The sequence below is a fragment of the Mauremys reevesii genome, linkage group 9 (genome assembly GCF_016161935.1).
Source record: "Mauremys reevesii isolate NIE-2019 linkage group 9, ASM1616193v1, whole genome shotgun sequence".
Taxonomy (NCBI): Eukaryota; Metazoa; Chordata; order Testudines; family Geoemydidae; genus Mauremys; species Mauremys reevesii.
Genome location: NC_052631.1, coordinates 35,247,694 through 35,512,518, shown reverse-complemented (window position 1 = coordinate 35,512,518; position 264,825 = coordinate 35,247,694). Strand labels below are relative to the sequence as shown.

At 42.0% G+C, this 264,825-nt stretch overlaps 1 protein-coding gene across 12 annotated transcripts; it reads right to left on the bottom strand.

Annotated features, from left to right (window-relative positions):
- Positions 1–51,585: 51,585 nt before the first annotated feature.
- Positions 51,586–239,909, bottom strand: DOCK10 (dedicator of cytokinesis 10). Of its 12 annotated transcripts, none has more exons than XM_039487216.1 (58): positions 239,709–239,909; positions 187,093–187,212; positions 175,916–176,005; positions 167,160–167,242; positions 162,336–162,408; positions 161,910–162,032; positions 161,471–161,605; positions 153,825–154,008; positions 151,487–151,572; positions 150,116–150,199; positions 148,728–148,883; positions 146,428–146,649; positions 143,329–143,451; positions 141,481–141,563; positions 133,689–133,811; positions 132,523–132,624; positions 132,116–132,195; positions 127,709–127,896; positions 126,975–127,040; positions 125,366–125,458; positions 123,166–123,289; positions 122,863–122,984; positions 122,068–122,154; positions 121,440–121,532; positions 119,412–119,530; positions 114,148–114,217; positions 108,920–109,033; positions 107,086–107,157; positions 106,810–106,956; positions 103,108–103,191; positions 99,819–99,915; positions 97,915–97,959; positions 97,264–97,439; positions 97,031–97,147; positions 95,613–95,724; positions 94,666–94,787; positions 94,464–94,578; positions 93,700–93,766; positions 92,913–92,960; positions 92,111–92,212; positions 88,996–89,120; positions 87,034–87,146; positions 85,637–85,774; positions 83,659–83,841; positions 82,931–83,041; positions 81,264–81,479; positions 80,434–80,491; positions 80,003–80,101; positions 77,300–77,406; positions 74,744–74,866; positions 72,994–73,107; positions 63,588–63,734; positions 61,888–62,098; positions 58,666–58,856; positions 57,415–57,515; positions 56,957–57,095; positions 54,888–54,963; positions 51,586–52,200 (listed from the first exon to the last, which is right to left on the bottom strand). In XM_039487216.1, the coding sequence occupies exons 1-58, from the start codon at positions 239,868–239,870 to the stop codon at positions 52,133–52,135; spliced, it is 6,729 nt and encodes a 2,242-aa protein (XP_039343150.1). In that variant the 5' UTR covers positions 239,871–239,909; the 3' UTR covers positions 51,586–52,132. The 12 variants fall into 12 exon arrangements, with proteins under 12 accessions (XP_039343150.1, XP_039343152.1, XP_039343155.1 ...); XM_039487218.1 differs by having other exon boundaries at positions 94,666–94,772; XM_039487221.1 differs by having other exon boundaries at positions 94,666–94,760.
- Positions 239,910–264,825: the final 24,916 nt, after the last annotated feature.

Below are 264,825 nucleotides of genomic sequence, written 5' to 3'. Positions count from 1 at the left end.
GCACGAAAACATTTAAAAATCCTTCTGCTCTGAGATAATTCTGCATCTCCTCTAATTTTTATAACTAAGGAATGTTTGGAGGAAAATAAGATCTTTGGGTCAGATGCAACCTACTGCTTAAGTTGACTAACCAATGTGCTGAAACTAGGTTGAGTAATGGGTATAAGCTTTGTGTTGTACCCGAAGTCTACAGAATTTTTCCATGATCTAGAACCACATACATGATGGTTTTGACAAGTTTTCTCTTAGAGTTTGCGTGCTCTAGAATTTTCTACCATGCACAGAGCTGGCAAAGCTCTAACTGCCTGTAAAAGCAACATTTGCCCCTGTAACAAACTACGGCTTCATGAATACAGGCACCATATTCCTCAGTGAGGCTGGCCCCATAATGTTCAGCACTAAGAGAACAAACCCTTTCAATGAAAAACAGCCTTAACAGACCACAGAATCTGATCCTGTTGTATATAATGCACCCTTCTTTTCCAGCTAGAAAAACATAGCTGTGTGTTTTTCATTGAATCACCATTGAACAGCTCAAAGTCATTGAAATCAAAGGACAGAGATTTTCAAACTTGAACTAGTTTCCAAAACAGTTCCAGAGATTCCAAGAACATTGAATTGCACAAGATTTTACCCACTTTCACAGCTGCAAGTGAATAGCTAAATAACACAGACTGTGAAGTCTTGGCATCTGGAAGAAATTTAATATCTTCACAAAAAAATTGTCTTGATTTAACCAATAGGAAGGTCTTTGGTGTGTTCTGTATGTGTTAGTGAAATGTATGAATTTCTTACAAAGTAGATTTGTAAAAGAAAGGACACAAGGAAAACTGTACAAATCTTACAATACAGCTTCATTAAAAATCCAAGATAAACTAAATTTTTATTCTGAATGGCACAGAGATGACTTGAAAACATATAATATCCCCGCATGCATATAGCTTTAGATGAGAGAGAGAGAGAGAGAGAGAGAGAGAGAGTGCGCGCGTGCGTAACTGTTGCTGGTAGTCACTGTGGCCCATAAGTAAAGGAAGCAGTTTTGTAGATATAGAGTGTACATTATAAAAGTTGGACAATATTAGAAAATGACATCCACACTGCTAATGGAATCATTACACAGCTTTTACAGCTGTTTGGCTTGCCAAGCGCGTTCTGTTGCTTTTCTAAGGGTTAGACAGGCCAGATGGACACTTTGCTGTTCCAATAAAACCAAATTGTGCTGTAAATTGGTCTTTTCTTTGAATTAACTTGAGTGTTTTATATGACAAACCCCAGCCACAAAGAAGCAGGCACCATGAGCATCAGTAAGAACAAAACTCAGAAGCTTCAGAACAAAAAGGAAAAGGCTTGATATCACTTGAACTAAAGGACCAATGCCATTAGAGATGAGCAAGCAGCAGGCTTTATCCTTAACTGGGCCCAGACACTTGAAGGAAATGATTATACGCAAAAGAAAAAGCCAATATACATGTACATAGTTTGTATTATTATAGACAAAGTGGTAGCATTGCCTACAGTCAATGAGATCCAAAGACTAACTTCACTGGGAGGCCACAAAACTCTAAAGCTAATTGTAATCAAAGTAGTTTCATTGTGACCTTGTGCTCCTCCCATCTGTTTATTGCTACCAACTGCTGCATCTGTGTTATTCTCAGACTCTACACTCTTTGGAGCAGGAGTTGTCTTTTTGTTATGTGCTTGTGCAGTGAGGTTCTGATCCATGAATGAGGCCCCTAGGCATTACTACATACAAATAATTTTAAAAAGCCCTTTTAGAAAACTATTAGATGAGAGCATTGTCTGTGTGCACAGGGGTCTAACAGAATTTCAGCAGCATTGCACTTACCAGAAGGACCTTGGTTTGATAACTAGATTTTGCTTTTTTCTTCCTAGCCCACCTTTCAAGCTTGGGATTACTGTGAAAATGGATGTGCTCAACACCCAACAACATCCAGCATGGTTAGCCTGAACCAGCCACTGATGTGAATACTCCCATTAGTATAATGCATCTTCTGTTCCTGTGAAAAAACAAAGTTATCCAAGTTATGAGCCTTTGAAAAATCTTAGTTTGCACATGCTCAGTAGAGACTTGTTAGAATTTGGCAGCTAAATTCTCTGAAGATTCTGTCTGCACTGAGCATGCTCAAGTGGCTGAGCATGACTTTCCCTGCAATTTCTGCTCTAGGCATTTTGGGACCTTGAATGCAGAATTGTTCAAGGTAAATCTTAAATTAGCAGCATCTATTCTGGCCCCTCTATTTACATCAATCTGGGAAAGGGAAAAAAGTGCCAGATGAGTGGACCAATGGGGTTATAGTAAAGATACCAAAGAAAGGAACTCTCAGTGATTGTAATAACTGGCGTGGTATCACACTTTTATCTGTGCCAAGCAAAGTATTGTGTAAGATCATAATCCAGCATATATCAGAGGCAGTTGGTAGTGTTCTCAGAAAAGAGCAAGCTGGTTTTCAGAAAGGGTGTGGATGCACAGACCAGATCTTCATTCAGCGAAACATAATAGAACAGTGCTTTGAATGGCAATGGCAACTCTACATAAATTTCATAGACTTTGAGAAGGCTTTTGATAGCATTCACAGGACCAGCCTATGGAGCATTCTGCAGGCATATGGAGTTCCTTTCTGTATAATCAACGTCATCAAAAGCTTCTATTGCAATTTTACATGCAGAGTTGATCACAGTGAGCTCAGTTTTGAAGTCAAAACAGGAGTACATCAGGAGTGTGTCATGTCTGAAATCCTCTTCAACATTGCCATCGACTGGGTAATATGGCATACAACAGAAGACATGCTAAGAGGCATTAAATGGATGCTCTCATCCCTTGAAGACCTGGATTTTGCAGATGATCTCGCTCTCCTATCACATGCCCAACGCCATATACAAGAAAAAACAACTCAACTCAATGCATTCAGCCAGCAAATTGGACTGAAAATCAACCGCAATAAGACAGATATCATATCCCTTAATATTGCCTCATCATCACCAGTATGGGTAGAGCATTATGTTCTCACCAATGTAGAAACATTCACATACTTGGGCAGCACCATCAGCCAGGACGGTGAAACAAGCCAGGACATCTAGAACAAAATCAGTAAAGCCAGGAACACCTTCAGGAGCTTAAATACAGTCTGGAAATATCAAAATACAACACCAAAACCAAACTCAAGATTTATCAGAGCTGCGTACTTTCAACATTACTTCATAGTGCAGAATGCTGGGGAATGAGAAAGTATGACACGTCCAAACCGTCTTCATTCCATACAACCTGACTCAAAAAAATCCTCCATATCTTTTGGCCCAGAACAATCTCAAACCAAGGTCTATTGACACAGTGCAGCCAAGAGGATCTGAGCACCATCATTGCCAAGAAGCGTTGGAGATGGAATCAATCGGTCATGTGCTTTGGATGGAAACTGATCCCATCACCAGAGTACCAATAAGATGGACACCTGAAGGCAAATGAAAATGAGGCTGCCCGAAAACAACATGGTGAAGAGCTGTGGAAGCTGAGCTGAAAAACCTGGGGCACAGCTGGGGAACAATTGAAAGACTTGACAGAAACAGACAGGAGTGGAGGAGCTTTGTCACTGCCCTAAATGCCAGAGGTGTAATAGGAACATGATGATGACGACGACTCTTGGGACCACTGTTACAGCAGGGACCAAAACTGAGAGCAGGGAGACTGTCTCTCCTGTGTTCTCAATGCTCTCCTTGCAGGTGCCCAACTAGTGTGAAGGAGGAGGATTCAGCCTGAGTTGAAGGGAGTGTGGGACAGGAGGTAAGAGGAGTCGATTGGGACAAGGAGCCTGGAGGTGAGGGAAGATTGTAATTGGGAGCTGGGGAGAGGGAAGGAGCTGGGATGGGGAGCCAAAGTGACATCCGACTGAGTCTGGATGAGGTGCCAGGAGCAAGACAAGGAGTCTGGAATGGAAGGACAGTGTGTGATCATGTGATTAAAAACTATAATAATTCATACAGTAACAGAGAGTGGGAGGGAATGTTCATCTGCACAGGCACCCTTAATCCTGGTGCTTCCTAATTTTTGAGTGCTTGGCTTTGCAACTTTAATAATGTTCTTTAATGTAAGTGGATGGAGGGGGTATATGTAATATTGCAGACATTGCCTCAGACAATGTCTTTAATACATGTTTTATAGTTGTTGCATAAGGAAGGCTATTATGCTGGTAGACTGAATTTACAATTCTTTGCAGGAATTCTCTGGACAGAAATTGTTATTTAAAAGGGCTGAATTTGAAGAATACTAAATGTTTCAGACTGAAGAACCAATGCAAAAGTTAAGGAGATTTGAAGGCAATGCTGCAGAACTGGATAGTATTTCAGACCGTGGTTATAGCTGTCAACTTGCATGTACAATTATAATTATTTTAGTACACTAGACTATACATTTAGAAAGAATAGTGAGATTTTAGTGTAATACACTCCTTTAAAGCTACAGTCCATACTCCCAATCATTGTAACTTGAACTTGGAATGACACATGACACTGCTCACCCAAGTCCAGTGTGAAGTCAATAGCAGAAATAGCTAGCTTTGGAATGTAAGGCAGATGCTTATCTGTCATACAAGATTGCATCTTGCTTTGAACAACGTTCATCTGTGGGAATGCTTCCTCACGTAAATAAGTGCATCATTTCTATAATGCAAGGATTTGACAGGCAAGACTTTTCAGCAAGGTTGAGAGTGCCTTAATGGCTATTGATGGAAGGAAACAATATCCAGTCCACTAAATTTTGTCTTTCATTACAGTTCCTAATAGCTTTTACTAGCTCTGTTCTCTCCAAAGCTGAAGGAAGCAGACTGCTGATGGTGTAAGCATCTTCCTGATGGAATGAAATTCACCGCACCTCTTCAGAAACTTGAAAGTGAATCTTTTCTTCATATATGAGAGGGACATGCCCATCCATAACTAGGGTTTTTTTCTTTTCACAGCTTGTGTTGCTCAGCATAATACAAACTGCAAGCAAGCCTTTCCTCTGAGACCTGAAGTTTTATTTGAAATGCATGCACAAGATCAAATGGGGATGAATTTTCCTTCCCTCACAGGGTATTGTGAGGATAAAATCCAGTAATAATTTTGGGTTCCTTGGATACTACAGTAATACTGCCATACAAGTAGGAAGATGTAACAGCGAAGAATCTGGCCTATTATGTGTTCTGTGAAGAGTTTCCAGCATCAATGTGATGTATGGTGTATGCGTTACTTAATGCATTGCATTTATAAATTGTTCTGTTGGTGCAGATCTGTCTGACTCCATCTACAGGTTGTGTATAAAACAAAAATAACCTTTCTAAATGATTACTGAAATGTTTGTAGATGTTCTTTTTTGTAGGCCAAGAGTACCACTGAAATGATTTATAAAATCCCTCTGGATATGCTGCCATACAGATTTGTGCAAGAGTAACTCTACCCAGCTGTCTAGAAGTTTACATGCAGATTATATTCTTCATCTGAGATGATGCATTGATTTAGGATTTCTTCTATACACAAACAGTCAGGCAGAAATGTAGCATATATAGAGCAACTTCAGCTATACACCAGACCAATCTCCCTCACTCAAGCTTTTCCACATCAATAAGGGACAGTTCTGAGAAAATTCCTGCTCTACAGAAAAGAGTGATGAACTTTCTAGGGCCTGTAGGCCAAGCCCATGCAAAGGGTTGGTGTGGGGTCACACTGCCCCATGGGCAGCAATTAGAGACATTCTGCCTCAGGGACACCTGTATAAACTCCTTGGCATGTGAGAATCTGCCTACTATAGTATTGCTACTACACTTCTTTATGGGATGCAGGGAGAACAGCTCTGCCTGTTCCTTACACTGGCTGCTCAAGGTTGGGGAGAGGGTCGTTTGTACCTTCCCTTCATCACACTACACTGTATTAGGGCCTGGGAGAGTCTCATTCTGCACCCATTGAAATCAATGAGAATTTTGCCATTGACTTCAGTGGGCGCAGGTGCTTCACTGTTCTTGTAAGGTGCTGTATCTAATGGAGAATTTCTGTATATTGACTTAACACCTCTGGTAACCACCATATAATTGGGCATTCACAGAGGACATTTAAGTTGACAAGGTGTTTGCTATTCCATTTAATTTGACTATAGAGTAATCTATTTCCCTCTCAATGTGATTTGCCTGGGGTAATCAGATTGTAATTTACCCTGGCAGGAGTAACAACATTTTGCAAAGCACTTTACACTCCGTGATTAAGTCCTACAACATGTCCGAGAGGGAGACACGCTTTGTAAGCATTTCACATGAGGGTAAATTGAGACACAAGGCCACAGAGTGAGCCTGAAATAGAACTAAGGGCCCCACTCCAAGTCCTCTGCTGTCTTAGGCCACCAGTGCTGGTGTGTGGAAAGTGCCTGCAGTTGGATGTTGTATGCAAAGTCTTGCTAAATGTAACACACAAAAGTCAGTCTCCCAATAAGTAAAAATCTCGCTGTAAATTGTTCATACTGTGAATAGAAATTGAATGTTGTCACATTCTTAAAGATGTTTCCTGATTGCCGGAGCTCTTGGACAGTGATTTCCCAGTTGAATTAAATCACCTAGTGCATCAGTAAGATCAGTCTAAGAATGTAATTGAAAGTCTATGTTGGCACTGTATCATTGACATTTCAGTATGGAACAGCAACATGACAGCAAAATGGATAGGAGAGAGGACATTGACAGCAGGTGTCAACAGGGTACTGACACGATAAGCAGCATTTGGAGTGGAATCTGAAGGAATTGCAGGGACAGACCATGTGTAAAAATTCAGCTGCCTTTTGTATAACCAGCATGAGAGAATATAAGGCTGGCTGCTTTTTATGCTTGAAAGAAAGCTTGTATAAAAGTAATCATTAATGAAATTGCCCAGCTGTGAGAAGTGTTTCATGATTTTTGTTTATCTTTAGTGCTCTTCACCTAAAAGGGCAGTTTCTAGGGTCAAAAGAGCTACCAGGATTCATTTGTATTTGAATAAGACTAATTTAAATGTGGTTACATACCTTAAAATGTACATTGCCAGGTGAGCTTGCTCCCAAAAGTTAGGTTCAATAAGATCACTAGAACTGTTTATAATAATAAAGTGGTTATTATTAGAACATTTTCGTTCGGATTTCAACTTTTACCCCCTATTTTGGGGAATCCGGCTATCTGATGCCTCTCATGGCATCTGAACACCTTTGCTACCTAAATATTACAATTCTGTGTTAATATATAGGAGGTAGAAAATGAAACTGATTAGAAACTGACTAACATGTTTTCATTTTCCAGAAAGGCAAAAAGTAAACAAAAAGCCCAAAAGAGGAAAAGTAAATTATATTTTTAGCATTGTTGGTTAATAATTTAAGAGTAGCAGAGAGAAGGCTGTTTTGTTTTTAAATAGGTGCTATTTAGCCTGACAGTGTCTATTTAACAATGCTTTTTATTAAAAAAGATTGACTAAACTAGATTTTTCTTGATTTTTTTTAATGTGTAGTTAACTTCTATATATGTACAAATCATCCATCAAGTCCGGTTATAGGAGAGCTCCACTTTTAGTGCAGTATGAACCATGACCTAGCCTATTAACTCCAGGGGGAGCCTGTGACATAACAGCATCCCAAAGAAAGAGGACAAGGGGCTGACTGGTATCTGGTAGTAAGTTTCACCTGGTCTGGTCAGTTCAGTGTACCCTATCTCACTAACATCATAACCTGCATGTGTCATGTAAGATACCAATAGAAAGCTAATAACGCACTGATCATTAATATTATTGGCTGGCGTACGTGTGGAGGATAAATTCAAAATTACAAACATATTGGGAATTATGTTCAGAAAGAGCATCTGCCGGGTGGGGCTGGCGTTACCCCACCCTAGACAAAGGAAAGTGGTTCTGCCGACTTGATGGTACTTTCGAGATGCATTAAGTGATAATGGCAATGCAGTTACATAAAAACTGTCAAGCTAACAAGGGGAAGGGATAACCACTCAGCATCATGGCATGGGGAGAAGATTGCAGGAACAGATCAATTCACTTCCATTTTACCAAACACCAGCAAGGGTAGAACCAACGTGGAATTTTCCTTATCCCCAGACTCCATGTCTTCTTCTTCATAGCTTGAATGACATACTTTGACATACTTTGGGGGCAACCTCTTTCAAAGGTTCACTGGAATATAAAATGGAGGGTTGAAGAAACCCACGCTATCTTCCATCCAAGAAGACAAAGGAATAATTGTGAGCAGATCCAAATCTTTTGGGCTAAAAATGTGTCATTTAGCTCACTGCCATGACTCCCAAAGAAAGTTGGGAGTCATCTAAATTGGTGCTCATTTGCTAGATCAGATCCTATGTTCAAGAAGTCTCTGAGTTGGCTAACCTCCTTTACTTGAAGAAGGTGAGAACCCACTCCGCAAAGGTGATGCTTGGTTTGAGAGAGAATTTGGAGAGAGGGTTATATTGAAGACTTCTGTCTGCCTGCTTCATTCTCCTTATGTTTTACAGTAATTTCAGGCCAAATGTCCTCATCTCATCTGCAATTTCCCTTATAACTGTGCCTTCTGCTCACCTAGCATTTTAGAGTGCTGATATTCAGAATCCCACAGTCTATGAAAGTGGCAACCAACTTACAAGACAATAAATTCTTACTTACTGTGTCTTGTGAATTGATTCCATCAATATGATACTCAGGGGCGGCTCTAGCAATTTCGCTGCCCCAAGCACGGCGGCACGCCGCGGGGGGCGCTCTGCCGGTTGTCGGTCCTGCGGCTCCGGTGGACCTGCTGCAGACGTGCCTGCGGAGGGTCTGCTGGTCCCGCGGCTCTGGTGGTCCACTGGTCCACCAGAGCCGCGGGACCAGCGGACCCTCCGCAGGCATGCCTGCGGGAGGTCCACCGGAGCCACCTGCCACCCTCCCGGCGACCGGCAGAGCGCCCCCCGCGGCATGCCGCCCCAAGCACACGCTTGGCGTGCTGGGGCCTGGAATCCCTGATGATACTCTCCAAAGAGCATATGCAAATCTCTTGTTAGGGAAGTCAGACAAGACTAACCTGTTCTTTGAGCTATGGGAGGAATCAATCAGGAAGTCTGCAAGAAACAAAGTGCAAGAAGGAAGCCAAAAACCCTGAATATTGATTGTCTGTCACTCACCTAGCTGACAATAGTGACCATAGACTGCACTGGTGGATCCAAGCCATAGAATAGCAAACATTCATTGTTAAGACTCAAAGTGAGAACTGTTGTGACTGTACTTCTAGATGTCATTAGAATCCAGCTCATATACATATTCAGATGTGTCATGATATCCTTCAAGCATATCATTTGTTAATAGTATTAGTGCAACACTGTTCAACAGCAAATAATTCAGTAAATGCAGGGCATGTAAATCTCCTCTCACAAAAAGCTGTAGAAATCAGTGGCAGCAGCTCAGTTTCTTATTCATTTAGCAACATGTTCATCAAAAGAATAACTTAAATCTTGTATATGTTGGAATCCTACTAAACACTACTAAAAGTCTTGACTGTATTCTGATTCGGCTTTCATTTGTAGAGCTGGCTGAAGAAATTACAGTGGAAGCATATTCCATCTGAATATGCACTTCCATCAAAATCTAGATACTTCCCAAAATAGGGTAGATTTCACCAAAAATTTCATTTTAAAAAACATTGGGAAAAAATTCCAAAGTAACAGTGCAATTTTAAAAATTATTTAAATTATTTTGAATTTTTTTTTACAATTTTGCATTACACATTAAAAAGTTGAAATTGAAACAAAATGTTTCAATCCATCCAAAATGAGTTTTTTTGGGGAGAAATTTTCCTTCACAGAGAATTTCAAAATTTCCTGCTTTTGCTCTAATCCAGACTGAAGCCAAATTTAAAAATCTTGAAATCCTTCATGCAACAGAATTTCCATCCTCCACACACCTCTGTTCAGTTGTATTTGTTAAAACAGAGCACTGAACTGCTGACAGTTTAACAGAGCATATTTAAGAATGCTGCCTACCCATTGTTGCAGTTCTCCCACCCTTATTTACACCTCATGACCTAAAATAGTTCTATTGATTTCAGAGGGACCCTTCATGGACCAAGATACTATTGGGTAAGAGTAGCATTGGGAGAATTAAGCTCTATTGTTGGTAAACTTCAGCACATCAATGATATCATTTGCACTTTTTGGTGGAGCAACTCGGTGAAAGAACGCTATTTTTCCCTCTTCTCCTCTGAATCTGATTTGGGTTTTATCCTGGAACCCAATGGGCCAAACTTTCCAGTCTGCTCCACTCCTATCTGCCACTAAGATGGTGCAAAGAGAGCAGAACCTTCCCTTAAGTCTCTGGGGATACACTCTGAGATGTAGAGTGAGTAGAGCTGGCTCCTTGGCCTCCCTCCCCATCCCATTTCAGGGCTGATGTTAGGGCAAAGCAGGGCAGGCTGGGAGACAAAATGCTTCAGCCACCTCCAGCTGGCATATGGGCCCTACAGTACCATAGCCATCTGGTGCAGTTTAGAGCATCCCCTAGGCTGCCCAAAAATGCTCCAGAGCTGGGGCTGGAGACAAGGCAGAAAATGACACCATCATAACTGGCTCAGAGAGAGTTCTCCCTCTGTGTGCTGCACCCAGGGTAAATTGGATGCAGCAGGGAGTCTGGCCCATTATCTTTATGCTGATCCCCAGATTTACTGTCTGAGTGAGGATTCAGCTGTTACTACTTTCAAGATGTGTGTCACTAAGGCTCAAAACCCTGTCTGTTATGATGCTAAACATGGAGACTGTCTTACAGAAAATGTGTCCTAAAAATGGCGGTGAATCAGTGATGGTCCTGAACCAACCCTTCTGCTTCCCCCAGTCTGCATGCCCTACATATTGGGCAAGTTTGATTCCAGATCTGAACCTTCTCACAGGTTCCTACCTTTACAATGTGTTACTCCCTACGTCCACACCCTGGGAACAGTTAGATTTGGACCCAAACACTGAGATTGAGCTCTGTCATTTCTCTAGCATAGATGACCCAATGTAATTTCTGCTGTCAATGGGCGTGAAATATTTTTGGCACTGATTTTAGATTACATGCTCTTTGGGGCAAGGATTGTGTCTTCCTCTGTATTTGGAAATCACCAGGCACATATCGGGTGCTATTGCAAAACCAAAAACAATATATAAAGAAAAATGCTCAAGAAGATTAGATTTCTTCTAACACTCTGGGTTTTATTAGCTCTTGCAGCTGCCAATGCAATACATTTACTATCAGCATAAGCCTTATTTCTCCTCACCCTAAGGGGAACATTCTTCATTGGCAAAAGCTACATAATTTCACTGATATGTTTACCTATAGGAATGTACTTTGAATTACTGGAGAAATTATTGCCTCTTCAGCTCTGTGTATCTTATCAGCCCCAAGAGCCAGCAGTTTCAATAGTTCTTGATGCATCAATGCCATCCTTTTGTTCACTCGTCTCTGCTGCAATTATGAAAGAAACATATTGTGAAGTTCTTATTGTCTCCAGAGTTTTTAGCTTCTATTGTCTCTGTTGTCTGCTAATGGGTCAGAACAGCATTGAGAAAATAATGTCTAAAATATAGAAACCATAAAATAAATAGTTGAACTTATAACCCCTTACTAGCTTCAGAACATTTACAGCTGACCTGCTTTGTTATTGACGTCTAATAGAAAAATGGTACAATGCTTAATTGATTATTGAACACGTATATACATGTTCATACATTACTGTACTGCATACTGAGCCTTAAGAATCAAATTAGACTTGATTAGACAGAAATTAACACAAAGTCTATCTAAGGAGAAGAAACACTTGATCTCCTTTCTATTGCTCTCTGGCTGTATCTACATTAAATTTTCTTGGGAAATCTCTTCTGCTGGATGTCCGATAGGTGGTATTTCCTAATGCTTGAATTGGGAGGAGCGGCTGGAGTATTTGCCATATCCACCTTTCTCACCATTGCCAGCCAAGGAAGGTGACAATTGAGATGCAGAAGGCATTGAGAAACTTGGAACAGCCATCACTTGTTTTTCCCCTGTGAGCAATTTATACCACCCTCAAAATAGCATGCTTCTGTCAGTGATAGAGTCTCTTCAGCTTGTGCCCAATGCTTACCTCAAGGGGCAAAGACAAATTGGGAAGACTAGGTTAGGTGTGGTGAACGTGATGAGATGGTCAGAAACAGAGGCATTTACTCATTGCTTACAGTCAGGCAGATGGGGAAGTATCTCATCAGAACACAGAAAGGAGGAGGAGAGCACATTTCCAAATGACTGATTATTAAATGATAATAATCTGAAAGCGTTTCCTCTTAAATTAGCTGTGATAATAAGTGTATCCTGGGGTGGCAAATTCTTCATCCTTTGCACTGGATTGTATTGATCCCAAGGTACAGTTATTAGTCCATAGATAGGAATCACACTAAAGTTATGTGAATTATAACTTTTGTTTATTGTTCTTTGCTACTTTCATATGCTCTTGCCCAAAATCTTGCTCAGATTTCTGCTGAATAAGCCTTTCCACCTTTACCTTCCCATTTTAACGGTAGTTTTAATGGTTAATCTTCTCTAGTTGACTCCTAAAGAGGACAGTACCATATAGAGGACTCCTCCTATAGCGGACATGGGATACCTCCAGGGGAAGATGATTGGAGTTCTCTACAGGACTGTAGACGGGTCGGACTCACCCCCGCGGCGCCTCCTGCTGGTGACTCCGGGAATTAGCTCTATTCCAGCACTGGAGCGCCCTCTGCAGGCTGGTGATCCACCTGTCCTCTGGCCCCCTGTGTCCCTCCCTGGACCCGGTGCCCTTTTACATGGGGTGCTGCCCCTGGCAGTAACCCCTTTCTCTTAGGGTCTCCCCTTCTCAGGGAACCCCTACCCTCTATCCCCACCTTGCCTCAGTATATGGCTACTGCCAGTCATTGTCTAGCCCCACACTCTGGGGCAGACTGCAGTATCAGCCTACCCATCACAGGCAAAGGGGTTTGGACCTGCTGCCTTGGCCTACCCCTGGGCTGCCCTCTGCAACCCCCAGTACCAGTTAGTCCACTGCTAGGCCGCAGCCTGCGGCTTTCAAGGCTGGAGCTCCCCAGCTCCTCAGCCTTTCCCCAGCCCTGCTTCACTCAGGTATCCAGTTTCTAGCTCCTTACAGTCAGGCCCTTCTCTCTCTGAAGGCAGAGAGAGACTGTCTGTGCTTCTGGCTTCCCTGGCCTTTTATAGGGGCCAGCTGTGGCCTGATTGGGGTGTGGCCCAGCTGCAGCCACTTCCCCAATCAGCCCAGCTTTTAGAGCCACAGCTCTCAAGCCCTGCCAGGCCGCTTTCAAACCCCTCATGGCCGGAGCAGGGGTCCACCCTGCTACAAGGACACTATGAGATGAAGAACTGTAGCGCCATATGAGGGACTCTCCCTGATCTAACTATCAACTTCAGTGCAGATAAACAAAGTTAACCCCTATAGAAACTCTGTTCTCCCTCAACCTGTGACGTGTTGCATTTTTAACTCTCTTGGTTCACGGTTCATTTTGTCACTGTGATTAGTCTGTTGTGGGCTGACAGATGTGACTGTTTATATGATGGTTAGAACGCCACTGCAAAAAATCCTTTGTATGTGTATTGAGCTTATAGAGAACTAGTAGATACAAATCAAATCCATGCCATTTTTTTGTTTATTTTTTGAATATTTGTGATAGACCATCCATCTTAAAGTTTCAGCCTCATATGTTAGGTTCAGCAGAAGTGTTCCTTGAGCTGGCTGGAGATATTAATTAAAAAAACAACAACACAAAGAACTGAAGTAAAAACTTATATGAAAATTGATATTTTCAGTACATATAGGGCCTAATTTTTCAAACCTAAGATCCTAAAAATACATGTTCACAGAAAATATATGTGGCTGCATTTACATACATTTGCAGTTGGGAATTTGTGGATGTAAATACCTGGTGTGTCTGCACAAATGCAGCTTTTGCACACAGGTACATGTGCATGTGCAGTTTTTGTGGATTCAAATTTTGAACAAGTGACCCATGAAGATGTGTGCAAATTAAACGAAAAACAATTCCACAAGCACACGCATACACCAGTCACTGCCGATGCAGTTTGTCACCACATTCCTCCATTTGGAAATTATCCAAAACAATCCCTGTTCACATCAACCTTGCGTTGCCAAAGTAACATCTCTCTAGTGAACGTTAAGACATAATTACCCTGTAAGGAATGATTCCTATTAAACATTAAATGCATCTTCCTCTAATTGAAATTAAAGCCTTTTGGTTGTGGTTAGGTGTCGCTGAAGATGTGATTAAATATAAAATATGTATAACGCTTAACTCCTTCAGGGGTGTTGAGATAGCACCAACTCAGTAACAAGCATAAATAATTTCTCTCTAGCCCCACAAAGTTTCTTTCAGGGTTATCGGTTTGTTTTGTTCTGGTGCAGATGACATCCTTCTTCTGATAAAGGGTTTCTCCTGCACTGACTATATTTACAAAGCTCTGAAAAAAAACAGGACACTAGAATCCTTTACTCATCCTCTATCTTGCTCTTCCCGTGGCAGAGACTTGTATATTGCCTTCTTCAAATACCTAACACCCCCCCAAACACTCTTCCAATATGCAACATTCTTCACTTTCTGACTTAAAACTGCCTCCTCCAATTGACAGAGTCAGGAGTTTCTGTTTCTTCGTTGAGATCAGGGACATACGCCACCCAGTAGATATTTAAATTGCCCCTTTCTTAGGCCTTGTCTACACTACAAGACTATTTCGAATCAACTTAGTTCGAATTTGTGGATTCGACCTTATGAAGTCGAATTTGTGTATCCATACTAAATACACTAATTCGAATTTCTGAGTCCACATTCACGGGGCCAGCGTCGACTTTGGAAGCGGTGCACTGTGGGAAGCTATCCCACAGTTCCCGCAGTCCCCGCTGCCCATTGGAATGCTTGGTAGAGCTCGCAATGCCTGCTGAGGGAAAAATGTGTCGAGGGTGGTTTTGGGTAACTGTCATCATTCAACCGTCACTCACAAACGCCCTCCCTCCCTGAAAGCGCCGGCGGGAAATCTGTTCGCGCACTTTTCTGGTCGGTTACAGCGCGGACGCCACAGCACTGCGAGCATGGAGCCCGCTGCGATCATCGCTGCACTTATGGCCGTTGTCAACTCCTCGCACCTTATCGTCCACCTCTGCAACAGTCAGCTGCTGAGAAATCGGGCGAGGAGGCTCCGGCAGCGCGGTGAGGAGAATGGCGCAGACCTCTCAGAAAGCAGGGTACGCTGGGCAGTGGAGATCATGGTGGCAATGGGTCAAGTTCATGGTGTGGAACGGAGATTCTGGGCCCGGGAAACAAGCACGGACTGGTGGGACCGCATAGTGCTGCAGGTCTGGGATGACACAGAGTGGCTGCGAAACTTCAGGATGCGTAAGGGCACTTTCCTTGAACTGTGTGACTTGCTGTCCCCTGCCCTGAAGCGCCAGGACACCCGGATGCGAGCAGCCCTGAGTGTGCAGAAGCGAGTGGTCATAGCCCTCTGGAAACTTGCCACGCCAGACAGCTACCGGTCAGTAACGAACCACTTTGGCGTGGGCAAATCTACCGTGGGGGTTGCTGTGATTCAAGTAGCCCACGCAATCGTTGAGCAACTGCTCTCAAAGGTGGTGACCCTGGGAAACGTCCAGGTTGTCATAGACGGCTTCGCCGCGATGGGATTCCCAAACTGCGGTGGGGCTATAGATGGGACTCACATCCCTATCCTGGCACCAGCCCACCAGGCCAGCGAGTACATTAACCGAAAGGGCTACTTTTCCATGGTGCTGCAAGGACTGGTGGACCATAGGGGACGTTTTACCAACATCAACGTCGGGTGGGCGGGCAAGGTTCATGATGCGCATGTGTTCAGGAGCTCTGGTCTCTTTAGACTCCTCCAGGCAGGTACTTTCTTCCCGGACCACAAAATAACGGTTGGGGATGTGCAGATGCCTACAGTGATCCTCGGGGACCCAGCCTACCCGCTAATGCCCTGGCTCATGAAGCCCTATACAGGCGCCCTGGACAGAGAGAAGGAACTCTTCAACTACCGGCTGAGCAAGTGCAGAATGGTGGTGGAGTGTGCTTTCGGACGTCTCAAGGGGAGATGGCGGAGCTTACTGACTCGCTCGGACATCAGCGAAAAGAATATCCCCGTAGTTATTGCTGCATGCTATGTGCTGCACAATCTGTGTGAGAGCAAGGGCGAGGCCTTTTTGTCCGGATGGGAGGTTGAGGCAAATCGCCTGGCTGCAGTTTACGCTCAGCCAGACACCCGTGCCGAGAGAATATCCCAGCGGGAAGCGCTCTGTATCCGGGAGGCTTTGAAAGCAAGTTTCCTCGGAGATCAGGGTAACCTATGACTCTCCACTTGCTTTCAAGAGAAACTGACCCTGGGCCTGTGTCAGTTTGTGTCGATTTCGATCTGCGGCTACATGCCGCGTTCTCCAAGTTTCCCCCACTTCCAAAGCATGTTTTTAAGCAAATTAATTGTTACACTCATTATTAATAAATCTTTCTTTTACTTTGCATTTCTGTTCTGGTGTTGAGACATGGACGATACTGTGCTGGCACGGTGTGCACTGACGACAGACCGCTTCCTCCATAGAGGACTGACATCCTCCTGCTCCTACATAGGTCTCTGGGGTGGGGGACGGCTGAAAGTGGTTCTGCATGAAGGGGAGGGTTTGCAGGAAGGGGCGAGTGGTGCCTTCTTTGCATAGGGGTTTGGATGACGGCAGTGGGCTGCGGGTTTCTGCGTGGGAAGGGGTGATGGGTGTGGGAGAAGGGTGACTATCTGTCCGTGGATGAGGGCTCTTGTTGGGGCTCAGGGCAGCGGATAGGCTCGTGGATCCGTTGCAAGTGCATCGTAAGGGCAGCCTGCCTTCACAGTAATGGCGTGGCAGGCGCTAGGACCCTGGACAAGCATACACATTACGAAATGACCAGGGGCAGCATACACAACACAGAATGACCCTGGTGCCTACTGACTGCAGTGTGTGTGTGCCCCGCAGTTGATCCTTTCCCCAAGTCTGTACCCTGGTACTGTAGGCTATACCGTGCAAGTATGAAACCTCTGTCCACCCCATACACCGAAAAATCCTCTGACAGGAAAGACATGACGGAAACAGTGATTAACAGCAAACATCTTTTATTAATCTAATAAACAGTGGGGGGATGAACCTTGGATTTGGGACTGGCTGAGCCTATAAGGGAAGCACTTCTACAAATTTCTAACGTGAGAAGTGCGGGGTACACGGCCGCTCTGCTCTGGTTCAGTGACAGTTCTCACGGCCTCTACCACCCCTCCGTCTTGTACTTTTGGGTGAGGGGGGGCCAGGACTTCTTGGCTGGGGAGGGCGATTGCAGAGACACTTCAGGGGGGCCCTGTCCTCCAGCCTGCGGTCCTGCAGGACATCAACAAGGCGACGAAGCGTGTCCGTTTGTTCCTTCATGAGACCAAGCAGCGTTTGGGTGGTCTGCTGGTCTTCCTGCCGCCACCTATCCTCACGTTCCATGAGTGTGCGATGCTGCTCACATAGGGTCTCCCTCCAGTGTTTCTGCTCTGCAGCCTCTGCTTGGGAGCAGGCCATCAGTTCAGCGAACATGTCGTCCCTAGTCTTCTTCTTTCGCCGTCTAATCATTGCCAGTCTCTGCGAGGGGGATGCCGGGGCAGTCCGGGAAGGAGCCGAAGCTGTGTGATGGGGAAAGTTAGTGATTTCCTTGTACAGATACATTTTTGCGAACAGTGAACACCGTCTAGTCAATTTCTGTGAAGAAGACTGTACCAGACAACAAGTGTCACGTGGTCTCCAGAGAAGCACAACATTTTGGCCTACGCTCTGATTGGCTGTGCCATTGCACAGGAGAGCGGAGAAGTCGGGAGAGATAGCAGAATCCGTCTAGCAGAGAGTCCTGGTAAGCCTTACAGTACATTATGCTTATCAGTTAACGGATAGCTGTGCCGTCGTGCTAAAGGCAATCTGGAAATCAGATACTATGACCCTTTTGCAGCCACTCCCGACACTGCAGGGGAAAGATCAATGTATGCTTTTCCTGTGTGGCCTACAGCACGTGGCTGCTAAGCGAGGGGCTTTGTTATGCAAAGTATAAGTAAACCATTAAGAACAGTAACTATTCGCTAATTGCCCTAATTAGATGCAGCACTTCAGTAACGAGATTACCCTGAGGCGTGTCTCTTGAGTGCAGAAAGAAAGGATGTTAAGGGAAGCACTTCACCGACCGGGACCCTACGCGGCCATGCTGGTAGAGGCGATGGTTCCCCTGTATCTAAGGATGTCGTGGCGTGGAAGAGTGAGCTTCACCGGAGGACCAAATAAGGCACCTCTTCCTCGAAACCTCCTGCGGAGGGTATTTGAGGAACTGTTTGAAGCATTTGTGGAATTGTCCATGGAGGACTATTGTTCCATCCCAATCTGTGTGGACCTACTGTTCGTTTAGTTTCCCTTTAAAAACTTTTAGATATAGTATTTATAGATAGAATTTCTATTTTTGGTATACATGTTTTCGAACAAATAAATATTTTCTTGTTTATACGACTTACCGCCTGATCCTTCCCCTGACTCTGAGTCCGGGTTCACGGCCGGTGAGGGTTGGTAGGGGATCTCTGTGAGGGTGAGGAACAGATCCTGGCTGTCAGGGAAAGCGGCATTGTGTTCGCTGTCGCCCGCGCCTTCCTCCACGGACCCTTCGCCGTCGTCCCCCTCGGCGAACATCGAGTAGGAACTGTCCTGGTTCACTATGCCATCCACTGAGTCCACGGTCACTGGTGGGACAGTGGTGGCAGACCCACCGAGAATGGCATGCAGTGCCTCGTAGAAGCGGCATGTCTGGGGCTGTGCTCCGAGCGTCCGTTTGCCGCTCTGACTTTTGATAGCCTTGCCTCAGGTCCTTGACTTTCACGCGGCACTGCATCGCATCCCGGCTGTATCCTTTCTGTGTCATGGCTTGGGAGACCTTCTCGAAGGTCTTTGCATTACGCTTGTTGGAGCGCAGCTCCGACAGCACAGACTCCTCGCCCCACACAGCGATCAGATCCTGGACTTCCCGGTCTGTCCATGCTGGGGATCTCTTTCTATTCTTGCATTGGGCTGACTCCTCTGCTGGAGAGCTCTGCATCGTTGCAGGTGCCGCGGAGCTCGCCCCGATGTCAAAGCAAGAAATGAGATTCTAACTGTCCAGACAGGAAAAGGATTTCAAATTTTCCCGGGTCATTTCCTGTGTGGCTGCTCAGAACATCCAAGCTCGGACTGCTGTCCAGAGCGTCAACAGAGTGGTGCACTGTGGGATAGCTCCCGGAGCTACTAAGTTCGATTTGCATCCACACCTAGCCTAATTCGAGCTAGCAAGTGCGAATTTAGCGTTACTCCACCTGTCGGGGTGGAGTACCAAATTCGAACAAGGAGCCCCCTAGTTCGAATTAAATGGCTTCCTGGTGTGGACGGTTGAGCGATTAGTTCGAATTAACGCTGCTAAATTCGATTTAAGATCCTAGTGTAGACCAGGCCTTAGGCTAAACAGACCAATTCCACCTTCCCTAACTCCACTTATGGGGATGTAGTAACTACTGAAGTCTGGATAGCGCCAGCAGGGGTGTGAATAGAGAGATAGGTGCAAGGTAGTGAGCACTGATGCGGGAGAAAAGAGTGCCTTGCTTCCTTGAGCAGCTGTGCAATGACCTTCTGCAAAGAGCTTGTAGAAGTGTTTACTGGTATTCAATAACAGCCATCCTGTCTCCTATAAATTGGCCGATTTCCAGCCATTATCCACAGCCTGTATGGCTTAGAACAGTGTTTCCCAAACTTGGGACGCTGCTTGTGTAGGGAAAGCCCCTGGCGGGCCGGGCCAGTTTGTTTACTTGGCCCGTCCGCAGGTCCGGCTGATCACAGCTTCCACTGGCCGCAGTTTGCTGCTCCAGGCCAGTGAAGGCTGCTGGAAGCAGCGTGGGCCAAGGGATGTACTGGTCGCCGCTTCCAGCAGCTCCCATTGGCCTGGAGCAGTGAACCGCGGCCAGTGGGAGCCGCGATCAGCCAGACCCGTGAACGGGGCAGGTAAACAAACCAGCCCGGCCCACCAGGGGCTTTCCCTACACAAGCACTGTCCCAAGTTTGGGAAACACTGACTTAGAAGGCCTTAGATATTTTCATCTGGATAGGACCTTGATGGGGCAGATGGTATCAGAAAAAAGGAAGGCAGAGGATCTAATAAACTCTGCCAGGCAGTGATTATAGATCTAGGCTTTAAAACAGATGTTTCTGCTTCTTGGCATTGATCAAAGGCATTCAGGGAGCGAGGAGAAATGAAAGCACTAATGGAATCTAAAATGAGATGAAATACATGGTCACACATTCTCATTTTCCCTCTTATAAACCTGTTACCATATATAATGGATGAAAAGGTGATCTGGAACAGTATCACCATCCACATGGAATAATTGCTGCCTTTTCACAGATGACTGATTAAAGATTTGAAACCAGAATGACTTTGAATACAATTTAGCCCATTCAATTAGTCTATTTCTATATGGAATATTTGACCTACAAAGACTTACTTAGTTAAAAAGTGCCCCCCGAAAAACCCCAAGCAAATTAATATGGACATATTAATTAAGGAAACTACTGAGGGATGCAGAGACGTAACATGTCTTGTATCAGCATTTGGATTGTAATTGGAGATTGAATAGTTTGATATTTTATTCATGTCACAAACTCATTGTTGCCTCCTGTGTTTTGAAGCTGGCCTACTGGGACACATCTGACCTGTCCACGGAGGGGGATAGTTTTGATGGTTCACACTTGGGACCTGATAGAAGTAGAGGGCTAGAAGGCAGAGAATGGCTCCTTGACAGAATGTAATTGCTTCCAAAAGATCCTTTAAATTCTTATGCCACGGCTGGGGAAGGAATGAGGGGGTTAGAGAAGGAGGAAAGCACAGAGATGATGATCATTATCTGAACACAGCTGCTTGCTTCCTTCACAGTGCAGACTAATGGGATCACACTATTTGTGCTCAATCTCTGGTGCCCTGACTCCCTTTTCACCTCTGGCAACAATTGCAGGTGTTTGTTGGTGATTACTTTTAAAGCTCTCAATGGTCTGGGGCCATGACCCTACATTTTCCAGGGTGACTAGTGATTTTGGGCACCTTGATATTTAGGTGACCAATTTGGCAAACTTTTAAAAGATCTGAGGGTACTCTGCATTTTCTGAAAATCTGGCCCCTTTAAGGTGCATCAAATTGAGCACTCAAAATTAGGGCTGGCTACAAGACAAAAGTTATGTTTCATTCCCCCCCCCCCCAAAAAAGTGAGGTTTTGAAATGTTTATTTGTTCTACAGCAGAACAAAACCAAGGCCTTTCAGAATTGTTTTGTCAAAAACATGAGAGAGAGAGAGAGAGAAACACCCACTCCAGAATAGTCAACAACCCTGTGGTTAGGGCACTCCTGTGGCATAGACACCAACTTCCACTGTTCCCGGTGGGTGCTTGACCCGCCCTGCCCTTGACCCCGCCCCTGCACCGCCCTCACCCCACCACATTCCACCCCTTCCCCAAAGTCCACACCCCCATTCTACCCCTTTCCCCCAAGTCCCTGCCCTGCCTCTTCTCTGCCTCCTCCCTTGAGCGCATCGTGTCCCTGCTCCTCCCCCCTCCCACCCAGAAAATCCTAAGCGCTGCCAAACAGCTGTGTGGGGGCAGGAAGCGCTGGGAGGTAGGCGGAGGAGCGGGGATGCAGCATGCTCGGGGGGCGGGAAGAGGAGGTGGGGCGGGGGAAGGGAGCTCGGCTGCCGGTGGGTGCAGAGCACCCACTAATTTTTTCTCATGGGTGCTCCAGCCCTGGAGCACCCACGGAGTCATGCCTATGTCCTCTGGGATATAATCAGTCTCTCTCTGGGGCGCAATGGAACAGCTCCAATAGGAGAGAGAGACTGACTCAGAGCCAGGACTATGAACCTAGGTTTTCCACATCCCTGGTGAATCCCTAACCACTGGGCTATCGGGTGAAGGGTCATAGAATCATAGAATATCAGGGTTGGAAGGCGCCTCAGGAAGTCATCTAGTACAACCCCCTGCTCAAAGCAGGACCAATCCCCAATTAAATAATCCCAGCCAGGGCTTTGTCAAGCCTGACCTTAAAAACCTCTAAGGAAGGAGATTTCACCACCTCCCTAGGTAACCCATTCCAGTGCTTCACCACCCTCCTAGTGAAAAAGTTTTCCTAATATCCAGTCTAAACCTCCCCCACTGCAATTTGAGACCATTACTCCTTGTTCTGTCATCTGCTACCACTGAGAACAGTCTATATCCATCCTGTTTGGAACCCCCTTTCAGATAGTTGAAAGCAGCTATCAAATCCTCTCTCATTCTTCTCCTCTGCAGACTAAACAATCCCAGTTCCCTCAGCCTCTCCTCAGAAGTCATGTGTTCCAGACCCCTAATCATTTTTCTAGCCCTCCGCTGGACTCTTTCCAATTTTTCCACATCCTTCTTGTAGCGTGGGGCCCAAAACTGGACAGAGTACTCCAGATGAGGCCTCACCGATGCCGAATAGAGTGGAATGATCACATCCCTCGATCTGCTGGCAATGGTCCTGCTTATACAGCCCAAAATGCTGTTAGCATTCTTGGCAACAAGGGCACACCGCTGACTCATATCCAGCTTCTCATCCACTGTAACCTATAGGTCCTTTTCTGCAGAACTGCTGAATAGCTACTTGGTCCCTAGTCTGTAGCAGTGTATGGGATTCTTCCATCCTAAGTGCAGGACTCTGAACTTGTCCTTGTTGAACCTCATCAGATTTCTTTTGGCTCAATCCTCTAATTTGTCTAGGTCCCTCTGTATCATATCCCTACCCTCCAGCGTATCTACCACTCCACCCAGTTTAGTGTCATCTGCAAACTTGCTGAGAGTGCTATCCATGCCATCCTCCAGATCATTAATGAAGACATTGAACAAAACTGGCCCCAGGACCAACCCATGGGCCACTCAGCTTGATACCAGCTGCCAACTAGACATGGAGCATTTGATCATTACCCATTGAGCCCAATGGTCTGTGGGAGACCATATTGAAAGCTTTGCTAAAGTCAAGGAATAACACATCCACTGCTTTCCCCTCATCCACAGAGCCAGTTATCTTATCATATAAGGCAATTAGGTTAGTCAGGCATGACTTGCCCTTGGTGAATCCATGCTGACTGTTCCTGATCACCTTCTTCTCCTCCAAGTGCTTCAAAATTGATTCCTTGAGGACTTGCTTCATGATTTTTCCAAGGAGTGAAGTGAGGCTGACTGGCCTGTAGTTCCCCAGATCCTCCTTCCCTTTTTTAAAGATGGGCACTACATTAGCCTTTTTCCAGTCATCTGGGACCTCCCCCAATCACCATGAGTTTTCAAAGATAATTGCCAATGGCTCTGCAATCACATCTGTCAACTCCTTTAGCACCCTCGGATGCAGTGAATCCGGCCCCATGGACTTTGCTTGTCCAGCTTTTATAAATAGTCCTGAACCACTTCTTTCTCCACAGAGGACTGGTCACCTCCTCCCCATACTGTGCTGCCCAGTGCAGTAGTCTGGGAGCTGACCTTGTTCGTGAAGACAGAGGCAAAAAAAGAATTGAGTACTTTAGCTTTTTCCACATCCTCTTTCACTAGGTTACCTCCCCCATTCAGTAAGGGGCCCACACTTTCCCTGACCACCTTCTTGTTGCTAACATACCTCTAGAAACCCTTCTTCTTACTCTTAACATCCCTTGCTAGCTGCAACTCCAATTGTGATTTGACCTTCCTGATTTCACTTCTGCATGCCTGAGCAATATTTTTATACTCCTCCCTGGTCATTTGTCCAAGCTTCCACTTCCAGCTTCTCTCACTTTCTCTTTCCCTTCCCCCAGCCCCACTCATCCCCAGGCCATTGAAACTGACACAGTTCCATGAAAAGTTTCACTTTCGACAAATTGCCATTTTCTGACCCAAACTATTTCACTGAAGAATTCCTGACCAGCTCTACCCAAAACCAACAGACATATTTAAACGTAGGGGTTGTCCACATTGCTCCGCAGTTTGGACTATGTGGGTATGAATAGCAGTGTTCACCACAGTGTAAATGTGAGGCAGCGTGGGTTTTTGGGTGGGGAAATGTTCCTTTCACACAGCATCCAGCCATAGTGCCATAAAGGAGGGGTTGCAGGGAACAGTGAAAGGACCCTGGATAGGCCCATGATCCATGCAGGTTTTAAGGGCTGAAACCTCTGGCAGATCTGAACAAGCCCTGCCATTCCTCTTCCCGACCCTGCAGGGGAGGATTCTTTTTCAAGGAAAGTCCCCCACAACGTGACCCAAGATGCTTAGTCTGTTGGAAATAGGTACCATTCCCATGTATTCTGAACAAAATACACGCACTAGCTAGAGTCCAAGCTTACTCCCTTCCTGGGGTTTGCCTTCATTCATAGAACAACAAAACAACCCTCAGCTCAAAACTTTCTCTCAAGATTAGCTGTTACTAGGGTCTCCCAATTCTGGACCATAGCTAATAAGATCCACCGGATTTCACTTCAGAATGAGTCAGAAAAAAACAACCAGCCAACCAACCAAAACATTTATGGTGGCTTCAAGGACAAGAAAAATAACTTTTGCTGGATGCAGAACTGTAGAACTGAGGCTTCAGCATCAAGGAATTAGAGTTGCTTCCTGGTAGGCCTCTCCTCTCTTCAGCTCAGAAGGAAATCTCATCCTTTATGGTATTTATTTTCAGTTATGGAGAGTTAAAAGACTGTGGCCCAATCCAACTTTTATAGAAGCCAAGTTTTTCATTGACTTCAGTTAGGGTTAGAAACCACATACTAACATTTGAAGAATAAAAGGGAAATATTAAATGAATACTCACCTGCTGGAAGAGAGAAGCAGCAGACACTTCCGAAATGGCTACTTTAGGGCTGCAGCTGCTTGCCTTTGCCAAGTATAAATGGCAAGCTGCAGAGATGCATGTTTGGAGAAAACTTCAATAAAAGGTAAATGTGACAGACAAGAGAGGCAACAGGGAACAGGCAGTTATAAAGGAAGGACTTTCGAGGGAAGGGAGTTGTGTCTGGTATATTATTACTATATTAGCTTATTATTGGTGCTTTTTACTGAATCATTTGTCTGTGTTTGGAAGCATAGTACTGTATTGACTCTTCTCACTAAACATCCTATAATGTAGAGCTAATAGAAATCAGTTAAGCATCAAGGAAGAGGCTGTATTTACAAATGGAGCTGAATTTGATCTTTGTCAAAGTTAGGAGGATATAGATGTGGAGTTTTGATTTGGACTCTCTGGAAAAGAGTCCTGAGCAACAATGGTCACTCTGGGCTTGATCCAGACTTCCTGACATGACATTTTGTAATTGTTCTTTAAAGTGCCTTCAAGGGACTAAATGAACTCTCAGGGACTGATTCTGGCCCCTCAGAACTTATACATTGCTTCAGTGGTATATAAGGGCCATAAAGGTGCCACAACTGGCTGGTGGAGAATTTCCCTGGTACAGTGGCAGTGTGGGGCCCCATACGTAGCCCTGCTCTGCTCCACTGGCAGGTTGTGGTGCAGGGCTAGGAAAGGAAGGGAGAGTCTCCCGTAGTGCTACAAGGAATTCTGGGCTGTAGAACAGTCCCGTAGGCAATCGGATTAAGACTGCTGTAAATTAGACCAGACTCTAAGCCAGTGGTGGGCAACCTGCAGCCCATCAGGGTAATGCACTGGTGGGCCATGAGACCATTTTTTTACATTGACTGTCCACAGGCACGGCCGCCCGCAGCTCCCAGTGGCCGCAGTTTGCCTTTCCCAGCCAATGGGAGCTGCGGGAAGCGGCAGCCAGCACGACCCTGTAGACGGTCAATGTGAACAAACGATCTCACAGCCTGCCAGTGGATTACCCTGACGGGCTGCAGGCTGCCCACCACTGCTCTAAGCATTACTTTAATTTATGCAGGGGGTTGCATCGGTACTGCACCTCCTGAATCTATTCCCTAGTCTTTTATTCTTCATTTCGGAGTAAGAATAATTTGCAACGCATTCACTTTGGGAAATGGATAAACACAGCTCACAAGGGGGAGACTGGCTGTAACGCTTGGGCAGGCTGAATTTCAATCAGCAATTCATCTGACTCACTCTCTGAGAAAACCTTTTACCACTGATTGTGGATTTCCATATTCATGGCCCAACATTTTCATTTATAACAGAACAGGCTTCTCTGGGAAAATTCAGATGAAAGTTTTCATGTTAAAAATTCCTTTGTGGTTCTGTAGCAACTTTCATCCCAGGCTCCCAAGGCATTTTACACACGTTGGACCTGATTCTGATCTTGCTTATGTGGGGTTAAATGATCCTTTGGACTTCAATGGAATCGATCCTGAATTACATTGGTTTAAATGAAAGAACAGGTTAAGGACTATTTAGAAAAGCTGGACATGCACAAGTTCACGAGTCCAGATCTAATGTATCTGAGGGTGCTGAGGGAATTGGCTGATGTGATTGCAGAGCCATTGGCCATTATCTTTAAAAACTCATGGCGATTGGGGGAGGTCCTGGACAACTGGAAAAAGGCAAATATAGTGCCCATATTTAAAAAAGGGAAGAAGGAGAACCTGGGGAACTACAGACCGGTCAGCCTCACCTCAGTCCCTGAAAAAATAATGGAGCAGGTCCTCAAGGAAACCATTTTGAAGCACTTGGAGGAGAGGAAGGTGATCAGGAACAGTCAATATGGATTCACCAAGGGCAAGTCATGCCTGACCAACCTGATTGCCTTCTATGATGAGATAACTGGCTCTGTGGATATGGGGAAAGCAGTGGACATGCTATATCTGGACTTTAGCAAAGCTTTTGATACAGTCTTCCACAGTAGTCTTACCAGCAAGTTAAAGTATGTACTGGATGAATGGACTATAAGGTGGATAGAAAGGTGGTTAGATTGTCGGGCTCAATGGGTAGTGATCAACGGCTCGATGTCTAGTTGGCAGCCGGTATCAAACGGAGTACCCCAGGGGTCGGTCCTGGGGCCAGTTTTGTTCAACATCTTTATTAATGATCTGGATGATGGGATGGATTGAACACTCAGCAAGTTCACAGATGACACTAAGATGAGAGGAGAGGTAGATATGCTGAAGGGCAGGGATAGGGTCCAGAGTGACCTAGACAAATTGGAGGATTGGGCCAAAAGAAGTATGAGGAGGTTCAACAAGGACAAGTGCAGAGTCCTGCACTTAGGACAGAAGATCCCATGCACCGCTACAGGCTGGGAACTGACTGGCTAAGCAGCAGTTCTGCAGAAAAGGACCTGGGGATTACAGTGGATGAAAAGCTGGATATGAGTCAACAGTGTGCCCTTTTGCCAAGAAGGCTAACGCCATATTGGGCTGCATTAGTAGAAGCATTGCTAGCAGATCAAGGGAAGGGAGACTGGTGGTCTCACCAGTGTCTATTTGGCACTAGTGAGACCACATCTGGAGTATTGTGTCCAGTTTTGGGCCCCCCACTACAAGAAGGATGTGGAAAAATTGGAGAGAGTCCAGCGGAGGGCAACAAAAATGCTCAGGGGGCTGGAGCACATGACTTCTGAGGAGAGGCTGAGGGAACTGGGATTGTTTAGTCTACAGAAGAGAAGAGTGAGGGGGATTTGATAGCAGCCTTCAACTACCTGAAGGAGGGTTCCAAAGAGGATGGATCTAGACTGTTCTCAGTGGTGGCAGATGACAGAACAAGGAGCAATGGTCTCAAGTCGCAGTGGGGGAGGTCTAGGTTGGATATTAGGAAACACTATTTCACTAGGAGGGTGGTGAAGCACTGGAATGGGTTACCTGGGGAGGTGGTGGAATCTCCATCCTTATAGGTTTTTAAGGCCTGGCTTGACAAAGCCCTGGCTGGGATGGTTTAGTTGCTGTTGGTCCTGCTTTTAGCACGGGGTTGTACTAGATGACCTCCTGAGGTCTCTTCCAATCCTAATCTTCTATGATTCTATGAAGTGAGATCGAGATCAGGCCCCATTAATTTCACCTTTCAGCACTCTTGTGAGATAGAATTATTATTATATCCAGTATACAGATTGATAAACTGAGGTGCAAGGAGATTAAATGGCACAAGGACACAAAGTGCTTGTCTACAAGATGCATTAGCCTGTACTAGAGTGGTATAAATTCTAGTGCACACTAACTGGCCTGTGGGGACTCAGCTGGTGCACTAAAAGTTCCCTAGGGTGCATTAATGTAGTACTGTTTGAAACAGGACTATATTAATATGCACTAGGGACCTTTTAGTGTGTGCCAGAAGCACCTACACAAGCCAGTTGGTGCATTAGTCTGCTCCAGAGAGGTGTAAATTCTATTGCACACTAGAGTGTTATGCACTAGAATTTACACCTCTCTGGAGCCGACTAATGCACCATCTAGAAAAGCCCCCAGAGAATCATTGGCAGATCTGGGAATAGAACCCAAGGGCATGATACTCCTCTCACACTGGAGTAAATTAGAAATAACTCTGTTAAAGTCAAGGGGGGGTCACACTGGTTTAAAAGCAATGTCAGAAAGGAGAGAAGGTGGCCCCTGAAATCTTGACTACAGTCCCATGCTGTAGCCACTTGGCAACATTTCCTGTATTGTTAATACAGTGCCTTTAATGTAGCTAACATTTCACTGATGTAAGTGGAATATCTATTAATTTTGGCAGCACAGCAAGTGTATTGGCAGGTAAGTGAGAAAGGGGTTAAATGTTTAATCCATGAACGTGCAATGGCAACCTTTCAACAGTGAGTAGCGGAGAAAAGCATCTGCTTCCTATTCAGTCCTTTGAGATGGGTATGTCAAGCCAGATCATTAACAACATTAGAGTCTCAAAGCCCTATCAGTTCTGGCTCAGAACTCATTTAGAAAGGTAAAAGACATAAAATATCCTTATCTTGCATCCCTTGTGGCAGGTAGAAAGGATGGAAAGCAGTTCACAGAGAATGCAGAATGTAACAGTATGCTCCAGCCTCAATGCCATATGAAAGCCACCTTCCTGCATGCTCATTTTAAATCTTAGTTGCTGACAGTCGGCCTAGGAAGGATTAGAAGCAATCATACTGTGTTGCAGTCAGACCAGTTTAGGTTAGTTTTGGTGTCTGAGGTTTCCTCTTGTATATTGTATGCTTCTGCTTTTCCTCTCCTGTCTTCATGGAAGCCAGAACTTCTGAAATTCCACAGTCACCTGGGTGAGTGGAAACTCAAATGGCAATTTGACCATACAGCAAAGTACTCTTTGATTTTTTTCTTTGCTCTGACTTTGGTGCTTGTGAAAGGTACTGGCCTGACAGCTCTGCAGCCTGAAGCCCTCTCTTTACCAAAAGCCCTGAGAGAGTGGAAGCAGGGTCCCTGACGCACTCCCCCCAGAATGTGCTTCAGCCATGAGCGGGAGGGAACTATATATCAGGATGGAAGGCTGTATTTTTATCTTATTGTTTCTTTATTGAAATTTTTATTACAACTTTCACGGGAATAAGGCAACTTCTAAGAAGACATCCCCGGTGGAGGAACCAAGATAAAAGAAAACAAGACTTTGTAGCAGATTTTGGGCCTGATCCTAGTCTTATCAAATTCAGTGGAGCAGGATGAAGACTTTGGTTTTCAAACTAATGATGCCAGGGACAATTTCAGTGGGATTTTTGCTTGAGTAAAGCTCAAGTGAATGAAGAACATGGTACAGATATTAATGATGTCAGTGCGTTGGTGGAGGTGGTGAAAACAACTCATAGGAGTCAAATTATTTTAACATATGGAATATAGATTAAAAACAGGAATTGTGTAGAGAATTAGTAAGTAATTATTACAGCGATAAACTGCATGACGTGCTCTTACAAGCATTCATTAATTCATCTGAAAGAAAGGGATACACAACAGGTGTGGGCAAGGCAGTTCAGAAGGAAAAATCAAAACTAGATCATTATTACTGTTTATTAATTGTATGGTAGCAGTGCCTAGGAGCTCAAGCCAGGGACTTGGACTGCATTGTGCTAGGTACTGTACAAACACAGAACAAAAAGACAGTCCCTGCCCCACAGGGCTTAACTGTCTAATAGAACCTGATTTGTTAATGTTCCTAGCTAGCTCTTCTAAACATTACAGTCATCCTCCCTCCCACCTCAAAATCCAGCTATTAACATGACACATGCTTATCTTCTCCATTCTCCAGTGAGTGTGTAGAACTTAGTGAGATTCCAAAAAGGACTGGACATAACAAGAATATCCAGAGTTATCACAGTGAAAATTAAAACAATTAACAAGAGTTTTGGAAGGGCATGAGCCAACTTCTAACTAATTGAGGGTTAAGGAGACACTTTTCCTGGAGGGGGGTGTGGGGGTGTGGAGAGGGAGTGTTATCCCATAACTGTATACAGCCGGGTTTCTTGCACCTTCCTTGGAAGTTGCCAGTAATATTTCAGTATCAGAGGCAAGTTAGTGGACTAGCTAGGCTCCTGGTTTGATCCACTATGGCAATTCCTGTGTCTTATGCTCCTATGCTATTGTTTTTGTTTTTATTATTTCTCCTCTCCTTGTTTGTTTGCAATCTATTTAGAACATAAAGCTTTTTGAGGCAAGGTCTTTGTCTTATCTATCTGAAAAGCAATTAGCATATCATTGCCATTATATAACTAATTATATAAAAATACATTAAAAGAATTTGAAGATTGAAAAGTCAAGCACTCAAAAGTTAGGAAATGCCAGGATTAAGCTTGCCTGGGCAACCTTAATTCAGCCCCCTTGTGCGGATGCCTTTTGATACAGGTCTTTAATTACATGATCACGTCCTCTTTTTCCCTAAATTCCAAACAGCCTCTGTCTCACCTCTCCTAAAATCTGGAGTAAGTTCATGATGGGGTTTCAGCTCTTGTGCAGGGCTTGCTGCTTTCTTTCAAATGTGCATTCCTGGGGCATTCCTTAGGGCACGAGTGTGCAACAGACAGAGAGGCCCCATAGTATTTTGAGAACTTGAGAGCCAGCCAGGCCTGCAGCTGATGCCTCACAGAAAGCCAAACATAGCCCTGAATCACAATACGAGCCATTTCAGTAACCTCCCTCTAGAGGAAGAATGGTCCAAGAGTTAGGATGTTCACAGGAGAGCAGGATTCAATTCCCTGCTCACTGCAATTGACAGCCCTAGTAATTATTAACGGTATCAACAGCAGCAAAATAGAGTTCAAGGCCAATATTTTCAAAAGTGACTTGGGATTTTGGGTGCCTAATTTGAGACACCTGACTGGGGGTTGATTTTCAAAGGCCAGATGCTGAGCACTTTCTGAAAATCAGAAAGACATCTCAAACTGGACATCCAAAAACAATAGTGCTCCAAAATCATTACACTCTTATGAAAATATTGGTCCAAGACCCAGCAAAATAAACTGTTTATCCTGCTATTGCAGGACTCAGTGGATAGTGCTGTTACATTTAGTATTACAAGTTGTTTTCTTAGCCTGCAACTGTTGTTCAGTCTTTGCAACAATACTGTATAATTAGTTTTGTGTTGTGGTTTCTTTTGGGGGCATCTGTGGCAAGCAGCAAAGGAGTTTTACTCTCTGACTTATTCTCTCTGGCCAGAGGCAATTCTTGAAGCAGAATTGCGCCCTGAGAATTAGACATTGGCTGAAATTCCTGAAAGAGGGGATTGCCTACACACTGTTTGTGACAACCTGTGTTGCATGACTGATGTACATAAAGTAAAATAAACAAGCTGCTTTAAGAATATCCCAGCTTCTGCATCACTGATTTTTCTTCCATAGGCAAGCTGGCCTCAAAGGCCCCAACATCTGCTACCATTTGGCAGAGGGGAGACAGTCCCCTATTGCATGTATAGTTTTGGGGAAATATACTTCTCACATCCCATCCTGGACAATGTAAACGCAGTACGATATGAAGTGTATCGTATTGTTATAAATACAAATATGTGGAGATATTGATTTCTTATTTACATTTCATTTGAAAAATGCTGATGTAAATCAGGCAGCAGAATATTTCATTACCTTGTGAATATTAGCATTATATACTGCCATGAAGAAAATGAGAATGTAATGAAAGAAGAATCTAGCTGTAATTAACTTATGGATTGATTGGCTCGTGGCTTGACTACTTAGCACCAGATTTTCATCTGCTCCCAAATTTGCTGCAAACAAGCACAGAGTATATTGAAAACATTATTTGTAACATTTATTTGTATTTGATTTCCTAAATAAAACAATTTATAACTTTCCAGCATGACAAGAGGTGTCATAAACTGTCTTACACAATCTGTCTGCTGGAGCTAGCTCAATTCCTCAAGGAAACCACTTGTTTGCTAGCCAGCTCATTTCTAAACCATTACTGTGAGATTCAAATGATCAGATTCAGTGCTGAGAAACTTCTTAGCAGATATAAGAAAACTTAAAATATAGCTCACATAATTATGGTTCTGCTATTATCTTCGTAGGAACAATCCAGAGGACTGATGGTGCAGTATTGCTTGCATATAAAGGCCAAGATGGGGGCCTACATTTTAACTTCTACATCCTTATTTGTGCACCTAAATCAATGATCTGATTAGAAAAGTGTCAAGTGCTCAGCAGATCACCAATATGGGGCCCAATCCTGCTAAAACGTGTGTGTAGCTTTTAAATCATGAATAATCTCACTGACGTCAATGGGACTACTCATGTGCATAAAATGAAATCCTGGCCCCATTAAGTGAATGGCAAAACTCCTTTAGAGTTCAATTGGGCCAGGATTTCACCCACAGACTTAAGTACATATCTAAGAGTTTCCAGGGTCTTGGAGCCAAAATCTCTTTTTTTTATAATCTTGGCCAATACGTTTATGGTGGCCATCTTTAAAAAATGGCGCCATTTACAAAGATTCTACAGTTTTCAGCATTACCCACTGATAGGACACATCACCAGAAACAACAGAAGCTTTCCAAATGCAGAAATGTTCGTGTGTGTGCTTTGTAATACAGTGTCACTTCATGTCAATCATACTTCTCTAAAAATTATACCCTAGTGTTCTCTGTATTTTAGCCTGCCAGATCCGCGTTATTCATACGTCATACAACAGCTTGTCAGAAAATGAAAAAATAAATCACAATCATGTTAGTTTCCGGCTAAATTTTCTGACAAGGTTAATATGTTCAAAAGTACCTAGATGACTTAGGAGCCTAAGCCCCACTGATTTTCAATAAGACTTGGGTGCTTTTGTAAACTTTACCTCAGATACAAAGTAAATCATCCATGTGTAAAAATATATAATATTGACAATATATATATTATCATGTTGCCTTCTAGTAGCTAGACTACCATGAATAGGAGCTCCAGTACTGGACAGCCTGTTTCCTTATGCAACAGGAATAAGTGCAGATACCAGGAAACTCCACAAGATTAAAGAGCAGTGACTATAAGAAAATGGCATCTTCTTATTTAAGAGTTCTGCTCATTGTGTGGATCCTGTCCAATTTGACTAGCTTAATGTCAAATGTTTGTGTTTAGTACCTTTTAGTCCTCTTAGCACTGCACAGCCAACACATCTGTGGGCCAGGGAGCTGGATTAAACTCTGGCTCCTGCATCCTCAACAGAATTGTTAATAAAGTTTTAATTACAGGGCCAAGTGACGTCCTCAGTGATTAAAACTCTGCAACCCCATGTCCCTAGTTGGGAAGGAAGGAGCCTCATGCATATCTATTACTATCCCTCCCAAATTTGGCAAAGGCTATCTATCATAGGAGCAGTCAGCCTACAACATGATTATCTCGTCCCTTGATGTCAATGACCAGGACCAAAAATAACATTTTCTAACCACTCTCTCATATCCATGTTGCAAATGTCCGAGCACGGCAGGAAAGCAGATGCCCTCTGGGATAGCTGTCTGCTAAATTCAAATCTATAGGTCCCGTAATACTAGTGATCAGGTAAGAGCCAGAAACAGTGCTGGATTCTGAGACCCCCAGATGAGTGTATGAGTTTGGCTGTCAGAAAGCTAGTTCTTTGACGTGTGTTAGTGTTGATTAATTCAAAGTAATGCACATTGGAAAACATAATCCCAGCTATACATATAAAATGATGGGGTCTAAATTAACTGTTACCACTCAAGAAAGAGGTCTTGGACTCATTGTGGATAGTTCTCCTAAAACATCCACTCAATGTGCAGCAGCAGTCAAAAAAGTGAACAGAATGTTGGGAATCATTAAGAAAGGGATAGATAAGGCAGAAAATATCATATTGCCTCTCTATTAATCCATGGTACACTCACATCTTGAATACCGTGTGCAGATGTGGTTGCCCCATCTCATATAAGATATATTGGAATTGGAAAAAGTTCAGAAAAGGGTAACAAAAATGATTAGGGGTATGGAACGGCTTCTGTGTGAGGAGAAATTAATAAGACTGGGACTTTTCAGCTTGGAAAAGAGATGACTAAGGGGTGATAAGATTGAGGTCTATAAAATCATGACTCGTGTGGAGAAAGTAAATAAGGAAGCATTATTTACTCCTCATAACACAAGAAATAGGGGACACCAAATGAAATTAATAGGCAGCAGGTTTAAAACAAACAAAAGGAAATATTTCTTCATACAATGCACAGTCAACCTGTAGAACTCTGCCAGAGGATGTTGTGAAGGCCAAGACTATAACAGGGTTCAAAAAAGAACTAGGTAAATTCATGCAGGATAGGTCCATCAATGGCTATTAGCCAGGATGGGCAGGAATGGTGTCCCTAGCCTCTGTTTGCCAGAAGCTGGGAATGAGTGACAGGGAAAGGATCACTTGATGATTACCTGCTCTGTTCATTCCCTCTGGGGCACCTGCCATTGGCCACTGTCAGAAGACAGGATACTGGGATAGATCGACCTTTGATCTGACCCGGTATGGCAGTTCTTATGTGAACTCAATGAGTTTGATGTGGGAGTTATTGAGAGACAATAATCATAAGACCTCATGACAATCTGTATATTTTTCAGAAAACACCTTTATTTTGAGATAAGGCAGTCAACAATTTACAGCATTCCCTGGGTGAACACCATACTATCGAAAATATAGAATGGGATTTTCAAAGATGCAAAGGGGGTTTAGACACTGATTTCCCATTCATATGAATAGGAATTGGGTTTGTCCAAATCGCCTTGGTGCCTTTGAAAACCTCACCCATAAAGCATGAATCTTGATAAACACAAAGGACCAAATTAATCCCTGGTGTAAAATCAGTGAGGCAAATGGAGCTGGATGACATTAATTTGACCTCTTATACTGAAGTTACAACAAGGGTAGCTGATTCTGTTATCTGATCAATGGTCAAGGACTCATTCTATAGGCACCGTTTATGCCAATTCTTATGGACTAATCACCAATTCCATTAGACCATATCACTGTGCAATTTAATAGTATTGTATTATTACGTATAATATAAACTGTAAAAACATGAACATTTGAGCTAGGATTTATTCTTTTCAGTAAAACCTATTGACTTCAAACAGTGTAGAAACTGAAGGGCAGAGCTGAGCAAACTAGAAACACAAATGTCTTTTTTCATTTGATGTGACTGAAGCTGATAAGATACAGCCTGATTTTCATCACAGAGAAGTACGTCACTCAATGCAGTGTATTATAGAGGTGAAAGGTTGAGCAATTATCTATAATTACAGTCATGAGCTAATGCTGTCATCACACAAATGGAAAAGAAATTAGCTTTGTGCATGGTGCAGCTGCACAATTCCACATCAGTCGGCCATCAATTTGCCAAAGTTGCTATATCTGGTTAAAAGAAAAATTCTATGAATGTGAATGGAAATGCACTTGTGATAATAGAGATAAAAAACAGGGTAAGAACTGAAGTAGTATTTAATTTTGAAACCCTTATTCAAATATAGGGCATTACATTGTCTTCTGTTATTACTCTCAGAAGTTCTGAATTAAAAACAAATGCAGTGCAGTCTGAATCAGAGCAAGTTATTTTTTTCCCCCTATGTGAAATCTAAATTGATCCCATCCACGGTGAAAGACTTCGGCCCTAATCCTCAGCAAACCCTGCACAGACAGGTTCCCTGCATCCCTCACCTTCCCCTGCCAGAGCTTCAGTGACTTCACAGGGGATCTGTATAGGTGCAGTGGCCCATCTGCACAGAAGTCATAGCAGAAGCGGGGCTTATTGGGGTATGTAGCCCCAGCTGCTCCTTCCTCACCCCACTCAGGTGTACCATATGGGGTGGGTCTCTTTGTCAAATTTCCCAGGAAGGAAAGAGTCAGCAATAATAGCCATAAGAGCCAGCAATAAGTGCCAGCAGGAGCAGACTAGCTGAGGACCTCTTTCACCCCATCCCCAGGGAGCTAGGGCTTCATGTCTACAGGAGTGCAGAAACCGTTCCTCCCAGCAGCACTAGATTGCAGCTCCTTTATAATCTCAGGGCTTGGCTACACTTACAAGTTGCAGCGCTGGTGGAGGCTTTCCAGCGCTGCAATTACACCCCGTCCACACTTGCAGGGCACAACCAGCGCTGCAACCATGGGAAAACCCATCCCGGCAGGGGTATAAGGAGTGCAACGCTGGTGATCCAGTGCTGCTCAGCAGGTGTGGACACTCACCAGCGCTTTAATTGTCCTCCAGGGAATAAGGAGGTATCCCAGAATTCCTGTTCAGCCACTCTGCTCATAAGTTTGCACTCTACTGCTCTTGCCTCAGGTGACCCGCCCTTTAAATGCCCCGGGAATTTTAAAAATCTCCTTCCTGTTTGCTGCAGCCAGGTGTGGAGTGCAATCAGTTAATCTTTCCAGGTGACCATGCCTCCACGTGGCAAACGAGCCCCAGCATGGAGCAATGGCGAGCTGATGGACCTCATCAGTGTTTGGGGTGAGGAATTTGTGCAGGCACAGCTGCGCTCCGGCCGTAGGAATTACGATATCTTTGAGCAGATATCAAGGGCCATGCTGGATAGGGGCCATGATCGGGACGCACTACAATGCAGGGTGAAAGTTAAAGAGCTGCGGAGTGCCTATTACAAAGCCCGAGAGGGGAATCGACGATCCGGAGCTGCCCCCACGACCTGCCGTTTTTACAGGGAGATGGACAAGATACTTGGGGGTGACCCCACTGCCAATCCCAGGATAACGATGGACACTTCTGAGCAGGCTGGGGGACAGGAGGAGGAGGCGGAGGCGGCGGCGGGGGGGGGGAGGAAACCGCGAGTGAAGCTACTGGGATGGGGGAAGACACCCCAGAGTGGGCATGCAGCCAGGAGCTCTTCTCAAGCCAGGAGGAAAGTACCCAATCGCAGCAGCCAGCAGTTGCAGAAGGACAAGCAGAGGAGCGGGTTACCGGTAAGCGGCTTTTATTTTCTGGGTGGAAATGTTTCTGGAGAGGAAGGGGGGTTATGGCTGCATGCATGCCAGCCTCTAGATGTGGAATAGCCCGTTGATGTGGTCTATCACGTCGCGGTAATCTGCTTCAGTTATCTCAGCAAAAGTTTCATCCAGAGCATAGGCAATATGCCTGCGCAGGTTTATAGGCAGAGCCACTGTGTCCCTTGTCCCAGTGACGGTGACGCGTCCGCGCCACTGTGCTGCCAGTGGTGGGGGGACCATTTCTGAACACAGGCAAGCCGCATAGGGTCCCGGGCGGAATCCACATTGCTCTAAAAGAGCCTCCCGCTGTTCCCTAGTGACTCGCAGCAGGGAGACATCTTCCAGGATTAACTCCTGTGAAAAATGTTGGGAGACTCTTTAGTGAAGAGATAGGGAGATAAGATCACCCCTGCAGCTGCATCTTCACTCAACCCCTCTAGCACTCCAGATTACCCGAAGCAACCAGCTCCCCTCTATCACTCAAGCCCCACTTCTCCCTATATAAGCACCCCTCACTCACCATTTCATGGCTTCTGTTGTGTTATGCGTGTGGGGAAAAGAATGCTAAAGTGAGAACTCCCTCAGTGTAACAATTCATGTCTGGAGATAGTGGATACAATGCTGCCCGTGTTAAATGTTGTCATTTCTATGTTTCTACAGTGACCTTGACTACTGGACTGCCCAGATGTTCAACATCACAGAGGCTTCAAAATTTGAGAAAAAATCCCCGAAAGAGCAAAGAGGACATGCTGAAAACTGTTCTTCATCACTCTGCTACAGAGAGAAAAGAATTGAAGGAGTGGAGAGAGAAGGAAAGCATGATCCGCCAGAGTCATTGGCGTAGAAACGCTGTGGCAAAGAGGAAAAGCACAAACCAGCTGCTAGAGATCCTGTCGCGCCAAGCGGACTCTCTCCAGGCTATCGTAGCCATGCAGGCAGAGCAGTCCCGTGCTGCCCCACAGCCCCCCCCGTCCAAAAGCTTTTTGCCTTGTGCTCCAATGTCAGCTCAAACCACCTTTCCCCAGCATCCAGGTTCTTACCACCACCAGCTGCCTCCAACACCTGTACGTTCACCAACCAGCCCTGATACCTACCACCCTTACCCTCTGCATTCAACCCCCATCACCATGCAGTATATGCACCCTGAAGTGCAGGATTCATTAAACAGCAATCCAGACAGGGCATATGCAAACTTGTGACTGTACAGTTCACCAACCCACACCCCTGCCCTCTTGTGTTCATGAAATGTTGTGTGTCTGTCTGTCTGTCAAGGAAGTTTTTTTCTTTTCAATAAAACAATTCTTGGCTTTGAAAACAGTCTTTATTATAGCAGATAGTGAAAGATACCTTAGCCCAGTAAAGAAAGAGGCACTGCAAATCATTTTAGGGATAATAGAATAACAGTGTAAACAGTGCAATTCACTCCCATGCAAGGCAGCAAACATTACTGTTGGCTTTCAGCCTCAAATTCTTCCCTCAAGGCATCCCTAATCCTTGTAGCCCTGTGCTGGGCCTCTCTATTAGCCCTGCTCTCTGGCTGTGCATATTCAGCCTCCAGGACTTGAACCTCGGTGGTCCATGCCTGACTGAATGTTTCACCCTTCCCTTCACAAATATTATGGAGGGTACAGCAAACGGATATAACCGCGGGGATGCTGCTTTCCCCCAAGTCTAGCTTCCCATACAAGGATCTCCAGCGGGCTTTTAAACGCCCAAAAGCACACTCCACAGTCATTCAGCACCGGCTCAGCCTGTAGTTGAACCGGTCCTTGCTCCTGTCAAGCTTCCCTGTATAGGGTTTCATGAGCCAAGGCAGTAACGGGTAAGCGGGGTCTCCAAGGATCACAATGGGCATTTCGACGTCCCCTACTGTGATCTTCCTGTCTGGGAAAAAAGTCCCTGCCTGCATCTTCCTGAACAGGCCACTGTTCCGAAAGATGCGTGCATCATGCACCTTTCCAGGCCAGCCTGTGTAAATGTCAATGAAACGCCCGCAGTGATCCACAAGCGCCTGGAGAACCATAGAGAAATACCCCTTACGATTAACGTACTCTGATGCCAGGTGGGGGGGGGCAGAATAGGAATATGCGTCCCATCTATCGCCCCTCCACAGTTAGGGAAACCCATTTGTGCAAAGCCATCCACAATGTCCTGCACGCTCCCCAGAGTCACGGTCTTTCTTAGCAGGATGCGATTAATTGCCTTGCAAACTTGCATCAAAACGATTCCAACGGTCGACTTTCCCACTCCAAACTGGTTCCCGACCGACCGGTAGCTGTCTGGAGTTGCCAGCTTCCAGATTGCAATAGCCACCCGCTTTTCCACCGTCAGGGCAGCTCTCAATCTTGTGTCCTTGCGCCGCAGAGTGGGGGCGAGCTCAGCACACAGTCCCATGAAAGTGGCTTTTCTCATACGAAAGTTCTGCAGCCACTGCTCGTCATCCCAGACTTCCATGACGATGTGATCCCACCAGTCAGTGCTTGTTTCCCGAGCCCAAAAGCGGCGTTCAACGGTGCTGAGCATTTCCGTGAATGCCACAAGCACTTTAGTGTCACACGCGGCAGGAGAATGGATATCGATATCATCGTCAGACTCCTCACTGTCACTTTGGAGCTGAAGGAATAGCTCGACTGCCAAACGTGTTGTGCTGGCGACACTCATCAGCACAGTCCTCAGCAGCTCGGGCTCCATTTGCCACAGAAATCGCGATTCACACAGAGAGTAAAACAGAAAGACACTCACAATGGCGCCAAACGTTGCCGGAAAGAGTGAATGCTGGGATGTGAAGCGATGCACCACGGGGCGTTGGCACACAGGAAGCGGAATGACCCACACACTTCCTTCCCCTTCCCACAATACTCAGCGCCAAAATGGGACGAGGTGCTCTGTGGGATAGCTGCCCACAATGCACCTCTCAATACAGCGCTGGAAAGTGCTGCAAGTGTGGCCACACTGCAGCGCTGGTAGCTGTCAGTGTGGCCACACTGCAGCGCTGGCCCTACACAGCTGCATGACCAGCGCTGTAACTCCCAGTGCTGCAACTTGTAAGTGTAGCCAAGCCCTCAGTAATCCCAACGAAGCAGTTCTGGACTCAGACATGTTTATGGGGCAGAAAGATGAAATGGTTACACCCCTTGTGCTGTAACTGTGGTTCTTCAAGATGTGTCCCCCTATGGGTGCTCTACTCCAGGTGTGCTTGCGCTCCCTGCACCTTCGATCGGAGATTTCTCACAGCAATGTCCATTCAGCCCACAAATGCAATGTCACTCAGCCTTGTGCCATATGCTGTTGCTATATAATACTGTTCCTTCTCTACCACGAAGCCCCATGACAGAGAACTCCAAAGCAGAGGAGGAGGGCAAATAGTGGTGGACATATAGGGATACACATTTAAAAGAATCGCAATTACTGCACAGTATGAGTAATCATTTCTTCTTCCATTAGTGTCCCTAGGGGTGGTCCACTCTAGCTGATTACCAAGCAGTTCCCCTTTAAGGAGGAGGGGTTTTTGGAGTTTAGTCCAGCATGGAAGAAAGTACAGCTGGGTGCGGAGGGCTGTCTCTCTCTATGAAGGGCAGAGCTTGAGGCCCGAGAGCAGGGGTGGGGAACCTTTTTTCTATCAGGGGCCTTTGACCCATGGAAAAAATCAGTTGCAGGCCACACACAGCCACACGGAGGGGCACAGAGGCTTGGGGCTTCCCCTAGGCTCCAAGGTGGGACCAGAAATGAGGGATTTAGGGTGCAGGAGTGGGCTCTGGGCTGCAGCAGGGCATTGGGGTCTGGCAGGGGGTGAGGGTTCCAGCTGGGGGTGCAGGCTCTGAGGTGAGTCTGGGGATGAGGAGTTTGGTGCACAGAGGTTTGGAGTGAGGGAAGGGACTGAAGGCTGGGGCAAGCGGTTAGGGTGCAGAGTCTGGGGAGTTGAGGTGCGGGAGGGGGTTCCAATCTGGGGCAGGGGGTTGGGGTGCAGATAGGGGTGTGGGGTCTGGGAGGGAGTTAGGGGGCGGCACGGGGTTCCGAGCTGGGGCTGGGGGTTCAGACTCCAGCCAAGTGACGCTTACCTGAGGTGACTCCTGGTTGGTGGTGCAGCAGGGCTAAGGCAGCCAGAGTATGTGGCCCCTAGGTGGAGGGGCGGCCAGAGGGCTCTGTGCAGTGCGTGCTGCCTGCGCCTGCAGGCACCACCCCCACAGCTTTCATTGGCCACAGTTCCCGGCCAATGGGAGCTGCAGAGCTGGTGCTGGGTACGGGGACAGCATGCGGAGCTTCCCTGATTGCCCCTCTGACTGGGAGCTGTGGGGGGGGGGGAGGAGGAGCGAGGGAAGGGACGCTGAGGCTTGTGGTTTCTGGCCCTTGGTGCGGAGACTTGCCGCAGGCCGGATTAAATTAAGCAGCAGGCCTGATCTGGCCCACAGGCCGGAGATTCCCCACCCCCGCCCTAGAGAATTGATGGTGATAAGCCATGAAGGGGCCAAGAGGGTGGTTCATATGGCATGGGTGGCGGAATCCACAGGTGTTTGCCCTGGTGGGATGGTAGTTGTGGACATCTGTCAGGAGTGAGCTCAGGTTCCTCAGGGACTTCATGAAAAGAACTTTAATGGGACAGAGTGGAGAGCCTTGTACAGATATTTGGGAGGCTGAGGCAAAATCTTCATCAGAATGCTCCTCCTAAGTCACTTGGTAATGGTGGGTCAGTAGAAGAAGCTTGAGATACCACCATTGGTACTGGCTGACTGTCCAGATATCTGGCAGTTCTCAGTACTGAGAAGTGATCCGAGCTGAGCAATGGTGAATCAGGAGTCTTTGATTCTGCAAGGTCTTAGGAAAACTAATTCTTGTGGTACTGAATATGTTTTTGGTATTGTGTCCAGGGCTTGAGCTTAAGTAATGGTAGCTGAAGGATCCAATGGTACTGTGAGTTTTGAATGCTCCGTGGTATTTTGGACAGTGCCCAAATGGTCTTTTTTGGTAGGATAGTAGAGCTCTTCTTGCTGCCGTGGTCTACTGTTGATACCAATGTTTTCTCTGAGCCTGATATTTTAGGGTTTCTATGGTTAGCAGAGCTCTCAGTATCCGAGGAACCAGCTGCCTTGTAAGTACCATGTCAGAGACCGATGGGATCTATGTGAGCTGAAAACTTCAACTTCTTTGAGGTAGATACCCTACTTGGAGAACTCAGGGCATGGTCTTTGGAAGACTTATGAAAGGAAACTTGGGTCGTCTTCTTAGATGCCCTTGAGGAGTGTGGATCAGAGATAGAAGAGGCAGCATATGGTGGGAGCTCCTGGCTTGGGTCAGAAGCTGGATGCAGCAAGCTCTAGATCAAAAGGAATCAAAGTTTTATCTCCCTATTCTTTTTGGTGCTATATTTTAACGCCAGACATAAGTTTCACGTTTTGGAAATATGAGATTCCCCAAGGCAATGAATGCAGTGGGATTGTCTGTGGCTCATCGGGATTGTCTCCCGGCACAACAGGCAATGGTTGAACCCAGGAGAACCAGGCATACCCTTGGAAAGGGCAAAATCTCCCCGGGGTGGGGGGCGGAAACTATCTAAAAGCGATACATAACACTTTTTTATTTTAAAAACTAATACAACTAACTATTACTAAGGGCTAACTACTATAATACATTAACTACACAATCTAAGAGAACACAGTTGAGGCAAAACTCAACTTGGACAACTAGCTAAGGCTCCATCTCAAGCTGGGATAGTTGAGAAGGAACTAAGGATGGTTAGCCCATGCAGTGCTATAGAGCAACAGCATTGGGCATGAAGCTGAGTAACACACATGCATGGGCCAAACGGACACTGCTATGAGAAACCTTAGATCAAAGGCACAGGGGGCGCAAGCACACCTAGACTGGAGCACCCACAGAGACGTTACTCGAAGAAGAAGAAGAACTGTTGGAAGGGGAGAGGAAGATCCCAATGACATCTTCAGAAACATCCCATACACACCATAACTGATCAATTTCAAACCTCTTGCACTCTACTCCCTGAGGGACTCAGCCATGTAAGGGAGAGGTCATTCACTAGAGGTAGGTCATCATTTGAGAATATCAGGGAGATAGTTTATATAGAAGGGTGAAAACAACAAAATTAATATATAAAAGAATATAAAAATAATAGGCTGCCAGCCCAGCACCTATGAGCAAAGGGATGAATGTTACAAGAGTACAAGAGTTATTCAATAGGGAATTTACAAAATGATATAGTCCAGTTCCACACTGTTCCCAATACAGAACAACAGCTAAAGGCCATAGTCCAGCTCCAAATTTGGAATCTGTGGAGATCTCTTGAAATGTCCAATTACCTCTGGCAAATGTCTATTTTGACAATAAATATGGAACATATCATGAACATATGTGACGTTTTCATTTCCATTGTTTTGGAGAGCACAGAAATTGCAGTAAACTAGGTTCAATGAGAGTAGGAGACAAAAGCCCACAGATAAGTCCAGAACACACAGTCCTGGGTGAAAGATTGGAATCTGGGGGTACATGGGCAACCATAGGAGGGACAAAAGATAAATAAAAAGGAATATAGAAGGGAAACCTAATGAACATTTCAGATATCTGTATGCTAATACAAACAGTATGGCGAATAAACAGGAAGAACTAGAAATACTAGTGAATAATCACAATTATGACATAACTGGTGTCGCAGAGACTTGGTGGGATAATTCACATGACTGGAATATTGGTATATTGTTATATCCTTGTTCAGGAAGGACAGGCAGGGAAACAAGGGAGGAGGTGTTGCCTTGTATATCAAAGATGTATACACTTGCACTGAAGTAGAGATAGAAGAGGGAGACAGACTTGTTGAAAGTCTCTGGGTAAAGATAAAAGGGATAAAAAACAAGGGTGATGTCACAGTAGGAGTCTACTACAGTCCACATAACCAGGAAGAAGAGGTGGATGAGGCTTTTTTTAAACAACTAAAATAATCATCCAAAGCACAGGACTTGGTGGTGATGGGAGACTTCAACTACCCAGACATCTATTGGGAAAATAATATAGCAGAGCACAGATTATACAAAAAGTTCTTGGAATGTATTTGGAGACAACTTTTTATTATAGAACAGGGGTCGGCAACCTTTCAGAAGTGGTGCGCCAAATCTTCATTTATTCACTCCAATTTAAGGTTTCGCGTGCCAGTAATACATTTGAACACTTTTAGAAGGTCTCTTTCTATAAGTCTATAACATATAACTAAACTACTCTTGTGTGTAAAGTAAATAAGGTTTTTAAAATGTTTAAGCAGCATCATTTAAAATTAAATTAAAATGCAGAGCCCCCCGGACCGGTAGCTAGGACCCAGGCAGCATGAGTGTCACTGAAAATCAGGTCGCGTGCTGCCTTCGGCATGCGTGCCATAGGTTGCCTACCCCTATTATAGAAGATGGAGAAAGTAAGTAAGGGAGAGGCTGTTCTAGATTTGACAAGACAAATAGGAAGGAACTGGTTGAGACTTTGAAGGCAACTTGGGTGAAAGTGATCATGAAATGATAGAGAAATGATGGAATGGTAGGAGGGAAAACAGCAGAATAAAGACAATGTGCTTCAAGAAGGCAGACTTCAGCCAACTCAGAGAATTCGTAGGATCCTGTAGGAAGCAAGTCTAAGGGAAAAAAACAATTCAGGAGAGTTGGCACTTTTAAAAGAAATATTATTAAGGGCATAAGAACAAACTATCCCAATGCTTTGGAATGATAGGAAGTATAAGACAACACCACTCTGTCTTAATCAGAAGATCTTCAAGGACATGGAACTCAAGAGAGTCATACAACAAAGTGGAAACTAAGTCAAATTACAAAGGATGAATATAAAAAAACAACAACACAAGCACATTGTGGCAAACTGCCAGTACTGTTATGCTGTGTCTCGCACTTTGTCTTCATTGGGGAAGGTTCAGGGCGCCATTGATTGCCTCTGAACCGGTATTTTTAATTACCCCACTAGTGTCCTTGAGGAGTGGAGTGGAGAGGGAGGGACCTGGGCCCGCCCTCTTCTCCAGGTCCCAACCCAGGGGCCCTGAGTTAGTGGTGAAACACTTGTACTGGTGGTTCCTTCCCCTGGGTTACTTCCCTCTCCTGCCCTTCAGCTTGTGGAGGGGCTTCTTGCCTTCCTTCTACACAAGCCAGGTGCCCCTTACCTAGGGTTTTTGGACTTCTCAGCCCACCGCAGCACTCTTCCAAACTTTCCTTTTGTCTCTCTTCAAAACTGTTCTCTGCTTCAACTCCTTCAAACCGCTCTCTGCTCCAACCAAACCTTCCTGCTCCAACAACCCACACTGTCTGACCTGAAGCAGGGGTTTATATCATGTGACTCACTGCTGGTACTCTAATTGGCTTCAGGTGCTCTAGTTAATTTATAGCAAACCTTCCACCCCTTGCAGGGAATAAGGCTCCCTGCTAACACTCTCCTGATGCCCTCTGGCCATGCTGTATCACAACATACAGACAGAAACAGAAAGGTCAAGGCACGAAACAAGATTAAACTAGCTAGGGACATAAAAGGGTAACAAGAAAACATTTTACAAATACATTAGAAGCAAGAGGAAGACCAAGGACAGGGTATGCTCATTATTCAATGAAGAAGGAAAGACAACAACAGAAAATTTAGCAATGGCCGAAGTGTTAAATGCCCGTTTTGTTTCAGTTTTCACCAAAAAGATTTGCAGTGGGCTGACAATTAACATAGTGAACACCAATGTAAATAGGGTAGGATTTAAACATGTTAAGAATGACTTAGACAAGTTAGATGTCTTCAAGTTGGCAAGATCTGATGAAATACATCCTAGAATACTTAAGGAATTGGCTGAAGACATCCCTGAGCCATTAGCAATTATCTTTGAGAACCCATGGAGAATGGGAGAGATCCCAGAGGACTGGAAAAGGGCAAACACTATACTTATCTGTAAAAAGGGGAATAAGGATAACCCAGGGAATTATAGATCACTCAGCTTAACCTAAATATCCAGAAAGATAATGGCACAAATAGTCAAACAATCAATTTGTATGCCCCTAGATGATAATCAGGTGATAAGTAACAGACAACATGAATTGGTCAAAAATAAATAATATCATACCAACCTAACATCCTTTGACAAAGTAAGAAGCATTGTAGATGTGAGGGAAATGGTAGATGTGATATATCTTGACTTTAGTAAGGCTTTTGATACAATCTCACATGGCCTGCTCATAAGCAAACTAGGGAAATATAGCCTATAGATGAACCTATTATAAGATGGGTCCACATCTGGTTGGAAAACCAAACTCAGAGAGCAGTTTTCTGAAGTTCACAGGGTATACTGAGTGGAGTCCTGCAGGGAATGGGTCCCCTTCTATTCAATATCTTCATAAAAGATTTGGGTAACAGCACAGAGAGTACACTAACAAAGTCTGCAGACAATACCAAGCTGGGAAGGGTTGCAAGTGTGGTGGAGGAAAGAATTAGAATTCAAAATTACCTTGACAAACTGGAGAAATGGTCTGAATTAAATAGGATGAAATTTAATAAGGACAATTGCGAAGTTCAATTAGGAACAAATAATCAATTGCACACTACAAAATGGGAAATGGCTTCCTAGGAAGGAGTACTGCAGAAAAGAGCCTGGGGGGTTATAGTGGATCATAGACTAAATATGAGTCAATAATGTAATACAGACGCTCCCCGAGTTACCCGAGTTACGCAAGACCCGACTTATGCAAATCTGCACTTATGGAAAAAGTTCCATAAGCTAGAAATAGGAGGGTTTCTTTTCCTGTGTAATGGTCGGAGATACGTCTCCAACTTACGCAAAATTTGAGTTACGCAAGGCATTCCGTAAGTAAGTCGGAGAGCGTCTGTACTGTTGCAAAAAAAGCAACCATCATCTTAGACAAATTAGAGGATTGGGCCAAAAGAAACCTGATGAGGTTCAACAAGGACAAGTGCAGAGTCCTGAACTTAGGACGGAAGAATCCCATTCACTGTTACAGACTAGGGACCGAATGGCTAGGAAGCAGTTCTGCAGAAAAGGACCTAGGAGTTACAGTGGATGAGAAGCTGGATATGAGTCAACAGTGTGCCCTTGTTGCCAAGAAGGCTAACAGCATTTTGGGCTGTATAAGTAGGGGCATTGCCAGCAGATCGAGGGACGTGATCATTCCCCTCTATTTGACATTGGTGAGGCCTCATCTGGAGTACTGTGTCCAGTTTTGGGTTCCACGCTACAAGAAGGATGTGGAGAAATTGGAAAGAGTCCAGCGGAGGGCAACAAAAATGATTAGGGGGCTGGAGCACATGACTTATGAGGAGAGGCTGAGGGAACTGAGGACTGTTTAGTCTGCAGAAGAGAAGAATGAGGGGGGGATTTGATTGCTGCTTTCAACTACCTGAAAGGGGGTTCCAAAGAGGATGGATCTAGACTGTTCTCAGTGGTAGCAGATGACAGAACAAGGAGTAATGGTCTCAAGTTGCAGTGGGGGAGGTTTAGGTTGGATATTAGGGAAAACTTTTTCACTAGGAGGGTAGTGAAGCACTGGAATGGGTTACCTACGGAGTTGGTGGAATCTCCTTCCTTAGAGGTTTTTAAGGTCAGGCCTGACAAAGCCCTGGCTGGGATGATTTAGTTGGGAATTGATCCTGCTTTGAGCAGGGGGTTGGACTAGATGACCTCCTGAGGTCCCTTCCAACCCTGATATTCTATGATTCTATGATTCTCAAATGTATTAGTAGGAGTGTTGTAAGCAAGACATGAGAAGTATTTCTTCCACTCTATTCAGCACTGGTAAGGCCTCAACTGGACTACCATGTCCAATTCTGGGCACCACATTCCAGGAAAGACGTGGACAAACTGGAGAAAGTTCAGAAGAGATCAACAAAAATGATTAAAGGGCTAGAAAACTTTGAGGAAAGATTGAAAAAACATAGTTTATTTAGTCTGAAGAAGAGAAGGCTGAGGAAGGACATGATAACAGTCTTCAAGGAAGTAAAAGGCTGCTATAAAGAGGAGGGTGATAAATTGTTCTTCTTATCCGCTGAGGATAGGACAAGCAGGGGCGGCGAGTTATATGGGCCCGTGGGGCCCAGGCCCCACCAATAATCCAGGAGCTGGGCTCAGCCCCACCAATGTTTGGGCCCCAGGCCGTGTGCTGGGGGTCCCCCCTTTGCAACACCCGGGGCTCTCACTCACCGCAGCGGCTGCAGCAGCTCCCGGGAGGGGCCTCAGGAGCGACTGGACTCCCAGCCCATTGGCTGGGAGCCCCAGCCAATGGGAGCTGCCGGGGGCGGTGCCGGAGCTGCCTGGCCGCGCCTCCACAGCAGGGAGGGGGAGCGAGCCACAGGCAGCGGCTGAGCCCTGGGCAGCCATTGTGAGCAGCAGACAGACACAGACGGTGAGCTGTGGGGGCGGGCGGGCAGGCAGGCACACACACGTTGGTGGGGACAAACACACACAGCCAGGGGGTTGGGGGACAGACACACACACAGGGGGGGGGGGACGGACAGACAGACAGACACAGCCTGTGAGCTGTGGGGGCAGCCAGACACACACACACACACAGCCGGGGAGCGGGGGGTTGGTGGGGACAAACACACACAGCTTGGGGGTTGTGGGACAGACACACACAGCGGGGAGCAGACAGACAGACACAGCCGGGGTGGGGGGGTTGGTGGGGACAAACAGACGGACACAGCCGGGGGAGATGTGGGGACAGACAGATGGAGTCGTGGGTGGGGAAAGGAGCAGCAATGGGCACCCCGGGGCTGGTATAAAATACACAGGATGGGGGGGGCTTCCTGAGGGGACTATAGCAACACCCCCCGCAGAGCAGACCCAGGTTGCAGCTGGCTCTGCCCATCACAGCCCCCTGCCCCACAGAGACCCACACAACCCTCTGCCCCCTCGAGAGACTCCCAATGACCCCTGTGCCCCTGTCACTCCTCTCCAAAGAGCCCTCCCCTTTGTGCCAGCCCACTCCCCTCCCCCACTGCCTCCCCTCCTCCAAAGCTCCCTACAATCTCCCCTTTTGCCTTCCGCCCCCCAGCCCAGCCCATTCCATTGGCCGGGAGGCTCCCAGTCTAGTAGCTAGCAGGGCCCATGGGAGCTGCACCTGAGGCAGGGGCAGCCCCATCCCCAGTGAGGCTATGGTGAGGGGTGGCAGCAGGGGAGGCCATACGTGATGGCAACCTCCCCCCTCGGTACCCACCATAGGGGAGCCAAGTGGGCCTTCTGGACCTGAGAGGGACCCTAGGAGCATGTGCAGTGAACTGCGGGGGAGAGGAGGGGTCCCTCCCCTGGAGCTTGCTGCTGCCATGGAGGGTGGAGGGGAGTCCTCTTTGGCCCTAGCCCTGGGGCAGCCTGTCTGCACCCCAAGTTCCTTATCCCTAGCCCTGCCCCAGCGTCCTCACCTGACCGGAAAAACGCAACTTAAATTTGGTGGTCAGTTTAGAGTATCATAGAATATCAGGGTTGGAAGGGGCCTCAGGAGGTCATAAGGTCCAACCCCCTGCTCAAAGCAGGACCAATTCCCAACTAAATCATCCCAGCCAGGACTTTGTCAAGCCGGGCCTTAAAAACCTCTAAGGAAGGAGATTCCACCACCTCCCTAGGTAACCCATTCCAGTGTTTCACCACCCTCCTAGTGAAAAAGTTTCTCTTAATATCCAACCTAAACCTCCCCCACTGCAACTTGAGATCATTACTCCTTGTTCTGTCCTCTGCTACCACTGAGAACAGTCTAGATCCATCCTCTTTGTAACCCCCTATCAGGTAGTTGAAAGCAGCTATCAAATCCTCCCTTATTCTTCTCTTCTGCAGACTAAACCATCCCAGTTCCCTCAGCCTCTCCTCAGAAGTCATGTGCTCCAGCCCCCTAATCATTTTTGTTGCCCTCCACTGGATTTTCCAATTTTTCCACACCCTTCTTGGAATGTGGGGCCCAAAACTGCATGTAGTACTCTAGATGAGGCCTCACCAATGTTGAATAGAGGAGAATGATCATGTCCCTCGATCTGCTGGCAATGCCCCTACTTATTCAGCCCAAAATGATGTTAGCCTTCTTGACAAAGGCCAGAGGAGGGAGTGTTAGTGCCTGTGTGGACTTCTGAGAAGTGCATGGGGTGGAAGGAGATGCGGGGATGCTCTGGAACCACTCCTTCAAAGCCAGTCAGGACTCTGGGGGAGCCTCCTCTCTGAGCAGACTGTCTCCAGGGCAAGAAGCTTACACCTTCCTGGGTCTGACCTCAGAGCATTCAGCATGCCCTTCCACACCATGCACTTTCCGCAGTGAGTCCGCCCAGGCGGGGTCCTGGGGCAGCCAGAGGTCCCTGCACCCCAACTCGGCAGTCAGATGTGACTCTCAGCCAGACTGTAAAACAGAAGGTTTATTAGATGATGGGAACACAGTTTAAACAGAGCTTGTTGGTACAGAAAAGAGAACCCCTCGGTCAGGTCCATCTTGCGGGGTGGGGAGCCCAGAACCAAATTCTGAGTCTCTCCCCATTTCCCCAGCCAGCTCCAAACTGACACTCCCTCCTCTGGCCTCTGTCTCTCTTCCGGACAAGGAGGCCACCTGATCTCTTTGTCCCCAACACCTTCAGTTGGCATCTTGCAGGGGAAACTGAGGCACCCACACAGTATTCAGAGAAAATATTAAGAACATTCCCACTTCATCACAACAGGTACAACAAAATATAATACTGTATATTGAAGTAGGCAAGTGCTGCTTCTGACTTTCCACTTTTAATTGACCCTTGTAGCCTCTCTTGTGGCGCTGACGCGTTGTAGCTTCATTTTATATCGGCTTACAGGGCGGGAGCACCACCATTTTGGGCCCCACCAAAAATTATACAAACCTGCCGCCTATGAGGACAAGTAGTAATGAGCTTAAATTGCAGTAATGGAAATTTAGGTTAGATATTAGGAAAAACTTCCTAACTGTAAGGTGACTTAAGCACTGGAGCAAATTACCAAGGTAGGCTGTAGAATCTCCATCACTGGAGGCTTTTGAGAACAGGTTGGACAAATACCTGTCAGGTATGGTGTAGATACTTAGTCCTGCCTCAGTGCAGGAGACTGGACTAGATGACCTTTCCCTCCTACATGTCTATGATTCTAAAATTCTATAAACCAATGCACTGTCTTCAAAGAGAAATCTTTATAGACATTTTTTGTACACATACACAAATATTTTAATATAATTTTATCTGAAAAGTTATTCATATTTTTAGTACACTTATAATTAACTAAAAAGATAGTCTTTTAAATTTTGTAAAAATGACGTATTTTACACATCCTCTATTTACAATTATGACATACTTAAATGTTATAAAACACCCACATTTGACCTTTAAAATATATGTATACTAGGACTTAGTATTAGATATATTATCATTTACAGCAAACTTAGGGCTTGCTGTGGAGCTAAACGTTCAATGGAAATTTCATATTCAGCCTCACTTAATAAAGACTTCTCAATAAAAAAAAAGATAGGAAATGTACAAATACAGGGTTGGACAAAAAAAATAATCAAGCTAGCAGTTTTAAAAAATATCATCACTGTGAAGACTTCCAATAAATTAAAACCATATCGCACAATCCATTTTCACTGTATTGTTCATGATCACTTTACACTTAAAAAAAAAAGTGTCCTCCAGAGGTATGCATAAAGTCAAAGATGTTTCAGTCAAATATCAGGATTTGATATCACTGCTCCTGGCAGGGCTGTGTTTGTTCTACTGAAGGTTCGTGAATAGGTTCGTTCCATTCCTTGTGGCTTTGCTGAATCCTCCTTGTGGATAATCTTTTTATTAAAAAAAAAATTAAAGGAAACAGATGAAAACAAAATGAATCCATTGAGTATTTATTTCAACAATTTTTACTGTTTTCACTTATCTTATATTTTTGTTTATTAAATAATGCATTATTTATTTTGGATGCTTGATAAAGGAAACTTGTAGTTCAAAAAATTAACTTCATTTGGAGACCCAATCCTGCAGTTATTACTCAGGCCACACTCTTATTAGGAGGGTTTCCCGAATTAAGGCGGCAGAATTGGGTCCTTGGTTGGAATCCTCAACATGAATATCTTACATTCTGTCAATCAACATATTGCATACTTCCCTAAACAACGTTTTTTCAACAATACTCTCAAGTAATCCCAAATTGAGTAGTCACCTACACTTTATAAACTCATTAGACTTACTTCTATTTGACTTTAGTCTCAGCAACATTTACTTTTGCTACACCTCTACCTCGATATAACGCTGTCTTCGGGAACCAAAAAATCTTACCACGTTATAGGTGAAACCGCGTTATATCGAACTTGCTTTGATCCACCAGAGTGTGCAGCCGCCCCCCTCCGGAGCACTCCTTTACCACGTTATATCCAAATTTGTGTTATATCGTGTCACGTTATATCGAGGTAGAGGTGTATTTATAATAATAATAATAGATTGAGAGCTTGTCTTCTTTCAACGAGGACTACATGAAGAAGTGAAAAGGAAGTCAATTTAAATATCCCCAAGGTCACTTGGTGGCAAAGCTGAGAATAGGACCCAGGTCTCCTGAGTCCTAGGCCAGTGCTCAAGCCACTAGGAATCACCAGTGTTTCTTGTCTTTGCCAACACTTCTTTATCAAGTCTGAATTTAAAATAAAGATATTGGCAGTAATTGTGCTAAAGAAGTTAGAATTTCTCCTAAACTCCTTCTTGTGACTTTATTTGTTACTTGGGGATCAGCTACCATCAGAGTTCCTAATGAATACTGATCTTGGGGACAAGAGTGACTGAAAAGAGTTTTCTCTTGTCCTGGAACTCATGAAATATGCATTCTCCAGCATATAATGATTACTTAGGCTTAGAAAAATTAAGAGAGACAATCTTGACATAACATACACATTTACAAAAAAAAAAAAATACAAAAAAGAAAAAAAAAGAAAAGCCCTTACTTCTGTTACACTCAAGATTATTAAATCTGAAAGGACTGTAAAGGACAAAACTCACATACAATAGGAAAGCACTGCAAAAAGGGGGCCAGATTCTGAAACTCTTACACTTTATTCTGCAAGTAGACCCATGGACCTCAGTTAGTCAGGGAGTAGGACACTACTTAATGGGAATAAGGGTGGCAGAATCTGGCCGAGTTTGCACAAATGACATCCTGCATCTATGCATGCAAATGGGTGTTTGTGTCTGCAACGTGGGTTACTGTGCATCTAAACCCAGACTTCAGCACCCACAATTCAGACATGCAAAGAAAGATTTTGTACATACTAGTGACTGTGCATTTTGCATGACTTTGCTATTGCACCTGAAAATTTGGCCCTAGAAGCCTATTTTGCTATTTATCATTTATGTTGATTGTGTTTACTTTTTCTATTTCACTCAGCGTCAATAATAAAAATAGGTCAGTTTTACCTTACATTCCTGGTTCTCATGAAGTAGCACAAAGATGTTGAGTTTGGCGTCACAAAAATGCAATGGCGTATTTAAACAGAATAGGTTTCTTAAATCTGAATATTTTACCTAAAACCAGTTGCCAGTATCTCTGCATACATGTCTGTATAATCATTGGCCCTATTCTACCTCACATACTCCCTGGAGCCAATAAGAGATGTGAACATATGTCTCAAGGCAGAACAGGGCTATTATCTTTAACAATTAGAAATAAAATAAATATGTATATAAAGATTAAACAACACAGGCAGAACAAGTACACAGAGGGAAAAACAGGTGTTTATTGTAATATTTGGTCCCCTTGGCAACTCAAAAGTTTTCTCCTCCCCCTTGCCTTTTGCAGTGGTACTTCTTGGGCATTTGCCAAACATTATTTCTCATTATGCCAGGCTTCTAGAGAAAGTAAGTACAGAAGGATTCTGAGATCCCCTTCCACCCGCTCCCCTCCCCACCCTGGAATTCCAAATCACCTTCATATACAAAAACATTGCTCACTCTTCCATCAGGGGCTGTGGTGAGACAGCTGCCATCGTTTTCCCCGGACTCAAACTTACTGTCTGTGCATGAACTCCCATTGCCTGTGCAACAGAAGACACAATGCTGTGCTTAAACCTGTTTTTTTTTCTGTGCAGTTCCTAAGATGTATGTTCCTGACCCTCTCCTCCAGCCATCATTGCAGAACTTGCCTTATGGCAAGGAAGGCAGAATGTGATCCTTCTCCATCCATTTGGTATTAACAGGTTACCATGCCGTATCATGGACAATGCACTTCCCACCAAAGACTGAGGAGGATATCACCTTCTGCTAAGCTCCATGGTACTAACAGTGCAAGAATCATTAGTGCCAAGGTTGTTCATGAACTCAGACTGCACATGTATTGTGTCTTTTTTCCCCCCGCAAACCCCTCGCTGGATTGAACACGAGTAGTTAGACAAGACACTAAATGGACATAAAATGTAGGTAAAACAGAAAATCAGCAAGTGAAAGCACGTGACATCAAAGGAAAGTATAGACATAAGAAAAATAAACATACCACTTTTGCCTACAGTATTGAGGGAAATGTTAGACAGGGAAGAAGAGAAGCTGTATAAGCATGGACCATGACAGAGCTGCCAAAAAAAAAAAAAAAAAAAAAAAGAGAGAAGAGCATATGTAATGAGAGAGTCAGTCAGTGGGTGTGCTATCAAAACAGTCTCAAATACAACAATAAGCAACACACCAGACCATAATGTCATTGTAGAGAACATGGTACCATTATGATAGCATCTCGAGGTTTCCCAATGTGAAATAAATATTTCAGCTACAATTTACAGTGTGTAAAATGTATGGTGGTGGTGCTCTCTGCTCAGAAGTAGGGATGCAAGAGGACTCAAGCTGTGCAAAAAAATCATATTGCTTGGAAAGCTGGAAGAAAAATTCCTGTTTTATTGCTGGATTTTCAGAAAGCAAAATATTTGCTGTTCTTTTGCCTTTAATTATATTTCTGCAACAGCAAAAGACAAATTTCTCAGAGATCTATTAATGGAACATAGCAACTAGATTGTGAAGAACTTTCCAGAGAATTGGTGTTTTGTGCCCATAAATAATCTTTTCGCAATGGTGAGAATACGATACAATGGTTTCCAAAGACACTGGTCAACTGGCAGGGAGAAAAATATTGAAAGCTGCAAAAGGACTTTCTTTTTGAAACATGTCAGGTAGGAAAGGCAAACTGGATAAGATGGTGGTAGGAAGACACACATTTTTAGTTAGTTTTTTAACAGAGATTTTCAAAACATCTTGGTTTTGAGGAAATAACCAACTATCTAGGCTTTTGCTCTCATAGGCTTTGGTGTTACTAAACCCCTTGGAAAAAATCAGAGCCTTTTTGCGTACAAGTAATTATGTAGTAGTCTCTCAGTATTTGCCTTCACTAAAAAAAAAAAACAACTTACAGCTCAATCATACTCAGGTTCATATTTGTATTAGAAAAGTATTCCCTGAATATCTTATGCAAATTGCAGTTTGTGGACTGCTAGTAACTTGTTCATTTTGCCTGGTGAGTGACTGGATGATTAAAACTATTTAAACAGGAGACTCATGAACCATGAATAAAAAACAATTCAACACTTCTAAATTTAATACAACACTTTTGGATGACTTTTTTGAAGAATATGATAAAACTTATGAAATGTTTGGAGTTCAACAAACATTTTCATAAATAAACTAGTGGTAATCAGAATCCTGAAATAACAAATCATAGCAAATAATGGACCAGATTCCCAACTGGTGCAAATAAGCGTATTTCCATTTACTTTAACAGAGCTACATCGATTTGCACCACATGAGAATGTGGCTCAATGATAGTGAAGCAAATTTGCCATGTTTATTTGCAAGTATATTTATGAGTCACTTCTTATATTATTCAACAAGCTGTAGTTATCATTCATCCTATTTGTGAAGATATATAATATAAATTAGCTGTCACAGAGTCTATGGGATGTTCATTAAATATCCTTGTTAGATGCCAGTAATTATGACACTGATAATTATGTAAACTGAGTAACTCTGCATACAAATGGTACTTATATGTGCAGTTAGCCGCTTTTCATGTACAATTACCTGTTCATGTGTGAGAATTTTCCAGGCGCAATTTAGAGCTGTTTACATACTAACATGCACCAAAGTAACTAAATTGGTTTTAATTCACCCTTTTGTTATTTTGCTTCCAGTTTCTGTGTGGAATCTCATATTGTAGATAAATTATTACTTGACATAAATCAAAACAAGATGCTCTTAATTTAAAGTAAAAGAGTCCACACACAGATGCAGCACCGAAACAACAAAAGGCGTGAATAAAAGGCAGTTTTAGTTAATTTTAGTGGATGTTAGAGAGCTTTACACATAATATAGCAGTAATTATACAGGTCAGGATTGAGTGGCATTGGTCAAACTGCACAAATAAGTTTGCACAATAATTGTTGCATTGTTCTTGGTTGCAGTGTGCATTATTAGTATTTTACTTGTGGTTAATTGTATTAACCCTGAAGTTAATTGTATTCATTCATCATAGGAATCAAATAGCCACCTCCATCCCCACCACCAAAAGTTAAAATAGAATACCTGTTCATTCATGACTGCAGAGAGCTCGCTGAGCATATCCTTATAATGAGACTTCATTTCTTCTTGATATTCTAACTGGTCCTCTTTAATAAGGCGTTTGTTAACTTCAAGAGCAAGCCCACATGCTTCTGCAAACTGCCTACAAGCATAAACATACACCAAAGAACATCTATGCAAAAAAAACTCCAGTGAAAAAATATTATGCCCCCAATTTAAAGTTATACACTAGTTGAGGCAAATTATGGCACTCAGTTATAAATCCCAAGGAGCTCTCAGGCCAATGTGATTTACCCAGATGTCAAGAGAAGTTTTACCCAAGAACGAATTGCAAGATGTGGCTTTATCTAGTTCTACATAAAACATTCTGCCTAATTTCATGTCATATCACTGAATGTTTCTCATCTGTTTGTACCAGCCAAACAAAGTCTAACGTTTATATTTAAAACAAGAATGTTTACCTGAAGATTTCCTTCAGAAGTTTGACTTGGTTATCAGGATACTTCTTAGCATTTGTTTCTTCAAGAAAAGCTCGGGCGTATGCCATTGGTCCTGCATTTACCTGTTGGGGGAAAAGCACCTGGATTAGGGGGCAGAACAGTACAGTTTGACTGTAATTTATAATTCTCATTGTTTAAGGCTCGGGGTCAATTTCTGTGCTTACAGTGCGTGAAATGACGACTTCAAATGGATAGTACAGGGTGAATATGAATAGAGCTTTCGTTCCGTATTCTGCATCTTAAAGACATTCTGCCTCGCACAAAGCTGCATTCAGGCAAGTGCCAAAAGCATTTCCCAACCAAAGCTAAACACATTGGTATTTATCTTCCACGTGTTCTGAATCAATGACTTAAGAGCAACTGTTTATCTTCTGAGGTGCCATTTTCCAAATACATTTATGGTAGGTATTTCAGTTTAACAAAAATACCAAAATTAGATTGTAGGTCAAATCCCCAGCAGGTGTAAACTGGAATAGCTCTATTGAAATGAAAGGAGCTGTGCTGATTTACACCACCTGAGGATCTGGGCCCATGTGCCAGATAAACGAATGTCTTAGAAAGTTTCATATGCAAACAGTGCACTGGATTTTAGCTAATGTAGTCGAAAAACAAATCACACTGAATCACAAGGGCCAAATATGCTCTTCTCTCTAATCCCAGTTTTTCTACTTAAGAAATCAATAAACTGACCTGTACAAGGTTCTCTTTAAAAAAGTATCTGAATGCTCATTTGAGTGCCAGGCTTTAGTTTAATATGGCTAGGCTGTTCAGGTTAGAAAAAGCTTAACATTTATTAGAGGAACACTAAGGGTATGTCTACACTGCAAAAAAAAAAAAATATCACAGCACCAAGTCTCAGAGCCCAGGTGAATTGACTTGGGCTTGTGGGGCTCGGGCTGCCGGGCTAAAAAACACCCTCCACCCTCTCAGGGTTTCAGAGCCAGGGCTCCAGCTCTGCAGCCTGAGCCCTCCAAGCCTACATCAGCTGACCTGGGTCCAGCAGCCAGGAATCTTTTATTGCAAAGTCAACATACCCTAACAGACTTAATTATAACAACACTGTCAGGCATCGATCCAACACCCATTAAAGTCAATGGGAGCCTTTCCACTGATTGCAGTGGGCACCGGAACAAGACTCGAATACTCTGGAGTTGCAAAGACCCAAATAAAAAAGGTGGTTGGTACATAAACATAAAACTGAGCCATTGATACCTTGACGCTGACACTTCCTTGAAGTTTGAGTTGCAGTCTAATCATGTCCACTTCTTCCATTGTGCAAAGCTGTTTAAGTTCTGAAACCTTTTTGGACATCTCATCAATAGCTACTTCAATAGGGTTCAGTTCTGTACTTGTTTGGCTTATGACTTGAATACGCTTCTTCACGTACGGAAATAAATGACTGGCTGCTCAAAAACAAATGTAAAATAGTCAAAGAAATTCCACTCCCACAAGCTGGTCATTATGGAAGCAATGCTAGTGGATTCGTAGTTTAGACTGCACTCATTTTTTCCATTTTATAAACACCTTTGTGGGCCAGGAAAATTAATACATATACAGGATTGGCTCAGCAGGTCTACACTGATATTTTGATGCAGTCATTACTGGTTCCATTTTGATCTAGCACTATTTGTCTCATATATTTGTCAAGTATCAGAGAGGTAGCCGTGTTAGTCTGGTTCTGTAAAAGCAGCAAAGAATCCTGTGGCACCTTATAGACTAACAGACGTTTTGCAGCATGAGCTTTCATGGGTGAATGCCCACTTCGTCGGATGCAAGAAAGAATTCTTTGCTGCTTTTATACATTTGTCAGAATCTGACAACACGTGACTCTCAAAACTCATAGATTTTAAAATTCACACATTTCTTATTCTGTGTTAGGGCCCTGATTCATAAGCCTGTGCTTAACTTTAGACACTTCAGCAGTTCCCTAAAATCAAAAAGACTACTCTCAAAATGAAAGTCAGGCATGAGCTTAAACACTTTGCTTAGCTGAGGCCTAGATCTCCTACATTCACTAATTGTAACAAATCAATCATGAAACAGTAATTATCCGACACGACTGTTGTCATATTCACAAAGGGAAGCAGACAGAGAGGACATGCCTCATCAAAATCAAGAAGTGGGAATGAAATCATCCTGAGAGAATTTTTGAATTTCAAATTTTTTTCCTGTCCCAAATTGGGATGAGAAGTAAAAAATCTCAAATGTTTTCATGAATCAAAAATCTGAAAAAAATATTTGGTTAACTGAAATTTAAAAATAAATAAATTTCAAAATTCATTTAAATCTTTTTTTAATAAACTATAAATTAACTTACATTTTTAAACAAAAAATTTCAAATAACTTTTTCATTTTCAAAATATCACAACAGGATAATTTGACAATTTCGAAATTATTTTTTTCCAAAACCTTTTCAAAATGGGAAATTCTTGAAAACCAGCCCCTTTTCGAGGAACAGTTCAGATAATTTTCTAACCAGCTCTATCCAATGTACTTCCTTACAACTCAGACAGCAAAGTGACTCAGTGAGTTTGTCTCCTGGACCTTGGGAAGTTTGGCAGGAAAAACTTGCCTGTCCTAAAGCTTCTTTCTGGTTCTTCTGCATACTTTAGGAAGCCTCCTCAGCCCCTATGTAACCCAATGGTGAGCATCAGTTACAGATCAGTTTGAACCCTGGACAAGCCCCAATGTATGCGATGGCTGCCATCTTGGTCCACCCACTGGAGGTTGAGTGAGGTCGGACCTCCTGAGCTAAAAGCACGAGCTTCTGCTGCTGGAGCTAAAGAGTCACGGTTCTGTAGGTGGGGTTGCAAAAGATGCATATCCTTTGTAGACTGGGCATCTGTAATACACACTGACCCTTTCCCCAGTGCACATCAGTTGCTGCCCCAACCCCCACAGCCGCTCCTCTTTTCAGTGTTACATCCAGTTCTCGTAAACGATAAATGCTTCATTTTTATGTGTATAATTTCTATAAATGTAAAAACTTCTAAAATGTATCCATTTTATCCATGCAAAATCTAACACAATGAGGCAATGGGATGAGACAGTGGATGGGAGGGTGGATGTGGAGGGAGCAATGAACAAGTGGTAGTGAAGGTGGAGACAAAGTTCCAACCTGGTACAATAAAGCAAGGGTTGGAGGCTGAGTGCGTGCTTTGGAGCAGATCTGGCCAGGCAGCAGGGCTAAGGAAATCGGGGAGCTGATGAAACAACCCTATCTTCTGATTAAAAGTTTACACACCAGTAGGCTAATACACTAACACCGTAATACATGCCCTTTCAGTTCAACAATACTATTCCCTCCCCACCCCAAAGTCAACACCAAAGAACTTAGTACTGCTCAGACATTAAAGACACCCAGTATTTTCTGTGCTTCATCGCCTCATCCTTGTAGCTGTATCATAAAAGAGATGCCTCCAGATATCCGGTATTTTTCTCCCTCGACTGCACAAAACCTTTAGGTGACTAAGTCTGTGCTGCAGGCAGCTTTTCCCATTTGGCTCTTTGGGGAGAATATATATCCTGAAGTCAGATGGGGTCTAAATTCTCTATCATTTTGAAGCCTTTCCTTAAATGTCAGCCTCTGTATTCATTTCTACTTCTGAGAACAAAGCTCATCAAATGCATGTTCAGACAGTTTCTTGTACACTCATCCAAAATTTCAGATGCTATGTCAAGTTTTAGCAGTAATTTCATGGATGTTTATCACTTTTCTTTAAGATGAGATTTCAATTATGAATAAAAACTAAACATTTTCTGTTCAGCACCACAGTTTAATTTGATTCAATGGAAATTGGTGCCTGCAAAACTTCTTGCAAAAGGATACCTTCCTGTCTTAGAACACAGGGATTTCTGGGCATATCTCCCACTGACAAGACATAAGCTATATAGGGTTTTGTTTTTTATATATTTATTCTATATTATATAGTAATATTAATTACTTCTGTAAACCTGGTATCGTTCTAATTTTTAACAAATACTCATATCTGAAGTGGTTTATTTTTCCAAACAGGTAAATCTTACAAGCTCCACTCTGCTTTAGACTATGCAACCTAAGAAGAATAAAGAATGAGGATTCTGATTTCACTAAACTGGTGTAAATCAGGAGTAACTCTACTGAGAAAGTGGGGTGAGTGAGAGGAGAGTAACAAGGAAGAATAATATCAGCTGATTATTCTACAAACAGATCATTTTTCTTCTGTTATGTAATTGTCTGCAAAATCATATAATGTGTGCAATTTGGGCATATTAAAGACTGCACAGAAATATGGACATAATGAAATGGTTATTGCTCACTTAAAACAAAACTGTTGGCAAACAACAGATTGTGGACCATATTATGCCCATTGATTTTTGAGCAGCATTCCCCTTTGAAATCATATTCAATTTCTTTTAGTCAGAACTCTTCACAGAAAAAAGGCAGCAACATACTTGTCAGGATTGTGCGTCTCTTGCATTGCTCTTCTACCCCTCCATGTTTTTTTCCTGACAGCGTGAAAGGCGTTTCAAATACAAAACGGTTGATGTTGTGATGCATTTCAAAGTCAGTCTTCCTGTCTTCAGCCTCCTTCTCGTCAAAGAAAGGCGTGACATATGTGACCTGGATATAGGCGTATTTTGGATCCAAGTCTTTGGGGTTGACCTGTGTTAACATTTTTACACATGATGAAACAATTTATCTGATACTGACTTAGTATTATTACTAATACAATCTCTGAGTGTTTTTTTTACAGGCTTGCGGTTTTTACCCACTGTGGTTTTATTGATATTTGTGTAAACACAGCTCATGATTTTCAAAAGTAATGTTGGGCACATACATTAATATTTAGATAACTGACTACGGGGCATGTTTTTCAGTTGAAGTCAATGGGAGTTTTGAGTACAGCTCAAAGGCAACATTGGATGTGGGTTGAATGAATTAGAAAGGAAATAGCCAGTTTCTGCCTTGCAATGGTAATACATCACAAATGTGTATGTATTCTTACAACGTTGTCCTATGGCTACATCACCAGGCCAGTGCAGCCCTAGGCCCTACTAGAAGGCATGGCTCATTTTTGTTATAAAACTAGTGCACTAGTTCCATACTCTGCTCATATCCACTAGAAACACCTTCTTGGAAATGTTTATAGTATCACAACAGTGTTAAATCTTTGGCTCCCAGGAACAGCCTTACACAGGGAAATGCCAGTGTGGTGTACAGTAAAGTGTGGTGATGTGATCTTACACTTCAGTGGGAAAATCAGCTTTTTCTTTAGTATATGGGTGTTGAATATAAATAGGGCTAAATCCTAACCCATGCCATTCACCCATTCAGGGAAGCAGGGGGCATAATGTGACCCATTGCTCCCCTCAATGGACTGCCTACATCATGAGTCATAGTTGGGATATGTCTACATTGCAGCTGGGAGTGAGCCACCCAGTCTGGGTAGACAGACTCATGTTAGCAGGACTCAAGCTGGAGTGCTAAGAATAGCAGTGTGGATGTGGTGGTTTGGGCTGGGGCTCAGGCTTTCAAGCCACCAGTTTCAGGTGGGATTGTACTCGGCTGCTGCCAGCCATGCTACTGCAGCCACACCGCTATTTATACTTGCGTTAGCTTGACGAGAGCTAGCGTGAGTGAGTGTGTGTGTGTGTGTGTGTGTGTGTGTGTGTGTGTGAGAGAGAGACCCCTAGCTCACAGTGTAAGTATAGTCTTAGAGGGGGAGAGCCACCCACATGGGGTTTTATTCCTACACCCCCCCCACCCCACCCCAGATCTGAGAAGGCTGGGATGGGAAGGGGGTGGAGCTCTGACTCTCCCCCTAACTTGACACATTGTACAGCGGACACATTGCAGAAGGTAGACTAAACAGTGCCAGGTAAAAGGCTTGCACTGCTTAATATACCCCTGGATCAAGGGACAGTCAGGACCAGACTGGGACTCTGCTCCTGCATCACTGCCACTAAGTGCTGCCTCTTACTCAGGGCTTGTGGTAACTCCACAATCCAGCCCATAGTATTCTGAATGAAAGGAACAGGTTTTTCACCAATTAACAAAAGTGCAGCATGTGTTTTTGAAAGAACTTTATGGGTCAAATTTGAATGCACTGCTCCCACTTTACATGCATCTAAACGCAGCATTTCTCCCATACCTTGTTGGAATCTTGGATTATCTTCACATTGTCTGCTCCAAACTTATCTGCATAAAGTTTTAGCAGTCTCTGTGAGATCTCAGACAGCCCTGTTAACTTGGGTTCTTTATAGATATACTCTTTACCTTCCTCTTCTTCAAAAAAGCCCTGTTCAAAAACAAACAGAAAAGATCAATCAGTGTAACAGATATGGCAAACTGAGTGTAAACAGAAAATAACACATACAAGCTTACAGTGACATAAGGTTTAATGTATCCAATTGTTTAGATATTGGAGTCATTGATTGGTTTTTCTGAGTGCTACAGCATGTGAATAATGAAGGAAGCTAACACATTACACAAATTTTGACATTAGACCCAACATGCATCTAAATGTTAATCAGCTGGACAAGACAACTATTGTGAAATACAATGTAAACAACTTTGGATATCGGAGGATTTGTTTGATACTTATTTGCATAGAATGCATGCTTTTATTTGGCTGTGTGGAGAGACTGCCATCCAGTGGTACATTCTAGTTATAAATTACAGATGACTAAATTAGTAGTGGCTCATGGATTTACATGAAATACAGTTCTCTCTTCACACAACAAATCTTTCAAGCAATAAGACCATAACATTCATTGGGTGTAGGATTGCATGCACAACAACTGTGTGAGAGCAAAAATGAACTGATCTGTATCTGAGTTCATTTAAATAGAGTATTCTGCTGTAATCTTAAAAAACCAATAATACATTGTGATATCTTCAAAGACAATGTAACATCTTATTTATACTGAAAAGATAAAATTGCACAGACTGTTGACTTTTACAAAAAGACTGCTGCAGTCTTTGCAAAGCCATGTACTTACAACATTGGACGTAGCTGGCAGTGTATTAATAAAAGGTCTGTTGAAGAATAAAACAAGAACCTGCCAGTTTCCGTAAGAAATGTTTACCTCAGAAAATTAATATATAAAATACACCATATGCAAATAAAACATACATAACTGGCATATACTGACAGTTTAGGATAAAATCTTTCCTGACTGAATGTAACAGGTCACATGCACCACTCCCATTAACAATAATTGGACTTTACCACTGACAATGATCTTATGCTTCAGTGGGAAAACCAGCTTTTTATTTAGTATCCAAGTGTAAAATGTAAAATACAAATAGGGCTAAATCCTGGCCTGTGGTGCTCATCCTTGCAGGGGAGCAGGGGGCATAAGCTGGATGGGTTTCATACTCCGTTGCTGGACTTTTGATGATGCAAATATTGCAGCATGTACCCAAAAAATGCCCCCTTGCTTGTCAATGGAAAACAACTAATTTAGCTTGGATGTCAGAGGAGACTGTCAGTAAAAGTCAGCAGCTACAATGCGGGCAGCAAGTCAGAATGATAAGGGTAAAAAGGACAGCAAAAAGACAAACGAACAAACCCCTGCAGCCCTAACATATTGTGGGACAGATGCCTGAAGTTGTAATATTCCTTAGTAAGCACCAGAGGAAAAGTCCCTTCAGTAAGACCTATTGGCAGGCAGAAGCGTATAAATACAATCTGGGACTTTCAAAGATGCCTGTGGGCGTAAGGCACTGAACTCCCACTGAAAGTTATTGGGAGTTGGGGAGTCTAATTCCCACTGGTGGTACCTTGGAAAGCTCCAGGCAAAAAGCAGTATTTTTAAACTCAATCACATTTCAACCTTGGCCTCAGGAGAAAAATTAGAGGAAAAAAAGATTAATTATTAATTTCTGCAGGGCCAATAACTACAAAATGCTATGAGACAGTTACTGCTTTGTAAAAATAAATTAACTAAAAATGTTCATCTAGAACATGTGAAAGAGATAAAGGAAATGATCTTTATTTCAGCAGAGCTGAAGAGAGAGAAGGATCTGGCCATGACTTATCTTCCCAATTTCTCCAGCAAAGTGGGCCGGCAGTACCTCTAATGAAGGGAAGCACTATTTCCATATGCTACACTATAATGTCGATATCGCTGTGCAGCATCATTAATTATAGAATGCCTCTGAGATAGAATACAAAGAAAATTTTGTGATCCCCTTATGGAAACTGTGGTTTGAGTTCTGATGCATCCGGTAGTTGGGTGCACTATATAGGAAGTCAGATTAAGATGATCGTAATGGTTCCCATCAGCCTTAAAAATCTATGAATCTGGGAATAGGAAATAAAACTTTGTTGTAAAAAGAAAATATGGTACCTGCCACTATGGCTTACAAAAGCTGACTCATACCATGCACATTTCTTGGGGCACAGACAGCAACTAGATTCATGATAATTTTAATCAGCCTGTTCTACACAGAAAACTGTGAAAGAAATTTCCCTCATTCTTTCACATATAATTTAGTAAAAATTAACCCAACATTTTCTCACATTCTTTGCCCATTCTGTCTCCTTTTCATTGTAAAATGTTCCAGAGGATTGTTTTTTGTTTTTGTTTTTTAAGGTTAGAAAGTGCCTAGCACAATGAGGGTGTTGCTGGAAACAAATGAAGAAAAAGAATAGTAATAGTAACCTATTTAACCCTATTATTAACCTATTATTATCGAAATCACATCATAGGCATGCAAGGCAGTTTCCAGACAAATGAAGAACAAATCCATGCCTGAAGAGCTTACATCCTGTAAACTCTTACTCAGGTGATTGATTTTGATGGGACTCTGATGCGGGAAACATTTGCAGCATCAAAAGTTGCTTTCTGATCTCACTCCCACTGAAGTCAATGGAAAACTACTTTGGGTGAAAATAGATGAAAACTCTATTAATTCTATCCAACCCCAATAAAAAGCTAATTTGGATTGTTCTGACTGAAAATCATCTGCTTTATGTAACCACTGACTTAAAAAAAAAGAAGTATTTTTGAAATTAATCCTGCTCTGAGCTATGGTAGCATATCCTCTTAGTCACTGGCACTATACATTTTTGCTAGCTAAAGCACAGCGTTTACATGTAAGTGTCAGATTGCTGTGCTGATGCAATCCAGTACTTTGAGATGATACCTGTGTTAATCATTTCAGTAAAAAAAGATAACTGATAGATTTCTTCTATTCTTTAACGCGAGAGATATTATTTAAAAGCGTGGTCTCTAACAAAACTTCAAATGAGAAGCAGGAGTTAATTGGAAACCATATAATAATCCTGTCTGCCATATGCCACAAATCTGGCAAAAACCATTAAGAGTCAGATTAAAATATTTGTAAGAGTCAAATATCCTCCAGTTTAGGGGGGTTTAAAATATTAAGCAGCTGAGGTCACATTATCAATGCAGGGGAACACTTTGTTGTCATATTGCCTGCTATTGGTTTATAAGGACAGTGTGATCAACTGCGTGTAATGGTAGAAGTGAACTCTCAAAACTGGTTATTGGTTTCCAGTAAACTTTCATTCATTTAGGGACAGGCTGCGACTGACGTTGAATGGTTATCCAGTGTGGGGAGAGCTGAAGGAGCTTCTTTTTCCTCATGCAAAGAAGAGTCACTGTCATAGCCCCTAAGCTCAAGGGAGTAAAAGGACCTCTTCCTCTGTGCATTCCTGGGGCAACATATCACCTCAAAGGAGTTGGGCAGTGGTGAAGCATGGCCCTACATTACTTCCTTTCTGCTCTGGTTTACGGGGCAGGGCAGGTCTACCTGAGGGAGCAGGCTGCACCTCTAATTTATGTTGCCTGAAATGGCCCCAATGGACCATTGCACAGGCCAGGATTGATGGAGCACAAAGGCACTCTGGCCAGGTCCCTTTGCCCCCATATGACCATTAACTTGGCAAAGGGAAATGTCTGATCCTACCAGATGCTGAGTACCTCCTACAAGGTCTCAACTCCCACAGACCTCAAGGATGCTCAGCACCTTTCTAAACTGGTCTAAGAACATCTTCAAGACACTAAGACTTCAAAGCTTCAAAGGAAAACTATACATTTCCCATTCAAATACTTCCAGCTCTGCCACAGATCTGTTTGTGACTTTGGACAAGATTGCGCTGCCTCTGTTTCTCCTCCTACTCTTTGTCTATCTTGTCTACTTTGATTATTAGCTCTTTGGGGCTCTTTTTCTGTACTATGTGTTTGTACAGAGCCTAGCACAATGGGGCTCCCAATCTGGCTGGTGCCTGTAGGCACCACTGCAGCACAAATAAACAGTAATAATAGTCATCATTAGATACTGAAGTGCTGGACAAATCCAGTATTTTAGTACAAAATACCAGCCTGCAAGTTTTACCTTCTGAGATTCTGAGTGAGGCTGTGCCTTTGTGATGATGTACACTGCTCCACTCACCACTCCCAGACCACTCAACAATGCATTCTAGTGCAGAAGCATGGTCCCATCGCTTCTATGGGCTCATGGGGGGAGCACTGCCCGTGGCTTCCTGCTTGTACCTGGCCCTTTCATGGGCCCCATAATGTTCTTCACACCCTGTTCACACATGTTATGGCCAGAGGCAATATATAGGTATATATTTAAGAGATATATATTTTTTATTACATTCTGAAATCTAGACACCATAATTCTGCCCCTTTTTAAAGGAATGAAATTGAATGGACATACTGTAGTTTAAGACGGAGTTAGTGTACAACAAATGGACACACAGCAGGTTTGGGACAGCTGTGGGAAATGACTTGCTGAACTGCAATAGCCCACTGGCAAATGTTTATGGAGAGGTTGCTGGCAAAGAATTCTGGCAAGTGTAATGACTTGTTCAGCCAGCTGGATGGGAAAAGCATCTATCTGACGTGTTTGTAATGAGCCCATCACCATGTTACCTAGATACCACATACATATGCAACTTAAAAAGCTTTTGAAAGAATCACATTTTCCCTCCCCCGTTTGACATCACCACTTTCTGTGGTATGTGAGGTTGCCGGTCTCACTTTTTTCCTAGGGAAGATCCTGACAGTGCCTAGCATATTGTGGGTCATTTTTATTGTAAGATAGCTTGGATTGCACCCCCAAAGTGGCAGGGCCCAAGCTCATCCTGATCTTCATACACAAGGGGTTCAACAGTTGACCCGACACTGTGAATTTTGGCATTCAGCTCCCAACAGTTATACCTTGAACACCATCAAATTCAGTTTCCCAACTGATCAGTCTCTGAAAGTGAGTCGCAGGCGAAGAGTAAGCCCCGTCCAGTGAGGCTTCAAAGAGTAGCACCAAGACCCTGAAGCAGTTTTTATTATTCCTTATTTTATTCTAGGAAATCAGTTAAGGGAACGAAGCAACAGAATGATGTCTGCAGAGCAGGTTGGCTGCTGCTTGCTGGAATGGCATGACCTTGATTATAATCTTGACACCAGAGGCAATCAGAATTGTGCCCATTTTTTATGGCAGGTTAATCTGTCAGATACACTGGAAAATTATATAGAGTGATTTCGGTCCATTGTTCGGACAGGGTTAAAATAGTGCAGTTTTAAAATTTCACTGTGAACCTTTGAAATCCTCACTTGGTGTCAACACAGAATACACACACCAAGGAGCTGCACTGTTCTAAGGGCATTCTATCCAATCTGCCCTCTATGGGTAGTTTTTGTTGCAGGGGAGAAATACAAATGTGGCACACCATGCTCTTGCTACTCGTAGGAGAAGTAAATATTTTGCATAATAATGTTTCTGCCACTTTTGAATAGGTATTTAATTTTTAAATGCTGATTTTCACTCTATTGTATCTCAGTTATATTATACTGAATAGAGCAATTTTCATAAATTTACATCAGTCTAAATGTCCATAGTTTTATTGAAAAGTTATTTTTTCACTATATTTTCGTTAGAACTTTTTCCTTATATGGCTAAATACCTATCATATTGTTGTCCAGCATTTTAAAACCTCAGGCTAGGCACTCAAATCCATATGTAGGAGCTTAAATAAAAGTCCTTGGTTTTCAGAAATGCTGAATGTACCACAACTTCCACTGAAATAAAAAATTGTGAATACAACAGTGAAGTCAATAGTAGCTGAAGATGCTCAGCACCTCTGAAAAATAACAGATGCCTAAATAAGGATTTGGGCATCTAATTTTGTAAAGTTTGGATGTGGTATCACTTAGATGTAAAGGGTACTTAGTCTGCCTGCCTGCCTGTCTAAAGTAGGAAAAAGAATGTGTCTATACAGTTTTAAATTAATTTAAGCAAGATCAAAATAAACTTTCATTACTGAGGTTTTCAAATACTCTTGGTAATGAATGGATGAAAAAGTCTAAGGTGTATAATGAAAATGGAAGTTACTGGCATGTGGGGCAAAGAGAATTACAAAAGGATACTTTTCAGAGGGAAAAGTATGTAGGCACAAGGCATTCATGGAAATGGATTGATTTTTTTCCTTTCAGATCAGGCCTTATTTCTAAGGTTGTCATGTACGGTTGGTAATATGGTGCTGAGAACATTTGTAAACTGTTTGCAACCAAAGGAGGTTCTTTGACTGACTGAGGGTACACTTGCAGCTGTACAGCGCTGGGAGTTAAACCTGTCTTCATACAGCGGAGTAGGGAAAGCACTGCAATCTGGCCACACTAACAGCTACCAGTGCACTGTCGTGGCCACATTTGCAGCATCTGCAGCGGCATTGGGAGTGATACATTATGGGCAGCTATCCCAGCGTTCAAGTGGCTGCAACGTGCTTTTCAAAAGGGGGGCGTGGGGTGGAGAGAGAGTGGATTTTTGGAGCCGACACTCTGTCAGCAGCTGCCTTGCAAGTTCCGACCCCTTCCCCCACCCCTCTCTCACTCACTGAAAGCAAATAGCCCTGTTTTTTTCCTCACAGACTAGATAAGCAGCCTCCCCAAAATGGACTCCCCTCCCCCGCACGCCGCGCTGCTTCTCTCCTCAAGCCCCTTCCCTTCCCCTCTCTTCAAGCAAACGCTAGCTGTGGGCGTTCCAAAGGGAGCTCATTCACAGCAAACAGCTGTGTTTGTTTTTTTTGATAAGCAGCTCCGGAAGTTTCACAACAAAACAAACAGAGGCATCACAACAAAACAAAGAGAGTAATCTTTACATAAAAGCATTATGGGAAGCTTCCGGAGGTCAGTTACAGCGTAGTAAGATTATTCCCTGTTTACACTGTCACCCCAGCGCTGCAGTAGCAGCGCTATTCTCTTTATTCCTCTTGTCGAGGTGGAGTACAAGCAGCGCTGTAGCCAGGGAGATACAGCGCTGTATGTGCCTTGCCAGTGTGGACAGGGAGTGAGTTACAGCGCTGTAAAGCCACCACCAGCGCTGTAACTCTCAAGTGTAGCCAAGGCCTAAGTGCATCACTTCAGATTTGCCCTGCTAAATGCTATTACCCATCATTGTTCTTTTAAAGCACTTACCTTTAATTTCACATTACACTCCTATCTTTTGTCACTGGGGCTTTGTTAGGAACAATCCAAGCCAACTTCCCCTCCCACAACATGAAAGCTCTCTACTTCTTAGTGAAACTAAAAATTCCATGGATGTATTTTAAAGCCATGTGTGCTTGTTTACAGCTTAAATTAAGCGTGTGCCAGTGTATAAACCAACCGGCATTTGTTTGTAAAACAATCATACTCTTTATATCACTAAGGCTGTTTAAACGAAGTTGCTCTTGTTTCACTGGCTGCAGAAAAGCCTTTGCATTGTAATGGAGATTTTAATCCTGTTTGTTTGAGCACAGCTCAGCTACTCATGTAGGACTAGTTTTAACCTTAAGGCTCATCCTTTACTGAAGACTGGCATGTAGTTGCACTGCCCCAGGAATTGCCTTGGGAAGGAACTGTGACTTGATGAATCACAATGCCTCCCCTGCTTCCTCCTTCTTAGGGCTTGGCTACACTGGTGCTTTACAGCGCTGCAACTTTCTCGCTCAGGGGTGTGAAAAAACACCCCTATGAGCGCAGCAAGTTACAGCGCTGTAAAGCGCCAGTGTAAACACTGCCCCAGCGCTGGGAGCATGGCTCCCAGCGCTGTAAGCTAATCCCCACGGGGAGCTGGAGTACCTGCAGCGCTGGGAGAGCTCTCTCCCAGTGCTGGGAGAGCTCTCTCCCAGTGCTGGCGCCGCGACCACAGTTGCACTTCAAAGCGCTGCCGCGGGAGCGCTCCCGCAGCAGCGCCGTGCAGCTCTAAGTGTAGCCAAACCCTTAGAAAGGTGGAGGAAAGTAAGTCACTCCAGTCCTTTGTAGGGTGCACTTTGCTTTTCCCCCTTGCACCTGAAGAGTTCAGTTTTGCTGACCAGCAAACAGGGACCAATTCTTGGTCGTTTCCTTCTCCTCCCTACCCTCCCCGACTCACAGAGGGGATCGTCAGGTGTACCGCGCCACTGTTCCAGCTGTAATTGGAGTAGGTCCCGTGTAGCTTAGCAGAGAGTTAGGAGTCTTACTCCACTGAGTGCACAATTTTGCACTTAAACAGCATTAGTGCTACAATAAACATTTCACCAGAAGAAACACAGGGTGCAGTTCTGCTCCCAGTGAAGTCAATAGCAAAGTGCTCGCTGAGGTCACTGGCAGTAGGGCTCATGGTACGGATGCAGCACGGTGACGGATACATTTTTGTAATTCAGGGAAACCAAACAAACAAAAATTAGTTTGTGAGATGTGACAATGAATGAAACAATGTTATTTCATCTGCCACACTGAATAGTGAAAAGCACAAAAAGTTAAGGTTAAGTAAACTGTACCGGGAGCAGGGGAGGATGAGTGAGAAGAATTAAAGAAAGCATGCAAAAGAGCAGAGAACTTACCACAGCCTTGAATAAGACCAAAAGAAGAAAAGAGCATTAAAAACTAATTAGCAAACAGAATGATTCATATCAATCTGTTGTTTACACACCTTATTATTACAGAGGAGTGAAAATTGCATGGTTGCCAAACACGTCTTAAAGGAACATGTTGGCCTCCCACAATGGTTTGCAGTGGGGAAAAGCATAAATTCATGCCACAGGGATTGCTCTGAACAGGCTAAAGCACAGTAGATAGCATACAACTACTGTACAGCATATTGCATAGAATCAGAAGGGGCTGAAAAGTGAAGGTCAGAAAGTCAGGAAGAAACACAACAAATTAGCTACTGTTCACAGCTCTAGTTTATGCTGACTAGAAAGATAGGACTGAATACTGAGGGCAATATTAGGTTTTATTAAATTCTTACTCACATAAAACATCACTGACCTTGACTTCAAAATCAGCTTTGCCTGAGTAAGGAATGACTAGAAATTGAGGTGCAAATTCTGCTCTCAATTGCACCAGTGTAAATCCACTCTAACAGTTTACACTGATGTAAAGTAAAGACTTCTGGGCTTAGCCCAGGCTTTTTAATTACTATTACTACATAGTTTCAATGTTGACCATGTTTGCCTCATTTAATTTCCTTAAGAAAAGTGTGTCCAGAATGATTTTCCCAAAATGTGCACCTTTATATCTATAGATACACGGACTTATAGACGGAATCTGAGGCTGACGTACCTGCCCATAAAAAGCAACACGATAGTATCGCCCAAATAAACGTTTCTCAGAATTCACTACTTCTGCGACCTTCAGATATGATCGATGGATGTCATAGTACAGATCTGACAGTCTCTAAGGTAAAAAGGAACAGAAAAAGTGCAATGTAAAATTATATTTTTAAAGGCTTTATTCAGGTTAAATTTGCCACCATGGGATTTCCAATCATGTGGAGGTGGCTACCTTCTTTATTCTCAGTAGCAGCTGCAAGAGGTCAATTTCAAGACTTCTGCCTTCTCCTGGCCACACAGTTTTAGGGTGGTAGTAGCCTTCTTGCATAGCTCCGTAAGGAAAGAGTTACAGTATAAGTCTGTCTCAATGTGTAGAAAAAGAAATCTATCTGGTGATGGTCCCCCCACATCTGGATGGCCGGTGATGAGGCTACTCATCCTGATTACTGATCTGTGATTCAGTGGGCATGGAATGGAATTAAGAGCACATCCTGAGAGACACAGCACAGAAGGGGCAGCCTCAGGACAGGCATCAGGAGTCTCTGTATTCCACCTTTGCACCTTACTCCTTCTCAGTTTCAGTTATTCTATAACTTTATTATCATAGTGTGAACTTCTGGTAAAAGCCATGTTTTGCACTGGGGCCCTGCTTCCTAAATTACATCCCATACTAAGTTACTTTTTTCCAGTTTAAACAAGGAAATCAATTACTTGGATTATTATTAAGTAATTGCTTTTCTACTTGAAATTAAAGAAAAACAAAAGTGAACACGGAATAATTTCAAAATTAAATCCTTTATCCTGTAATTTAGGTTATTTTTATGCTTAGGTATATCTAAACATTTTCACTGCTAAAAATCAACTCTTTGATAAATGCATATAGCAATTCCTATTCATTTGCTCAAAGGAGTTGTAAAAATAAGAATAGACCTCTAGAAGGAGCATATAATGCTAGACATAGACTAACATCTCTACATAAAAAATGGCTAGAATTTTGATGTAATTTCACCAGGCAACAATATTATGGTTTTAACGAGCTTTACGGGCTCATTTGTCCAAAGGAATTTGCGAGTGTGATTTTAGTGCCTATGAAAGGAGCAGGATTTGAAATCAAAGCCCTTCATCCATTCATGGCACAGGTAAAGCACAGATGATAGCAATGTGAGTTTCCATCCTCTGCCCCACCAATGTACCCAAACCCTGAGTAGATAGTTTCTCCTCCCCACCACCCAGTTAGTCTTTCTGCTTTGACTGCCCAAAAGGGGATTGTTTAGACCCCAATCCTGCAATGAACTTCACATAGGCACAGGAGCCTGCCCACTTTTTGAACTCATTGCATGTCAGGGTATCAGTCATTATAGTGATGTGAACCCCAATCCTCTTGGAATTGAGCTAAAGGCCAATATACTCATTTCATGTAGGCTACGGAACAGCCATGAAGATGGAATAATATTTGGTCACTACCTTCATAGGTGACAGTATATGGTAATTTTACTAATGTAGGTCTGAATAATGAAAACTATATCTAGGGGATCTCAGAGCTACAGAAACCATAGAAAATGTATTTTCATGGGGTTTCCGTAACCTTGCACAGGCTTCAGACAAGATATTTTTTACTCAGCCATCAAAAGACGAATGAATCCCGCCCCCAGCATGTTAAAATAAAATTAAAATATGCCAATTCAAAGAACACAGGTCTGTGTTTTCCTCCTATTCTTTGTTTTTTTAAGACAGAAATTTTAATTGGAAACCCAGCTTACTTTAAAATCTCTTTGTTTCTCAAATACAGCAATGATAGGCTTGTTAACTTCAGCAATCAATTCATATCTTTCAGACTTCCACAGGTATTCAACACATAACTCCAGCTGCTTCACAAGGATATTCTGTAATCCCACAAATAAAAATTCTATGGTGACTTGCTTGTTGATTGCATTTGGTAATATGATGACATCAGCAGTACATATATATATATATATATTATTTCAATATGATTTCTTCTATACAGTAGGTTAATATAGTCATAAGAAGCTTAGTAAGAAATTGGTGAAAATCATTTGGCAACCTGCTACCATCTTATGTAGGACTAAGTACCACTTAAAAGGTTCAAAATGCCAAAAATAAGAAATTCCCAATGCTTCAGAAACCACCAGCTATCATATATCTGCAGCCATACCACCTGGTGCCATGCTTCTGCAAGCTACCACAAAAGAAGTAATGCCAGGCTGGTTCAGTCAGTGCTTGGGCCTTTGAAGAACACACAGGTGATACAGAAAGTGGTGCTATCTAGTAGATCACCAGCACTCTTCCATCAGAGCCATTAGCAAGTCAATGGATGAGATATAAAACATTTGTAGACAGAAAAAGACCCCATGGCACTTTTTTGGAGAAGCAGAGGGATGTTTTAGTCAGGGTTTCCTCCTCATATTCCAATTCTGGTATTTTACAATCGGTCAAACTAAAATTCCACCCCAGTTATTTAAATTGGATGTTTTTGTGGCTTTATTGTGCATTGTTAAACAGTTGCCATATTTTAGGTGAAAAGAGTCTGCATTGGGTAAAGTGATCCCTTAATATAGTTTATCACATTTATAATGTGCGCAGGAATCATATAAAAATGTTATTGCCCTCCAGAAACATATGCATATCTTTTAGCAAAGGCTACACTATAGGTTTGGGATAGAACTAAAGACAAGTTCTTTTTCCCTCACCAACAGCCACTGCAAATAATTCAGATCTTAACCCAAATCACAAACCAGATACTTTTAAAGATTGGGCGAGCCATGGAATACATACAGTTGGCCCCCTATTCAGTAAAGAAACTTTTCTAACTTATTTAGTAATAAAAACGATCTTTGACTATCCCACTCTCCTGTGGTACCAGTGTTTTCAAGTTAGGCATTATAGTTCTCAACTTTCTTGAAAAACTGTTTTATACAGAAAGCTAATTTTAAGAGACGTAACGGCATCAGGTGCATTAGGAAAGAAAAAATTATAGTTAATTTACATCAAATTTTACAGAAAACTATCCAAATAAAAAAAAGTCCATATGTGACATGCTGGGAAAAGGACCTGGATAAACAAACTACCCCAGAGTAATGAGGTTTGATCTTGAAAAGAGTACCAGCAACATCATAGCACAATAAAAGAAAATTTCTTTAAGACACTGTTTCAGTGGTACCTCACACCAGCTAGCTATATGTTGAAAAACTTGTGGTGAAAGAGGAGATTTTATGCATGTATGGTGGGCATGTCCAGTCATTAGAGAGTACTGGATGTAATCTGTAGCCAATATCACAAATTGTTGGCTATTCATTACCAAATAATCCTTTAATAATCCTCCTGGGAATTCTGGGTGGAAATGGTCACACAAAAGGAAATGAAGAATTCATCTGTCATCTGCTAGTACAGTAGAACCTCGGAGTTACAAACACCAGAGTTAGGAACTGACCAGGCAACCACACACCTCATTTGGCCTGGAAGTAGGTGATCAGGCAGCAGCAGAGACACAAAACAAAGCAAGCAAATACAGGACAGTACTGTGTTAAACGTAAACTACTAAAAAATAAAGGAAAAGCAGCATTTTTCTTTGGCATAGTAAAGTTTCAAAGCTATATTAAGTCAATTTTCAGTTGTAAAAAGAACTGAAAGAACTTTTTGAAAGAACTATAATGTTTTGTTCAGAGTTACGAACAACCTCCATTCCCAAGGTGTTTGTAACTCTGAGATTCTACTGTAGCTGCTTGGCTATTGGTAGCCTCTCACTGGAAAAAGAAAAAAATAGTCCAACCATAGAGCAGTGGTTCCAAAATATGGGAAGTGGTTGTTCAAGAAAAATTAACACACCAATTACATACCCAGCAAAACAGACAGATGACAAATATATACTTAGATATTTGGTTATCTTTTATTCAATACTCAAAGTACATGTACCTACAGAAACCCCCATCACACCTTTTCAATTTTTTGGTATATTAACATTTGATAGACTTGCCTGGTTTGTTAAATTTGTGTAGACAGATTTCACCCCATTTAATAAAATTACTAGAAATGACATGTCACAACTGTGGTAACGATGCTCTGTAACACGGTAACATTCTTCTAAATAGAGAGATCTGGTTACTATATTCCTTTATAATGTCTCTTTAAACCACAACTCACTTTGATTTTATTTTGCTTCTGATATTTACATGACAAGGATTTATAACCTGGTTAACACTTCCTAAATAAATAAATAGCTTAAACCCCCCCACCCCAACCTTAAAGTAATAAAGTTAAAAGAATACAGAACAACATTATTTAAATCTACCATTGCTAACCTCATTATATGGAGTATCTTGCATTCCAGAATCTTCTTTCATAGCTCCTTCCTCTTTAATGTTTGGGGTAATATTTAGAAAAGCTGGCCATCCCATGGAAAATAAGCCTTGAAGTACAAGCCACGAAAATGCTAATTAATACTTGTATAACCATGGATTTTAAAAGGCTATAGGATGTTGTAAAATGGCAACCAGTTTTATATGGCTAGGACTATTACTTTTTAATTTTTTTACAATCCAAGTGGTGAGTGGCACAAATGGAACTGATTGAATTTATGACACATTATTCTAAGTTCCCTCTGTGGCATAAATCCACTTGTCTAGGCAGATACACTAATATGTACTCATAAGGCAATGATCTCAGAGAAACCTTCTCCTTTCCTCTGCGTGTCACTACTCCACTTGTGTTGTATCACTCTGCCAACCCATATAAAACTACACATAGAAAATAGTATTCTACATTAATAGTACAATAGCATTACTACAGGGCTAGAGTCTGCCACCCTTACTCATGTTGACTAGTTTAATTGGCCCTTATCCTGCAAAGACTTACATATTACATATTACAAAGACTTGACACACTATGTGTAATCCTTCTGAAGTCAATGAGAGCACTCATAGTGCATAAAATTAAGCATGTAAGTAGTTCAGTACTTTTCAGCTAGACTATGTACAAAATACAGTATTACTCACTAAGGGTAAGATTGGCAGAATCTGGCCCATAGTGTTTTGGGCCACTAATACCTTAGTGTTTTTTAAAAGGAAAATCTGCCAGAGAAGGTGATGTTAAGACAAACTTCAGAAACATGTGAGGTTAAGTTTAACAGTAGAAAAATTTGAAGGGCGGTAATTTATTAAATGTAGAGTGAAATATACTATACCACTGTGCACAGAAACACAGAGGCACACACCACAAAGGGGTTGCTATTACTATTTGTTTTGACTTATTTGACGTTTTACTGCCTCTGAGTTTTGACGTTACCCTTAAGCTGTTCATTCTTTACATGCATGACTTTCCCACACACTCCCCACCCTTGACAAAAAGCATACTTCCCTTAATACATTTCCTTTCACTTCTGCAGACGATGTGACTTCACCATTTATGAGCTATCAGACTATTCTCTCCTTTCCAAAACACACATCTTATACCCCCCCACCCCCGATATTTATTCTCTTTTCCACAGAAGCAATTCTTTATGGAAGCTGTGCCAATAGAGCTAGCTCATGCTGAAATGTAAGTTTAATAAACTAACAGAGATTGGCAGAGGAACAATATAATTAAAGAAAAAAATCATATTTTTTATTTCTCTGCTATGCTCTAAATAAAATAATCTAGACTAGCAATTATGTGTAGACAATCAGATATTGGGCCTGATCCTCCTCACACTGTGGTCAAATGGGAGTTTTGTCACAGACCTCAATAAGAGCAGGATCAGTCTCATTGCTACCTTGATTCTCCAGACACACACATGATGTTTATATAAGCCTAAGAAAAATGACATTCTGTAGGAGTTGGCTCCTACTCATCTCAGGCTTGGTACAAATGAAGGCTTTACATTAAAAAAAATAACGCTTCCTCCTTTTAATAGATTCTAGCCCTAATCGATGCATTTAATGGTTTTTCTCTGCTAATGTGAGAAGGAAAGATATTATTGTCAACTCTGAAAATGGTTTTGCAAATGATTGGGAAGTTGAATATATTAATTTGAACATCAATTCTGAGAGTAGCAGCATTACAGTAACTGCAACATTTCTTTTTTTTCCTTTAATTTTCCCCTTGAAATGAGGTGATTTTATGTAGCCATAAAAATCTTGTGGCCGGAAAAAGTCACCCAATTGGGGATTAGGGTCCAAAAGTCCTAACAAAGTCAAGGAATTTCATCCAAAATATAATCACATATTTTTTTCTGCACGGGCATTTCACTATTACACTATATAAACGGTTGAACCATAAAACTTGATTTATCATAAACCATAAAAAAAAAAAAAAAAAAAAAAGGAGGGCGGGGAGGGAGAGGCCTAAGCCCCAATCATACAATCTGCAGTGTCTCTCCTGCAAGACTTGAATCCATTTGGCTTGATGTGGCACATACAGGCATGCACCATCTTGCAAGAGATACTCTTGCACCCTGCAGAACTGGGCCTTTAATGTTTTATCATATGATAAGGAAGAAAATGAACTCCAATTAAAAAGCTGTCCATTGTATACTATGTACAATATCATTATCTGGATGTTAATTTTTTCTGACTGTACAATCAAGGTCTTATTTTTACTTCTGTTATTGAACATTGATGATGTATAATTGTTTAATAATATTGTCCTTTTTAAGCAGTTTATCTCACTTTGAAATGAAAATTATAGGATCCTATAATGACGTATTTTCGTGCAAAACTCCCACTGACTAAAGTAGGAGTTCCCTGCATGGATCAGTAGCAGAAAGGCTTGTTGTTGGTAAACACTGTAACTAGTGACATACTGTACAATTCATCAAGATAATTAATTAGTCCAACCAAAATGAGCATCAGAAAAATATCACACAATATTTCCTAGTATTAACTGCTTTCTATTAAAAACATAATCATGCAACATAATTCTTTCCCCTTTTGAGAACATCTTCTTTCACCAGATCAGTTTAAGAGTAGTAACTTGATTTTCTAAATGATGTTACTTGACCCATAAACAGGCATGGTTAGAACACTCACTTCCTCCATTGTGAGTAGTTAGTAACAGATTACTATCAGAGACTTGAACATCTTCCAGGAGCATACGTGAGGTACAAATCTTTTCCATTTTCCAGTAACCTATGGTAGTGTAAGATGTTATTAGTATAGTGCTACTGGTATGTGTTAATAACATGCATATTTAATAATGACACACTAACAAATTAAGCATTCTCTTAGCACTAAAAAGCTAAACGTTCAATTAACCTCTTATGTATAACATATGTATTTTATTTTGCTGTTACAATAAGAATTTACTAGTCTCATATCTTAAACACATGTGAAGGGTACAAGCAGCAGGATAGCTTGAAAAGAAAACAAATGTGATCTGAATGAAGTAAAACAGCTGCAAAAATGTGTTCAGTTGTATAATTCTCTACATGAATTAGTGCATTTGAATACATTTAACTTACCCTTTCTTTTCAGATATTCTGCAATGAGGGCAGCTATATGGATATAGCACATAGCAGCCTGAAACCAGAGACCATATAAATATATTAAAGTACACCACAGATCTTACATTATTCGTTTGCTGAGGGTCAGAAACCCTCTTCGTTGTCGGAATATGTTTTGGAAAAGGGGAAACAAACTTAGTTTGACAATTTGAAGAAATCATAGGTCAAATACCAAGTCCTTACTCAGGCAAAACTATAATTGATTTTAATAGGAGTTTCGCCTACGTACGTATAGAGCACGGGTTAAACAAGAGCGTCAGGATCTAACCCATAGAAAATACATGGTTACTTTGGAAACAAGGTATTATTGGGCTAAGATCGTGGGGTTCAATTAATCAATTTAATACAAATAACATTTTTGCCCAAAAGAAAAAAATTGTGCTATGACCCAGATCATATCCTGTGCTGAAAAACAAACAACCCAGAAGGGAATGGAAACTACATAGTCTTGTCTTCATTAGGAAATTACATTGTGTTTAAACATGATTTTAACAGCTGAGTTGGCTAACAGGAAGCTGACAATGGCCTTGTGGTCACTGTAGACAAAGACAAATCATGCTCAGCAATGTGTCAGCTAGTCCTGGTTAATCCCTGGTATATAGCCTGTAATATACAGCATATTCAGGCATTCTTCAACCCAGTCACATCTTATTTTAGTCACATGAGGGAAACTGCACATTTAGCTTAGATAATCATCATAATTAAAAATACCAAGCTTTTATAGAGTGCTTTTCATTTGTAGATCTCAATCTAAATACAGACTGATTTCTTTGTCTTACGTAAATTACCTCTGATAAATCTCCATTTCGAGCATGAATCTTGGCCATGCTTTCAAGCCAAGTCCTTCGTAATTCAGGTGTACTGGCATATGAGTTTGCTAGACTGTACTGCAGGTCTACAAGCATCTCTGGGTCTTTCTCATGTTCCTTCATCTGAGCTGTGGCCATTAAAACTGTCCTGATGCGTTTGGTCAGGTCTTTCACCTCTGCTGGAAAGTGACTGTTCTTTGGAAAAGATAAGCAATGAATCATTGAAAAGGCCTACAAAGCCATACTTTTATTGTGTTAAACTATAGTATCACCCCTGACTGGGCCTGAAGTCAATGAATAGACTCCTATTTAGATCACACTCATAGTCCCATTATATTTACATATTTGAACAGTTCTCTGCCATTTATTTACTGATGTGTCACAGCATCCATTAGAAACCCTAGTCCATATTCTGATTTCAGTTACACCATTGTCTATATGGAGTAACTCCACTGAAGTCAATGGACTGACGCTGGGGTAACAAGTGAAAATATGACCATATGTTTGTAAAGCGTTGCTAAATTTATTGCCAGATTTGGATACACTTACTGATGCAAGTAATACCTTACTCCACAGGTAGCCTCACTAACATCAATGGCAGAAGGTAGTATTCAGTGTGAAAAATGGTATCTCAGTCTTGCCCATAGCCATTTCAAACCACACAAGATTAAAATTTGGTCTTCCTATCAGCCAGATCATAGATTATTCCTCAAAAAAAAAAAAACTTATGTCAGTTCTGCTGGTTTTTTTTTTTTTGAGATTCTGATTTTCAGGGCTGTGGGGTTTGATTTTGTTTGTTTTTTTGCATAGGTGTAGAGAGCATAACGATACAGAAAAAAAAATTGTGCCTTTCTTTTGATTGGCAGGTCTGAGAATGCTACAAAAGCAGAACACACAGATACAAGATTAGCAGATCAAAGCTGCCCTTTAACAAAATAAAATACAGGCCAGATTCCCATGTTACTTACACTAATTTTACATCAGTGTAACTATTGACTTCAATGGACTTACTCCTGATTTACACCACTGTTAGTGAAAGGAGAGTAAGCCCCATAAGAATAAAGTTGAAAATGTTTCCTGAAAAGCATTTGACAAGAGCTTATAAAAATACACAAGTTGTGATTTAAAACTGTTTTCTAATATATTTAGCAGAGTGGGGTCTAAACAGTTATTAAAATAATACTTATTATGAGGTAAGCCCATTATTTTTGGTTAGCAAATTATTCACAAACAAATCTGGATTTTCTATTAAACGTATTTATTATTAATAAGTATTTACTAAATAGTTGGAAGAATAATTTCTAGCCTAAATATCATTTGGGAACTGTTAACTTCAACTACATGCTATTCATGGTGTTTCACTTGTCGTACGGCATAATTTCTGCTCCATGATTGGATGAGTGAAACATTTTCAAAAGGAGAATAACAAATAGTGAATAACAAATAAGTTCAGATGAACAAACATTCGTGTTATATTTATTAAGATTTTGGGATTCACAAACATTTACTTGACAAAACAACAACATGAACCATGAATCACTATAAAACGAAGTCAGTCCTTTTATTCATGAAAGTATTTGTGAATCAGTTCTTCCTATCATTCAGTCATCTATAACAGGCAGTGATAGACACAAAACCTCTCTTACTTTCATCTGCTTGTCTCCATTAGCAAAATTATTTATAATTGCAAGTGAATGTTGAAACCGAGATCCACCAATCCCTGCATCTGCGATCAATTGGCTTACAGCTTTGATGAGCTATAGGTGAAGAGGAAAAAAGAACAATGTATGATTACTAAAGGAAAGCAAAGTTTGGACATAGTTTTAATTCCCTGTTTTAAAAAATCAGCAAGAGTTGGAACTGATAGGAGGAGAGAAAAGGGCTTTCCACAAATATTTTATCAAGACAAAATATAAACAAATACATAAATATAAATAACAAATGTCTTTTATATGTTTATAATTGTTTTAAAATGTTAGATCCTGTCTCATCACTGTATTACTCCAGTTTTATGCCCATGCATCTGTACTGATTGAATCACACTACTGTAAAATTGGAGATGTAAGTTAAGCCCGCACTGGTGACACACTGAGTCAGATATGCTCCAACTGCTATATGCTGTGCCTGTGATGCAGTGAAGCCATAAACCTGATTTAACTGGCCAGTTAGCTAAGTTTACAGCTGCTTTGTATCACCAGCACAAATCAAAACAGCTGGAATGAACTGGTGAATATGGTCCAATGTTTTCAGACATGCCAGAAAAATTAGAATGACACAGAGAAATTGTGATTTGCAGAATTCAGAGAGTCATTTCAGTGGAATATTTTATATAGCCCGTATACATTGTTTAAAGTGCATCTTACACTTCACTCACCTGTAGATGGGACCTGACTATTGACTTCTGCTTGTTAAATTCAAAGTTCTTTCTCATGAAAAAATAAAGAAGAGCAGATGCCTCTGTTTGAGTTGACCGTGACCTATGGTTACAGCATTTCAGGATTTCATAGCAGAATGATCCACACATGTCTGCTTGCCCTTGAAAAAATGCTGAAGGAAACTATAGAGAAAAAAATGTCAAAATGTTTAGCACTTCTCCCACTCCTTGCTACGTTCATTTTGAATCAACATATTGTGTGTCAAACTTTCATTAAAAACAAGCCTCTCTCTCTCAGACACACCAGTGTCTAGCAAAAACATCTGCCACTAGCTAAGCATTCTCTTCTGTGTAAAAATGGAAGTAAGTGAAAACAGTGTGTGCAAGTTGTGTGCAAAGCATTAATCAAATCCTGTTGTGTACAAAGCATCAGTCAAATTGACTTTCCAAATTTGTATTTGATATACAAATAACATCATGCGCACTGAAAGCATAGTGAAGTGCAGCAGTTGCAACGAAAATAGCATAGTGAAAGGGACTGGGGAGAGTTCAGACACCATTATAAAAGCTGACCAGTGAGGAGAAAAAAGTTTGGAATAGCACTACAGCTGGGGAAATAATGGGTGTTTTGCAGCAGTCTAAAAAGGCTGAAAAAGTTCATTACAGTTGGACTGAAAACAAAAATATTCAAAATATTTGGTGAATCCAAAAGTTAAAAAAAATGTTTTGGATTGAATTAAATGTTTCAGTTGACCTGAAATAAAATATTTCAGTTTGAGCATTTTTAAATGTTTTTTGAATTTATTTAAAGAAATTTAAAATAAATTTCAAAACAAAAAGTTATTTCAAACCAAAAATGGAAACATTCTTATTTGGGGGGGGGGGGGAAGGGGAGGAGGTAAGGAGAGAGGACTAGTTTATTTTCAAAACAAACAATTTGGTGAAATTGGCATGAATTCATAAAACATCTCAGTGCTGCCAAATCTGATATTTTTTGCCAGAAAATATTTTGCTGAAAAATTTCACTCCTTTCTATTGATTACTATGCTTTTATGTCACATTAAGCCAGTGTTCCCCCTGTGGCCAACAGTCTAAACAGCATTAGATGGCAGAGAGTATAGGATGTAAAGGTCCAAGTGGCTCTGTTCGTTGAGAGCTACTGATCACAGGATGGAGACAGCAGAAAACAGAAGGAATGAGACGAGGGAAAAGATAAGCATGTTTGGCGCAGATCTAGATTGCTATAGAGATTATTATTCCCACAGGAGCCACTACTGAGATCAATATGCCTACAGACGTTCGGAGAAAGAACACAACCCCTGAAGGCAATGGGGTGGATGGATCAGATGATGTTAGATATTTACTCTCCTGCCACTGCACATGCTCCTCTGGCTCCTGGAAGTCTGGTGTGTAATTTAAAGCAGGCTGTGACTGGTTTATCTTATGCTTCCTTTGGCCTTTGAGCTATGTTGCTGGAAGAGGCATGACCATTTTTTTTTTTTTTTTTTGCAATTTACAACCATTTTGGAAGAATGGCATGTAGCTTAAACTTTTCTCCACTACTGTGTTACATGCAAGGGACTGGACAATCAGATCCATTTTGTTTAATGTTACAAAATTACAGTAGCATTTCTCCCACTTCTCCTCAGCCATCACTATAATCCATCTGCCAAATCCTGATTATTTTTTAAAAATGTCCTCAACTCCAGCTCTGATTTTGTAGCTTTTAGATCTGGTTCCCAGGCACAGTGAGGTAGTTCAGCGTCTAAGGGTTAGAAAATACTCCCATAATTATTTGTACCTACAAAACTGCAGATAGTAAATCAGATGGTCTTTTTCAACACGGATCCCTAAATACCAATGAAATGAAGAGACGGAAAGCATCTTAAAGTGTGAAATCCTCCACAAAGTTGGATTTGTTGCACCGCCCTGCCAACCTTATGTAACAGCTTTCAAATGGAATAAAAGGTATAGTTACCTTGCTCACAAACAACCGCAAGGCAGCAAAGACATGCTTGAGGGCTACTGCCGACTGGTTGACTTGCAAAAAGAGCAGGTAGGTATCAAAGACCTTTTTCATCAGTGCATTCTGGCAATCAGATTGCTGGAGTTGTCTCTGAAAAGTTAGCACACAAACAGGATTGTAATATTGTAATAATAGAACAGAAAATGGCTCCTTTCATTTTTTTGTACCAAGTCCTAATGTGTCCAAATGTGGTAGTATCTTTAATGTCAGCCCTACAAGTGCTTAGAGGTTACGAGCAATGTGAGGCATTCTGCATGGGCTGTGGGCTCTTCATACCTACAGTAATATCGGACCATTGTTTTCCACTGCTTGTTCTCCCTATTCATTAACACCAACTACTACACATACCACTAAGGACAGGGAAGTGGGACTTATGAGAACTGGGCTCTGTTGATGGCTGCCACTTTCTATCTGCGTGACCTTGTGCAAGTCACTTAGGCCAACATTTTCTAACTTAAATGCCTACAGTTAGACTTCTAAATCCATATTGCAAGAATGGCTTGATCAGTGACCTGATTTTAAGAGGTGCTGAGCATCTACAACGCCTGCTGACTTCAGTAGAAGCTATTTCAGCATCTCTGAAATTCAGATGACTTTGGCCATGTCTACACTTACCGGTAGATTGGCACTGCTGCAATCAATATAGCAGGTGTTGATTTAGCAGGTCTGGTGAAAACATGCTAAATCAATGGCAGAGCGCTCTCCCATCGATTTGTGTACTCCACATCTCTGAGAAGAGTAAGAGAAGTCGGTGAGAAAGCATCTGCTGTTGACAGCATGGTGTAGACACCGCATGGTAAGTCGACCTAAGCTACGTCTACTTCAGTTATGTTATTCATGTAACTGAAGTAGCTTAACTTGGGTCAACTTGCTGTGGTAGTGTAGACCAGCCCTTTTATTCAGATGCCTCAGTAAGTAGTTAGCAGTCTAAGTTTTAGGCACCCAAGTTTGAAAAGTTTGGCCTTAACTTCTCTCTGCCTCAGTGTCTCCATTTTTAAAATGTGGATAATACTTACCCACCTTTGTAAAGGTATGGAGATTTTTTAATGACCGGTTTATATGAGATCAAAGCATTACTGTCATCACACCGTAGCAAGTGATGCTGTTTCCATGGGTCATCCCTTTTCCTAGCTCTTTTGCTCATCCAGGACACTTTAGGCCAGTACCTGCATGGGGGCTTAGTACTCCCCTTCCTTCACCCCACCAAAACTCCTCAACAATGGAATGATTTGGCATTATATTTGTTTCTTTGTAATGTACTCATGGGCATTTTGAACCTTATTTAAAATTCTCTTTTTGTTCAAACCTATGACACCATTTCAAGGAGAATTTGCAACAATAGAAAATACCTGGTGGTTCTGAGTGAAAAGACACAGTAGGTCAAGAATGGTAAGGCAAACCTCTGTGGCAATATTTGCCTCTGTGTCTGCATAGTGTACAATGTCTGTGTCATTGGAGCTGCCTGTAGCAAAAGAAGTGGGAAGAGAACAACAAAGTGAGTATCAAGATAAATAACCCTCCAATCAGATCAAGAACTGCTTCCCAAATCAGTATAAACATTCATTCCTAAGTGTGCACGTAAGCTAAAGGGGGAAAGAAGGTTGCTTGCTTCGATTTTGTTAATTTTGTAACAACTTTTCAACTTTGCAGAATATTATTTCTTTGTTTGCTTTTTTCATCAGAGATTACATTCAGCCTGACAAGAGATTTGAACAATGAATTATATCCTGTCATCACATCTCCCTCAGAAAAAAATTATGTGCAATAAACAAATGTATACTTGACATTTCCTGTCACACCGTCTGCCACTAGTTATGTATCTTTTTCAGGTCTGTCTATCTGTATCCTCTAGGTCTGTTAAGAGCTAACTGTAGGGTACATCAGGCTGTGTGTGCAGAGGGCATTAAACTACTAGTAGCTGATGGATGCACTCTACCCGTAAAGGACAAGGGCATGCAGGCTGCCTTCAGAGGACATGGGGAAAGTGAACTCTTACATAATAATTATTACATATATAAGTGAGCAGTGTGCATTCATTTTAGCATCCACCTTTAGATGTTAGTTGTGCAAAAAGGGAATGGTACACTGTCCTCACCTGTATAGGGTATCTTAACACTGCTGGAACTAAAACTCTGCCTCGCCTTGCATTCAGGGAGTACAAGCACTAGAATTCTGGCTGTCCACAGCACAAAAACACGGTGGGGGTGGCAATTGGAGAAGAAAGAATCCCTGAGCCTTCTCCCCTCACATAGGCAGGCAATGACTGCTAAAATATGGCACTATTTGTTCCATATGTGAGTTAGCAAATGCTTGACTTGTCTGTAAATGCTATAATTCTAGAATGATATTCTGATGCTACAATTCACTCCAGTGAGTTGCAATGCTGATGGGGAAAAGAATGGACATTTATTTTTTAAAGCATTTTAAAGCATCTACTCTGAGAGGTCACATTACTGTATTCTCTCACTGACACAGAATGCCATTCTTATTGTTAAATAGAGATATGTGTAGGTATGCTTTAAGGATACCTGTTATTTTTAAATGTCCAATATACATTACTATCTTAATGAGCACACAAAATATTGCCTCTAGATTTTGAGATTAAAAGGAAAAGTGCGGTGTAAAATACTAAGGCATCCATTTTCATGAGATCTGCTTCCTACAGATCAAAGCACCTGGATGTGAAAATGGCAAGGAGATGACAATTTACAGGAGTTACAGCCACACAGTATTTTGAAGAGCTTTATTTGTCATGATTAAAGATGGTTGAAAAATTCAGAATTTTTAAATTTTTCGATGGAAAACAGGACAATTTTTTCCTAAAAATATTTGCAAAGAGTCCACATTTTTTACCAGCTCTAGCACTTATCCATTTCAGATGTTGCACACCTGATTGTACAACACTCCGGGGGGAAGGTTCTCAGCTGGTGCAAATTACCACGGAATTCAATGAGCTTGGCAAAAACGTGGGTAGTATGAATCCACTGAAGTCCATGGGAAGTCAGCACCTCTGAAAAGCAAGCTGCTAATTTCGTTTTCCAAATATGTGTTTAAGTACCTATCTTCAGGTTCTGATGTTTGCAAGTGTTGGCTTTTTTTTCTTTACAGGTCTATATTCCAACTATTAATATTCATACAAGATCCATTTCAGCCCTTAGGGCCTGATGCAAAGCCCAATGAAATCAATGTAAAGACTCTCATTGACTTCAATGGGCTTTGAATCAGACTCTTATACATAATGGTGCTGGGCTCTATAGAGAAATCTAAGATGGAGACAGACAGATAAGTAGATTCATTTCCTTCATACTTACTTGCCATGCTGCTGTCTATCATTTGCAAAAGTTTGGGGTTGGAAAATGCATTTTTGCCACGGATTATTGGTAATGTTTGAGATCTGTGATGTTTGTGGCCATCATGACTGGAAGTAGAATGTATCCTGAAATTGAGAAAGCACCATTTTCTGTTTAAATGTTGTTATCATGTCCCTATAGTTTTTCCACGTCTCTCAGAATTATCTGCAGTATTTCTCAATGACCGTAAGGGAGACCAACGGATGCAAAATATTTCAGGTTAATATAGCTGAAGAACAAAGTCAGCAAGGTATATATAACACAAGCAGATGTTTTGTGATTTCTTGAGATCACAGGAGACATCATAACATTTACTTATTACTAGGAGAAGCACTGGTTTAACCAGCTAACCAATGTTTACACAACAGCCCTTTAGGGAAGAGGAATTGAGCTAAATCCTGTTGGTTTAGAATACAGAGAAAACTATTAACACCACAAATTATTAAACACAATTAATAAATAATGGGGGCCTGATGATTTTAGAATGGACAGTGACAATAAAAAAAGATACATTCTTTTTGTATTCTGCTAATGACTACAATAGACTATTTTGCTAAATAGAAGACATTTAAAACTAAGGGCACCAAATTCAGGCACATACATTCATACAAAAGTTCCAAAATAAAAATGGCCTTATTTTCAAAAGTACTGGGAACCTGCCTCAGTTACTGAATTCAGTGAGAACTGACAGCACGTCTGAAAAATCTGGTCCCTTTTATTTAGCTGCCTAAATATGGATGCCTAACTTTAAGTACACAGTTTTGAAAATTTTCTCCTCTGCACATGTTATTTTCTGCATACAGGCCTAGAATCTGTATGAGTTTTGACTTGCACAGTTAGCACATGATCAAACCTTCAAAAGGAGGGGAGGGAGGGTTACCCTTAACCTTCCCCACTGGTTTCCAACCCCATGCCCTACCATGGAATGGGAAGGAGGTTTATTCCCTGAAAATCACAAGTTTTCTGAGAGCCACAACATTCAGGAGAGCTGCCAAAAGCCATCCAAGTGGAGAGCTTGTGCCTCAGGACTCCTACCCTGACCCCCCGCAGCTTCCATTTCAACATGACCCTGAAGGAGATCTTTCTTTAGTAGACGTGAAGGCCAGAAGGTACCAGTATGACAAGCTAGTCTCCTACATACCACAGGCCAGGAAGATTTACCTGCATCAACTCCATAACTTCTGGCTGAGCTAGAGTGTGTTGTTTAGAAAGACAACCAGTCTTGTCTTGTGCAGTCTTTAAGGACTTCAGCTGACTGAGAATTTACCATGTCCAAGTTGTTCCAATGGTAAATTACCCTGACTGTGAAAAATATGGGCCTTTAAGCTGTGCTACCTAATCCTCTTTTGGGGGGTGAGGAGGGGGCTGGCTGTATGGTGAACAGAATTGTGGGAAAGGGAGCAGGATGCCACAGATGGTGGCTCCACTCCAACCCCATCATCTCCTGTCCTGCTCTCCCAAAGAGTGGAGTCCCATCTTCCCCAAATACACACAGGCAAAGGGTAAGCTTTGCCCTTACCTTTTCCCACCAGGAGTAACCTGCCCAAGAAGAGGCCTTTCCACTCATGGACATGTAAAGCAGAAAATCAGGACCCAAGGCACTAACAGTTTTAGCAACAAATTGAGCATTTACGTCTACTTTCCTCTCAACTAAAAATGTCTCTGATTTGTTGGTAATTTGATTATATTACAAATATTTTTAGACTTTCAAAAGCGCTCAGTTCCCTTTCAGTGGCCAGATTTTTGCTACCCAGCATGCTGCAAATCTGGTTCCAAGTGTCGCAATGGGAACTGCTGTGTGAAAATCTGACCCCAACTGTTGAGCACTTGAAAATTTTATCCTGAGTCACTTTGAAAATCTGGCTCCACATTCACATGAAAATATATTGTTGGTCAGCAAACATAAATAAACAAACATACATCTTCAAAAGCAGAGTGAACGTTAGAAGGGTCATTGAAAAGTAACAGTATTTTATTTATCTCTTAACATATGTCTTTGCCATTCCTTAAAAATATTTTTACAGCCAAAAGGGCTAAATGCTGCATTGGGAGGATGCAGACTGTAGCAGTCGCTTAAAACAGCTGCAGCATGCCTCATTCGTGGTGGGTTTCTAATTTTGTATCACCATGCTGGTTCTCCTGTAAACGTGCAGCAAAACAATGGCCTCTTCATGCTTTAATTCAAAGGCACCATGCCAGTTCCAGCTGTGAAATGAGATCAGTGCTTATTCAGTGGGGGGGGGAGGGGGAAGGGGAAAGAGGAATGCTTCCTTTTCCTCATGTTTCATTTGTTCCAGCCATATGCCATGATATAGGCTTATGATGTTGGGCATTATTGGGTTTGAATAAGCTGCGCATAGATTTTGAATAATTATTGGTTTTGAATAAGCTGCGCATAGATTTTATCTGAAAAGCACAGAACGGTGGAAATACAGCCTTTCCCAGCCTGCTCTTAGACAAAGTCTACAAACCACATAAAGTGAGAAATTCACTCCCTTCAGTCCTTCTCTCCTATCTTGGCTGCTCTTTGGGTAGCTACCTCAGGCCATTCAGCCCACACCCTTGATCTTCTTTATCTAGAAAGCCACTCTCACTTCCCTGAGGTTCAGATGAGGCAATAAGTCACCTGTCTTGAAGAGTCAACAGAACCTACTTAACCTTTCCCCAGCAGGAGCAACACCTGGTAACATGGGAGCATATGATATAAACACACACACTGATTTTCCCCTCAAGTGGGTATTAAGGCTATTACTACTATGCACATTTTACTTCTGCAGTTTATTCAGATGCCATAGGATAGGACAATTAAATTCAGCTTAAAATGTACAATTTATTGATTATTTGGAGAAAAAAAGACCAGGAAAAAGGAGCATACACCTAGCTTATAAAATGGACACTATAATAAATGACTACACTACATGTAAATGTGGAAGTAACCAGATGGGGGCCAAACATAACCACCCAGTAAGTGGCACTGTAAAGGGGTCTTTAGGTGGCTGTAAATGAGCTTTAGCCCCTGTGTTTAGACCTATTTTGATCTGAATTTGGTTTAAGGTGTTAAAAGCTTAATAATTACCATTGCGGCAGTATACCAGATGTCTGACAAGATGAGTTAGATCCTTTAAGTGTTCCATTATTCTGGGTGGCCTGAGCAAACTTAAAGGCGGCAGCTATTTTCCTGTTAATAGAAAATAAACGTTAACTCTGTTATGGTACGTGCCTCTGATCAGGTCATGTCAGTGAAAAACACGAATGTACCTGGCAAAACATGATACAAAGCATGAATTGGTTAATACAGCAACTCTACATTTTGCTGCTGAACATATGACAGACAGCAAAGTTCATTGTTGTAGCATAAAATGAAAAATGAAGCATCATAACATGGTGAAACAGAAGTGCACATTTCATGCTTGACAGCTGGGAAAATAATCTCATGCTCTTCAGTATAGTGGGCAGAGACAAATACTAGGGGCTGGGGAATCTCAGTTTCTAATGCTTTTGAAGCATTCATGGATGCATGATAGCGCCGTTCCCTCACAGTTCTATGGTGACAAATAGAAGGATCTGTTTGTTCTTCTCTGGCATTTGCACTCAAAAACAAGATTGGGAAAACCCTAATATGATAGTCTAACTACTACAGCTTCATGCACTATCACAAGTAATCCACCTGGTTACCTAGGAAAATGGCTATATTAGTTGAGCTCCAAACATTCATAGGATTAAAAAAAAAAAAAAACGTGTAGGTCAGCTACCATATTTAAGAATGATGCCTCCAGAATGAAATTGATATACATTAATGACTTTTATCTGAGTGTTAATCCCCACAGTAGTACTTAAAATAACAATGTCATCTACACTGTATAAGTAGAAATAATTACCTTATTATATTTCGTTTTCCTAGATATCTGAAATTTTGCAGGCAAACCCTGAAAGGCACAAAGTACATTTTGTAATGATTCTGTTTAGTGACATCAACATTTCAAAAATTCTGAGTCTTGATCTTTTTAAGAACACCCATGATAAATCCACCACTTTGTTAGCAAATGATCCAGGATCTCCCAGAACTCGGGAAACAGAAGGGGAGACTATCACTTCCATTCTATTATTGCCCATCTCTTCTCCCTGGGTTTGGGATTCCTGCATGGTGAGGGGGGAAAAACTGTGGGGATGTCTGCAGGAGGACAGTTTCTCCACCAACCTTATGGAACTTTTGTGGCTAAGTAAATGATGACCCAGTCAGTTCCATCTTACTCATCTTTCCCAGCTGAGCTGGTTAGGGGGTTCTGGGTTCAGTTCCAAGCAGGGAGCCTGCAGGAGTTGTGCTCAGAAGAAGCCACAGGAAATTAGGTCAGGGCTAGGAGCCCATGGAATGTAAATAGCTCTGGAGGAGGTTTGGGGAGGCAAAGGCCTTACTTTTCCCATGAGGAAGAGGCGTGGCAGCAAATCTCAACCCCAAACAGGAGAATTCATACAAAATTCTGTGAGGAAAACCCCAAAGAGTTTCCTATCTTTTCCCTGGAAATAGCCAACATAAGGATGCTATGGTCTTTAATCATTAGCATACCTGAATTTTATCCCAGAGAGTAAAACATACAATTACTACAGCAGCTGCTAGAGAACAATATTATTTAACAAACCAGCAAACAAACCAGAGAGTGAACTTACTCTAAAATACCGAAGAAGTCCGCTATCTCTGTGAATGGAGCTCTCTGCCAGTAGGAAATCAATGTATCTGGAACCAGACATCAAAACATAGGAATTTAGCAATTATTGGAAACTGAGGATCCAAAGTCCACTGAAGACAGTGAAGAAATTCTCTCTTGACTTTACACTAAGTTAACACGGCATGCTTCTTTTGGCTGCATGCAGAAGATGTGCTCAAGAAGCCCCCCCAGCACAGGTTTAATAGCAGTGTAGACAGTGAGGCATGGCTTAGGCGAGTAGAATACAGACAAACCTGATGTGTGTATCTGTACTCGAAGACATACCCTACATGGCTCTCTACTCATCCAAACTGCACCTTCCCGCTACAATGTAATCTTGTAGTGTCCCAGAAGGAACGGCTCTGGCAGGGGGAGAAAGCAGGGAAAGGCTCCTGCCACAGGGAAGAACTATGGCAGCTCCCTGCTGCTGGAGCCTTTCCCCACTGCAGGCACAGACTCCAGCAGTGGGGAAAGGCTCTGGCAGCAGGGAGGTAGCAGGGTGTGAGCCTTTCCCTGTTGACTCCCTCCTGCCAGAGCCTTTCATTGACACATGTAGCTGTGCACCCCCGTGTGGACAAAGCCTGCTTGTCAGTGCAGCGTGTAGCCACACACATCCCACATGCTGCTGAAAGCAGTGTGTAGCACAGACGTAACATTAGTGAGGCCCTAAGGATTTTATAATATTACAAATAAAAAAAGTGCTTTTTAGGGATTTTTTTTTTTTACCTTCTGAAATTGTTTTCATAATGTGAAGGAAACACATAAGAAGGCTTCTAGTTTCAGCCTGATCTAACTTGTCGAAGCGAAGAGTTGATCCAATCAAAGACAAAGGTCTCGCAATCTGCGGGATTGGAAACACACTGGCTTATTGAGTATCAAGACAGACTTTTTAACTCTAAGAATTGTTTTCAAGTGTTTACACATGTACCTTTTCACAGGTGTCAGTTCTCTCACTGTTTTTTTCATTGGTACTTGGGTTAGACTCAAGACTTGCTAAGGAAGCTCTGGAGTCAGCATGGTTTGCTGCAGAGATAGCTATTGATGAAAAGGCTGTAAACAAAAGTCACGGCAAACATGCTAAAATAATACGTATGGATACAAAAACTAATAGTAATAATGGAAAACCAAAAATATGTTGTATGTAGGATGGACAGCTTTGGACTGTTTACCTCTGTCATGAAGCTACTGGTGACTACATTTGGTACTGAAAACATGCAACAAGTTGAATAAAATGATACAGTTTTGCTGTTATTCATGGCATTAAAAAACCCATGACTTTTTATGAAGGCCTGATTCAAAGCTCACTGAAATCAGTAGAAAACCTCCCACTGACTTCAGTGAGCTTAGAAATGGGCCTTAGATGAAGTAATCAAAAGTAAGTTGTGTTTCTTCCCCTCCATTATATTTTGAAAATATAAAAATGCTTGCCTTATTAAAAATTCACACCTGCAGTACAGCATGTAATGACTTCTTCAGAGTGTGACTTTTTGATGTACCTAGCATACACTGTGAAGAAAGTGGCAACTCCCCATTCCATGGAGGTTTTAGAATTACAGGAGAATCTCTGTAAATATTTTTAAAGCATGAGGCAATTGCAAGAATACATTAGGAATTAATAAAACATTAAAGGCAAGGTTGGCATCACCACGAGAGGCAGTACAATAAGGAAACCAACAAAAGTAGGGTAGCTTCAGAAGAAAAATAAAATGGATCCAAAAATATGGGACAGGAGGAGAAATACAGGATCACTTGTTTCCCTGTATATCACATAAATGGGTTAATGATGATATTCGTGATGCAAGATACTTTTCAGCAGAAAGCACAATGGGGTGAAATACACAAAAATCTCATTCTGTGTTATCAGCACTTTAGTACCTGCTATAGAGTTCAAGACATCTTTGGAAAAAGATGTATCCACAGAGTTTGCATGTTTCATTGCTGTTTGACTCTGAAATCCTCCTGCAGTGCTCAAGTCATCTCTAGATCCCTGCATTTCAAAGTGGGCAAAAACAAGAACTCAGCTACATAATAGCACTTTTTACAAACTCAAACTCAGCCTGTCATTAATTTTATAATTACAGTACATCTGATCGCGTAGACACTGAGCTTAAAAACCTACTTTCAGCTGATTAGACAAGGCAGCCAGAAGAGATCAAGGCTTACCATAATACACTGAGTAAAGATGTGCAACATGAAGCCCACTCATAAGCAGAGTTGCATATGACAGATCAAGTCTAAGAATGTGTTTGCTTCTTAAACCACATGCATAAATGTCAGAAAAAAGGGCATTTTAATATTACTAGCAATTATCAAGTGAAACAGGTTGGTTTGCTGGAAGCTGAGGAGGGCCATAGATTCTGCAGACACTTGCTCCTATTTTTGGAGACTGAATACGGTCATATAAATAATACATCTAATCTCCTTAGGGGCAGATGCAGACCACACGTGCATTCTTCTAAACAATACTCCTACCAGGTGATTTATAGAGTAGTGCTGGGATGGATTGTGATCTGTGCTATGCAGGTGTAAATTCCAAGAAAGTAACTCCAGATTTCTACCAGAGCAACTGAGATCAGTATCTGGTCCATTGTGATTAACCTGAGATGCTGCAACCCCATTTCTCAGCCACTGATATTTGGTCAGTGAATGCTGAATAGAGATAAACTAAGATTATAAAAAGCAGCTCTCAGACCTCTCTCTCAGTGCCTTTACACCACATTTTTTTAGTATGTTTCCCACAGATCAGATCTTGAACCTCTAATGGACAACCAAGGCCCTGATCCTGCTCACTTTTATGCATGTGTTTAAACTTATGCATGTCAGTATTCCCATTGGCACCAAAGGAATACTCCTGTGCATAGTGTTAAGCACGTGCACAAGTGTTTGTAGGGTCAGGACTCATGGCTGTACTGAAGTGGTGCAGACTTCCTGCCAGGTCTTCTGCTTCTCAGGAGCCAGAGCAGCCTCACCACTAGAGCCATGCAAAACTAGCACTGCTTTTTTATGAACCTGAATGTGTGGGTGTTGTATGGAAAGCTGCCACTAATGCCAACTCAATATGAACCCCCCTGCAAATCTCTCTACCTTCCCACCCTCACCTCACCCTTCATTCCCATAGTTCTCATGATGTGTCTGCTCCCTTCTTGATTGCGTTTCTGGAACTCTAGTCTGAAAATCTTCAGTCCCCTTTATATTTGTGGGTGGACTCTCCTTTTGTTAATGCTAGAGGAAGTAAGGGATATCAACAACTACAATGATTCATATGAAAGTTCTGAAAAATTGCATTAAGTTACCTGATTGGATGTACTTATATTGAAAGGAAAAATATCCTTCATGTAAATCCTTGGCAGATTGTCCAAAAGCATACCATAGAGAGGCATGTACAGATTTGCTATTTGTGCCTGTTTATCCTAAGAAAGAGAGAAAAATCCAAAGAAACAAATTATTGTAAACTGGGGAGTGAATAGTATTCAAATGTATTTCACTGCATGAAAATATTAGTGGAACGAATAAATAACACACTTACCTGATCTGCATATCGATCATCAAATGAATGTTTTGCCATTAGGTTTTTAAGCACAGCCAAAGCTAAGTGCCTAATATCCTGGTCCTCTTGCAGTGCATAGCCAACTTCCCGAAGCAGCAACCCAATTAAGAAATGTTTATGACAAAATTCATTGGTCAGGGTGTATTCTGGAATATCTGGATCAGAACAGACAAGGATCTCATTTTATTTTTAAATGAATGATGTTAACATACATTCCAGAAATAAAGATTTTGACAAAAATTCTTCAGGCAGGTTCATGTGTGAGTTTCAGAACAAATTAACAAACATCAATAACAAATATTTCTTAAGATCATGCAGTTTGTATAATTTATAAATGAATGATGATTTACATATATTGTTCTTGACATCTGAGGTTCTCAGAGTAATTTACAAACATTGAATAAGTCTTCAAACACCCTTTTGAGGCATAGCATCTAAGTATTATCCCCATTTTATAGCTAAAGAAACTGAAACACAGAGATCCAAACATCAGATGATTTAAATGACTCCCCCAAGGTACCACCACAGTTCAGTGATAGAGCTGGGAATAAAAATAAAAACTCCTCACGCCCAGTTTTATGTGGCGTGCTAACACTCCACATGTAGTATTGTAAGAAATTAAGCTCTTACCTGATGCATGATATTCCTGCGTTGATTCTGAAGGTGTCACAGAGTCTTGATTTATCATGAATAAAAAAGAAAAGAAAAGGCAGGAATCATGCATTTTTACTAAATCAAATTAATGACATTATGATGATGTGTGAAAAGTATATTTCATTTTCTTTCCCTCTTTTGATGCTTGATCCAAAGCCCATCAGATTCAACAGAAAGGTTACTATTGGCTTTAATGTGCATTAGAGTAAGACCTTTGATAATTGTCTATTTCATTTATAATGGATGCATGATAAACATAGGGTTTTTTTAAAATTCAGTTTGGCATAGTAGAATAGGTAACTGAGCTACATTTCAGTTTTTTTTAACAGAGTACTCTCTCTACGCAGGCAGATTTTCACACTGCACTTTTGCCAAGTCACCCCAGCCAATAGTGCTGCATAGGAAATTCTTGCAGAATAATGTAGAAACCAGAAATCATGGTGTTTGATCCACAAGATCTACATTGGCAAAAGTGACTTTGGCTGGAGGCAATTCAACCAAATGTGAATAAAATGCCACTCTTCTCCTAGTAAAATATTAATGCAATAATAATGAATAATTAATACTTTACCCTCCTGTAAAGCCTGCTATGTTAGTCTCCCAATAGTTTATCACCAGAAATGCATTTAGCTTCACCACAGCTCTGTGAGGGAAGTACTACATTATCCTTTTGCTGATGATGAAACTAAGACACAGAGAGGAAAATACTCATGGAAATACTGAGTAGCTCCACCTTCAGTGGGAGTTACACTCATGCTCAGCACCCTGCAGGATCAAATCCTAAGAGACTTGCCCCAGGTCAGCTGGGAATAGAGCCTCAGGTGAAATCCAGGTTTAACTAAAGTCAACAGCAAAACTGCTCAATCATGTGCTTTAATCACAAAACCAAGACTACAGAAGTTGTTCCAGATGTAAAGGATGGTGGGGAGAATGCTCCTCTCTTACTCTATTTTGCAGAAATGGCCAAGGAAGCGTAAAAGATGTGGAGATTAGACAGTGCATCATAAGGCCTCTTCTGCCTTAAACGGCGCTTTACTTGTGATATAGGTGACTCTCACTTGTCAGTATATATGTCTATAAGAGAGTTTGGTAAAGGGGGGGAAAGGAGTACTACTGGCCACAACTAGGAGGCCACATTCAGAACACCATACACACTGAGTTTAGCTTTGGAGGATAAGTACCCTCAGCCTATTGGTAGTGAAACCTACATTTCAGAACGACAGGTTGTTGGGGATCTACTCCCTAAGGTTAATCAGCTCATAGATACTAGAAACACAATGGCTTGAATGTACAGTCACCAGAATGTACATTCACAGGAGCAGAAGAGCCTTCCACCTCCGCTAGTTACTGCTCATCAAACCTCACTAACCCCAGCTGAAGAGGATACAGCTTCCATCCTCCTTCACAACTTTAAGTTCCTTCTTTTCTGTTGCATCTGTTCTCAAGCCTCCTCCTAGTTTCAGACGTCTCTTCTTGCAGTTCTCATCTCTCAACCCAGTTTCAGTTTTAGTACTTCTCTCTCTGCAAGCACTCTAGGTCACTAAACCAACATTTCCATTAAATGAACCACTTTAGAACTGGATTTGCAGGCATATTTGGGATGAACAGAAATAAAGATCGACCTGGAGAAGAGCTCTGTGTATCTTGAAAGCTTATCTCTTTCACCAACAGCAGTTGGTCCAATAAAAGATATCACCTCTCCCACCTGGTCTCAGAAATAAACAGACGTTTAAACTGGGAGATCTCTCTTACCCCTTGTTAACATCACATCTATATCCTATTCTCTACTTTCATATCTAATGTCTAGATGTTATTCTTGGCCTGAGAAATATGTGACAATTAATACATTTCACAAGCCAATATACAAGGTGAGTTATTACCTGGAATGTTTGCAGATCGTATGGGCAGGCACAAAGGAATAAAGTGTTCATGGTGACAAACTTCTTGAAGAAAGTCAAATTTGTACTGATATAAAATCTGAAACACCACAATATTAAATAATTGGTATGGACTTTAATGACAACAGGAAACAAGGTTAAAAATTACATTAATATTTCTCTCTACCCCAAAATCATTCACATCAGCCACTGAAAGCTAATGATCTATTATGTAATGCTATAGTACAGAATAAGATAAAAAACTTGGTTCCCCCTCCCCCAAATTTATATTAAAGGCATTTGTCGTAACCATGCTTGCATTTTTTGGTGGATTCCTGAAATTTAATTTCACACTGATTCTGTATGACTTTAACTAAATGACACATTTAAAGCAGCTGTCACTTTAAGACCATGCACTGGCTCCCTTAGATGGCATATGCTGTTACTTAAACTCTTAGGAGGTATGATGCATCACCTCCACTTCACATAATTCAAGGCTGTAGCAATCATTTCAATAGTCTGTATCATTCACTGACCCAGCACTATGTGCTCACTCAAAAACAATAACCTTACAATGCTTTTGTGTGTTTCCTTTTCTCCTCACTCTTTTAATGAACTGAGTACCATGCTTTGGTAGTATTAGGCCTGACGTCAGTGGTAAGTCTTTTCATTTATTTCATTGGGCTTTGGATCTGGCTCATACTGCTTTTGATAATACACATCATCAACTCCAGTCATTCCTTTCAATTGGTAATGGGAGGGCTGCTCATTAAAGTGTTATTGTGTTTTAAATGAGCATTGATAGTATAACAAAGTTTATACAAAGGGAACTATAAAAACTATAACAAGGAGAAAAACTAATTCCCATGTTGCTGTGTGTGTGCATGTATCAGAGCATTTTAATAAGAATGAATGTTGTGTAGCAACAATATTTTGCCTTTCTATAGCACTTTCTATCCAAAAGCTCCAAGTGTTTTGCGACCGTTAATGAATTAAGCTATGCAACTCTCATGTGAAAAAACTATTCCCATTTTATAGATGGGAAACTGTCTTGCCCGAGGTCCTGCAAGGAATATTTAGATTCGTTTCCTCTTCCCAGAACAATGTTCTAACGCATAAGAAACTATTTCCCAGGATGCAGTCGGACCAATTAATCAGAGCAACAATAAGCTGATACTACATCCCAGTATCTGCATGTATCTGTAAAGGCCCAAATCTTGCCCCTTCTTAAAGGGTGTGAAGGATCCATGTCACAAGTGTAATCTTTTCATTTCTGCTGAGCAGTAGAGCTAGGATGCCACAAGCACAGAAAAGGGTCTAGACCAAAAAGGCTGGAAACTTTTTGTGGCTTATCTGAACTTTTCAGAACTTGTCGAGTAGAGCTGGTAAGGAATCTTCCATTGGAATGATCATATCTCCATGATGCACCATGGTCATGGTCAATCAGCCACAGAACTGGACTGATAAAAGAGAATGGGGGCATGAGTCACTTGAACTAAAACTCTAGTGAGGCACCACAGCAGCTCATGGGAACACAAATAAACGTTAAAATGAAACATTACAATATTTCTGAATCCAAATTTTTTAATATTTTGGCTTTTGGTCCCAATTCAGGATAAAACAAACGTCAAAATATTGAAATTTTCAATGAATCAGTTCTACCGTTGAGTTTCATCCACACCTAGAATAAATTCACTTGATGCAATGTTATGTACTGACACAACCACATATACAATTTCTTCAAATGGTTAGATGTACAGTTCAACTTTCTAGAAGACTGGGATCAGTATATTTTTTGTAAGTAAACAAGCAGTTAAAAACCAAAGTACGCAAGCCGATGAAAACTTAACCTTGCTTCAAAACTGAATGACTGGCTCTTGTTTTGCTCTCTAGTTACAAAGCAAGACAAGCCAAGACACTGAGGATATTCTGGTATTTCCTCAAAGTCATAAGAATCTTTATAACTCATTTTATGCATATTCTTTTTCATTGGCGTCAAGTCTCTTACACTGGCACATCTGTCTTGGCTCCTCATTGACTCTACTTTCAAATGTTCTCTGGCAGACTATTTGGAAAGGAAGCTATGCTGTAAATATCATACATACATTTATCTTTGAAGATGTGCTAATTTCTGCTATACAGACTGACCAATCTCCAGTAATGAACTGCTCTGTTAGCCATTAACTGGATGTTTTAATTAAACATCTGTTTTAATTAAACATCTGTTTTTGCTGCTGAACTGAACTGAAACATGTGGAAACAATTTTCAGATTTTATGGAATTCTTTGCAGATTTATGATCTTAATATATAACACAATAACTAAGGGCCTGATTCTGCAGCTGTTCCTCTGTTTATGTGAGAGATCTGAGTCCAGCTTGATGTAGTTAAAAAAAATTGTGAATAATTTCACAATCAAAGGCACCAAATTTGGTTCCTTATAATTCATAGGGTCATCTTATTTATTTAGATCACTACTGAATATTTATGAAAAAGTTCATGAATCATTAAAATTTCACAAACTTTTGCCAGATACCAAGAGCGCACTGTTTATTATTTGCTACTATCCTGCATATATTTCTCTGATCCAACCATGGAGCAGAAACAAAACCATCTCACTTATACTATTAATCACACCATACAAATAGTGAAGAGTTGACCAGACCAGTTTGTGATTGAATCACCCATAGTTTGAAAATTATTGATCAAGCTATTTCAGTGAGTATTTACAAATACATTAGAGGAAAATGAGCATGCAGTTCACAAATGATTCATTAACCTAAAATAGGGCTAGTGTCATGATCTTGGAAGGAACTACACATGGGTTGACCTGTGTGTGTCAACAGATTCCCACTGAAGTTCAATTGAGTTCTGCAGAGACACAGAAGTCCAGCTATATCAGGGGCTCACAAACTGGGGGTTGGGCCCCCTCAGGGGGTCGCAAGGTTATTACATGGGGGGTTGCGAGCTGTCAACCTCCACCCCAAACACTGCTTTGCCTTCAGCATTTATAATGGTGTTAAATATATAAAAAGTGTTTTTAATTTATAAGGGGGGTTTCACTCAGAGGCTTGCTGTGTGAAAGGGGTCACCAGCACAAAAGGGTTTGAGAGCCACAGAGCTATGTGAAGCTCCTTGCAGGATCAGGACCTAAATTTGTAACACGTTCTTTATAGTAAGTAATTTGATCAACTCTACTTCTGAGCATGGAGTAACTACAGAATGGATTGTAAATAGTTTTACCCTGAAAATACTCTGCTATCAAGTCACCTTTAAAAAAAATATAACTCATACCTTGGGGTCCCCTGAGCTGAACATGTTTACATAGCCGTTGACCATCTTAAATACAAATCCACGATCCATAAATGTAAAACAGCGCTAAGGAAAAAAATAGAATGTTTATAATTATATATCTACTACCAATAGCACAGGGCCAGATTTACCAGTACAATCTGTCTGCACTGTGCCTCTCCAGTGATGTGTGGCTGAAATTACTACCATAGTGTACAAGTAATTAGGAGTGAGTTTATCTGAGGAAATAGCACTTTAAATACTGTAGCACTCAATAAAGGGAGGTAGCACATGATGCAAGCTGAGCTAAATATTTGCTTCAAAGCAATGATTCTTGAATCCAGCCAAACAACTCTCTGACTATGAACTAGGTTATCTCTCTGGGAGCAAATACTCATGTCATTACTCTACGTTATTATGAGAACAGCAGCTTGATGAGGCCAAATGGTTGGGAGAGGTAAAGTTTGTTATAGTGCTCAAGCCACAAACAGTTCCTGATATTCTTCCCTGGAGTGGGACAGTCTTGCAGGGTCAGCAAGGACTGTAATCCTGGGGACCAGGTCCATCACACAGATCACAGATGCTCTTGAACTGTACAAGAATAAAAAAAACCCAGAGTGTATAGTACATGGCATTCAAATCTGGCTGCTGCAAAATCTGGTCTGGAGATGTCAAGCCAACTCTTTAGTTTACATAATTTGTTATGGCAGACCAGAAAAAAGCAAGGACCAGATAATTCTGATTGTAGCATAACATGGCTTTATCGCTTGTTCAAATATATAACATGTAAAAATAACAGGCAGAACTGCAATAGTAACACGTGTTATTCTGACATGAAATACTGGCAAGCAATGTCACCCTCTCAGTGACGTAATGCATTGGGTAAATAAAACTCATGCCAGCTAGGATAACGGTAGATAAGGTTTCCACATAGCACCTGAAATGGAGACCATTTTGGAGGACTGCAGATCTATTATTTATTAATTAAAGTGTGCCGAGAGAGACTATATCCTCCATATTGCTGGTTTTCTTGATAACTTCACAGGAACAATTTATTTCCAGTATATTTTTTCCAAGAGCTGTGTTTCAATCTGCCTCAGAGAGATTCACCCCTTAGTCTCAGTGTATGTTGTACAGGACACTCTATATGTCACTACAGGGATCGGCAACCTTTCAGAAGTGGTGCGTCGAGTCTTCATTTATTCACTCTGATTTAAGGTTTCGTGTCCCAGTAATACATTTTAATGTTTTTAGACGGTCTCTTTCTATAAGTCTATAATATATAACTAAACTACCATTGTATGTAAAGTAAATAAGGTTTTTAAAATATTTAAGAAGCTTCATTTAAAATTAAATTAAAATGCAGAGCTCCCTGGAGCGGTGGCCAGGACTCGGGCAGCACGAGTGCCACTGAAAATCAGCTCGTGTCATAGGTTGCCTGTGTCGCTAGGTCACAAGGTTTTTATTGTTCCTGTCCCCAGCTGTCCAGTTATGTAATTAGCCACACTGTGTCCTAAATGCTAATTCTTCCCCACCCCATAGCTAATCACGAGATCACTGCAGATACTGGAGAATGTCCAAATGATTGTGGGATACAGAAAAAAAAGGAATCTTATTGCTACTCCCATCCCATAAGGGAGTTACGAGAGGAATGAATTGGTCTATCAAGTAAATGAAAGAATGCTGCAAAACCCATCCTTGGGCAATCAGAGAACAATTAGCACAAAGACAGATAAAACTACTTCAGATTGCTTTACTTATCCACTACATACATTAGAGAAGACTATGGGTAAAGTTTTAAAAACTGCTTAAATGAGTTAGGCATCTAACCTCCACTAAAAGTCAATGGGAACTGGGTACCTAACTTATTTAGGGCTTGTCTACACTTACATTTTATAGCGCTCTAACTTGCTGGCTCAGGGGGGTGAAAAATCACCCCCCTTAGCGTAGCAAGTTTGAGCGCTTTGAAGCGCTAGGGTAGACAGGCTCCGAGTGCTGGAAGCCGCACTCCCAGTGCTCAGAGCTAATTTCCTCGTGGAGGTGGATTACCAGGAGCACTGGGAGACCTCTCTCTCAGCACCCGCGCGCGACCGCACTCGCACGTCAAAGTGCTGCTGCGGGAGCGTTCCAGCGGCAGCACTTTGAAGTGTCCAGTGTAGACACACCCTTAGACACTTTTGTTAATCTCATGAGGAGACAGATTTTTAAAGGTATTTACGTGCCTAAAGATGCAGACAAGTGTCAAGTGGGATTTTCAAAAGCAACTAGGCACAGAACTCCCACTTAAATCCATGACTGACTTTCAATGAGATGTGATCTAAATCACTTTTGAAAATGGGACATAGGCACTGCTGACAATTTTATGCTTTGCTCAGAACAGCTACTATTTAGGTTCCACAGACAAAACTGATGAGGGATTGTGATGGCAAAAATCATTGTTGAATTGTGAAAAAATAATCATTCATGACTGGAACACCTGCAACTTTTCCTGAGATGAAATGTACATATAATTACATGCTTCAGCAGTTTACAGAATACTTGCAATATTTAAAAAGGTGTGTAAAAGCTGGCTACTTATCCTATTATGATAGTCACATATTATGGTCACTACTTCAGTCTTATAGTAGATCAAGAAATTATAATAGCTTGATTTTGTAACAGTTGTTCCATTCATCAATATACTTCTCCTTTACTCAAAAGTTACATCCATGAGCTGTACTGTTTGCCAGTGTGGACCCTTTGTGATGAAGACACACCAGACAGCTTTAAGAGAGTGGTCCTACTGGGTTCTGGGGAAGTGCCACTGAGGACGAGCCACTGGGGAGCAGCCACTGAGCCCGGGACGCAAATAAATATGGGGGACAACAAAGAAAAAAACAGGGACAGATGTGAAGGTCATTAAGGAACCTGAAGAGGATACTGAGCAGAGAACCCCAGACAGGGCTGACTGCTCTTTGATAAGAGGGTGGTGGAAGATGGGTATATCAATCCTAGAATGGTCAAGGCCCTTTTCTCTATGAAATGAAAAGAGGTTACCTCAGGTTAATTAGGGACACCTGAGTCCAATTAAAGGCTGCCAGAGATCTTTAAAAAAACCTCTTCTGGTAAGATAGTGGGAGGAGGGAAAAGAAACAAGCTGCAGCAGGGTTAGGGGCAGCAGGGAGAAAAGGATTCTCCTAGGTAGAGAGCTATTTCCTCCTGTAGGGGAATTATTAAGTTTTCTTCTATTTGGGGAAGGGCTGGTGAGCAGAATCCAGCGTAACAAGTAAGTGCTCTGGTGGGGGAAAAAAATGTGTGTTCTGGGGGTTTTTGCTTAAACAATGACTCGGGCCTACCCTGAAGCCCGCTTTGTAAATACTCTAAATAAACCCACAGTTAAGAATAAAAAACTTCCAGGGTAGGATTTATTTACTCCCTGGGGAGAAATGTGGAGGCTGACATGATGAAAGAGGAGCCGTGCCACATCTTTTATCAGGACAAATATGTACAAGTGAGGCTTTTCTAGTAGATTTATATGCAGCCATTGGACTTCCTCAGACCTAAGAGCATAGAAACAATCGTAATATAAATCAGTGCTGATTCTGCATCTTCAGCCATCATTCGCTTGGATAGCTCTTACTCCCTCAGACTGGAGGTTTAATCTCCTTTACTCTGCATTAACTATGACTGAAGAAATGCATGCGCAGTAATGACTGAACATCTCACCTTAAGAAATCTGGCAATGCTGTGGTTTGCATTTTTTGTTTCTTCAGGAGCATTATTGTATTTCCAAAAAACATGGTCAGACAAGTTTATTATCAGTGTGTCTAATTCAGCCTGGAATGATTCTGGAAGTCTCTGAGTTCGAGGAATCTAAGAAAAATTCAGATTATTACTTCAGAGTAAACAAAGTTAGAATACATTTACTTTACATGGTTAAATGTATTTGGGTAGAAATTAATCTTAAAATTTAGTTTATTACATAATAATATATATTCTTACCTGTGTTCTGTTTGTATCAACCAAGTGCTGTGCCACTGATTTTAAGATAATTGCTAAGAAGAACCAGGAATGCTGTAAAAATATTATGGAGAAAGTTACATGATAATATTAGTGTTGAAAAACAGATTATTTTGTCAGACAAGATGGGTGAGGTAATAAAATATATTATTAGACCAATAGAAGCCTGGTCTCTCTGATATCTTGGCTATGATGACACTGCATAGATTATTTTGTGATTTTTTTACATCTAAGAATTCCTCTTTAGAGGAATGCTCTGGAGTTCTCAGCAGTGCATATTGATAGAATTGAAAAATTAGAAAGCTTTACATTTTACTATGACAGTATTTAAGTCACTTGAGTTGAAGCCACACATCATCTTGCTGGATCTGGCATTTGGCAATTGTGATTGTGCCTTCAATAAGAAGTAAGGAGCGAACAAATGATCATTTCCATTCATATTTACACCTCTGTCTTAATTCATGCTTTGTTTGCAAGTAGATATGGCAGAAATACATGATACATAATAATTATAGTAGCATAACTGAAACCCTTCATAGAAGTCTTAGCAGAGAGGTCAATGACTGAAAGGGCACAGAGAATATGTCCTAGCTGTCGTTTGCGCAGACTGATGGGCCAGTGATGGGAAGCTTGTCCCATGATATGATGGTACTACAAATGACCAGAGGACTTCAATCTCTAGTACTTTTTAGTAAAAATAAATTGACCTATTTAAAAGTGTAGAGTGTACCCGTATAACAATAATCAGGGGCGGCTCTAGGAATTGCGCCGCCCCAAGCAGGGTGGCACGCCGTGGGGGGCGCTGGTCCCGCGGCTCTGGTGGATCTCCCGCAGACGTGTCTGCGGAGGGTCTGCTGGTCCCGCGGCTCCGGTGGACCTTCCGCAGGCATGCCTGCGGATGCTCCACCGAAGCCGCGGGACCAGCGGACCCTCCGCAGGCATGCCTGCGGATGCTCCACCGAAGCCGCGGGACCAGCGGACCCTCCGCAGGCATGTTTGCGGGAGGTCCACCGGAGCCGCCTGCTGCCCTCCTATGGCACGCCGCCCAAGCACGCGCTTTGCGCGCTGGGGTCTGGAGCCGGCCCTGACAATAATGACTTTGACGTTATTTAACAGCCATTTAATTTCTTGCACTATGGGTCAGACTGTCTCCCCATTCTCCAGTTCATATCTGCCAGTATGGTGGTATACAAGAGCTAGGAACTGTCTGGATCGGGACAACTGAGAATCCCCTTGGTGTGGGGAAGTCCTCAGCTGGGGAAAAAACAGCATAGCTAGCTCTTACATGGGTGTGGAGGATATGCCAGATGTGTGTGGCCAGAGTGCTCTCTCTCTTATTGGTTATTTAAAACAAAAAACATTGGCAGCTCTTCATGCTTATCAGAATAATTATCTTTTACATTTAGCTAATTACAAATCAATAGTAACTGCATTAAAATCATATTATTTGAATATATATCCTATTTATAAATATGTATCTAAGCTGTGATTCCTGGCACCATTTGTGAAGTTAAAAAAAAAAATCATTCTTAATGATCTGACTCACTGTATTGTGTAAGAATTATATTTCTCACAGTGGTTGAGCAATAACAGAAAGGAAATCCAGCAGGAGGAATTATACAATGTAAAATACCATGTACTGTGCAATGGCTTATGCTGAGAATTCACAAAATTACAGCAAGAAAGCCTGATAAAGCATTATTATGGGCTTTGAGATGTGCAAAGCGCACAGGGGAAAGTGAAAGAGAGAGGGAAGCTGAAGCAGAAATTGTACTAATATTGAAAACATACTAATTTTTAAAACTGTATTATTCACCTTTAAAACGTGTTTCACTGTTGCTTGATCATTTGATTTCAAAAGACCAGTCATGTTCTTAGCGAGCTCCTCATGGACAGTCCTTTCTTCGAATGACTTGGTCTTGAACACATACTGAAGAAAGATCAATAATAGTACTGTAAAAACTGCTAGAAATCCCAGAAACAGATAGTGGTGCATAAGGAATGCATCTTCTAAGAATAGCTGCGGTGCTGATCTTTGCCTGCCAAAATATCTTGACTGAAAAAAAATTAATTGACATAAAGCTGAACAGGAATGGTACAAAAACTCCTCCGATTGAATCTGACTTTTAAGCAGTACTCCCCATAACTTTCAACTTGATTTGAATCAAAGGGAATTTCTGCTTAAAAATCACTGGCATGATATAGATTCATTAGGGCGTCAGGCATCAGAATCTGCTTCTTTTGAATTCCCAGAAAAGGAAGAACAATAAACCTGTAGGGGAAGAAAGGAGGGCTTTCAACCCACCTAATCAGGATCACATTTCCTTTGTTCCTATCTTCCAATTGCAACTGCTTATTTGGTAGCAATTCTTCATCCTGAAAGGGGTAGAGCACCCACTAGAATGGAAAGAAGGGGAATAGCATCCCCTTCCAGGTTGTAGCCCAAGGAAAAGATTTCCTCTGCCACTAGATAGCTCATGGACATAAGTCAGATATTTGCTACTAATTTGTTTCCCTCACCTATTGTTTTAACTAATACTTTAGTGAAAGAATCCACTGGAGTCTCAGAAATAACAGCAGCTTAATTTAGTTAATTATTAGAAAACATCTTTTTCAGCAACACTAAGTACAAACAGCTAAAACAAATTATACTTTTAAGTAGCATTCCTATTAAATATTAAGTCTTCTTGCTGCAACGGACAGCTCACCACCTAATTATAGAGCTGGGTGGGGAGTGGTTTTCCCATCCTGCAAGTTTCAGCCCCATAAAGCGCCAGTGTAGACAGTGCACCAGCGCTGGTAGCTACTCCCCTCAGGGGGTGAGTGTGTATTAACAGAGCTGGGAGAGCTCTACCCCAGTGCTGGTGCCGCAACTACACAGCCACATTAAAGTGCTGCTGCGGCAGTGCTTTAACGTTGCAAGTGAAGACATGCCCATAGACCAGGGGTCTCAAACATGCGGCCCGCGGAGCTCTTCCCTGCGGCCCGCGGAGCTCCCCAGGGCCTCCCGAGTCAATATTTCATGTGCGCATGCGCTGCCACTCCGAGGGCGGGGGGAGCGCGGCCCCTCCGGCTAATAGCGTCCCTGTCACCCAGGAGATCTGGGGGGCGGGGGCCAAGGGAAGAGCCTCTGGCGCCACGACCAATCATAGCGAGAAGGCGGGGCTCAGCCCGAATCCGATCTGAGCGCGGCAGCCGCCAGCGGCTTCCGAGCCCGCCAAGTGAGCGAGCCGCTGGGGGCGGGGGGAGGTGGAAAGCCGAGGGAACAGCAGGACTCAGGATGGAGCCGGACGCCGGCGCCCGTCACGCTAGCAGGGGGAATGCAGCCGGGCCCAGCGGCAGGGGGACTGTGCTGCGCTGCTGGAGCCTGGCTTGTCAGCGGCCGCTTTCCGGGAGTGTCTCCCTGGCTGTTGGGGGCAGCGGCCGAGTCGGGCTTGTGGGCCCCACCGACCTTGGTGTGGGGCCTGGGAGCTGATCCCCGCCTCAGTCACGCGTTCCTGGAGCCGCAGGGGCAGCCGCGCTTCTCTAGGGTAATGGGGCCACCCCGCAAGCCAGTGGCCTCAGTCTGCGTGAGACAGGGGGGGCAGGCTCGTGGGGAGGATGCTCTGCCCTGCTGGCTCCCCACCCTCGGCCTCTGCCGCCGCTATTCCCCCAGCGTTTGTTCCTGCAGGCCCGGTGTGCGTGTCACGTTACAAATGCCGTTGGCAAGCCACAGCCCGGAGGCGCTTACAGTGTACACCAGACAGATCGCAGCAGGGGTGGCAGAGGGTTACAGCTGCAACAAGAGTTGCAGACAGTACAAGATCTAGGGCTGCTGCTCTTGCTGTCTACTGCCTCTGAACGTGACTGCGCTTGCCTTAAAGCACCGTTGCCAACTTTCAGTGGTAAATAAGCACCCCGATGTTCACAATAAACCAAAAATCAAGCTAATCCCATTTCAAAACGAGGCTAAAACAAGCCAATCTTTAAGAACCCAACACCCTATGTGACTAGATCCCCTTGGCGTGCAGCCCGGTCTTCGGCGGTGGGGGGCCCCTTCTGTTCCGGGACCCGCCGCCTAAGTGCCCCGCCGCCAAGCCACCAAACAGCTGTTGGTGGCGCTTAGCACTTTCCAGGAGGGAGGGGGGAGGAGCGGGGAGCCGCGCGCTTAGGGGAGGAGGTGGAGAAGAGACAGGGCAGGGGCGGGGCCTCATGGAAGGGGTGGATTGGGGGTGGGGCCAGGGGCAGCAAGGGGGCGTGTCAGTGATGCGGCCCTCGGGCCAATGCACTAGTCCTCATGCGGCCCTCGGGGTCATTTGAGTTTGAGACCCCTGCCATAGACCCTGATTGAAATTCCTACATCTTCCACATCCTAGGTGAGTGCCCTAACCACCAGGCTATTGGCTATTTTGGCTTTCTCTGACTAGCTGAAAATTTCCTGACCTGCTCTACTTAAGTGGCATGAGTTTTCCCAATGGGTCTTGATGCATCCTGGTTTGCTTATATAATGATCAATCTAGAAACTGGTATTTGAACACCTCAGAATCTTTAATGCATTTAACCTCACAACACCTCTGTGAAGTAGGGAAGTACTATTCGCCTCCTCTTTTTTTTTTTTTTAAACAGATGAAAAACTGAGGCAAGAAAGGGCTAAGGGTCAGATTTTCAAAGATATTTAGGTGCCTAAAGTTACATATCAGTGCCTAATGGAATTTTACATGCCTAACACCCATTGAAATAAATGATTAGGTGCTTTTGAAAATCCCACTGGGATCTGCATCTTTAGGCTCCTAAATACCTTTGAAAATCTGGCCCTATGTGACTTGCCCAGGGTCATACAGGAAGGTTGTGGCACAACAGGGACTTGAATCTCTCCCCCAAGCACTAGGTTAGAATAATGAGGAACCACAACATGTTTATGACTTGGTCACTGAGCTGAAGCACGCAATGAAAAGCAAAGAGTTGTCATTTACATACTGCAGCTGTGTTCATGGCAGTGTGAAACACAACAGCAGCTATTTGCATATGCACCAGCTCACAAGCTCATTTTAAGCACTGCTGAAATATAAAGTGTATGCACCCTTCTTTGGCTTTTCACTATCACATGGTCAGAACTGTGATCAATACAATATTTCAGTCCACTGTGATTTTAGACAATTCAAATGCACTAAACTGAAAGTTACATAGGACCATATTACACCACTACAAATCCAAATATTTCCATTAGACTCAGACTCAGACTCAGACTTCTGACTCAGAGAAACTTTGGATTTATACCAGTGTAACTGAGATCAGAATGTGGGTCATGGAATGTTGAAAAATATCCCTTATAAGGACATAAAGTATATAAAGACAAAGTATGAAGGCATTTTGCATGTTGTGGAAGTTAGTTCAGCAGCATTTAGCTTCACTGGACCTGAAAGAGTCTTTGGTTTCTTTCCTAGTAGAACTTGTCTCATATTTTCATTATTCTGTTCACGAAGATCTGAGAGTTTCAGTTTTCATTTTGGTTTCATTGGCCCTGAAGGGCAGTTTTTTTGTCTTTTGAGTTGCATAAATTTCATTTGGTAGATTACAGTTATTATTAGACTTTGTGAAAGCCTCCGTTGTTTCACGATAAATCAGAATGTCATCCACTAATTTATAAGTCTCTTATATGTCATTCAAACTTATTTCCATAATTACTGGAAGGGTGTGCCTTTCTCTTATTTTATATCTGACATGTTCTGTATCTGTTTGACCATCACTGAACATGAGTAGACAAGAAGAAAACCTCTATACATGGAGGAGTACAGGCAAAGCAACAATAACTTTTATTTTTCTCTTCTCACAAGTTTTAAATACTATAGATTCTCCTTTGTTCATTCTGAGATGAATGACTTAATGAATGAATAAATTAAGTAGGTACAAAAATAATGTGTATTAAATCATTACAGAGTGATTGATATCTCTGCAGGTGATTCAACTACACTGCCAAGTTCTTGATTAATCTAGTAATGTCTGGGTACAAATTTCCCAAAATTCAAGGAAGCGCTTTTGCCTTTTCCTTGTTCCTTAGGGTGGTTCCCATATCTTTCTACTTACAACATACAGTTCTATACTAAGCTCCTCATCTTAGATTGTTACTTCAGCTAAACTATTTACTTTTTAGGCGTTTGTTGGTCTGTAGCATTATTAAGGGGTACTCGATGGATATTGGAAACAAAAATATCATTTTTTAAAGACATTGGGGTTTGACTTTCTCAATGTCATCACAAGTTCACTGAGATCAAAATACTAGGCTAACGGCATAGACATATGCCATTTTCCCCCAAATGAGAATTGGATGGAAAAAACTGAGCAAGCAGTGCCCAGTTACAAAAATGTGCAAGGAACCACGCCCAAAAGTAAAATATTTCACATCCCAGAACCAGGTACAAATATACAGTTACTTGGAGGAACAAATGATAACCTTGAGAAAACAATAGAAGGCTAAGAATATATAACAGAAGAAACATACAGCAATCTGCAAGCACAAAGAAAAGGAACACCTCCTTAGTAAAAATTATCACTAAGCTTCACTTGTCCATTTGTAATTTGTTAAATGCTATTGGAGAAACACCTTGTATCCATACAATACACACGGCAGATCAGTATGAAGCAACAAAACCACTTAACGTGAATGCTGCAAAATACCTCATTGAACTATACATAAATCTATCAAATTAGGTATTTATATAGCCCCCTACATAGTATCTGAGCACCTCACAGTCTTTAGTGTATCCATCCTCCAAACACCACTGTGAGGAAGGGCAGTGTTATTATCCCCATTTTTACAGATGGGGAACTGAGGCTCAGAGAAGCTAAGTGACTTGCCCAAGGTTAAATACACAGTCTGTGGCAGAGCAGGGAATGAAATGTGGTTCTCCCAAGGCCTAGCCTAGTGCCCTAATCACTGCACCATCTAGAGGGTCAAAAGGCAACTATCCAAATGCTGGAAAAACTACAAGAAAATATCACAAAGAGAAAATGGAAATAACGTGCAACACACAGGAGATGATCAAAGGTCAGTTGGATATTTCATACCTTTACATAAGAACGGACACAGTATTCTAGTTGCTCTTCATGGCACTTGGCAACAATGTCAGTAAGAACCCTGGAAAAGAAAGATATTGAGCTATCTTGCAGCATAAGGCAGAAAAATATTCTTACATGCTTTACCTTATATCACACTTGTTATACATCAGATTCAAAATTACCCATTATGTGTCTGATCCATGCAAAATCCATGTGGACAATCTTCTGTGCCCATGTGGAACTCATTGACTTCATGGGCACTACATGTGGGCACAGGAGTGGGTCACAATGGTGGATCAGGGCCTTACTCTAAAAAGTTACTGTTATTCTAACAAAACACACCCAGTTATAACAATTTTAATAGTTGTGATGTTGATGTTATTACGTTATTGGGAGATGAAACTACATGTTACTGGAAAACATTTCAACACTTATATGGATCTGGGAATATTATGAAGAAGTTACAATGAAGACAATTAGAGAGCGTGTTAATGAAGTTGAGAATCAAAGTCTATTTAAGGCTGTTGTGTCAGAATTTCTATTCTAACCTTTCAGGGGTTAGAACTCCGGCAAAGGGACTATTAGAAAGGAAGGGTTCAGTGGTGGGTTGTACAAACCCCACACCAGGCAAGAAGGGGTTAAAGAGTAGCTTTGGCTCAGGCATCCCAGCCCCATGCCAAACTTGGAGGAGGAGCCTTAAAAAGGGAGAGCTCAGTGCAGAAGGGCCCAGCCTGGGGCGGTGGACAGACCTCACCCTCAGCTCCCAGAAAGGAGAAAGCAGAGAGCCAAGCTACCTTTAGTTGCTTGCAAGCACAGAGCCGTAGGACAGAGAAGATGCTACTGTTAAATTAGTTTCCTTTCCTTTGTTGCCTTGAGAACTAGGACTAGCTCCCTTGACCCTGGGGAAGAGGCCCCTCCCAACAATATGAGCCTCCTGAAGAGAAGGGGGGATAATGTACAGAGTAGTCTCTGGAAGAAGCAAGAGGTCTGACCAGACAGACCTTAATCACTTGCTAAAAGGGTCCCTGGGCCAGAACCCAGCATAGAGGGAGGGACCAGATTCCTCTACAGCAGGGGTTCTCAAACTTCATTGGATCATGACCCCCATCTGACAAAGTTACTACAAGTATCAGGGTGTAGCCGTGTTAGCCTCTATCCACAAAAACAACAAGGAGTCCGGTGGCACCTTATCATAGAATAGGGACCTCAGGAGGTCATCTAGTCCAACCCCCTGCTCAAAGCAGGACCAATCCCCAGACAGATTTTTGCCCCAGCTCCCTAAATGGCCTCCTCAAGGATTGAACTCACAACCCTGGGTTTAGGAGGCCAATACTCAAACCACTATGCTATCCCTCTCCCAACTGTTGCAGCTGAAGAAGTGAGGCTTTTTATCCACAAAAGCTTATGCCCAAATAAATCTCTTAGTCTTTAAGGTGCCACCATACTCTTTTTTTTTTTTTTTTTTTTTAAAGTTACTGCATGATCCCATGGGGAGGACTGGAGCCTGAGCCCCACTGCCCTGGCTGTGGGGAGAGGAGGTGGGGTTGCCAACTGTTTAATCACACAAACCCAAATACCCTTGCCCCCTGCCCTGCCCCTTCCTTGAGGCCCCACCCCTGCCCCACCTCTTCTCCAAGGCCTCATCCCACTCACTCCATTCTCCCTCCCTCCGTCGCTCGCTCTTCCCCACCCTCACTCACTTTCACCAGGCTGGGAGGCTCTGGGCTGGGGGGTTCAGAGTGTGGGAAGGGGCTCCGGGATGAAGCTGGGGCAGGAGGTTGGGGTGCATGGGGGGTGCACGGTGCAATGTCTGGGAGGGACTATGGGTGCTGAAGGGGGCTCAGGGCTGGGGGAGGAGTTTGGGGTGCAGGAGGAGGTGTGGGCTCTGGGAGGGAATTTGGGTGCAGGATGGGGCTCACAGCTGGGGTAGGAGGTTGGGGGGGAGGAGGGGATGAGGGATGCGGGCTCCAGCTGGACAGCACTTACCTTGGGTTATCCCGGTCAGTGGTGAGGCGGGGCTAAGGCAGGCTCCCTGCCTGCCCTGGCTCCATGCAGCTCCCAGAAGTGGTTCACATGTCCTTGCAGTGTGCAGAGAGGGATCTCTGCACACTGCCCGTGCCCTGAGCGCTGACTCCGCAGCTCCTATTGGCCGGGAACTGTGGCCAATGGGAGCTGCAGGGGCAGAGCCTGCCTTAGCCCCACTGTGCTGCCGACTGGGAGCCACCTGAGCTAAGCGGGGCCAGGGGGCTCCGTGCACTGCCCCCTCCACGTGCCGTTCCTGGAAGTGGCTGGCACATCTCTGCGGCCCCTGGGGGGCGGGGAGAACAGGGAGCTCCAAACGCTGCCCAGGCCTGCAAGCAATGCCCTGCAGCCCCCATTGGCCGCAGTTCCCAGACAGTGGGAGCTGCGAAGTCAGCGACGCGGGCAGCGCATGGAAACCCCTGGCTCCACCCCAGAGGTTGCAGGGATGTGCTGGCCACTTCCGGGAACAGCACGGGGCCAGGGCAGGCAGGGAGCCTGTCTTAGCTCTGCTGTGCCACTGGACTTTTAGCGGCCTAAAATCTCCCGTTTTGGCTTCAGTAGCCTCTGGGAGATAGAGCCCAATTCCGTGAGACTCCCGGCAAAACCGGGAGGCTTGGCAACCCTAAGAGGCGGTTAAAACACGAGCCCTGCCGCCCGGATTGGGGGACAGGAGGCCGCAGCCCAAGCCCCGCTGTCCTGGGTGGGGGTGGAGCTCGGGCTTCAGCTTCAGCCCTGAGTTCCAGCAAGTCTAATGCTGGCTCTGGCGACCCCATTTTTGCGATCCACTTTGTGGTCCCGACCCACAGTTTGAGAACTGCTGCTCGACAGCCTCACTGAGAAGATTAGCCGGAAGGCCCCAAACACAGGAGGCCAGAAGGACTATGGGGCCTGGACCAGGCCCAGTGTGAGGTCCTGGGACTAATGGGTGAAAATCCTGTTTTATCGCAAAAAGAGTCAGACCAAAGGTGACCAGGCTGGAGGGCTGGGTCACAATGCAAAAGGAACAACTGGTGGACCTGGTTGGCAGGACTACAGTGCAAAAACCCTGCAAAGGCAGGTGAGTCATTTTGCCAGAGGTTCCAACAAGGTAGCCTCTCTGTACACAATTAAACTTGCACCAGAAGCCATGTTTTTTGAGAGTTCCCTGTTTTTAAGACATCACCCCACAGAATTTACAAAGGTACTGAACAGAATTCTGCTCCATCTTTATTAGAAGACATCCCCTGTTAGCGACCTTGTTTCTTTGAGTTAGCAGTTAAGGCAGGATTCGCTTTATTTATTCAGCAAAATGTAAAAATAAATGGCCCGTTTTCATGTGGCAAGAATGAAAAAAAAATCCGTTAGTGCAGCAGTTCTCGAATGAGAAGACCTAGTGGACCATACTCCAAACTCAAAAGTCTTTGGTATATATGTTAATCAGTACCACTATAATGGATTCTTATTCTGATAAACCAACCCATGTACCACAGTTTAATAATTGCTGAGTTCGTTTTTTTAGATGCTTTCTGTGCACTCCTGCTATATAATCCACAAAAGCTTCTATTTTATTAAATTTTGTTTTGCAAACCATTTCTCATTTCTTATTATTAATGTGATTAGGGCCTTTTGAAAAATAAATAAATGACCAAATTATTCACCAAGGTTCCAGTCATTCAGTCCTTACTCCTCTACTATTCAGATATCAATGGGAATTTTGGCAGAGTAAAGACAGAGTAATGACTGCATGACTGGCAAGTCAGTAACCAAGACAAAGTATAAAGAAAGTGTTTTTTCACAACCATGAACAATTTTGACTTCTTGTTCTGCTTTTCAAGCTTTTTACTTGTTCAACGCAAGCTACTTCAAGCTATTCAAAACAAAATACAATGTGCACACATGTACAGTGGCAAAACAATGAAAGGCATGCCCAGCGTTTTGGCAGTGCACAGCTGTGCATGTTGCTGTTGACATCAGCAATGTTGTTACAAAGCCTGTTCACAGACAAGGAGGTAAACACTGAGAAGCCGTATTCTACGAGGTGGGTGGATAGCCAAGTATTGGAGCATAAAAAAAGGCTGCCCATCCAGTTTCTAACCCCACTGTTTCACTATTGTATTTTCCAGCCACCCCAACTAACACTAACTCTGGCTTGGGACAAAGCCAATTGGCATTAGTGTTAATTAATTGGGCAGTTAGGGGTCATAGGAAAAGGTTTGATATCCTTCTCTTGGAGACTGAGTACATCACCACTAGGATGAGCTCAGTCTCTGCCAGCCAGGGGAATGACACTGCTAATTCATTCCAGACATACTTTTCTATTCATGGAAGTACTCGGCCTGAAAAGCTTTGAAGTGTTGAGCCCCCTAAGTTGCCATTAAAGTCAACTTGAGGAATCACGCATCAGGAGTCTGAAGCCTTACAATGAATCACCCTTCAACAGTTAAACACAGCAAACCAGCTTCAGTAAACATATAAAATACATTAACAACACTAATAAACCCAATGGGACTGTTGAGGACTAAGTTGTGTTTGTCTTCTGGTTACTACCCAGGCCTTTAATGGCTGGGGAAAAGCCAACAAAGAGAACTCTATGCAGTACAACTTTTCTTTTTCAGCCCATCCATTTGAAATTATTCTTCCCCCACCCGATTTCATGGTAAATAATAGAAATAAATATTTTATTTTAAACAAATATTTTAGTTGGACATTCCTGGAGGTCACAGACCCTTGGTAAGTCTCTCCAGCTGACTGTTAATTACTTGGATAATGCCTTCCCTGTTGTTCATTGTTATAGCATAAATGTTTTCATTGCAAACTGTCCAAAACGGGGTGACCTGACCAAAGGCAGATTTACAGTACAACACAGGGCAGTTTGGTCCTGCCGGCTCCTGGGGCTCCTGCTGCGGTCTCCAACCCCACCAGCAGCCAAGCTCCCCCTCCCCGCCTCCTCCCCCGAGCATGCCGCTTTCCTGTCCCTTCCCCTCCCTCCCAGCACTTCCCCGGCCACCAAACAGCTGTTTGCCAGTGCTTAGGTGGCTCCAGGAGGGAGGGAGGGAGAGGAGCGGGGATGCAGCGTGCTCAGGGGAGGAGGCGGGGAAGAGGCAGGGGCGGGACCTTGGGGAAGGGGGTGGAATCGGAGCAGGGCAGAGCAAAGGTAGAGCAAAATCTAAACACCAAGTTCAGCCCTGGTTCATAACTAGACTAATGTCAACAAGCACACTCTGGATTGAATTTGGCCCTAATTCTAATATATAAAACAATTTTTTGGATACCTTGTCACAGCAGTGGTAACCTCATCCACGTCGTTTTGTACCAGAACCCAAAAGAGTTGATTCAGGATCACAGGAAGAAAATTCATAATTACATGGATCTTCTCAATTTTCAGTAAATTCTGTATCAGACACAAGGCAGAATAATGATAGATTACGGACATAAACCACAATCCACGAGGGCCTGAATTTCCATTCCATTACACTGGTTTCACCATCTGGTAATTGCAGAGAAGTAAGTGGAATTAAATCAGTGTAAGACAGTGGAGAATCATGCTCCATGTCAAGATATTTTTGGAGTATGAATTTGTTCCCTGAATTTTTATTCTTGAGATTTTATAGCTTCTGATTATTCTGTGATTATAAAGTAGAAACTATTGTCTGTCTTTTTTTTTCCAGTGAAAAAGTAGAAAATATATACCAATTGTGAAGGACTGAAGTTCTTACTTTTAAAGATTTTTTCCCCTAAATTTTTGAGAAAAAATTATACCTGGGTTGAGACCTCATATGCTGTGTTTCATTTTGGATAAAATATTTATGACCAAGTCAAAAATCACACTTATTAAAAACAGTGTTACACTCTAGACTGACTGGACAATGACACTCCATTATCTTAACTGATAGAGCTAATTGAGTTATTCATTAAAAATAATATTGTTATGGATTTAGCTCTCTGATGTTCTGCAAATGCATTTGTGATTCGTAAATAAAAGCTGAAAGTTTGGGCAAATATTTTTCTGCCTATTGTTTGTTCATGAATTGTTCACTTTGAATATTTGTTATCTATTTATGTTGTGCAATTGGTCACTTAGCTCACGTGATTTTATTTCTGTTTCCTGATTGGATGATTAAAATATATTAAAGAGGCAGACAAAAAGCAGCAAATAATGAACAGTTCACTTCTAACATACTTTTCTGGCTATGTAATCACTCATGCTAAAATTTGTGCACCTTTTGGGTATTCACAAACATTTTCCCCAATACCTAGTAACTATCTGAATATACACAATTTATATAATAGAGAAAACTGAATCTAATGCTTTTATTCATGAAAATAGTCACAATTTTTAAATTCAACCAGGACTAATTGTTACTACATATAAAAAACAACAACAAAAACAACAAAACAAATATCTCACTTTCAGAAACATCCATACATATTTTAAAAAAAAAGGACATCTTTAAATAGTTGTCCAGAGAAATGTCATGACTATTGGAAAGTTACAGAAAAATTATCTTTTACTAAGCAGCTTAATAAAATCAGCTTAATTGTGAAAATGGAGCAATGGGGGAAAAATACTCTTCACTTTAATCTCTAAACATAGAAACTGCTATTAGATTTATAAAAGCAGCAAAGAGTCTTGTGGCACCTTAACAGACGTTTGGGAGCATGAGCTTTCGCGGGTGAATACCCACTTCGTCGGATGCAACTATTAGATTTAGACGATCACCAAGGAAGTTAATATTTTCCGTAACTTGCCCTTCAGTAAGGGCAAGTTACGGAAAATATTCTAGCTCCTTCCTGCTCCACTCCAAACTACACATTTTAGGGTGGGCCCATGTGATTTGCCCACGGCCAAATGGATTAAGAATTCGTTGTAGGAGTGAGCATTCATACAAGAATGCAAACAGGAGTAAGATCCCCCGTATGAGGGTTACCTGTATCTTTGGTCCAGGCATGCAGAGGTACGTGGCACTGCATGCCCATTTCTTACCCCAGCTCTCATGCAAGAAGGGGAGGGGAAGAAGTGGGCATGGAAAAAAAACAATTACTCTCTGGAGCAAGAGGGGAGCAGCAAGATAACTATGGCTCTCCAAGCCCCAATTCCTTCTCTGCATTGCTCCTGGAGCAGCACAGCAACATGCCCTCCCTTATGGTGATCTGTGTCTTGGGACACAATCCAACCCATGGCAATTTAGAAACATAAGCAGGCCATGGGCTCACTTGGGAGGCAAATTCAAAGAGAACTAGAATTTGGCCCTTAAAATTTATTTACCTACATCAGCTTGTAACACTTCTAAATATTTTACCTTACAGGACATGACAAAGCTTGAGGTAAGAGGCTGGGAGAGATCCATTTCTCTTTTTTGGCACTGCTGGAAAAAGGTATTCAGATATGGATCCTAAAATGGTAAACATATGCTAAAGTTAATACCTATTTTAGCATGGACTGCAATTCAAATATTTGCTAACCATCTCAATGAATTGGTTATGGTGGTTAGAATCCAGGAACTTTACACTATACAGCACAAAGCATCACAGAATAAAAGGAATCAGATATGGAAAAGCCCAACAAGGATTAGACCATGTAGTCCATTCATTTACCAGCAGAGAGTGTATTTCCTAGTGCTTTGTCCAGTCTTGTTTTAAGTGTCCTGAGCAATGGGTTTTTTCCCTGATCTAACAGATCTCAACATCAGGATGTTTTAAAATTTCTAGTTACACCCTCCTGTATCATCCAAAATAATGCCTCTTTTTTCCTTAAAAGGGGTAATTATCACTCCTCTCTCCTTAGCCCTCCTACATTCAGATTATCTTTAATGTTAGACGAACAGATTCATATAAGATTTAAGATATATTGAGATCATTTGTCAGGTTTTTTCTAGCACACATTTCTGATTAGGAGGTAAAGATATCTGAGAGAAAATGCAAACTCACCTGAGTATTTACAGTCGATACAACAAATGAAGACACTTTGAAAAGCAGCTTCCCACTGTCTACCCACTTAATGTCACTTCCACTCTGCTGTAAAAAATATTTTCTTCTTATTTCCACACTTGCAAACACCATAAGAGTACAAACATGTCAACACTGTTCAGTTCTGCATCACTTTTTGCTGCAGAGGATACTGTACTATTTTAAATATTCAAGTCTCAGTCACAATGGGAGTTCCCCCACTATCCTGTCAATGTCACAAAGCAACAGACTAGATCCAGAGGCCTACTCAACTCTCTCTGCATTGCTCAGTTAGTACAAAGGGAGAGGAAACTGCCCGTAACTCTCCTGTTGAGGATTCTTAACTGGGCACAGCTCAAGGGTCAGTGGGGAATCCTGGGCACTATGCCAAGGATCATGGGACTTGTGCTAGTCAGACTTTATAGGGACCCCAGCTAAAACTGTATAAAAAAAATCACTCTTCACCATTCTCCCTTCAGCAGTTGGGAAGAATTTATGGTTTATACATGCACTTCCAGTTAGGTGTGGTACCTCCTTTTCCCAGCACACCACTGGAAGAGGCATAATTTGCCCCCGATCTGTTGGTACACATATTAACTTAAAAATTGAATGCTATACATATGAACACACTAAGCAGTATGGTCCAGTTTATTGTTCACATAATGGCTGCTTTACGTTGCCAGCAAGGCATGAATGAGAAGCTGGCCCTATCGTTTTAATCACGCATACTTCAATCTCTCTATTCCTTTTGAATAATATATAAATATTACTTAATACCTTTCCACTTGCAGGATCTTGAAGGCTTAAGTAACTGGGAGGCAAACCGGTTGTCACTGGAATGTTATGTTCTTGAGAAGCTAACTGGGCATCTTTCAGTAAAGGAAGCCAAGCATATCCAACTGCACACAAGAGCAAATCAATATGACATTTATGAGTATAAAATCTTTGGTTCACAGGATAATAGTAAATAATAGCCACAAACAGAAATTCTGAAATCCTGAGATGAACATATATCACTATAAATATAATGCAGACAAGCATTAGCAAGGAATTATTTGAAAGTAATTCTACTGCAGGTACCTGGTGTTTCCAGAGCCTCTTTCTTTTTGGCATTAGCTTTTGCATTTATGTCACAGGTGACATGATAAAATGAAAACAGAATGTGGTGTTTCTTATGGAGTTGAGTGGGAAGCTCAATTTTCACCTGAAATGTAAAAGGTTACACCTCTCTTTAGTTTAAAGGGAATCAACCAGGAGTAAGAGATGGGCTCTAAAGGAGAAATCTCTTTTTCTATATATCTCTAATTAAAGCTGGCCTTTTGACTGGCAATTGATTCTTTGTGTGTTGCTCTTTTTAGTGGTGTAACAGCTGTTCTTTTAAAGAAATCATTGAGAGGCACCATTTATTACTCCCACTTAAACCAGTTTTGATTCTCTTTCCTTTGAGTGAATAATTGTGTTTCTAATGAAACAGCACGGAATTGAAAACTGAAGAACCCTATTCAAACAGGCTGCTTAGAACCAATCATCCCTACACCATCAGACTCAACACTGACCCTAACCAGGAATCACCATTCTTTCTTTCCCTATCACTCCTCCTTTAGCAGGAGAGAGAGTCAGCCTGGATACCCTTTAAATTAAAAATACTAATGATATGTCATCATAACTGATTTTATAATACAGACTGAAGGTGAACAAGGGTTGATGTGAAAATAAAAACTTTTATTTATGATCTCAGATGAGTCATACATCCCATAGGCCACAATAAGAAAAACTAATCTATTGTTCACTAATCTGTACAAAGTCAAGGTGGGCTGTTATTTACCTATTGAAAGACATGGGAAAAATACACTGAAAAGTGTTACGGTGGTGACTAATGGACAAGAGCCCTTATGCACAGTAGTTATGAAGTAATGCTGTACCTAAACTAATCCTGCAGTTAAGGTACGAGTTAAGAATTGGGTCGGGATGTATTTCTGATGTTATATCAGGTTAAGGGGGGGAAGAGCATATATTGTAAACATAGCAGTGAAATGAGCATTTAAACATGCAGCTTAAAACAATTTCTTCAGACGCTGCACTAGGGTCTTTTAGATACTGCACTAAATGTGTTGTTGTCAGAGTCAATACTGTGCAGTTGGCCTACCCAGATGAATTTCTGTTAGATGGTGAAGTCTGAACTCAATACTTCATTCATGCTAGAAAAAAACTCACTGTAATATGGAGGGCTTGCATAAGGCCCTCTGAACCAATTGGGGCCAGATTTTCAGAAGTGCTGAGCACCCTCAACTCCAGTTGAAGTCAATAGGTGCTCAGAATCTCTGAAAATCAGGCCCCCTTAAGCTCTTAACATGGAGCTTCAATGGATACTCTGTATTTGGAGGAATTCCATCCATTGGGCCTGACCTGTACTCTTTACTCAGGCTAAATTTCACTGAAATTAATGGAAAGTTTTGCCAATTAAGAGCACAGGACTAAGCCAATTGTTTGGAAAATGCTGAATGATTACTGGCCCTGCTGTCTGCAGTATTACCAGTATTAGTATACATTGAAACCATAAGCGCAAAGTCTAGAAGAGCAACAATCCTTTGTTAGTGTGCTGTTAAAAACACTAACAACTCAAGGCTATGGAGCACTCTGGATTGGTAAGAGTGAAATTCAATTCACCTGCATAAAGCCTGAGGAATCAGGCTTTATGTTGGTGAAGTGTCCATTTGCAGGCAAAGGAGTTGAGGCAGCTACTACTATCCCCCACCAATTGAGGGTGTGGACTGCATTACATCCTGCAAAACTGTTGCTGTGCTTGTGGGGAGCCACAGCCACTTCATGTGCGATGAAGCCATATGGTGTGTTCAGGCCACTGGATCCACAAAAATACTCCAATGCAGTGTTTAAATGGTATGGAGGGACTTGAGCTGGGTCTGGGCATCATGCATGAATTTCACCTCTAAAAAATATTGTAATGAAAACATTAAACAGAGCTAAAGTTAGATCTTGGCCTTTGATACAGGCAAACACATTAGAGAGCAGGACTGACTGATCATTACTAAGTCTGTACACAAAAGACTTTACAGAAAGACTGACCATTATGATGTGTTCAGAGAAATGGTGAGCTTTTATTTCATGCTGTGCATTTATTTCAGTGAGAGAAAATCTTTCTATCTAATGAAATTCACACTCACCTGGATATATGACATTTATAGCAGGCAGGTGATTTTTTTTTTCATTTCTATGCCTTTAATTAAATGCATATTGTCTAGTCAGTGAAGAATGGACTGACCTCATCATAGAAATCAGGATTCTGTGAATGATGTAGCACTGCTGTGTAGGCTGCTGTGGTAAATAATGGTCCGCCAGGCTTCCCATAAATACACTGTTAAAATATAATACTTCAGTTCAGTTGTCAAGGAATGCTGATAATACTAATATAGCCATAGCTCAAAAGGGGTTTACAAAAGTGTCTTTCCTTTATATGGACTCATCCTACACAATTCAACTCCAATGCTTTACTGGGGTCTCTAGGCACAATAACAACTCCCTGCATTGGCAGGACCAGGGTATTTAATAGGTCCTTTCTAATTCTAGCCTCTATGATTCTTGATTAGCTTATTTTATGTATGGGAAAACTGAGGTGCAGGTTCTCCCACTTTTGCGCCGTATTCATTGAACAACTCTGTATACCACAAAATTAGTTTAGAAATCTAACATAGATAATCTTAGTTTTTTAATGCCATTTTAATGCATCATACCTCAACATGCACAATCTACATTTTGCTGTTCATTAAGTGAGCCATGCAGATGTGACGACCACCAGCTTGGCTGATATGCTGAAGGCTGAACAGGGGACCTCCAGAGTGAAAAGCCAGAGTTGCTACAACTCTGTAGCTTTGTAGCTGGGGGCTGAACCAACTCTTCTCCATCACAGATGGGGACTTGTAACACACACCTACCAGTGGGTTACACACAAACATAAGGATAGTAGGACTAGCCCTGCAGCCCTCGCAGAGGCAAAACCACCGTATAAATCAGAAGAAGTTCTGCTTGCATCAGGACTGCAGGTTCAGGCTTAACAGACCATATCTACCAGTACTTTACTTAAAATGAAAGGAAGAGCATGTGAAAAATATGTAAAACAACAAATTGGGCTGTTCTATTTAGGGTGACCAAATGTCCCAATTTTATAGGGACAGCCCCGATAGTTGGGGCTTCGTCTTATATAGGCTCCTCTTACCCCCCACCCCCATCCCGATTTTTCACACTTGCTGTCTGGTCACCCTAGTTCTATTGTATCTAATCTACTATGTCTAGGGGAGGATTTTCAGTGGCAGTTATGTTCCTTTGTCACTTAGGAGCTTTTGAAAATCCTACCCTTTAATTTTAAGTAGCTCATCATGATGATAAATAAGGCCTGGATTTTCAGATTTAGACCTAGGCACCTGAATCCACATTTAGGTATCTACGCCCTAATTTTCACGACTGGTGCTCCCAAGTGCTAAGACGATACAAATCATAAATAAATAAATAAAATCTGTTTCCTATGCTGCCTATATTAAAAACACTGTATTGTTTTCCTAAGGCTGTTTCCAGCTATAGTATAGGCACAGTGTGATATTTTAATTCAAAACATACTGTATACGATGGCAGTTGCATTTTCTTGAAAGTAGCCATCTTTTGCAAGTTTTTTTTGCCTAACACTGCACTGCAGGGTTGACACTTCCAGCTGATATAGTTAATAACTGGTATTAAAAAGGATTGTTATGGAAACTTAAAAGAATATATTACAATAGTCACACTTTAAATGGTCCTGATTAGAATACTCTCAATTGCTGGGTTTCATATGAAACGTCTTTTGACACATTGTTCTGTGAATGTACTTTGTCTTTGCTCACCTTCATTGGCTTGGCTCCTTCTTCATCTGAACTTTTAACTTCAATACACACTGTTATGTTCCGCGCCTGCAATAGTGATGCATTAGAAGTGTAAATAGAAATTGTTAGCCCATCAAAATACATGCAAACTAAGATGTGTGAAATATAACAAGTTCTACTTAAAATCTGGAGAATACTATGGATGATAAGTCATATCCTAAATACTTGCAGCTCCCCCCAAAACTTACTGGAAATAAATGTGTAAAAAGGAGAAGAACTTGCAGGCACCAAACTAGGCTGCAAATGCATTGTGCAAAGGTAGAGCATAAAGGGACCGGTATTTAGCCCTGTCTTGAGTTTAATTCATATTCAATCAGTATGAATATGCATATAGCTCTCAAGGTTCATTTAAGAGAGGATCATCTGTATACAGATTTATATTAAAATATAATATTTCCCTAGAATATTGCCCAAAAAACAATTACTGTACTACATCTTCTTTGAAATGCCTTCATAGCATGAAAGGTTCCTTTAATCTGTAAAATCACTTCCAGGAAATTCTTACAGTGCTTAAAGGTTCCATAAAGAATTAAATAGACTGCAAGTTAGTTCAGTAATTTAGGATCCTATTCTGCCTCCTTTTAGCTATGATGAATAGTTCTACTGATTTAAGTGAGACCAATCATGGACTAAGGGACAACTCAACCTAAATTAAGGGTGGCGAAATCAGACCCCTAAATTGTTGCTTACTGTACCTTGCTGAAGCATTTTTGGCTATCGTACTTGAGATGTTTTGGATAGATGTATATTTGGTTCTTATACACTCTATAAGGTCGGGAATATTTTGTTGATTCTTGTACAAATTCCTCCACTTCCACCGTAGGTTGATGCTCCTCTGTATTATAAAATGGCTTCATTGGGATAAAAGATGATGTTACACAATCTTCAAAAAAATAAAATAAAGAAAACAATCAGAAAATGAAGTTGTCATTTTATAAATACACTAATAATAAGTATTTTGGATGTAATATCCAATATCGAGACACAAAGGGCCAAATTCTATCCCCTTTTACACCAGTGTAAATCTATAGTAATTGCACTGATTTACATTTAAGTTAAATATAGCACTGAATAACCTTTGAATACACAGTATCCAAGACAAAGCATAGTACTGTCATTCCAACTCTTATAATTTCAGCAAAGTTATAGCACTAAATGCAATGGAAGTATCATTAAAATAGATTGTTTCTAATGGAGTTAACATCTCTATTTAGCCCATTTTTTTCATTTACTTTTTAAAGTTCATCTGCTATCTAACTGGCAGCCAATGAAATCAAGAGATACATTACTTAGAACTAGAGTTAATACATCAGAGAATCAGAGTTCAAGAGATAGATGATGAACACAAGTCTGCTGTCATTGAGACGTCACAAAAGCACAGACTGGTATTCCAATGTATGCTACTAAATCAGCAACAAGCTCGATCTCAGTAGGGAAATATCCATGGCTGTCTGAACTACACAAGTCCGAAGAGGACAGAGACATTGATTCCTTTTCCAAACAAAAGCAACCTGAGGCTCAACCCTGCAAACTCTAGAGCTAACCAAGAGGTAGTCAGATCATGCAAGCAAGCTCTCCCTGCCTCTTTTACATCCCAACTCTCCGCCTTGCTCCCTTCAGAACCTCCACAATGAGAAGTCATGCCACCATCAGGCTGGAATAAAACTTCTATGGGACTATTGAGTAACAGCAAGATGTGAAGGCTGTTTCTCTGATCAGTTACTATATTTTCTTTTTAACAAACTTAAAGGGTTCAGCCTTCCCTCCAGACAATTTCTCATGCTTGCTCCCAGTCATTTTCATTCATAGCTGTCAGGTGTATTCCTGAAATAAGCTAGAAAATGCCATTCATGGAAGCCTTTGTTCTTTACCTCCTAATCAATACTAGTAGTGTCAAAGGTGAATAGCTGAATTACATTCCCTTAGTACTGACCAGCCAATATGGGCCAATGGCTACCATAAGTGGCTCTTTATCTGATTTATTCTCATTAGCTCCATGAAGTTGGTCACTTTAGCTGAACTCAAGAATCCATCCATCAGCCAATGAAAAATTCAATGGTCACACTCGGGCTTTTGAGAGTTCTCTCTCAAATTACTAACATTCCATCATCCTGGAAGACTCTGATCCCAGGTTAGGATGTCTTGGCCTACATAGTAGAGTCCAGTAATTTTTCCATGAGCACTTGGCTGGACAGAGTCCAGGCACTCTGCTCTGGAGAACGGGATACATTATTGCTCTACTGCCTCCAAATGATTAGCCCCACTGGGCTACCAGCAGTGATAGGTATATTTCTGATTGAAACAAGCCATATATAAGATAGGAATAAAAGGCCTTAAGAGGATAATGAGATATTGCCTTCAACCTATTTATTCTATTTTAAATGAGTTAGGAAGAGCTCTGCTGAAAAATTTAAACATTTCCAACAAAACTAAGGAATGAACTTTTTGTAAAAGTTTTCAGGAAAAAAAAGTCATTATTTTCTGCTAGCTCTACAATTAGACCATCTCCTTGTTTGAGTATCTGCACCATTGTTATACCAGTGATGGTCTCTGTCAGAGTCTCAGAAAGAGACAGGTAAAACTGGGTACCAACAAAATAGAAACTAACAGAGAATCTTGAGGACTCTTTATTCCAGCCCCTCCCCTGAAATATATTGCATTTCTAGCAACTCACAAAATATAGTGATATACATCCATATATTTCCCTACTGTGTCAAATTAACCATAAAGGGGAGAAAATAATGCAAAAACACTGCAGCTTTTAAAGAGCAATGGCTCAGGAACATTCTATCCCACCATCACAACCCCTTAGGAACTGTGAATCCCAATCAGTGTATGAAGTCGTTTTCAATGCAAACACACACACCTGGCCATGTTGCTACTGACTACCGGCCACTAGTTTTTCTCTCTGACTCCACAGAGTGGAGCCTCAGAGCCCTGTTTTTTTTTAAATGTGAATTTAATTGAGATAAAAGGGGGAACACCCAACTATAGCAGTTATTGCTTGCCTTCCTACCCCACCCCCTGGCCCTGCTCTCTTTCTGTGAATTGTTTGGCAGATGCATGGATATTTTGCAGAAGGGAGACTTGTGGCTCTATAGCATAGGGGGGGAAATCTCACATAGCTGCCAACACTCCCCTTGCAGGATGTACATACGTTTGGCTCCCTTTCATCAGTCAGCAGAGGGGCCAGGGGGTTTATATAAGGTTAAACACTGACAACTTCTCCTAATTTTCAGTACTTCAGGCACTTGCTGGACATATTGTAAATCAAGCATTATTAAAACAGAGATTCTCCTTCTGATGTCTAATGCAAACTGATGCTAATCCTCAGCAGTGAAATGTCAGTTCTTAGAGAGACAGTCTTACTGGGAACTTCTTAAAGAGATTGCTGGCCAACTCTCTTTTCATTAACTTTCCTTAGCATTGGCTAAGAATAATTAAAATTTTCATGGAAAAGGAGGTGTTAAACACTGACTGCTGCTCTAGGGCCTGGTCCAAAGTCCACTGAAGTAAATAGGTGTCTTTAAATTGACTGCAATGAGCTTTTGATCAGGCCCCTAGAGGAAGGCAAATTTTCTGATGCCAAAGGGCTGTTTGAACTGTTATTAATAGTTCAGGGTGGGATTTTTAATGGAGCCAATGGGAGCTAGGTGGCGAGCTCCCACAGACTTTCAATGACTTTCATAGGCACTGTCGCTGGGGGTGCTCTGGAGCTAAAGCTCCCACGGGGAAAAAAAAATAGTGGATGCTCAGCACCCAGCAGCCACAGCTGTTTGGTGGTACCAATGATCAGTTGTTTGGTGGCTGGGGGAGGTGCTCAGGGGAGGGTGGAGAGTAGTGAGCGGCGGGTGGGAGCATCAGGGGAGGAGTTGGAGTCGTGGGCGGGAAGAGGCAGAGTGAGGGTGGATCCCCGAGGGAGGGGGCGGAGTTGGGGCAGGCCTTGGGGCAGAGCAAGGATAGAGCCCCCTTGGGGAAAAAATAACTTCCACATGCACTTTGAAAAGCCCAATATCAAAAGTGAATATGGAGTTAGGCAACAACATATCACAGAAATCTGTGTGAAAGAGGGCATTTTGCCTAGAGTGATATTTGCAACAAAATGGGGCACTTTCCCTTAATGTTATTAAAAAATACCTTTGACATTTTTGTGAAGTTATTTTGTAGTTAAACTTTATGTGAAAATTTCTCAAAATTGATGCAAATATAAAATGCTAAGTATAAATTAAAACATATATAATTAGAGAGAAGTGCTTTACATCCTTTAAGAATCTTACCTCCCTACTGGGTTGCCTGATTATGCCTCAGTTAGTCTGGTGTTCTAGTGACTGTATCATAACAGAATGACTGTCTGTTAATTTCATTCCGCACTAAAACTTGGCAAATATTTTTAACAAATTTTTTCTTTTCACTTAATTGCATTTTTCAGGGTCCGAATTTATTAGCTAAATTCATGTCAAATTTGATGAATAGTTTTGGTTGGGAAAACGAAATCAAAAGAGATGACCCTTTCATTTCAATAGTGTTTTGAGTTTAAATTTAGCCTTAAAAAGCAAGGAAAAAAGGTAAAACACCCCCAAAATGCCCCAACTGAAACAAAAAACTCAGAAAATCAAGTCAGCTAAACCATTTTGGTAGGTACTGAGATTTTTTCAAGAGTGGGCCACAGAGAGAGGTGGCCTTGAAGTAGAAAGAAAACAAATGGAATAAATTTGGGTTTGGAGACTCGGCATAACTACAATAACAACACTTCCTACAGGGGTTGATCCAAAATCCACAAAAGTCAATTAGAGTCTTTCAATTTACTTCAGTGCACTTTGAATCAGGCCCATTCACATGCACAGGCTGTGACTCATCAAATGAACACAGGACATGCTCTTCCTACAATACAAAATAGGTTACTTCAAGGCATAGAAAAAGATGAAGAACAGTTTAACATGCATTGGTTAAAAAAGAATCAAAACAAATCCCCAAAATAATTAAAAACTAAAAATTACAGTTCCTTCTTTCCTGTCTTCCAGAACTGTGACAAAGCAACAATTAATTTTAAAGGCTCACATTAAATTTTATAAACCCGGATTAATTATAAAATTGAATCATACTTGGGTGTTCCAAAGGGAAACAATTTACTGCAATGTCTAGGTTGCCAGGTATGGTCTGTATTTTGCTAATCTTCTCTGCTCTGGAATGACAGAAATGAAAACATTTTAGGAAGCTGGTGTAGAGAATGCAAGAGGGGATGTAATTTCTGAATTAAGAGAGCAATATGAAATGAAATATCACCAGTCATTTAAATCATGAAATAGTGAAAGGTAAACCGTATTTAATAGAGCTACCAAACTGTGTAAGAAAAACAAGTGCAGTACTTTCCTAATAAAATTAAAATGGGTTAATAGATATGAAATCAAAATAACACTTTGATTAACAGAAAATCTTACTTCCAACTAATTCCTACTTGCAAAATAGTTTCATATGCTCCCATAAAACCCTCGGCCCGTATTCTCCCTACCGTCTCCTCAGCCAAGGGTGACTGGACTCCAGCAGATCCAAACCCAGGGGTGCAGAAGTGAGAAGTGTTGCTTCATTCCTGCCTTCTCTGTGGAAGTACTTCCTTGGGGATTTTGTGGGGAGAGGGATTCATGGGAAAGGAAGGAGTCATATGGAAGAGAGTCATGAAGGACCCATGGACTTTTGCATGTGAATTAGTGAAGACCTCATCAGCATTAACTTACTGCTTTTCAATTAGCTTACTGCTCTACAATTTGAAACATGCCCCCCTTTAATGGGAATTCTCAGAACACTCACTTGTGGGGAGCTTAGGGCATCCTGGCTCCTGCAGCAGCCATATTGAGAGGGGACAGAGGCACAGGCATTGTGTCTGCATGGATGCCCTGAGAATGCCAAAGTGGTCTTGCTCTTCTCTAAAAAAGCAGATGCTTCAGACAAGCTGATTAATGCATCTATGGCCAACATTTTAGCTTACTGGGGATGTCAGTGAATGTATTGCCATATACTCATAACTATGAGGATTAAGGACCTGATCCAAAGCCTACTGAAGAATTTCCTACAAATGGAATTGTGATGTTTTATCAAATTAATGTGCTTTTTGTGGGTTGTTTTTGGGATGTGAGGCGACAGGAAGATATTCTGGGCCTGATTCTCTTGTCACTCACACTGGTGCGAATATATCGACTTCAGTGGAATTAATTCTGATCTACACTTGTGTGAGAGGAGAACCAGCCAAATCGCCATTTCATAATTCACATACTGGCAATCATTTGAGAAAATAGATGCTCCTAATCTCCACTATACAGGTTGCCGTGGAGTTCCCAATTATAAACAATAGGGAGGGATGGGAGAGACATTAAAGGGTTATTTTCATTTTCATGTATATTTCTCCTTTTCCTCACAGTGTGTTCTTGCTTGTTCCTCCACCTGCACTTTCCCTAATGGACACTTATTCCATGAATCACTATCTTTTAGTTGTAATAATGTGTACTAATGTCAAATGCCTTTCCAATTATCCTGGAAAGCTCGGCAGATAATGGACTAATGTGAAAAACATGCATTCAATATGGCTATTTTGGCACACTCGCCAACGCGAACAAGGACACTAATGAAAATAGCATTATAATCTTAGGCCTCTCCCCAGCTGACCTCAGACCCATTCCTTACCTTCTGTATTCTGCTATTAATTTAATCAAATCTTCAGTTGAAATCTTGCTACTTTCTTGCCTGAACAAAGGTGAAAATCGGGAGTCTCTGTCAACATTTCCCTGATTATCCTTAAACACTGGTCTACAAAGAGAAAAAACAACATATATTTGATGACAGCCAGACATGCTTAGTCATATTACTTGAGAATTTTCAATTCACATATAATTGTTCATCACTGATGACACAGTATGAATTCCTGTGCAAAAGTCAAAGGGAACAGATAGTTAAAATTGCTCTCCATGGCATTTACTTCAAAGCAAACATGCTATTCTTAGTTCCTGTTAGGGGATATAGTTGAATCATACTTGGGTGTTCCCAAGGGACACAATTTATTTATGTATGTAGGCCCCAGTCCTGCAAAGATTTAAGCATACATTTAATTTTATGCAATGTGAATAATTCTACTGATTTCAATAAGATTACTCACAGTGCACAAAGTTCACAGATTCACAGGGACCATTCTGATCATTTATTTTGACCACATGCAAAAGACAGACCACAGAATTTCATCAAGTCATTCATACATCAAGCCTATAACTTCTGACTGAGCTAGTGCACATCTTTTAGAAAGACATCCAATCTTGATTTTAAAGACTAAGTGATGGGGAATTCATCACACCCCGAGGTAAATAGCTCCAATGGTTAATTATCTTGACTGTAAAAACAAACAAGCAAACAAACAACCACCCAAACCGAAAAAGCACACTGAACATTATTTCCCCTCTGAATTTGTAAAGCTTCAGCTCCCAGCCATTGGCTCTGCTTATGATAAAATAAGCATGTCTGTAAGACTTTGCAGGAGTGGGGACTTAGAATGTAACTTCTTTGGGGCAGGGACCTTGAGCCAGATTTTCCAGCCCATTAAATCTGCTTTGCACCTCTCCAGAATCACAAGGGTAGATTGGTGTAACTTGTCTCAATACATGTTTGAAGAATTCTAACTACACTTTTAGTTATATAAACAATAACCAATTTTAAAATGCTAGCTAGAAACAATGGAGATTAAATGGAAAAAGGGATATCATATTATAATTAAGAAAAATACATATGAGCTTTTGATTGCACAGGAAATCACTCTCAGGTATTTCCACTTCTGCTCACTGCCACTTTCAGGATTTAATTAAGACATTCCAGTGTCCTTTGAATTGCCCAAGGGTTCAAACACTCTGGCTGGATTGGATACTATAGCAGCTGTGCAATCAAAGAACATTGGATTCAACTGCATCATGAAAAAAAATTGCTTAAGAAAAGTAAAATGCTTTTGACACAAGGGCTACTCCTCAAACCATGTAGCCAGTCTTTTTTCTTCCCTAATTTACATCTCTGTTATACTGCCAGTGAAAAAAGAATTGATGTCAGTAGGAAATATTGCCAGATACCAAATAACAGAGTAAACTCTGAGGAGAAGATTCTACTGATAAGGGCAAATGTACAATGTCATAACTCATGTAGCTGAGGTGGAGGGACCAACATTAAATTTCTCCATAACTACAGGGAAGTAACCTAACTCTGTTTTATCAAATGCTTTTAGCATTGTTTATATGCTCCAAAGCCTTAGGTCTCCAGATTATCAGGAGAGATGTACAAAATAGCCAATAAGTAGCCTCCATGTGCCACTAGAATTTGTCGAGTGACCGCAGAGTCACTGTGGGCTGGGGGAAGATTCCTCTCTCTCTGTTCCCCATGCATTCAGTTATTCTAACACAGTGGTTCTCAACCAGGGTACACATACCCCTGGGGACACACACAGGTCTTCTGGGGGTACATCAACTCATCTAGCTATTTGCCTAGTTTTATAACCGGCTACAGAAAAAGCACGAGCAAAGTCAGTATAAACTAAAAGACAATGACTTCTTTATACTGCTCTATATACTATACACTGAAATGTAAGTACAATATTTTTATTCCAATTGATTTATTTTATAATTATATGCTAAAAATGAGAAAGTAAGCACACCTTTGTATTTTTAGGTCTGATTTTGTAAGCAAGTAGTTTTTAAGTGAGGTGAAACCTGGGGTACACAAGACAAATCAGACTCCTGAAAGGGGTACAGAAGTCTGGAAAGGTTGAGAGCCACTGCTCTAGCAACTGGGGCCTTAAAAAGCATCCAGGCTAGAAGAGTAAGGTGGAGATGTCAGTCCAAACATACTGATGGACTTTCACTGCAGATTAAAAAGAAAAGGCATGTAAGTAGTTCATACAAAATATAAATATATTGATACAAACAGGTAACTCATGTGGAATTAGATGTTGCACCTTTAGACAGGGTTTCAGGGCATTGAGAAGCTCTTGTTGTTACGCAGAGCCAGTTGTAACCAAACACAGAATAAAGCAGATTTCGTGCAAGCCCTGTGTGATCACTAAACACCACAACTGCATGAAAACTACGCATGTGAATGAACAAAAAAGGCAACTATGTATGCAAATAAATTCTTACATCAGCAATCACCCACTTGCAATAAACCATCTTTACAGCCTATTTAGCTACTATTCATATTTTGTGTGCCCAGTTAGAAAATGTGGTCACCTTTAGGCAAGTTATAATGGGGCTTATGTATATACATTGAGAAGAGAATTATGTGGCTTTTTGCTTGCCAGATCATACTGGTATCTCAGTTATTAGGGGTTAATAAAAGCTGAAGAATTGCTTTTGGAGCAAGCATTATATATATATTACAGCTCTACTTAACTAACTTCAGTCTTAAACTTTGCTAGATAGAGTTATTCTATGAGGCACACTTGCGAGTGAGAGAGTCCCTAACCATAGAAAGTAATCTAAAGGTATTTCAGAATGACAGCTGACATTGAACAAAATTTGAGTTAACTCAAAGAAAGGGATGGATCATAAAACTCTCATAAAATCCAGGAATTTAGCATTTGAATAATAATTTATTGACTCTCTACTGATCGTTGCTTGTGTACTAAAAGCCTCCTTTATGGAAAAGTCCTAGATAACTAAAAATGAATTAAACTTTAATATTGTTCTATACAAAATACTCTGAAAATCAATAGAATTTAATAAATAATGAGATCCTTTGTTAACTTTTTAAACATTTCTATATAATTTTTTAGTATGGATTTCATTAGCTATTACATTGTAATTATACTGGTTCTACAGGTTAAAATACCTGTAGAAAGGTCATAATTGAATATTAAACTTGGTATGACATTTCTTAAGAGTTGGCTAAGATACTGTGGAGGGATGACAGGTTTCAGAGCAGCAGCCGTGTTAGTCTGTATCCGCAAAATGAACAGGAGTACTTGTGGCACCTTAGAGACTAACGAATTTATTTGAGCATAAACTTTCATGGTCTGCTCCAGGAATGTATCAGTTCCATCTGATGAAGTGGGCTGTAGACCATGAAAGCTTATGCTCAAATAAATTTGTTAGTCTCTAAGGTGCCACAAGTACTCCTGTTCTTTTTGTGGAGGGATGGCTCACCTGTGTGATCAGAGATACAGGACCAGCTCCTCACCTGGTATAAGTCAGCATAGTTTCATTAGCTTCAGAGCAGCTTTGTCAGTTTACACTAGCTGAGAATCTGGTCCCAAACTTTGCAAGGTGTTAAGAGATTCACACTATGGGGTCTCATATAAGAAATCTGTGTAGGTAGAGGGGTTGGGAGCAAGATGGGTGTGTAAAAATTAATCTGAGTGAGTAAAGTTTCCTCACATCTATTAAATAGAGACCAGACATACATCTACAAATCTTGGCAGGTTTGGTAGGAATATGAGAATGGAAGGCTGATGTATCACACTGTAATTCTAATGTATAGTGTAATTACAGTCACCTGCAAAAATCTACAGGGCACCAAATGAGACCAATGCCAGAGAGAAATCCTGGCACAAACTTGAGTCAGCAACCTGAAGGCTGTGTACAATTCTGTTATTACATAAAGTAATCAGAGTTCCAATTGCACGAATGACAACATAACACATATGCAATTGTCATATTTTGGCTGAGTGGATGAATATGTAAAAATCACACTGTGGCCATCTGTAATTGCTTTAAATTATAATAACTCAAAAGGGAAAATTTCCACAATAAAGTTGGAGCACAGTTAATGCCAGAAAATAAATAAGCAGAAAATACATTTTCAACCCAAGATTTTTGCAATTTATCATAGTCAAAACACTTTTTGTGTGGTGTGATGTGTGTCTTGTAGAAATATCTATTTTCAAGCTACAAAATTAGAAATAGATTTTACTGGATCAAATTCTTTGTTATATCAGTGTTTGTTACACTTCATTGTTCTTATACCACTGCAAGGCTAGAGTATGGCAACAGATTTACTCTGGATTTACACTGGCATAAATATGAGCAGAACGTGACCTACTGAACCAAATTCAACCCTGGCGTAACACCAGTGCTGTCAATGTGTTTATGAATGTAGTGAACTTGGACTAATGTGTTTCTGCTACACTGTGTCATCTGCCATGTTCTCATTAATGATTGAGAAGTTTAAGAAGAGCCAATAATTAGACCACAGCACATTTCACAGTGGAAAAGAAGTCTGTAGTTTCGAGACTACACAGTGAGATGGCCAGAGCATTGTCATTCCTGGAGCAGACCAAGATTAGAAACAGTATTGAGATTCTTCATTGATAAAAACACTCAGTGAGGGCAGGCTGAATGTGACTCGGGTCCAGATCCTTAAAGGTACTTTGATGCCTATCTCCCTCTTTAGACACTTAACTCCACCATTTAGGCACCACTGACATTTTCAAAGCAGCCTTCAGCTACCACCTAAGTCCTGTAGGTACCTAAGTTTCCCCAGGTCAGCATTTGGAAAACCACCTAAGTGCTGATGTTGTCCCACAGCTAATGAGCAGCTTGGAACTCTAAAACAAACCAAAGACTTGTAGGCCCTACAGTACGGTTCTCAAATTAAGCAGAGGAGCACCTATCTCACCTGTGGGTCCTGTTCCTGTGGGTGTGCTCAGACTATGCCTAACACCTGTGAGCTGCCAGCCCCCTCATAAGGAGGGCCAGAGGCAGGCAACCAATAGGTGGAGGGGCAGCAGACTGCCTTATTGATCAAAAGACATCTGGGGGGCAAAGGGAAACATAGGAGAGATATCGAGCATCAGCAGCAGTGAGGGATGCTTTTGGTTGCTAGGGCATGGACTACCTAAGTGGCTGACCTGGCTTACATGCCTAATTCCAGGCGAGGGTTTGTGGCTGAGGATCCTGAGGCACTTAAGCCCCCTCTTCTGAGTTTGCAAATTAACAACCAGATCCAGAAAGGTGCCAAGAGATTTCCCTTAGCTCGATGGGAGTGAGGGTTTAGGGATGCTGATGAAGGGCTCGATTGTATCTGCTAGGTTCTGGCCCCCAATGGGGTTATTGCAGAGTAGTGTTGCTCTGGTGGGAGTTCTTGATCAGGCACCATGCTTCTCAAGCTATCCAATGCACTGGAGCAATGCAGCCCCTGCACATGTTCCCCCCTGTGACCAGCCAGCTCTGCCTCTGCCCCTCCCCATGCCAGCAGTGAGTAGTCCCTGTGCAAAGGAACATCAGTTTCTTCTCCTGCCACACTAGTGGTACAGCAGCAGGAATGATCTAGGCAGGAGAGAGTTAAAAAAACACCTAGGTTTGGCTCCTAGCCTGCATATAGCTCCATTGTACCTTCCCTTATATGCTGAAATTGTTCTGCCAAACCAACGGACAACTATTCATGTAATTTTGATGAATGGTCCTTTAGCTATATAAAGCTGATAAATATTGATGTGCATCCTTGAACTGAATACAGTACAGAAGAACAAATTATCTTCCTTTTCCTTGAACAAGTAAACCCCTTCTCCTTACTTTATTGGAGATCAACCAAACTATCTGCCAATAAAAATATGAGTGCTTCTAATAGCTCTGCTTTGTTGTTCTTTTGCCTCCCTCTCCACCTCTATAATTATAGAATCACCACCTCCATCTGCCCTGGGGGTGGCGACAGTGCCCTCTAGGTGCTCCACAGCGCCAAGTCAGATAGGAGTACACCAATTCCAGACCCATCATGTGCATTGCAACTACCCCTGATTATCATTGACAGTCCCTCAACTAGAAAGCTGTCAAGTGGTGGGGAGGCTGCTGCTCCCCAACTGCTTCTGTACCATCTCCATTTAGTGCCCTACCATTCCTGAAACACAGTGGCAGGACAGGAGCTATAGAAGAAAAGTGCTTCTACCTCTAGCAGACCTTACTCCTTTGACCAAGGTTCCATTCCCCACTCGGTGCATATACTACAAACACAATGGGGAGCAGTGGTTGAGGTGCTACTGGACCCCACTGAGCAGTGCTCTCTGGACAGCAAAAAACTGAGAAGTAGGACAAAGTTGAGGAGGAGAGACCAAAACAGAAAAGGAGGAAGAAAAATAGAGATGGAGGGGAGGGAGAACAATACAGGAAGGGAGAAAACCAAGGCAGAAGGCAGGAATCCAGGTGTCAGGTGTTACAAGGTGACTGGCCCCTTTAAGGGGAGATGTGACCAGCCCTACCTCTGGGAGCAGATCCTAGAAAGGCACGGAGAATGGTACTGCCAGAGAGTCAGCTTGGGTGCTGAGTGCTCTAACCCAGGGACAGAAAGACTCTCAAAGACCAGAAAGGGGCTAAGAACAGGGCCCAGAGGATGGGCTGAAGAGAAGCTGCTGAAGGGCAAAAGAACCTTTTTGTTTGTTGGGACCTTTCAATTGGACTTTTATTACCCTAGAAAGGGTTAAGTTTTGTTTGTGACTTGGCTGGAGGGCTAAGCAACATCTCCAGCACAGGCCTGTGGAAAATGGGGGAGACGCATGTTGGAGAAGGAAACAGACAGGGAACATCTGCAGTGCCACACTTGGCCAGCAGGGGGGCACTCCAGGACCGGCACGCCCCAATGACACCTGGGAAGAGGAGAAGGCAACAAAGAAAGCAGGGAAAAGTCCCAAAGAAGAGATGTAGAAGTGAGAGAGAGTAGAATGCACAGATATACTATGGAAAGAAAAGGGACAGGAAGCAACCAGGAGAAGAGGTAGAGGTCATGGGGTAAGAGTTACAAGAAAGGGAACACAACAATAAACACATTATTGTCATTAATCATTACTGCAAAGATAAACTAAATAAACCTGCCGCTTTCTAATGCCTACTGAGAATGCTAACAATGCAAGCGCTTCCAGGGCATTCTCGCCCTCTACCACCACCAAGGCATAGGCACTGGGGCTACTGGGAGCTTGTGCAACCCCCAGATCTTTGGCCAATGTTTCTCAAAACTTGACAGGTGTAATCATAGGGCCAGAGTTCCAGTCTTGGGTGCCTACATATAGGCTCTTAAATCTGTATTTAGGCTCCTATAGCAGGAATTCAATTCCCCTTTCAGAGAAGAATTAGCTTTGTAAGAGTCTCCTGAAAGAATTTTAACTTTCAAACCTCTCTTAGAATATTAAGCACAAAATCGCTCAGAGTGGGGCTGCTCCTGCATTATTGTCATAAATTGACATTGTTCTTGATGCTTTCTAGCAACTTCAGCATGTGTATGAGTGATAGATGCTACCACACTGATATTTAATGGGAAAGTGACTGTAATTCATTTTTGTAAATAAAGGGAAATGGGACACAACAGAATTGATTAAAGCCACCAGGGTCAGCCAGGGGCATGGATGAAGTAGAAAGTATTAGTTTGTAGCTGAAAACGTGGCTCATAATAAAAGTACACGAATCCAAGAGCAGGGTGAGCTGTAAGATGTTGTTAGAAATGTTATATAAAAATAATCAATACATACCTCACTGACCAAGCAAATGGCATACGGTATTTCCCCAGCTTGCTGCAGAACTGTTTGTTGGATTTTAACACTTTTTGTGCACACTAGGTAAAGAAAAATAAATACCATTAGTACAGTCATCACAGTTTTTGTTCTTAGAAAACAGGCTTATTGCAAGTTGAAACAAAAGTGCCTTATGCGTATCGGAAATGCAATTTAGGTGGTGTTTATCTGAAGGATTTACAAAATCAGTCCAGCATGGTGGAGCATCATCACAGGAGAAGTTTACTAGGGAAAAGTTGCACTCTGATGGAGGTCCACAGGGGGTGGCACTGGGCATGGGAGGAGGTGAGAACAGGGTAACCAGGGATGCATTGTTTGAGTACATCCTCTGAGCAACCTCTGCTAGGGGGTCTATTATGCAGCCCTTGCAGAAATTTAGTCTTCCTTTCCCTCTGGTGGAAGCCACTGGGAAAGAGAAGTAGTGGAAATAATACATGTTCTTCCTGCAAATGAATCCCTTCCATGGTACCAGAGCGCTCTTGTTTAAATTAACTAAATGGAAGATTGATATTCTGGGTCTCAGAGCTGGGATATCTTAGTGCAGCCAGCAGATGTCAACCTGGATTCTGCCATGCTTTATAATTTGTGCAATCCCATTAAAATCAATGGGGTTTCATGGGGCCTAAATCAAGGCAGAATTTGGCCCTTCAGTGTCTGAAAAGCATTTTGAGAGCATGTAAATTGAAGTAGCAGATCAACCATGGAGTTTAAAATTGTACAAGCAGACCAACAGAGGAAATTTTTTTTGCTGAAATAGTTAAAAAAAATACATGTCAGGAAAACGTGTACAATGGCAGGTACCTTTAGGCATTTACAATTTCAATCCCTCTCTTCCAGTTCATTGAAATTAAATTTTCTGAAACCTAAAGTGGGGACCTCAAATCTGCTGTGGCACTCTGTGCAACACACTCACGTCCTAATCATTATGTAGAGTCAACATATCAGAGTGGGTGAATATCTTTAAGAGCCCTTCTTAAACTCTTGTGAGAAGGAAGGGCAAGTGTGAACTGGCCACACAGAGTATGTCTACATTGCAGCAGGGAGGTATGCCAGTACCATAATGTCCACACTGCTATTTTTAGGGGCTTGGTGCCAGCTGAGCTAGCGTGAATCTGTCTACCCCCGCTGGGCATCACACCTCTCAGATGCAGTGTAGACATACACAAAGAAGCCTCTGAACCCCATGTGCACCATGGAAGTAGGCTGTACACCTGCCTACTTGGGACTGTAGCGGGAGACTAGCTAGGATCCGGTGTCCCAAAATCACTTTATAATGGAAGCAGTCGTCATTTTAGCCCATTGCAGCATTGGCAATGTAGTCATGCTGACTCCCTTTAGATTGGAGCATGTGGATGGCTGGATCCAAACACCCACCTAATTCCCCCCTCAAAGAGTAGTTACTTATGCTTTGTATGGGGTTGGGGGCAGTGAATTTCACTCCGCTAGAGTAACACCAGCACAAGTAATACACAACAAATGGATTCATAGATTACAATCACATCATCTTTCATCTATAATGCGGGTTTACCAACTCAGTTCTACTGCCAGATGTCCTGATGCAAACTACATCTACTATATTAAGGTTATTCCTGCATTACATGTTTAAGGGCTTCATCTTACTTCCATTGAAGTCAATAGGAATATTGCTACTGACATCAATAGGAGTGGATCCTAAGTGAGTTTGTACAATTAAGCATCCATAAACTGGTAAGCCTCGCAAATATAGTGTGCAGTGCTTTCCACCCACAGGAACACTCACATTTACATGAACAATCAAAGAGGCAATTTATGTTTATATTGCATTACCTTATTAGAGTCTGGATTCTTAATGTAAGGTTCAGCACTGCTGGCAATATTTCCCATGAGCACCTTTTCTATTCTTGCCACCAAAACAATCTCAGAATGGGGGTTACTTATGGAGAAAAGAGCCTATAAATAAGAGAGAGTGTAGTTAATAAGCATATAACAATTCTGTAACAAGTGGAGACATTATCAATGTCCCCAGTTGGTGGAACGGAAGTTCCTGTTTGAGCCTAAGTGAACCTAAAAGGATTCTGTGCTGGTGGATCTTGCACTTTCTTCTAGTCCTCTTAATGGGGATGTTACACTAACAGACTCACCAGGAATTCACTTCCTTAGGCCTACTTAGGTTTATTTGTTTGGACTCACAGGGCCAAATACAGAAATGATGTGTAAATGTTAGATCTTTTACAGAAACTGAAACCCTTTATGGTTCGTTAGTCTCACTTAGAGTTACTCACATACATATGTTCTCACACAGTTCAAAGCAACCAGAGAGTCACATCACAATGAACAGTAAACACAACACACAGGAGTCACTGGCCAGCAATCTTTCTCCTCATTTTGCAGTCTTCACACACAAGTGTGCCATGCTGCATCTCATCCAGTCAACCATCTCGTCAAACCAACTTGCCACGAGTGCCCTCTGCTCCTCGCACCTGGCATCAATCCCTGCAAAACGTATCTGGCCCATCCATATGTCCCACAACTCAAATTTTCTGTGTCTGATTATCTTGATGCTATCCAGTATCACTCTAGTTATGCTGTAAATTTGGGTGATCACCTCCTCATTAGTCATGTGTGAGGTATAGCTAATGCTCAGCAATCACCTGCAGTATTCCAATTATAAGGCAGAAAGCCTCTTAATGTCCTGGCTCCTTAGTGTTGATGTGTCAAATGCATAAAGCGAGATGCTGAAGACAAGAGACTGCAGCAATTTCATTTTGCACTTCATGGTAATACATTTGCTTCTCCAAATGTGGCTGCGTGTCACTAGGGCAGCAGGAGTGACTCCAATTTTATGTCAGACCTCTGAGTGATGTTCAGCATCCTTTGTGGTCAAGCTACCCAGGTATTTGAAGTGCTCAACATACTCCAATGTCTCCTCAAATCTGGGTAGAAATATCTTCAACTTTTCGACAGACGTAGTTGTCACCACCGTATTTGTCTTTCCATGTAATATCTTTAGACCTAACAGTCTCTGCTTCCATCTCTACTCTTTCTAGCAATGTTTGAACCTCTTCTTCTGATGATCCAATCTGGTCAACATCATAAGCAAAGCATAAATGACTAATTTTTCATCCACCAATGAGTACACCATCCTGTAGGTTTCCATCAGTGGCTCTTAAAATTTCTTCTAGATAACCATTGAAGAGGGTTGGATATAGCATGCAGGCTTATCTGACACCTATCCTCAAGTCACTGAGTGGATGGAAGCAGCACTAAGGAAGTCTAACTGAATTTAAGGGGAAGTTTAATTAATGCCTCACTTTTGAATTTCTTTGGAATCCCAGAAAGGGCTCACGTTGACTGGTTATCTGTTCTGTGATTTGTACACATATGTAAGAGGAGAATATTGAATATGATATTAGAGTGATATATTTTCAATACAAGAAATCAGATAATTTTTATTTTTCATCATAATTCCCCTTTTGCTTTACATACAGAGGAATCTGTATTTCTGGATGCTAAAATAGCAGAGCTGATTTCAAAACAAATATGTAGCTAAAATTGAAACTATTCACTGGAAAATATCAATTTTGAGGATTATATTTGATTCTCTAATTGGAAAATTTGAAATAAATTGTTTCAAATCAACATGAAAATGAAATTACATGTTTTGTTTCATTCTGATTTGAAATATTGTTTTGTTTCATTTTGGGAAATAAAAAATAAATTTTCAGTTTTTGGATTCCAGTTGGAAAACAATAAAAGTGTTTGAAAATTGCTGCTTTCCCCACTTTCACACACTTCTTTACCTTCTCCCCCATTTCCCATTGGACAAAGGAGGGAAAAGTACAAAAGTGAGAGAAAGGATAAAAAGAAATGAATTTAAAAAACAAAAAATGAAAGTTGAAATTTTTCAGTTTCCAGAAATAAAAATGTAATGAAATGATATTTTAAATTGAAATAAAATGAAAAGTGTTGTGTCACTTTGACATTTCAAAACTAAATTAAAGTTTTCATTTTTAAATGTTGTTTTGATATGAACCAAAATTAACATTCTTCTTTCATGTCATTTTGAAAATTCCTTTAGAAAACCCAAAACTTTTTGGTTGAAAAATTTTGAAAGGACATTTTTCTTACAGAATTTTCTATGGCAAAAAATTGAGTTTCTGACCATCTCTACTACATATACTACTGAGGCAGCCCTATGATATCCCAGGTAACCAGGGAGCGTTCTTTCCATTAAAAAATGTGTCTAATGAGATAGCATAGATGTCTATTTTTTAAGAAATAGGGTCACAGGCATAAATTGCATACTAATGAGCAAGTGTAATACATGAGTGTAATAGTATCTACAACTGAAATTATAAGGAAATTCTGGAGTCAGAATGTGATACTTCATGTTGGAATTTGGCCCAACTATGAAGCCAAACATCCTTTTGCAAAAAGATGAATTACATAACTTACTGAAGAGATAGTCTCATTACCATACAATCTTAGGACCCAGTTCAGGAAAATATCCCTAGTCAGGAAATCTCCCAAGCACATGCTTAAGTGCTTTCCTGAATCAAAGCCTAAAAACGGACGTAACATAAATTAATAACGTGGAAAAGAAAACAGGTATGGAGAGTAATGGAGGACAAGAGTTACAATAACAAGTCTATGTCATAACTTAGAGAGTAATGCAGACATCTAGATGAGTTTTTCAGTTGTGATTTTGTTTGGCTGGTTTGGGAGAGGCCAATGATTGAGCCCAAAGAGTTAGCATAAAAATGTCTGCACACTTCATGGGTTTCTCTAGATAACAGTTACTGATAGCTTCAAAGGAGCCATTAGAACCCAGTTTAGGATTTTTATGGTGCATATGGAACAGAAGTGCCATTAGTGGTGTGAACAATCCCATTTAAACATCAGTGAGACACATCATGCATCAAGTACCTGTTTTGGATACTTCAACCATGTCTCTGGAAATCCCTTGACCAGTGGTTCTTCTGTTTCACTCGTGTCCATTGTTTCAATATTGCCATTTTCCAAGGAAGATGAGGAACCTAAAACCATCTGTGTAACAAGCATGTGGTTCAGATCCACATGAAAATCAGCAGAGATTTTCCTGTTGTCCCTGATATCAAACAGAGCCACGCTCACAAAAAAGGGCTCAATCTAGAGATAAAAATCAGAAACAACTTGATTAAAATATAATACTATCAGAAGGCAAGAGGTTTAAAACCTATCAGTCCTACGTCCCATTTGCCAGACTGTGCAGATCCACCAGAGGAATTTCCACAAGAAATTTCTCCCACCCTTGCAGCACTGTGCAGGTGCAGTACATGTTCTTAGTCCTTGAACTTCAGGGCTGCAACTCTAGCTCTGCCTGCAGGGCTAGACTACCTAGAAAGGACTCGGAGAGGTAGAGCATAGTGATAGCTCTGCCTGCACCTCAAGCTAGCTAGCAGAGCTGGAATCACAAAGGGAAAAGCAAACACAGCACCGCTTTGGGAGAACATCGCCGCACTCATGTTCTCCCTACAACCTAAGAGGCACTCTGCCTACTTCAAGAACAATATTTCCAGGAGCTCCTGCCAGGGTGCTTTGCCTGCATACCTTCCTACATGTGGCTAGTGGCTGCACTTCCTTGATCTCTTTCTTTATAGCATCCCTTTGCAAATGTGCATGCAGTAACAACAATAAAGAACTTTGTTGACACAACGTTGCCATTTTCTCACAAGTCTTGCAATATTTGGTGTTTGTTTGTTTGTTTTTTAAAGCCCCAGCTCCTAGAATTCAGTGATTAGGTCAAAATCTCAGCTTTCATTTTTTAAAAAAGTGTCTAGCCTTCATGGCTGCAGAGAAAGGCATGAAAACATGAACCCTGTGGTTCAAAAAACAGAATGTAAAGAAAAAGACCAAACATTTATCTCATTGGATTTTTAAACCAGTTTCATGAGTCTGGGGGGCCTGACTCATGATTTCTGAAAACTTGGGTTTGACAGTACAGTTGGCATCTAAATCAGAAATGTGAATGAGAAATATGCAGACCAACAAGTTCACAGATAAGGGTTAAGCTTATCAAGTGGATCCCTTGAGAAACACATTTCACAAATGTCTTGACACAAAAGAGGCTTGGCTGCAGTCATTACAGTTTACAGCTGCTTTACATTGCTCTGTGGAACACGGAATCTGACCCTTAATGAAATTATGGATGCAGGGTGCATTAGCAGATAATCAGTTCTATGCTTTCATAGTTCTGGACTGAATTATTGCATTTCCTTGCTACAACCATCATTACTTTACTTCCCCTGCTGCTTTCATTCTGCTGTAAAAATACTGACCACCATATGCTGACAATGCACCCACTATAGTGGTGATCTGCAAATGAAAAATCAATGTCTCATATGTAATGGATGGAAGCTGAGTTGCCAGAACATGGATTTGATAAAATATTTGAAATTCTCCCACTTAAAGCAGGAGTTAACAAGATCCAGGGGTTGTGCATTGATGGTTTAGGTTTTCTCTTTTTACAAGAATAAGAGAGGGAGGAGGATATTATAGATTAACATTTGTGCCTCAATATTTATTGTGCTTTCATGGATTTATAAAGACTGTAAGCCCTTTAATCAATAAAATGAAAGTCTGTCTACTTTCATTTAGCTTATATACAGATCCAGTGCTATTTTCTATCTTAATGGAATAATAATCTTCCATCATCACAACAGATCTCCTCAAGTCAGAGGGAACTACTGGGTTATGGTCCCACTTTGTACAATGGAGGGAGCACATTAGCATTACAAAACACTGTGCTTTATCTACATTGTTGCCCGCTCTACATTGATACCTATTTGTCGTGTGCTTATAGGACCTTATCCAAAGCCCACAGAAGTCAATGGGAGTCTTGATGCCAATGGGCTTTAGATCAGGGCTATAATGCAGAGTGAAGAAAAGGCTGACCTAGATCTTCACAGATTGCTTTCTATTGCACTTAGCGCCACAAAGAATCAATACCTCCAAAATAGTCTATTGCTACATTCAATGTATTTATTAACTGCAGAACATTGGTCTAAGAACTCCCTAAGCACATGATTAAAGCCTAATGTATATACACAGGAGAGGGAAGAGCAAGCTTGGAATATGGAAGAACCAGCTTTCATCGCACCTCCTAATTGCAGCAGTAATACAGACTTAAGGAGTCCCATCCTTGAGGAAAAGAGACATGAATATGCAGAGAAATATACGTAGCTTACATTGGTTATAGGATCATTTTCGTTCTCAGTCACACAAGCCTGAAGATTCAAAGTGAGGGATTTACAAGTTATCATGATCCTCTTTGCATCCTTTTCCTCAAATGGTTTGATCACTGAATCTGTTCCTGGAAACTCCTTTTTCTGAAGATTTGAGGCCTAGAATAAACAATTTGGGCTGATTATTTATGTGTAGTATACACAAAGAAATCCAACATTATAAATAAGATGTCTATCTGCACCATCTACAACTGCAGTATCTGAACACCTCACAAACATTAATGATCCATCTCCATGTAACCCCTATAAGGAAAGACAGTATTATTACCCCCAATTTACAGATTAAGAGCTGAGGCAAAGAGGTTGCCTAAGGTCACATGGGGTGTCTGTGGCAGAGCTGAGAACTGAATTTACATCCCCTGAATTCCAGTTCAGCACCTTGGCGATCAATTTCTTGTAATTTGAAAAACGGAGACCAATTTGAATAGTTTATTTCTCTGTTTAGATGAATGTAGCCAAAACACTACAGAATGTAACTCCAGACATCTGTGTAGTAGATTTCAGATCTCTAGTCTATTGCAGGATAAATATATTTTGATATCACCATATATTTCAGTTGACTTGAATGAGGGGTGTACTGACTTCAGTTTTAAGAAAAGTGTTTATTTCTCAACAAATAAAGGTGACTGTTTTTCCAGTCTTGTTCCCCATGAAATCACTGGCAAAACATCCATTCAATGAGAGAAGTAACAAGCCCTGAATCCTGAAGTTTAATGTCTATTAAGCTACTAAAGATGTTCAGATAAATTAAAACCAACCTGAACCTTCCAAATCCCCAACTAAGCTACTTAAGTAGCTTTGATTAACTTTTCTTCCCATTGCTTATCTTTTCTGTATGCATCTTTGCAGTAAAAGCCAAAATAGAGAATAACCATGAAAAATGCTATTCTTGTAGTGCTTCCAGCCCATGAGGAAGTACCAGGAATCTTGAGATAGCCTGTTCTTGTGAGATTTTCAGTCCAGTTTGGGAGATTCAGGAGGTTGAGACATAGTTCAGAGAAGGAACTAAACTTTGGTATTCTTATCCCAGCTGAACCAAGCTTTGGTCCCAATGCACTCATCTAAAAAGCAGATCAGCTATAAATAATGCTACATAATCAACAAATCAGCAGTAACCATCACCAAGATGGGTACCTCAAACACTGTTTGTGGGGAGGAGATGCAGCATTCCAAATAGTGTTCAACAGAGATGTGAAATTCTGTTGCATAGGCAAGTACCCAACCTACCTGCTGACCTCTAAACAAAACCTATTGATTTTTGGTACCCAAGTCAGTTTGGGCCTCTCTATCTTGAATACCATTAGAAACTAAAACAGAGACTTCTCACTTACAGTTATATCAGGATCTAGGGAGAACAGATTTAGTCGTTCCACATTTCGAGAAGCTTTCACTGTTTCTTCTGTTTCCGTGATGTACTGTGGCAATAATTAATAAGTTAGTTTTCTGTATACAGACATTTTTTTCCTGATACAGTTGGTAAAACTTAAAAAATTATTGATGCTTCATTTATAACAATAATACTTTTTATTTTGATAGTAGCTATCATCTGAGGAGCCCCAAGTGTCTTAAACTTTAATTAAACCTCACAACATCCCTGTCAGGTACATGCATTTTATCTCAGTTTTACAGATAGGTAAAACTAAGGTATGGAGAGCTTAAGCAGCTTGCCCAAGCATCACAGTGATAGGCCAGGAATAGAACCCAAACTTCTAACTATCAGTCTCCTGTGCCAATATGTGCTGAATAATTTATCTAAAAACAAAACCGACATTTGGATTCCATTTTTTCAAACACAGGAATTCAGTGATACTTTAATATTATTTTGGAAATTTCAGGTCAATCTGTTTCATAAGTATGACCTGGATCAAATTTTACCCTCTGATTCATGTGCCACTTGTAACTGAAGTCACTGGGGAGTTAGATACCCATATATTTGGGCAGACTTTGGTCCTTTATACATATCATATTATCATCTACTTTAGATAAATTTGTCATGGTGATGTACATTAGATAATAGATCAGATAGACAATCATAAGCCAGTTGCATTCATTTAAAATAGCTCAACATAATATTTTTATCATAGCTTTTTAGCCATTTGTTACCGTAAATAACCAAAAAGTAGCTGCCATTTACTTTCTGTGTGTGTTTGTTTGTCTGTTTTTAAATTAGCTCATCTTTATGGAGATGTCTATGCCACGGTCTCAAGAGAAAAAAAAAACCAACCACATACTCCTTTCTCCCCAACACTACCAGCAACTTTCAGTGAAATTAGACAAGATAACCAGCAGTACACAGCCAGTTTCCTTGGAACTGTGCAGGCAATGTAGGAAATCTTGCCTCCTTGAGGGCAAAGGTTCCCAGTGCAGTGATGCTGAACAGAGAAGAGAATGAATACTTCTTGAATAAATTGACATCAAAGGAGCTATGCTGAATTACTTTAGGGGAGAATATGGCCCAAAAACTGTTAGCGTTACTTATGGTTGAAAGCTATTCTGTTTCAGATAAAACTCCCAAGAGCTCTAATAGAAAACAACAGAACCACTTCCTCTTTTGCTTTGTCATGGCCTTAAAACACAAAATGACATGTGCTGGGTTTTTAAACCTCTCTTTACGTTAGTAATCATCTTAGGAATTGTTTGGTACAGGTGACCCATAGAGTACTTTATACTGGCACAACATAGTCAAATGTCATGTTTATTACTTTTGCGAAGTCTGGGTGCAAGGTGCTCTCTGAAGAATCAGTCTCCTCTTGTGGGCAAGCATAATTCTCTGAAACATCTGCAGAATCTTAAAAAGAAAACCATTATGGAGAATGACTGTAAGATTTGTATTACACCTGCAATTCACCTCCAGGTTTAAAATCCAATTCACATCCTATTTATTTGTATTCCATATTTTATAACTTTTAGTGCTAGGGAACTATCAAGATATACACATTCTATAACTGTTTAACAGAGTGGTTTTATCACTGTGACTCCTGTCCTTCCCAATCCCATTTCCTACTATTATTTATTACTGCCTCTTATTTTGCCATAACTAAAATTGGATGTTATTCTTTACAGGGCCACGGTCATGTCTGTATTTGTTTTGTGAAGCATCTAGCACATTTATGGGCACTGCATATACAATAAATAATAATGCTCCTAATGAAGGGGCCTTTTCACTTTTTTCCATCCCTCTTGAGGTAGCACATGGGACTTACTCTAATCTTATGGGCCAGATCCTTAGTTATTATAAACTGGTGTAGCTCCAGTGATGGATTTACACCAGTTGGGGACCAAGTCCTAAGGCTCCAAAAACTCCAGCAGCTTATCTGCTGTAGACAAATAAATCCAGCATGGGGAGCTGTAGAGAATCATTCTATGTAGCTCTGCAATTCTCCAATTGCAGAAGATCCTTTTTTAATTTTTGTTTCCCCTTGGTGGTTTAGCCAGTTGTGGTGCAGATGATATGAGTTACTACTAGAACTGGCTAAAAGTTGGAATTTCCCTTTGATGAAAAATTCCAAAAACCTTCAAAAATAAATGTGTTCTCTTTAGGAATGAAATGTAGAATTTTCAAAATTTCCCACAAAAGGGAAATTCTGAGAAAAAATGTTTTGAAATAATCAAAACATTTCATTTTGAAAACTTAAATTTAAATTTTCAAAATGAAATGCTATCTGGGAGCCCAAGCACCAAGGCTCTCAGCTCAGCCGTGGCTCCCAACTCCACTGCAGGAAACTAGGAAGCCCTGAAAGTTTCCAAGGCTTACAACGGTCCCTTACTGCAGTGCTCTAGCCAGGTCTCCCGGAGCTTACATGTCCTGGCTCCACTGCAGGGAACTTGGAAGTCCTGGAGTCCATGGCTCCAAAACAGTCTGCCTTGTATGCTGACCCAGAGCCATGGACAATGGAAGTCCTGGGTTCACAACTCTGACTGGCAGTCCACTAGGTAGGCTGCCAAAAAGTGGGACAGTTAGCTGGCAGGTTTCCAACAGAAAACCTGCCTTTCCTCTGTTGGAAGATACATCACAATCAACTCACTCCCAGGGAACATTCTGATTTTGACAAATTGGTATTTTCCAGTGGAAAAAGTTCCATCAGAAAATATCCTCCCAGTGCTATTTGTTACAGCCTCCAGCTACTGATCTGTGGCTTTTTAGCTCAAGCCGTAGCAGCTTTTAGGTTCCTGGTTCAATCTCTGGTATACCAGTAAAGAGGGTGGTCATCACATAAGTGGGGACTTCACTGAAATTTGAACCTGTGGCCTTCGACACTTTGGACAAGGTTTCTTTGAGCCAAAAGAGTAAGGAACCTACTGGTGATTGTGTTACACCTCTCCCTTCATGCCCAATATACAGGGGATATTAGTTGTTACCCACTCCCAGCTCTAGAGCTTTAGCTTATGCTTTTAAGTCTGAAAGTCCCTGGTTCAATCCCTGGTATGTTGGCCAAGAGAGTGTTGTCACACAGTGAAAGGACATCAATACACAACTTCATTCACAATGGCCAGAAATAAAATGCTAACATATTAATGCACTAAGCCTCTATCAAAATGGAAACTTATAACAGCTGAGATTTTGCATTTCTTCCAGAAGTAAAATAAATAAATAAAAACAGGAAAAAAACCTGTAAAAACAAAAACAAAACAAAAAAAAAAAACACTGACTGACCTCTCCAAACTAAAATTCCTTAAATCTTTCAGATAATATCAGGACAGTAAGTCACAAAGTATACACACAAACACATTAAATGGAAGACTGACAGGCAAGACTCAATTTATATAGCGCTACATGTGCAAGGCTGTCACATGACTCACACTGCTTTATTGTGAGCTGTGCTGCTTAAACTCCACATAGCCCTTTGAAAATTACCCCCAAGAGTTAACTGATACTTTCAGTCAATATAAAAGCTTTGGAGCCATTCTGTCAAAAATCGATACTGCTGTGGATGCAGAATCCTTCAAAGGTACTGGCAGTTAAAACAATCTGATACCAAAATCTGAAGATGCATTTTTTATATTCAGCACAAAAAGAAATGCAAATACATTAATTCTTACCAAGTTTCATATCTGTGAGATCTGCGCTTTTCCTCTCCTGAATGGTCCCCTCCGGATTTATTTGCAGGATTTTGTTGAGAGTGGAAATCCAGTCATCCATATCCTGCTCATTTTCAGCTGCCAGCACAAAGTATGTCAGGTCATTCATTTTCAGCTCAAAGGCATGTTTCCTAAGCCTGCTATTCTGTTGTACCAAAAAGAAAAAAATAAATAAATTGAAGACAGGAACTATTTTCAAAAGTTAGTGAAAATAATCACGTGGAATGTTGGGGCTTTTATATGGCAAACCACCTTAGAACTAACACTCAAGGAAATTTAGTGTCATTAAAAAACAAAACACAAATGACAAATTTTGTGATATTAATGTTCATGAAACATTGTCTTTGCTCACCAGGAGACTGAAGTCCTCTTTTAGCTACAAAACTGCTATACCATGGGCAGTGTAGCTTTCCTACATAATTTCTGGCAGTACTTGCCTACAGTATCTCACATGTGGGTTGTAACTTGTGATAAATAATTAAAGCTCTCTGAAGACAAAAGCACTATACAAGTGCTAAGCATTGTTATGTGTTTCAGTGCTGTCTGGAGAGACCACCTCTACAGCTAAAGTCTGCCATACCCATTCAGTCATACAACATTCTGTTGAGACCACCAGAAGGGAACCAATTAGTATTAAATGTAGTTTCTGTGATGTGGATATTTGCTCACTAGGAACTGGACTGGTTCCACCAAACGCATTCCATCAAACAACCACTACATGGTAAGAGTATTCAGTCACCACCAACTTGGGCTGAAATTGAACTAGTGACCCCAAGGTCTAAGGTTCTGCTGCTTATGATGAATCCCCTGTTTCATGTTGTCTCCCATTTCAAGACATTTACAAATGGTACCAGCTATGTGAACCTGCTGACTAGTTTCCGAGCAACTAATGAAGTTAGAAAAGCGATGAACCCCTTTGTTCTTTTTCCACTGCCACAACTGCTGAGGGTCAGAGCACTGGGAACAAGGTCATTGAGTCTTCCTACTTCTGCTCTTTTCATTGAGTCACTATTTTCCCTACGCTTTTCAGTTCTTCTCGCACACTAATATTGTTGAGTCTTCAAGCTATAGTACTAAGTTGTCTCTAAGACAATGGAGACTAACAACCCTCCCTTTATTATGTAGAGCACTGGCTGTATGGTACTCTCAACCAGTCCTAAAGGCCTGAGTGCCTGGCATGGCCAGGATGCATCTAATAAATACAACTGTCCTGTGTGTACGCCATTTGCATTATCCATTCTTCACCCCAATGTTTGTATTGATTGTTATTTAATCTTTATAGAGAGATGAAGTTATATTTAGAGTCCTGCATGGATACAAAATTTGTGCCCGCATCCGATCCATGATCTGCAAAATTGGTCTGTGGATATAAAGCAGATATCTACTGATTTGCAAGGCTCTAGATATAAAATTTGGATCCGCATCCATTCACGATCTGCAAACATGGTCCGTGGATATCTGCGGATATAAAGCAGATATCCACAGATTTGCAGGGCTCTAGGGATATTCAAAGAAGTACTGAAGCAGCTATGCCTCATGAATATACAACACAATGCTTAGAACAGAAAAGAACCAGAGGAAGAATCTAGAACACTGACAATTTAATCCAACCAACATTATTGTGAAAAAAATGTATTAAACAAAATATGAATGATTAATCAAGGCTACTGAACTGCCTGCCAACTCCATTGTATTCCTTATAAGCTGTTTTTTTATGGCAGGACATAACATCCAAAGACTTTGTGTTCAGAGCAGGCTTTCACAGAAAGAACACTTTAATCTCTGCTCAAATAACATTTCTCCTCTTCTCAATTCACTTTTAAAGTGCAAGCTAAAGTCCAGTTTGAAAGATGAAAATGTCTGAATGGGTTTCACTAATAGGACCTAAATACAGAACACTTATTCATGTTGGTGAAAATTATCTTACACAAATAGTCCCATTTGAAGTTCCCCTGTGTACATCCAACAGCCATAAAAGAGACTGTGCCTCTCAAACCACTATCTCTTCTTTCCTTCTTTCAGAACAGTTTGCTCTCTCTATAAACGGCTTTGTGACAATTGCATAATTGAGGCCAATTATTAATCTAATACAGGCAGTAAATTGTACCATTCCTCTTCGTTCTTTCTTCTTGCAGTTAAATATTATTTACAGAACCATAAGCATTGGATAGCCTTTAAATTAGATTGCTCCCCCAACAGAGGACTGTTTAAGGAAATTCAAAGATTCCATGGCAAAAACTTAGGTATATTGTCTGACCATTTTTCTACACAACTCCAGGACAATTTTGTTAATATGAGGTTAAGCAAGCAACCAACAAATCTCTCCAGAAGAACTGGAATAACTGACCATTGCAAACATACATATTCCCCTTCATGGAAAGAAGACAGTGGAAAATTCTGATGAGATATTACCAGTCACCACATTTTGAAATGGCTTTTTGGAAAAGCACAAGATGCTGTTGGTGAGCATGTTAGAGTCATTCTAAGAAGAGAAAACTGAATGGTAATTTTTAAAAGAAATTTAATTTTAATTTAATTTTAAGAAAGCTTTATCTTTCTTAAATGAAGGTTAAAAAAATCAATTCCCAATGTAATGGCAACCAGACTTAAAACTGGTCTATATCATCACGATGTACTTGCAGTAAATGTTTAATGCATCAGGCCCAGTTATGAACACTAACAGCTCTTTAGTTAATGAAATAGCTTGGTGAAATTGAATTAAATTACATGATTCTCTAATGCTAATTTCTCTCTTCACATTTATCAAATTTGTGAGACTTTATGTGATACTCTTATAACATCAGTTTTAACACTCTTCTATCACATTCTCTTAAACTTCAAAGAGATCTCATACCAGGATGGCCCTTCTTCATAATAAAGCATTTGTAACCATTTATTATAGCTGTCAAAGCTGCCTCATTTGTTTTCAGTATTTCAGAAAGTGTCATTAACAAAAATTAAGTCATGATTGATCCAGCTGACCTTAAAGCGATATCGAAGAACCCTGCAGATTTCATCCATGCATCCATGCTACCTGACCATTTTAAATCTGAGGTTTTTTCAGTTAATAGCCCTAATTAAATCTGATGATTGTGTCATGCTAGTTCTGTAGCTCTATACATCATAGTTATTTCCCACTGCGTAGAATGATAAGACCTCCCTCAAACTTAGAAATGCATAATTACTTACACTCATTGGACCCACACATTCTCACACGTATATTGTGTGTATATCTATATAATATGTAGTTTTTTGTCTGGTAAAAAAAAATTTCCCTGGAATCTAACCCCCCCTATTTACATTAATTCTTATGGGGAAATTGGATTCGCTTAACATCGTTTCGCTTAAAGTCACATTTTTCAGGAACATAACTACAACGTTAAGTGAGGAGTTACTGTACATTCACTCCATGTTAAGTGTCTTAGTCATGCAATGGGAGAGGCAATGTCTCAGTTGGCCACCTCCCATCTGCCTGCCTCCCAACCTGCCCAGCAGCTAGAGAGACTGGCTTCCAAAGATGGACAAGACATACAAAAAAAAAATCTAGGGATATAACCAAAAGCTCTGGACAGCTGAGAGAATAGCTGGTGATTGAGGGAGTAGGCAAGAGTAAGAAACTCAGAGCCTGTGGCCAGAAGCTGGAGATTATGCAGGTCTAATTCAAAGATGTCAGTCTCCTGCCCTGTTCTTTTGAGATTTAGACCAGAATGCTAGAAATCTCTTAAAATCCACTGTTCTTGTGATTTCTGCTATCGTGGGCTGCCTCTGAAATGGACCTGGAAAAGGGACACATTCCGGTTTTGGATATGACCCAAGTCCAAAACTATTTTGGTGGTATAGGTACTGGGGGCTAATTCTGAAGTTCTGATTGAGGCTTGTCTCTAAGAAGAGCACACAGTCACAGCAAACTGGAACAAAACATTCCTTCTCAAGGCTTCTGAACACTGAGGCACTTGGCAAACTCATGCCACCAATGGGGCAGCACCAATGAAGAACATAAAACATCACCTAACAACAGAGAGTTGGCAATTGCCAGTAACTAAACAGCCCTGAATGCACTCTCTCACCACATATCTTCAAAATAAAACATCAGTTAGATTCCTGATATATCTTGATCTCCGAGATAAAAATCCACGCTGTAGACAGCATATTGGGCCCCATTTATTTATTTAAAAATGCTTCAATTTTAATCCTTTCAGAAATAACAACAGGTGAAAGGCTTTACATTACTACAATAAGCTATATGAAAGTGACTGTTTTTGGCTTTTGGTATGTCAAAATATCAATATTCTTTTGTAACCTTTCATTTTCCTCCAGCAATTATGTTGTCCCCCAAGGAACGTTTCGTTCTTTTAAAACAGATGTATTCAATGGCTCAGTCTTCAAAGACACATAGCCAAATCATTTTGCCCACACACAGTGTGTAACAAAAGTAAGCTTTACATGACTGCAAGAATTGCTAAAGAATGCAATAACTGTGGAGATATGTGCTGTGTATGTGCACTACTGCACGCTTACTTGGTATGGGCACTGAGAAATTTAGCAATTTTGTATTGTATATTTGATACTCTTGGCCATAGCAGGGAATGACTAGCTTACTCTTGACTAGCAATATTTTTATTTTTCACTGTGGAGGGAACGTAAAGGTTGTTTGAATCATTATGGATCTGCCCTGAAGGCTCTCATGAGGGGCACTGTTCTCTCTCTCTTCTTGCTCAACATGAAGGTGCAGCTGTTGCAGGAGCGGGGACAGGGAGCCTGGTGATATTGACTGCAGTGCCTCCGATGGAACTCAGTCTGCATCACTATCTCATCAGACCCAGATGGTGCAGTTGACTGCCTCTGACCAACGTCTACCTGGGATTTGGGTTTACATGAGGGCCAGCTGACTGTAACTCAGACTTGACTGAGATAATTTGCCTGCCTTCTGATATACAGGTAGCAGCGGTTGTCCTTGGCCTGAAGCCTGGGGACTCGCAGGCCTATGTAGAGGCTGCAATACATTTAAGGCCTCATGCTTTATTTTGTTTTATTTATAACTATAGATGCTTTATATTTTTTTCTGGAGTCAGGTGGATCTGTCAGGATTCCCTCATTCAGACTGAAATCCACTTCAAGACCTTCTTCCCAAGCTCTTACACAGATAAAATGTACAGGGATTCCCATATTCCCAATCAGGGAGCATTGTGTTAGACTCAACTGGCAAGGCTGCTGCCCCTCCATGGAGTCTCACAATGACAGATTTCATTACGTCTCTACATGCCTGTCCTTATACTGCCTTATGCCAGGCTGGTACAGAGGACCAGTCTGCACTGCACATGGAAAAACAGATAGCCATTGTAGCAGGGTGATCACCCGCTCCTGCCCAGGAGGGGTTAAAAGTAGCCCTGGGGAGGGCTGTGGCTGGGAGAAAGCAGCTACTAGGCTGATTGGGGAAGCACCTGCAGCTGGGCCATGCCCCAATCAGGCCACAGCTGACCCTATAAAGGCCAGTGAGCCAGGAGCTGGCAGAGAGAGGGAGATGGACCTAGTTGCCTGAGTCCTAAAGGGTACTGGAGTGAAGCAGGGCTGGGGAAAAGCTAGAGGAGCAGGGGAGCTCCAGGCTGGCAACTCCCCAGGCTGCAGGGCCCGGTCCTAGGCCCATAGAGGTACTGGGAGGCAGAGGAAGGCAGCAGGTCTGAACCCCCTTGCCTATGATGAGTGGCTTTTACACTGCAGTCTGCCCCAGGGAGCGGGGGCTTGGTGATGACTGGCAGTAGCCCAGACTGAGGCAAGGTGGGGATTAGAGGGTTGGGGGTTCCCCAGAGAGGAGAGACCCAGAGCTAGAGTGTGGGAGTATTGCCAGGGGGCAGCACCCACGTAAAAGAGCACTGGGGTCCTGGGAGGGACACAGGGGCCAGCAACAGCAGGACCGGCCTGAAGAGGGCGCCCCAAGGCTGTGAAAGAGCTAATTCCTGAGACAACCAGCAGGAGGTGCCGCAGGGATGAGTCCCCTACATGACAGCCATTTGCACAGCTAGTGCAACTGTGTGAGCTGAAGTGCTGTATGGAACTTTGAGCTGGCATTTGTCATCAGGGTGAATTCCATCCACACACTGCCATTCTTTCCCACTTCAAAAGGCCCTGTGTCAAATCAACCTATCCTTCCAACCACGAAGAGCTACAGGTGGTCAAGGACCTCAGTGAGTCAGCCGGAAAGGTTAGATTCAGAGCAACTCCAAACTGAAGCTGTACTGCACTCTACTCCAGAAGCTGAGCTGCCTTTGAAACATTCCCAGCCTTTCCTGATTCAGGAGCAATGGACCAGAGATATGTGCCAAACCCACATCCCTCTACATGGCAGCATGATGTGCTAGATCAATCAGGGCAGTTTCTTATCAGAAACTACTTCTTGTCAAGAAAAAGAAATCAGATTGAAACACAGGAAAAAGTAGTTGGTAACAATGTAGATTTTAAAGACTTAACCTTCAGAAATAGAACCACAGATTTTCAGTGCAAATGTCTTACCAAGATATCAGTCTAGGACAAAGGCAGGCTTTACCATGCCTGCCCTCTTTAAGATCCTCCATTATCTCAGTACTTATCACAATGTTAGTCCCAGATCCTTCAATGGCATCCACACAGGCTAAGCCTCATGCTAGTGTGGAGTTCATTGCAGTCAGTGGGATTCTGCATAGATGTAAGTGTCTTCCCACATAGATCCTATTGCAGGACCAGAGCCATTTAGTTAATTTATATGAATGTATATCAATGTCTGCTTGTAGTACTCCTATGTCTATACAAAACATCATGGTTTTATTTCTGTCCTTCTTTACTGCTGTAAATCAAGAGTAACTCTCTGGACTCAATGGAGTTACAAATGAAAATGAGCCAGTATCAGACTTATATATACACACCTCTACCCCGATATAACGCAGTCATCGGGAGCCAAAAAATCTCACCGCCTTATAGATGAGACCGCATTATACTGGGTTTGGTCCGGTACGCTGTGCTGGACTGGACCGGCTTGCCCAGCAGTGATTTAAATGGCCCAGTGCTCCAGTTGCTGCAGGGAGCCCTGGTCCCTTTCAATCCCCACAGGAGCTTTGGTAGCGGGGCTCAGGCGGGGATTTAAAGGGCCTGGGGCTCTCAGCAGCGGCTGGAGCCTCTGGCCCTTTAAATCGCTGCCAGAGCCCCGGTGGGGATTTAAAGGGCCCGGTGCTCCAGCTGCTGTGGGGAGCCCCAGGCCCTTTAAATCACCGCCGGAGATGTGGCAGCGGGGCTCGGGCGGCGATTTAAAGGTCCCAGGGCTCCACATGAATTCGGATATAACGCGGTAAAGCAGTGGGGCTCAGGTGGCGCTTTAAAGGGCCCGGGGCTCCCCGCTGCTTTACATCCGAATTCATGTTATATCGGGTCACGTTCTATCGGGGTAGAGGTGTATGTTCTCATAGTTGACCTGCATCATTCTCATTTGCCTTTTTTTTTTTTTAAGCATTCAATACCCTCCAGTAAAATTTGTAGTTAATGATATAAAGCCAGATCCATAATAGAGTTTACAAACATTTACGTAAGCTGAGGATTGAGCCCACAACGTCATTCCAAAATAATAAAATGAAATGACTTACCTGCACAACCCCCGTACAGGAATCCAAAAATATACATCCCTTTGGTTCCTTTGATATTTTCTCATCTTTGTAAAAATTCATAATGTATGAGTTATCCGACAACTGTGTCAGCTGGAAGTAGCGCTTTTTGAATGACTACAGTGAAAACAAAAACACAATTGCTGTACTGCAAATTGTTTTCATAGATATTTTATTCAAAGGGTTTAAACAATACACCATTGCTAACTGCATTTCAACTGTGCTATTTTGCAGACAATAGTAACATCCACTTTATTATCATTTAATGCAATTTAAGCAAACCTAATTTGAGATGAAAACAGCTAAATGACAATTGAAAACATCAGCACCCCTGCTGGGGGTGGGTGGGTGAGTGGGTGGGGGGAGAGTGTGGAGGATTAAAGCCAAACAGAACAAAGAAAGAATAACGACGTCCCCTTACCCGAACAGTAATGCTATTGTTTACAGTACTGTTAAAATTCCCTTTATAAAGCCAGCCAGACTTGAAAATTCCTGTTCCAAAACCTCCACCACCACCTTTTGAAGAGGAGTGGGATGTGGTATCCTGTATAAAAGACATCATTAGTGTTGCATTGACTTGCTTTTGTGAGTTTAAGACCAAAGGGAATGATGCATTTGAATATCTGCTTTCTCTTAACAATACACTCTTCACATTCCTTTCAAAAATACTTTATTAATTCTCCTGCTGGGCACATGATGACATAAGAGACAAAGCTGTTTCATTAAATACAGAGTTAGCTAATATATGAAACATTCCACAGAAGATAACGAGACTCTGTTATCAGTACTTATTTGATGTTAAACGAATAAATAACTCAACAGTGGGGGAAAAAATCAATATGCTTACTTCATCTTTATCAACATCTTCATGATCAATTTCAAAGGAATGTGAAGGCAATTTCTCTGGTCTATATTCATTTCTAGGGTAGGAAAAAAAGCTTATTAATGTTCAACTTCATAACTGGAAGAGAGTATTCTTTTTAATGTGACTGCTTTTCTGAGGATGCTAACCTTCCAGGATACCTTCAAATATATCTAATGCTGGACTGCTCTGAGCTTCTGTAAAAATCATCTTTTGAAAGTGTAGTCCTTTTTATCCCTAGTTGAAATCCTTCTGATCTTTGCTTTATAACCAGTAAGCACAGCCAGAACCCCAAATCATCAAGGATTTTGGATCACTCCCCCCAAAACAAGGAGTAATGGTATCAAGTTGCAGAGGGGGAGGTTTAGGTTGGACATTAGGAAAAACTTTTTCACTAGTTGGGTGGTGAAGCACTGGAATGGGTTACCTAGGGAGGTGGTGGAATCTCCTTCGTTAGAGGTTTTTAAGGTCAGGCTTGACAAAGCCCTGGCTGGGATGATTTAGTTGGGTTTGATCCTGCTTTGAGCAGGGGGTTGGACTAGATGACCTCCTGAGGTCCCTTCCAACCCTAAGATTCTATGATTCTAAAAAAGAAGCATCCCAGCTAGAACTGGTGGAAAGAGTGGATCAACTGCTTCACTACCATTTTTGTGAAAACAATTATCCTTCTTTCATCTGAAAAGTTCAATATTTGATTTTTTTCCACCATATCCAATCTCAATACATTTCCCACCAAATATTATGACTACTTCACACTCAAAGTTTCAATGATGCTTCATGTATTTGCCTTTAGAATGTGGAAGGTGCTTAGACATCTTATGAATGCTCCTGCCAATGCAGGCCAGCCCTGTGTGGATGCAAGAGCTATGCCACGCTAGTACCATCTAACTCAAAGAAGGTGGGGCCCTGCTCCCCTCTGCACCAGCCAGCAAAGCTCAGCATGTGCTGAACACTTTTAAAGGACCTGCTGATCCATGGTGCACTGCCCTAGCAACCGTAGATTAATTCCTGCTGAGTTAACCAGAAGTCCTCTAGGTGGACTCTCAATGGCCACTCCTGAATGCCCATCCAATCAATGCTGTTGGTATCACACTCCACAGAAGAAGTCATTTGTCCTATCTTGATGTGTAACCCCTTTAGCCATGCTGTTAAGTCTTTAGGACCAGTAGAGAGAACATCATGTGTCACGGAGTTGACCATATACTCCACCTAAATAGCCATATAAAGATGCAGAACCTCAAGTAGTTTAGCCTGAATTACTCAACTGGGAATTTGAGTTTTTTACTTAGCAAACGAAAAAGAGACCCTACTAAGGGGTCGAAGCATGCTCCTATTGAAGGCAATGCCACAACTCAGGCTCAAAGTCAGTAACGTGTTTCCTCCGTGCTCACTAAGATAAAGAGCATAATAGAGCAGAATATGCTCAGTTGTGCTAAAAGAAGTAGTGAGGACACAGACATCAAAGCACCATACAGTTTAGCTGGTGGAAAGGTCTGCAAAAAGCCTCAAAGAAGGAACATATCCAGAGGAAAATTAGTGTTTTACGTAATGTCATTTCATACTCAGGGGGCTGAATTAATCCCCCGTGTAACACACTGAATTCAGTGGAACTTCGCTAGAGATGAATTTGCCCCAAGTTTCTACTCCCAGCATTGTGTCACCAAATTGCAACCACTTCCCAGTAGAAAGTGCTATTTTCAGAACAGGGAAGTTTTCAGCCTGTTGAAAAGTGCTTCCCTATGCAGCTATCAATCTATATCATGTACGAGTGTGTGAAATGACATAAACTGCCCTGACGGAAGTGAGGACCTCATTGAAGAACTGGTTGTAGGGGACAATTTTGATTCGAGTGATCATGAGCTAATTCAATTTAAATTAAATGAAAGGATAAACAAAAATAGATCTACAAGTAGGGTCATTGATTTCAAAAAGGCAAACAAAAAAAAATTAAGGGAATTAGTTAGGAAAGTGGACTGGACTGAAGAACTAAAGGATCTGAATGTGGAGGTGGCTTGGAATTACTAAAGTCAAAGTTGCAGAAACTATCTGAAGCCTGCGTCCCAAGCAAGGGTAAAAAAATTGTAGGGAAGAGTTGCAGACCAACCTGGATGAGCAAGTATCTCAAACAGGTGATTAAGAGAAAGCAGAAAGCCTACAAGGAATGGAAGAGGGGATGAATCAGCAAGGAAAACTACCTCTTGGAGCTCAGAAAGTGTAGGGAAAAAGCCAAGCAGAGTTGGATCTTGCAAAGGAAATTAAAACCAATAGTAAAAGGTTCTGTCAACAACAAGAAAACGAGGGGGAAAGAGGGATCACTAAACATTGAGGACGGGGTGGACATTAAAGATAATCTAGGCATGATCCAACACCTAAACAAATACTTTGCCTCAATTTTTAATAAGGGTAATGAGGGGCTAAGGCAGAGGTGGGCAAACTACAGCCCGCGGGCCACATCCAGCCCACGGGACACTCCTGCCCAGCCCCTGAGCTCCTGGCCTGGGAGACTCGCCCCCAGCCCCTCCCTTGCTGTTTCCTCTTCCCTGCAGTCTCAGCATGCTGCACCGCCAGCGCAATGCTCTTGGCAGTGGGGCTGCGAGCTCCTGGGGCAGCGCAGCTGCACCCGGTGCTGTGTGGTGGCATGGCTGGCTCCAGCCGGGCGGCACTGCTGCCTGTCTCGGTGCTCTGGGCGGTGCAACTGTAGCACCGCCAGCCACCGGTGCTCCAGGCAGCATGGTAAGGGGACAGGGAGCAGGGGGGTTGGATAGAGGGCAGGGGAGTTTGGGGTGGTGGTCAGGGGGTGGGGTGGTCAGAGGCCAGGGATCCTGGGGTGGGGAGGGTCAGTTAGAAAGGAGAGGAGGGGTTGGATGGGGCAGCAGGGGGCAGTCAGGGGTGGGAGTTCTGGGGGCGGTCAGGGGACAGGGAGAAGGGCTGGTTGAATGGGGGCTGGGGTCCCGGGGGGCAGTCAGAAAGGAGGGAGGGGGTTGGATGGGGCAATGTTTGGCAAGATGTTTTGTGGTTTGTACCTCTGCACTAAAAAAAAAGAAAGAAAGAAAAAAAAGAGTGTCTGCAATTGGCCTAATTCGGTGCAAATTAGGTTAATTCTCTTGTCTAAATGCCAGTGGAGCTATCAGTCAGGCAATGTTTGGACAGAGCTGATGTAAATTTTCTTTAGAGATTCAAAAGACTTTACACTGAACTCTCTCTCAGTCATTATACTCCGTAATATAAGCAAAATGTTCTCGTTTTGACAATAACCCATTATATGGAAACAAGACAAGAAGACTCCATAATATCCCAGGTGGATGTGAAAAATAGAGAACTGCTGCAAGCAGTGTCAATAGACTAACATAACTCCATGGAAGACAATGTACATACTGACTACAAATTACTTTCATGCAGAATAATGCAAACTCCATATAAGAAACAGTTCAGCATGTTGCACATTTCATAAGAGGGACAGTACTTGCAAACTTGGACTGCAAAATGTTGCATTTTCAATTTCCTCTCCTGAGCAGACAGACCATCATACAAGCTGTCCCGCAGAGTAAAAAGTTACCTAAATACAACTACATCCAAAAACTCTAATTAGTGTCACTCTTCTCCTTTGCCTCTAGGATTAACACACACTCTGTTCATAGTAAGATTAATGAACAAGAGAGGAATTGTGGAAACAAAGGAAGGCTTACAGTACATGACATTGTGTGCATAACATCTGAAGAAGACTGTAATAGACAATCTTAACACTGCTACAAGAATGGATTCCGTTTGTACCACCTCTCATCCTTAATCCAATCAGCGTCCAGAGAATCAATCCCTGTTTGCTATTTCTTGTTTTTTTTACAATCTTTTTTACAAGAATGCAGTATCACAATTTTAATGCCTCAAATTCGGTGAAAGATGGCGTTCATGTTGTTCACTTCATTATTCTGTAATTTAATTTGTTGCCCACTATAATGACCCCTAATTTAAAGCATAAGCCGCTTGTTGGGAAAACATGGTATTGGGAACAACTGCACATGTATTATACCTAGAAGATGAAGAATTTGGCCCAAAGATTTTCATTTCTTATTCCTGAAGTCAAGGAGCATGATTGTCCTCTCATTTTACATCACTTTTACACGGTTCTTACTCCGCTGACCTCAACAGAAATACTCCTGATTTCCATCAGTATAAACGAGAAGAGAATCATGCCCAATGGCTGCAGAATGTCAGTTTGTTTTATGAGAATGGTTATAATGAAACCATGAATTTATTTTGTAACCTACATCTCATGGAAAAGTTCATTATTCACACAATGATCAAATACTGAAAAAGTAGAAGACCACAAAGTGTTTGTGTGTGTGCACAAACATTCTTGAATTATATATATTTGGCCAGATTTTGAGCTCATTTACTGTGGTGTAAATCCAGAGTAACTAAATAGTCAATGAAGTAACTTCAGTTTTACACCACTGTGACTGACAGGAGAATTAGGCCCAGGTAAAATAGTTATAACATTTATGGTTTTTTTAATAACAGTAAAAAAACAGACTTGTCTGTACTAATCAGTATTTTGCATATACAAATATTAATAATATAAGAGTAGTCATTTGATTTGAATGTACATTAAAAGTGTTTAGTAGATATAAGTGAAGGTGTTTGCTCATGGATCTTTGTCTCAGTCTTTTTTTTTTTAAATGTGGCCCAGTATGTTTATGGTAAAACAAATAGAGAGCAGGTACAGGATGGGGGAAAGTGGAAATACTGACATGACTCAGCGAAACAGTACCAAACTGGGCAAAGAAAATGGAGAACTAGTGAAGTACTTACTGTGGTAAATGTCGAAAATCTCCTGAATACTTTTCATATTTGTAGTTCACAACATGCCACTGAGAATTGTAATATTTACAAGCCTAAAAAGAAAGGAAAGAAATAGATTATTTCAACTTATTCACACTCAGGAAAGGGTCCAGAACAAAGAAACAACGCCAGCAGAAGCACATATTCTCTTGTTTAATAGCTTGGTACTGCTATTCTTAAAGGAAAATCAATTTCATATTTCTTAGCGTTTGAAAGCACTATTTCCCATTTAAATCAAAGGTGATGCTTTTAAATTGACTCATGTGCACGGAAGCAACCTAAAGTAGATTACTGACTTCATCCTCCTGCATCATGGAAGGATTTATTAAATTATTACTATATCACCTTGATAGATTGGTACTTCTGTGTCCCTGAATATCTCCACTGACATAAATTGTGTCTTCCCTTTGCACCAGGCTTCATTACCTAACTTCCACAGTAACTAGACTTAACCTACTACCTAACTTAAATTCTCCCTGCTACAGCTTAGGCCCATTACTTCTTGTCTGTCCTCAAGGACTGATCCTTATCCTCTTTATAACATCCCATAATATATTTCTGGACAGTTGTGTCTCACTTGAGTTATATTTTTTTCCATACTGAATTTCTCCAGTTCTCTTCACTTCCCCTCATAGTTCTTATTTTTTAAAACTTTTGTCAGTTTTGTGGCTCTCTTCTGAACTCTCTTTAATATGTTCATGTCTCTTTTGAAATGTGGTGCCCAAAGCTGAATGCAAGTTGTATTGGAGGTCTATTCTGTGTCAAGTAGAACAGAATTACTGTATTGCTCATTTTTATAGAAAATTATTAATGTGGTAAGTACGGCATGATGTCGTTAGCTGCAACAATATAACATTGTTGAGTCATGTTTAATTTACAACCTACTATCATGTTACTCATTTTAACAAAGATTCAAATTGCCAAGGCAAGAAAATATTGGTGGAGAGGAACAAGAAACCTCTATGTTTATTGGTAGCCTATAAAGTTGCAACAAGGAGAATGGAGCAGATTATATCATAGACTTCTGGAAATTGTGGTTCTAAAGCACACTGTAGGGATTAATAATTGCATAGTATGTTAAAAAAAATTACCCCACTATTCTGTCATCACGAGCAACCTTGGTACCTTAGTCAATTTATTAGAGTTAAATGGTATGTTAACGGACCCATGTTACTGGCTCCTTGACCACAAGACCATTCTTCCTCTTCTACAGTTGCTAGCATCTGCAGATAAAATAGTTATGGCATTTATGGTTTTTAATCATAGAAAAAAAGATTTTGGCTGTACTAATAACTAAGACCCTGGTCCTGCAAAGCACTTCGGCACACGTTTAACTTACCCACTGGACTTTCTAATTATGTCTGTTTATCCGGTTATCGTCCTGCTCTCCTTATTCTGATCTATCTGTCAAGCTCAACGGGACTACTCACATGCATAAAGTTAAGCAGAAGTGTTTGCAGGGTCAGCCACCTAGAGTTGGCCTTTGGTTCCATAGGCCATAAAGCCCAGCACCAACAGTCCTCTTGTTTGGGGGCAAGAAGAACTGGATCTATTTATAGTGGGGATACCTAGGCTATCCAGATACTGATAGGTTATGACCCCCATCATTATAGTATCTGAGTGCCCTCCATGTACTTAAAAAGACAAACAACAGGGCTGCCATCTGCATCACTAGACTCTGTGACTGCAGAAGTGGCAGCACACTGGAGATCGCTTAATACAGGCAGCTGACATAATGGGAATTGGACCCTGCCCTCCGTGCACACCCCTTCAACAGCAGCAGCAGCCTCCTTGGGTGGGACAAGAGAAAACATAGGGAGAAGAGAAAGAGGAAGGGAGGGAGGGAGGGAGACATATCAGTGGCAGGGCGTGGAGATGAAAGGGAACCACAGGAAGGAGACAGTAGGAGGTGGAGGGACATTTCACAGTGGGGAGAGGGAGGAGAATGGTCTCATGGAAAACAGAGGGATGGAGATGAGAGAGAGAACTGAATAAAAGAGAGAGCAAAGGGGCAGGGGAACAGAGAATGCAGGGAGTAAAAGCTTGACAGAATGAAATTAGGAGAAAATGGACAATAAAAAGACAGAAGGACAAAATAGATCAGTGATACTAAACCCCACTCCAAGGAATGTTCCCGCCAGGACCTCTCCACAGCCAGTCCTCACTTTACAGTGGTGTCACTAAGTGTAGAGCCTTCTGTGCTCACGGACAGGGAGGGGAGCAGTCAGGCTCTGGCCATTAATATGGAAAATAATATCACCCTTCTGGAGTGAGGGCTGATGATATTCTAAAATGTGGGTGGTATTTTCAAAAGGGCTCAGCATTGGCCTAAACTACTCCCACTGAAGTCAATAATAAAACTTCTTAGCAGATGTGACCACAAATAAAAAACAAAAACAAAAAAAAAAACCCACAAGCCAGGGAAAGGATCATTTTAAATTACTTTTTTTTCCCCCAATCTCTTTTTGATTTTATGGTATATGGAACAAAATTACAAGGAAACAGCTGCAAATTCATAAGCTGTCCCCTCCCACATAAAAGCTGAATGAAATATATTAACATATATGACACCCAAATCGCTATAATAATAGATTCATTCTGAATGCACAGGGCAAAATTCAGTTCTGATTTACACCCCACTGAATTCAATGGTGCTGCATGAAAAAGTAGGAGAAAATGTGACCAGATCATACAGGCTGATAGGATCATATATTATGGCTTAAATGATAGACAGACTAATGCAATCATTGACTTTAAATGGTAATGGAGGATGCTCAGCACCTTGTAGGATCACAGCCAAAACCTGAATATGGCACAATGATATCAATGGGAATTTTACCATGGACTCCAATGACAGCAAAATTGAGCCCTTTCTGCAGATTCACAGGTGGACAGAAACAAACCCACCATTGTATTTCTGTGGTTTAAGCTTTAGTTAAGTCAGTCTGGTGACCATCGGGGACATAGTAAGTAAATATTTGCATAGGAGCAATGTATATACTGTATTACATGAGCCAGTGAAAAAGATCATTCAATGAATTGGATCAGAATAAGTGTAGACTCATTAATTCATACTTCATACACTGTCTATTGGTGACACAAAAAGAAACGGAATAATTTAAAGAAAGGATTCATTTTTCCTGCCCTACTTTCATTACTGATTAGAATACTTAACAGATGCAATCAATTCATGTAAAAGAGATTCAACACAGGACTTTTTTTTGTTAACATTATAGGCTCTTTACTGATGTGTTTAAAAATAGCCATGAACAATATATAGAGCAGGCCACAATGTTTTAACTTATTAAATATAAAGGTTTCTTGTGCTTCTTCAAGAAGAGACTAATCAAAATTAAAATATAAAGGAACAAAAAGCACATTCAAGTAACATTCAGAGAAATCACAGGGGCAAGTACATTTAGAGCAATGGCCACTCCTTATCTCTAGCTAGCCTATTGTGGTTAAGAATTGCAGTCTGTTATAAACCAGAGTGGGTTGAACATTTTCCAACCAAACATTTTTCCACCAGAAAATACTAAAACATTTCTATTGATTTCATCAACATCTTTGATGGGACATTATTGAATTATGGAGGGAAACACACAAGATCCTGTTGATCAGACGGATGGAACCCTTCCACAGCAACAGCTGCGGCCCTCAGGCCAGATACAGCTGCCTCCTAACCTTGATGGAGAGTCATTCCAGAGGGATGTTTAGCCCTAGTAGGGTGAGGAGGAGATTAATTATGGGATGGGGAAGGGTTGGCACTCATTTGCATCAGCTCTCTTGTTCCATCTCCTCGCTGTCAGCCCTGCAGGCTTTGAAGCCTTTCCTCCCCCGGCCCCCCCAACACCTTCCCCCACTGGCCAGACTTTCCCCAAGAGAAATCATCCTGCAAAAACTCAGCACCTGCAGATTTCCAATGTTTGTGTTGGTGGTGACAGTGTGATGGCTGCCACAGTGAAAGTGGCACTTCATAGTGTAGCCATGTAACAGGTTTGCTCTGCAATGCAAATTAACATTTTGAAAAAAAGAAAATGAAATAAAAGAAGCAGAACTGAAGAGAGTACCTAGAAACCCCTTGAAAATGGCCAGAGTTCCCCTTTCTTTTACAGTTTACATTCTCTTTAAGATCTCTGCAAGCTTGGGGAAGGAACTTATATAATCATTCATTTATTATTAACAACAAACATGGAATGATTTAGCAGTTTTTGAATCCTAAAGCACCTTACACACATATTAGATGGATAAAAGATTATGTAACTTCATTCACCACTTAAATTCTGCCATCTCTGAGGTGGAAAGCAGCAGCTATTAAAACAGTGAAGGGCAACACTAAGAAAGAGTTTTAAAACAGGAAGCAAAGAACATCATACTTAAGGGAAACTACGCAGGGATTTTGGAAGGCAGAATTTACTAGCATTAACTAGTTTGGAATTAGCCAGCACTCTGAGGTTACTCCCCCTACTCATATGAAAAGCATGATGCCATCTCTATTGGCCAAAAGCCCATCAGGAGGCTTCAGTTTGACAACTCTCCAATTTCATACAGCTCATATATAAAATAAAAATTAGTGATTGAGAATCCTAGATTTTACCAAACCTAAAGATTAAAATATGCAATTAATTCACAACATTTTAATAAACTGTTTACTTCTCCAAGTACTGTAAATATAGGCTGTAAGAGAGCCTCAGTACATTGGTGGCGGTGTACTGATACACTACTTCTTTAAAACACTGAAAACACTCTGCTTTTGAACCTGAAAAAATCTTCAGCAAGATGGATAATAAAGCCTTTGATTTATTTTAGATGGTGACACCTACCAACTTAAGTTTCTGTTTTAATATGACTGTGAAATTTAAAAGAAGAAAATGAGTGTGCAGTGTGTATAGTGGACAAAATAGCCTGAGTAATTGACTGATATATAACCCCTTTCAATAATTATAAAGAGAATGGTTGTAAAGTTGTTACTTCTTTAGTGTTAAGATTAATAAAGCTCTTGGTTTAATAACTGATAACATTTACAATTCCTACGGAGATATGGTACAATATCGTGAATACAGAAATCCTCCACTGTGAACGACTTGGGTACTAAAGGACAACTGAATATTATACCATTTTTGCAGTTGGGAAGCCTATATTGACAGGATAAAAGGAATATTTATAATATTCTTACTACAGTAGGTATGACTAAATAAACCACATAAATCTACTACCTGAAATTTCAATATTAAGGATATAATAGTTATTATTACTTCACTTTGATATACTGCCTTTCATCTGAATGGATCTCAAAGCACTTTAAAGAGGATTTTTATGGATTGTAAGGCTAATTACAGCCACAGTTAAAATGCAGCCACTTCTGAGGTGGAAGAAGAATGCTATTTTGACCCAACAACTCTACAAACAAGCTTGATTTTCTGTTACCTTTCAGAAATAGTGACATCTGTGTGGAGTGTAAAATGTTGCCATTCTGACATGGCAGCCCTCTGCACATTCACTGGACAGGTGTGAATGACTCCACAACGTACAAGACAAAGGAGAATTGAGCCCTTTAGGTTTGTTTTAGGAGAAGTATTGCTTATAATCCAGTGGTATTTTTATACTCTGTGGTTTATTTACCCAAAATTCCTTTATTCAAATATGCTCGTTAGATTTTGCAGATGTCACTTGCAAGATGTTATCAGCCACTGTGTCCTGTTAATACTTAGTTTCTAGTTCTCTTATGAATCTCGTTTGTCCCAGAGTTATAAAGGAATAACTGGACAAAAAACTGCATTTGGAAGAAATTAAGGATAGATTTTAATGTTACAGCTGTGCTGAGGTAAAGAGCTGGCAGGAGCTGGAGGTATTCTGGCTGCCTGAGGTATTCTGGCTGAACCAAAGCTCATTGAAGAAGTCTTTCCATTGACTTTAACAGGCTCTGGATCAGGCCCTTAGTGCTGAAGAAGGCAGCATGCTTCTGAGAATGTTGGGGAAGTACAGAATAGAGCACCTATTGCTATAGGCATTTAAAAGGTACAACATGTGCTCCATCCACTTTGGTAAGACCTGGATGGGGCCAGAGCTCAGCTCCTGTCTTTGGGGAGTTCAGTATGACTGGCAAAAGATCGCCTTAGGCTCTGGGTCCTGATCCAACGTCCCCTGAAGTTCCTTGGAGCCTCTCCACTCGTTTCTATGGGCAAAGGATTCAGGTCCAAGGTGCACAAGGATTGGGCGTGCTGCTACCTATTGCAAAGACTCATAAGCTGGAGAAGCTCAACCCACTTCCTCACCAACTTGCACCATCTTCCTTCCTTCCTTGCACATGATTCAGAACAAGCCACAATCTTTCCCTTATCAGACAGGTGGTCAGCTCCAGCACAAACACTCCTCCCAAAATATAACAAGGTGATAGCTCTCATTTTTAGAGAGAATATTGGTGTCACATTTTGAGGCCTATATTGTGGCCCTATATTGTGGCAGACAACCTGCAGGGGAGTCATAACAGATTTAAAAGTAGCCATCCTGCAACAAAAAAATTTCAAAAACAGACTTCAAAGAGAGAGCAGAGCTACAATTCATTTGCAAATTTAACACAGTTAAGTTGGGCTTGAATAGGGACCGGGAGTGGCTGGCTCGCTACAAAAGCAATTTTCCCTCTCTTGTTATTGACACCTCATCAGTTACTGTAAGTGGACCACATCCACCCTGACTGAATTGGCCTCGTAAACACTGGTTCTCCACTTGTAATGTAACTCCCTTCTCTTCATGTGTCAATATATTTATGCCGGCATCTGTAATTTTCACTCCATGTATCTGAAGAAGCGGGTTTTTTTACCCACGAAAGCTTATGCTCAAATAAATCTGTTAGTCTTTAAGGTGCCACCAGACTCCTCATTGTTTTTGTGGATACAGACTAACATGGCTACCCCTCTGATACTCATTGCCATTAAGACTATATCCAGCTTGGGAGAGAAAAGGGCTCACTCATAAATTTGTCCTGTGGCCCTTCATTTGTAACACTATAGCTGGTGAAATTATGTGTAGACTGGGAAGGGAATATTTACACCTTCATCTTTATCTTCATTTCCAAGAAGAAGAATACCCTGGCTCCAGAGGACCTTTGTGTTATGCTCTTGGCTGAGTAAGGAGACGACTGGATATTGGTAACTATTTCCTGCTTGGACCTAATTGACTTTATATATTTTTTGGCTTTGAAACATGAAGTGGAACACATGTATTTCTATTTTAAGATTTAGTTTAAAGGCTTTAACCTACCATTGTTCCATGAACAGCACTCCCACTGCAGTCTTCAGTCTCTAGTGCTTCCCCCCCCGCCCTTGTTATACTGCTCTCTCTTATTCTTGGCTCTCTAGTGTTGCAGAGAAGGCTTAGGGTTTTGCCAGTTTGTCATTAGCACCTCCTTGGAGTATTCAGCAGTAATAATTCCCAGATACTGTGCACTACATTCCATTTTTAGACTCCATTTTCTGAGCACAGCAATGTGGATAGTGTTGGCTTTACAATCTGTGGAGCCCCAAACTACAGAATAGACAGGCCCCTCCCTGCTGAAAGGAAAAGAAGGGAAATAATGACTTGCCTCATCAAGCCCTATTGTCAGAATTGGAAAGGTGGCAGGGAGAGAAGGAGTTTGAGCTGGCAGTGAGTTTCTAGTCACACAGATGGAAAGAAAAATAGGGTCAGCTTGTAAAGTGTTATGCTGCTTGGGAATCTGTCAGCCAAATTTTCAGGCTGGCCTCTGAGTTTATTTACCTACTTTTTTGTGTGCAAATGAGTTTTCCTGCAGAAGTATATATGCAGCCATGCTGCACACGAAAACAGAAAATGCTAATACAAATTGGGAAGCTGGATGTGTAACTCCCTCCTCTGGGTACAAAAAGCAGGGCACACACACGTTTTAGGGGCTATGGTTATTTGTGCATGTAAGTAAGTAAAATCATTGCATGTAATTTGGAGGCTGGCTGAAATTTGGTCCCATATATCTGTATTTCTAATATAAATGTCAGGCCACATTGTGCCTTCTGTAGCACACAGTGGAAAAGTTGCAGGGAGCTGTCTACCTCTTGAGTTCCTGTGCAAAAAGCAGCCAGAATCTCTCTAAGACAAGCTACAGGGGAGTCATAAAATCACCAGCAGTGTTTGAAATCATGCATCTCTCCTGCTCTGCAGCCTCAGACCAACCATTCTCCTACTTGCATTCAAGTACCTGGGAAGCAATCTGCTTGCATGTGTACCATACAGGTGCAATGCCTCCAGCCACTGCCAATAGTGCAGAATCCTTCCTCCTCATCCCTAATGTGACCAGCTGATAGGGCCACAATATAAGCCTTAAAACAAAATATAAAGATGAAACAAGATCTCACTAGTGCTAAGAGTTCCAAAATGTTCTGCAAAACATCTAATGTTTTTTGAAAGGATATAAATATTTGTGAAGTACAAAACTCCCCAGGTTTTGCTAGCTCCAGAGTTCAGTGCTCATGTTAAGAAATGTGCCTAACGCAAAAGGATCAGCTATGCAGGACTAAAACAATGACATCTGAGAGGCAAGCGCAATAAAATTGCAAATTTTCTAGATGCAAACCAGGCCACCAAAAAATAATCATACTGTTTAAAAATGTGACTAAAACAAAAGAGAAATCACCATTAGACTCATATAATTAAATGTAACAAAAAGGGTGATTGGACTTATTTAAAATCAAGAAGTACAGATGCTGAATATTTACCTCTTTAACAAATAAATTTTCTACATTTTGTTCTGCATCTTCAGGTACAGATGGGTACAGAGTTCTTATTTCCCATGGAATTGTGTCTGTCTGACAAGAAATAAAAAACAAAAGATTTAGTCAGATCAACAAACAATTAAAAAAAACACTATAAAGAATTAAACGCATGTCCATAAAAGGGTTAAGAGACAGCATTTTTGCTGATGCCTACTTTCTGCTGGCTTCCACACCCCTCACATAGACAGTACTACAAATAGTGTGTATAATGTGTTTTAGAATTGTTTAACCTTTTCTCCACAAAAAGTACACTACAAACCCAGCTGTGCTCGGTGCCCCTCTCTGCTCCTGGGCATGGAGGGAGGCAAAGAAGTAGGGAAATGGACATAAAGGGTTTGAAATTCTTGGAAAGGAGCAGGAGGGGCTTCCAGACAAAGAGTCCCAACAAGCCGCAAAAAACCCTTCATGTGACAACTGTAAGATTGGCAAGAGAAAGGGGTGTTGGATCAGAGAGGGATGGATCCAGGAAGTAGCTACTTTATGTAGCATCCCCATTAGCAGCCCAGTGAGAATCTTCATGGACAAATCATGGGTGGCGGGTACTATAGGCCGGGGGAGGCTGTGCCTCCCCGAACAGCCTGGCATGGCCCCACCCATGCTCTGCCCCAGCCCCCCTCCTGCCTGCTTCCAGTTCCCTTCCTGCTCTTCCATGGTGGAGAGACTGGGATAGGCATGGGGGGGGCTATTGCTTGCAAGACCTGGGGCACATCATGCTGCCTGCCCAGCGCTCCGGGGCTGGAGTTGGGTGCACTGGGACCACATCACCTGTCGCTGGGGTAAGGGCGCTCTGGTCACGCCACCCGTCTGGTGCACGGGGATGGGGGTGCTCTGGCTGCACAGTCTGCCTGGTGCTCTGGGGCTGGGAGCATGCGGTGGGGCTGGTGGCCTCGGGGTGTGTGCTCTGTGCTCCGGTGGGGGAGTGGGGCCGAAGGGGAGCGGTGGGGCCTCAGGCAGAGAGCCTCTCCCAATGGCTCGTTCACCCGCCGCCATGGGTGGCAAGTTTGTAGAAATGTTGGTGGTGCCCAGAACCCGCCCCCCAACTCCGCCTCCCCAAACTCCGCCCCCACCTGCCTAAGGCTCTGGGAGGGGGCTTGGTGGGGGGAGGTCTGGGGTGCAGATCCTAGGCTGGGGATTAGGGTGCAGGAGGGGTGCAGGGTGCAGACTTTGGGATGGAGTTTGGGTGCTGGGTGTAGGCTCCGGGTTGGGGCAGGGGGTGGGTGTGCAGGAGGGGGTGAGGGGTGCAGGCTTTGGAACAGAGTTTGGGTGCAGGCTCTGGGCTGAGGGTGGGGGTGTAGGAAGGGGTAAGGTGTGCAGGCTCTGGGAGGGAGTTTGGGGGTGGGAAGCGATGTGTGGGAAGGGGGAGGGGGTGCACCCTCTGGGAGGGAGTTTGGGGATAGGAGAGAGTGCAGGGGTCAGGGCTGTGGGGCTGAGGATGAGGGATTCATGATGCAGGAGGGGGCTCAGGGCTGGGGCTGAGGATTAGGGTGCGGGGGGATGAGGGTTCTGGCTGGGGCTGGGGGATGAGGGGTTCATGATGCAGGAGGGGGCTCAGGGCAGAGGGTTGGGGTGTGGGGTGAGGGCTGTGGGGCTGAGGATGAGGGGTTCATGCTGTAGGGGGCTCAGGGCTGGGGCTGAGGATCAGGGTGCAGGGGCGGATGAGGGCTCTGGCTGGGGCTGAGGATCAGGGTGCGGGGGGGATGAGGGCTCTGGCTGGGGCTGAGGATCAGGGTGGGGCGGGATGAGGGCTCTGGCTGGGGATGAGGGTTTGGGGCATTGGAGAGGCTCAGGGATAGGGCAGGATAAGGGCAGCCTGCCTTGCCATGAGTGGATGGCAGGCACTAGGACTCTGGGGCAGCAGACAGCAGTTCTGCCAGGAGCCGCTCTACTCCGGCAGCTCGAGCAGGCAGGGGAAATGCGCGCGCTGCTTTCTGTCAGGCAGGGATGCAGCGCGGCGGGGGGGGGGGCCCACGCAGGGGGAGGGGTGGCAGGCGGGGGCTGGGACCAGCTCCAGGGACGTGGCGGGAGGCCCATGGGGGCTGGGGCCCGATCCAGGCAGGGCTGGGGGAGAGACCCAGCTCCAAATATTGCTGGAGCAGGGCACCCGGCCCTGAATATTCCTGGAGCCCGGGCACCGCAAATGTATATAACCTGCTGCCTATGCCTGCCGCCCATGGGGTTTATTGATGCTATTTAACTTCCTTTTCACAGCTTTTACCGTTCTCAGGGAAAATGGGCATTGCACAGCTGTGGTAGGGACCCGGAGTGAGCTGGGCTGTCAGGACCAATGTGGAGAGCACAGTGACTGCTACCTTGAGATCTGCAGGGATGGGCTAGATTTCCTTGTGTTAATCATTAGGTTCTACCTAGTTGCAAATGCTCACTCTGCCCCACTGCATGACTGCGAATCCCTCTTCACTGTGGGAATGGTGAGTCAATGACTGTAAATTCACACTTGCAAGACCCTGGGGTACTTTCTCCACATCCTCAAGTTAATCCACAGATCTGTCCCATTGGGTTTCTGTAACTGGCATGGTGGACCAGCCTCTGTTCTCCATTACCCTGGCACGAATCTGGAATGATTCTAGTGAAGTCAATGTAGCTACTCATCTTGAAAAAGAGACGACAAAGGGGGGATACAATGAAGGTCTATAAAATCGTGACTGATGTGGAGAAAGTAAATAAGGAAGTGTTTTTTACTTCTTCTCATAACACAAGAACTAGGGTCACCAAATGAAATTAATAGCCAGCATGTTTAAAAAAAAACAAACGGAAGTATTTCTTCACACAACACACAGTCAACCTGTGGAACTTTTTGGCAGAGGATGTCATGAAGGCCAAAACTATAACAGGGTTCAAACAAGCACTGGATAAGTTCATGGAGTATAGGTCCATCAACGGCTATTAGCCATTGATGGTCTGGGATGCAAAACCATGCTCTGAAGTGTCTATAGCCTCTGTTTGCCAGAAGCTGGGAATGAGCGACAGGGGATGGGATCACTTGATGATTATCTGTTCTGTTCATTCCCTCTGAAGCACCTGGCATTGGCCACTATCAGAAGACAGGACACTGGGCTAGATGGACCATTAGTCTGACTCAGTATGGCCTTTCTTATGTTCTCCATATTTACAGCAATATAACAAAGAGCAGAATCAGACTCAGTCGCTCACATTCTACCCTCAGTTACAGGGCAGCACAGGGTGTTTGAGGGCAAAAGAGGGGACTGCGAGCAGTGGATTATGCAGAATCATTGTTCAGTATACCCTGAAGTGGCTCGCACCTTTGCTACTTCAAATTTTGGAGCATTTGTTTCATGGCCTGATTCCAAGTTAAAGGTGAGAATTCCTCCCCACAACCTCTGAAGAAAGTCCATTTACCAGACTTTACATGACAATTTGGCTCACAACAAAGCCCTCTGTGCATATTCTAAAAAGAAGAGTTTCTTACTTCCATCTAACTTGCAGTACGCAGCTTCCCCTTCTCTGCTTTGCACATGAGCAATTCTGAAACAGTTGTATGCATTATATGGGCAGGTGCAAACATGATGGGATTCCCCAAACTTTTTCTCAGTTTCATTTGGATGGTTCAGGATGGGACGCAGCAAAACAATTTCTTTCCATTTCTACTTTCATCAGTATCCGTAGTTAGCTATTTAGCTCCTTGTGAACAGCTGTCAGGATGTATTTGTCCATTATTTTTATTCTATTGTGTCCAGTTATGCTTATTACAAATTAATCTTCAGATTTCCCCACTAAGTATCTCTTAGGAGTGCTTTGCCATTATTACCAAAGAATTCTGTCTTATTATTCTAGGCCTATGTACAGTGGAGACTTGCATAAGCTTTCATGAGCATTAAAGAAAAGAAGTAGGGATAGATGGCTGTGCTCAGGATGTTACAATTTTAGGGTTCTATTTTATGACAATGAAGGTCCCCTCCGTGGTTTATGGCTTCACAACAGGGCAACTATGGAGAAGTCAGTAGTGGCTGGCTGAATAATGGATTTTTCAGTTCTCTGGAAATTTCAGATGTGTTTCAGGTCAAATTGAAAATGACATTTTTTCAAAACTATTCAATGAAAATTTTGAAAAAAAGTTCCAGTCAAAATGAACTGTAACATTCTGATAATTTCAAAACAAAACATTTTGTTTGTATCCCAAACCCACTGTTTAGATTATCAGGAATTTTGACAAAAGTAAAGGAAAGGATTCACAAAATGGCCAGAGGAGGAATTGGTGGTGGTGCCAACTCCTTTTGAGCTTTAGCTCAGTACACGTGGGAGACCCAGGTTCAATTCCCCCTCTGCCTGATGTGGAAAAGGGATTTGAATGTGAGTCTCCCACATTGCAAGAGTCTCCTAACCACAAGGCCATGGTATCTTCAGGTATGGGGCTTTCTCAGTGTTTCCTCTTGAAGCTGGTGCATTTTGCACCAATAATTGAGTAGTCATTGGAGTATGGATTTGAACTGGGGCCTCCCATATTCTAGATGAGTGTCCTAACTACCACACTGTAAAGACAAACTCATTCTCTTTTGCTGGTCCAACAACTATTTCTTGTCTTCATGAATGACTATGAACTGCCACTCCTTTCCTTTGCTTTTGTCAAAATACACCTGAAAATCTAAATAAAAATTTCCAGGTTGACACTAAACATTTCGACATTATGAAAACATTTCAACTTTTTTGGTTCGGACAAAACTACTCAGCAAACTCAACACAAATTTGCAAATGATTTCAGTTGACACCACACTCCATTTTTCAATGAACAAGCTATTCGTCTGAATTTTTTTGCCCAGCTGTAGTCTATAATCATTTTCTTCACTACATTGGGCCATCCTGATTAAATGGTATTTTAGGCCACAAATCTCCCAGGGAAACTTGTGTGGGTGAATCCCTGTGCTCCTATGGAGGCCCACTGCCTTCATTGGTGGTCCAGTCATACAGAGCTCTTTGCAGGATCAGGGATTTAGTTAGTCCTGACAGCAACACCCAAGTTGCCCATCAGTAACTCAGCTTGTAAACTGAAGTCCATCATTATTAAGGACCATATGCTATCCATGGCTATAAATTATGCAGATTGAGTGGGGCTGGTGGGTATAATGGAAAGCCTAATGGTATATTCTACAGCTAAGAATTTTATCGTTGTCATGATGGTGGCTGAGCTACAGACCCAAACAAAAGCTCTTCCACTGGACAGCAGTGAAGAAGACTCCAGGTTGAATCCACTCACCATAGCTACTGTAGGGAATGCAGAATTTTTAATTGTTTTACCAAGAATGCTCCTTAATAAAATGTAGGATTTACATTACTTCTCATCAACTGATGTCAAGGTGCTGAGCAAATAAAAATTTGCCACTATTTCCCCCCATTTTACAAATAGGGAAACTGCAGCTCAGAGATGCACCATGATTTGCAAAGGTCACACACAGCAATACAATGGCAGAGCAAGCAACTGAATGCAGGTCAGCTGACTCCCATACTAGTACTCTATCCACTGCACGCACACCACTGCCTCTCAAGAAGTTAGGACTGTACATAAAGGACTGGAATAAAGTAAATCAAAAAACGGCATGCCTTCAATTACAAGTGGATCTGTGTTGCCAGTTATTCATCTAAGTGGACTTGGCCAAACCTCCTGTTAAAAATTTTCTAAAGTAAAGGAATGCAACAGGTAAATTTACACAGAACCGAGATATGAAGATCTTGTATAATATTCTAGTTAACTATTTTTAAAAGCTGCACAGAACTTCCCTTCTGAGAATAAGTTGTTTAGACCACTAGCTTCAAACTGTCTTGCCACAAGAGCACTTCCTGTTCAGAGCTTAAACTCTATTGTTGACTGTTGCTATAGTTCAATGGTTTTAAGACTGATCTGTTACTGCATTTGATCGCAGCAGAGACCATTTATGATAACAACTGAGTGTGAAGAGTAGACACTCATACTCATGACTGCCAGATGTTGGGACTGGATGATTGGGGATGGATAACTTGATGATTGCCCTGTTCTGATCATTCCCTTTGAAGCACATGGCACTGACCTTTAGCAGAATACAGGATGCTAGGCTAGATGGACCATTGGTCTGAGACAGTGGCCGTTCTTATGTTCTGAAGGGTCACTAAAAGTGAAGGCCCAGATTTACAGAATTCTGCATTTGTAAATGTGTGCCAAATACCATGACTGTGCATATCAGGGGCGGCTCCAGGCCCCAGCATGCCAAGCGCGTGCTTGGGGTGGCAAGCCGCGGGGGGCGCTCTGCCGGCATCACGAGGCCGGCAGACAGGCTGCCTCCGCGGTTTGCCTGCGGAGGGTCCACTGGTCTCGCTGCTTCGGAGGACCTCCTGCAGGCATGCCTGCGGGATGTCCTCCAAAGCCGTGGGACCAGCGGACCGTCCGCAGGCAAGCTGCGGAAGGCAGCCTGCCTGCTGTGCTTGGGGCAGCAAAATTCCTAGAGCCGCCCCTGGTGCATACAATTATGGTTTTTAGATGTGCACATTAGAAGCCTAATTGAAGTAAATGAGAATCTTTCTGTTGACATCCAAAGGACATTGGATCAGCCCCCTGCTGCACTACTGCATGTTCATTTTTTAATATGCAATTGCATGCAGAGTTCTGAAATTCTGGCCTAACCATAGAGTCAAAAGCAAACAATCATTTTTAAATTATCCGCGGAATACACGTGCAAATATAATGCTCCAGCTTCTAACGATGATTTTGCGAAACATTCGTGTACATGGCTGTGAGCCTCAGATGTTTGGTTAGTAAAAAAGAGCAATTAAATTAAGATTTGTGATCATCTCCCTTTCTAGATTCAGATGGGACTGTATTTCAGCAGGAAAAGCCAAATGAAAATATTGCTGCTTATTAATAATTGACACAGGGTAACATTTTCAAAAATGAATTAGGAGCCTAAATCCCATTAACTTTCGATGACATTTAGGTTTCTAAGTCCAATTTTGAAAGATGACTTAGGTGCTTTTACTCTACATTTTTCTCATTTTTTCTTTTTTCTTTTTTTTAAACTCTGAATGAAAGCAACTAGAAATATAGCTTTCAGGCTGATGCACTACAGCCGGTCAGAATTGGTTCTAATAGGTCAGAAAACAAAGCCCTTTCACACTGCTAACCACACAAAATGTGTTCAGGTATATTAGGGCCCAGACTCAAACCCACTAAAGAAAAGCAGCTTAATCCTGTTCTCATTTAAGTAAAGAGATTTACCAAAAATTTTAAGGAAAGCAAGATAGAACGAGCCCATGAAATTAAAAGACAGGAGAAGATGGAACCTCAATGATTCCACAGATTGCAGCACATGATCTGTGGTATAAAAGGGAAAGAATGAGAGATAAAATCTAAAACATTTTAAGGGGATGCCTTCAATACGTGTTTACATACCAATCTAATTTATAGGGTGAAATTCTCTGCTGGTGTAATTCTATTGAAGTCAATGGAGTTACTCCAGCAGAGAATTTTGTTCATCGACATTCCGTAAAGAGGAGCTCTGATACTAATTCCAGTACATTAGCTTCCATCGCCCTTCTTTTCCCTCAATGCAAAAAAAATCACTAATTTCATTTTAAAACAAACAAGCTAACCCTAACTGAACACTAAATATCACTTCAGTATGAGTGCACATCACATCACTGCACTGAACATGAACTGCACTATATGTACAGTCTAAGATTATTGTATATTCTATAAACATTTGCAAAGCTATCACATTATCCTCCTTCAAAACCCTCCTTAAAATTCTCCTTTCCCATGATGCCTTCAAAAAGCTTGAGAACAGTTACGCTGCTGATGTGCTGATTCCATTGCCTATCATGCTGCCTGATACTGTCTCATTTTACCAGGAGAATGGAGCAGGACGAACCATTTTGGAGCTGTTATAACAGTGATAGGCAACCTGCGGCCCATCAGGGTAATCCGCTGGTGGGCCGCGAGACCATTTGTTTACATTGACCATCCACAGGCACGGCTGCCCACAGCTCCCAGTGGTCGCGGTTCGCCATTCCCAGCCAATCGGAGCTGCGGGAAGCATCACGGGCCAGAGGGATGTTCTGGCCACCACTTCCCACAGCCCCCATTAGCTGGGAACGGCGAACCGTGGTCACTGGGAGTTTCGGGCAAACGTGCCAGCGGATGGTCAGTGTAAACAAACGGTCTCGCGGCCCACAAGCGGATTACCCTGATGGGCTGCAGGTTGCCCACCACTAAAATTATAATATCACTAGCATTACCAGTGTGGCATTGGCACACTGTACATTTCTGTAGTAGACATTTCCACTGCAAGTATTTCAGAGCACAGCAGAATGTGCAGTTACCAACTATCATCCATTCATGCTACCCCAGGTCAGGTGATGAACACAGCACAAAGTGGAAAGAATGACATGCTTTGTTTGAAGGGGAGATATAGGATATAGGAAATATACTGGCGGGCAGCAGGTGATTCATTGTAAGAGAGATCTAGGACCCATATGAATTAGTTATTTGTAATGACTCTGTAGCAGCACAAGGGCAAAAATGTGGCTCCTTTTGCTCCACTGGAGACATTATAGTCTTTTTTGTGAATGCATTTTAATAACAGGATATGTTCCATGTTATTTTCTATCAATGGAGAAGAAGGATGGCCCAAAGTAAATTATGGTTTATTATGTGTATTACAGACCCTGTGTTCAATTCCTTGCCCTTCTACAGCCTCATATGTGATCTCAGTCACTCTGTGCCTCAGTGTTTCATCTGTAAAATAGGGACAACAGTACTTATCTATCTCACAGGGGTATCAGTGAGAATAAATGCACTAAAAATTGTAGAAATACATCCTAAATTCAGTGGTTCTCAACTAGGGGTCCTGGGCCCCCTGGGAGGCCGCGAGCATTAGACTTACTGGAGCCCAGAACAGAAGGCCCAAGCCCCACCACATGGGGCTGAAGCTCAGGACCCTGAGCCGTGCCACCCAGGGCTGAAGCCAAATCCTGAGCAATGTAGCTTCGCAGGAGAACTCTGACATGAGGTCCCAGGCAACTGCCCTGCTTGCAACCCCCTAATACGGGCCATGGATTTTATATGCAGAAAATCAGTTATTGTGGAACAGGTGGGACATCAAGTTTTTATAGCATATTCGGGGCAGGGGCTCAGAAAGAAAAAGTTTGAGAACCCCTGTCCTAAGTTGAAACAAAGAGCCAGATCCCCAGGGAGCTCTCCTGATTGGCTGTACTGTTTTGAAGCATGCAATGACTTTACTTATTATGGATCCATAAATATTATTTTAATACCTTAACAGCTCAGTTAAGAACATAAGAATGGCCGTACCAGGTCAGACCAAAGGTCCATCTAGCCCAGTATCTGTCTACCGACAGTGGCCAATGCCAGGTGCCCCTGAGGGAGTGAACCTAACAGGCAATGATCAAGTGATCTCTCTCCTGCCATCCATCTCCATCCTCTGACGAACAGAGGCTAGGGACACCATTCTTACCCATTCTGGCTAATAGCCATTTATGGACTTAGCCACCATGAATTTATCTAGTTCCCTTTTAAACATTGTTATAGTCCTAGCCTTCACAACCTCCTCAGGTAAGGAGTTCCACAAGTTGACTGTGCGCTGCATGAAGAAGAACTTCCTTTTATTTGTTTTAAACCTGCTGCCTATTAATTTCACTTGGTGACCCCTAGTTCTTATATTATGGGAATAAGTAAATAACTTTTCCTTATCCACTTTCTCAACATCACTCATGATTTTATATACCTCTATCATATCCCCCCTTAGTCTCCTCTTTTCCAAGCTGAAGAGTCCTAGCCTCTTTAATCTTTCCTCGTATGGGACCCTCTCCAAACCCCTAATCATTTTAGTTGCCCTTTTCTGAATCTTTTCTAGTGCTAGAATATCTTTTTTGAAGTGAGGAGACCACATCTGTACACAGTATTCGAGGTGTGGGCATACCATGGATTTATATAAGGGCAATAATATATTCTCAGTCTTATTCTCTATCCCCTTTTTAATGATTCCTAACATCCTGTTTGCTTTTTTGACCGTCTCTGCATACTGCGTGGACATTTTCAGAGAACTATCCATGATGACTCCAAGATCTTTTTCCTGACTCGTTGTAGCTAAATTAGCCCCCATCATATTGTATGTATAGTTGGGGTTATTTTTTCCAATGTGCATTACTTCACATTTATCCACATTAAATTTCATTTGCCATTTTGTTGCCCAATCACTTAGTTTTGTGAGATCTTTTTGAAGTTCTTCACAATCTGCTTTGGTCTTAACTATCTTGAGTAGTTTAGTATCATCTGCAAACTTTGCCACCTCACTATTTACCCCTTTCTCCAGATCATTTATGAATAAATTCAATAGGATTGGTCCCAGGACTGACCCTTGGGGAACACCACTAGTTACCCCTCTCCATTCTGAGTTTGAGAAGAGAATAGTCTTGACCAGCTTAAAAAAAAATGTGCACAATAGAAGCTCAGAACGGTGTAAAAAGGATACAGGAATTAATCATAAAATGGGACATGCATTCTGCATTGTTTAATTCTGTTCCTTTATCCCATTATAAACACAAGCACATTAACACAGTGCACAGGAAGAAAAGAAATATGGTCCACTTAGAAATACAAACAAACAACAAATTAGATTATGTAGGATAGTGGCAGTGCTGTGAGCTGACAGCAACCTAGTATGGCAGTCACCTAATGATTTAAATATATGTCACATAGGTGACATTTGATCTATAGCTGAAGGCTAACAGCAGCCTTCCTTGGCTGTTTGATTTCAATAACCAAACATTAATTGGGACAGAGTAACCGAGATTCCAAAGTAAACAATGATTTGTTATTTGTATAATGGTAGCACTAGAGACTCGGTGCCCATTACACTGGTCACTGTCTAAGACACAGTAAATCTCCTGAGCCCTTGAAATATATATGACGATCACTAAGGATTTGCACTGTGTCTACTCTTGAAGCATGTGATGTGTGCAGCAGTAAGAGTGAAGAAAGTAAAAAGTTGCCCCAAAATAAGAGATATATGGACCAGTTAGGAGCCTCTTCTGTGACATTTGACCTTTCCGCCATGTCTACAGATTAAAAACTGTAAAAACAAAACACATTTCATTGTACTTACTGAAAAGTCATCATTGGGAAACGTAATGAGATCTTTAAGAGGGTTGTCCCCAATATTTCCTTCAATCTCTGTGATGACAGTTTCATAATCCAAGGGCTCCAAAAGTTTGGGTTTCTCCTGCTGTGGAATAAAAAGCACAATATTATGTCTCGACTCTCATACTCTCCCTGAATTCATAAACTGAACCAGGTCTCATTTTCCAATATTCTTCGGACATTGAAATATTAATGAGTTTTGTTATGTTCACACACAACACAATGCTACTGAACTGAGAATATCCATGCTAATACAGTGTAAGTGAGCCAGGCAGGCCACTCGGAATGTTCATTTTCATCCTGATTATTTCCTGATAACTAATATTCCCTGGAGTTAACAGCACTGTGCAGACATCATCACAGCACCCTATGGCATCATGATAATGTACTCATTACACTCAGAAATTTTCTTTATTTTAATACAAACCATTAGAACTGCATATGGACATTATTATTTTGAGTGAATCAGCTGCAGAATGAATGACCTACTTTAATTTCAGTTGTTTCCATTAGCTGAGTGCTGATTCACTCCCTCGCTCTCTTGTGCTTTGCCACTTCTTAAATGCTGGTTGCTTGCTAGCAATAAAAGTACCACTGCACAGTTTTACTTGGCAATGATCTAGTTCCTCTGTCAGGATAAACTATTTGGCATTCAGCCCCATAGTTTCTCCTGTCAGGAACTAGATTATTCCCTTGTAAACAAACCATCATAATAATGCTATTATTGCCCAAGTGTGGGGTTATTATAGAAAAATTCTCAGTGGAAACAGCCAAGAAGAGGTGAATTCATAGTGCTCAATATACAGTACAAATATAGAGATGGAAGACCCCACATACCGTGCAAGCACACTTTCAAAAATAAAAACCTCAGAGGTCAGACAGTGTGAGAAACCATCTGTCTCATTCTAAGAGTCTTTTTGTAAGTATCAAAGAGACTAAGATGGGGAGGAGAAAAGAAAATGACAGAGAGGAAGGAAGAGAAAGTAGGGAGGCGTGAGACAGAAGGAGACAGCCCCACAGAAGCATGTACTTTGCATAGAGAAAGTTCATGCAACATAGTGGTTGCCATTAAAAAGTCACCATTTACCCACAGTTATCACACTATGTTATCCAAGGTACTGTAGTATTTCCTTGTCTTCAGACCAGAATGTAACCATGGAGTCTCATAAAGGGACCTATCAAACAGGTTTCTCCAACACAGCATTTATCACTTTGGACTATGGGTCTCCCTCTGTTCTTTGAACCTGCTTCATAGATTTAACAGTTACAGTTATCCCAGAAATGCCTCCTCCGCACCTAGCTGTACCTCCCCTTCCCCCATTTGTTAAATTGGATTCTTCTCTAGCTTTCAGAAATACCCCTGGAAAACTCAACTAAATAACAATAGCACACTGTGCAAAAGAGTGTTATACACTGGGATCTACCCTAGCAGAGAACCAAATTGATGAATGGTTGATAGTGGAAACCCAATTTACAGGTAGGGAAATTCTCACTTTTTATTCCTGATCAAGTAGTTGTCTATATCGTGCCCACTGACGTGGGAGGGAAAGACCTTTCCAAAGCATAGCGCTCAGGACCCACCAGTCAAGGGCAGCACCTGCTGAGGGTAAGAAATCAAAGCTGTAGTGCCTTATAAAAAGATATGTAAAGAACATCACCTGGCAATTCTAAACAACACTTCTGCAAAAGCCCTTTCTCTCTCAGCATTTGATGTGACCAAAGAAGAGAGGTCCATGAATGTTGCTGGGAGTGGGATCATAAGGCATTATATGAGAAAACAATACAGGACTTGATCTACCTTGGCATGGAGGATACAGAAACTTTTGACCTTTCTTTGAGGCTGCCAGGCCATTTATGAGAAATCTGAATGCATGAAGTCTAGAACAAAAAGAACTTAAAGGCTCCTACGCCACATCCAAATTGTGCTAAACTCTCTCCTCGATGGATTAGGACATGGGCAAAATCTTGGTAGGGAAATTTCCTGAGTGAGATGACAGGAAAACCGACGTGCGAATAAACCCTAGTACTGTTCTGAGAACTGCTTCATAGGAGAGGGAAACTATCTCCAACACCCATAGCCAAAGGCCATTTTAAAAGAGGGAGAGTCTAGGTGAAAATTGGTTATAGGCTCAAAATGAAGGGGAAAAACTTTATAACTAAATTTAGACTCCATGGCAGGACTAGGGAATCAAATGTTAATTTTAGATGAGATATTTGACAAAGGGATGGGACTTCAGTATCAACCCATTCATTTTCCTTTGGACTGTCTCAATGGCAGAAATTTGTCTCTCGAGAGTACTACCTGACAACACAAAACCCACCTCTGCTAAAAGAGCTCTAAGATCCAAGTGATTTTAGCTGTCTTGGTGGGATGTTTCTGTCTGAACACATTAATCACCCACATACTATTATAGACTTTGGAAGTGACTGGACAGAGAGTAAGCTGGCAGATGTAGCTTACAGCTGCACAGGGAGAAAAAGTCATGAAAGCAGATGATTGGTCTGCCAAGGAACTTCAAACTGCAAGAGGAACCCCATTGGTCCGGATGTTCAATGAGCTGGGGCAGAAATTATATTGGGGTGATTGCTGGTAACTGCTGACTTTCTAATGCATCCCTATATGGTGGGCTGGCTCTCAATCTGCATTCTCTCTTCTTTTCTTTGTCACACCAATCCCCCAAATGGCTTTTTGCTGCATAGCTTCTCCTCCACTTTTCCTTCTTTTCCTCTTTTATGTCTTCTCTCCTGGTAAAGTAAAACACTTAACTTTTCCCAAGTCCTGTTCTGTAAGGTTGTGATCAACCTAGTGACTTCAGTGAGTGATACAGTATATCAGGCCCTAAATCTCTCTGATGCCATAGCATCTTGCACCTAAACATCAACACTTAATTTGAAAATATCACATTGATAGAAGATGTGCTGATCACTTCATGTCATCGGCCAAAGCAGCACAACTGGCTCCCATTGCCATGTCACCACTGAGGGCAGTCTGAGAGTTCCTTTTCAGTTATGGTAGCTCATCTGAACATCAGTATTACCAACCCCAAGTGTTCAACAATCACAAGTCGGCCTCTTCAAAATTAAGATGGACTTAAAAATCATGATTTAAAAAAAAACTGTCCTTTTTGTTTGCTTTGATTTTGTGCCTTTAGAGTTCACTTTTCTCTGCAATTACGACGACTAGAAACTTTTTAAAGATTATCACATAAACACATGACACCAGGAGCTGGAGCTTTAAGAAAACATTAACTATTATGACACTCATGATAATATAATGAGAGTTGGCAACTTGTTCACCACAAGTCTAGTGTATAGAGTTATCTTATAAATTGCAGCTCATGAGGACAAATTTTCTAGTATTCAAATCATTGGGGAAAAGCCAACATGAATCTGAAGAAGGATTACACATAAGTGCTGGGTTGGAGATTTTTGGGACAAAGTTTTCAATTCTTGTCATACAATCCCCTCACCCTTTTTTTAAATTGGCATAAGGCATCTGAGATATAAAGAAGAAATAAGGTGTAACCAGCAGTGATGACTAAAAGAGGAAAGCTAAAGTAAAAGTGCTATCTGAATCGTGATGGAGAAATGGCGCATGATGGTTTTTGTTTTTTTCCTGTTTGGTGGCTTTGCTAACATGCAGACTGACTTTTCTCCAGAACATTCATACTAGTGTGACAGGAATCACCTCTCTCCCCAACACTACACTATCTCAAAATATTGAGGCCCCCAACCTATTGAAATTACTGAGAATTTTTTGCATTAGGGCTACGTGACAACTTCTAGCTCTCCTAGGTTTGCCACACACTGATACTATGGGATGTTGCATTCCAGTCTCCCTGTATGTGGACATGTCAGGCAATACGAATGTGCAGATCAGGTAAATATATGCCAAATCATACCCTCCATGCCAATAATCTGAAGAATTACCAAGACACTATTTGCATTTCAACTCACAGAGCTTCTTATAAATCAAACTGGGAGTTCCAACCCCCAGTTTGAGAACCCCTGGTCTAGTCTGACCTCCTGCATAATGCAGGCCATAGAATCTCACCCACCCTCTCCTGTAATAACCCGCTAGCCTATGTCTGAGCTATTAAAATCCTCAACTTGTGGTTTAAAGACTTCAAGAATCCTCCAGCAAGTGACCTGTGCCCCACGCTGCAGAAGAAGGTGAAAACTCCCCAGGGCCTCTGACAATCTGCCCTGGAGGGAAAATTCCTTCCCGACCCCAAATATGGTGATCAGCTAAACCCTGAGCATGTGGGCAAGACTCACCAACGAGACACTCAGGAACTGTAGTAACTCAGATCCCACCCAATCTAACATCCCATCACAGGCCATTGGGCATATTTACCGCTAATAGTCAAAGAGCGGTTAATTGCCCAAATTAGGCTATCCAATCATACCTGCCCCTCGATAAAAACTTATCAAGCTTAGTCTTGAAGCCAGATATGTCTTTTGTCCCCACTGCTATCCTTGGAAGACTGTTCCAGAACTTCACAGCGATCACACACTGGGGCCGCTCTGTAGTTCGAGGAGAGGAATGTAGATGCCATATTGGCCCCTCCTTCCTCCTCAGAAACTGAAAAGTGCTCAGACTAGAAGATCCTCTCATGCTAGGATCCTGGAGCACCATCATACTCAACGTTCCAACTTGCCTTCTCTTTGCTCTGACAGATTTTAGGGCATTTAGATGCTAAAAAGATGGGTGTTGTAGAAAACCCTAAAGCATAAGAGAGGGAGAGAGATTTCAACAAATCTTCTTCAAAAGAGAGCATTATTTGGCAGAGGATCTTTAATTGAAGTCAGCAGAGATCTTCAGATGAAGTTTTAGGGATCAAAATCTAATTCATTCACATACTTTGGTATCAGTACAGCAACACGATCATGCAAAATACCAATATGAAGTATAAATGCACCACAATTTCATGAGTTAGAGTCACCACACAACAGCATGATATACTGTCACAAGGCATCATGCCATGTTGTCTACACAATATGCCATGACATCCCATCATAGTACTGTAGCCTAGTATAAGAGAGAAAATGAAAATACAGTTGTCCTTCATTCAACTTTTATAAAATACTGATTATCTGTGTTATTGGTTCAGACTTTGGTGGCAGAGAATCGGATGTTAAATAGTGATTTTTTCCCTTGATTTGTTTTTTTTTAATTTTCATTATGACTTTCTTTTCTACAGTTTTTTGAATGCACAATGACATTAGCAGGAAGGGGTGAAAAACAAAGATTACATTAATTATTCTTTGATTTCCAGGCTTTAACCCAAAGCTCTCTGATTAATGCAGTTAGACTCAAAGTCAACTGATGTTTTCAAAAATTGCTAGCAGACTATTCGGTGCAGCACTTAAATATTTATGCTGATGTTTCCCCAACAATATACATTGCAATAAGCAGGGACAAATGTTATCTTTTTTTTCCCTACCATGAAATTACAACAAGAATGTATAAAAGATGCATCACTGTATTTTGAGGATCATGGACAGCATATGCTATAATTGCGAAGAAACCCTGTTAGCATTTCTGATGATGCAAAATAATCCATTCTCTTCAACACATTGGTTTATTCCTCTCTTTTACTCTATCTGCTTTAGAGATAATTCTGTCGATCTGAAATTCCTGACGTCAAAGCATCAGTGTGTAATAAGCTCACAAGCTCCTTCTCATCTGATCCCTGCACCTTGAAATATTAAGATCTCTGTGTTCTCATTAGTGTTAAGACTGTGCAATATAAATACCAACTCTACTCTATATCAGTGGTTCTCAACTGGGGGTACACGTACCCCTAGAGATACACAGAGGTCTTCCAGAGGACACATCAACTCATCTAGATATTTGCTTAGTTTTACAACAAGCTACATGAAAAGGCCTAGCAAAGTCAGTAAAAATTAAAATTTCATACAATGACTTGTTTATACTGTTCTATATACTATACTCTGAAATGTAAATACAATATTTATATTCTAATTTATTTATTTTATCATTACATGGTCAAAATGAGAAAGTAAGCAATTTTTCAGTAACAGTGTGCCGTGACATTTTTGTATTTCAAGTAGTTTTTAAGAGAGGTGTAACTTGGGGGTATGCAAGACAAATCAGACTCCAGAAAGGGGAGGTTGCAGAGGTTGAGAGCCACTGCTCTATATAGTCAACAGTTAAGATTTGGCAAAACTTAGCACGGATGCATTTCTGATGGGAAATCCTGGCTGGTTTAGTTAGTAGTATATCTTTAGATGAAGGGGACTGACTGCTCAAGTTTTCTTGTCATGTGCAGACAGAATCTTGTTGTAAGAATGTTAGGATTAGTGTGTTTCTCCCCACCACTGCTGGCAGAGAGCTCTGTAATGGAGCAGGGCTGATTTACAGCTTTAACCACCAAAAAACGGTCTCTCCTGAATTTAACTTGTCTGTTTCTTTTGGAAATGGACCAATTAGACAATCTTGCCGCCAAGACTGTATTACTTGGAATTAGATTTTTATAGTGCTTTTTTATTTTCTCTATCTCAAATGAGAAATGAATTATAGTAGCTGTGCTGGAATGATTATGTGAATATAAAAGAGGCACTCACCAGCACCCTGCCTACTATAATAACTACTTATGACAGCACCTTTTACTATCCAGAGAAAGTGTGTTGTTGAGCACAATGGAGTCTTCCATACCCTTTCTGAATAGTGTTGAGAGATCTATAGTGTGCACCTGGGCCAATACCAGCAATAGATAATTTCCATTTAATTTCAAAAATGCAAACCAGCCCATAACTTTTCCACCAGTGATGTACTGCTTCATCGGCATTGAGCAAAATCCCACCTCCTGCAATGAGATCTAAACCCATAATCTTCTCTTCCAGATGGAATGGTGTTACTTTCCCAGCAATAATGACCCAAAATATCCACATAATTGATTTTACAGAAGCAGATTTAATACATGGCTGACTATGGCTTGCCTAAGACTACAGGAACACTGTGTGTTTATTCTGGTACCAATTTTTTCTTCATAATTGTGGGACAAAATGATTTGTAAACCATCTTCTTGAAGAAGCTTCTCTGTGAATGCTAGAGAAATGATGTCAATGAGACCGCTAGTCTCTCAAGAGTCCTTCCAGGCAATATTCTAATCCTAAAAAACAAACTGAATCCCAGCTTCTGATACTAACCAAAATATAATATAATACAATTCTGTTCTGTCTATCATTTTAACTATTATATTACTATTTTTCATAGATACTATTTAATTTATCCAAAAGCTATGGCCTGTATTCTCTTTTAGAGGCTTCATACAAGAAAGGCAGACAATCACCTGAAGTTTAAGTGACATCGATGCAAGGGGTAAAGAATTTAAGCAGGTGGAACATTATTACCCAAACTGGAATATGCTCAGGACTCCAGGACCCTGTCTGCTCATGAAAAGTGCCATGAGATTTTTGGATGACCAACAGAGCCAGGACCTTGATTTTATATCTCACTCAAAATGTGCTGTCTAAAAAACAGTTCACCCTAACACCATGCTGAAACACTAAAACAATACTGACTTGCAGGGAAAAGGTCCATTTACAGAAATATCACTCCCTCAAGCACTGTGCTTATTCTTGGTCTTCCACCCAAGTACTGACCAGGACCAATCCTGCTCAACTTCTAAGAGCGAATGAAATCCCTGCCCTAGGTGACATGGCTGCAGAATGCTTCAACTGTTCTTGCACTGTAACCTGAGCACTAGATTTTTGTTTGGTAATCAAGTAGTGTATGTAGCACATTATACAGTTTCACATTTCTGACAACATTGTCTACCTGGATATATACATAGTTAATATTATGCCACCGGGTGGGCCTATTTATACTAAATATCCCTTGCCAATCTTGCTACAGTTGAAGCTAGTAAGTATTTTTAACTCCATGATTTCTGTAAATTTCTGATAGGATTGAATTTTAATCCTGGCCTTAGCATCGTTCACTGTAAGTATTCCACAACAACTACATGGCACCAACAGCTTAACAGTCATGGATGCTGGGGCATATCCAAATGGATGACAGTGAGGTCATGTAGTATCTGAGGTGGCCACATAGTGGTCACTCAACTCACCTTGCCTTCTACAAGGGCAGAGTAATGGGACTGCATAACCTGGCTATCAAATACAGTACAACAACTGGGTCCTGGGAGGTGATGTGCTACCGTATGCAAGTTTAGGAGGCAAGAGTGTGCATGTGCTTGTGTGGGTTCCTCCCAACTTGAGAGACAGTCAGCAAAAGTGGGACTGAATGAGCAGGATGCCCCAACACCGCTTATGGCTGACAACCCCGAAGTGGAATTTGCATCCAGGAAGTGGAGACAGTGCTACCAAATGGGGATTAAGGTTTTCCCAACACTCCACATCTAACCAGATGACCTTCGTGTTTTCCATAAAAAATTAAATGAAAAGATAGATAAACGATAATTTCAATACAGTAGAACCTCAAAGATACAAACACCAGAGTTACAGACTTACACGTCAACCAGACACCCTGTAGAACTGGTAAGTCCTCAATCAGACAGCAGCATGTACACACACACAGCAAATACTGTACTGCCTTGGGGCTAAAGCTTCAGCCATGGGGGATTGGGCTGCAGCTGTGGGGGTCAGGGCTTTAGATAGGGGGAGCACTGGACCTCTGGGCTTCAGCCCTATGGATCCACTCCCGGTTTCAGCCCCACGGGGGGACTCTGGGGCTTGGGGATTCAGCCCTGCAGCTCTGTCCCTGCCTTCAGCCTGGGGGTGGGGAGGTGCTGGGGCTCTAGCTACATAGGGAGCACTGGTTTCAGCCTCAGAACTCCCCCCATAGCTAACGCCTCGAGCCCTTGGGTCCCCTCACACACACTGAAGCAGGGAGCAGAGCCGTGGGGAATCCCAGCGGCGCTCCCCCCAGGTTTAAAGTGCTGAGCCCCAGTGCTCCCATGGGGCAGAAGCCCTGAGCCCCCGGCCAAAAGCTTTGGCACCATGAGAATCAGAAGCCCCAACTTCCTCCACACCTGCAGCCTGACGCCCCCACCCTGCAGCTGCAGCCCCAACCCCTCCCGTGTGGCTGAATTCTTCTTCAGAGTTATGGACAACCTCCATTCCCAAGATGTTCATAACTCTGCGGTTCTACTGTACTAACTTTTAACCTACTTTTAACTTTTAGGTGCCCCTAGAATGCCGGGCCCCTAGGCACGTGCCTACTGTGCCTAATTGGAAATCCGGCTCTGGCTATAGTCACTTTTGCTTCTCAAGCAGTGGCAGAAAGAGCCAGTTTCCATGAAGGCTACTCACAGGACTGGGGGGGAGGGGGGGAGGCAGGGAGTTCCTGTACAGAATTGTAGTGTGTTCCTTCTTCATTCTTTATATACTGGGTCTAACCATCCTTATGCTGCTTCAGCCTGGTGCACAGCCATTTAATGTAGACATCTATGACTGTCAAACTCTTTACCATTACATATCATAACCTTGTTCAGGATGTGGTTCATAGTAGTGAAGTTCAATTCTAGAGAGACTACAGGAAACCTACACAAAAAGTCTTGTTGTGGTGTTCAAGAATGTAAAAAAAAAAATAAAAAAAAATCTATCTTCCTTGGGACTTGGGCCTGCATCCTCTACTCAGGCAAAATTCCTACTGAAGTCTATGGAAGATTTGCCTGTGCTAATGAAAAGGATCATGCTTATATTGTGCAAATGTAACTTTGGAGGAGATGGATTGTAACTGCTCATCACTGTAATTACTGTAGTTCTGTAGCTCCAAACCAATGTTTGTCTGCTATGTTGATGGAGGCTCACATAATGAACTTCAGAGAAGCCGATACTTGCAAAAGTGGAAACACTGACTATCTTGACAAGCATACGGATGACTAGTTCAGGCCACTTTGATTTTGAAAGGTGTGGTCTCCTGTAGCTTTCGGGGATTTCAGCGACACAAAGCCAGAAATCTTTTCCAGGGATCATGAAGGATGCTTCAGCCTGTGCTTAACTTTATGCATATAGTGAAATCCTGCTTTGGTACTTAAAATTACATGCATGCCTAAGTGCTTTCCTGCATCAGGGCTATATATTTGTATGTAAATCCCATATGGCTAGCACGTAACATGTCTACAATGTCTGAATACTATCTGAATACAATTAGGCAGAATTACAGATAAGGTTTGCAAGAATATTCATAAGAACAAGAAAATTAATTGTTTGGCCCACTTTACACAGTAGGTGGAAGCTCTAAACACTTTGGGGAAAAGGATAAATAAATCTCATACAGTAAACAAATTGCTGGAATTACCATTACTATACATGTGTCATTATGATCCCTGAACATATTGGTGAAACTTTTAATTTAATTAATTAAAAATGTCGATTTTTTAATTCTTCAATTTAAAATGCTGCTAGCGGGTTTCTAAATTGTAAATATTTCACAGGTGTTGATTAAATACTTGTTCGTAGGTACCTTAGGGTGAAAAAAGTCTGGTCAATATCCTAGGATTTATAGTTTTATTTACACAAAACATCCCTTGGCTCCAAACAGCTGCTCCATTTGTTGTCCCTTTATATGACACTAATCAGAACAGAATATAACAACACTGGCAAAATGTTTTCTTTTAAAGGCATCACGTTAATTTCAACCTCAAAGCAAGTATGCAGAGGTGACAGAATCCCAGGATGAAATTCACTTCACCTTCATAGAGTCTGAGCACTTGGGTTGTATGTAGGGGACAGGTGGCAGGTTTGAGAGGGGAATATCAAACCCCTGGCCTGGGCCAGAAAATTGGACTGCAGCAGAGCTGCTTCATAGCAGCTACTTCACACTGTGGAGAGAGGTGTATCTCTTCCTTCCCTATGGATCATAGAGGGGGACTCTGCACTAACCCCAATTAAGCGATTGTGTAAAGGTTGTCTGACAACATGCTGAAGAGATTCACAATTATATGGATCCACTGTCTCACATAGGAATTAAAGTGGCAGTGGTCCACTGGGCCTGCTGGCAGGTTGGGGTGGTGAATTCTATCAGTCGTTTCAGCACAAAGTTCATTTAAACAGACATTTTGGAGGTAGTGTAAATTTCATCCATACAATACTTGGAGAATTTACATTAATGATGTCTGCAAAAGCTTAAGAAAGGCTGTCTTGGAACAACAACTTTGCTGAGTTACGAATTGGCATAGCCAACTAATACCACTGCACGTACTTTAAATCTGGGTTACGACTAAATAGAACACATTTCTGTTATTTGCATTTGATCAGGACACACAAGAAAAGTACGACATACACACCTAAATGGATTTAAAGCAGCATGCCACAACTTTAGTTTATTTTTAATATTAAGGGCACATGTTGGCCACCAAGCATTAATTGGGTCCAGCATGGGGTTGAATAGTCTGATGTCATACATCCAAGGAATGGGAGTTAGCTCCCTTACCCAAATCCCAACTTCTGATTTAGCTTCACCCTGCCACCCTCCCACTGGATGGGGAAATGAGGATACAGAAGAGGAAGATCTCAGTTTTTGAAGACTTAAGACTTCCTCTCACCCAACAGGCTAACAGGGTCCATCAGTTCCTCTTGGGACTGTGATCAGGTTCACTCCAGAAGCTGGCCTTTTGATCTGCACTGGACAACAGCACAAGTTGCTAAAATATTTACTTAAATAAGGATCTCTTCCTATTTTATTATATTATTTTACCCAGTTCTGACAACTAAGCCCCACAGGGCAAAGCAGGAAGGGCAACTTGCACCAGCAGAATGGCTATGGGCCCACAAATGCCAAGTGGCTCCCTACCTCCCCTGGAATTGTCCAATGGGTGTTTTGGGGCAGTGGAGTCTGCTCCAGTCTACCTCTCCCCAGCTTCATCTATGGATATTTTCCACCTGTATTCTGGGCAAGGAGAAAAGGGAGTGAGGGTTCTGGTACAGGAGAACATGACTCACTCCAACCAGGACCCCAGGAGTGGTCGTTCCTCTGCCAGTCCAATCTAGCACATCTCCTCCACTAAGAAAGGAAGTGGCATGTGCACTACAAATTGTAATACGTAGCATTTGGACTAAGAGATGGCATGTCTGTGAATGTGTGCAACACTGCCAATCTGAAATATTCCAACATCAAGAATGAGGCCTCTAAAATCATGAGATTTTTTTTAAATGGATTCTTTTTATTTTTGAGCCTTACGATATACTGGAAATCATAGTCCAAGTGTATGTCCAGGAGGGCTAGAAACTTTTTTTTAAATATTTTTCTTTTCTTAAATGAAAGTTGCGAGTCTTACAACATCAAATGAGTTAATAAGTTGGAGTTTTAATCAAAACACCAAATATCATGAGTTTCATGATAAAAATCACAATTTGTGGCCGCAATGTTTTGGCATGGGTAGGTTTTAAAATTTCCTTTAGTTTTGATCTGGGACATTATAAAACTACTGCTAAATAGTCCTTTAAAAGTGCCATCTTACAAATCTCAAAAGCAAAAATACACGTAGCACAAATTCTTACATCCACTCTAAATATTTAGCAAATATTCTTTAGAGATTGTTCCGCTTGATTTCTATGCAGTATTTAATAATATATCATTGTCATACAATGGAGATCTCTCTTCTTTCTTCTATCTATTCTGCAGTCAGTTACAATATAGTCAATTATATCTACTTTCCATGCAGTGTATCTCAATAAATAATTATATTTTTACTATGTTTTTCTACATTCTATCAAGGATTCATTTGTAAAAGTGATCACTGGCTATATAGATGTCTTAACAGCCCAGACGGATATACTGGGCTTGTTTCTGCTCTCACACTGATGTTCATCAGGAGCATCTCCAGTGAAATTAAATAGTTACACCATTGTAAACGGGAACAGAACCAGGCCAACTATAGCGAACTTATCCAAAATCTACAGACATTCTAAATCATTCAGAGATAATTAAAGTATTTACAAAATAGTTTCTGGCAGATATTAGACAACCCGTTACAGCAAACGCAGAGGCTGTATACCCCTACTTGCTTCCTGTGAGGTGCTGACCTCACTGCCTTCACAACTTAGATCCATAGCGTCCTGACACACTGAGGATATCTGCAGCTACTCTGCAAAGAGCAACTACTGATTGACAGCAAAAATGCCCTTGGCATAAGAATCTGTGCGCTCCAGTTATGAAATATTGGGTGGAAAGACCGGCTGCAAACAGCATAAGTAAATCTGAGGGAACCCATGTTTTGCTACTTGCCTAAGGGCTAAACAAACTATGGAGAAATACACTAACAGAATAATATGTGACAGTGGTTCCATCTTAGTGTAACCTGAAGTTAAAAAGAACACAGTTCAGAGCAAATGCTGGGCTTTGTTAAAAAATCCCACTTAAATGAACACAGAAATTACAACAGCCAGTCACCCAAAGGAAAATGTAATAAGAATGTCTGATTGAAACTGATGCTATGTATTGCTTCTGGATAACCCTTTAGTACTTTAGGTCCCTTTTCCTTCAGAATGGCTAGATGCACAATTCAAAGGATACTGTTTTTACCATCTTCTAGAAATCACTATTTATACTTTTAAGGCCAGAACTTCAGTTGCTGTACATCAGTGCGGCACCATTAAAAATCAAAAGAATTAGGCCAGTTTACACTAGCTGAGCATCTGGTCCCAAGTGCGAACAAGTATTAGCAAATGTACTTACATCCATTTAAAAACAAGTTCACTTTCACTACTTCTATTATAGCTTATCACTAGCAAGCTTGTGAGCCTATTTTCCTTTAGGCCTGATGCTGCATTAGTGGTCATTATTCACATACATTAGGATTTGCAGGATGAGGCCAAAAGTCCTCTTAGCATAGGATTTTATGTGATAAATCATGCAACAATGTCCTGAACCCATCAAAGTTTTATTGACTTCAATGGGACCAAATTAGGCCATTATTATAAAGTGACAAGGTACTATGAAGCTTAAATGTTGAGATCTATAAACTATAAGAAATGCAGATTGACTATAAAAGGTTGACAAAAGGTATGAAGTTTTAGATTTCCCTTTATATACTGTCAGAACAAAACAAGAGAGAGAATAATTACCTTTAGCAAAGGCTAAAAGGAATAGTACATTCTAAATGCTTCAGTTTTCAAATATTTCCAAAAAAAAAAACCCCACAAGTTTATTTCATGTGCCACAAAGATAGTGCTGTCGTTTTAAGGCTCTTAAGATGTTTTAGTTTTCAGGCACATACAACCTGATCCTGTACCACTGAGTTTTGCCACTAACAGGAACAGACTCACAGGGCTAGAATTTCAAAGGACCTCAGCCTAAAGAAGTGCTCAGCCACCCTCAGTAGCCCCTGTTGTGATACTTTGAAAACCTGGCCATTTATTTCGGTACCCCAATGGGAGCTGAGATCGTCTGAAAATTTGCCCGCATTTTTGAGTTCATTTGGAAGTCTGGCCCATGGTGTCTTCAATTGCCTGACAATGAGCTAGGCCAACAAGAACTACATATTAATGTTATTTTTGCTGATTCATTTCCATGTCATAAATATCTCCGACATGGACGACTGAAAGATATCTCAGCAAGCAGAAACAAAACACTTATCTCAGGGAACTGTGAACCTAACTCTCAAGTCAACTTGGCTGACCACATTTTAATGTATCAAAGGTTTGGGATTTTTTCCTCTGGAAGAGGGCTAGTTAAAATAAATTCACTTTCAAGTGTATTAATTTTCTTACAATCATCAGAAAAAGGGCTCTCCACTAATATAAGAAAAAAATACATGATATAACACAGGGATTCTCAAACTGGGGGTCAGGATCCCTCGGGGATTGCGAGGTTATTATATGGGGAGTCGCAAGCTGTCAGCCTCCACCCAAACCCCACTTTACCTCCAGCATTGGTAATGGTGTTAAATATATTTAAAAGTGTTTTTAATTTCTAAACGGGGTCACACTAAGCGGCTTGCTATGTGAAAGGGGTCACCAGTACAAAGTTTGAGAACCACTGATATAACATATTAACCCAGGTCTTCCACAAATTTTCATAATACCTATGTGAGGGAAAGGACCTATTATCTCTAAAAGTAACGGTGTAAGCTCAAAGCACTTTACAAAAGGCCGGTAAACTTTGACACCATGGGAAACTTACACGTAGAGTTGTTAAATGACTCACCGAATGTCCCACAGTGAATTAATGGCAGGGCCAGTAGTAAATTTCAGAGGTGAAATCCTTGCCCGATTGCAGTCCATGGCAAAACTCTCATTGACTTTAATGGGGCAGGATTTCTACCCAGGTCTTTTTGTCCAGAGCCCTCTCCACTTGTCCACACCACTGTAAAAGAATATTGGTTTTCTTTTTTTTTCTCTCAAAAACACAATACAGGCACAAACTATATAGAGTCCGATTGTGATATCCTTACTCACAAAGAGCAGCACTTTACAAGGAGCACCATTGGCTTCAGTGTGTTACAAAGTAGAATTCTGCATGAGTAAAAGTACAAGCACTTGCTTTATACATGTTCTTCTGCTATATCATAGGTTCCGTTATACACACTGAGGTCTCAATGCTTTCATTTCATTCAAACATCCCTTGATTCTTTTTCATATGGAGACACCAAGGACCAAATCCCATGCCCCTTACCACCCAGGAGTAGGCTGCTGTTGAGGATTTGCCCTGTTATTTTTAACCAGTCTTGAAAAGCAGTAGACAAAAGAAAAATAAATAAATATACATACGCAACTTAATCTGTGAATTTCCCCTTGATTTACTCGCCTAACAGTCCTTCTCTTCCTCCATAGTTCACTGGGCTCCCTTTTGAAAACTTTCCCTCGAAAGCTCATTGCATCAATGGGAACTCAAGCAGCAAACAAATCGCTCTTTAAAACCTGTGCTCCTTTAACCTTTTTGCTTCAGCAGCTTCAGGAACCCAAATGCAGACTGTTCAAAAGGGAAGTGTGTCTAAAACGTAACACATGCTGTATCCACAGTAACTGAACAGAAAGGAAAAGAAAACCAGCAATAACTCATTGCTTCCTGTGAGTAGTATTCCGCTAATGGGAAGACAGTATCTCATTAAGCCATAAATAAAAGCTTAGCACTTGTCTTTATAGCAGATTGAAATAGGAAGTTGTAGAGAAATTATTACAGCTAAACATCTATCTTTGCCTCCAAAAAAAACATTTATGTCCTTTACCAGCCCCCTCCCCTGCCAAACTCTTCACTGGTTGAAAGCCAAAATGACTGAGTTCAGAGACGATAGAGGGGCGGAGGCACAATTTAAAGGTTTTGACGGTCTGCAGCAGGGTTCAGGGCAGGGCATATAAACCCTGGCAGAAATCAAGGGGGAGGGGGGCACGTGACCCTGCATAAACCACACACACACACTACGCACTACCTTTGACTGAGTTCTGCTTGTATGGACACAGCTGCTGTTGCATATGCATTTGCAACCTGAATAAACCAAAAAAGTTTATTCTCAAGACAAGAATCTTCTTCGCTATCAACCACAACTCCCATTTTTAAGAACAGTTACTTAGGTCATCATTTTCAGACATCTGATGTCAAATAAACTCCACTTTTTGTGTCTGAATAACAGTTCATCTTTCTCAGCGGCCAATAAGAGGAAGAAAAGCTCTGTAAAATGTTATATCTATAGACAATAGACAGCTATAGACATTCTTGTTATATAATTGTTCAAATTATGTTTTTGTCATGTAAGATACAATACAAGAAATTTCTGCTTTTAATATTTCCGCCCCACTGATGTATAAATATCTGAATAAAAGAATATTTATCACCAGATAATGCAGTCTAAAAAACTGTTAAAAAGGAAATATCTTCTGAAAATACTCTGCATTTTCTTTTTTAAAAATCCCTCTCTTTTTCCTATTTAAACACTTCTCAGAACACTTTCTACATCCTCCTTTGTGTGTTGGGATTTTCAAGCGTACTCTCCCTTTAAGAACAGTTTGAATCCAGGGTAATTCTGCTGGCTTCAAAAAGGAATGTGTCAGTTGGTGTCATCTGAGTTATTCTGCATTTATATCATTCTTACTGAACAGAATTTGGCCATCTAGCTCTAATTCTACAGGGTCACATATAGGAAGGCTGAAAGATTACCTTTCTATAACATCCAGACTGCATTTCTATAAAAGCATTATTAATCTAAGACATTGGTAACTATGGCATATAAGAAGTATCACCGATGCATACAGGTGATTTCCTCAGGTCATATTAGATCTGCCTGATATACTGTATAGCCATCTCCCCAAGCGCTATCTCAGTCAATTAACTTGCAGTCCCCTTCATAGGCATTACTGGTACAAACAGGTTTAGAGCTCACAGAGCTAACCACAGGAGTATCAATCCCAGAGTACTGGGATCCTCCAGTGATGTAGAGCCAGTATAGCAGCTCCTAGACATCTCTGTCCCTGCTGCCAGGGTAGGAGATGAGGCCAGGTCTCGGGGCTTCTTACATTCTGGCAAGCCAAGGCTTCTTGAAGATGATGGCAGCAATATAATTTAGGGCAGCTGTCAAGCCACTCTAAATTAAGATAGGGGATTAGTCCCAAGAGAGCACAAAAGACAGAGACTTTTCCACCACCACTGCTTGGCCATAGCTGAGGATATGTGTCATGCTATATTTTCCCATCACAGATTCTTTTTACATATCATTTTTAAAAAAAAGAATGACGTGTTTGATCCAAGGCAATTAACAGTTTTCCTTAATTCTCACCATGGCTGAGCTATGTTTCTCTGTTATTCTCTCTTCCTGAGTTGTGCGTGCACCAGCTAGCCATGCGTTCCTCTTTCAAAAAGCTTCAAACTGCAGTAAAAATAACATTTCTATAATTTGTTACAGCCATCATGCAGCACATAGTCTGAGACCTGCGAATTTGTTCTGAGTGCCATGTTTTCCTTCCAATTTCCAACTAACCCTTTTCAACTCCTGAATGTCTTTAGGCATCTTTCAAAACCTCTGCAGTATTCCATATCTCTAGTAGTAATCTATGTGCAATATTCCTATGCTAAATGTGAGAGTTCTTGTCTTCTGATGGCCATTTGGGAGTAAGAACCACTACAGCACATCCTTATGAAACAGTATGTCAGTTGGATTAGCCCGTTTGTTTTTGTCTATGACATTTCACAACTTAGAATACAGTGGAACCTGAACAACAGAACGTTCTTAATAGGCAACTTCCTGCCTTCAGAGACCACCCCTTCCCCTTACGGGGCATACTGAGCACATTTCTACTTTTTTCTTTATTAGAAGACCATCTCTATTAAGCAAATGAATTTTGCTAATCTCTCCAATGATTACTTAAGACAGGTTTCAGAGTAGCAGCCGTATTAGTCTGTATCCCCAAAAAAACCAGGAGTACTTGTGGCACCTTAAAGACTAACAAATTTATTTTAGCATGAGCTTTCGTGAGCTGCAGCTCACTTCTTCGGATGCCAGAATGGATCTATGCATCCGAAGAAGTGAGCTGCAGCTCACGAAAGCTCATGCTAAAATAAATTTGTTAGCCTTTAAGGTGCCACAAGTACTCCTGTTTTTTTTACTTAAGACAGGTTTCACTGTACACACATTAAGCAAAGCAGTGAAAGTCTTCGCCGTCTGGCAGTAAAAGATGGAAAAGAGAGAAGTCCTTTGCCAAGACATGCAGACATTTCCAGTGGCTAACAATACAGAACCACAACATTAACAAAGCTGGAATTCTTCCTTATTTTCTCTCAAACCACCACTATACTCTAGTTGATTCCTGACAGCCTCTCACATGACACAGTAGATCTAACTGCCAAGACAAAACGTCCATGCCAGACATTAAATTAAATGCTGGAAAATTCAACTCTGTTGAGTTAACTTAATGCAGGTATAGATTCCTCTCAGAGACTCTTTAGAATACCGACCACTTTCTCTAACACTTTATTGTGCCAAAGGGCCATAAGGTTTCCTTTCCTCAAACCTCTTTCGCTATTGCCTGATTGCAAGAAAATAGGCTGAACATTACTGATGAGTGAACCTGAGAAGGGACAGAAGTGTCGGGCCAAAATGTGGCATCTAGTCACTGCCCCAGGTTGGGATGAGCATTGTCACCCCCCACAACCCCAAAAGGGAACAGTGACTGCAACAGTGTGACAGACACTTGTGCATGCCTTGCACACTCAGTCACAGCTTCAGGGTAACAGCAACTGTATCTCTCCTCACATCTCTGTGGTCCACTCCAGGAGCGTCCAGTCAGGACTCAGGTTTCCAGACATCACCAATCTCTGGGCAGTGGTCCTTGCCCCACTACCTTCTGACCAGGGAGTTTTAAGGCTGCATAACTCCCTGCCTTATACAGTGATATCCCCAGGAAACTAGTCCGCCTGATGGCTAATACCTCTGCATTTTTTTTCTCTGAGGACTATGAACAGTGTATTGCCAGCAGTTACAAGTTACCACACAGCTCCTTTGGAGCAAGCACATTTATTCTTAAGTTAAAAGCATTACAGACAAAACATATTTACAAAAAACAATACAAGTCCCTAGGCACATGCTAAAAGCTTACCAAAAGGTTACCCCTCAGTCTTACTGGGCCTAGCTGGCCGCTGTCTTTTCAATCCTTTCACAATGGTTGGGGCCCTCTTGGATAGAAGGTCTTGTCCATTTGCTGGATCAGAAAGAAAGCCTTGTTTCACGTCAAGCTCATCCTTTTATATCAAAAGCCCTTTCTTTGTCTTCTAGTCTCTGGAGAACCCAGCTTGAACCAGTACATATAAACCCCTCCAGGGGCTGACACCACTATAGAGCTGTTTAGTTGCAGTGGCTTGCCTTTGACACCTCCCACTGTTTAAATTCCCAAAGGCACTTTGGTACCCCCACCCCATTGAGTAGAACACAATCATACATAAACCATTCATATATTTAATGTCCCGAAAGATACAATATCTGTCACACACTTCCCACCCCCCGCAGCACACATATTTAAAGGCCTGTCAGAGTCTGGTCCTTAGTTTGGCTCAGAAAAGCATTACAAAATCAAGATGCAGATTTGAACTTTATCCAAATCTCGGAAGTCTCTGGAGACCTGACAAGAAACTGGAAGCTCTCTCCTATCCTTCCGGATTCTGGTCAGGCTGGAGATCCTGCAAGGGCAGCATTTCTCAAGGGATAATGTCACTTCTGCTTCCTGATGTTAACTGAACTTCTATGAACCTCAACATAAATAAAAGGTGATTTTAGGTTCAAGTTGCTTCTTATTCTATTTACACCCATTTTTCTATCCCCACTGAGAATCTTCCTGTCTTTCTTCAATGATGTGACTCCCAGTACTATTTATTATAATTTCTGGTAGCACTCGCAGCAAGCTTTGAGTGTTACATGCATAGCAGAAGGCATCATCTCTGTGCTGAGAAGCACACAGTCTGAATACTGAGAAATCAACAGAAAATATGTAGGAGGTGGTGGAACAACAAATTGCAATTGTGTTAACAAATATATACATATATAAGTAGGACTGGTATGCTGGTGGCTGTAATTAAAAATATATATATCTTTCTTTTACCTTTTTTCTGGTCGGTAAGATGTTGCTGTTTTGAGCAGGTATTCTCTGTACCTGAAATAGGGAATACCATTGGGACCAGTAATATCTTACCCTCCTGGTAAAAGTGTAAAATAAAACTTTCCTGGCACCTACTGTAAATTATATCCTAATTACTCCTCAATCTTGACAGTGGCGGGCAGCAAGTTCCTTACAACCATCAATGAAATAACAGCTCTTTAGAGTCTATGAACTTTCACAAATCTTGACCACTACATCAATGCTGCTAGTCAAGTAATTTGCCTGCAGCATTTAGATTACCACACACATTAATGTTGCCAATAGAGCAGTAAGCTGATGTTTTTGTATAATTGCTGCAAGCATTCAGTTGTTAAAAAAAAATTAATTGCAAGAATGAGAATAGCCTTCTCTCAGGCCTCTGAAACAGATTCACTCTGTAGGGTCCTGTCAAGCAAATGTTGGAGAGTGCAAGTGTAACGCTGTTGGACCCCAGTCATCAGAGGGCAGGGGGCCTCTGGAGCTTAGTGCATGAGTCTCTACCACATGAGCTAAAAGCCAACTGGCTGTTAGCTAAGGCTGTAGAACAGACTCATTTAACTTTCTCTCTGTAAGTGGTCTCAGTGCCACTAGATGGGACAGAACACCGCACTCAGGAGGTGTGTGGGTTACAAAAGTCTCTCTTGTTTCTATACTTTTGGAAGCTGTTTTATATCTGCTAATAGCTGAGTTGGACCATGATGAGTGAGAGCTGGTGAGAGCAGGTTGCTCCATGCAACTCTTCATGGGGCTTAAGGATATCTCTATTTCCTCTTCTTCTCTCACTTTTGTCTAAAGGAACTTAATATTACAGAGGTTCTCCTATCAATACCACTCTTGTAGGTCTTCATCCAAAGCCCACTGGAGCCAATGGAAGACTCCTATTGACTTCAGGTCAGGCCCTTAAATGGCAGGGACAGTAGCTACCAGACAGCACTGTAAGTTCCTTTCCTCCTGCACGGAGCATTTCTGCTTCTACAACCTTCCCAATTTCTGCTGGCGCAGGTCTGAATGACTTATCTTGAAATAATTATTAGCTTAAATGTCTATTAAGTTGGATAAGTTAATATGGCTAAGTCCCCTGAACTGCTTTAAAAGTCACAACCATAAAGTGTAATGTAAACATTATTATTTGTATTATGAGCATCCCCGGGTAGCAAAGTGATGTTACTAAGCCACAATGTTGTCCCACCACAAGAGGTTCTCCCACTTCCAGGAGCCTTGCCTGATAACTGAGAGCTGTTGCATCTGACTGATACATTTGGGTTCCAGAGAATGTTGAAGTATTCAGCAAAATGATGAGATGTTGGGTAGTTACTTCAGTGTTTGATTAGCATCTGCTCTGAACATTTTCAGCCAACATAAATGTTTAGAATGAACCTAACAATATGAAGTATCTGGATATCAATGTGATTCTTTCTTTCTTTTCTAGAAATGGCTATATATTCTCTTAGCTTTGTGGCCAGTTAGTGTCTGATCTGCTTTATCTTCAATGAAACTCCAATTAAAAAATAACATCTCTTCCTTTCTTTGCTACTGTTCAAATCTTCATCTGATGTAACTTGTTTTTCCCTTAAATCTATGAATTATTTCATGTTGTCACTGACTTCAGTTTGAATTTATGATATGCACTGAAGCGTGCATGTGTAGCTGTATACAGAAATAAACCATCAATGTGGTTTGCTGTCCCTTGTTTCATTAGTGTTTTGATGGTAGCCCTATAGAAATATGAATATTAAGTGTCAAAAGGTCCACATCATCAGTTAACAATTTCAAATATAAAGATACTTTTTAAGGATATCAGGCCAAATCTTTAAACGTATAGTTGATGTTCTGAACTTGAAATCATACTGTCCTCCCAAAACTATATAATCTATCTATATTCCTACAAAAAGGAATCATAATGTAATCTTAGCTCCAAGTAACAATGCTGCCACTTTCAATAACAAACTCAGAGTCCTGAGTTTCTTTAGACTCATTGGAACTCACATGCAATGATAGGAATTCACAGCAAGTGTCAGGAGAATGAAAGCATTGCAGTCAGCTCAGTACTTTTGTCCCAGAAGGATACTGACACACAAAACAGAGCAGGTTGAAAATGTATCCCTGATTTGTGCACGCATACGAAGAACTTGCACATGCATGCATTGGACGTGGACTTTTGAAAATGTGATCCCCACACATTCTCCACAACACAATAAAACACAATACAATATACAAAAGTATAATAAAACATCACACTTCTAAAATGCTCCCCCAGAGAAACAAATGAGTAAGGGCAATTTAAAAAAAAAGTAAATAAAAAGGAAAGAAAGGAATAAGGGAAGGTGATAAATATTGGAAGGGAATGTGCTAATTGGCAAAGAGGTGATGACTGAGTGAAATGGAGACTAAATACCATTCTCATTTCTAGACCTTCTCGTGCATACATCAGACGTGAGGCACCTGGGTGAGGTGACATGTGAAAGGCTGCACTGCCACCACATGTGTGGCAGTGTTATATGGATAGAGTTCATTCTCTTCCATATCAATCTAAATTGACTTACTTAAAGTTCTCCTTTTCACAGGATCATCCATCAAACAATCTACTGGGGCAGTAAAAATAACTACCACTAAAAATAACTAATAAGAATAAAATTTAGCTCTTAAAATCAGTGACTAAATCAAAAGGAAAATCTTTTCTGTTCACTCTTATATGGCTAATTTTGCCAAAGCCAAGTCATCTATCCACTCAGAGTATTATATTTCCTGATGTTAATGGCTGCCAAGTGGCAAGGGAAAAAAAACAAAACACAATCACAAATATATACACTACTTAAATTCTTGAGATGTAGAAGCCTGGCTGAAGGAATATAGACTATAGTCTCTGTAAAATCAGGCCAACACTGAAACTATATTAATGGTACAGAAATCTTCTGTTATTTCCTCCACCAAAAGAAGTACAAAATCATTGTCTGTCTCTTTTGAATGGCATGCAGCATTTCCTAATCTGTTGCAGTTCCTGCTTGAGCCACAAAAAAATAAAGAGCTAAATAGCAAAGGTCATACCAAATTTCTACTTCTGCAGAGGAAACAGAAGTAGCTGCAAACTCACTTCCCATCACTCATAGCATGTGGGCGTGAACTCAGGAACCAATACGAAGTTAAAAAAATACAAAAGATGTAGCTCTGTGAGGAGACTTGAGAGTCTAACACTTAATGCTATAGTAATAATTCCTTTGGCACTCTTCTGCAAGATGCTCAGTGTTACATACTCTATTGGGCTCCCTCATCTTTTCTGGGCAACAATTGGATGCCGTGTGGGAGTCACAAGAGCTGAAGGTTGTGCAAGTATATTTCAGGAACTGAGAATGATAATCGGGATGATAGTGTGTGTATAGGTTGTGTTAGCCAATAAACTACATAAATATACACTGCAATTGCTATATATATTCATCATCTTTGCTTTCATTTTCAATTTATAAGCACATAATTATTGTTCATCTGATCCTGCATACTCCAACAATGCAACATTGCTAAAAGTAGGTCATGCAATTGGACTGACAGAATCATATCAGATATAATTTGTCATCCATTCAGAGCTTTGTCAGAGCACTAACTAGGAAATTAATTATGATAGATGTCATACACCCCACACAGATTCCATGGTCTAAATGCCAAAAATATTGACAGAAGGATATCATATCAAAAAATCACATATCAATCTTTCTTTGCCAAGGACCACTATTATCTGCCTCTTCAGGATGTTGAACATGTTAACAGCTTGTTAGTGGTTTGTAAATGCACCAATGGGAACACTGCTTGTTAAGATCTCTTCCTTAGACAGGTAAAGCAAACATTACAGCAAGAGAAAAAGCTGCTACTGCAATTTAAGTTGCATAGTGCTTTCTATCCTAACCATTTGTCTTCAGCTGCTCAAAACTTTAAGAAAGCCCTTTGGGGCTGAAATGTTCTAAGTTAGTGTTTGCTTGAAAGCTTGTTTTTACTGAGAAAAAAAAACAGTTCTCCATTTTTGAGAACAAGAAGAGTGAAAAAAACCCTACTTCGTTATTAAAACGAATACAACTTTTTTCAGAATTGCTCTAGCACTGGATCAGCTGGGCACACAAAGCTGACATTTGCCAGGCAAATAGGTCATGTTCCTGCTGAGCTCCCAGGCCCTGATCTAACCAAGCACTTAAGCACTTGCTTAACCTTAAGCATGTGATCAGTCCAGCAGAAGGGTTAAACAAGCTCATTCTTTCACTTGCTCTACAAATCTGTAAAACTAGCTCTGACCACAGGGAGGACTGAGAATTCATCATGATAACTGTGACATTAGCACACAAGGTGAGCTCTCCAAGGCAATGTGACAACATCTCTGCAACAAACAGCCATGAAAGGAAAACACAAGTCTCTTTTATAATATCTGCCAGGGCTCTGCTAATGTGCCTTTCCAGACATTGGCTCCTGAAGTCACCAGCTCCAGCTATGCCAATCCATCTCTTTTCTTTTTAGGCCGACAGTGCACCGATTTCAACTATTCTTTTCACTGTGCTTTTACCTTCGCTTCATGCCCCAGGTATTAGTGTATCTCATGCAGAACAAATATGTGGAAGGTTCCTGTATTTCTGTGCACTGCATGAAAGGTGTAGACACACCCTCTCATGGAAGTAGAGGTGTCATGAGTTTTCAGTGGGTTGCACTTGCCAGCTTCTTTGTGCACTGTTGGAGTCCATGGGACTCCTTTGTGGTTGAAACTTCCCTCTGAGGGGAGAGGAAGAGGGAGGCCTTGGTATCATAGAAGTATCTAGAATATCAGGGTTGGAAGGAACCTCAGGAGGTCATCTAGTCCAACCCCCTACTCAAAGCAGGACCAATCCCCAGACAGATTTTTGCCCCAAATCCCTAAATGGCCCCCTCAAGGAGTGAACTCCCAACCCTGGGTTTAGCAGGCCAATGCTCATGAAGGTATTTCGTCAGTCATGAGTTTGATTTCACGTAGAGTACTTAATGGGTCTTACAGTACACACACACACACACACACACACACACACACACACAAAACATCTGAAACAACCTTAACAGCATTCATGGGCACTTGCTGTTAGTACATCCTGAACCACCTACTACCCCTTCACTAGTTTTCCAAGTTTCTACTCATGGAAATTCCTCCCAATTCTCCCATTTGGGAAGCATGCTCAGCTGTGTGGAAGCAGTCCCTCCATCCATGCGGATCTTGGGAGGCTAGTAATGGATGCACAGCTATCTGCTGCTCCTATTTCCTCTTTTTGGCATGTCATTCATAGCAACCTTGCTTTTATGCTGCATCTTGGAGTGAGGTTGCAGGGGAAGATACTGCTGGTCTGATCAGCTGCAACTTCTGGGCAGATTTCCCACATTGGAAATCCAACTGCACCCAAGGGCCGGCTTGATCAGGGCCGGCTCCAGGCACCAGCATTCCAAGCAGGTGCTTGGGGCGGCAATCTGCAAGGGGTGGCAGTCCTGAACATAGAAGCTGCAGCTGAATTGTCGCCGCCATGGAAACGCACATGCCACCCTAAGGGCACATGGACTGCCCCCGCCATCAACGCTGGCAATTTGGCGCACTGCTTGGGGCCGCAAAAACAGCAGAGCCAGCCCTGTGCATGATATGTTTATCTGCTACTCCTCGCTCATGATTCTCCTTTCATTTGCACTGGTGCAAACCAAGAGTAGCTCCAATGAAGTCAATGGAATTATACTTTCATAAAACTAGTGAGAGGAGAGAAGAGAATCTGGCCCCAAGTCTTTTTTTTCCACCACCAGCACTCCCTCCCACATCTCTCAGGAGTAGTAGCCATGTGGGGGAGTGGAAGGGGGAGGAAGGCAGATGAGATACTGTATAGCAGCCCTGTCCTTTGGTTCCAAGTTGGGGGTGTGGAGTCTCCATATGTGGGTTCTCTGCTATGCTACCCAGCAGCACAGACAAAACACAGTATTTCATCAGCTTTGGCCCCTAGTGCCCCTGAGTAGGTTGGATCAAAACTGGGCTGTATTATCCCTCCCCCTAAACAAAGAGAATTCCTTCCCAGCATTTGTATGTTCACTGCCCAGGAATCAGGGCAGTGAACATAAACCTTCCATTAGCCATTTAATCCTGCTGATTCAGACAAAAACAAAAAAAGCAATTACTTTAATTTTTCTTTAGTTTACTCCATTGGGAAATCTTAAAAAAAACATTACTCTTGCTTTCATAGAGTAGGGCTGGAGTCATGTCTTGATAACAAAACACAAATAATGATGAAGGGCCATAAGAGGCCATTAAATAATGTAATCATCTCTGTTTACTATTTCCAGACATGATGCTGTTTGCAGTTTCTGGCTTCCACTGCACACTAGACTGACCGTGGTTCTAATGTATGCCATTGATGTCTACTGTCAGCTACAAAAAGGATTATTTTTCTCCGTTTATTTACCCAGAAAAGCTCAGCTCAAATACAACATCTGGTTTAGAGAGAAATTCCACATTTTTACCCAATTTCCCAGCTGGAATGATTGAAGCAGAAGGAGGTCAAGCAACTTGGCCAAGGTCATACAGTCTATCAATAGCTCTGTCAGGATTAGACCCTGGGATCCCCTTGACTGCTTTGTTCTTAATCACTAAACTGGTCTCTCTCCTTATACTGTACTATGTGCATAAGTCGGTGCTGCTGTTCCTAAAAGCTACTCTGTTAAACATTGCATTCTTATGGCCCCAGACACGTATGTGCATATCCTCACAGCTCCTGGGTATATTCTGAGCAGCTCGGTGGAAACAGACCACACGTGATAATCTATCCTTTGGATACCCTGAAATACCCAGCTCATAATGTGATTTTGGCAGACATAAAAAAAGATTAGGAATTTCAAAAGCGTATGTGATGGACTGGACTCCCTTTTTCATTTACTACACAAGGAATGAATGTGAAGCCCTGCTAATAAGATTCACATTCATTTAGTTTAGTGTGCAGCAAGGGGAAAGGGATTCAAAACAAAATGCTCTCTTAGCCCCTCTCCTCCTCTTCTAGATGGTCTGCATGGGTCTGGAGGCAGAACCAGTGTCAGCCAGTGTATACAGCGCTGGACCGGGAGTCAAGAGACCTGTGCTCTATTCCTGGTGCTGTTACTGTACGACCTGCAACACTTCACTTCCATTTCCTGTCCCATCCTTTGTGTACTTAAACCATAAGCTCTTAAAAGGCAAGGACTCTCTCTTGCTATGTGCTTGTAACAATGCCTAGCCCAACATGCCCCCAGCTGCCATGGTGGCCTGTCCGCATTACTGTAATACTACTACTAAAGTTTCAGTCACCTGGACTTATTAATGGCTCATCAGTTCTGGATGGGGAGCATTTTATGCTTTATCTGGGATAAGAAGCTGATAACTGGGAATCCTAACAGATCTTTGTGATAAATGGGTGATTTTTCTCACTGATGAAGTAGTTTTATTTATTTATGAACATGAAGAAAGGCTGGAAGATACTGACCAGAACAGAGGAAATCCTGTACCCCAGAACTGGCTCTAGTTTTGTGGGGTCTTGTGCGAAGTAATATGCGGGGCTGAACTCAGCCCTGCCTATTAGGTTTCTCCTAACCCATGATCTCCAACCATTAGGCTCTGAATACTCCCTCCCATCACTGCCCAAACCAAGCAAAACCCCAGCAAGAATTTACGGCGGGCCTAGTTACTCAAGCTTAGATGTCTAGACATGGGAAGAGAAACTAGCAGAATATCCACTTCCTTGTTCATTTTTTTTGTATTAGGGATATCAATTTTCAGTTATAATGCAATCAAGGGTACTTTTATCAGCTATGGGTTTTCTGGGATTTTTGCTACACATTCCCACCAATTTGCACATAGAACTATGCATCTGAAGCTCAGCTAACATTTCAGTTCAGCTCTAAGAGGTAAGGGATACATCGTTGAGTGCTGGTAATGTTAATATCGTGTGGTTTTATTTCTTATGAGAAGATAATTTCCTAGTATAATTCCAAAGAGCTCTTCTATCATGGCATTAACAGCGAACGTGCTATACAGTTTTGTTTTGCTTTACAACTGACACCTTTATTAGCGCCTCAAACATATTTTGCAAACGATTAGCCTGATCCTGAAAGCATCATGTGATTAGAGCCAATGAAGTACAGGTGAGAACAGGGAAGAGGATACAACGAAGTGCAGTAATGTTTCAAAAGCTAGGAAAGGAAAGGAGTGAATGTTACATTGAGCATTAAGGGCTAGATTGTGTAATTTACCCTTACTACAGGCCTCCACAGATCCCTGCTGCCCCAAGGACAACTCAGGAGGCAAACCTGAGAGAGAATAGAACCACAGCCATGTTTCCTCCCCACCTTCCTGGGGGTGATTTGCTCCAAAGGGACTCTTCCCCTTGTGTGGAGTGCACAAAGACAATCCTTTCCTCTTGAGCCTTAATCTTCCTACCCCCCCACACATACACTGGGGACAGGGATAATCCGGCTCTACCCAGCTAGCTAGGTTATGTACCATGTAACTCCAAAGAATCCATTCAACAGGTACTGCAACCTGGAACATCCTGCTGATGATTTTAACGAAACACCATTTAAATACAACAAAGGAGAGAGTGTCAGGAGCTCAGAACCTAAGAGGTTAACTTCTGATTCTCTACAAAAAGATCCTGCATCTACCAGAAACAAATGCCAGCAAGGGATGTGGATAGGTACTAAAGCAGAGCCTGCATGCAGTTCTTTCCCAATCTGTTCCCTTTTCTGTGCTAAATTAGGGGTACGTCTATACTACCCGCCGGATCGGAAGGTAGTGTTTGACGTATCGGGGATCAATTTATATTTATCGCGTCTTGTCTGGACGCGATAAATCGATCCGCTAATCGACGCCCGTACTCCACCTTGGCAGGAGGAGTAAGCGCAGTCAACGGGGGCGCCGCAGCAGTCGACTCGCTGCCGTGAGGACAGCCAGGTAAGTCGAACTAAGATACTTCAGCTATGCTATTTGCGTACCTGAAGTTGAAGTTGTGTATCTTAGTTCAAACCCCCTCTCCCCCCGCGCAGTGTAGACCATCCCTAAGCAGATACAGTCTCAGCCTAGGATCAAATCCTTTTACAAATATTCCCAAGAAATCTCTTTGCTTCTTAAACATGTCTTAAATATGCTTGCCTCTTAAGTATGTATCAGATAATGTACAAGATCACCTGGTTGGAATGCAGTATCATATTTGTATAACTCCAAACTGCTTTTGATTTTGCTTTTAAAAGGAAAATTGGCAAGTGGTTGAAGCATGGAATAGTTTTTGGCAGTTTGAAAATACTGTGTAAAAATCCTCCTTGGGAGTTGGTATAAACTGTTGTGTCAACTCAATTCTGAGACATTGGGGGAATTTTTTGTTTGTTTGTCAAAACATGTCTTTTTTGTTTAATGAACAAACATTTAAAATATACATAATTTTAAAAATAAACTGCACTAAATGAACATAAGAACATAAGAATGGCCATGCAGGGTCAGACCAAAGGTCCATCGAGCCCAGGATCCTGTCTGCCAACAGTGGCCAATGCCAGGCACCCCAGAGGGAGTGAACCTAACAGGCAATGAGCAAGTGATCTCTCTCCTGCCATCCATCTCCACCCTCTGACAAACAGAGGCTAGGGACACCATTCCTTACCCATCCTGGCTAACAGTCATTAATGGACTTAACCTCCATGAATTTATCTAGTTCTCTTTTAAACCCTGTTATAGTCCTAGCCTTCACAATCTACTCAGGTAAGGAGTTTCACACGTTCACTGTGCGCTGTGTGAAGAAGAACTTCCTTTTATTTGTTTGTTTTAAACCTGCTGCCCAGTGAGAATGCACTGTTCTTTAGAAAATAATTGAAGTATAAATGGAAAAGTTAATTAAAATCAATTATTTAAATCAAGGCTTTCCACATGGTGATTTAAATCATGATTTAAATTCCTGATTTAAATAGCCATGGTTTAAATCAATCCACCCTGCAAGACACAGACTGAAATATGTTCTGCAACACAATTGTGAATAGCAAATACATTTGTAAATATTAAAGTCTGCAGAGAATTCACAAACAAACAAACAAAGCCAATATCAGAACTGGCTCTGCTAGGAAATATTCTTTCCTATTGTCTGCACATGTTCAGTTTAAAAAGTGCTTGCTGAAATGTACTATGTTTAATGAACATTTCCTGTAGTATTCTATGTTAGTTAGAAGGAACTTCACTCTTTTTACCTGGACAGTTCCAAAAGACGAGTAGCAGATGTGCTGAGAAGAGGCGAGGGGTTCTGAGATCAGGGTAGGCAGAACCACTCCCGGCAGAACCTGTCTCCAGGCTCATGCTCCGTCCACCTCACTACCTCAGCGACGCTGTTTTACTCTCTTGCTTAATGCTGAGAACCTGCTGGTGGAAGATGGCTGAGAGTAGTTTCAGCAACCCTAGCGGAGCAGGGTTACAGAGCAAATGCATGCTTAGAGGCCAGTTGGCAGGTGAATGGAGAATAACAGGGGACTGGATGCTCTATGTTGGTGTCTGGTGTTTCTAGGGAGCTATGGGTGCCCAAGGGGGATGAACAAAAGTTCCTTAAGCATGTGGAAGGGTGGAGAAAAAGCCAGGGAAAGAGCTGGGGTCATGGCAGCACTGGAAATAAAGGAGGAGGAGAGATGAGATGAGTTAGCTTAGTTGTTATCCCTCACTTAGGAACCTGTCCTTAAGTTTCAAAAGATTAGAGCTACTGGGCCCAGTTTCATCCTTAGTCACTCCTCTGCAACTGATTGCAATGGGGTGTACCGAAGGGCAGATGTGGCCCAAGTTCTGCTATACACACTGTTGTAACATGTTTGCAGATACTATATACTAAGGGGGAACATTTCAAAGTAATGGGGATATCCCGAGCAAGCACGTTACATTTTAAAAATTATTTTTATTAACTGAGTTTATCCTTCTAAATGAAATAATTCCTGCATATGTACCAAAAAAAGTGTTCCCCTGCATATTACCTATAGAGTAAACAAAAATCCCTGATGACATCAAGATCATAGATCAAACCCCCAAGACCTTACAGAAAAGCCAAGGAAAACTGTGAGCGGCATGACCTTCAACTCCTAATAGGCTAGTGCAGGGGTAGGCAACCTATGGCACATGTGCCGAAGGCAGCACGCGAGCTGATTTTAAGCGGCACTCACACTGCCCAGGTCCTGGCCACTGGTCAGAGAGGCTCTGGATTTTAATTTCATTTTAAAAGAAGCTTCTTAAACATTTAAAAAAAACACCTCATTTACTTTACATACAACAATAGTTTAATTATATATTATAGACAGAGAAAAAGACCTTCTAAAAACGTTAAAATGTATTACTAGCACGTGAAACCTTAAATTAGAGTGAATAAATGAAGACTCGGCACACCACTTCTGAAAGGTTGCCTACCCCTGGGCTAGTGTTATAGCTGGCCTCTAAAGTTATTACTTATTATTTGTATTATTATAGAGCCTAGGAGTCCTAGTCATGGATCAATATCCCATTGTGCTAGATGATGTACAAAACAGTCCCCTGACACATCAATCAGACTGTTCAAATTATTATATGCACCATTCTGCATGATAGTTGACCTGTGTTTTGGTCTGAGATGGGAACCCATCTATTTTCCATTCCACCTCCTTCAATTCTTCCTTTATTGAGAAAATGTACAAGAATCCTATGACCAGACTATTGCTGTATTACAAAAGCCTAGCCCCAGGTTAAATTTGGCTGGATTTACACCAGTGCAGTTGGCTTTGTACTTTCAAGAAAATACCAATAGTAATGGGAAAAAAATAGGATGTGATAGACGGCAGACAGAGAGAAGGGAGAGGAAACAGAAAATAGATGTTTTATAAAGCAGATCTGTTTCTGAATACTGTTTCAGAGTGATCCTGGAGACATCAGCAAGTCTGAAACAGCTGTAATATGGTTATTTTTCATTGGATAATTAGTTCAGTATAACACTATATATAGCAAACAATCAAATTCATCATTGTCACTATGTGCTTTGGATTAAATAATAGATCACAATTGTAAAATGTAAGAAAAGATTTCAAATCAGTTGTTAGAAGCACATATTAGTTTTTTTCCTCTCAAGGGACATTAAAGGTTGACAGGCCCAAAATGTACCTTAACATTACTATAATACACCAATGGTCATCAAGAGTTAATGCCTTTCAATGAGTATCCCAGCCTGGGTCAGATCTGACACCCCCCCCCCCACACACACACCAACCATCCTTTTTCCATTCTATAAGAATGAACATTGGAACTGTTTAGAGGATATTGTTGTGTAAAGACAGGGAGGAAGGTTCCTGCAGGAGACACTGTCATTTTCCCCTACTCCTCTGGCCAAAATTATGGCTGCTGGGAAGGCTAATAAGGCACAATTTCTACAGGCATTAGAAGCCATTCATTTTATGGGGGTCAGGTAGAAAATTGGGAGAGTAACTGTTTGTTGATTAATCTACCAGTCTTCCAAGAGCAGTGGCCATTTGCATGGGGCCAGATTCTGAAATAAGTGTAACCCCTTTGGGGTCTAGAGAGCATGGCCCCTTTAAATCTTTTTCCCAAAGGGGGAGGGGGAGAGTAAGAAAAAAGGAGGGAAACTCCAGGGGGCAGGGCTGGAGCTGGAGGGAGAGAGAGGAGAGCAGCATGGCTGGCCCTGGGGAAGGAAGCAGAGAGAACCTGCTGGAGGCCTGAGGAGGACAAGCCTGATCGGGGACAGCCCAGGACAGGAGCCAGGAGAAGTCCTGTGCCGGGGGGAATCGCCCGAGGAGGACAGGCCAGAGCTGGACCCAGTATCACGGCTGCCCGGAGCTGCCTGGGGCTGTGAGTACTGGGGCTTGTGACTCCGCACTGGGAATAAGGAGGGAGGCTGTTAGATAGTTAAGTGGGGAGGTGGCCGCTCTGTGGGGCTTTGCAGAGAGCGGCAGAAGAGGCACCGGAAGGGTTTGCTGGGGAGAGTTCACTGGCGCTGAAGATGACCAGGAGCACCCAAGACTCACCACCGGACTGGAACTTTGCTCAGGCCTCCTCAACACTGTATACAGACACATTGCTCGGTATCTGCCCTGTCAGACTGTGCTACCACTGGGTCCGTGGGGCCTTGGTTTGAATGCAGCCTGTTTTACTGCTCCCCCTATATTTCCCCTTGTTGTTTTCCTCCTCCCAGCCCTCTGTAAATAAATATCTCCCTTTGTTATATAGACTGTGCTTTTCCTGTGGGTGGGTGTGTTCACTCTGGGGGGGTTTGGAACAGGTGCCCCTGGGGTGGAAGGGATTTCTCCTGCTGCATTCCTGCGCGCGCTGTCTCTTGGCCAGAGCTGCCTGCAGAGCAGACTCCATCTTGGCCACGAGGGCGCTAAAGTTACACTTGGTGGCCCGTACGGGGATTTGCAGCACACACACACATATACCCACACCCCTACGTTGCGCACCCTGGGCTTTTTCTTCACAGAGAAAAGAAACTCCTGAGTGACTTTCATCTCAGTAAAAAAAAAAAAAAATGGAGAGAGGATTATTAGAAGACCTGTGCCAAGGGGCACGAATCCCAGTAACCAAAGCTGTGCTGGTGGCGGGGTTCCCAGAAGAGATGGAACCAAATGAGATTGAGGAGAGCCTAGATGCAGCTGAAATACTGGGGAGGGTAAAGGTCCACACTCGTATTTACAACCGCAAAGTGAAGGGCATGGTAGCACTATGTACTCACTCCAAGGAAGCATATCTTGACAAAGTGCCCAAAGAGGTGAAAGTAGAAGGTATCCCCTGGACAATTCTCGGGGCAGAGCAGTCCCCTCCTAGTGTGCCTGAGTCACTTGAGGTGGATTCTTTAGCACAGAAATTGCAAGCTCTGATGGTAGATGAGAAGCGGACAAGAGAAGAATTAATTTTAGCATTAGGAGGGGCTCCAACACCTGCAGCACCCAGCCTGGTGGGATGGGCCAAAGAGCTGGGAAATGCTCTCAAAGATGCATTGAAGCCGGTGCATGAAAATGCTCCATACAAGCGGTTACGTTCATTCTCGGGGGTGTCACCTGTACCCTCAGGGGAGGATGATTATGAAACATGGAGGGATTTTACGGTGCCACTTGTCCAAGAGTGGGAATGCTCTGATGCTGAGAAACGGAAACGGGTGCTTGAGAGTCTGAGGGGACCTGCCATGCGAATTATCCGAGCCCTGAAAGACTCACAACCAGCTGCCACAGTGCAAGACTATTTAACCGCTCTTGAGAGTGTCTATGGTGCTACTGACAGCAGTGAAGACCTGTATTATCGTTTCCGCCATACCTATCAGGAGCCCCACGAACGATTGTCTGATTTCATCAGGAGACTAGAGGATTTGCTACAGCAGGTAGTGCGGAAGGAGGGCATCCCCACCAAGCGCATTGATTTCGCTAGGTTGGACCAAATCCTCCGGGGCACCCGACAAGATGGGTTGATGTTGTGGAAACTGCAGCTGAGGGAGCGGGCCCAAGACCCACCCCCATTCCACAAGCTCATTCGAGAGATACGTGAGGAGGAGGAGCGATTGTTGCAAGCGGATGCAGTGTTGCAGCCGAAGACAGCAGGGAGTCACACCACCACAGTGCTTGGAGAGATGGAAGATGCCCCATCAGTGGCAGCAGCACTGAGAGATTTGACCCGAGAAGTGGCCATGATGAAAGCTCAGGGACATACTGTGCCATCCTCAAGAGAGGAGAGTAGCAGGAGGGGTGATAGCCAGCGTGAAGGTTTCTGTTATAACTGTGGAAGAGATGGTCACTATGCTTTCGACTGTCAAAACAAGACAGATCATGTAAGGGTATCTCAGAGATTGCAGCAGACCATTAGGAGGCTTCAGGGAAACACCAACAGGGCTTGGGGAAGGAGCAACCCAAGACAAGGCTCCCCAGGAAAAACCACAAACAGAGGCTACCCACGTGGGCTGATAGGCCCCCAGGCTATAGTACCTGTTCGTGTAGAAGGACGATTGTGTGAGGCATTGCTGGACAGTGGATCACAGGTCACCATACTTTATGAATCTTACTACCGAGAACACCTGCAGCACTTGCCCCTGCGTCCCCTGTCTGGCCTGACAGTCTGGGGAATTGGCTGTGACTCCTGCCCCTATCGGGGATATATCCTGTTAAATGTTCAGTTCCCAAAGAATGTTGCGGGGGTAAACCAGGAAATAGAAACTTTGGCACTGGTCTGCCCAGATCCAAAGGGAAGAAAGTATGCACCTTTAATCCTAGGGACAAATGCAAACCTGTTCCAGAGGTTGGCGTGGAAATGCCGTGAGATGGCAGGGAACAACTATCTGCAGGAGCTGCCAATGCATGCGTTATGTAAAGCTGCATACCAGCGAGCCAGGGGGCCCCCATCCCAAGAGAAGACCAAGGCTAGGCCTTTTGGGAGGGATAGTTTCCAGTTTGGGGATTCCCCCATTCCTGCTGAGTGGAAGGACCGCCTGTGTGAGAAGTTAATCAAGAGGAAGGCTGTTTTCTCTATGCACGAATGGGATGTTGGGTGTGCACATGATGTGGAGCACCATATCCAAATGCAGGATGGTCGGCCTTTTCGAGAGAGGTCGAGACGATTAGCCCCCGCTGATATTGAAGATGTGAGGCAGCACCTACAGGAACTGGTTCAAGCAGGTATCATTGAGGAATCCAGGAGCCCCTACGCATCGCCGATCGTCGTAGTACGAAAGAAAAGTGGAAAGGTGCGCATGTGCGTCGACTATCGCACTCTGAACCAGCGGACGATCCCTGACCAATACACAATGCCCCGGGTGGATGACGCTTTGGATAGCTTGAATGGTAGCTGCTGGTTCTCTGTCCTTGACCTCCGCAGTGGATACTATCAAGTGCCCATGGCACCCGAGGACCGGGAGAAGACAGCATTCATCTGCCCTTTAGGATTTTACCAATTTAATCGCATGCCTCAAGGAGTATCTGGAGCTCCAGCCACATTTCAGCGACTCATGGAGCGGGTGGTAGGGGACATGCACCTGTTGGAGTGTCTGGTATACCTGGATGACATTATAGTGTTCGGGCGCACTTTAGAAGAACACGAGACTCGGCTGTGCAAAGTCCTGGATCGTTTGGAACAGGCTGGCCTCAAGTTATCCTTAGACAGGTGCATCTTCTGCCAGACATCCGTGTGGTATGTGGGACACATAGTGTCTGCAGATGTTATAGCTACAGACCCAGAGAAGGTGAAGGCGGTAACTACCTGGCCGAGGCCCACAACTCTCAAGGAATTAAGGTCATTTCTGGGATTCTGTGGCTATTACCGCAAGTTTATCAAGAATTTTTCGCACATCGTACATGCACTCACAGAGCTCACCAAGGGATACCCCCCCACAAATAAGAAGAAGGGGAACTCACCTCGCCATAAATACTTCAATGTGGGTGCACCTTTTGGAAAACGGTGGACTGCTGAGTGTGAAGAAGCTTTCCATAAAATCATTCAACAGCTCACGCAAGCACCTGTTTTGGTGTACGCTGATCCCACCCAGCCGTATGAACTTCATGTTGATGCAAGCTACACTGGTTTAGGCGCTGTCCTTTATCAAGAGCGTGAGGGCAAACTCCGACCGGTAGCATTTGCAAGTCGAGGTCTCACACCGCCTGAGAGAAACTACCCTGCACATCAAGTGGAGTTCCTGGCATTGAAATGGGCCATCACAGAGAGGTTCCATGACTACCTCTATGGGGCCAAGTTCACTGTAAAAACTGATAATAACCCTTTGACATACATCAAGACAACAGCAAAATTATCCGTAGCAGGACACCGGTGGTTAGCGGCACTCTCTGCCTATGATTTCACTCTGCAGTATCGACCCAGTCGAACAAACATGGATGCAGATGCCTTGTCTCGGCAACCTGACTCTAAGGATTTATTACTTAATGATCAGATGAATGTGGGGACCTCTGAACTGAGAGCTTTATGCCAACGGGTATCCATTGTGGAGGAAAAATCCACAGCCAATGGAGAACGGGCAATTGACTGTCTGGGTGCACCACCAGAAGCCATACCCATAGCCTACTCAAGTTTTACTAGAGTACTGGACCCACAGCTGCCCAAACTAAAGGATCGAGAGGTAGAGTACGCCCAGCGAGCTGATCCACGGATGAAGGACATCCTTTATGCATTGGAAAGGGGAAAAGATCCCAGGGCTATTCGACCGAGTCACCCAGAGGAGGCCCTTTTGCTGAAAGAATGGGATCGCTTATTGGTTCGGGATGGACGACTTTACCGAGGGCAGAAGCATCCTCAGAGGCCTCACCATAAGCAGTTGGTGCTACCGCAGAAGTACCGGCAAGGCGTGCTAGAGGCCTGCCACGATCGAATGGGGCATCTGGGAATCGAGCGGTTGGAGCCCCTAGTTAAGGCAAGATTCTATTGGCCCCGAATGGGGCCTGACATCGCCCACCATATTCGCACCTGCACCAGATGTATCCAACGAAAGACTCTGCCTAAGCAGGCAGCTCCTCTTGTCAGCATCACAAGTTCTGCACCCATGGAGCTTGTCTTTATGGACTTTCTGTCATTAGAGCCTGACCGCCGGGGTACTGCAAATATCTTGGTGGTCACTGACCATTTTACTCGTTATGCCAAGGCTTATCCCACCAAAGATCAAAAAGCTTCCACGGTTGCCAAGATCCTGTGGGAAAAGTTCTTCGTCCACTATGGGTTGCCCGCCCGACTACACTCAGATCAGGGACGGGATTTTGAAAGTCGATTAATAAAAGAACTTTGTAAGATCATGGGGATAAAAAAAATCACGCACCACCCCTTATCATCCCCAAGGGGATCCACTACCAGAACGATTCAACCGCACGCTACTGAACATGCTGGGAACTCTGGAGCCTCAGCAGAAAAAATACTGGAGCCAGCACGTAGAGCATTTGGTTCATGCATATAACTGCACTCGACACGATGCAACTGGGTTCACACCATACATGTTAATGTTCGGTCGAGAGGCCCGGTTGCCGATCGATCTCTGTTTTGAAGTGTCTTCAGATGGGGCACTCCCAAAAACAAACTTGGGGTATGTGGCGCGCTTAAGAGATCAACTGAAAGAGGCATATCGAATAGCGATGCAAGCAGCTGGTCACCAGAATCAAAAGAATAAAACCCGATATGATCAGCGAGTGAGGCAACAGGAGATTCGGGTTGGTGACCGAGTTTTGGCCCGAAATCTCGGCCTACAGGGAAAACACAAAATTGCAGTTCGTTGGGAGTCACACCCGTACATTATAGAGAAGAAACTTGGGGATCTACCAGTGTATCGCATACGCCCTGAGGGCAGTCGCGGCCCACCAAAACTCTCCACCGGAATCATCTGTTACCTATAGGACAAGTATTGTTTCCCTGTGAGGATGTTTCCACAGATTCTGAGACCCCCGGACCTGCAAGTCGGACACGGTTCCAACGACGGAAATATACCCGTCCTCTGCAAACACCCAGCTCCTCGGAGAGTGAGGATGAAATAGGGTTTGGTGAACATCCTGTTGGGAATGACCTGACAATAATGGATCCTTTTGTTGTCACGCAAAGAGATGGTGAAGGGGAAGACCCCACACTGAGCATTCCCGAGGCCTCACTGTCCCAAGCTGTGGAGACCCCCCAAGAACATGATGAGGAAGGTTCAGTGCAGGCAGAGAACCCTGTACCCCAAACAGCCACTTTAAACCCAGATGCACTTGAATTTGTACCTCAAGGACCCATCATCTTGCCTCCATGTCCAGTGGTGTCACCTCAGCCAACATCCGACAGCCAGCCTAGACGTTCCTCTAGGGAAGGGAAGCCCAGGTGTGTGCTGACGTATGATCGTTTAGGGGAACCCAGTGACCTACAGCTTCCTGGGGTGCCACGGGGGGCGAGCTGCCTCATGGGAAACCTGTTCCACCCCTCGGGGTCCTGTGGGATGGATGATGGGAATGCTTCTGACGAATGGGGGCCCTGGGTCTCCTGCTGGGGATCCATGGCTTAAAGTTGTCTACCTTGATGGGGACATCAAGGATTATTTCTTTTGGGGGGGGAGAGTGTAACCCCTTTGGGGTCTAGAGAGCATGGCCCCTTTAAATCTTTTTCCCAAAGGGGGAGGGGGAGAGTAAGAAAAAAGGAGGGAAACTCCAGGGGGCAGGGCTGGAGCTGGAGGGAGAGAGAGGAGAGCAGCATGGCTGGCCCTGGGGAAGGAAGCAGAGAGAACCTGCTGGAGGCCTGAGGAGGACAAGCCTGATCGGGGACAGCCCAGGACAGGAGCCAGGAGAAGTCCTGTGCCGGGGGGAATCGCCCGAGAAGGACAGGCCAGAGCTGGACCCAGTATCACGGCTGCCCGGAGCTGCCTGGGGCTGTGAGTACTGGGGCTTGTGACTCCGCACTGGGAATAAGGAGGGAGGCTGTTAGATAGTTAAGTGGGGAGGTGGCCGCTCTGTGGGGCTTTGCAGAGAGCGGCAGAAGAGGCACCGGAGGGGTTTGCTGGGGAGAGTTCACTGGCGCTGAAGATGACCAGGAGCACCCAAGACTCACCACCGGACTGGAACTTTGCTCAGGCCTCCTCAACACTGTGTACAGACACATTGCTCGGTATCTGCCCTGTCAGACTGTGCTACCACTGGGTCCGTGGGGCCTTGGTTTGAATGCAGCCTGTTTTACTGCTCCCCCTATATTTCCCCTTGTTGTTTTCCTCCTCCCAGCCCTCTGTAAATAAATATCTCCCTTTGTTATATAGACTGTGCTTTTCCTGTGGGTGGGTGTGTTCACTCTGGGGTGTTGGAACAGGTGCCCCTGGGGTGGAAGGGATTTCTCCTGCTGCATTCCTGCGCGCGCTGTCTCTTGGCCAGAGCTGCCTGCAGAGCAGACTCCGTCTTGGCCACGAGGGCGCTAAAGTTACACAAGCTACACTAGTGACTTTGATGGAGCTATTCCGGATTTACATGGGTGTAGCCGAGACAAGAATCAAGCCCTGTGAGTTGCGATTGCTTGATGAAGAAGAAAAACTGTATCTGAGCCTGGAACAGCAGGAAAAGCTTTGGCATACTCTCTTCCTTCAGTTTTACAACCTAACCAAGAGTGAGCTGGATAAATGTTTATCCAGCAATCAAGGATTTTTTTCCCCTAGAAATAAAAAGGGGGTGGGAGGAAGGGAAGAATAGGACTTTAAAAAATAAAAATAAAAAAAGCCCCAAGGATCTTCCAGCTAGAAAAAGAAGGAAAAAAGCCATGTCATTGATTGGAACATCTTGCTACATCAAGACAAAGTAATGAGTGCCAGTGATTAAAAAGGTAAAAGATATATTTGTAAAATTTAACAGCAACATACCATTGTTATTTGAGATGAGAAGAAAAAGATATTTTACACTTGGCTTCCCTCTTTCTCCTCAATGAGCTTTCCTTTGCCTCTTGATCTCTTTCTGTCTCTCTCCCTCCCGTTTCCCCCCCCCCCGACCCCCTCCCCACCCCTACCTCCCGGACTGTTTTTTTCAGAAAGCCCATTTCTCTTTACAGTGCTCACGCAATATCTCTCTTACAATTCTTACTTGTTTCCAAGTTAAGTCTACACACCCATGTGTGCAGCCAGAGACTTTGGGACAGAGTCATTTACATCTATTTAAATCTAGCAGAACTCTACTCAAGTTAGTCTGTATTTACATTGGTAGAAACTAGATTTAAAATTGAGCCAAAGTCAGTAGTGGTATAAATGCTGGTGTGAGATATGTATTGGGCATACAGTACGTTGGTCAGGAAATGGACATGAGTGTTAATGGCAAAGTAGTCAAACTGGCACTGCTATGGCATTCTGAGGGTGTGTAGAACAACATACATTTACTTTGCATTCTATTTAAATCAACCTCAGGCTTTTGTAGTGAATAGGAACGGAGACTGGGAACACTGATGGTACAGGAAGTAACTTAAATCTGGGCGAGGGGGTGGTGGGGGAAGTGCTGCTCTATCTTACATCCTCTTTGTCAGTTGCTTTTCCTGTTGCACCCTCTTGGCTTGTAAGATATTCACCTACCTAGGTTTGTAGAACAACTTACACACCCATCACTTTGGTATCTGAATGTCATCCAGCTACACTCAGAGTCATAGACTTTAAGATCAGAAGGGACCATTATGATCATCTAGTCTGACCTCCTGCACAAAGCAGACCATACAATCTCACCCATCCACTTTAATAACAAACCCCTAACCTATGTCTGAGCTGTTGAAGTCCTCAAATTGTGGTTTGAAGATCTCAATCTGCAGAGAATCCTCTAGCAAGTGACCCGTGACCCATGCTGCAGAGGAAGGCGAAAAACCTGCAGGGCCTCTGCCAATCTGCCCTGGAGGAAAATTCCTTCCCAACCCCAAATATGGAGATCAGTTAAACCCTGAGCATGTGAGCAAGACTCACCAGCCAGCACCCAGGAAAGAATTCTCTGTAGTAACTCAGATCCCATCCCATCTAACATCCCATCACAGACCACTGGGCATACTTACCTGCTGATAATCAAAGATCACTCATTTTGCATAGAGTGTCAGATCAGTTCAAATTAAGTTATACTAGTGTCATAAACAGATAGTTAAGGGTTAACAAGCTCAGTAACCTGACGAACATCTGACCAGAGGACCAATCAAGGGACAAGATAATTTCAAATCTCTGTGGAGGGAAGGCTTTGTCTGTGTTCTTTGTTGGGGTCTTTTGTTCTCTCTTTGGATCTAAGAGTGGCCAGACGCATTTCCAGGCTATCCAAGTTTCCTAAAGTATTTTCTTCTATTCAGTATAGTGAGTATTAGAAAGGCGGATTAGTCTTATAATTAATTTCTGCATTTGCAATTGTGTGTTGCTGGAGAAATATCTTTATTTCTGTTTGCTGTTACTTTGATTATTCTGAGAAAGGAGGGGGGGGGGAAGTCTCTCCAGTTTTATAAGCTAGACCCTGTATATTTTTTCCATCCTGGTGTTACAGAGATAGTGTATTTTCTTTCTTTTAATAAAATCCTTTTCTTTTTAGAACTTGATTGATTTCTTCCCTTGTTTGGAATCTCAGGGGAAGGAAGGGGGGAAAGGGAATCCCTCTTTGTTTGATTCAAGGAGTTTGAATCAAGGTATCTCTCCCAACGACTAGGGGAGGGGGGGAAGGTGGTGGGGGAAATGGTTTATTTCCCTTTGTGTTGAGATTCAAGGAGTTTGGATCTGTGTTCCCCAGGGAAAGTTTGGGGGAACAGGGAGTGTACTAGACACTGGAATTTCTAGTTGGTGGCAGTGTACCAGATCTGAACCAGGATTTTAGTTTAGAGGAGTCCATGCAAGTCCCCATCTTGTGGACGCTAAAGTTCAAAGTGGGGAATAAACCTATGACAACTAGTTTATCACTTTGGCCAGGAGACTTTTCTAAAAGCTGGACTTATTTACTGCAGGCTGCTGTTAGGCTGAGTTTTACCCTTAGTACTTACCCATGGAAGTAAAATTTGCCAATAGATTTCTCTGAGAAGAGATTGAGGAGGCAAGGGAGTGCATTAGCCACAAAATAAAAAATCAAAATTGTAGCCAGTGATAAGTTGAAACTCAAATTTTGGTTTGGTTTTGGTTTAACAGGAGAAGGGTGAAATGGCTTTGTTTTGTCCATACTCAGTTACCAGCAAAACATTGCTTCAGTTAAAATCTTTAAGCCATATTGCTAACAATATATTAGCAATGGTAATGATACATATTTAAAATGAAATAGTATAATCTCTGTGGTACAACAGGGTAAAATGAACACACTAGAACAGACTTCTGCATCTAGGAAGATATGCTACATATCCAATTTCACATTGTAGAAATCTTGAGTTCAGATTCTATCTATTGATCTTAGGGTCACCACAATATCTACTGAAGTGTAAGTCTGAGTATATCCGCTAAAGCCAATGATTCTGCCTCTTTGCAACAAGAAAAGATGGATTCTTTAATTTATTATTATTATGAAGATCTGGGAATAATAGACTGCAGGAAAAATATGTGTAATTATTTCTGACTATTTAGTGTATGTCTGTCTTAATATTTACATCTATAACTACCTCTTTACTGCAAGAAAAGAAATGCTACCCATTGCTGTTCCTCAGGGAACATCACTCACTGGTTTACATGAAATTGTTATAAGAACAAGAGAGTGAACAAACATCAATGCAGGAATTGCCTTCTTGAGTGGTTTGGTTTGGGAAGGTCCTATGTGAAGTAACATGTCAGGCTCAAAAGAGGTCCCACCCTAAAAAGTACTAGTTCCCCCAAGTCCAAGGGTCCAGGACATCCTCCATGGGAATCTCCTTCCTTGCAGCCATTCCCTCTACATGCACTTGTATAGGTTTGTAGCCTCAGAAGACATGACCTCATGTCAAGAGATGAATCTGAAGAGCAACTAGGGAATTCAATCTCTTTTATAACTTATTGTAACTGGAGTCAGACAGAATTGTTGACAAGGAATCAGAGATGGTGCTCCAGACAAGTAGCTCAAACATGCGTGTGAATATATTTGCGTGTAAATGTGTTCGCAATGTGAGGCTCTGGGAAGAACAGGGAAATATGTGGCCACAAATGATCAAAGTCAGGAAATCCTGAGTTTTGTTCCCATCTCTACAACCTTCTTGCTGTGTGGCCTTGCACAAGTCACTATCTTTCTGTCTCAATTTCCCCATCTGTAAAATTGGGGTAATAGAACAAACAATTTTTAATCTTACAGGGACATTATGGGGAATACATTATTTAATGCCTGAAGAGCATTTCAGACCTGTGAAGTGCCATATATGTGCTAAGTATTATATTATTGCACAGCACCCTTTGTTAAACGTTGTTGCTTTTCCAAGGTGATACTGCCACAGACTTTTCTCTGTTCCTTTATTTTCTGCCTCCATTGTACAGATGCATATTGCTTAATAATAGATAAGTTCCCTCCCACAAACAAGAGACAGGCTCTTCTTTGCCCTGTGAGAGGATGCTTTGCTTATTCAACTCTAGCTTTCTGAGCAAACACATTTTATACTCTGCCACCAGAATTCGGTTAAAAATTCCATAGGTGTCAAGTATCAGAGGGGTAGCCGTGTTAGTCTGTATCTCTAAAAGCAGCAAAGAGTCCTGTGGCACCTTATAGGCTAACAGAAGTATTGTAGCATAGGTGTGCAAACCAGAATAAAATCCAGTTCATTCTGTTGTATTAGAACTGTCTGTGCAGGGCTAACAGGAGAAGAAAAATAATAATAAATAGTAATACTAATAATAATAAATGTGTCACTGAAGTCATCAAAAGGTATAATTAGTGATGTCCAAAGGAGACGATCTGATCAGAACTGAGGGGACACTTTTTACACAGTCACTTTTCCGACAACATGCACCCTTTAAGCAGAATTACAGTGCTGTGGAGAATGAAAATGTACCCCTACTTTGAAAAGTGACTGTGTAAAAATGGCTACTTCTTACTGAGCCAATCTCCTCCCTGCACTTGTTCATCAATTCTTACTGACTACAGTGGCAAAACAAGCTTTTTACTTCTTTTAACACATCAGCTCAGACTGAATGAGATGGATTCTATTCCTTCTCATCCACCATCAACAGAATTGTTGTTAAGTTCCAACCAATTACAACTGTGCAAACCTATTGAACTCAATAGGTTGAGAAGTCATCACTGAACATATAGAATCATTTGTTACAAGAAAAAAAGTCTCTGAAAGACAATAATCAAGGAATCCCACAATAATGCTGTTGGAGAGTAACTTTTCATGGGACAAATGCATTGTATGTATCATTTACATTACTTCCCCTACTCCCAAACTCTTCTGCCAACAATTTATATAAAGTAAAGGCCTGCTTCCTCCTCAAGTCCATGGCAAAATTCTCATTATATGAAATGGAAGTAGGATAAGGCCCTATAGACATGGATTAAATTCTCACAGAATATTTTCTGGAGCCCCAGGGCTTGGGGCTTCTGCCCCACAAGGCGTGCCAGGGCTCCCGCGGGTTTGAAAATATTTACCGAATACTCTGGAAGGCTCCAGCTGAATTTAAGCCCTGCCTATATCTAAAGCATAAAGGCAAATGTCAAGTGTGTTCACAAACCAAGATAAAGATAGAAGTTTACCCTTAAAAAGGAAAAATAAGAATATTTTATTTACACTCTTGATTCTGATCTCTCAAGCCCTAGAGATTTTTTCTATTTAAGAGACAGGTTTTCTGATGTGCCACACAGAGTTGGCATCAGGTCCTTTTGTTGGGCCAGTAGCACCTGGATTACTGACCTTCAGAACAATGTGCTAATCTCCTCTATTTCACTAAGGGTTTGTTTAACACTGAATCATGGTTAGGAGATCTTGAAATGATGTGTAGGGATGGGCACCTATTGATGGTAATTATTATAGGGAGTACAGATACTGTATTGGTTTTAATTAAGTAAATGCCTATATATGATGCAATGATAAGTACATCACAGATCAAAAATTTACATGGAAATTAATAAATATTATGCAACAGAACCTGAAGCACACTTTTGTTGAGCTACATTTCAGACACACAACAAGGTTATGTCTCCAGCCCCTGTGAAAACATACTGGGCCTGACTCTGATCTCCCTCTCACTGGTTTTATAGAAATACAATTCCATTGACTTCAATGGAGTTACTTCTGATTCACATCAGAGCAAGTGAGATGAGAATCTGTCCCAACAGACTTTCTCCAGATTGTCACCTGTGTAACAGAGAGACAAATCTGACCTCTGTCTGCCACTGACGCATACTGTATACTTGGGAAAGTCACTTCACCTCTCTGTTTCTCCATGTATACAAAGGGGAATAATGATACTTCTCTTGCTTTTCAAAGTGCATTGAGATCTAGGGATGAAAAATGCTATACAAGAGTTAAGTGTGATTATTTTGCTATTGCTGACTTCAAGTCATAGTATGTTGATAAAAGTACAAAGCTTATTGGCCTGTGTATAAACTGGACATTGAGAAAAACCATTGTATCCTCAACAAATATCAACCTTTGTTCTTATTCCATCAGCTGTCACAAATACAACAGCATGTATCATCAGAAAAGAGAAAAAGCAATCCAGGAGGCAAAATTCAATGTCTTTTCAGTCATGTGCTTTCAAAGCAAAATTTCTCCCCAAATGTTACCCCTCCCTTTCTAAACACTTTACTTACCAACTGATTTACATAGTTCTGAGTAACATCTATGTACAGAGATGTCTTCATTCCTTTTTAGTCCTTTTTCCTTTGCTTGAGTCTCTTCCTTTTTTGTTTTTCCTCTTACACACATACTGTTTATGATTGTTTACATTCTATGCTGATTTTTTTAAGCCCACACCCACACTAACACTTTGTTGATTTCATACTAAATTGGAGTGAGGTCATCAATGGGATGTCCTCCTAAAATGTATGAATTAATGTGATGGGCCGCTAAGTGCTGAGCCACTGATCACACTGAATCAATTCATACAACTCCTGAGTGGCCACTGGATGCTCATTTCCTGTGGCTCCAGGATTCTGTTCAGGTTCAGAGACAAGGTTACATCCTCAGCCATCAGGCACTTCTTTCTGTTTTTCTTGCCTCATTTATATCATTTCCCAGATCTAAGTATCTTTAGGAATACATCTAAGACAATGATTAATAATCCACCTCATCAGGATTTCAGACTAATATAAATTGAAAAAATCAGCCAACAGAGACATCAGACTGGTCTTCTGTCATGACTAGAATGCTGGAATCCTCTGCTGTGAATGTGATGCCTACAAAATTCATGTCAATGACTAGGCAGTTGGTAAACAGTGGTTACAGAACATTACACTTACAATTATCTCACTGTTGCCTTGTCTTTCCCTTGTCTGCTTGCTGTATTCACCTGCTTTCTCTCATCTTATACTGAAAATGTACGCCCTTTGAGGCACAGCCCATGTTTTTATGTGGGTGCAGTGCCTAGCACAGTTGGAGCTAGGCTCTAGGTATTACCATAATACAAATAAAGAATAAGAATCAAATGTTCAAGTGAAAGTCATTATGAGCTGAGGAACCCAGAGAACCTTGGGTCACATTTCAGTCAATGTGCAATAAATGAATTTCATAAAGAGAGGTCTCTCATTTTTCTGCCTTTTTTTTCCTCTTCCTCTTGTTTTCCTTTCATCTACTTTTGTCAAATGGCTGAAATCATATTAAAATGGAGAACCAAATCCTCCTACATCTCCCTGAATCCTTGACCCTACAGAATGTGATGTGGTAAAGCACAATTCCTGAGGGCTTGGCTACACTTGAAAGTTGCAGCGCTGGGAGTTACAGCGCTGGTCATCCAGCTGTGTAGGAACAGCGCTGGTGTGTGGCCACACTCACAGCTACCAGTGCTGGTGTGTGGCCACATTTGCAGCATTTGCAGCGCTGTTGGGAGTGATGCATTATGGGCAGCTATCCCAGCGTTCAAGTGGCAGCAATGTGCTTTTCAAAAGACGGGGGTGGGGTGGGGTGTAGTGTGACAGGGAGCGGGCGAGAAGAGAGAGTTGATTTTTGGAGCCAACACTCACATTGTAACACATTGCTGTGTGTTACCTTCCTGCCTTGAAAAATCAGAAAATGTTCCCGATCCCTTACCCTTAACTCTTAACTGCAAACAGCCTGCAGCCAACGGACTCCCTCTCTCCCCTCTGCCCCGTTTCTGTCAAGCAAACGCTCACTCCCTACCTGCCTCATTATCTCATTTGATTGTTCACAGCCAGGTACAGACTGATCACAGCAAACAGGAGCTCATTGTTTTTTAGATAAGCAGCTCCGAGAACAACCGAGCTCACAACAAAACAAAGAGAGGCTGCATAACAAAACAAAGAGTAATTTAGTTAAAAGCATTCTGGGATATCTGCTAATACCCTGGAGGCCAATAACAGCGCTGGTGTGTGTCCACACTTGACGAGCAGCACTGGATCACCAGCGCTGCAATCGCTACACCCCAACCAGACCAGGTGTACAGCCAGTGCTGCAGCCAGGGAGTTGTTGCGCTGGATGTGCCTTGCAGGTGTGGACAGTTACTAATTGCAGTGCTGGAAAGCCTCCACCAGCGCTGCAACTTTCAAGTGTAGCCAAGCCCTGAGATAACTACAACTGCATTCAAATGTTTGCACTGATGAATGGAGAGGGATGCAAGTGTAAGCTAATTTATAAAACTGTAGAACAAAGTACAGGTGCCCAGTTGTTGGAAGTATTTAGGGGTAAATTGCTCTATGCAGCACTTCAGAGATTGCTTTCTAATCTAGCTCATGTGATTTACAGATTTCACTTCTGGTCCATGTAATAAATAGGCTTGAAAAAACAATTCCACAAGGTATGAAGCAAGAGGGAGGCTTGGCACAGTTGTTCTGTATAGACGATACTTTAAAAAATACAATCTTCTCTGAATACCTTAATACTGAAATATATTCTTATCCCATAGTCTATTTCCATTGCAACAAGCACAAAGATTAATTGGGACTCACTCTCCCCTGAAAGATGGACTAAGTGCCTGGAGACACAGGACCAGTACCTCAGTTGACAGCTCCACTGAAAGACTGGATTACAACAGCTAAGGATCCAGCCACAATATGTAATTATTTTTGGATATGTTGTATTTTTAGGACCTGATCCTGCATCCTGGGGCATCCAAATCTCTTAGTGCCTTCAAATATGAAAACTTCATAATAAACCAGGCATGATCACTTTAGCTCCTGAAATCATTGCGACTAACGTTAGTTGAATGCAAATGCTCTTTTGCATGTCCGTGTAACAGTCTCTAGCACATTATCCATACATAAACTTCACTGATCTACCACAGACCAAGCGACAATCTGTTAGGCTCACACATGCATTTTACTAGGAATAAGCAGCCTTCAATCCTTCTTTCTCATACTGCCCTTTCAACAAACATGAAATCCATTGAAAACAGTACTGTCTATTACTGCCATGTCTAAGAATCCTAAAGCAGCTCTTTCTTTTGAAGTTACTTAGTGCTCCATATCATTAGAGTCTAACTGCAAAGTTTGATAGCAATTTATTTCAGGTGCAATCCTATTTAACTTTAATGGTAACTGACTGCTTTTAATGGTAGAATGAAATAATCCCCCAGATCTGGGGAAACAGAAAAAACATGTACAAGGGAAAGAGCATTTATTTTAGCCTGCTACTGCTCCATAGCTTTTTTGGTGGGCAACACTCTCAATCTAGTCTAAGCCTAAACCAGCCCAAATGGAGAGCTAGACTTTGCACCCCAAATCTCACCCCCCACACACAAAGAAGTGGGGATCAACAATGTCCCCCCTCAACTTACTAAGGCATCTTATGGGGGCTTCCTGTGGGACACAGATCTGCACAAGAGAAGGGGGGACTGAGTGGCCTCACATTGGGTGAAGGTGGGGCCTAAGGAACACACACTAACTGAACTGGCCCATGAGAGGTTAAGTCTAAATTACCTGTTTTGCAGGTCCACTTTTGTAATGGGGAAATCCATTTGAGACCAGAAGGAATCCCTGGAAGCACAGCTCCGTAGGGAATGGACATGGGCTGCCAGTGGCTCAAAGCTGGTGGCGGGCCCTCTGGTTGGCACTGACTTCCTATGGATTCCTGAGAATCCCTCAGGTTTATAGACTCATAGACTTTAAGGTCAGAAGGGACCATTATGATCATCTAGTCTGACCTCCTGCACAATGCAGACCATACAATCTCACACATCCACTTCTATAACAAACCCCTAACCTATGTCTGAGTTGTTGAAGTCCTCAAATTGTGGTTTGAAGACCTCAAGCTGCAGAGAATCTTCCAGCAAGTGACCCAGGCCCCATGCTGCAGAGGAAGGCGAAAAACCTCCAGGGCCTCTGCCAATCTGCCCTGGAGGAAAATTCCTTCCCGACCCCAAATATGGTGATCAGTTAAACCCTGAGCATGTGGGCAAGACTCACCAGCCAGCACCCAGGAAAGAATTCTCTGTAGTTTGGGGGTAGACCCAACATTTCATTCCATAGAGGGGCAAATCGCACTCCCCGACAATCTGGTCTGGGGGGAACACTTCAAGGGGATCTTTGCAGAGAGATCCTCTTTTTTAGCCCCCTCTCCCGGTGTGGGGCGGTGGGGGCATGATTCAGCCCAGATTATATGTAATTTGGGACTGTGACAGGGCTACCAAAATGCACTGCACATCAGCTCCAATCTGAACTGAAACAAGACTATGCTTTTACTCTAAGCCAAAGGTCGGCAACCTTTCAGAAGTGGTGTGCCGAGTCTTCATTTATTCACTCTAATTTAAGGTTTTGCGTGCCAGTAATACATTTTAATGTTTTTAGAAGGTCTCTTTCTATGTCTTGTAATATATAACTAAACTATTGTTGCATGTAAAGTAAATAAGGTTTTTAAAATCTTTAAGAAGCTTCATTTAAAATTAAATTAAAATGCAGAGCCCCCCCCCGGACTGGTGGCCAGGACCTGGGCAGTGAGAGTGCCACTGAAAATCAGCTCGCATGCTGCCTTCGGCACCCATGCCATAGGTTGCCTACCCCTGCTCTAAGCATTATAACAGATTCGATGAGGTAGTCAGTACTTTCGCGCACTGCACTTTCTTTAGGTCCCTTGTCACAGCATATTCTATGCAATCCTAGTAATTATTAGTGTCAGAGACACAATTATTTTTAAATTCCTCTGAGGGAAGTTATTTAACTTTTAATTAAAAGGAATAAACTGTGTATTACGTGGGAACCACAGTTTAAAACAACAGATTTAAGGTAACAGAGCTACAGTGATGAAATGAGTCTCTTTCGTTCCCATGACAAGTTATCAACACCACGAATACTGGACCAGATCTTCAGCTGGTGTAAGCTGGCATTACTAGGATCTGACCCATTGTGTCTTACCATAGTTACCATGACTGCAACCCAGTATTTCTAACCCTCTGTTCATCTCACAATAGGTATAAATTACCTATTGTTCCCAGTGCCCACTTATATACAAATCAACGTACATAATGATACGGTAAGGTATCAGTGAACACACTCTGGACTTCTTTATAATGTGCTTTAGCGAGGAGTCTCTTTGTATCATTCATTGTACCTGATGGCTCTGATGTACACTGTCTATAATAATGACTGCAGTGGTTTTGTAATATGATTACAACATAATAATAATACAGTATCAAATAATTGTTATATAAGAAATGAAAAGTGATTATAACTCATCCCTTTCAAAATTTTGAAAACTATAACAGTGTCTATATCCAGGGAGGAAGTGTGGTAACTAAGTAGTTCATATATTCTTCATCTCAAAAAATGCTTTAAATAAGGAAATGCTCTGTCACACATTGGTTGATCAAACAAAATCCTAATAAATGACCTGCAGTGCTTGTTTTATTTCAATCACAGCTTAAGTTAAAAATAAATGTCTAATTCAGAAAGCAAACAACACTCATTTAAAGGCTGATAATCTTTCAAAACGAGGAGATACAGAACAGAGACACTCACTAGCCAGCTAACAAATTTTGTTTTTTTCATTTAAGGGAAGCTCAGAGTTTTGGAACTAATAAATCAGCAAAAAATTTCTATCATACAAACAGTCTGTTGCAAGGACCTTTGGGAAGGTAATTTGCATACACCTTGCTATACATTCTGTCTGCATCCTGGTTGAGGCAAAAGTTTCCTATGATGAACAGACTTTGTGCACAATTTCTGAGCTGGCACTTTGGAATTCAGAATGTGAAATAAAATACTTTAAACAACATTATAGTTCTAATGCTTGTAATATATCTTATAACACTTACAAAACACAAAGGCAAGTTAAACAACAGTGTTGCTTTATAGGCAGCATATGTGCACTTCACAGTTCCAGCTAAAGATGAGAGTAAAATTTCAGCTCTGTTAATAACAAAGACAGCAAATCTACCAGAAAGCTAGTACACACTTGCAAACAGTCTATCAAATGCTCTTTTCTCCCATCTACATAGTTAAAGTCAATAAATCACATAACATCTGTAATAATAATCCTGTCAGCTATGTCTGTGTGCTAAAAGTATACTGTACCATTATGGTGAGGGTTCTAGGTCTGTTCATTTCATCATCACTATCCAGTGGAAGAATTTCATGTGACAATTCCTCTTGTCGTCGTCTACAAATATGTGGACAGTTCCTCTGTACCACAGAACGAAAGGCTTGAAGCAGAACAATGCTGGCAGCACAACCCATATCTGCATCCTGAAGCCTACAAAATAACTTCTATGTTTATGCTATGTTTGAAAAACAGTGGCTCCTTGTCCCTGAAAACAGCCTACAATGCAGCTGCAGCCAGTTAGCTCTCCAATCGCCTCCTTGAATTCTGATCATCTGATCACAACCAAATAGCTTGGATGCAGATATAGGAAAGATTTCATCTGATCCACTGAAACTAAACACACGCATGTAGTATTGAGATATTTTTCTCTCTGTGTGCTTCTGAATTCATGTCAGAACATTTGCTTCCTGTCTTTTACAATAATCCTACTCCGAATCCAGTTTAGTGGAACTGAAAGCATTACAATTCCCAATTCAAATAAACCAGCTGTTTATTAAAAATTGACAGGAGCAGTTTAAATGACTGGTAATAATCACCTGCAGGAAAAGAAGTAATGGCATCAAATCAGTAAACATAGCGCTGACAGTAACACAGACAGATTTCTAAAATTCTCAATGTAGGGTGTTTTTTCCTGAGAAAAGAAACTGGTTATGGCTCACTGAAGGATCTGAGCTGCATTTTTTACGTCTTGTCATTTTCTGAAATATAGTGAGCTTACTTGAGTTGGAAAATGTAATGAGCAATAACAAATGCAAAAATATGGACTGCTTCTCCCAGTTCATGTTAAAATATCAGTGTCTCAATAAGAAATGCCAGTGTTCAGCTCTGAAATGCCTCTCAATAATATAGTTGTTGTGTGTTCCCACACATGCAGTTGTTCTGCAGACTAATACATTTTTACATTTACATAGGCAGCTTGTGTGAAGAAGGATCTTTGCTAATGAGGTCTTACGCTGAAGTAAAGCACAGCTGACCTTTTAAGAAAGGTAATTGTAAAATGTTTTAATGTTTTATCAGTAAGAATTCAGGCAAAGAAAAGAAGCTGTTAGCAGTTAACAACTTAGCCTTCTGACTCCTGCCAGACAAGTCATTCAGAAAGCAGTAAAAGCTATGCTTAGAAATCATATGATCATCTTGGAAACATAACAACGTCTAATGATATATAGTGTAAGGTAATAGTACTTCAGAGGAAGTTAGCACTAAAAATATCTAGCAGAAAATGGATTTCTCTTAAAATGTGAACTAAGAATTTCCAAATAGTGTTTCCAATGCAACAGCTTTCCCTTAAACAAATATGTATCCAAAAATACAGTTACTAGTATATTACATAAAGGGGCTGTTCATATTGAAGACAATGATAGTTTTGCCAGTGATTTGCATGGGGGCATGAGCAGGCCTGTAATTTTCTGTTAATATGATGTTTGGAAATACTGTTCCTTTAAGCATAAAATGGGAACAGGATCCACACTGTTCCTTGGGATCATTTTAGGCTGGGTTTGATTAGGCTTTAATTGCGCAGTAATCTGTCAAAAGACATCGTTTTAATTAAATCATTTGCCAGAGAAGTGAAATGTGTTCTTTAAAAGCATTGCACTTGCTGCCAGTATTTCTTGTCTCTATCTCTTTTCAGTGCTATGGAAAAAGGCTAATAGCACTGGCAGGCACTGCACAAACTCACTCACAGCTTTGTCAATGCACCTCAGTCCTAACTTAAAACAATCCTGGCTCTGCTACCTCCAGATCTCTCACTGGGCGCACAGACGTTCAGTCTCATATAGACAAAACCATCACACAAATATCCACACTAAAGAGGAGGCCCCATGTTATGCATATGCTTATTAGTTTAACTTTTCTAATAGGCTCACAGCAGCCCAGTGGCACAGCTGTGTAATTTCCATACCAAATCAGTAATCTTGCCTGCTTTTGGGGGCATTATTTATATTTTCATCAATCCCCAAACTGCTCCAGTACTGGAGTTGACACCTTGGCCACACACAAAATACGCTTGGCAACCTGTGGGACACATATTCCTAACTCTAATTCCAGCAGCATCAATCTGGGTCTGGTTTATTTCCTGCACAGTTTTTGTAGCTGGCTGTTATGGTGACTGCTGTACTGCCTTGGGGGTTGCTAATGGCTCTCTTGTGCTCCTGGATAGTAATTTCTTTTGCTCATACAGTAATCAGTTGTGAAAGCTGAAGGGGATTTTTATGAAGTTTGGTTTCCATGATAACACAGAGTCCAATTCTGCCATCCATACTATGCTGAATAATATCCGAGATCTTCATACAGAGCCCAATGAAATCAAAGACCTCCATTTATTTCAACAAACTTTGAATCAGGCCCATACTCTGCAAGTGGTCCCATGACTTCAGTAGGATTACTTGTAAAGGAAGGTATTATTCCATATAAAGTATGAGTGTAGAAAATTGACCTTTTGTCCTCCACTCTTAAAAAGGGGGAAATAATTAATTAAAACGTAGTTCCAAAACTGTACTCAGTAAGCCAAACCCCTTGAAACTGGATTCCAAAGTGTGTTCAAATTCTGGAAAATAAAGCAAAGCCAAAGTAAAAGGACTTTGTTTTAAGAAAATTTTGTTAAAGCATAACAGGCCCAAGGGAAGGAATCCTCAAATCCAGCAATACAATGGCTGTACGTACACAGATGCATCAGAGCCATCAAAATAAGACGGCCCTTTAGGTATCTTCTAAATTTATATTAGACCTATATTATATCTATTAACAGTGTTGTCTTATCCTGTTGAAGCCAATGGCAAAACTCCCATCACGTTCAGTGGTGCAGCATCAGGCACTATCCCATGATAGCTAGTACCTTGCTACATAAGATGAAGTCAATGGAGCCATTTGATGATTAAGTTTATGCTCAGTGTGAGGGTATCATAGCTCATTTAAGAGGCAATTGTTCAGAATTACTGTGTCTGCAGAGTCCGAAGTAGGCAAGCAGAACTGAAAGAGAGACACCTGCCTTCCAGCACTGTATCAAGGACCAGATTCTGAAAAAGAGAGCATGCTCAAACCCTGCTGACGTCATGATCAGGCCACCAAAATCAGCCAGAGGGAAGGGCTCTCAGTACCTCATGCTACTGGAAAGTGGCTTTAAGAGGATCTAAATGACTAATTAAATAGTCTATTATTTCATTTTAAACAGTATTAATAAGATAAAGGCTATTTGGATTCAGATTGTGCAATTTGAGACTTTAGATTTTTTTTTTTTACTATCAGTGGGTGACCTCTTTTGTCTTCTCCTGACCAAACCAAGGTTTTTCATACTCTTTACTGTGACAGACTATTAGGTCTGCTTACAAAACTTATTCAAAATGTCTTTATCATCCACCTTCATACTGTCCACACTGTCATTTCTGAGCACTACACTTGAGAAGTTTCCCATGTGAAACTATTCTATATGTCCTCTCTGTGTGCACACTTCTCACCATTAGCCTTGGTGGAAATATTGTTCACTTCTCAAAATTCTTTCAAGTCCTAGGCGAGCACCTTAACCTCCGTAGCATCCTCTATTTCTGCTATTCCTGGGCGTATATCTTTGCAGGCTCTAACCACAAGAATTTTAAGAAGCTACCACATGTTTTTTAATTACAATATTAATAGAAAATAGTATTACTTGTTAATGGTCATGATTATTTTACCATCTCTCTATTTTATTAATCATTATCTGTCTGTTTGTGTCCCCTCATCTAGCAGGATCCAATGTAACTGACAATGATTTGCCCACTCTAGATATAAGATTTATGTCTTCCCCACTTGTACTGAATCAAACAATATGCAATTCTATCAACTTCAGTGACATATATATCTTCTCCTTCATTCATTCATCATGTGGCTGCTATATATATCCATTAACACATGGTTCTCAGTAATTTGGCAACTGGGCAAATTTATACTATGATGTACCTCTCACAGACCACACCTTCCATTCAGTTGCACAGGCTCTAACCAAACTCCTGTTGACTTCAGCAGGAGTTTTGTCCCAATAAAGACTGCAATATTCGGCCCATCTAGAATAACTAAATTCAATGCCTACATTCAGTCAATAAATTCTCAGTAAAAAGAGCATGCACACTCAGGAAGGAAATGACAATGAAGTGAGGTTTACAGCAAAGTGAGGCATGAAGTGGTAAACTAATACCAAAAGATCATTGATAAGAATACATGTAGCTTCTAACTAAGATCCACAGGATGTGGATTTATAAACTTAGCTACCTGCTCTGTGTAGACTAGTGGTGGAGCATTTGTGCTGTCTGCTTAGAATTGAAGCTCATTAATCTCCTTCAACAGAGAATAAGGAGAGACCATCTGTAAGATGCTGTCAGAACACCAATGGGTAGCCTGTCTGAGTTCTTAAGTTCACAACACAGTCTCATAGACTAGAAAACAAACTAGAAAGTATTCTCATATGGGGTCCTTCCCAGAAAGCACCGTCACAAAACACTTTACACTTAAGGGCAGAATGAAGAGAAATAAAGTTTTAAACTTTACATATGCTTGTTGCATTCAGCCACTCTCATGCTGCAAGACAGACAGGAAAGTGAGGTGGGACTAAACAAAAAAAGTTAAAAATACTTTAGTCAAACCCTATTTTTGAACTGTCTGCAATTTTCAAACAATCATACAGGAGAATAATAATGTTGGTTCAGGTTATTGTCCATAATACCCCCTAGTACTTCTGAGGTGAAAATTAACAATATTCAGCACTTACATAGAACATCTCATCTCTAAAGCACATCACAACATTAATTAGTTAATCACCACAATGCACCTTAGTTAACGAAATATCAGCCAGATAACTATAGTTACCAGTCACCAAGCAAATAATACAATTATTTAAAGTTATTAACATATTTTTCATACAACAATGCATCCAGGTTGATGACAATCTAGTGGCTCTTTCACCCTAAGCATCTGGTGTGGAAGGGCTGCAAATGCTATTCCATATCTAGCTGCAATAGAATCCAGAGGGCATTATCTAAGTACTGATATGACTCCCATTGCCAAAATATTTGAGCACATTACAATCCTTAAGGCATTTATCCTCACTAAACCCCTGTGAGTTAAGGCAGTGCTATTATCACCACTGTACAAATGGGGAACTAAGGCACAGAGAGAGAGGCTAAGTGATGTGCCCAAGGTCAGAGAGCAAGTCTCTTGTGGAATGAGGAACTGAACACAAGTCTCTCAAGCCTTAGACTAATGCACTAACTGGTGGACCATCCTGCCTGCACCACCCCCAAACCCTAGATTAAGGGCTTTATTTGAGAGGGGGATGAATTCACCTTAAAAGGAGATTGCCTAATTAAGGAAATGTCTTTGTAAATGAAGCACTGACCTTTCATCTCTAATATCTCAGATTGGGACAACTAGGGAATGCTGAAAATTGTATTTGATTGCACAAATCTCTGAATTTACTTGAACTGTATACCCAATCCCTGTTTTATGAATATTTGGGTGATTTTTTTTGTTTGTTTGTAGAAAACATAATCCTCAAATTCCCATGACAATGTGTTTGCATACATTCACACTAGAAGTGTCTGCACTAAAACAAACCTTCAATCATTTGGTCAGGGAGCAGAAATAACCCATGATTTAAGGGACCATCCACACAGCACAAATAAGATTACGAGCTCTTCAGAGCAGGGTCTGTAGCTGTTGTGCATTCATACAAAGTCTTGCCCAAGTAGGCATGGATCCCCAAAGCGATATAATAAATAAATAAATAAATAAATAATAAGTAGTAACACATTTCAAAGGGCAACAGCCATATTATTAATGTGTGGTTACAATGGAGCTAGTGGAGGTGCAAGGTACTACTCCATGCAAGTAAAAATGACACAATCTGGCCTAAAGTGTATGTACTCGAAGTCACAGTTGCAGAGAATGGTTTGCGGACAATCCAAAGACTGAAACCTATTCACAGAATCTGTTAATCAAATATTGAGCAATTTTTTCTAAAAATCAAAATCTGTTCACATAACTCTCAAACAGAGAAAAAAATGATTCACTATGAAGAATCTGGCCAGCTGTAGTTTGGGACAGCTTTAATAAGTATGATAGATGGGGTGGGGGCGGTATCTCAGCTCTTTTGCAACTATGCAGACATGTGTACAGTAAATTGACCACATCTTGTTCAACACATCTGGAATCCAAATTAGATATGGAATTATATTATCAGAGCCCTCATAATTAAAAAGTATGTATTCTTCTGTCATTAAGAGAACAACAAATCTTTAGTTCTTCCTATTCTATATGGTTCTTATATCACCCTCATCACTGTACTATCTGAGCATCTTCCAGGAATGCATTAAGAATTACAGTGCTCCTTGCCCAGCATCCTAGACATCTCACCATCATCCACAGCACTCCTGTGAACATAGGTCTGGAGAGGGTCTCCTTCAGCCTTTATCTTTGAGAAAGGCTAGTCTTCCTAGCAAAGGCAATTTTCTTCACAGAGCCAGAGGCCCTTGTCTCCAGGATATCTGGCATTTTAAAAGTTTTGAGGTACTCAGTTGCAAGAAAAAGAGCACCAGGAACATTTCTCAAAGTGAGCAAATCTCTCTTCATGCTCAGACACTTCAAACAAAGAATAGAGGGATCTTACCCAATTTCCAAATCGATCAACTTTGAGGCTGAGATCATCAGTAGGAAATAGCCTAAAAGGTAATCTTTCTGGAAAGCACAGTAAGCCCCTGGAAGCAGAGGCTTATAATTAAAGCATCTCCTCAGCCACAAAGATAGTGTCATTAAATGAATGATATAAGGCCAAATCCCCCAGTATAGCATACCCCCTTTTATGCATTAGGGCCCAAAAGCCAACTAAACTAGACAAGGGAGTCATACCACACTGTTGGGGGATCCCACAGTAGCACAGAATCAGTATTATAGTGTACATAGCCCAGAATCACAGGAGCAAAAATGTCATCTCTTGCAATCTCCTCCAGAGCTGCACTATCCACTTCCTTGCCATAGCCAAAGTTTTGGGCCACAACATCTTGCACAATGTTTTTTTCCAAGTGTGTCTATCAATGAAGGTTTAACTGTTGTACTACAATGATTCAGGATACCATTTTAAAGCATTTGTGGATTGTAAGCTTATTCTGAAAAAAGTTCAAACACTCTCAGTTAATAGGAGCTATTGATAAACAGAATTAATATTTTGTGCTTCTATCATGCCTTTTACCTGAGGCTCTCCAAGTATTTTACAAGCATTAATTCATGAATTCTCAAAACACAACTGCACAGTAGGTAAGTATTATTATAACCGTTGTACAGGGTTCTAAACTGAGACACAAAGTGGTTAAGGGTTTTGCCAAAGGTCATGCAATGAGTCAGTCGCAGAACCAGAAGCAAAACCTTGATGTCTTTTCACCCATCTAGTCAAGCTTCTATGTTAACCTACTCCATCCACTCTAAATAAACTGATCTTCACTAGATATTCCTTGGTAATTCCAGATAACTGTTTACTTCATTAACTGGCCAAGATAGTCTCTGTGCAATATATAATTAGTTGTATTTAAATTTATATTTTGTTCATGCTGCATTCACCCTTGGATAACATTAAGATTTTTTCAATTAATATTTGTTAACTTATAATCAAAATAAAATTTAAATCACCTAAGAATTTATTAAATAGACAGCAAATAAGAAGCTGAACAAAATGCAGTCATTTAATTTCTAGCATACTTACCCTATACTACTAAGAAATATTTAGAATGTTGTATACTTAGGACATTGTATATCATAGGATGACATATCACCCAGCTACTCGGTAAACCGTTAAATGAGGGACTGCAGAAAGTTAATATATGGCACCCTCTAGAGAGTAGTACTTGAAAGACAGATATGTCATCAACCCCTTAGCCATTCTGGCTGGATATCATAGCAACATGGTTTATTCAATTCATAATGTTTATGAGTTTTTTTAACATAAAAATAGAAGTGTAAGACTCAAAACCTGAAATCCTGAGACAGTCCTTTCTTCACCATAACTGCTGTTGAATTTAATGGAAGTACAGACTGACTAAGGAGTACAGGAGCAGGTCTATAAAGTCTGTATTGAACTGGTGAAAGAACATAGGCTGAAACAGTTCAGATCTAATCTATGCAGTGGCAAGCACAGCTAGAAATGAGGAAGTGACAATTTGAAAGCTGCATACACAGTTCGTCGCTGAATGTGGTGCAGAGCTACTACATAGTCTTCACAATGTCAGTTAGTATCTTCTTTTAAAAAAACCCACTCTGGTTCAGACTTTGCTACTGGCCTGTGTTGGGGACAGTGCAGAGCCAACCTTGCTGCATGGGGGGTTTCTAGAAAACACTGTCCTTAGGCAGTTGCAAAGAGGTGCTGACATGGGTCATATAAGCAGGATGTGCACTGTTTTTTAACTCTTCTCCTTCCTAATATATATTTTTTTCTTTTCTCCCTACTTGATAATTTTCCTTTAGTATTAATTTCTATAAAACTGAATTATGTTAAATAACAGGTGTTATATACATACAGCGAGATGTAAATCTACATGCACATATGCACACCTTAAAAGTAATTGTTGCAATCTGATTGTTAATCTATATGGAACGTGCAGGAAGCTGCTGAATCTCCAATCTTTACTTTGAAAAGTAGTTTGCTTTAAGAGCAAACCTATTGAAATCAATGGGACGACTTGCCTAGCAAGGTACTTCTCTTAGTATGCATAAAGTAACAGATCCAAAGCTCAGTGAACTTAATGGAAAGACTTCCCTGGAGTTCAAGAGACTTTTGATCAGTCCTTAACTGTACTGGCTAAAGAAAAGAATGGCTAGAGCACTCCAGTGCAAGGAAAAATAATAGCTCTTACTGAGTTTTCCTTAAGTATATACCAGAAAAACATAAATCCATCATTAGAGTTAAAAAACAAATGTCTTTTTAGATCCTTTATTATCCAATAAAAGTGTATTATTTAGATCCACCCTTACCATTGCGTAACATGAAATAAAAACAAACATTAAGATAAGCTATGGGAAGAACATTTACCAGAAGTTGAAAATAATGCCAGACTAATATTAATGAAGTGAATTCTGTGCAAAGAAGCCATATTATAAAAACAATTTACTGGCGGTTCCCAGAAAGGACCTAAGTCTCCCCATGAAGACATTGTAAAGAATTCAAAAAATTTTGATGAAAACAGAGCATTAAAGTGTCACACTGGACTCACAAACAACCCCACAAGTGGTCTAACAACAGCTGGTCTTGTTCCTAAGATGCTTTCTTTTTACTAGACCAAGAGGATAAATCCTGAAAAGTAAAGTTGGCTTGGAGGAAGAAACAAAACACCATACCAGTCTGGTTTCATTCAAAAAAAAAAACAACCCAAAAACACATTGATGTTTGTGACAGTTCTCACTAATTTTAACAAAGAACACTATGCTGTTATCTTTGTTATGGTTTGAGATTCTTTAAAGATTCTTGTATATGTGGTTTCACAAATGAAGTTTAAGAATAAAATTCATAGATACATTAAAAACCACTATTCCCACATGGGAAGAACAAATGGATTCTTCATTCACCATCCTGGAACTAAACCTACTCCTTATGGAACCACTGGGCGGGGCGGGGAGGGATGAAAAACTCTTAACAAAAACTCAGGACTGTATGACAGCTTATTTCTGTAATAGCAAATTTCACTATTCTAAAATAAACTAGCCAACATTAATGCAATTTAGAATATAATGTACAGGGGCGGCTCTATGTATTTTGCCGCCCCAAGCACGGCAGTCAGGTGGCTTTCAGAGGCATGCTTGCGGGAGATCCGCTGGTAATGCAGATTTGGCGGCATGCCTGCAGGAGTACCCGCTGCCGCGGGACTGGCGGACCTCCCACAGGCATGCCGCCAAAGGCAGCCTGACTGCCACCCTCACAGCGACCGGCAGGCCGCTCCCATGGCTTGCTGCTCCAGGCACACGCTTGGTGCGCTGGTGCCTGGAGCCACCCCTGATAATGTAGGGGTTTGGCGCAAATGTCCATAGCACAAAGATGTTAAGGATATAAGATGGCCAGAATATGGATTCAATACTATGGGAGGTTCGTGTACTATAAGTTCTCCTTTAGAGTCTGACTGAAAACCTGACAAAGTCAATGGACAGGCTCTCATTGACTTCAATGCACTTCGGGTTTGTCACAACTTAAAAAAAGATCTGTTATGATCTCAGCTTAGTCCCTATTTCTGTATTTTGTAAAATCACCATGCCTTGCCTTGATTCATAGTTAGCATTCCCTGTTCAGGTGCGGGCCAGGAACATAAGCATGTATTTTGCTGATCAAAATTCAGATGTATTGGCAAAGCCACATGGGAGGAGATTGTGCTCAGTGCCTGCACATACTTGCTAAGGTTAAAAAACAAGGAGCAGAAACAGAGCTAACCTCTAGCATCCAGGACAGAAAAAGTTGAAGTCCAGCATATTTGAATGAGAAGCAGAAAGAGCTGTGTGCTGGGGTGTGCTCCCCACACTGGCCCTGCAAGAACTGAGTTAGGCCAGGTGGCCATCTTATATCCCGATTAGGCTGCAAACAGGAATTTTAGGCTGGATGCAGATAATTAGAGAGAAGCTCACCTGCAAAGGACAGGTGTGGCTTCTACAAGAGGCAGGAAATTGGAAGCAGAGGAGGCAGCAGGGAGAAGACTGCAGTCGCTTCCTGGGAGAAGTGTTGGAGGGCTGCAGAGAGGAGTTGCCTGAAGTTACTCCCTGGGAAGAGGGAGTGAAAAGACTAGCAAACCCAGAGGAGTGGGGAAGGCCAGATGTGAAAGCAGCTCAGGGAAAGGCAGCAAGGCGCAGGGAACAGACCTTAGCTGATGTGTAGTGTTGTGTATTTGGTTGTCATGGCTTTTGTTGCTATGGCAACTGGGTTAGATTATTATGGGTTAGCTCAACCGGTTTCAACCGGCTGAGTGAGCTCTCTGTATATCTGTAAATAAAATGGAGGTTTTGGTTAGCTGCCTGCTCTCTGGCCTCAAGTGATTGCTTCCTACACCAGCTGCCCCAAGGATTTAACACTGGCGACGAGGATGGGATCCTGGTGCTGCTCCAGTAACAGAAGGAAGTAGAAGTCAAGGTAAAGAACAAACAAACCAAAAAAAAGCTGCTTGTTTGCACTGACTGTGAAAGTGAAACTAAAAATCATGGCTACTCTGACCAGGCCCCTGGAGCCTTTTGATGAGAATACAGAGCAGTGGCATGTGTATACTGAGCGTTTTGAGCTTTTTGGTATTGCAAATGACATTACAGAAGCGAAGAAGGTGCCAATATTCTTAACTGTTGTAGGGGCTAAAACCTACTCTCTGCTACGCAGCTTACTGCACCCTGTTAAGCCTGAGACTAAATCTTACAGTGACATTGTGGAAATCCTGGGGTCTCATTTCTCCCCAAAACCACTGGTAATTGCTGAAAGATATAGGTTCCACAAAAGAGACCAAAAGGAAGATGAAACAGTTGTACAATTTGTAGCCATTTTAAAAAAGCTAGCAGAACACTGTGAATTTAAAGAGATGTTACATGATGCCCTGCGTGACAGGTTAGTGTGTGGCCTCTGCAGTGAAGCTATACGGAAGCGCCTACTGACAGAGGCTCAGCTTACATTACAGAAGGCTGTTGATATTGCTGTCTCCATGGAACTGGCTACAAGGGAGGCACAATACATCGGTGCATCCCCTAGGGTGCAAAAAGTGTCACAAGAACTGACCCACAAAACGGTGCAGAGTCAAGAATGTTACCGCTGTGGTAAGCTGGGTCACCAGGCATCAGAATGCTGGTGTAAGGACCTGGTGTGTCGTCACTGTGGCAAAAAGGGACACATTGAGTATGCCTGTAAACAAAAGAAAGAGGCCTGTGGTCTGGCCGACAAAAAGAGGAACCTTGCATACCCTAGAGCAGACCCAGGATGATCAAGGTGACACCTCCTCACAAGAGGAAGTGCCACTGCATGTTTTGTCTTTGGCAGCGGGCTCACATGAATACTGGGTAACCCCTTTATTGGAGGGCAAACCTATACGCATGGAACTAGACACCAGTGCAGCTGTCTCGCTGGTTCCTGAGACTGTGTATAAGGAAAAGCTACAGCATCTTCCGCTTAAGGCAACAAAAACTGTTCTGAAGACGTATACAGGTGAAGCTGTGCCCATGTTGGGCACTATTGATGTTAAGGTGGAGCTCAATGGACAGGCAGCTAAATTGCCACTGTTTGTGGTGAGAGGTGACTACCCAGCCTTAATGGGTAGGTCTTGGCTTGGGAAGATTCAACTGAACTGGGCAGAAGTGCACCGGATGACTAAAGAAGAAACCAGTCTAACCCCTATTCTAAGGAAACATGCTGCTGTTTTTGGAGATGATTTGGGAAGTATGAAGGGAATCACTGTGACATTGAACATTAAACCTGACAGTCCACCAAAATATCTGAAAGCCCGAACTGTGCCATATGCCATCAGGCCAAAAGTTGAAGCAGACCTGGAGCGCCTGGTCACCAATGGAGTCCTAATACCAGTTACCCATAGCTCATGGGCCACTCCTATCGTTCCAATCGTGAAGAAAGATGGCTCTCTCCGGATTTGCGGTGATTTTAAAGTCACTGTCAACCCAGTGTTGTGTGCAGAGCAATACCCGCTTCCCCGCATCGATGACCTCTTCGCAGGCCTGGCTGGGGGACAAAAGTTCAGTAAGATTGATCTGAGTCAAGCATATTTACAGATGCACGTCGATGAAAAGTCCCAAGAGCTGTTGACTATTGTGACTCATAAGGGGCTTTATCGATACTGTCGCCTACCCTTCGGAATAACATCTGCTCCCGCCCTGTTCCAGAGGGCTATGGACCAGATCTTGTGTGGCTTGCCAGGAGTTCAGTGCTATCTGGATGACATCCTGGTCACTGGAAGAAATGAAGAGGATCACTTAAAGAATTTAGAGGCTACCCTACAAAGATTGGAAGAGTATGGCCTACGAGTTCGCAAAGACAAGTGTGAATTCTTCAAGCCCTCTGTTGAATATTTGGGACACATCATTGATTCTGCAGGTCTTCATAAGGCCCCTGCAAAAGTTACAGCTATTGTGGAGGCCCCACCTCGAAATGTAAGCCAGCTGCGCGTTTCTAGGACTCCTGAACTATTATGGAAAGTTCATCTCACAGTTAGCCACACTGCTAAAACCACTTCATGAGCTCCTTGGGCAGAACAAGGCCTGGAAGTGGACTGAAGCCTGTGATGTTGCGTTTAACAAAGCTAAGGATGCATTGCTAAATTCTGAAGTTCTAACGCACTTTGATCCATCCTTGCCACTGCAATTGGCCTGTGATGCCTCCCCTTATGGAGTGGGAGCAGTCGTGTCACATATTATGCCTTCAGGAGAAGAGAGACCTATTGCTTTTGCTTCACGCACTCTAAGCAAAGCAGAAACTAACTATGCCCAAATCGAATGTGAGGCATTAGGAATTGTTTTTGGAATTCGGAAGTTTCATCAGTACCTGTTTGGGCGAAAATTTACTCTTCTCACAGACCATCGACCTCTGACATCAATTTTTGGACCCTACACAGGCATTCCCCCATTAGCTGCTAGTCGTATGCAACGTTGGGCATTGTTACTTTCAGCACACACATATGAAATCAAATATCGGAAATCCACTCTGCACGGCAATGCAGATGGCCTCTCAAGGTTGCCTTTGCCTGTCAAACACCAAGATAGTGCCCAAAAGGAAATCTTCTACTTTGAACAGGTAGAGAATACACCCATCACTGCTACTCAGATAAAGAAGGCAACTCGCGTTGACCCAGTATTGTCCCACGTTATGGACCTGGTGATGCATGGAAAATCTCAACAAACCTCTCCGGTCTTATCCGACCTTGTTCCCTACATGTCCAAGCGGACGGAGTTATCGGTCCAATCTGGTTGTTTGTTGTGGGGGAGACGTGCCATTATTCCACCACCACTGAGATCACAGATGTTAGAACAGTTACATTCCGGTCACTGTGGAATAGTGCGCATGAAGGAAATTGCACTAAGCTATTTTTGGTGGCCTGGACTGGACAGCGCTATTGAAGAGAAGGCAAAAGCTTGTATGTCATGTCAGGGTGTGAGGAATGCACCCCAGTGGGCACCCCTACACCCATGGGACTGGCCTGAAAACCCGTGGCAACGTATTCACGTTGACTTTGCTGGCCCCCTTGAAGGAAGCATGTTCTTGGTGGCAATAGATGCCCATTCTAAATGGCCAGAAGTCTCTATAATGCAGTCCACTTCTGCAGAGAGTACTATCCAAAAACTACGAGGACTCTTTAGTCGTTTTGGTCTGCCAGAACAGCTTGTGAGTGACAACGGACCACAGTTCGTTTCTCAGGAGTTTCAAAATTTTATGAAGGCAAATGGGATACACCACATCACGTCAGCACCATATCATCCATCCACCAACAGATTAGCTGAAAGATTTGTGCAGACAATGAAAAACGCTTTGAAATCAGCAAGGGGACAACACGCCATTCAAAAGCGTCTGGATACCTTTTTACTTTCCTACAGAAACACACCTCATGCTACGACCCACGCATCTCCGGCCTTTCTAATGATGGGACGACAGCTGCGCACTTGCTTTGATCTGCTGAAACCTTCTGAACCCCGACAAATTGTGCAACATCAGCAGCAATATCAAGTCTTCAGACGGGCACCCAGAGCAAAAGACCGAACCTTTAGCCCGGGACAGCCAGTTTTGGCTCGGAATTATACTTCCAGAGCTAAATGGGTTCCGGCCACAGTCATCACTCAAACAGGACCTGTTTCCTACACAGTCCGGACTGCAGAGAATCTTACCTGGCGGCGACATGTAGATCAGCTGTTGCCAGGTCATGCCAGTCCTCAGGACCCATCTGCAGTTGAGGGGTCTGACTTCACCTCTTCTGGTGAGGGACCGAATCATGAGTCACCTGTTTCTGACTGTTCTCCTCCATTACTGCCGGCGGCTGAAATACCCCTTTGCCCAGCACGAGCTGATACCACCTCCTCACCTGTTCGTGCTGCGGACCCTGAGCCCCTAGTGCTTTCGGGTGCAATAACACCAGAAGTTCGCCGTAATCCACCTAGAGACAGAAGGCCTCCTCATCGGCTGGATCTTTAGCTAGGGCGAACCCACGGTTATGGGGCAAAATAATCCCCAGGATTTAGCCGGGAATGGAGGCAGTCTACCCTCCTTCTCTAGTCTAGTGTGTGTTTTATTTAGGGGATGTTCTTATTAGGGGGGGAGGAATATGTTGTGTATTTGGTTGTCATGGCTTTTGTTGCTATGGCAACTGAGTTAGATTATTATGGGTTAGCTCAACCGGTTTCAACCGGCTGAGTGAGCTCTCTGTATATCTGTAAATAAAATGGAGGTTTTGGTTAGCTGCCTGCTCTCTGGCCTCAAGTGATTGCTTCCTACACCGGCTGCCCCAAGGATTTAACATGTAGAGGGTCCCTGAACCAGAACCTGGAGTAGAAGGTAGGACAAGGTTCTCCTACCAGCCACTGTCAGAGTGACACTGTGAGGCAGTGAAACAGAAGACTGCCTGAGACTGCTAGAGAGCAAGAACCTTGGTACTCACCCCAGAAGGGGGAAACCATAATAGTGACCTGGCCACAGGGCTGAGTCACAGAGAGGATGCTGTGGTCTGGAGCAAGAGAGGGGCTAAAGAGGAAAAACTGATGGGTAGAACCCTGCACGGATACAAAATGTATATCCGCAGATATAAATCGGTATCCATGGAGCTGTAGGGCTTTACCGGGAACCGCACCAATGAAAGCAGCAGCACGTTGAGCCGCCCCACCCACGAGCCAGTGCCCCATGCAGGCAGCTCCGCCGATGTGGCTGTACCGCCCCTAGCACCGCCCCTAGCCCCACCCACTGGGGCAGGCACCCGGCTAACTGGTAACTGTCCCTGGTCGTGCTAGTGTGTACAAGTGGCTCGCATTCTTCCGGACAGGAGACGCAAGCTGCTACACAGAACGGACTCCTGTCGGGTAACATGCAAGCTGCTTGCACACACTAGTGCAACCAGGAACAGCTACCGGTGAGCCTGGTGCCCACTCCAGTGGGTCGGGCTGGGGGCGGTACAGCCATGCCAGAGCAGCTGAGAGGGGCAGCCCGACATGCTGCTGCTTTCACTGGAGCGGTTCCTGGTAAAGCCCTGCAGCTCTGTGGATACCAATTTTTGTATCTTCATTCACGGATATAAATTTTGTGTCCATGCAGGGATCTACTGATGGGGTGTAACTGCTGGAAGGAGCATCAGCCTGACTGAGCTAATCCCCAGAACAGCCAGTACACAGCACTGTCCAGTGATGAGTAGAGCAAACCCAACATAGGCCATACACAGCGTGAGACTGGAGGCACACAGTTCAAAATGGATGGCACTGTGGCTCCCTATTAGAGGAGGCACCATCATCATATCAGGATATCCTTTGAAGCCAGCAATCACCTGAGGGATGTGCCAACCAAAGACCAACAGGTTGTGTACTTGGTTGTCGTGGTAATAGAATCTTGTGTTGCTATGGCAACTGAGTTAGATTATTAGGGGATAGCCCAGCCAGTTTTGACTGGCTGTTGGTTAGTTCTGTGTGTGGCAGTAAATGGCTGCTTCAAGGTTTACAGCTCTCTGTGTCTCCAGTGATTTCTTCCTAAAACTGTTGCCCCCAAGGATATAACAACATGGCGATGAGGGTAGGATCTCTGTGCTGCCCCAACAACAGAAGGAAGTAGAAGTTAAGGTATAAAAACACAAAAACAAACCTTTTTTGCTGCTGGAAGGGGGTGAGAACTGGCTTGTTTGCACTGACTGTGCAAACTGAAACTAAAATCATGGCTACACTTACAGGGCCACTGGAACCTTTTGAGGAGACTCTAGTGCAATGGCATGTATATTCTGAACGTTTTGAGCTTTTTGTTATTGCAAATGACATTACAGAAGAGAAGAAGGTGCCAATATTCTTAAGTGTTGTAGGAGCTAAGACCTACACCTTGCTACGCAGCTTACTACACCCTGTTAAGCCAGAAACTAAATCTTATAATGACATTGTGGAAATCCTGGGTTCCCATTTTTCTCCAAAACCACTGGTAATTGCTGAAAGATATCGGTTCCACAACAGAGACCAGAAAGACAAAACAGTTGTATAATTTGTAGCAACTTTGAGAAAGCTTGCAGAACACTGAATTTAAGGAGATGTTAAATGATGCCCTATGTGACAGTTTAATGTGTGGCCTGCACAGTGAAGCTATACAGAAGCGCCTATTAACAGAGGCTTACAGAAGGCCATTGATATTGCTGTCTCCATGGAACTTGCTCCAAAGGAGGCACAATCCATCGGTGCATCCCCTAGGGTGCAAAAGGTGTCACAAGAACCTACTCACAAAACTGTGGGGAGTCAGGAACGTTACCGCCGTGGTAAGCCAGGTCACCATGCATCAGAATGCTGGTATAAGGAACTGGTGTTTTGACACTGTGGCAAAAAGGGACACATTGCATGTGTCTGTAAACAAAAGAAAAAGAGGCCTGTGGTATGGCCGACAAAAAAGGGAAATCTGCATACTCTAGAGCAGACCCAGGATGACCAAGGATATACCTCCTCACAAGAAGAGCCACTCTACGTTTTGTCTTTGGCAGTGGGCTCACATGAATATTGGGTAACCCCGTTGTTGGATGGCAAACCTATACGCATGGAACTGGATACCGGTGCAGCCGTTTCGCTGGTCTCAGAGACCATGTATAAAGAAAAGCTACAGCATCTTCCACTTAAAGCAACAAAAACAGTGCTGAAGACATACGGGAGAAGCTGTGCCCATGTTGGGCACTACTGATGTTAAGGTGGAGCTCAATGGACAGGCTGCTAAATTGCCACTGTTTGTGGTGAGAGGTAATTACCCAGCCTTAATGGGTAGGTCTTGGCTTAGGAAGATCCAGCTGAATTGGGCAGAAATGCACCGAGTGACTAAAGAAGAAACCGGTCTGACCACTATACTAAGGAAACATGCTGCTGGTTTTGGAGAGGAACTGGGAAGTATGAAGGGAATCACTGTGACATTGAACATTAAACCCGACAGTCAACCAAAATATCTGAAAGCCAGAACTGTGCCATATGCTATCAGGCCGAAGGTTGATGTGGACCTTGAGCACCTGGTCACAAATGGAGTCCTAATACCAGTTACACATAGCCCAGGGGCAACTCCTGTTTTTCCAATACTTAAGAAAGATGGCTCCCTCCGGATTTGCGGTGATTTTAAAGTCACTGTCAACCCAGTGTTGTGTGCAGAGCAATACCCACTTCCTCGCATCGATGACCTCTTTGCAGGTCTGGCTGGGGGACAAAAGTTCAGTAAGCTTGATCTGAGTCAAGCATATTTACAGATGCACATTGATGAAAAGTCCCAAGAGCTGTTGACTATGGTGATGCATAAGGGGCTTTATCGATACTGTCGCCTACCCTTCGAAATAACATCTGCTCCCACCTTGTTCCAGAGGGCTATGGACCAGATCTTATGTGGCTTGCCAGGAGTCCTGTGCTATCTGGATGACATCCTGGTCACTGGAAGGAATGAGGAGGATCACCTAAAGAATTTAGAGGCTACCCTACAAAGACTGGAAGAGTATGGACTGCGAGTCTGCAAAGACAAGTGTGAATTCTTCCAGCCCTCTGCTGAATATTTGGGACACATCATTGATGCTACAGGTCTTCGTAAGGCCCCTGCCAAAGTTAAGGCTATTGTGGAGGCTCCCCCTCCTCGAAATGTTAGCCAGCTTCACTCATTTCTAGGACTATTGAACTATTATGGAAATTTCATCTCACAGCTGAACTGCTAAAACCATTTCACGAACTCCTTGGGCAGAACAAGGCCTGGAAGTGGACTGAAGCCTGTGATGTTGCATTTAACAAAGCTATGGATGCACTGCTGAATTCTAAAGTTCTGACGCACTTTGATCCATCCTTACCCATACAGTTGGCATGTGATACGTCCCCTTATGGAGTGGAAGCAGTCGTGTCACACATTATGACTTTGGGAGAAGAGAGACCTATTGCTTTTGCTTCACGCACTCTAAGCAAAGCAGAAACTAACTATGCCCAAATTGAACGTGAGGCATTGGGAATCATTTTCGGAATTTGGAAGTTTCATCAGTACCTGTTTGGACGGAAGTTTACTCGTCTCACAGACAATCGACCCCTGACTTCAATTTTTGGACCCCATACAGGCATTCCTCCATTAGCCGATAGTCGTATGCAACGGTGGGCATTGTTGCTTTCCACATACGAAATCAAATATCAGAAATCCACTCTGCATGGCAATGTGGATGTTCTCTCAAAGCTGCCTTTGCCAGTCAACCGTCGAGATATTGCCCAGAAGGAAATCTTTACTTTGAACAGGCAGAGAATACACCCATCACTGCTACACAGGTAAAGAAAGCAACTCGAGTTGACCCAGTATTGTCCCAAGTTATGGACCCGGTGATGCATGGAACATCTCAACGAACCTCTCTGGTCTCACCTGACCTTGTTACCTACATGTCCAGGAGGACGGAGTTATCAATCCAATCTGGTTGTTTGTTGTGGGGGAGACATATCATTATCCCACCACCACTGAGATCACAGATGTTAGAACATCTCCATTCTGGTCACTGTGGAATAGTGTGCATGAAGGAAATTGCATGAAGATATTTTGGTGGCCTGGATCGGACAGTGCTATTGAAGAGAAGGCAAGAGCTTGTATGTCATGTCAGGGTCTGAGGAATGCACCCCAGTGGGCACCCCTACATCCATGGAACTGGCCTGAAAACCCATGGCAACATATTCACGTTGACTTCGCTGGCCCCCTTGAAGGAAGCATGTTCTTGGTGGTGGTAGATGCCTATTCTAAATGGCCAGAAGTCTCTATAATGCAGTCCATTACTAGAGAGAGTACTATCCAAAAACGACAAGGACTCTTCAGTTGTTTTGGTCTGCCAGAACAACTTGTGAGTGACAACGGACCGCAGTTCGTCTCTCAGGAGTTTCAAAAGTTTATGAAGGCAAATGGGATATACCACATCACTTCAGCACCATATAATCCATCCACCAATGGAGTAGCTGAAAGATTTGTGCAGACAATGAAACAAGCTTTAAAATCGGAAAAGGGACAATTATCCATTCAAAAGCATCTGGACATCTTCTTACTATCCTACAGAAACACACCTCATGCTACGACCAAGGCATCCCCGGCCTTTCTAATGATGGGACGACAGCTGTGCTCTTGCTTTGATCTGCTGAAACCTTCTGAACCCCGACAAATTGTGCAACATCAACAGCAAGATCAAGTCATCAGGCATGCACCCAGAGCAAAAGACTGAACCTTTAGCCAGGGACAGCTGGTTTTGGCTCAGAATTATACTTCTGGTGCTAAATGGGTCCCTGCCACTGTCATCGCTCAAATGGGACCTGTTTCCTACAGAGTCCAGACTGCAGAGAATCTCACCTGGCGGTGACATTTAGATCAGCTGCTGCCAGGTCATACCAGTCCTCAGGACACATCTTCAGTTGAGTTGCCTGACTTCACCACCTCCGGCGAGACACCAAATCAAGAGTCACCTGTTCCCAACTTTTCCCCTCCATTACCGCCAGCAGCAGAGATACCCCTCTGCCCGGCATGAGCTGATACCCCATCCTCACCCATTCACTCTACGAACCCTGAGCCCATTGTCAGGCCCACGCTCAAGACACTTTCAGGTGCAACACCACCAGAAGTCCACCGTAATCCACCTAGAGACAGAAGGCCTCCTCATCAGCTGGATCTTTAGCTAGGGCGAACCCATGGTTATGGGGCAAAATAATCCCTGGGGTTTAGCTGGGAATGGAGGCAGTCTACCCTCTTTCTCTAGTTTAGTGTTTGTTTTACTTAGGGGACATTCTTATTAAGGAGGGAGGAATATGTTGTGTATTTGGTTGTCGTGATAATAGAATCTTGTGTTGCTATGGCAACTGAGTTAGATTATTAGGGGATAACCCAGCCAGTTTTGGCTGGCTGTTGGTTAGTTCTTTGTGTGGCAGTAAATGGCTGCTTCAAGATTTACAGCTCTCTGTGTCTCCAGTGATTTCTTCTTAAAACTGTTGCACAGTCTAACAAAAGATTGGGCAACCTTTATTTATTGAGGGTGATGAGCAGCTTCATGGTAATGCTTGTAGAACACGTGTGTCACACAGAACCCAAAATATCCATGGAGCAATACTGTCATGCAGATGCCCCAAGGATGGAGAACAAAGACTAATATATTGCTACTTGCACATACATCTGCTGCATTCATCTAGCCACACCTGACTGCACCAGCCCCAAAGAATTTGTCTGGTTTGCATTTCTATATTGACTACTTTGCGTGCACTGTCTTTTTATCTTCCTGCAAAGAACATGCCAGAGTATTGTACATTAAATACATCATTGGTAGAATCAAAAAAGATATGCGCATCTTGCACCAGGACGGGTGTGAGGAAAGACAAATAGAAAACAAAAACCCCAGAGTTCCTAGGACCCTAATGCACTTGTTCAGCAGTACCATTCAAGCTTGCATTTTCTGCCAGCACTTCCCTTACACTCCCCTAAGCAGGGATTCTCTCACCAGACCAACATTTACTGAGCCAAGAAGTAGTTTCTGAAAGAAGCAATCAAAATTTGGAGCAAGGAGGAATCCTGAATTCTAAAGTACTGACACCTTGACCCACAAAACAATTTGCAGGTGAAATTATCTTTCCTCTGTTCCGATCTGCCTTCATTCCAGGCTGATGGTTTCTTTAGATATATTATATAAGAAAAAAAATGCACAATTTGGTTTCTGAAATACAGTTTGAGAGTTATATTGTTTTGTAAATGTGCAAACAGAGTAGCTACACCTCTTGACATTCAGCCCAGGAGAGAAACAGCTCAGAAGATGCCTTCCATCTACACACAATCATCTTCTCCTGTACACCTCCTTTATCCATAAAACACTGTACGTGAGTAGGACAAACATACATGCCTTGGAATCTTTTAAGGGATTTAAAGGGATTCTTATGGTCTAATGCCTTTCAATACAATCTACCAGAGGACAACATAAATTTTTAGATTGCACTGCACAGAAGGGAACAGCATACATCTAATAAGCCATTGGGGCAGGCTTCATTCACAACCAAGTTCGTTTAACTAAAGCTGTTTGCAAATGAGGAGCTCTGCTGTGCAGCAATTAAACTCAACAGTCAGGACTACATGACACAAGAGCACACAATGCAGAAATTCCAGAGGAGTGGGAGAATAGCACCCAAACATGGGAGGCAGGGGAGCAGAGGAGAAAAGTCTAAGTTCTTCTATAGAGGGTTTTTGTTTCTCATTAGGATCTCAGAGTTGTGACTATTGTCCCTAATCAAACATGGATTACTAAATGAATTATTTAACTACATTGACCTATGGCTATTCCCTGCTTAATGTAAAAAAAAAATTTTTTTAAACAGAATCCATCCTGCTGGCTCCATTTTCTTCCTGCTGCAAGTATCATTGTGCCTATTAAAATTCAAGATTATGTGAGGAATTAAATACCAGATTAACCTGTTAAAGTCTTCAAGGTTCAGAAGAGATAACTAGACAGGTCAAAGATCTATTAATCTGATGCATTTAATCCTTCCTGTCTCATGTGATCACCTGTTTAATGTCTCATCCAGAATGTCTTAAATTTACAGGGAGAGAAGAAGCTGGTGGAGGCTGCACTAATGAGTAGATGAAAAGTGAAAATTTGACTAACACTCTTTTTACCTTTGCAGTAGAGTCTCTATATAACATGGAAAGAGAAATTAAATAGGTTTCTAGTTGGTTATACCTGTAGGCAGAAGCAGATAAAAAGGGGAAACTGACTCCTCTTACTCACTTTGATTTTGTAGCAGGCTCCACATGTGAAGAGTTCTGCCTAGAAGCAATTGGCAATTGCTCAATGTAAGCTTTTACAGTAGGAGACGAGAAAAAGAGGCCCAAAAGTGGAGATAAAGGAAAGTAAAGGTGACAGAAAAGGAAGGATGAGTAATGAAATCAAGGCAGAATAGCAAAGCAGAGGGAAAAATAGATCACTTATGGTAAATGAGGTATTCAGTCATGAGTTAGTGGGCTATTATCATGACACAAATATGGCACCATTTGCATGTCCCAACAGAGCTGAAATTATAAGACCAGTTTTAATTTGTGACCTGACTCTTTCACATCACTCAGGGGAGTTCTCTGCTCTGCTGATCCTCAGCTGGCATATGATCCCTTGGCTTAACATAGTTAACTTAAACCAGGGCTGGCACAAACTGGTCCACAGAATCAGGAAGTTATACTAAACACTGATGCTCTTCCACCCAACTCTCCTGTGTTGAATGGAGCTCAGATGCAGGAGAGACTCTGTTCCTATTATCTATTAGTAAAGATCCCACAAGGAGCTGCAGTTTACTCGCGCCTTCAATGTAGTACTATATATTTCCATTTTTTCATACCTTTTTACACCTACCAGCCTGACTGTGTAACCCTTACTCAAAGACAATGCCCAAGGACTCCAATGGGAATCAGGATCAGGCCCTTGGAATTCCAAAAGCCTCATTTTTTAGTGAATTACCTGAAAATTAATTAAACTGAAAAATTATTCCCGTAAAAAAAAAAAAGGCTAACTTGTGTCTAGTCCTGTAAGAGTGAGCAGGGGAGAGGGCACAAACAAGCCTTCCCCCTGTCTTTGCAGCAGGCACAATCCCAAACCTGACATGTCTCGAGGTCCCTTCCAGTCCTAGAGTCTATGAATCTATGTCTAGTGCACAAGGATTATGGCACTAATCTTGCAAAGGAATCAGACCCTTGCACCCACCTGGAATCCCACTGAAGTAAATGGAACTCCCCAAGGGCAGATCTTTTTCCAGAATTGGGCCCCATGAGAATCTATTGCCAGTCGGTAGAAAGACCTGCCTGGAAGACAGAAGGCTTTCCATTGACTTCAACTGACTTTGGGCAGCAGGTCTAGTGTCTCCATAAAAAGTAGGACTAAGCCAGCCCTTTGCCTTCTGCATTAGCCAGTGGAGCTGGATTGTACAGAGGAACGTTCAGGTTGCCCCCTAAAACAGAATGCCAAAAAAGGTCTACACTTATCCAATGCAATATTGTGCCTATTTTAAGAATAAGGCATCTGGAAGCAGCTACCGGTGCTCAGCTCTTCGGCTAAGGCTTGCGGCCCAACTGAAGAAGTGCCTTAAAACCACAGTTTTGCCCTAAGACAGTTATCATGCCAAGAAAACATCTTGCACTTTTTAGATGTGATCTTGCTCTGCTTTTTTGGCAGCCCAGTAATGTTTTTGCAGCATCGACTGTTAGAATCTAATGAGCCATCTTGTGGTGTTCTGCAGTCTGGACAGCTTTTTTTCCCTTTTTTGTTCAGCATGTGTTTTTAATTTACATGTCTCCCTTATGGATTTCACTCGTGATTTCTTTTACTTGGTCTCCAAATAGGGGGAGGGTAACTTTCTAAAAAGCAAAACTAATGAACCTGCCTTGTTGATGGCAAATAATATTCACATGCACAAGGCTCTCTATTCAATTAAATGCAAAGTTAGCAAAAAAAACAACCCAAAGTGTGTATAAATTGTTTGGTCTGCATTTGTCAAGCTGTAACAGTGTGTTTGAAAACACGTCTTCTGATTGGTATTTCGAGCTATAGTCTTTAGAAAAATAATGGTTTGATTAGTAGCATATGTATTTTATTACTTGAAAGATTAATACTGTACCTTAAATGAAATTAAAATGTGAGTAGTAACTACATGAGCTAAATACTTTAAGTACAAAGTAGTTTTCATTTTCATTCAGTGAAATGCTGGTAGGCAAACTTCTTTTTAACTTTTAAGCTCCTTTAATCATCACTGTTATTTTCTTTTTCTTTTATTTGATTGAATTAAAAAAAATCATAGCCTTATGGAAAAGTTCTATAAAATTTAGTGGAAAGCTACCAACTTTCTTTAGAGTTTTAGAACAATCCTATAGGATTTATTAGAGAATTATAGCCTTTCAGCAGAGAATCCTAGTGAAAA

Excerpts from the sequence above, each read along its gene's own strand:
- DOCK10 (XM_039487216.1), bottom strand. The coding sequence starts at position 239,870 with ATGGGTTGTGCTGCCAGCATTGTTCTGCTTCAAGCCTTTCGTTCTGTG. Across the intron at positions 154,009-161,470 it reads CCTGTACGGGGGTTGTGCAG|AATAGCAGGCTTAGGAAACA; the intron begins GTAAGTCATTTC and ends TTGGTACAACAG. Across the intron at positions 132,625-133,688 it reads TTAATAGCAGAATACAGAAG|GAAGTACTTCCACAGAGAAG; the intron begins GTAAGGAATGGG and ends AAAATCCCCAAG.